Here is a 288,358-nt window from a genome sequence, read left to right as displayed (position 1 = left end):
TGGCCTTAATTGTTCTCTGTTCTCCGAAAGAGTGGCTCCTCTTTGTGGACATTTTTATTTAAATAAATAAATATGCACCCTGAAGGTGTGATCAAGGGATGAATAAAAAGCATTGGCTTCCCATGGGAAATCTGAGAGGTGACATGACAGCCATCTTCAAATATTTGAAGGGCCGTCACATGGATGATAGAGCAAGCTTGCTTTCTGCTGCTCCAGAGAGTAGGACCCAAACTGGTGGATTCAAACGACATGGAAGGAGATTCCGACTTACCCTTAGGAAGAACTTTCTGACTGTAAGATCTGTTCGACAGTGGAATGTACTCCCTTGAAAGGTGGTTGGAGTCTCCTTCATTGGAGGCATTTAAGCAGCGGTTGGATGGTCATCTGTCAGGGATTCTTTGACTGTGATTCCTGCATTGCAGGGGGTTGGACTAGTTGTCTCTTACAGTGTCCCTTACAACTCTACAATTCAATGATCTTATATCAAATGCCACATTTCCCCCATGGCTCTCTAGCTTCATTGCACAGGCCTGCCCCACACATTTATAGCTGGAGGTTACAGAGACCATGGCTGATCTTGTCCAGATTTCTGAATATTTTTTGTCGGTTGAATTTTCAGTCCTGGTGTTTGTCCTCTCTCTCTCTCTCTCTCTCTCTCTCTCTCTCTCTCTCTCTCTCTCTCTCGGTTGGGAAATATCTTGGCTCTCATCTTTCCTGTTATGATACATAACTGATCTGTGGTCAGAGCCCTCAAGTTCACAACCTGTTCTGTAAAAAAAGGAAAGAAAAAGAGCAAAAAGAGCAAACTTTTCCCTTGCAACTTCTGCTGCAACATTATGTAAAAATCGCAAACCTCTTTTCCTGGGGAGGGGTTCTGGTTTGCGACGATTTCTGAAAAGAGGAAGCCATCGCTGTTTATCCTGGTTGACCCAAATGTGCAACGCTTCCTGTGGAGAGACCCACAGCAAAATCAAAGGAGGGCAGCTCTTTTCTGCGGTCGATTGCTTCCTAACACACATTCTATGGAGAAAGGAAGACAATGACCATTTATTATAAACCCAGCACCTTCTGAGGCTGCTTATCTGATGCATCAATTAAAACAAAGAAGCCCGGGTAGTAAGACCACCCCCGCCAGGGGTTATCTACCCTCCACATCTGCAAAGTTCCATAGCCGAAAGTGATGGCAGAAACAGTTTTAACATAATTAGCAAGACAAAAACGAATGAGAGAGGAGGCTGTGTAAGGAAGGGGCAGACAGCAATCTTAACTGTGCACAGCAGGAGGTCAAATCGAGCAAACCTATAAGTCTCAACTTTGAGACAAACAGCTTGATCAGGGCTGGGCAATCTAAAATTAGACCCCAGCCAGCAACAGCATTCAGGGGAACAGGAATATCATGGGCTGTTACATAAACAAGCCACAAAATAGGTGCAGTCCCACATCTGACAGTGCCCGTTCAGTGACCACATGGAGTGTGTGTGTTTTGTGTGTGTGTGTGTATGACAATGTGGCAATGATCACTGAAAGCCTGAAAATTTGAAAATCAAAACAAAACTCCCAATTACCCTTGAGACAAAGTATAGATAAAGGTATCATAGAACATTCATGACGGTCAACTTTTAATACAACTGGAGTAGAGTATATTACTTAATACGTTATATCAGCACTACATTGTAAATACATGAATACAGGACATAAGCAAAAAAGAAACAAGCTGTTATCTTCATATGTGATGCACTTATGTGAATAGAAATAGCCCCAAACAATAAAATATATTCTAAAAATAAAATAAAAGAAATAGCCAAAACAAGCAAACCCTAAAAAGCACACTGTAGAATATCATGGTAGGAGGGATATATGTTGGACTGATGATAGTCAGTTCACTGATAAATAATGGTACAGTTATCAATCATTTACGAGTCAATTCTCTTGTGCCCTATTTAAAGCAATCAACTTTTTTGAGCCTTTTTGGACACAAAGTTCTCAATCAAATCACTGTAATCCAAACCTCTCCCAATTTTATGTTCAGCTGAAATCATGTCTAATCCTACTACAGGCCCTTGCAACATAGAAGAGCACAGATAATGCTTTATGAATTTCAGCTTTGAAAATGACCTCTCACCAGTTGCAACTATTACATGTACAGTGAGAACAATGTGAAGTACTACACATAAATTGGGGCAAATGCCTTAAATATTATACTCAAAAATAAATTGAAGGACTGTCAAAGCTGTGCATTTTTCTTGAGCTTCATTCTTTAACTTGATGCCATCTTTATTTGCTCAAAATGAGAAGGCTGTTAATTGCATGCAACCTCTACTTTTGGTACTGTGTTTGCAACAATAAATATCAAACGCACAACAGAAATGCAGAAATCCAGTGCTGCACATCCTAATCAGAAGAAAATGGCACAATTATATGCATTACTCAGAAGCAAGTCCTACTATATTCAGTAGGATTCACTCTCAAATGTGTCTAGGATCACTGTTTTCTTTGGGCAGGGACATTTGCATTGTTATGTGGCGTTAAAAGCTCAACAACTTTTGCATCCAGATTTTCACTTTGGCAACCCTATAGGCTTGAGATCCAGTCTTCCCCCAGCCTTATTCTGTCCAACAACTGAATTGTCTTCCAGTGCCATCTGCACCCACTTCTTCTTCAGCTTCTAGTCAGAGCCAGTGGGAAATGCTCCACACTGCTGAGATTTCATTGTGAAACAAGAGCTTCTTTTCAGTTTTCCCCTCTTGCTAGAACGAAATGGTGGCCTCCTCCTTCTCCTCTTGATGCCCTGAATGAACAGGGCAGTTGGCCTTGTGCAGGAAAAGGGCATAAAGAAATGCCAAGGAACTGGCATACTAGCAATGTGCATGGCTTAAGGCGGAGGGGCAGGAAACATTCTGCTTGTGTTTCTGTAGGGAAGGTTTGCTTGCCTGTTATGCTGCTGGGTTTAAAGGCAAGGCAGACTGAGACTGACTGATGATAAAGGAGGCAGGCAGGATTTTTGTACCAGACTTTGGAGCACCCTAAGTGTGGGAACCTGTGTGGTGGCTCAGTTTGCCCACCCGAAAAGCCACCCCTGCCTCTTGTGGAAGCGAATTCTATAGTTTAGCTATATGCACAGAGTCCCTCAAAATTTATTCTCTCCTATGTGTGACGCTCCTATGGGACGTGGGTGGCACTGTGGGTTAAACCACAGAGCCTAGGGCTTGCTGATCAGAAGGTCGGCAGTTCGAATCCCCGCGACGGGGTGAGCTCCTGTTGCTCGGTCCCACCTAGCAGTTCGAAAGCACATCAAAGTGCAAGTAGATAAATAGGTACCGCTCCAGCGGGAAGGTAAAAGGCATTTCCGTGCGCTGCTCTGGTTCGCCAGAAGTGGCTTTGTCATGCTGGCCACGTGACCCGGAAGCTGTATGCCGGCTCCCTCGGCCAGTAACGCGAGATGAGCACCGCAACCCCAGAGTCGGACACGACTGGACCTAACAGTCAGGGGTCCCTTTACCTTTACCTATGTGTGTTTAGGATTGTGGCCTGTGTATATTATAGCACTGAAAATTATATTTACCAAATGGATGCCCTCCAACTATTTTGAAATAAAATCATAGAATCGTAGAGTTGGAAAAGACCCAAGGGAATCTCAGCTGAAGCATCCATGACAGATGGCCATCCAACCTCTACTTTAAAAACTCCACTGTCGAACAGGCCCCATCAGTACAACCACCATCAGTTCCAGTCCACACAGCTATGCTGACTAGGGCAGAGGGAAGTTGTAGTGCAGAGCATCTGGAGGCCACAGGTTGGTGAAGAGTGCTGTAGAGTTGGGGGAGGCACCAGACAGTATTCCCCACCTTGCCTGCTTCCTCTTCAATTATTCCTTATGTTCTTCCATGGAAACGCTTTTTTTGCTGCTGCTGCTTCTTTGCCTTGCTGATCTAAGACCAGTTAATATATCAGTTGGAAATCCATCACGGTCATGCTGGCATTTATCTGTCTCAGAAGGAAATGGAGTGGTGTGCCATTGGGGGTGAGGACAAGCTGTTGTAAGGTTGCAGCGTCTGCTGTGGCTGTAAATAACATAAGAACATAAGAGGAGCCCTGCTGGGTCAGGCCAGTGGCCCATCTAGTCCAACATCCTCCCCTCTTCCTCCTTCTCCATGAATTTGTGTAATCCTCTCTTAAAGCCATCCAAGTTGGTAACCATCATTGCCACCTGCAGGAGGTAGTTCCACAGTTTAACTTTGTGCTGCATGCAGAAGTCTTTCTTTTATCTGTCCTGAATCTTCCAACATTCAGCTTCATGGGATGCCCACAAGTTCTGGTGTTATGAGAGAGGGAGGAAAACTTTCCCCTAGCAACTTTCTGCATGCCATGCACCATTTTATAAACTAAAATGTGAGGTGTAGGTGACCTGATTGTAACCATTGCCTTCCTTGGTGGAGAGAGGAAGAAGCCCTGTTGCAATACCGAGTTATGTTTTAGAATAATCATTATTGGGAGGAAACCAGCCCCTGCCGATCACTTTTCGATTAACAAAGGGTGCACAACAGGACAGGAAAAATCTAACACCAAAGGAGTGCTCTGCATGTGTTCATCCTTGTACATGGGAACCATCAAGCTCAGCAAGTGCAGTCCAGCAATTCAAAGCTCCGCAGAGAAGGATAAGACTGAGTTTATGGTATCCTGGAGATGCCGGCACCTGGGCCTTGCATCACCCGTGGTCCGGCTCAGGCAGCTGCTTTTGCTCAGCAGTCAATTAAGCAAAATTGTCAGGAGCAAACGAAGGATCTGCATCCTGGCAGCAGCGGCATCCAAGTGCTTGTGGTGAAGAGCTGGCAGAGCAGGGGTGCAGGATGCTGTGGAAGGTACAATTATCCTTTCAGCCGGTGTCAATTAAAACCTGCACCTTCTCCACACATCTGTTTATGTTTCTAAGCCCCTGTCATCACTCTCTCGGCATAATAAGAATTTGGACACTGATCAAATCCCTCTTTCTCTGGAAGAATAAACACTGCTGCTCTTCTTGCTACCTACTCCCTAAGTAGAACTGTTTGCGATAAAGTGGAGCAGGGGGAGAGATTATTCCTTCTAAATAAAAATTGGATTATTTTTTTTAAAGCAGACAAAACTGCAGGGTTTATGTGTGGTTTTTTAGATGTTTTGTGTGTTTTATATTTTGATTTTGTGTATGATTTTTGGATGGTTCTTACCTCCTTTACATAATGTTCATTGTTTAGATGTAGTTACATTACTTAATATTGGTATTGTTATTGGCCTTTATGGGCATAGGTTCAAACAATAAAATCATGAAATTATACAAAGTCACCCAAATGCATTGATAATCCAAACACATACAATATATAAAAGACCAGATAGCCACCATTGAATAAATCAGGCAACTTTAGATTTAGCTTTAAAGATCTCGGCTAAATACCCTGAAACAATCTTGGTAGTTTCAGGCGTATCATCCCTCAACAAATATTGGATTGATAGACTCATATTATGATTCTACTTAATAGAATAATAGAACTGTAGAATTGGAACATTCCCCAATGGTCATTTAGTCCACCCCCCCCCCAATGATGAGGATTATTACGATTAGGAACATATTGGTGGTAATAGGTAGTAGTACTGTTTGGTTTGAATGTAGAGTTGTAGGTATTGTATTTTTTTATATGATTCCATTTTGCTGGAATTTGTAAACTGCTTAGATATTTTTGTTGAAATGTGAAGTGGTATATAAATTAATGAAACAAATAAATTATAAATTAACTTACATATTTTAGAGGTTACCTATCTGTTTTCTATCCATTTGGACACCTCTTAAAATATATCACAACTAACGTGATGATTTCTGAGACCAAGGAGCAGATTTTCAACTATGTTTGGCTACATGCAAACACCATTTTAAATGAAGATGGAGGACTAGACATTTCAAAATGGCACTCAGTATGAGGCTGCTAATAAATTACATTTAACACCTGCTTTTTGATATAACCTCATTTAAAATGAAATCAGAATCTAATAGAAACAAAGTCTAAACATAGCAATAGCAAAACTGAGCCGCTATCCAAACACACTGAGTTCAAGACTAATTTTTATATATAAAAAACAACCACAGGTTATTTGAACCATTTCAAACATGTCACAAGAAGTCATGGTAAATTACAAATATTAGTGACTGTCAAACTGATAGTTTGGTTTGCTTTCCCTTCAGGGCTGGCTCAAGACATTTTGCTTGCTGGGGCAAGATGGCGTCCCTCCTGTTTCACGTTCAGGAGCTGACCAGGCTAAAGCTAGTGTGGTTGGAGTGATACATTAGGATGTGGGAGACCAGAAAGCCCTACTCAGCCATGAAGCTCACTGGGTGACTGCGTTCCAGTCACCATTATTTGCCTAACCTACCTCACAGGGTTATTATGAGAATAACATGGGGAAGGGGGAGCTGTGTATGCCATCCTGAGCTCCTTGGAAAGGTGGGGCATCATCATCATCAAGAACAACAACAACATAATTTCAGCACTGGGGATGGGACAGCATTTTCCACAGCCACTGAGGATGGCCGGCTGGCTTACAAGATACAATGCAGGCTGCGTGGCACACACAGAGCTGTCCTCCATCACCTTTCTGCCACACCCTACCCTTCAGTATCAGTTGCCTGAGGAGGTGGCTGCACCCTGCCTAATGGTATGTCTTGGTCTGTTTCCATTGTAGAGAAATTCTGCTCCACTGAGGGCTTGGGTTACAGGGGTTCCTGCCCTCTCAGCCTAGTTGGGCCTGCTGGATGCAGAAGTAAATGCCTGGAGGCTCAGGGTGGAGCCTGATGGATGGAGTGGAGCAGAACAGATAGCAAATGCTCTCAAGCCAATGAGCAAATAGCCCACCCCTTTGATTTTGCCATCTCCCATAATTGGAGCTGGCAGGCAGTCCTGAACTCTGTAGCCATTTCAGAGCCTCAGTACATGTCAGTTAAAGAGCACCAGACCACCTTCTCTCCCAAAATGGGCCTATATCTGTGTCACCTTTCAGCCAGAAGGAGTCTATAGCATCCAAGCTCTGCTGCTGTTGACACTTTGATGATTGTTATTTTGGCAACTAGCACCATGCCTTTGCTTTGCTAAAACTTGTTGCTGATACTAGTGTAAAATTCATTGGACTGGTGCTATCCAATGGTCTTTGTTGCTGGATTCTAACCAGCCATCTCTGTTTTTGTTGGAAGCTGCAGCAGTCTGCTTCCCAGAGGGGGGAAAACACACACACACACACACACACACAGTATCCTAAGCCTGACATCTAAATTCTATCAGAACAGAACAGCCCCAACAATTGTAAAATTATCAGCACAAAGAATACATTCAACTTCCTTGGTGAAGTCTGGCTGTTCAGAGACACGTAAATTGGTCCAAAAACAATTATAGATTGAGACACTCTGCCAATTGTTATAAAATCCCCCAAAACTTGGAAGACATATTTTGCCATTAGCAATATTTTTGTGGAACAATGAGGATCTGAAAATTACAGAACATATTCTTGGAAGAAGAATAAGAGAGAGAGAGAGAGAGAGAGAGAGAGAGAGAGAGAGAGAGAGAGTCCTTTATTTTCAAGGGTAAGTTTAACTTCGTAAAAATTCTCACATAGACACCATTAAAAAAGAAAAAGAAAATGGCTGCAGGGAGAAAGGCAGGACGTAACAGGAAGCATAATTCCAACTGTTCTACCTACTGTCTTCTCAAAATAAGGAAGCGTCATTTGTGCCTGGTTCAAAAGAAATAAATTCATGGGTTAATTAAAGAAATAAAGGCATATTATAAGCAGTCAGGGGTGCAAGCTTGGCCCTGTGGCTGTGGGCGCCATGCAGTGTGCATGGTCCTGGCACCAAAATTTGTGGGTGCCTGGTCCCTTCATGGGGAATTTTTGCACCCAGCGCCCCAGGGAGTTGGCACCTATGTAACTAAACAGGTTTGAAATTGCTAACTATATATTAAATTAAAATGTATTATATTGCCAGTGTTGAAAAGTCACTAAAAACTTGCTTCAGAATCATGCAGCGAAGCTAATCCCGGCTTCAGTTGTAACTCTTGTTGCAGAGTTTTGACAGTATGCTAAGGATTGGCATCTAGCAGCAGCCACCAGTTGAGGAGAGACTCCGGGTTCTTTCAAGGTTTGGCTCTCACTGTTTCCCATACAGTGAGCCTAGTGTTGCTTTGTTTGAGCAGCTTTTGCCAAATATTTTCAGGCATGATGGCAAGCTAAGACAGAGTCTGCTACCCAATGATGCACATTTTCCTGAATTTGAGAAATGGGATCTCTTGGCAGAATACATGGAATTCAGCTTCCCCCTTTGCAGAGATTAATGGGGTGTGAAACTCAATTAATGCTTTGTTTTGTTTCTCATTCAAATTCGTTTTTGAAACCTTCATTCATTAGAAGGGCATTCATTTTTGGCATGAAATTTTGTCCTTCTCGGTCATTCCAATTCATTTTCATCTCCATTGATTTTAATAGGAGAGCCAGCTCCATTTCTGCTGCCCATAACTTCAACATTTTCAGTCCAATTGGTATGACATTTTATCACCATCATCTCAGGGGCCACACCTGCAAAATTTCAGACAGGCAAGGAAAAGGGCACCTAAATTATAAGCAGGTGTCTTTTTGACACACAAGTCGCTTAATCTAAACTATTAGGCAAGGCAGGGAAGTATCGTGTGAGCAGGTCTGGATAATGCACCAAGGCAGCAGAGGTTTCTAGTGGCACAGGAGCTGGCAGGCAGGCAGTCCTGGGTGAGCTTTCAGCAGAAGACTTTGGCAAAGTAGAAGAGCAACCAGATGGATAGAAGTTGAACTGGAACAGAGGCTCACACATATGTATGTGTTTGGGAGGGGACAAAGAGGCAGAGACAGAGAGCTGGCCTACTTACTGCAAAAGTATTAAGATTTAGTGTCAGGAAATAACGTAGTCCTGGATACAGCAGAGTGAACGCAGGTTTTCTGGAAGCTTCTGGCTGTAGAGCATTGACTGGACAGCACAACGCAGGAACTCAGCAACTCACTTGGATAACTATATACAGTATTTATTGAAGCAACTAGTATCCATAAGTTACTATGTACTGACTTTGGAAATAAAAGAAACAAAAGTAAAACCTCTCCTCTCTGTCTCTCTCTCAACCTTCATTAACCAAACTACAAACACCACACACCAGCTCTCACACAGAGCTCATTCTTTAGGAACTTCTGAACCAATGATAGGTTGTTGCTAAGGGATCCCTCAGGTTCAGCATCCTCAGGTTCAGCATTCAGGGTCTGGCGAGAGAGCAGATCTTGGCTTTCAGCCAACAGTTAATTGACATAGGTAGATAGCTGACTTTCTGCACGCAGGCACTTTGAAATCTCTAACAAAAAGGACCTGCAAGAAAGGACCCACAAATCATACTGAGAACTTGGAGAACGTGGATATAGGAAAACTCCTCTCCCTCTCTCGTGACACTAGAGACATCTAGTGAAGCTGAATGTTGGAAGATGCGGACAAAAGACAGTAATGCTTCATGCAGCACATAGCTAAACTATGGAACTTGCTCCCTCAGGAGGCCACCAACTTGGATGGCTTTAAAGGTGGATTGGACAGATTCATGGAGGATGTGGCTATCAACGGCTACTAGCCACAGTGGCTATGCTCTGCCTCCACTGTCAAGTGCTCTTGTGCTCTGCTCAGGTTCTGCTCGCACAAGCAACTGGCTGGCCACTGTGAGAACAGGATGCCATTGGCCTAATCCAACAGGCTCTTCTTATGTTCTCATGGGTTTCAGCCCCAAAGGTTCAGCCCTGGCTGCACCCTATTTCCTTCACACCAAACTTTGGACCCACCATTACCAGAGCAGAGTGCATCCTGGCGTCTGGAAGAAGAGAGGAGGAAGTGGTTACTCGATTCCCTTGCAGAGCCAGGAGGCAGAGCAAACAGTTAAAATGCAAGCACCTCCTCTGGGGTTTCAATAACCCAAGTTGTTGTCTGTTGATTCTGTGCTCAAATAATGCAAACTATTCTGAATGGCATGTAAGCTATGAAAACAGCGGTTTAAATAACTTGGCAGGATGTTTGTGTGTGTGCGGCTTTCAGGGGTTGGAGTAAAGTTTCACAACTGGTCAGGCCAGAATCATGTCCAATAGATACAGGCTGCTGGGCTGTTTGTTTATTTATTTTGGTAAAATGAAACAGGGCAGGAGGTCGGTGAAAATTCCGTGGTTCAGCCATAGAGCCTAATCCACTCAAGTGAAGATGGAGTATTGCCAGCCACTAAGGCTCTCTTCCTCAGCCTGGTGCCCTTCAAATGTTTTGGACTACAACTCCCATCAGCCCCAGCTAGTGCATGCTGGCTGGGGCTGATGGGAGTTGTAGTCCAAAACATCTGGAGGACAGCAGGTTAGGGAAGACTGATGTGAAGTCTGAACGAGGAAACTGTAGCACAGCCATTTGGCATAAGTAGCTTTTTGTGGAATTCCACAGTGGAGAAGGAAAAGCCACCGCAGGATCAACTCCATCCTTTTTCTCTATGCTCAGTGGTTTCTGTGGGTATAGCTTTCTCTGCTGGTGGCCCTGGCTGGATTTGCTCCCCTCTCCTTCCTAGGCAGCTACTCCTGCCCACTCCCGGAAATGTCTTACACGGTTTCCCAGTTTTCAAGTAACTCAGATTGTACAGATCAGGAACAGAGCTTCAGTCTTCCTTCTGATACCTGAAATCCAAACTTTCTAGGTGTTAGCAGGTGCTTGCAAGGAAGTCCATGGCAGTTACATTTCTGTAGTCATCTTGATAATACAAAGTTAATTATGTTTTATATCAGAGGCCCAAAATAAATAAAGAAGAATTTTCCCTACTGCAGTTTTGCAAATTGGGATCCCTAAAATATGCACCTTTATACACATACTGATTCACTTCTTTTGATTTGAGCACTGCTCCACAAAATTTGAAGATGTGTGAATTTTGAAGAATATCTGTGCATCATTTCATGCATCGTTTTGGTAAGTACAAATTTGGCTCGCATTTTAATGCATACCAAACTGAATTTCTACCCCATCTCTACTCCTGAACCGGAGTTTACCTAATTGAGGAATGGGTGAAGCTGTTAATTTCACATTTGCGTGTGTTCATCCATATGTCTGTTGCATCCCATTTCTTCATAAATCTGTGTCTTTAAAAAAAAATGCCTGCATGAACGTTTAGATTTAAGTACCTATTTAAATACATGTTTAGGAACATAAGAAGTTGCTTTATTCCAAGAACTGTGCAAAAGGAAGCATGGAAGCTGGTGCATAATTAAATTCTGATGTACACATTAATCTAGCAAGTGCAGATCAGGTCAAGTTTGTACTGAAACTGCCAAAGATCAAATTCCTCAAACATCTGTAGTCTAACCAAGCTCTGAGAGCTTCTTAACCCAGCCTAAAATACAAATGCTTACAGATCTTGCCAGCTAAGCTCTCCTTTTTATTCTTGCTCCCTCAGGATTATAGTGAGATTTTTTTGGTCAGCACCCCCCCCCTGCCCAATAACTTGGGTATTCAATGCAAAAACTTGTAACTGAGTTGTTTGCTTTGCTGTTTGTAAGTTCGTTTCCAGGAGTTTAAACATCAGCTAAGATGTGTGTGTTTCTCTTCTTTAAAAAAATGCCTGTAAAGAGTATACTCCTTTCCCTGAAATTTGGCAAAGTTGTGATCTCTTGTAGTATCGTTTGGATGGAAAACATCAAAATTACAAGCAGAAGGAGGGTGTCAGGGATTCCAGTAAATTAATCAGAAATGAAAACAATTGGAAATGATGTCAACATGTTAAATTTGCCACAAATGTGATTCTAATGAAAAAATGGCATTAGTCAATGACAGGGACGCTGATGAGTGTGCTCTGGGGGAAGGGTAGCTGGGAGAGAGGGATGGTGGTCTGTGGGAATCTGTATCAGCGAGGAGGCAAGAATCAGCCAGGGGAGCTTCAGAGCTGGGGGAAGAGGAGGAGGAGGCAGGCCAGGGAAGTGAAGGGCTAGGTGTTTCCCCACCCTCCCCTGCATCACTGTCTCCCAGAACCAAGAGGGGATTGATGCGGGAAGAGAATAAGCTTCTGTGCAGGCGTAGCCTCTAGTTACATGTGTGCAGCCCATCGTGGGGAGGTACATAAATGGGTGGAGGGGGATGTGGTCCCCAGTTGCTGCAATTGCTCCATAGAGCACAGCTCTGGGAATAGCTGCCTAGACACTAGATTGGTGTACATAGGTATCCAGAGCTGTAGAAACGACTGCAAGTGTTATCTCTGACTTAACTGTTGGCCAGTAAGTGCCCTTGACAACTAAGGGCTCATCCACACTTCTTTGCTCCACATTTCTAAGTTCAGGTCCATGATTTCCAGGTCCAGGTCTGACAGCAGGATACATGCCTAACCCTCTTTGCAAAGGTTTTACTTTCTGCATTTGCCATTGAGCAGGGCAGGGAGAGAGTGGGGGTTATGGAAGTGGAAGGAGAACATGAGAGAGAGAGAGAGAGAGAGAGATGCAATTAATGATGATGATGACCCACAATCTCTATTCAAGTCACAGAGGAAAGAACTGAATTTCCTGACAAACTGATCACATTGGAGTTTCTCTTTGAAATCCCTTTGTTTCAAAATGGCTACTTGAAGGACACAGTGTCCTATGGGGTTGAAATATTCACTCCTAGTTTCTAAATTATTGCCCTTTCTGATGTCTGATTTGTGTCTGTTTAATCTTTTGTTTAGAGACTGGTTTTTTTGTTCTACCTGGAATGTGAAAGGGAGTGTGCTCCCCCCCCCCCGATAATTAACCAATGCTGCATATGGCCTATGGGCCCAAAACAGTAGGCCACCCTTGCTGTAAAGCACTGTATGCATACTGATATGATGGTGCTGATGATGATTTGCCGTTTCTGTCCTGTGGGGTAAGAAACTCACAGCAAAACCACTCTGAAGGAAAACACAACTGCGCTTGGATTTCTGAACTGAGGGTGGGAGGGAACAGCCCGGGCGAGGTCGTGGTGGGGATGGTTCGGTCGGCAATTTGATCAGAAAGGGCAAGGAAGGTTTACCTGTTGATGACTTGCCAGACCTGAAAGGCATTACCGAGGAACCCGAAAGAAGCCACAATCTTCTGAAAAGTCTGCCACCTGGTGTCAGTTTGAGAGATACTGGAATTTAACAATGCCCATCTCAAGTGGGGACGGTGGGTTTTTGGTGCCATTGGCAGGCTCTGTGCAAGCAAAGAGGCAAACCTGGCAACTACCCAGGGTGCTACCATCCTCCAGAACACAACCGCAGAGCCACTGTGCAAAAAGCACCCCCACTTGCCAGGCAGTGACTCATGCTTCCTGCTCTTGGTAGTAATGCTACACTAAAGTTACTCTCTTTCTGCTCCGGCACATTTCCTTCAACTCCTGGCCTTGCCTGTGCTCAGACTCTGACATATACTCACCATCCCTGCTCAGGGGACAAAATAAAGAGCTAGCCATTATACAAAGCACAGCAGAAGCTTAATGACAGGTGGGTTTTCAAAAACCCCAACAAGTGTCAGAATGACTGGCAAGCCCCAGGAAGAGTGCTACCTGTATTTGGCTGAAGTGAAGCTGCCCTCCCCTTTGCCTATGCTTTCAAGTGGAAGATGCCCTGTCCTGTTGGCAGTGAGAAGGGAGTGCATCACTGTGTTACCTGGGCCACATTAGGGTATTTGCATCTCCTCCCATGGAGTTCTGCCTGCATTTTATAGCATGGCATGGCCAGCCCTCACCAGTCTGGTGCCCTCACAGAACTATAGGAAGACGGAGATGTAGAAAACTGTATTATACCAAATCAGACCATTGGCCCATCGAGCTCACTATTTCTGACACTGACTGGCAGTATTTCACATAGGAACCTTCTACATCAGGGGTTGGCAAACTTACCAAGCCTTGGGCCGGTGCTTCCAGCGCCGATCGCGTGGCGGGCCGGAGGGCGGGGGAGCGTGCGCCCATACCGCTATTTCCAGAGCACTTCCGGGTTGGAGGAACACCGGAAATAGCTTGTGTGCATGTGCATGGGCCTCCTCAGACCCAGATGTGCACCGAAAATGATGCTTGCGCATGTGCACAAACTATTTCCGGTGCTCCTCCGACCCGGAAGTGGGCAGCTGCGCTGCGCTAGTAGGAGCGGGCGGCAGCAGTGGGTGTCGCCACAGGCTAGATAATTGAGTCCCTTGGGCCATAGTTTGGAGACCTCTGTTCTACATGCAAAGCAAGGGCTATGCCACTAAATTACAAGGACCCTTCCCTACCAGCTGTCTGGGATTGGTGAGAGTTGAAGTCTAGGACATCTGGAGGACACCAGGTTAGTGAAGGATGCCCTAGATAGCCCAGTGACTTAGGGTGCATTCAGACATGGGAATTATTGTGTTAGTTTTCCTGATGATAATGTGAATGTCTTGTTTTCTAATGTTCCTTTCACACTGCTGCACCAGTTGCATTGTGGAGCTGTGGCTTTCTGATAAACATACTGGCATGTTGCACCGAATTCTGTTCACACCAGTGGGGGTGTGAACGTCACTGGACAACATTGTGACTTCCTCACCTTTTCTGTACATGCCTGCCTCTGTTCCCCCATGATTCCCCCATGAAAATGGCAGAAAAGAACTGGATGCCATTCTACCGCCCCAAATTTCATCATTTCACTCCCACAATTTTCTGGGTTAAGGGGGCTGCCGGTGGATTTTCTCCTGCAGTCAAATAACATGGAAATTAAGGCTAAAATTGCCCTATATTCCATTAATTTTCTAAAAGGGGGTTTTACAACACACAAAAGCTCAAATATAATGCAGACATTTAGAGTTAGGGAAATGTTGGGAAAATGGAACAAACTGCTGTGTGAACACAGCCTTTGCCTCTTCCAGTGTTGTGCTGCAACCTGGTACTTATGCAGCAAGAGAAGTGATTTAAAGGGATTAACATTGTGTTGAGGGGAGGAGATTTCACACCTCTGCCCCAGCTTTATGATGTTTCACATCAACACTGAAGATATAATCCTCCCCCTCTTTTTACTTTGCACCCATGCAAACCGTGTCAGGATCTGCTCCTTCCCTCTGCCCAAGTTCAAGTATACTGTTCGTTTATTAGCTCCATTACTCTGATTACAAATTTCTTCTTCTGCTCCCTGGGCTGATAAAACAGGGCACCTGAAGGAAATCTGTTCCTCTTTGCTCAAAATGGGTAAGATCTTTATTAGGGATGCCAGTGGTTTTGTTTCTAAACACATCAAGGCTGCTGGATAACCTTAATTAAATACTACAGAAAATTGGGGGTGGCTTCTTGCATGTGGGGCTGACGGCATAATTACAAGGACAAAACTAAGCTCCTCTTAGGAGCGATTCCACTTTGTATGCAAATTCTCTGCTGCCGAACCTCATCAGAAATGTTACCACCCAAAACAGTCTAAAGCACAGCAGTGGAAAGTCACTACGTCTCCAACTGCACTAAGAAGGTGAAGACAGACGGGCTGGAGACTGACAACATAAACACAATTTTGATTTTAAGAGGAAGTCTGTTGCCTGCCTCACACCTGGATGACGGCTGCTTCAGACAGATCTATACCAACTTAGAGAAACGAGCCATTCTCACAGTTATACTACACTCACTGGTGACAAAGTCATGGCACCATGAACCACGTCCATGTAGCCCCAGCTCCAACTTTCCCTTTGTCAGGAACTCTCCAGGATCAGCCTTTGCCAACTTGCTTTCTTTCTTTGTTTGAAGTTCTATGGTTCTCTCCGGGCATTTTGGACTATAAGTCCCATCAGCCTCAGCCAACACGACCTTGAGAAACTTGCAGCAGAATCACAGCTGCATAAAGGCAGGCTCCATCTAGGCCTTTGAGTTCTTATGTGGAGGTTGTGGAGCATGGGCAGTGCTCCACATCACATAAGGCCCAAGGAAGCCCGAGCTGCAAGTGCCATCAACTGCATCTTTGATGTTATGGGGACAGGAGCAGGATTTTCTCCCAACACGAATGGCAGCTTTGGGACAACAACTGGGGAGGAAAGGGTTAACACACACCCCAGCTGCAGTCACAGTAAGTATCAAGCTCTGCCTCAGTGGCTTCTATTTGCATTCTTTCTTTCTTTTTTTAAAAAGCACATGTTAAATACAAAGATGTATGCAATGGCTTTTGGATAGTGGATGAGATTGTTTTAAGATGCAAAACTTGATCTGGATGCTTGAGATCCTCCTGCTCCTTTTGTTGAACTCCTGCAGCCGCTCAATGTACTTCCCAAACTGAGGTTGCAAATCTTCTATGAAGAAAAGGTGTTGACCATGAAAACTCTGACATTGACAGCCGCTGGATTACATGGGGAGAGGAGCTAGATAAACATGTATTGTTAAATTATGGAATTTTTGCGCCCAAGAGGCAATTATGGCCAACTTAAATGGCCTTAAAAGGGGATCGGGCAAATTGTTGGAGGATAAAGCTACCCATGGTTACTAGCCGCTGTCAGAGGCAGTAATGTTTCTGAACACCAGTTTCTGGAAACCACAGGAGGGAGAGTGCCCTTGTGCTTGGATCCAGCTTGTGGACTTCCTAGAAGAGGCATCTGGTTGGCCACTGTGAGAACAGGATCCTGGATTAGATGAGCCACTGGTCTGATCCAGCGGTCTCTTCTTATGTTCTTATGCCCTTATGTTATGTGCTTATGTACATGCTCCCTTGCGATGGAGAGTTTTACTCAGTGCTATTAAGCTAATAAGGAGAGGCAGACTGCTGGAGTTAAGCCCCCCACTCCCTGCAAGCCAGCTTCCACATTCTGACCAAAGAGCAAGATTTTAGCTTTTAAAGACTGGGTTCTCCAAGAGCAGATCCTTTGGTTCTTAGCCCATGGCTTCCAGTGCGGCTGGCAGAAGAACCCTTTGGAGGAGAACACAGTGTCCTCCTGCACCAACGCCTGGCACCTGTCTTGCAGAGAGTGCCCAAATCGGTCCTCGCAAGGGCTTTAAAGTCCAGCCAATTGCTTCATAAAAATTTAATTGATGGGGTTAACGTAACATTTTTTTGACCCACTTCTGAAAAGTGCCAAGGCAGCGTGAGAAACCCAGGGGTTGGTTTGCGTTGCTCATGCACCTGGGCTCAGTCCTGGAACGTGGCTGGAACCATGACATCACTGTGTACAGCAGCGCCAGCTCCGCTGGTGAGTGCCAATGAGAATGCAGCTGAGACAGGGCAGGGTGTGGCAAGGGAGATATTGCCATGTTTGAGGGAATGCCAAGGTTTGCAGCAAAGCAAACAAATCTTTATGACCCCCTCACCCCTGAGAACCAGTCTGAGAAGGTCCAAGGATACACAGAGCCCACCTGGGATGGCTAAGAAAGTCAGTTCAGTATGCATTTCAAATGAATCTATTCCATTCAGACTTTCTGAAACAATATGAGAACCAAAGTCCAGAATTTTTCAGAATTTGCACTTATCTGAAATTTGCAATGCGCTTCACCAACCAAGCAGTGTTTACAAAAATGTATATAATAGGGAGATGTGTGCACTGTGCATAAAAAGGAAGCTAATGATAAAAATTGAATACAAAAATGCATTATATTGCTTGCAGAAATATGTGTTTTAGTCAAAACTGAATATACAAATGTGTTTGTTAGGAGAAATTTGTGCTAAAATGCTAATTTTCATGAGTATTTTTTATAATTGCAAATTTCTGCAAAATGTGGGGAACTGAATTTAATATAGGGCAAATGAGAAACTGAAGGAGGAGTGAAACTGACAGATCCCATCCCCAGGGACCACAGAATTCTGAGTTTGGGTGGATGGGGAATGGGAGGGTGGGGGAAAAGAGTTTCTTGAAATAATGCTTCATTGATTGGCTGGCTGGAACATTGACCCTTTGTACTCTTTACTGCAATATTTTGTTGCAGACTAGTTGCTTTCTAGACCAATAGCGAACTCGGATTGTTAAGTTGTGGGTGAACACAGCAGACGACACAGTGATTTCCAAACAGCTCTTGTTTATTCTCAGGCTGGAACAGAACTGAGTTGAAGGGCTCAGCAACCTGCTTATATAGAACTCAGCTACAAAGCAACAGTAACAACTTTCTGCAGTTACCCAATCCCTGAACGTCAGTTTACAATCCTTCATTTGCATATGCGGACCTGAGTGAAAACTGCAGCAGAATGAACTATATACACACACCCCTAGTGGCCTAGGGTGAGAACTTCAATACATAACACGGATCATGGTACCATCCATGCAGAAAGAGGAGGTATCACCAGGCTTGGGGGAGCCTTGTAGATCTTGACCTGTTTTCACACACTAACAACACATCCTGTGGAGTTCTATCCATTATATTTTATCTGCACAATCTGAATGAATTTCAGCAACCAAGAAAATTGTTTTGAAAAATACGACTTTCGAGCTGCCTAGCCCCCAAATGGAAACTAAACATTCCATTTTCAGGAGCCATTTGGCACCTAGTTTATATAATTTGAGTTTCTAACACTAGCTGCACTGCTCTGGCTGGAGATCATGTGAACTGCTTGCTGGGCAAAACATATGGCGGCTGCCAGCAGGTTGCAAAAGCAGTTCTAGTCCCTCTTGTTTTTAGAAATCAAGTAGAGAAATCTTTATATGGATTTGCAAACCCAAAGGGGTTTTTCCTCTTCCTTTACAACACAACCTAAAGTGGTATTTCAGTTATTCCCATCATGGGGATCATGGAATTTGTAACTCTGGGCACAACCAAAAGATCTCAGCAGCCTCACCAAACTGCAGTTCGCAGCAGCTGTGCCAGAGAAGCTGCAAGTATAGGTCTTTGCAGAGGAGTTGGTTTCCTCCTTGCCCTCTCTTCCCACCTCCTTAGCTGGGTTTCTTTTACAGGCGAAGAATGTTTTAGCTAATGTGATCAGTTTGTTTGCAAGGCAGGCCTTCCTCAGTGCCTCGTAATTAAGGGATTATCATCATTACAGCACTGGTGGAGATGTTGAGCCTTAGGATTTAAGCAGACCAAACCCACTGATTTCTTTTCAGCTGTGCTCTCAATTAGTGCAATTCCACTCATGCTCTCTCTGTCACAAAGGAGGCTTTTGTCTCCCTGAAGCTTCTCGATACCTTAATCCTACTGCTTCCAGTAATGCAGGTTGTACTCCCCAGGTAATGCTACTACTGAGTGGGGAAGAGTGCAAACATAAATATTGGCTTTTTGAGAAACCCATGTGGGGCAGTCACTCGGCAAAGAACAAATCAAGCAACAACCAGGTTAAAGCACACTGCTGCTGCATATATGTTTCAATAATAAAAAGAACAGCCCTGCTGGATTATAGCAAAGTCTCCCCTAGCCCAAGTCCCTCTTCCCAGGGGCAGAGGAAGGGGGGGTGCAGTGGGTGTGGTTTGCCCTGGGTGTCACCACTGAGGGGGTGACAAAATGCCGGGCAGCACTCACTGCGGGGCCTGCAGCGTGCCCGGGCCATGTGTCTCTCCTGGGAGATGCAGTGGCTTGGGTGTGCGCAGGCTCCGCGCTGCCCAAACGGTCCACCCACTGCCTCCCCCCCCAGCTGTAGGGCAGCTTAGTGGGAGGAGGCAGGCAGACTTTGGAGGCCCTGTGGTGCGCCCCACCCATATGGGTGGCTCACCCCACCACTGGGCACACCGTCACAGATGCCCGAGCGGCTTCCTCTGCTGCTGCCTCTTCCCAACCCTCGTGAGCCAAATGCAAGAAAGGAATTCTCTTCCCTGATTTTTATTCCCTAGCAGCAGGCATTCAGTGGTAGACTGCCTGGAGTGCCTTGGAGAAAATAGTGGGATATAAATGCAATAAATCAATAATACAACTAAAAGCCCCAGTTAAAACCATCAGGACAAACTACTAAAATAGCTGTAAAAGTAAAAGAATGAAATGAAACAATTTGTAATATTCCAGAAGACAAGGAGGGTCCACCTTAGTGAGCAGGGAAAGCAAGGTGTGTGTGGAGGTGTGCCTTCAAAAGGTAATTGATAGTGCTTCCCATATGGCAGGGCAAGGGTGGAAACCAGTTAATGGAAATTGCAAGAGTAGAGAATGCTCTTGTGCTCAGGTCCTGCTTGTGGGCTTCCCATCAGGGCATCTGGTTGGCCACTGTGAGAACAGGAAGCTGGACTAGGTGGGCCATTTCTTATGTTCTTATGGCACCAAAACCACCACAGGCCAGTTTAACAAGTCGGAATGTAAACAGAGTCACACCTCTGACTCTGGAACTTGCTGTGATGTTTTGCTGCTTCTTTGACAGCACCCTTCAAGCATCATAAAATATGTAACGTTCGCTTATTCTCTGCAGCAACACAGGCAGATGTTTTGAGTCAATGTGGCTTGTTCATCCACTTTTTTTACACTCCACAGGGTTGCCATCTTTCAGGCAGTGCTCTGCTACCACTGGCCATTCTGCATGATAAAGATAAATTCCAAAGGTCCAGCACTTTACCCTAACCCCATTGCCTATGTTAGGGATCTTAGCATCCACTGAATTTTGGCCTGTTGTTTGCTGTTTTTAAAGGCACATGAGCCCTGCTGGGGGAAAAGAGGCGCCAGCCCTCTGCAAGTATCTATTTTGTAAACCTCTTGTTTTAGGCTGTGGGGCTATGGCTGGCTCATTCGTTTTGCACTCATTTCCTGTTTCAAAGCCATCTGTGACTTTGAGATAAGATCTCTCAAGCTGGTGGACTTCCTCTTTAGGGCTCCAACATCTGGTTTCAAAATGGCCACCCAAGATCATAGCAGTAGCTGGCTTTGGGCGTGACCAGCGTAAGGACACAAGCCACAAAACACCCACTCAGAGATAGTAGCCACAATTTTCTTTTTTCTTTTAATGTCACAGTTGCAATGTGGCTGAAAAGCAAGGGGGCGGGAATGTGGGGGCAAAGGTCCACAGCAAGGAGCAAGACATTTGGGTTCAGTTCTGGTTCAGGTTCATCAGTATTTCTGACTCTGGTTCAGAAACTTGATTGGTTTAAATGGGCCCACTCTGAGCCTGTCTTGGTTTTATACAGCTGACTAGTTTTGACAAATGACTCAGTAACTGGTTCAGGCACTGACCTGTTTCATAGAATCATAGAACTATAGAGTTGGAAGAAAACTCAAGAGTCGTCTAGTTCAACACTTTGCTATGCAGGATTTGTGGCTAAAGAATCCCTGACAGATGGTTTAAAAACCTCCAATGAAAGAAAATCCACCACCTTCTCAGAGTGACCATTCCACTGTCCAACAGCTCTGTCAGAAACTTATTCCTAATGGTCAGTTGTAATCTCCTTCCTTGTAATTTGAATCCATTGGTTCAGATCCTACCCCTTGGATCAGGAAAAGGCAAGCTTGTTCCATTTGGCATGGACTGATGCACTCTGAACAACTTCCAAGTTTTGTCCCACCAAAAGACCCTGCACCCCACAGTGTATTTCATTTTTGCAATCCCAGGAAGGTAGCAAAAGTATATTTCCTGCATGGCTGGTGGTCTTCCTTTGCTGCCACTGTTCTGATGCAAACGTGGCAGCTTTTACAGGCACCTGGATGCTTCTTGCTTCCTGACCTGCATCTCTGATGTCACATCAAGTATGGCCCTTATATATGTCAAGTTCAGTTCAAATTCATAGGGGTGGGGAAAACAATATAATCTATAAACAGGTTTTTATTTTTAGTTTTGATTCAAGTTCTGTTAGCCCTTTTCTTCACCTTTGCAGGGCAGGCAGACCTGAATCTTCTGGGCCTTTTCCTGGCACTGAGATGGGGAAGCCTTCACCTATCAAACAACCATCTGCCATGCAGGTGTTCAGGTCACGAGGGCCTTGTCAGAAGAAAAGCCCAGCTGAGCCAGGTTCCCACTCTCCAGATTCTAATCTGTTTTAGTGATTGGAAAGTATGGGATGAAGGGTGACATCTTCAGAATTCAATTATCTGGAGTAAAATGTTTTTTTGTGTGTGCATTATGCCTTAAAGTACAATCCTATTGGGATGGCATTCTATAGAGATAACAGATGAAAAGAAAAGAACAGTTCTGCTGTTTGTATTTGTTTGTTTTTGGCCTTGGGGGAAGTTGCTAGAAAGGATATACATGGAGTTTCCTGCTATGTCACGAGTCAATGGCAGTTGTTCTTTGCAGCCCTCCATGAGTTGCAAGGAAGTTCAGGCAAGGGGAAAGGAGGATTTCTGAGGCATAATTCCTTGTGATGCTCCTCTGTGGGAGCTGGGGTGTTCACTGCATCCTGCAGTGCCGTGCAATCTTGTGTCTGCCAAACTGAAAGGCAGAGTGGGAGCGACTTGGGAGTGTGTCCCTGCCATGGATGAGCCTCCGTTACCGACATGATTTTTGGATGGTTCCTCCTTAATTTGGACAATTGGCTTTAATCAAGAGGCTCTCCTGGACCGACATATGCTAATGGGCTGCAATTAATCAGCTGCTGAAAGGAGTGGGCTTGGCTCTCTGAAGGTATTTGAATGTTTTTCTGAAGCATGAGAATCCTTACAACAGTCAGGAAAGGAAGGGGGAGGTAAAGGTGCTTTGTGCTTTCTTATGGTTTCCAAATGGTCTTTCCTTTTCTTACCCTTCCCTGCACAAGTAAAGAGACATATGCAGCTGTTGCATTGTTGCTCTGCCTGACACTTTGAAAAAGAGGGGAGAGGCTATTGATTTATGATCAAGAAGGAATTTAATAAGGTATTGCTATGCCCCCCCCCCCGATCGAGGCTGAATGCATTTTATCAACAATCATTTCTAGACAGGCGTGTTATTACAGGAATACCGGGGGGGGGCGCAGCGGGAGAGAATGATCTGCAGCCAAACAGATGTGGAAAAGAGGCTGAATTTGAGAAAAGATCTTGCTCTTAACTGTGTGCTGAGAAAGAACTCCAGAGAGGAATTTAATGGCGGAAGCTTGGAAGTGCGCCCTGTGAGTTATTTAAGGCTGCAGCTCTTTGCTAATCTGTAAACAGCGAAACGAATGGAATGTGGCCTTGTACCATCCAGATAAACACTGCAAAGAACTGAACAGTGGAAGAGAGTAATGAACTCTCAGCACACCAGGTATGGAACAATATGTATATGAAGCACTACACACGTGAACTGGATTTTATATTTATAAGACATAACAGAGGTGCTGTTTGTAAGGAGGAAAAGTGGTCAGCTGGAAGAATGGTTTAATGGCAAGTGATGGATGACAACTGGAGGCTAAATAAGAAATGATGTGGCTGTGGGGCGAAATTATGGACATATGTTTGCAACAGGAAGGGGAAACTTGATTTTAAGAAATTGTATTAAATTAAAGTAATTCTGTATAATTTTTTTAAAAAAGAAAGAAAGAAATTACATGGAAAATGAAGAGCCCCCCAAATACAAAAGCATCTCAATCATACTAATGCAAAAAACAAAAACAAAAAACAACATGAAAATTTAATCAGCACATACAATATCACAAAATAAGAACAAAATGTTACGAATTTGCAAGGTCAGTCTGGATGATGTCTTCATTCTTGGGATCCTGTATCTGTGGCGATAGAATGTATGGTAGCAAGCTTGCCAGACCAGTTCCTTGTCTACGTAATGACTTCGACTGACTAGCTAAGCACCACAATTAGCATAACCAAAGAAGTTGCTCTACACCCTAGAACAAATGGGTGGTCCTTCCCACGCCCTCACATTGCTGTTAGTTAAGAGAGCAAAAGCCAGAGAGTTATGTGTAAGCAGGGTGAGAAATAGGCTGGAAGCTGGAGACACAGAGACATGCTTGCTCTGTGAAGGATCCAAATATGTTACTAATGGAGAAGCAAATATGTTACTAATGGGGGCGTGGATGTTGTGAGCCCCTCCATCCTATGCTCAGGTTGTGTATATGTGTAAATAAAACCATATATCCTCCACTAATCACAGACTCCACTAACCTTCATTCCAAGGAAACTAAACCTGAGCCTGGAACTGAACCTGAGCCTGGGACCCCTGGAGTCTCTCACCACTTGGAGATGTTGGTTGTGCATAACACAAATAAACCAGGAATATGTGAAATATTCAAATGAATCCTGGATTAAGTGTTTCTTGCCCAAGCCAAAGCAGAATCTCCCTAAGGCATCCTCGTCCCAAACAGAAGTGCTTCAGGGCACTTAAGAAATACAGACATTGGGAAAATGCTATAGACAATTCATCTGCAAAACTTGGAAACAAACAAACCTCCCAGGCTTGGAAAATGTCAGAGTGGGGAGAGAGGCGGGGAGCTTTTATGTGGTTGACAGGTCTAGCATCTGAGCAAAGGGATTGGCTTTAGCAGGACTCCCCAGTTGCAATGCCTTGGAGAAGGGATGTTGAAGCAATGATGTTGCCTTGTTCTTATCTGTCTTGTGCCCTTTGCTTGATCTTCTCAGGGTGCTCTTGCTTGGGAAATGCTGGACATTCAAGGCCTTTTGCCTCTGGGCCACCTGTTCACACATCCACTCCCATCAAATCAACTATGCACTTGGTTTCTCTGACATTTTGTGTCAATTGAGCAGAGCTCAAGCCTGAGGCAGCTTTTAAAAATCATAACTCCCTTGTCTCTGCCCCCATCCTTCTGAAATGTTGCAGATTACTTTCCTGGGGGCACCTCTATGATGTATGACTCTTGTTTTAAAATTAAAGCACTGGGTGCCTAGCTACAGATAAGGAGTGTGTGTATGTGTGTGTGTGTGTGACAGAGAGAGAGAGAGTTTTGGGTATGGTGGTTCTGTGGAAGTACCAAGAATGATTGTAGGTTTCAACCACACTGTATTGTTTACAGAGCATTTAAGTATTCCAAAAGGCAATGTTTAGAGCTTAATTTATGACCCAAGTTCTTATTCTGCTTGCCAGATAATTTAAGGTTTAGGCAAAATTCCCCTCACTTTCCTGAAAATATCCCTCCCCTGATGTAATCTCAGAGTTGTCTATAATCTTTGAGAATTCTCAGAGAACAGGTGAGGTCCCTGCAGACTGGAGGTGGGCAAATGTTGTCCCCATCTTCAAAAGGGGGGCGGGGGAAAAGACCCAGGTAACTACTAACTGGTGAGCTTGATGTCAGTAACAGGAAAGGTCCTAGTACGCATAACTAAATAGTCATTCTGAGAGTACTTAGAAAAGGATGCTGTGATTACCAGCATGGGTTTCTCAAAAACAAGTCACGCCAGAAGAATCTCATTTTTCAAATATAGTTACAAGCTTGGTGGATCAGGGGAATGTTGTGGACATAGTGTATCTTGATTTCAGTAAAGATTTTGACTAAGTCCCCTGTTATATTATTGTGGAGAAGCTGGTAAAATGTGGGCTGGACAAGGTAACTATTAGGTGGATTGTAGCTGGTTTACTGACCAAACCCAAAGAATGATAACTAATGGTTCCTCCTCGTTCTGGAACAAAGTGGTAAGTGGGGTGCCCCCTGGTTCTGTCCTTGGCCAGTGATTGTTCAACATCTTTATAAATGTTTTAGATGAAGGAATTGAAGGGCTGCTCATCCAATCTGCAGTTGACACCAAACTGGGAGGGGTAGCTAATGCTGCTGAAGACAGAATTGGAATTCAATAAGACTTTAACAGATTGGCGAATGGACCAAAATCAACAAAATGGATTTCTCTAGGGGCAAATGTAAGGTTCTACAGTTAGGCAGGAAGAGCCAGCTGTGCAAATATAAGATAAGGGACTTAATATTTTTTTATTAAGTTTCCATTTTATAACAATTATGACACATCCTTATTATCCACTTTATACTTTTGCTCTTAAGAGCTTGTTGACTTCCCTCCCTCCCGCCTCTTGGTTTTCAAGATTGATATTATATAACATAGCATTTGTATATTTTCAAATTTACGTTTCACAAAATAAAAAATCCCAATTTATAAATAAGTATAAAAAGGTAATAACAGTTGTCATTACAAGTATTCTTACAACCCTGCTAAGTGTTGTTAGTTGTTTACAATGATCCTTCAAATATTGTATAAATTTACTCCAGTCTTTTTGGAACGCTTGATCATGTTGGTTTCGGATTTTCCTAGTCAGCTTCGCCAGTTCCGCAAAGTCTATCATCTTCATCTGCCACTCTTCTTTTGTTGGTATTTCTTGTTGCTTCCATTTTGGGGCTAAAAGAATTCTTGCTGCAGTTGTTGCATACATAAACAGTTTTTGGTCGCCTTTTAGTATTTCTTCTCCTACTATACCTAATAAAAATTCTTATACATTTTCTTTAACTCATTATATATCATTTCCCAACTAGCTTTTACCTTATCACAAGTCCACCACATATGATAGAAACTCCCTTCCTTTTCTTTACATTTCCAACATTCCTTATTTCTTGTCCTATACATTTTTGCAAGTTTAGTTGGTGTTAAATACCATCTATACATCATTTTCACAACATTTTCTTTTAATGCACTGCATGTGGTGAATTTTATTCCTTCATTCCATAATCTTTCCCACGATTCTAACTGGATATAATATCCAAAGTCTTTAGCCCATTGTATCATTACCACTTTAACCTCTTCATCTTTAGTATGCCATTCCGACAATATATACATTTCCGATAAAATTTCCCTCTCTGCCTCTATCAATAACTTTCTATATGTGGCCCACTTTCCTTTCACATTTATTCTTTTTACTGCTACTGCTTCTATTGGAGAGAGCCACCATGGGGTTTTCCATTCAAATAGGCTTTTGTATCTGTTCCATGCCTCATAAATTGATTTTCTTATTGTGTGGTTCAGGAACCCTTTATGAACTTTAACTTTATCATACCATAAATATGCGTGCCAACCAAATCTCTTATCATATCCTTCTAGATCTAATAAGTCTGTATTCTCCAACAACATCTAATCCCTCAACCAGCAAAAGACAGGACGCCTCGTAGTATAATTTGAAGTCTGGCAACAAGAATCCACCTTTTCCTTTTTGATCTGTAAGAAGTTTATGTTTAATTCTTGGTTTTCCCCCTTGCAAGATAAACTTCGACAATGTTTTCTGTCAATCTTTGAAGTGTCTCAACCCTCTGATCACAGGGATTGTTTGAAATAAGAACAACATTTTTATTTTGTTATCTGTGTCCAGTTCTTGGCACCACAATCTAAGAAGGAAATTGAGAATGTGGAACATGTGCAGAGGAGAGTGACCAAGAGGCTCAAGGGTCTGGAAACCAAGCCTTATGAGGAACAGTTGAAGAAGTTGGGTATGCTTAGCCTGGAAAAGAAGAAACTGAGAGGAGATATGATAACAATCTTCAGATATCTAAAGGGCTGTTACATAGAAGATGGAGCAAGATCGTTTTTTCCCTGCTCTGGAGGGCAGGACCCAAACCACTGGATTCAAGTTACAATAAGGTTACCAGATTTTTTTTCAGTGAATCCAGGGACACTTTTCAACTTCAATGGATTTTGTATGGGGACTGATTTGTAAATCTGAGGACTGTCCCCAGGAAACGGGGACGTCTGGTAACCTTAAGTTACAAGAAAAAGAGTTCTGACTAAACATCAGGAAGAACTTTCTGGTGGCAAGAGCTGTTCAACAGTGGAATGGACTCCCGCAGAAGGTGTTGGACTCTGTTTAAATATACCTTCCCAAAAAAGCCAGAAGCCTTTTTGTTGGGGTTGATGGGAGAAGAAATAGCTAAGAAGGACAAAAGATTGTTCATGTATGCGACAACGGCTGCAAGAACATTGCTGGCCCAAAATTGGAAATTACAGGAATTACCAACGATTGATGAGTGGCAGACGAAAATGGTAGAATATGCAGAACTTGCGAAACTGACCGGTAGGGTCAGAAAGCAGGACAACTCGAGGTTTCGGAGAGATTGGAGTAAATTTGTGGAATACTTAAGATTGAATCGTGGAAGTTTAAAAACACTAGTAGGACTGGAATAAACCTTCGACATAGTTTAATAAGAAGCAATAATAACTGCGTGTTGAGAATGGACTAGAAAACCTGCTGACGTGATGGAGGGGAGTCGTAGCTCGGCAGAGCAATAGTTAATGTATTTTATATTAGATGTTAAATTGGCTGTAATTTGTTGTATTTTGGAAAATAATAAAAAATTTATTCCTAAAAAAAGAAGAAGGTGTTGGACTCTCCTTCATTTGAAGTTTTTAAGCAGAAGTTGGATGGGCATCTGCCATGGATGCTTTAGTTGAAATTACTGCATTGCAGGGAGTTAGACTAGATGGCCCTTGGGGTCCTTTCTAGCTCTGCAGTTCTGTGATTCTATTATTGAATGTATGTGAATATCATGTGCTACTAATGTTACTGCATTTGAACTTCCATTTGGATTTTGTTTTTTTTTTCATTTAAAATTATTTTGTTTTTGTCACCACATGTTCATATTATTACTGTGGATCTGGCATTCAGAAATAACGACAACAGCTAAACACTGTTGCACAGGTCACATCTATGTGCCCAAAGGGGTTCTGACTGCAAACAGAGTATCCACTCAGACATTAACTGGGGCTGAAACTTTTAAGTGGCTGGTAGGCAAAAGGTGAAATTATTGGGTGTTTTCAGAAAGGTTTTCCCCAAAGGTTAAGAGAAAACAGAGTCGGCTTGACATGGTAGGTCAGAATGTCAGCGTCTGGGCTAGGACATTCTTCCATTGTTTGGAGACACTGGTTTTGTGCAGCTGGAACATATCCCCAGAGGCTGTGGTCCAATGTCGTGGCTCGTGGTGAAGGCTGAGCTGTAGGAACAATGGGACTTCTATGAGAAAGTTTGAGCACACTCAGCTAATGTGGGTCTCAAGGGATTATGGGAAGCGTAGTTCCTGAGTTCGAAAAGTCTGGGACATTTTGCACACTCCTCCCTCTCAGGATTTGGGGGCATTCTAGAGTATGCTTGGTATGCGAGTTGCTCAACATGTTTGAAGTGGGGCTTTGTAATTGAGTCTCTGCTGGGTGAACATTTGTTTGCCAAGGTAGCTGATAGTGTGTGGGGGGCAGAAGGGGAATGGGTCACGGTCACAGGAATGACAAGAAGAGTTTAGAAACAACAACAACATTTTATTAGTTTTATAATGACAGTAACATTAACAAAAACAAATAGGGCAGTTATGTTACAATGCAATTTAGACATCCCAGTAGGTTTCACTGTGATATATGTAACTTATGTCAGTTGTGGATGTCCAGTGTATCCTACCAAAGCTAGCTGTGCAATGGTGGGGGCTTCCAGCCTTGTTCCTTTTGTGAAACAGAGGCAAGTAAAGAATCCTTCTGTTCCTGAAAAGTGTCTTTTGTGCTTTAATTTGGTTTGTTAGTTTCTCCATCAGGAACACTGTTCATATTTGTCTGCACCAATCCTCTGCTACGGTGTAATCCACTATAGTGATGCTTACTCTAGCCACCACAAAGAAGATCTTTGTGTAAGATAAGATTTAAGGAGGAAAATGATGGTGGTGTTTGGAGAGCTCATGTGCATTGAAATCCCAAATCCCTAAAGACATACGGTACATTTGAGTTGTTTCTGTTTACCAAGGCGGACACACTTTACATAACATAAGATCTGCTACATCAGATCAACAACCCACTTAGTCCAGCATCCTCTTCTCACAGCGGCCAACCAAATGCCTATGGGAGACCTGCAAGCAGGACACAGACACAAAAGCATGCTCTCCTGCTGTGGTTTCTAGAAAGTGGTATTCAGAAGCATTGCTGCCTCCAACTGTGGCAGCACAGCACAGCTATCATGGCAACTAACCATTGATAGTCCTCTCCTCCATGAATTTGTCTAATCATCTTTTAAAGCCATCTGGGCGCGTGGCCATCCCTGCCTCCTGTGGGAGTGAGTTCCATAGTTTAACTATGTGCTGCATGAGGAAATCATTTCTTTTCTCTGTTCTGAATCTTCCATCCTTCAGCTTCTTTCAGATAGTGGTGATAGTGTGGGTGACTTCAGAAATGCTGTTCCTGAGAACCTTTTTATTTGCCATCCTGGGTCGCTTTCTGACAATCAGTTTATTCAACATGCATTCTGATTTGTTTGCACCAAGTCTGAGGGGAGGTTTAGGCCAGGCCCAGGGGCCCCTAACCCACTCCTCCCCTGCCCCTGAAATGCCTCATAGAATAGCTCATTAACAAGCCAAGGGAATCAAACCCCAAAGTGACCCAATCCTTAAAAAAAAAAAAAGGTACCAAGGGTATTTCTTGTGGCATTCTGGCTTCCCTCTGCCTGAGGGTCCTTCTTTCATTTACTATCCTTCATTGACTGAGCACTTGCACCAGGTTTGGGGAAATGAACAATGCTCCTTGAATGCAAAGTTTCTCTCTGAGAAGCAGACATGACCCCTTAACAACAGCAAAGTAAACAGAACCCAGTCCAAGGCAAAGATCTCTGATATACCTGGAGGCTGTTACCACAACAATTGTATTTACTCACTTCACTAATAAATCCTTAACACAGGAGCAAGTACAAGCTTGACTAGCTAAACAAACCTTAAGATTATTTGCAGACCTACATGTGGAGAATACACATAAAGGGGCCCAAACATCTTCCCAACAGTTGGGTATTGAGCACAGCAGTCTTGACCTCCTGTGTATCCTGAACTTGCTATGTCATTGTCATTGGTTGCAAAGCATGTGCCTGCTAAGTGAGTTGTCTGGGTGTTGGAGAAGATTAAGAGCAGGACAACTGTGGCTGGGCCAGCAAACATCAGTGACCACATTGGGTCAGCTAAAAATCCCAGTTGGTGACACATACTCACAAGACTGCTGCCTTCAGATGACAGGGCCTATCATGTATCAAATGAAGTTAAACTGCTTTTCGTGTTGCATTTTAATGCTGTAATCCTCCCTGGGGTGAAGGGTGGGTTATAGATAGATACAGGCAGTGACTGATTTATGCACATCCGATTGACATACAACTGCATATGCGCATATCACAGCAACCTGGAAGTGGCTGGAAAGGGGAGCAGAAAGCAAGTGCTCTGCATCTTCCTTTAAAATATGTGCTATGACCCTTCTTTTTTTAAAGGATGTAGCCTTGGGCCTTCAAATGCATTATATGGTCCTCTTGTTAACCAGCTGAATTATTTTTTTCTTTATTTTATGTTGTGTCAAGATGCAGATCAGTGACTAGTGAAATGTTACTACTACTACTACTAGCTTTTTTGGCATACAGTAAGTTAAAACAGTCATAAAATCATACAAAGTCATCCAAATACACTGATAATCCAAACACCTTCAATATATAAAAGACTAGATAGCCACCACTGAATAAATCAGGCAACTTTAGATTTAGCTTTTTTATTTTGACAACGTAATAATCATAAATAAATAATAATTAAAATGTGCATTCCGCCATCAAGACCATTCCATTGTAACTATCCAGCCTCCCAAAATTTCAACACCTCTTGCGATGGTTTGACCCCAGTCCATTTAAAATAGCTACATTATGGGCAATACAAAATTCCATAAGTTTTAGCCCCACTCTGTTAGTTAATCTATCCTTAGAGAAGTGGGGAACAGACAGTGGGGTAGGTATTATATCTATTCCTTCAAAGCCCAATTGGGATACAATATTTTGGTTGTTGGCCCCAATTCACGCATTTAAATTGCCTGTTAAATTGGGTAGATGGAAGTGTTTTGGATAGAGAGAACATAACATCTGACAACTTGTCCCAATTAGCTGTTAGAATGGAATATTGTAAATGACCATCTATTATTGTTTCCATTGAGGTTTTGTTGATTTTACTGCAATTTTGTGTGAAAAGTAGGTCGTCAAATACCACCAGTTATTCCATATAGCAAAGACTGCACTTGTACAAGAGGCAGCCTTTGCAAACTGGATCGTGGGGTCACGTGGCTAGTAGCCATTGATAGCCTTGTCCTCCATGAATCTGTATAATCCTCTTTTAAAGCCATCCAAGTTGGTGGCCATCACTGCCTCCTGTGGGAGTGAGTTCCACAGCTTAACTATGTGCTTTTTTGCCAACTTGGGCCTTTATTTTTTAAAACAACCTGGGGGGGGATCCTGTTTTGTAGGCGCTCCAATTAACTCTCCCAGAAATTGCATGGTTTATCAAAACTGGATATCTTAAAGAGCCACTTTCAGCAATATAACAAGGAGTGCCTTATGAAGGGAAAGAGGACTGTGAAAAATCCCAACAAAGCTTTCCTTCTCCACAAAGACTGACTCTTTGTTTATTTCTTTAGTGCAGGTGGCAGCTTGCCCAAGTAAACACAATACTACATAAACACAAGAGATTGGTATTTATGATATTACATCAACATCCTCCAAATGGGGATTAATTGTTGTGGCTAATAATACCCAGAGGCAAGAGAGAGGGAGCCATGTTGTGTTACCCAGAGTGAAAAAATGAAACATTTCAATAAAGTTCAGAGTTGAGGTGTGGCCTAAAACAGTGAGACCACCATTTCTCACTGCAAATGCCACCAAAGTGCCTTGGGGATGACATGAACTCCCAAGTCATCTGGCCCAAATCGCTAGGTAGACCTCCTTGGAGGGAAGGGCTTTGGTCCCTGAAGAGAAGTCCAGTACAGGGGGACTTACAGGAGGCCAAAGGCAGCTTGAGCCCACTTGGGGGGATTCTTTGCCTGGTCCCCACAAGAACCTCTTTGACTCCATCTTGATCCCTGCCTTGATCCCTTAGTCTTCCCCATTGTCCATGTAAGTCTCAAGAGTGGCAGCAGCAATGGATCTGGCAGGAAACCTGGAGCACCCATGTGGCTGCCAAGTGACTCTCTCCAGGATGGAGAAGACCAAGCTGCACGTAGTTACACAGCAGAGAGACGGCACGGCAAGAACTGGCTGTTGTTGCCTAAGACTCCCAGTCACCTCTGGACCTTTCCTAAGTTAAGAGTTCCCTTTGGAGCTCAGTAACCAGCAGTTCTTTTGCTCCATTTCTTCCTGGCTCAGCTCCTACTCTATGTATAGCTCTGGCAAGGGCCATGAACACCAGAATTCTTCCTGCGCAGCCTTCATTCATAAAACCCCATTTAAACAGCTCTGCCCCCAAATGGATTTAGGACCAGATGTGAGACAGGTGGCCCCTGGGTGGCCCCAGTTCAGGGGGACTGCACACAGCCCTACTTTGAAGGGCTGTTGGGTCCAAGTCCAGTTTAAAGATAAAAGCGAAGAAGAAGAAGAAGAAGAAGAAGAAGAAGAAGAAGAAGAAGAAGAAGAAGAAGAAGAGCAGGTGGGGTGCAGGGGCTTGAAGTTGCCCAAGAGCAGCACCTGAACAGTGGACCAAGCAGGCAGACAGGTCACTGAGTTAGTATTGTGTTTTTATTCAAACCGTAGTACTTATTTCTAAATTTGCATCTCTATGTATGCCTGAGCATATGCTAATGTCATGCAGATCTGCACCCTTTTTCTGCCCTCTCTCTTGCTCCTATATTTCCTCCGCCTCCTTTTTTTGGCAAATGCAATGTGGGAGATACCAGGGGGGTTCTTCAAGGTGAGACTGCATGTGTATAGAGGGGGTGCTATTTTGAATCCTCCCCACCAGAAAAATCTTGCAAGCAGAAAGCTAGTTGGAAAACTAACTATCATGGAGCAAGGAGGTTCCGGACCAGACCTCTTCCCAGAAGGTTGATTTTTCACTTAGAGGTTCTTTTTTGTTTGTGTTTTGTTTTTGCACTAAAATGTAAGATTCTTCTCAACTGCAGTCTGAAGCTGCACAATCTATTTTACCACCAAAGAACTCTTCCACTTCGTTCTACTGCATCAGGAGACTAGGGCTTAGTTTTAGCTCCAGTGCAGTGCTCTGGAACTCAGGGGAAAAGTTACAAGTTATGCCAGAGTTTGGAAAGCTACGTAAGACACAATTTATTCAACTCATACAGACTGTTGGTTATATTTCATGCAGTAGTAATGTACGGAATTGAGAGCTGGACCATCAAGAAGGCTGATCGCCGAAGAATTGATGCTTTTGAATTATGGTGCTGGAGGAGACTCTTGAGAGTCCCATGGACTGCAAGAAGATCAAACCTATCCATTCTCAAGGAAATTGGCCCTGAGTGCTCACTAGAAGGACAGATCCTGAAGTTGAGGCTCCAGTACTTTGGCCACCTCATGAGAAGAGAAGACTCCCTAGAAAAGACCCTGATGTTGGGAAAGATGGAGGGCACAAGGAGAAGGGGATGACAGAGGATGAGATGGTTGGACAGTGTTCTTGAAGCTACTAACATGAGTTTGGCCAAACTGCGGGAGGCAGTGAAGGATAGGTGTGCCTGGCGTGCTCTGGTCCATGGGGTCATGAAGAGTTGGACAGGACTGAACGACTGAACAACAAGGGAGGTGCAGGGGCTATTGGTGATGTCTGTGCTGGATGGATTACATTTTTAATTTGTGGGAGGTGACTCTGGAACAGGCGTCGCTGGAATCAGATTAAAAGTGCTAACAATCCATGTCGAGGAGTGATGTGTAGCCAAGGAAACTTGTCTTTCTTCTTACACACAGAGACAATAATCTTGTAGTATCTTAAAGATATCCACTTTGTCTTCATTGGCCAGAGAGCCACTTGAGATATGACTCAGAACTGTAGTTGCAAAGGAGGCCTACATACCGTAGTTCTCTTCCCCATTTTATCCTCACAACAGTCCTGCGACTGTTAGGCTGAGAGTAAGTGACTGTCCTAGGGTCACCTAGTGAGTTTCATGGCTGAGTGAAGATTTGGTCTCTCCCAGGTCTTAATCCAGCACTCTGACCACTGCACCACACTAGCTCCCCACCCATATTCCTTCATTACAAAACAGAGGGTTAATCCTTTGGAATATTCCATAAAGTTGACAGAAAGGAGAGTCAATCTGATCTAGCTTTAATTCTTCAAAGCCATTCAATATTGATCTTTGTCAGATCAGAGTCTGGTGAGGAACTCATCATCATCCGATGACACACAAAGGCAGATATATTTTTAATTAATGCTTATGTAAGCAAGCTAGCTTCAGATTATGACTAAACAAGGAGCCCTTTCTAATCAACGGGATTTGACTCCAAACAGTCTCACTGAAGTATTCTTACAAAGTTCATATTAATAAAGCCCAACAGTTGGGAGGCCTAGATATTGCATTGCAACATGCCTTGCCTCTTTCCTCCCTTGAAAAATAATGAGCACAGAGGTCAAGTTGGTGTTTGAATTTCAGATTATGAACTATATCACAAAACTGAGACAATTTGGCAAAGCACAATTCCTCCTGCAAACCTGCATGTTGTTATACTTTCACCTAATACCTTGTTTGTTTCTCTTCAACCAAGTGCTCTAAAATATATTCCAAAGATACATATGTTGAATACAACAGATACTTCTTTTCCATTCTAACTGCCCCCTGGATAGTTGCATGGTAGCTGTGCTCTGCCTCCATGGCACATCAAACAGCTCTCTCAATTCAGATGGAACAGGGAAACAGAGCTGGGTGCCATCGGCATATTGGTGACGCTTCACTCCATATCTCCCAATTGCAGCTCACAGTGGCTTCACATGGGGAGGCAAGATGGAACCCTGCAGGACAATTTCCATGGCACGGGAGAATACCCCTGCCATAACTACCTTCTAGAAATGGCTCTGGAGCAGAACCACCGAAGGACACACAGTGCATAGTTAAACTATGGAATTATCTCCCACAGGAGGCAACTTGAAGGCTTTAAAAGAGGATTAGACCAATTTATGAAGGATAAGGCTATCAGCGGCTACTAGCCATGATGGCTATCCTCTGGTTAGAGGAAGCAATGCTTCTGAAACCCAGTTTCTGGAAACTGCAGGTGAGTAGAGTGCTCTTTTGCTCGGGACCTGATTGTAGGTTTCGCACAACCATCTGGTTGGCAACTGTGAGAACGGGATGCTGGACTAGATGGGCCACTGGCCTGAGCCCCACTCAGCCAACTAAACAGCCTGTGATGGCAACTCTGCATTGAGGCCAAATGTTGCCAGTCAGCAAAATGTGACAGAGCTGTGGAGTGCATTAGCCGTTCATCCACAACCACAGGCATCTAATGAGTATTGTTTATGTGCCATCAGCAATGGGGCATGCTCAGGCTTGAAAGACAAGTACACTGACCTTCCCTTCATAATCGTTTACACTCCTTGTTTCAAGGACTCCACCTCAATTATTCTTATGAGTCACTTTATCTTGAAGGAGGGAGAGAATATTTAAAAAACAAAAAAACAAAAACCTGAGGAACTTCTCAGGTTCCCAAACATAGGACAGAGTCCTTGAGATGAAAGGAGTCTGTGCCATGGTGAAAGGAATGATAAGCATCACATCACAATGTGAAAGCATGGAAACAGTGAGAGTGGCAAAAGTCGGATAATGATCAGCATTTGTACCGTGCTTTTGCATGTCCAAAGCACTTCTGCGACATTTTATCTTGATGACAACAACCTTGAAAGGTGGTCTATCATTTTTATATGACATGTTGCAGATAAGGGTGGGGGTCTCAAGGCTGATAAATTGTAATCTTCCTATGTCACAGGTCAGATCTGAGTCAGGGGCTTCGTGGTTCATAGCTAAGGTGCTTTTGGCTCTGAGGCAGTGGCTCCCAAACAATTTTGCCCATGGAAATTGCTGGGGGGTCTAAGACTCCAAGCGGACCACTTGATTTTTCTGCCTGTAATAGCATATAATTCATTTTGTAATTCAATGAAATACAATGTAAGAAATAAAAGAAGCAATAAAAGTATACTGCATAATCAATATCAGTATTCAGTTTGATGGATGTGCCGTCTTCCATTGTTAACAACAAATCCGCGGACATGCCACAGACTATCTGAATGAAGTTCACAGACCACAGTCTGGAAACCTCTGCTCTGAAATATTTCAATTTCAGTCCAGTTCTTCACGCCTCTTGTATTCAATGAGCTGAACTCCAAGCTATGTATGATTCAATGCTAGAATTATTATTTGTGGGGAGTGGAGTAAAAAGGTAAAGGGACCCCTGACCATTAGGCCCAGTCATGGCCGACTCTGGGGTTGCGGCGCTCATCTCGTGTTACTGGCCGAGGGAGCCGGCGTACAGCTTCCGGGTCATGTGGCCAGCATGACAAAGCCGCTTCTGGTGAACCAGAGCAGCGCACGGAAACGCCGTTTACCTTCCCGTCAGAGCGGTACCTATTTATCTACTTCACTTTGACATGCTTTTGAACTGCTAGGTGGGCAGGAGCTGGGACCGAGCAACAGGAGCTCACCCTGTTGCGGGGATTTGAACCGCCGACCTTCTGATCAGCAAGCCCTAGGCTCTGTGGTTTAACCCACAGCGCCACCCGCGTATGTATGATTCAGTGCTAGAATTATTATTTGTGGGGAGTGGAGTAGAGGAGCCTAATTCTCCTACCCCCCCTTTTTACATCCTCTTTCAGAAGGTTGTAGGTGGAGAGTCAGGGATGGGGATAGTGGCTTTCATTAGGGCCCAACTGCAGATGGTGACAGCAGTCACGAAATTAGAAGACGCCTGCTTCTTGGGAGAAAAGCAATGACAAACCTAGACAGCATCTTAAAAAGCAAAGACATCACCCTGCCGACAAAGGTCTGTATAGTTAAAGCTATGGTTTTCCCAGTAGTAATGTACGGAAGTGAGAGCTGGACCATAAAGAAGGCTGATCGCCGAAGAATTGATGCTTTTGAATTATGGTGCTGGAGGAGACTCTTGAGAGTCCCATGGACTGCAAGAAGATCAAACTTATCCATCCTTAACGAAATCAGCCCTGAGTGCTCACTAGAAGGACAGATCCTGAAGTTGAGGCTCCAGTACTTTGGCCACCTCATGAGAAGAGAAGACTCCCTGGAAAAGACCCTGATGTTGGGAAAGATGGAGGGCACAAGGAGAAGGGGACAACAGAGGATGAGATGGTTGGACAGTGTTCTCGAAGCTACTAACATGAGTTTGGCCAAACTGCGAGAGGCAGTGAAGGATAGGCGTGCCTGGCGTGCTCTGGTCCATGGGGTCACGAAGAGTCGGACACGACTGAATGACTCAACAACAACAACAACAACTCTTCACACCCACACCGAACAACTAGTTTTGAATATTAAATTATAACAAAATAAATGAGACAAAGATGTGGCAACTTTATTATAAATCAGAATGCTTTTCTTGAAAACTGTGAAAAACAATTTGAAGCAGGCTTCCAGTTCCTGTCCCGTGCCATGGGGATAGCTCTCACAACACTGGAGGCTGAAAAAGGGGGAGGAAGGGGTTAAACCATCCCTTATAAACCTCTCCTGGCACGGGAGGTACTGGTGGTCGCCTAAATGGCTCGCCCCTCATGGATCAGCACTGGGATACGCGGAGGCACTGGGTGCTACGCAGTTCACCTGATGCGAACCCCCCCCCCCCCCGAAAAAAATTGCCATTGGATGCAGAGGTTCTCCTTATAGTTGGGTTTTAATTGGCATTAAGAATAGGTGCGCACCGGAGGAGATGGACATTGTAACTGCAATCAATCAGCTGCATGGAACTGAGATTTGAAATTGGGAGAAGATTTTTATCTGTACTGGAGGTGGATGGAGGAGGGGGGCCCTCTCTGCTATATTTTATGGAAGTTTTTACATTTATGATTCAGCCACCCTCTCCTAATATTGAATTATAAGATATACAAGTGAGGATGGTTTGATGTACAATGTAACATTGAGAGTTAAAAGAAGATGTAAAGCTGTGTGTGGCTTGAAAGGAGTAAAGGGGGCGAACCTGGTGGTTTTGTTTGGAAGGTTGTTGCGGGGAGTTAGAGTCTACTCCCCCCCCCCCCGTCCCCTGAAAAAAGACTGAAAGAGATCATGGAGGTGTTGAGATATAACCTGAGTTGTTGCTGCTTTTAAAGCAAAATGCTATGGTAGCAGTGAAAGTAAAGTGGTGTGAGGGCTTTTTGGATGTTGGATCTTTCCCCTCCCCTCTGAGCCAGAGGCGGAAATGGCGAATCTCTGGAACTTGTTGATTCTCAGTATCAGTAGAAGGGAGGGATCTGCTGTTGTCAATTTGGAACTGCTTGAGTATTATGGGAAGGAGCTGAGCTGGAGAAATAAGAGGGTTTAACCTTGAAGTTGCAGCTCTGCCCCAACCAGGCTGGAATACAACAGTGTGAGTAAGGAGATACAGTGGTGCCTCGCAAGACAAAATTAATTCGTTCTGCGAGTGCTGTCATCTAGCGAAAATTTCGTCTTGCGAAGCACCAACGGGGGAAGAGCGGTTTGGAAAAAAAAAAATCGCAAAAAAATTTCGTCTTGCAAGGCAAGCCCATAGGAAAATTCGTCTTGCGAGTCAGCCTTCCGCTAGCGAATGCCTTTCGTCTAGCTAGTTTTTCATCTAGCGAGGCATTCGTCTAGCGAGGTACCACTGTAGCCCCAAAGGCCGCAGGAAAAAGGAAAACATCAGAGAGACATGTAAGGCCAAAAGACTAAGAATTGACTTTTGGATGTAGCGCACGCAGGATGAAATGGAAAGAGCTATGGTTCCTCACTTGAAGCCTTTTTTTGGAAGTTAAATAATATAATAACATGAATAGACATCATTAAGAGTGCAGCTGTTAATTATGTGATAATTTTTGAAAAATTGAATGTAATAGAAATAAATAAGAATATGAGACACAGTAATCTTAGATCTTAAAGATCCATCAAGAATGGTACGTGGGAAGTCTCTTAACAAAATTGTATTAATTTGGAACTAATCTGTGTAATTGGGTTTATATTGGAACATCAATAAAAATAATTGACACTGAAGCAGGAGACTGATGTGCCTACTGAGAAGTAGGTTCCACTGAGTTCAATGGGGCTTGCTCCCGAGTAAATGTGTACAGTATTGCAGTTTTAGATGATGGTGATGATGCTGAGGCTGATATTTGTTAGCCACTTTACTCACAGAGGGACCCAAAGCAACATACATTATAACCAATTAAGAACATCCAATTCTTTTACACTTGGTCCAGAAACAGCAGTTAATACAGAATGCTGCTGCACACTTGCTTGCAGGAGTGAGTGTCTCTCAGCATATTAAACTTGTGCTCAAAAATCTGCTCTGGCTGCCAGTTTGCCACCAGGTTGAATTCAAGGTGTTACTTGATAAAGCCTTTTCAAGGTGATAAAGCCTTTAATTGCTTGTGGCTTGTTTACTTAAGGGATCGCCTTGCCCCATATGTACGGATTCGATCTGCAGAACTTTCATGCCTACAAGTGTTATGTAATGTTTGCCACAAGTCATGCCTTTAGTGTGGCAGCACCTGTACTTTGGAACTCCCTGACTCTTGACATTAGGCAGGAATCATTATTGCATTCTTTCAGATACCTGCTGAAAGTGGTCCTGTTTTGGTGGGCCTATTCAGGTACATAATTGGTTACATGTTTTGTTGTGTTTCATTGTTTTAGATGTTTTTAACCAGTTTTTAAATGTGTTTTTATTTTATATTTAGTTGTGTGTTTTTTATTACAGATTTGTTTGCCACCCAGAGTTCCTTTGGGAGGAGGAGCAGGATGGAAATTTGATAAGAAATGTTACATAAAATAAATGCATTGGCCTTTAAGGTGCCACAAGGTTTGGTGCAAATGGTGTCTTGTGCTGCTGGTGGGCAGGAGTGTGCCAGAGGAACAAGTAGCCTGCATTGTTGCAGTTTGGGGCAAGCATTAAACTGTAGGTATGAAATGTTGCATGTGTGAAAGAGAGTGGTATGTGAATGGCCTCTGTGGGTACTTTGTGAGAGCAGCAGGAACAAGGGGATGTGTGGCAGAGCAGCCGAAGATTGACACAGAAATAAATCTCACACCCATTAATTTATATGGGGGTCCTTTTTTGTCCGTTCCTCTGCAAAGTTCCTCCTCACTCTCTGGGCTTGAATTGGAGCTGGATTTCTGCCTGACATGCCCTACTTTCAAACAGATTATTTAAAATGTCACAACAACTGGGATTTTAAATGTTCTCATGAAATGGGTCGATGTTTTAGCCCCAGAAAGCGCCACAACAGTGGCAGAGGTGGCTTTGGACCTCTGGCCCTATGTGGTGGCTCCTCATTCTTACTGGATGACCTCCAAACTATTTGTGCTCACCTTTTGAACTCAGCCCTGGCAAATGTCAGAGATGGAATGTGAGGACAAACCAACTGGGGCAGGGAGGCAACGACTTGGAATTCTATGTGGTCAACTAAATTTTGCATTCCCCTGTCTCTTGACACTGACACAGCACTAGACAAATATTATTTTCACGGAAAAGATGCCCATTTGTTACACAGAGAGATGCATTGCACAGCTGAAGGCAGCGCCCAGCCCATGAAGGGGAGAGCTAGGCAGGATGCCAGTGCTTTGCAAACAGACAAATTTACGAGCTTTCAGGTACAAACAAGAGTGAATTGTTTTAAAGGTCTGGACTTTTAATATAGCTCTGGAGATACCATCAACCCACACATGCCAAAAGAACACCCTTTTCTACCTTGGAGCAAAATGCAAAGCAGAACAGGGACAGCCCAACCTGATAGCCTCCAGTCTTCTGGTGCCCTCCAGATGTTTGGGGCAACAACATTGGCTAGGACTGATGGGGTGGGGGGAGGAGGAGTTGTACTGCACAGCTCCCATCAACACCAGCCAGCACACCCATGTTCCCTCCTTCTTCAGTCATAAGAACATAAGATATCCTGCTGAATCAGGTCAATGGCTCACCTAGCCCAGCACCCTGTTTCCACAGTGGACAACCACATGCCTGTGGGAAACCAGAACCTGAGCATAAGATCACTTTCCCCTCCTGTGGCACCCAGCTACTGATATTCAGTAACATTACTACCTCTGTCAGTGGAGGCAAAGCATAGTCATTGTGGATAGTGACCAGTGATAGCCTTACCCTCCTCCATAAATTTGTCCAATCCTCTGTTAAATCAATTGAAGCTGGTGGCCATCATTGCCTCCTGTGGGAGTGAGTGCCATAGTTTAACTCTGCACAGCCCGAATAAGTCATTTGTTTTATCAGCCTTGAATCTTCCAACTTTCTGTTTCGTTGAATGTCCATGAATTCTGGGGAGTAAGAAAAAAAATCCCAGTATCATGCAGCTGTTCTCTTCAAGGGCTGGTGGGGGCTGTAATCCAAAACATATAGAGGGCACAGATCAGCACAGGCTGAGGGAACAGAATATGTGTTTACAGATATCTTGAAATGCTCCTCTCTCTTTTTGAAACTTCTCAGAGTTTGCTTCATTGGGGTCTTCTTGGAATCTAATTATATGTGAAGCATCCCCCCCAACCGCAGTTATGTACCCTCTGATCCATCAGTTTCTTTTCCGTTGGCTAACCCTTGCTTTTTGATATGGTCCGTATAGCTAAAGCTATGGTTTTCCCAGTAGTAATGTATGGAAGTGAGAGTTGGACCATAAAGAAGACTGATCGCCGAAGAATTGATGCTTTTGAATTATGGTGCTGGAGGAGACTCTTGAGAGTCCCATGGACTGCAAGAAGATCAAACCTATCCATCCTTAAAGAAATCAGCCCTGAGTGCTCACTGGAAGGACAGATCCTGAAGTTGAGGCTCCAGTACTTTGGCCACCTCATGAGAAGAGAAGACTCCCTAGAAAAGACCCTGATGTTGGGAAAGAGGGAGGGCACAAGGAGAAGGGGACGACAGAGGATGAGATGGTTGGACAGTGTTCTCGAAGCAACTAGCATGAGTTTGGCCAAACTGTGGGAGGCAGTGAAAGATAGGCGTGCTCTGGTCCATGGGGTCACGAAGAGTCGGACACGACTGAACAACTGAACAACAACAAATTTAAAGGCTGCCAGAGTAGATTAAAAAGCGTTTATAAAAACATCAGCATAGTAATAAAACAAAACAGCAGAACAGTTAAAAAGTGTCAGCATTGAAGGTACATAAAGGATTTTACAATCATATAATTAGGAGATCATTAATGAGAGTGTGGGAAAGATACAGAGACTTAATAGAACAAAAAACACCTTGGTGGTTATCACCAATTGAGGCTTCGTTGCTCAAACTGCTTGGCAAAAAGGAAAAGTGGCCTACATATAGAGATTTATTGAGAGATCAAGAAGGCAAATGGAAACTAAAAGATTATGAGGAAATAAAAGAGTATGTTCAGAGTTGGTTACATTACAGACAATTAAATGAGATGTATAAGAGAGACAACAAGAAAGGGTTTAGCTATACAATTTCCAGATTTCAAGAAGAGGTTGTAGAAGATGTAAAGTTATTGAAGAAAGCTTAAAGTATTCTGTTATTCTTAAATGCTGTAACCAGATAATATGACCTTGGAGAGTTGTGATGGGTGTGTATGTATGTGCATGTGTGGCTGAAAATGTGTTTTTTGTCTTGTTTTTATGGGATGGCATTCAATTCCGTTGCACTTGTACAATGTTGTACTTGTACTTGTACAATGTCAATAAAGAAATCTTATCTTAGAATGGGAAACGAAAGATGAAGAGGCTAAATCGGCAATGATTAAATGGGCTCAAGATATAGGACATAATATACAGTTTGAAGATTGGGGAAAGCTTTGGAAAGTAAATTTGAAATTTACAGATTGTTATGAAAATGTTGTATAGATGGTACATTACACCAGAAATCTGGGTCAAATATATGTTGCAAATATAAAGAAAAAGAAGGGACTTTTTATCATATGTGGTGGGAATGCAAAGAAGTTAAAAAATATTGGGAAATGATATAAAATGAATTGAAAAAAATGTTTAAAATGACATTTGCTAAAAAGCCGGAAGCGCTTTTACTAGGGATTCTAGGTCAAGATTTCCCAAAGAAAATAAAGAATCTATTTATGTATGCCAGAACTGCGGCAAGAGTTTTGCTAGCACAAGGCTGGAAGATGGAGGAAATCCCAACGAAGGAACAATAGCAAGAAAAGCTGATGGATTATGCTGAACTGGCAAAACTGACATACAAACTACATGAGAAGGACAACCGGAACTTTAAGGAAGAATGGGAATGTTTTACAAGCTATTTAAAAAGACAACAAAGAGACTTGGATTCATTGGCAGGCTTTGAATAAAGATACACAATTTTTATTATTAGAATATGAATGGACATGGAAATGATATGTACAATTTTATAAAATGCAGAAACAAGATGAATAAATAAATCAGAAAAGGGAGCTGAGGGAAGTCTGAGGAGGGTGCGAGAGGGTGGGGAGTGGGGAAGGGGGTAAAATGTAATTGGTTGTAATATTGATAAAGTGTAATGATTTAAATTTTTCTGAATAAAAATATTGGGGGGGGGGGGAGTAACAGTATTAATAGGGTGAGATCTGACAGGCTCTGTGTTGTTGTTTTTGTATTTTGAAATTTTTAGGATGCCTGGGCAATAAAGTATTTTGCCATCAAACAAGCATCAGTCTTGGCGCCATGTGGATCTGCTTGGGGCGAATTGTCCCTATCAATATAGGCGAGAGGGTCACAGCTGAAAATACCCTATATACCATGTCTCTATGTGCCTGACTTTTGGAGGCAGCGAATGCACAGAAGAGCCTCTGGGGATGAGTTGGTCAGAATCAAGGAGTAGGGGGTATTTTGTTTGGTCTCTGGGATTTGCTAGGTTGACCACTTATGTATTGATACAACAGGAGGCAGATTTGCATAAGATTTGTCTGTGCTAAGAACCAGGCTGACCCAAGGAACATTTGGCTCAACTCAGAACCAGCCCCAAATCCATTTGTGTGGTGAGGCTAATGTTTAGAGGTTTTTTTAAAGGGTTCAGATGGTAAGCAGAGGGGTTCATCTTGCTCTGTTTAGCTGCACCTGTGTGTTCTCCTGCTGGGAGTAGACAGGTACAATCAAAGCTCATATGATGCCAGGCCCTCTGACTGCCCAGATCATTCCAGGAGGCCTGACCTGAGTAAGATCTGTCTAGGGGTGTCCTCATCTGACCTGGCATAGACCCACCTATTGGCCTACTCCAACCACTACACTTCATCCTGACTCTATTAACAAGAAAAAGACAGGCAGTTAGGCTCCAGCTACTTATTGCTGCCCCAGCCAATCCAGAGGCTTCATACAACTGCTGGCCCACTGCATTGGCTGTTGTGACACCTGTCTAGCCCCTCCTGTGCAGCTGCACCATTGCCAGGTTGCTCACCTGGCCACTGGCTGGAAAGGCCCCAGGATACAAACCCTGAAGTCCTGTTAATGTGCTGCTGTCAGCCCTGCAGGAAGCACAGCTTAACCTTGCAGTTGAAATCCAAGCATTCAAGCCAAGTCTCTAAAACTCATTGTTTGTTTTGGGCTGCGGTTTACAATCCCCGACAAGCAATAACCTATGGCAAGCTCTGAATGCCATCCCTGTTGATGGATGTTGGAGGGTGAAAAACACACAGCAATTTCTTGCAATTATCTTCAATTTTAGGATTACAGACATTTGTGACTCATAGGAAGGGTAGACTATAGTATCTTTGTTTTACTATGTGGCTCATACCTGAAGATCCAGGAATGCAAGATAGTGCACAGGTTGGCTGTGAAGTTTGGCTGCAGAGAAGTGTCAGAATGTGAGATGACTGAGTTTGATAGCAAATTCCTGTTGCACTTACTTATCTTCGTTTTCATCCCAATCTCCTTCCAAAGACATCAGGCATGGGTACATGGGTCCCCATCCCCATTATAGAGGCAGTGAATGGGTCACTGAGTGAGTTTCATGACAAAACATCCATTTGAACCCAAGTTTTCCCAGTCCTGTTCCAGCAAGCCTTCACCAGCTTGGCACTCTCCAGATGTTTTAAATTAAGTCTCTCATCAGCCCCAGCCAGCATGGCTGAGTTGTACTCCAAAACATCTGGAGGATGCCAGGTTGGCAAAGGCTGCTCAATGGACCAGACTTATTGTGCAGTGGTGAAAGAGTTACAGCCCACAGGCCAAACTCCACAGCAAGCTGATGGCAGCCTGCAGGCCAAGTATGGGGTCTGCAAGGTACTTAAAAGGAGCCTTGCAAGATCATGTCAATGGCCCACTAGTCCAGCATCCTGTTCTCACAGGGGCCAACCAAATGCCTGTGGTTTATAGGTACTTTACAGTCTTTCCTAATTTTGCAGGTCCACAGAGCTAGCAGAAAACAAGAGAATGGTTACTGAGCCCTTCCTGGGCCACCATGCACCTGCTGGTGGGCTGCTTGTGATTTATGGAGACCTGCTGTGCAATGATGGTCCCTGGGCAGTGTTGGAAGTCATCGTGGGAAGCAACCCCTCTGCCATTGCTAGGCAAGGGCAAATGGGGCCTTCACCGAGAAGACTTTGAAGTTCCTCAACACCTTCTAACAGTATATAGAAGCAGCTTCTGGTTATGTGACAGCACCGGGGGGGGGGAGAAGCGGGAGCAATTTGGGCATCTTCTTTGGGGCATTTCTTGCCAAGGTGGCCATGTGCCCTGCTGGACAAAGCCCTTAGTGAAGTGCAGAAGCTCCTGAGACAGACAAGAAGGAGCTGGAGAAGAGCAAATAACAGCAGGGACACAGTGAGGGATAATTGGAGTGAGTGGTACAGGGGAAGCAGGACAAATTCGAATTCGAAGAAGTCTTTGCACAATTGTGGGTTTCTCAGGTTTGTTTCACTTTGAGGGGCCAGGCACTGGTGACTAGGGTTGGTTTATTTCACAGGTGGGGAACCTTTTCAATGCTCTCTCTCCCACCCTGATGACTGTTGACAAAGGTGACTGTTGTTAGTCAGGTGACATCAAGATATACTTTATTTCAAAGCCCTAATTCTTGAGAGCAAGCCAACCATCTTGCTTACTGGGCTTTGGGAAGGAGGTGTGAGGTATCCTGTGACCTTCCCAGAGCCCAGTAAGTAGCCCTCCACCTCACAGGAGTTCTGGGGGGGTTTCTTGACTTTTAGTGATTTTGCATGTGGATCCCTGGATAGAACCCTCACATAAGCAGCAGGCCCATTGTACAGAATGTTGCCTCCCTGCTTAATAGTAAGCAAAATAGTAAGCAAAATGGGGGCAAAGGGGGCCTGTGGCCACCAATACCCAGCTGCTCAGACCCAGGAGTTTTGATTGTGGGTCAGAGTGGAAGCATCACCTGGTCTATTGGTGGAAGGAAGGCACCACAGCTGGTGTGGCGGCTCTCTCCTTTAGCCATTGTAGGACTGTGGTAGGCCATTGCCTAGTAAGCTTCAGGTCCCCAGTTTTTGACACCCACGGCATGCTTGAGCTGTGATAGCGGGAGAGGCCACTGATCCCTTGATATGTGTCTCCTTGAAGTTCTCTTCTTATTCGTCCTCATTTTCTGCTCCTGTCCTTCCCAGGATCCTGCCTCCCTCCCTGGCTGCCTATGCTCTTAACACTGTTATGAACAGACTCCCATTCTTGGCAGTGAAGTTGTCCTTTTTGCTTCCTGGCTGGCAAACAGCAGCATCATTGCACTCAAGGAGTTTGAGCCATGAGTCAAACATCATTGCTCCTCTCTAGAGGATGCAAATCCATGCGTGTGTTTGTGTATCTGAGAGGGGGGGGGAGCGTCAGAGAAGGAGCAGCAAGTTTCACTGAGCTACTACTGGTGGGAAATTGGAAGCCAAGTGAATTAGATTCAAAGTAGGTAATTATGTATGATTAATTTACTGAGTAATGATTGCACCTGGTACAGAGGCTTTATGAACTTTCATGCCGCAGCATGTGATTAGCAACAAATCGGGTCAGTGTTTCTTCACAGGCTGTTGTTTACTTTGGAGTCCCAGTCACAAAGTGAGGCATGTGCTCCCCTATAAGTTGATCACCATGACTTTCTAGCTTTCTACCCACCATTTATTGAACTCTTGATGGTGGGGAATGCAGGGACAGAGTCAGGGTTGTGTACATACAGCATTTCTGCAAGAATGACTGACATACATTGGTGTTGCAAAGTGCAGCTTCAGATGAATCCCAGTTTCTTTCTGGCCTCCACTCGCCACAACAGCGAAGGTGCTTTTGAGAATCGGTGGGCAATGCCTGCCAACACCTTGCACATCAGAGAGTGGAGCAAATCAGTTTCCAACAGTGCTCCGAAAAACTCCTTGCTACACACCACAAATAGCAAAACCAGAATAAACTATGTAAAATCAGAGAAATTAAAGACATTCACACCATATGTACAGGCTACAGAATTCACTCTTCTTGGCACATAATTTGGATTTCCTGGACATAGCATTTACATTTTTGTAATGCATGACTCTGCTATAGCAAAGCACATTTAACTTTTCTATTGAAATAAAGTGATTATCTTTGGCTGGATTGTGTGTCCTTAATTTTTTTTAAATCCCTATGGGACTTTGGTTTTGTTTTTTGCTGACTGCTAGGAATGATGTGGAAAAAATTGCATTGTTCTGCAAAAATCATGTCTGTCTGAATAGTGCTCTGCTGTCCATTGAATATCTCCAAAAAACTTAGTTACAATGCACACAATTCTGAACCCTTGGTTATAGGTTAAACTAGTCTACTGCCCGCTTGAAAGAGTCCCTCTCCTTTTTATCCACACTAATTAGCCCTGCTATCAGTCCAGAGTGGCCACATGCCCTCCTTTACAGAGGACAGCCGTGTATTTAAAGAAATGTTTGGTCCAAGTCCAGTTTAAAGGTAAAAAGAACTCTAAGTAGGGAGAGCAGAAGAGGCCTTGAAGCTGCCCATCAGCCGGGACAGCAGATGGAGCAGACAGGTAGGTCACTGGCTCACCATCTGCTCCATGCCTTACTCTCACTGAAATGGTGAGAAGGAGGGATGGGGAAGGAATTTAATGAGAACCTACCTAATTCTCATTAGGTGGACATCATTGTCACATATAGGTAAAACTACAACCGACCTACATACACGTTTTTAGAAACCACAAATGGGTGATTTTGACAAAAGAAAGTGGAGCAACCTGTTAATAAACACTTCTGAGAACCACAGCCTGTTGGACCTACCAATAATTGCTGTTGAGATGCCAAATGATCCAACAATGCTACCAAAAAGGATGAACTTCAGGGTGTGCACACTGAGCACATTAGTGTCATGTGGCCTCAACTGGAAGGATAGTTTCTCAGTTCCAGTGAATGAAGCTCTTCTTTGAGCTTCATCCTCAAAGTTCTATAACTGCCACCTTGGAAACAGCATCACCTTTTTTCTGCTGAAGGCAGAAGCTGAAATGTTTTGCTTTAAGAATCTAAAATTTCTGATTTGTTAGTCATTTTCACTTTTGTGAAAATCATATTATAAGCATATTATGTGGTGCTAAATAATACTAAATCAATCTTGGTTGATTTGCATTTGAAAAATTGTGACAGATGCTGAATGTATCAAGCTGCCTTCCAGGCATGCCGATGTGGTTATGTGAATTGGTCATGAATGCTCACCAGGTACCTTCTAATATGACACAGAATCTCTTTGAGTAAGTCATTTTTTGACATGGTATAGATTTCTAATTGATGATAATCTTTTTAGTTCTGATGACATCCTAGTCCCTTTGTGCCAGGGTACCTCCCTGTGCATCACCCAAAAAGAGGACAAAGATTTGCATACGCTAATTTATATGTATGCTAATTTAGAAATAATTGCTATAATTTAAATAGAAATGCAATACTTCTCAAGGGATTGAAGGATTTGCCAATTTTAGTTCTCTAAGTTTCTCATTTCTCCAATCTTAAGTTCAGTCCTTCACATTTCACAGCAAAATAGAGTGTGAAAGGATATTGTTAGGATAATCATCTTACTCAAACTGTATTAAGAATATGTCAATAATGTTTGTCTAGGAAAAAAATTAGCCTTGAGGTAGCCTGATATTATTATTATTATTAGTATTAGTATTAGTATTATTAAACTTGTACACTGCCCTTCATCCTTAGATCTCAGGGTGGTTCACAACATAAAATTACAAGATAACAAACACAAAATACATAATAAAAGCAAGAAATAGAGAGTAGGCATCACAGTCTTCTCACTAAATCAAGCATCCAGCTCTAATAATCCAGGCATACATTTCCCCTGAAAATGTGACTTAATTTCTATGCATGCATAAAGCTAAGGTGATGGAATGATTCTGTATAAGCCTGTGTAATTTATAGACCTGTGGAGTCCTCTTCTGTGGGTTCTCCAGCAGCTGCTGCATTTGCCAAAATAAAGCTGACTGAAACATCACAATCATGTGGTTTTTAAAGAAATCCAAAATAGCAGAGCATGGAGTACAATGGCCAAGTCATCTCTGTCCAAAAGGGGTCATAGCTGGTGAACTTCCCAGAGCTGGGAAAAGGCATTCCAAGCCACTCATGCCACCTGAGCCTCCAGTGAAAGTGCTGAACCTGGGAGCACCCCCCAAACTGCAAACCTGCTCCTTCCAGGGGAGTGCAATCCTGTCCAGGGCAGGCTACTTCCCTACCTCCTGGACAAGAGAACCTGGAACACATCACACCTCTGTCTTTTCAGAATTCAAATTCAGTTTACTAAGCCACCAAGCGCTAATCTAATGCCTCAACTGCCTCTTCCCATATAGATGACACTTCCCCCCCCCCACATGTCTTGATGACAACTCTCAGAGGCATCATACATGTTAAGTAGCATGGGGGACAAAATGGAACCCTGTGGGACACCACAGGACAACTCATGGTGCTGAAGAATAGCCTTCTATGACTACATTCTGGAAATGGCCCTGGAGATAGGAAGTACAGCGCCTCCAACCCCCACCTCCCTGAGATGCCCTGGAAGGATACTGTGGTAAAAAGTATCAAAAGCCACCAAGAGATCAAGGAGCATGAGCAGGGTCACACTCCATCTCTCCTGAGAAACATCATAAACAAAGAGGACCAAGGCAGTTTCAGTGCCATGACCAGGCCTGAAGCCAGACTGAATGGATCCATGTAATCAACCAAAAATTGCTTCACTTTTTATTTATTTGTTTCATTTATTAAATTTTTAAGCCACCTTCCTTTTTTGCCATGGCAACTCAAAGCGATCCAAGTAATCCAAGCATGTCTCAAGCTGCACTGCTGCCACCTTCTTAAGCACCTTGCCCAGAAAGGAGATATTTGCCACTGGACAACAGTTGTTTAACACTTCTGGGTGTGCAGGGAAGTATTCTTAAGGAGGGGGTGCACCACCACCTCCCTCAAAGCAGAAGGTAACTTCCTGCCATCCAATTAAGCATTAATCACTTCTGGGAACTAACTAGTCAATGTACTTTGTAGTCAGAAGGTGCTACATTCAGGAAATACTTTTCTCTGCCTGAAATCCTGCTGCCAGTCAAAGTGGGCAGCACTGGACTCAGAGGTGGCATCAAGGCTTGGCATCTGCCCAGGGCCCACAGGGGGCTCACTGACAAGAGACCCCTGGACTGGCTGCAGCAAGTAGGTAGACACACTGAGAGAAGGAGAGAGCACCATGGTTGGTGTCTTGTCCAAGGGCTCTGCAGTGACCTTATTAGCACCTTTGAATAGATGGACAAATAAGATAGGTGCTATGTAAGTTTCCATGTTGTCATTACATAAAGGCATATACACAATTCTCTATAGCTAAGCACCCATGTAGAAGTCATATTGCTGCATGCTTTATCGCTGATTTTCAGCAGTATCTCTTTCATCTTTATTACTCTATTGTGAAAGAAGGGTTGCCCTCATATCGCTTGGTGGTATTGCAACAGCAGGTGCTTTGCCTGAACAATTCCTGCATAATAATTGCAACCCTGGATGCATATACTCAACCTCTTTCACCTCATAGGTGTGTGTGTGTGTGACAGGTGGGCAGTGCAAAACAGCTGTATCCTTTCTTAGGAGCAGGAGAGACCCCAAAGACCATCCTACCAGAAAATTGTGATTTAAGATTTCTGGTATGTAAAATCAATTTCAAGCTTGCAATTTTGCAACACACCAAACCTGTGGTAGATATTTGATCGATAAATGGAGCATTTTCAGCGCACTTGTGTCTCTGGTCTCAGAAAACCCTGCTGGAATTAACAGCAGCCCACTTCTGTCACTTGGAAAAAGAGGCAATGAATGGAAAGGGCTCCCCTGTTCATATTGCCTTACTATTGTTTCATCCACAGGGGCTCAAATAAACAATGAGGCAATTGCTGCCATACCATGGACCATGTTTTCTAAAGATCTGGGGTGTAAAATTGGGCTGGGATTTCCCGGTTAGACCAGAGCACCCTCATCCTTCGCCGTTCTAGGCAAATGGGTGATTTTTTTAATTGGGCGCAGATCAACTGGGAATTGGGTTGGCAAATTTTGAGCATAATTGAAGGATGTTAAAAAAACACCAAAAACGTAGCTTGTGGTTCCCCTACCCCCTGAAGTTCTAAAATGGCTCATAATACACAACATTGTGATTCATGGGAAGCTGTCCTATTCCAAGACAGACTATCTGTCAACCTAGCACAGTAGTGTTTACACCAGCTGGCAACAACTCTCTAGGGTTTTAGACAAAGAACCCTTCCCAGTCCTACTTGGAGATGCTGGGGTTTGAACCTGGGACGTTTCGCATGCACTGAGCTACAACCCTTTCAAAGTGCTGGCTGGGAATTGCCATCTAAGATAGAGGCAACCTTTATTCCAAGCACAAGACACAGCAGAACACTGCTTGCAAATTCAAGCACCATCTTCTACAAAAACACCAGAGGACAAATAAGGGCTTTTGATCTGAATGCAGGGGGGGGGGGGAACCACATAAACTATTCACAAGAAACAAGAGCAAACAAATCAAAAGTCTGCTTAGGTGTGTGGTCTTCTGGTCACATCTCTCAGTAGTCTAGGAACATTTCAGTGAGAGTAAGGCATGGAATGGCTTTTGGGCATGTGCTTACAAGACAGGTGGTTTGGAGTGCCTGATCTGCTGCACAATGGCAATGCATGTGCAGAATATTAATCTCTGTTTACATTCCAAGCCACAGGGCAATATCTCGGAATACCCTAGAGTCCAGAAGTGACCAGGACACTGAGTCAGAGGCTGCATTGTCACAAAGGAGCCACTCTGAGCCTCATGATGGCAGTCAGGGGACCATTGACCAGGGTATTGGCAGGCAGGAGCCCATTGAACCTGATGCCATAGCACAAGGGCCTATGAAACTGGAGCCAGGGTGCCTTCTCCTGAGCTTGGGGAATCAAGTACCTTCCAGGCAGGTGTGTCTGTCTTCAGGCCAGAGCATTGGCTCTTTAAAAGACTCTAATTCTCCAAGAGGGGCAGAGCCTAGGAGATATGGACTGGAGGCAGAGACTCAGTTCCCCTCCAAACTTTGCTCAAGCAAGTTGCTCATCTGGAGCTCTCCATGGTGTTGCCTTATCCCATGGACATCTCCATGAATCCAGAACAGAACAATAATACAGCAGAGCATAACAAGCTGTATACATGCACAATGTGAGCCAAGTAATTATGAACTTATGAACTTCAGCAACACTGTTGTTGAGCTGGGCTGGCCCTGCCTGGTGGGTCACATGACTTGCAGCCCTGCCCTTAGCCCTGCTGCAGCTCTAGCCCTGATCCAGCCTGGGAGCACATGCAAGGGAGCATGGGGAGACAGAGCATGGGCAGACACCACTGTTGCCAGGGGCACTTCTTTGGCTAGCATGTCCTTTACTGCACTACAAATGAAGTTAAGAAAAAGCATCCTAGCCAAGACGTGCCAACAACTCCTTTATGTGGCTATTGTAACAGTTCTGATTGTCCTGCTAAGAGCTAAGTTTGGCTTTACACAGGTGCAGGTAAAAAGGGCTAAAGAAACATGTAAAACCAGGCTTTGATGGAATAAAAATAAAGCATGAATAAACCCCACTGAAATTAATGTTTATCCATCATATTCCAAATGTGTGGATATATTCATTTAACACAAATGCTGAAAACTCAACAACCCTGATTCCTGGGATTTTGCAAGAATTAGACCTTGCACAAATTTTTGTTTGTTTGTTTAAAATTATTAGTTATCTGGGGTTTTGTTTTTTTTTTGCTAAGGCAACTCACAACAACTTACAAAAACACATACCTACATTAAAACCGATGTGTGTGTGTGTGTGTGTGTGTGTGTGTGTGTGTGTGTGTTACATGAAAGCATCCCACCCAGTCTGAAAGGCCATAGATAGTTAAAAGCCAAAGGCCTGGTTAAAAAAGATGATTTCGCCTGGCACCTGAAGATATGTAACAATGGTGCCAGTTGAACCTCCCCAGGGAGAGCATTCCGCAAACAGGGAGCCACCACTGAAAAGGCCCGTTCTCATGTTGCCACCGTCCAGACCTCCCATGGAGAGGGCACAAAAAGCAGGGCCTCAGATGATGATTGCAGGGTCCAGGCTGGGGCCCCCTGTTTCATATCCTGAGAAAGGACTAAGTGGACTTTCCAGGGAACAATCCACCTCAATGTCACCAGACACCCCAAGCGCCATGTCACAACAGACTGGTATCACCCCAGCACTGCCTCCTGGCAGCAAAGTCTTCCCTCTCTGAGGAGGGACCTGGGACTCGATCAGACAGTGAGCTGGCCAGTTGGCTCTGCTTTCAACACCAAGGATGCAGAGATGACTACAGTGATGTGAAGAGACCCAGCAAACCCAACCAAGGAGTGCTTGTCCACACCAACCCTATGAATGAATGTGCCCGCCCTGCTTTTCCAAATCAGAGCTTTGCAGACCTGTCAAGTGCTGGGACAACATAGCTTATGCCTAGCCATGCACTTAAACCACTACTACTTCTGCGACGTGAATGTCTTGAAGCCTGACTTATGCATTGTACTGGCCTATGCATTAAAGCCTTTGGCAAAAACAGAGTCGAGAGTCCACATACTACACCTTCCAGTGAAAACCAGGACAGAGCGTAGGATGCAAACCCCATTTGCACAATGTTTGTTGTTATGCCAGAGGTTACTTTCCAGCCTGCAGCCATGAAAGTTGTAAATAAATATATTACAGTTGAGAGTTCGAAGTGGGTAGGATCAAGGCAGTCAAAGCAATCGAGGTTGAAAGCTTAATTGCCACAAAAAGAATCAACACTTTAAACCTGCAAAGGGGCAGAGTAAACACCAACACAATGAGCTTGAGCCAGGAAGATCCTGAGAAAATGATTCATTTACCCTGCCATTAATCACTGCAACGATTCATTCCAGGCCAGCCTCCATCATGGGAATCCGCAGCCCATAATAACCACTCGGTTGCCTGCAGCAGTGTGTGAGTCAGATGCTTTTTGAGCAAAAGAGACTAAAAAGAGACCTTTTCAGCACCCACTGGAGGGATGAGTGTTTTAATTTCCTGGTGGATTCCGGAGGGGCTGCCACGCCTAGTGATTGCATCTGCATTATTGTGAGAAAAAGATACATCATAATGCCACCAAGCCAAGGGAGCACTGAACAAACACGCCATATTGCTGTGGAACATCTGTGTGGAGCACTGTGCACACTGAAACATTTCTATTAAAACAAATAGCCACACAAAACCATTTGCAAAACCCCAAAGTGGCAATGGTGGTGGTGAGGGTCCCCCAGAGGTGCCCAGGGGACAGGCGGTGGCGGTAAATGTGCCAGGTTCAGCCATTCACACTTCCAGTACCTCCTTGCTGTTTCAAAACAAGTTTAACAAGGATCTACAGTAAGTCAGCACCTGCTTATCTCTAAACCAGACCATAAAAAGCAATGGTTAAAACAATACATGCAATTAACTAATTCCAAAGTGTATGTGCAGGGTAACCAGGTGATCACATCTCACAGAGAGCTGGAAAGGAACCAAGAGCAGTCAAATTCAACCCTTTACAACAAGAGGATGCCCAGCAGCGGTGCAGTTAGGGCTGGACCTCAGGACTGAATTTTGAAGCCCCTTCCAGCCCAGAGAGCCCCAAAATAACTATCTGGAGTGCAGCAGTTGATGGGGGAAGAGACAGATAGGCCCAGTATCAGCACCTGGGCTAACATGGAATCATAGAATTGTAGAGCTGGAAGGAACCACCAAGGGTCATCTAGTCCAACCCCCTGCAATGCAGGATTCACAGCTAAAGAATCCCTGACAGGTGGCCATCCAACCTCCATTTAAAAATAAAATAAAATAAAATGATGAGGTCCACCGAGGCTGATGCTGGTTGCCACAGAATACTTTATTCTTATTTTAAAATATTTTATAGTTGGGGGCAGCCAGTCAAGCATATGCATGGTTACCTCTCCCCCTCCCCCAAACATATATGATCATTCTCCAAGACAAACTGGTGCTTGTTCCAAAACATATGTGTTTTGCTGCAGAACAACAGAAGCAAATTCCATTTTACACCTATACTCATGGTGGTGATATGATTTTAAAATGCAAAATGGCACATTCTCAGAGGGTGCCTTTAAAAAAAAAAAGGTGGCTGGGCAGACTGTTCTTATTTGACTGTCATTCTAACATAGCCTATAAACGCAGCTGTAAAGAAGAGTTTGGATTTGATATCCCGCTTTATCACTACCTAAAGGAGTCTCAAAGCGGCTAACATTCTCCTTTCCCTTCCTCCCCCACAACAAACACTCTGTGAGGTGAGTGGGGCTGAGAGACTTCAGAGAAGTGTGACTAGCCCAAGGTCACCCAGCAGCTGCATGTGGAGGAGCGGAGACGCGAACCCGGTTCCCCAGATTACGAGTCTACCGCTCTTAACCACTACACCACACTGGCACACACCACACTGGCATGCAGTGGTGCTGGGGGAGGACAGAAATGTTAAATATCTAAAAGCAAAGTCTGGCTCTGCAGCTTTCTGGGGCTGGGAGTTGTAGTCCAAAGCATCTGGAGGGCACCAGGCTGGGAAAGCCAGCTGTAGAGTCAAGTCAGAAAGGAGTTGCTATGAAAGGTGATGAAGAAACTGACTCTCTCTCTCTCTCTCTCTCTCTCTCTCTCTCTCTCTCTCTCTCTCTCTCTCTCTCTCTCTCTCTCTCTCCCCTCTCTTAGCAGTTTTGCCAAAGTCTGTTTGAGTGTCCAGATGCATAGTTAACTTGGTCGGTGCAAGCATCCTGACTTCCCCCGCTTCCTCAAACATCATTACAAGCTTCAGCTGGAGTTATAGGGGATGTGCCTTTCTGCCAAGCTATGTCCCTGCTTAGAAAGCCCCTGCAAATCCCATAAACTTATTCCGTGGGGTTTACACATCTTTGAGTGCCGTGTTCAGGAGTTCTGGCTTCCTTACAATGCACCCCCCCCCCAAGAATAATAGTCCCCTGTTCTTTCAGTCCCACTTTAAAAACTGTAATTATGTGGATTGAGTTTTTCTGTATGATCAATCAGAGCACAGCACTACCACATTTTGTCCATGATAAAATAGTACAGCTAAGTGAACACAATAGCCAGTGCTTTTTTTCTGGGGGTACTTAAGGGTACGCAATACAGGCATCTTTTTTTGCCCAAATGTTAAAAGTGTGGCACTTACTGTAACAACTTCAGGGTGAGTACCTGCACTTTTTTTCTTTTTTAGAGCACTGACAATAGCCGTTCAGTATTTAATGGTTACAAGCATAAATACCAGGTTGTGTAACATGGGGATGAGTGGGTGTTGGTTTACATGCCGTTCACATTCTTAAAAAATAGTGATGGTAGCCACTCCCTGCAGATCAGTTCAGAGCGATTGGATCAATACTGATGAGCTTTCTTGATATGCATTGAGAACAGGCATGGGGAACCAAGTTGAGCCTGAAGACCATAATCCTCTGTTGGCAATCTTCTAGGGACCATGTGACAGTGATGGGCAGAGCCAGAGGCAAAAGTGGATGTAGACAGAAGAAGAAAAGGCAGAGGAGGTGTGGCCTGGGCCAAGGGGTGTGGCCATGGGTGAGTCTTAGGAGTTGGACAGGGAGACCTCTGTTGCCCTTGTAGAATTCAGCAGGGGGAAAGGATGATACGGAAAAAATCAGAACAAGGAGACAGGAGGAGGACGTAGACAGTCAGGACCACCCCCTGGACTGGTTCTAAGTAAGAAAGCAGGCAGGTGGGGGCTGACTGAGCTTGGATAAGTGCCCTATTTGCCCTAATGGACCAGCATCCAGTAGAGAGACGTTTCTATCCCACTCTTCAGGGGCGTCGCTAGGGGGGTGCGGTGGGGGCGGTACGCCCCTAGTGGCAGGCGCGACAAGCAGCGGGTTTTGGTGACAGGCGCCGGCCCCTCCCGCCACTCCCCACGCAACGCCGGTCACCCTGGGAGCAGCAGCGCTGCACGGACTGGGTGCTCCCTCGGCTGTGCGCTGTTGCTCCCGGGGCGACGGAGCAAGCGGCAGCGCATGGGGTTGACAAGCGGCAGCCCCTCCCGCCATTCCCAAGCGCTGCCGCTCCCTCCGTCACCCCAGGAGCAACAGCGCACGGCCGAGGGAGCACCCGGTCCGTGCAGCGCTGCTGCTCCCGGGGTGACCGGCAGCGTGGGGAGTGGCAGGAGGGGCCGGCGTTTGTCACCCCCACGTGCTGCCGCTGGCTCAGTCGCCCCGGGAGCAGCAGCGTCGGACCGCCACTTCCACAGCCTCCTTTTGAGCCGCAGAGCTTAAAAGCGGGCTCTTCGGCTTAAAAGGGGGCTGCAGAAGCGGCGGCGGCACTCCAGGAACGCCCCCGGGGTGTTTCCTTTGCCGCCCCGGGTGCCGCGGAGCCTAGCTCCGCCACTGCCACTCTTATAATGCAGAACCTAGGATCATTCAATGAGGCTGAATGACAGGGATGTTAAAAGATTCCGGACATAAACAACTATGTATTAACACAATGCATAGTTAAAACTATGGCACTCACTGTCACAAGACATGGTAACGATCACCAGCTTTAGGTGACTATAAAAGAGGATTAGAGGAGTCGGTGGAGGGTAAGAGGTTACTGGATATTATGACAATAGGACCTCCAGGATCCAAGGCAGCTTACCTCTGAATACCAGTTGTTCACCAGTGGAAGAGAGATGTTGCCCTCCAAGTGTAGAGACAGAGCATTGCCACCATGGCTAGAAGCTATTGATAGTCTTCTCCTCTATGAATTTGTCTAATCCTCTTTTGAAGCTATCCAGCTTAGTGGTCATCACTGCCACCTGTGGGAGCAACCTCCATAGTTTATTTCTGCACTGCAGGAAGAAGTAGTTTCTTTTTTTCTGTCCTTTCTTTTTATCTGCTGCTGCTGCACCTTCTTTCAAGGATGTGGTCAATAGTACCAATACTACCACAGTGAGCAGATGTCTCACAAGCTACACAACCTTCATTCTTTTGGGTGTCAAATGCAGACTAGGATTCTATATCTTAAAAGGCTTTTGGAGAAGATGAATTCCTTGCTGTTTTATGTGATGATTGTACATTTACTGTGATTGCTTCCATAACTGTGGTTTTTTAAATTTAGAAATGTTAGTTGCTGGTTGTTTACTGCACTGCTCATCTTGGTTTGCTACCATTGTTGTTCTGATGCCGTAAGTTACTCTGGGTGCATTCTGGAACTATTACCCATACATTTGCTATATAAAAAAGATAAACACAACCCTTCCTAGCTCCAGCTGCTCATCCGACTATGAAGGAAATGCTAACGGAGCACTGCAGGAGGTCAAAAAGAGGTGAGATATTGTTGTAGCATCCAGAACTGAACACAGTACTCCAGGTGGGGTCTGAGCAGGGCAGAAGAGAGCAGTACTATGGCTTTCTTTGATCTGGACACTATACTTCTGTTGATGTAGCCTAGAATTGCATTAGCTTTCTTTATTGCTGCATCACACTGTTGACTCATGTTAAGCTTGTGGCCTGCTGAGACCCCGGATCCTTTGTACATGTATGGCTGCCAAGCCAGGAGTCCCCCATCCTATATTTGTCATCTGATTATTCCTGCCTAAGTGTAGAAACTCACTGAAATCCATTTTGTTCCTTTGGGCCCATTTCACCAACCTGTTAAGGTAATCTTGAATCGTGATTCTATCTTCTGCAGTACGAACCACGCCTCCCAGTTTGGAGTCATCTGTCAATTTGGTGAGCATCCCCTCAATTCCTTCATCCAAGTCATTTATAAAGAGTTGAAAAACACTGGGCTCAAGACAGACCCCCTGTGGCACTGCACAAGTGTTTTCTTGAGGGTAGGGCAGATCTCTGCTCTATGTTCACTGCAAGAAGTGTGCAGCAATTATCATTTCCATAACTATTATTATTAAACTGGTCACCCAAAAAGCCTCTGGACTTGCAGTTCTCAAACTTTCTGCAACTGGAGGATTCTTCAAACATTATGAAATCCAGGGGTTCCAGCAACTTCTCAGAGTTTGGTTTCCTTGGAATGAAGGACTATGTTTTTAGGATGCATGGTTTTATTTACACATATATACAACTTGAGCATAGGGTGGAGAGGCTTGCAGCAATAACTCCCCAAAAGTTCTTGCTTCTCCATTAGTCACAGCTTTGGATCCAGCACAGAGCAAGCATGTCGCTGTGTCTCTAGCTTCCAGTCTGCTCTTGGCTTCCTCAAACACTACTCTGGCTATTGTTCTTCTACCCATTTGCCCTATGGCACAGAGCAACTTCTTGGGTTATGCAAATCATGGTGCTTAAATAGTCAGCCGAAACCATTAGGGACTGCTTTGGCAAGCTTCCATTTATACATTCTACCCCCAGAAGTACAGGATTCCAAGAGCTCAAAGGGACTCAGGGCATCATCCAGACTGACCCCACTCAAATTTGTAACAATATTTCTAATCCACACTTTCCCATAAAACTATATCAAGGGGGCATGCAATGTAAAAGAATAAACTCAGCAAACTCTACTGACGCAGAAGTGTAGCATGAGGCAGGGGGAAGGTTGAACATCCCAGGAATAGGTGGTACTGTCAGGTCCAGGCAAAGCAACGCCCTGGTTTGAAGCAGGACACATCTCATAGGGAAAACAAACTATGGAAAAGCTGGCAAGGAAAGAGGTTAGGTGAGGTAGCGGAGATTGCCAGAGGCACTTTGGAAAAGCAGGTTGCTCTTGATTCTGCTGCTGCCACAGTTGGCAGGGAGTCAGGCTGAGCCGTCCTTCGCACAACAGTCCAGCACATCAACACGACACAACAGATTAGCACAAAGACAGGATAATCCTCAGCAATTGAGTTGAGCAGGCATGGCGGTCTGTTGCTTGCACAGTTCTTAAAACGATCTTGCAAATGAATTTTGCTGAACTTAAAACGTCACCTTCTCTTGTAGGTCTCAGGAACAAACAGGATGTGACATGGGATCTCCTGACTCCTTTCCCTTTCCCCTTTCTTTCTTTCTAATTAAAAGAACCTTATTAAGTGGAAGACCCTTTCCCTCATAACCCTTTCCTTGCCTGCTATTTGTCCACAAAAGTCAAGCCCCCCGTCCCACTGCAAATGTATGCATCTCTGAACCCCTTGAAGTAAGGAAGAGTCTGAACTGTGGCCATTAAGTCTTTTTAAACTTGATTAATCACCCCCCCCGGCCCTGCAGATAATAAAATAAAATACAGAATAGCAGAATAAGCTCACAAGAGATTTTTTTTCACAGTTAAGGACCATAATTACAGCAGTAGACAATGCTATTGACAAAGTGGAGTTGTTTTAGTAAGCACACACAATACAGCAACCTGCTGTTCCATATATTGAATATCAAGTGGTACAAAGGTGTAGCTTTGAATATTAGTTGTGACTGCTTAACCTTTTAAAAAATACAATAATGTTGTTATAACATGGATCAGAAAGTCACCCATCTTTCTTAAAAAAGGGATTTGCATCCTTTGATTTCAGTGGATTGTGCCCATTGTTGGCCATGCTCAAGAAGAGGAGACCCACTGAAAGTAATGGGCAAGACTCACTCAGGTTCACACATTTTAGTGGGTCCACTTTGAGTAAAAGTGAATTGGATAAAACCCAATAACAATACTCAAAGTGCAGATCCAGTAAGTTGTCTAGTGATATAGGAGATTCCCTGAGGAGCAATCAACATGGGGTCTGAAATATGGTGAGTGTGGCAGTGTGGCTCCTTCGCTTGTTCTCCATAAATGGTGCCTTTGAAGCAGCCTCACAGGTGAGACTCCCAATTCTATCATCATGCCAAGTAGGTGCCATTTTGTGCAAGCAGATACATATTGTGGCATGATACATGTGCAATTCACAAAACAATAAAGGTTGGAGGTGGAACACTTTGGTGCGAGACAAAGGTTTGGTTGTGACGAATGCAGAAGAATAGAAGCATAACCCAGGTAATACATGTTGGTTTTTTGGTTTGGTTAAAATAATAAATACTAAATATGGTAAAATAAAAGGAGAAGTCATTGGAAGCCTAGATCCAGGTTTCAGGCAAGTACTTTTTGGTAAGACAGCCCCCACAGAAATTTAAAATCACAAAACAAAGCAAAGCATGGAAATAACGGCTGTTAGACCTTTAAAATATCCTCTTCTAAATTGCTTCCAGACTACCCCACTTCCCTTAGCACACGTTTGTTAAGTTTAAAATGATTTACTTACAAACTCTTCAAAGGTCAGATTCATGTGCTTTTACATATGGCAGCAAGAAAACAGATAGTATAACTTAGGTTCCAAAATGTTAAAAGTTTGTAAATTTGTATAGAAACACAAAGATGGCTTGCTTAAGGCCCACAGTCTAAGTTTGGAGCTTCCAGATTATATCACCTTACTTGGTGGAAATGGGAAGAACAGAGGCTTGATAACCTTTCCTCCCAATGTGAGAGGGATTGACCTAACCAAGTCGGAAAGAACAGATTACTCTGTGGTCTCAACCCCTTCATGTACTACTTTGAGTTAAGGATGTTGGGCATTTGAGACTATCCCACAAGACAAGCTACTGTTAGTCAGTGGGCAATTTGATCTGGGAGCAGCTGTACAATTTTTAAAAAATCAGGTTAGCAGATGGGAGGGCTACATTTAAATGATGAGGACTAGTGACCCCTCTCATAAGATTCAGCTAGTCTGCCGCTTGTGCTCTTTCCTAGAAAAGTCATGATCATTTGACTACTATATTGCTGCCCTCTGGACCTCTTGCAGAGGAGACACACAAAGAGGCTCCCCAGATGATGATGGCAGGGTCCAGGTTGGTTCATATGGGGAGAACCAGTCCTTGAGGTATTGCAGTCCTGAGCCATTTAAGGCTTAATAGGTCAAAACCAGCACTTTGAATTGGGCCCTGAAACTGATTGTCAGCCAGGGTATTCAAGCCAGGATTGGCATTTTATGCCCAAACCATCTTGCCCCAATGAGTGACCTTCCGTCTGAATTCTGCACCAGCATTTGGCTTATACTCATTATTTGGCTGGAGAGCTGCTTTGCAAAATTCGGAGAAGTGTGAATTTTGAAGGATGTTCTTTTTCAGGAAGTGTGCACAGGGCTGTCTTAAGGACACCCAGCGCCGTGGCGCAACAATCCTTCCGGCGCCCCCTGTGCCCTGGGTGGTGGTGTGGCGGCAGGCACCGGAGGCGCAGAGGAGGCCCCTTGGGAGCCGCTCTCGCCACCGCTGCTCCTGCCGCTTCCTCACACAACAGCGGCTCAGCAGGCAGCGGCTGAGGGGAATTCCCGAGGCAGAGGCAGAGGAGGTGGTGGCGGCGGCCCGTCTTCATCCTCGGCTGCTGCATGGGCCTCCGCTTCAGAGTTGAGGAGTGCTCCTCATCTGATGCAGCCTGCACCGCCGCCACTGCAGTTGCTGACGTGGGTGTTGGAGAGAGACGACCGAGGGCTGGGAACACAAAGGGGCAACACAGTGAGCGCGGCAGGGGCCAGCCGCGCACGCTGCTCTGCGCCTGACAACGCCGTGGACGCCTCCCCCTCCCCTCCTCTGCCGCCTCACCTTGCCAGCCCCAGCTGTGCACCTGCTGGGTGCCCGGCTGCCCCCCGCTTCTCCAGTGGGCGCAAGCGCGCTCCAGTCAAGCTCCAGTCAAGCAAGCCTCTCAAAGCCCAAACGAGCCACGCGAAATGGGCACTTACTGGAAAGCGGCCAGCTCGCGGCCCGCCCAGAAGGAGGAGCAGCAGCAGCGCCGCCGACACGCGAGGGAGAGGAGGTGGCACGGCGGAGCTATAGGGCTTAGTGATTGGCAGGACACCCCTGAGAGGCCCGTGGTGCAACACGCCACTAAGCCCTATGGGAAGGACGCCTCTGAGTGTGCATTGGGTAAAGTCATGTTACAATGAACCAATCTGGATTTCTCCTCCATCTCTACAAGTACATATAAAAAGAGAGGGAGAAGCAGTTTAAACTTTAATTACAAGAAGAGGTGGGGTCAGATACACAGGCGCCTGGGTCAACTGTTGGCCACGACGTCAGTGAACTTGGCTGCCAGTCAGTCCAGCTCAGGGTCAAAGCAGCTGTGACGGTGGTGGGCATGTTTGTTTAATTGCCTCTCTTCATAGTTAAAACCTCTCCCTCTCCCTCTCCAATCATAAGTTTTACAACAGAAGGGGAGTGTGATTGAGAGGAATCCAGCCTTTCCCTGTATGAACTCCCCATGCCCCATTATCTCAAATACTTTTATCCTAGCCTGATTCATTTCCAATGGGATCCCAGTGGGATAAAGTTGTGAAATGGGGAGGTGGTGAAGGCAGGAGAGCAGGCCCAGTCCTACTGTTAGGCAGAATGAGGCAGGTTCTGGTGGGCTGGGCAGCATTCTCCATCTCTGTCCCTGAGTCTCCTAAAACAGCGGTTCTCTAACTCCCCCTTTGACCAGATTGCTGAAGGTCTTGTCTGACCACTTGACTATTTTTCTGCTGTAATTGTATTGCTCCGTGCTGTTTTTAAAATGGTATTTTTGTTGCTTCTTCCATTCCTTTTACATTGTATTTTATTGTATTACAATTTGCATTCCACATAATTCAAATTGCAATGCAATAAAATGCATCATAAGAAACACAAGAAGTACCATATTTTCCCGTGTATACAACTAGGTTTCGCCCCCTAAAAATAATGTCCAAAATTTGGAGGCATCTTATACAAGGATAGATCTCCCCCCCCCCCATTTTCTTAAATTGGAGTCCCCCAAAGTAGGGGGCGTTTTATACATGGGGGTGTCTTATAGACGGAAAAATACGGTAATCCAACTACAATTAAAAATCAACATGAATATTTGATCGGCCATCTCCTGTCTTCAACCACAAATCCACAGACACACTGTGGACCACCCGAATGAAGCTCACGGGCCACTGGTGACCTGCAGATCACACTTTGGGAACCCCTGTCCTAAGATAGCCTGATGCTCCCAGGGGTGGTGGAGGACGCTATCCCATCACCAGCATTGAAATCACAATGCCAGTCCAGTTGGATCCTATGTTAGGAATGGGAGGGCCACCATCTTGTCCTTTGCCTCAGGCACCAACATGTCTTGGGCTGGCCCTGCAGGGAAGAGTTCAGTTCCCCACACCCCAGCACCCATTTCAGTGTTAAAATCAAACCGACCCCCATTTTACATGTGAACAGGGCAGACACACAAGAACATTGGGACCTATCTAATTCTAGGGCTGCATGCACTTGGCATATTATTCACTTTTCAGGGTTTTCCCCTAACTGTTAATTTCCACATTATATGTGAGCTTCCACACAATGTATAGTGGAATATCATGAAAGTTTAGTTATTTGTTTCCTATGTTATTTGCCTTTGGGAAAAAATCCACCTGCAAATAACACAGAAATGAGCACTATACTTACACTACTGTAGATTCTGCAACATTCCAGGAAATGGCTTTTACGTTGAGTGAAAGCTCAAATATAATGCAGAAATTAACAGTTAGGGAAACGACATGTAACTAGAATAGACTTACATGTGAATGCAGCCTTAGAGACTATCACAGCATTTAGCTCAGAACTGCCTATAGCAGCCTACCCCAAGATGGTACCCTCCCAGAAGCCTCATCCAGCGTAGCCATAATGGCTGGTGATGGTTAGAGTTGTAATTCAAAACATCTGGAAAGCACTAAGCTGGTGAAGTCTGGCCAATAGTAACTAGCTACGGCTCTCCAGGGATTCAGAGAGATTCCTCTCCCCCGAGCTTGGAGATGCTGGGAATATCTGGGTGCAAACGGTGCTCTGCTACTGAGCTACAGTTATATGACTAAACTATCATGGCTAAGTCCATCACATCCTGTTTGGCCTTCCCCCTATGAGGAAAGGTTGCAGCATTCGGGAGATTTTAGTTTAGAGAAAAGGTGAGTAAGAGGTGACATGACAGAAATTTACAAAATTATGTATGGCTTGAAGAAAGTAGCTAGAGAAAAGTTTTTGTCCCTCTCTCTTAACACTAGAACTCATGGGCATCCAATGAAGCTGAATGTTGGAAGAATTGGGACAGATTTTTAAAAAAGGACTTCTTCACACAGCACAGAGATAAGATATAGAACTCAGGAAGCAGTGTTAGTTTGGATTTGGATGGCTTTAGAAGAGGATTAGACAAATTTGTGGAGGAGGAGGAGGCTACTAACCAGGACAGCTATGCTCTGCCTCCATGGCTGGAGGCAGCAATGCCTCTGAATACCAGTTGCTGGGAAGCACAGGAGGCGAGAGGGGGCTCTTATGCCTGAGTTCTACTTGCTGGTTTCCCACAGGCATCTGGTTGACCACTGAGAGAACAGGATGCTGGGCTACATGGGCCATTGGCCTGATCCAGCAGGCTCTTCTTATGTTCTTATGTTCAGTAGGCACCTGGTTTTGACAGTCCTAACCACACTTACCTGCGAGTAATCACCATTGAATTCAGTAGAACTTACTTCTGAGCAGGCATGGCTAAAGATCACACTGTCTAATCCACTGTGTATCTGAAGAATTGTGCATGCACACGAAAGCTCATGCCAAGAACAAACTTAGTTGGTCTCTAAGGTGCTACTGGAAGGAATTTTTTAATTTTTAATTTTGTTTTGACTATGGCAGACCAACGTGGCTACCTACCTGTAACTGTCTAATCCAAATACTTTTGATGAGAAGAGACCGTGAGAAAGAGAGAACTATTCATGAGCCAAGGATGGTAAAACTGACAACAGTTTCCTGCAAAACAAACATTTTAGAGAGGAGACCACCAATGTCTTGGTCTGTACATTTTTGCTGCAGTACTACCTGCTGGGTTCACAAATAAACCTGTCAGCATATCTCTGTCCTCAGTTTTTCAGTTTGCTCTCCCTCTGAGCATTTCAGTTGCATCATCCACTGAGGGGAGATGAGCCAGGCACTTTCATCTAGGGATGATGGTAATGGGCAGTACAGAGCCTGTAAAGAAGCACTAGAGTGAAGTTCCAGTTACTGATTAACAAAGAGCAACTGGGCTTCTACCTTGACCTTTATTTTCATTTGAGCAAACAAGACTTTTCCTGACATTTGTAAACTGCCCAAGTTACATACTCTTTGCACTGCAGACAAGACTAGATTTAGGTTTGATGAGGCCCTAAGCTACTAAAGGTAATGGGGCCCTTTATATGTCCAACTGTCCTTTGTCAACAACAAATTGTCGCTGTTTTTTGTGTTGAATATTTTAGGGAGCAGGCCCATTACTTACAACATAGAACAAAACACTGTTGCTGTACGTAGGTTTTATTTTGTTTTTTTATCTTATATTTTAGAAATGTACACCCAGTTTTTTTCTTTAAATTTTTTGGGGTCCCCAAGAGAGTGGAGACCTAAGCTGTAGCTTGTTTAGCTTGTACGTAAATCCGGCACTGACTGCAGAGGTGAAGCTCTTTCCCTCTCGCTCTGGTCAAAGATATTTGGAACGTATTTTAAACGTTCGTTAGAAGCAAGGATCCAGCCCACGCCTCCCAGTTCCTCTTCACTCACTATAGATCATTCTCCCTCCGGACATTCTCTTGCACAAACCCCATTCATAATTCATACTTCAGATGTAAATAATGCCACATTGCAAAAGCAAAACAAAACAGTGCAACTTCTCTGGAACGTCTAGGAATGCAGGGAATTGGTCATCTGAAGGGAGAGTCCAAAATGCTCGTGATGCACAGATGTGAGAGCATGTGAAGAAGTGAGCGCTTTGTGGGGGGAATTTGAAATGTAGAGATCAGGAGGCTGACTGCTTTTAGCAGACACTGGGAATCTGATGAGAAGTTCTACACTACATACACACACACACACACACACACACACACAACTCTATCCTCCATCCAGGCAACTGAAAGGCATGATCAAAGTTCAAGGACACATTCCAGGCAGGCAAAAACATTTGTGGTGGGTGCAACACCAGGAGAGGGGGATTGGCCCGGGGGGACGACTCCTACAGGCAGAAAGGCTTACCCCCCCCCCAGGACCTCTTGTTTCATGTCTGCCCCAGCAGTACCTTCTTTAAAATTTATATGTTATTTTACTGTGACTGTAAACTGTGCTTTGAGGCAAGTCTTTTGTACTTAAAAAAACCCACCATATACTAGAGGCTGCTATCCCTGCTCACTCTGCTCGCTGAGCACACCTAACCTGTTGCCAACAGCCCTCTCCCCACATACCTAAACAAATCCCATTTCACCAGTCACACCTCACCTATTCCCACCTGCTCACCCCAAGCCTCTCCCCTCACAGCTCACCACCCTCCCACCATTTTAAAGGAGGGCGGTGTTGCTTCACACAGCAGTACTCAGAAGTAAACACTATCGAGTTCAGTGGGATTTGTCTCTGGGTAGGTGTGTCTATAGATGCACCTTAAGTGAAATGCGCCATTCTTTTACAGGTGTAGATCCCAGGGAAAGAAATCTTTAAAACTTTTCAACCTGGCGGGCAGGGCACTATTGGTGTCAATGGGGTTATACTGCTAATCTGGGCTAAAGGTTTATTCTTTTCTTGCAGATGAACTATCAGCTGAATCCAGTTATCACTCTGAATCATGAAAATGTCAGGTGCTGCGTAAACAAGGTGAAAATATTAGCTAGTGCCTTTGCCAGTCAATGCTGTGATCCTTTATTGTGAGTGGTAATTATTTGGATTAATTACAGACTCCTTTAGGGTGCATTATGTCTCTGCATACATGGAAGCATTTGGAATGCAGAGGAAGGGGGGGGGAGACTCTGGCTTTTCTTGTTTCCTGGCTTGTTAAAAAAGTCTTAGCATTTGCCAACACAAACTGAACCTAACCAAACCTGCATCTCATTTAGCCAGCAATCCTTCCACACAATTCTCTTGAATACACTGAACTTGAATATAGTGCTTTGCATCTAATTTACTGTGAAGATTTGCTTACTTTTTGCTCCAGTGAAAATCTGCTGAAATTGACAGGTTAGAATCTGAATGACTTCATTGCTCCCTCCAGTCCAACTCAGATCTTGTTTATTTTCAGGGTCCCGTAGGCACATTTATATGCACATGGGGCTACATTAAGACATACAGTTGTCCCATTGGAAATATGGCCTAGTTGGAGATCCTTTTAAAAGTCACGTTTGAACTTCTCCACTTATCTTGAAGTTTTGAATCAGCTGGTCTTTTCCGAAGTATGTAGGATTGGTTACCCCTGCTTTGACAACAAGACATGTGAAAAGGATCTATAGTTTAGTAGATCACAAACCACATTAGGACAATGCCCTGTGAATCAAGCAAAAGGTTAATCCAGCCCACCACCCCAGGATTCAGCCAGAGTGGGCCCCTGGATTGCCGCAGGTCAGATCAGATCCACCAGAGCTGTCAGAAGGGAGGTGGTCTATGGGGGGGGGATAGAAGACACACAGGTAGCCTCTCTTGGTGCCCCACCACATCTATAATTAGGGTTTAAAGCCCTGAATCAATCTGGGACCTGTTTCCATGTCAGCCCTTCATCATCAGGGGTTGGATTAGGGACACACAGCCTGCTGTTCACTCACTCCTGGTCTTTTCAGCAGCTGGAGAAAATATATTTCAAATGGACCCAGGTCACCCAAATGAAGATGGACAGCTGCTATTCCACCCAGTGTCTTTGTGTTTATGGGTCAGCAGCTGATGTTCGTTTATGTGGATAGTTCCCTTACTGACTAAGCATGGACTGAATGCTTACATATCAGAGATTTTGTAGATAGATTTCCTGCATCAATAACACAAGCGTTGCCCTTGATGACCTCTGAGTTGCCAACTAACTCAGTGATCCTAAGAGGAAGTGATGCATTGTTCCTTTTTTATTTCTAGGTGTTGTTCTGTCTGCACAATTTGTTGTTGCTTTCATTTTCTTCAGCCAATGTGTGTGTTTTTCCATTACCCATGATGCAGGTGTGCATCATTTAAACAATGCAAAAAGAAGAAGCAGAAATGGTGTGATCATACATATGATTTTATATATATATACACACACACACACACACACACACACACACATACATACATACACATACATACATACACACACATACATACATACACACAGAGAGAGTTCTGCTAATGCCTATGTGTGCTTGTGTGCATTGATAGGACAGAAAGAAAAAAAACAAATGTTGTTATTGTATATAAGGATATCTTTTTGCAGGGTGTTGCAATGATGGGAATCAGTGAACCATGACATACACAAAGGTATTGATTTGTTGGCACATCAAGATGGAAAGAGCCTCTGAAGAGGGGATGTAACTCAATGGCAGAGCATATTCTTTGCATCCCAGCCTCAACAGTAAAAAGGTAAAGGTAAAGGAACCCCTGACAGTTAAGTCCAGTCGCAGACAACTCTGGGGTTGCAACGCTCATCTCGCTTTAGAGGCCAAGGGAGCCAGCATTTGTCCGCTCCGCAGTTTTTCTGGGTCATGTGTCCAGCATGACTAAGCCGCTTCTGGCGCAATGGAACACCGAAACCAGAGCAGCGCATGGAAACACGGTTTACCTTCCTGCCGGAATGGTACCTATTTATCTACTTGTGCTTTTTGGCATGCTTTCAAACTGCTAGGTTGGCAGGAGCTGGGACCGAGCAACGGCAGCTCACCCCATTGCGGGGATTCGAACCGCCGACCTTATGATCGGCAAGCCCAAGAGGCTCAGTGGTTTAGACCACAGCGCCATCCACGTCCCAAGGCTCAACAGTAGTGTAGTATTAAATTCAGAAATACAAGCTCCACAGCCACACCCCTTCTATGATTAGATGCAATGCATTGTTTGTGGGATGTTCTCCCAAGGGAAGCTCAACTGGTGTCTTCATTAATCTCTTTAGGCACTAGGGGAAAACATTTATCTTCTCCCAGGACTTTGGCTTTGGCTAATTAAAGCATCTATGGCCTTTTAAATTGGGATGTGAGGAATTGCTTTGTTTGTTATCATGTTATGTATTTTTGTGTTTTTATACTGTAAACTGCCATTTGATCCTCAGATGAAGGGCAATATATAAATTTATTAATTTTTTAAAAAAATCATTGTAGCTCTCCATGTGTTGCCTTTCAACTAGATCTACTATTTTCTGTGGATGAAGATGGGCAAGTGATTTGGATTGCTCCAATATCTTCTTTTAGAGTGACTTAAGTTGTGTTTCCCTGAAGTTCCATTGCACGTAACAGACTTGGCACACCATTCTCTTGAAACTGACGCCCCTTGCATCTTCAGTGTTACCTATATGCTTTGCTTTCGAGCGTACAGTGGCTAAAAAGCTCGTTTCATGCTGATTGGGAGAGTGTAGGACACTGGGGACAGGTACAGGGACCCTGCTGCAGAAACAGTAATAAGCCTTTGACTCCCCATGACCCTGGACTACTGAACCACCAAGTTTCTTTCTTTTTAAAAAAATCATTTTTATTAGGTTTTCCAATTACAAAAAATCACATCATATAATTATAAATATCAATTAATCCAAAAATCCAAATAAATCCAAATATATTGCCAAATTATTAATTTTTATATGTGACTTCCCTTGCTTCAGACAATTAGGATTTTGATCAGCTTCATGATTCCTGAACCACCGAGTTTCAATTCCCTAGTATCTCTAGGTAGGGCTGGGAGAGATCCCTGCCTGAAATCCTGCCTAAGAGCCCCTGCTGGTCAGTCAGTATATGCCCGCTTTTGCCAAGCTGGCGCCCTATATAATCTCAGCAGAATCCTGAGACTGCCAGCAGCCATCTGGAAGAGCCAATGGCAAGTTCGTAGTGCAGGTCAGACTGATGTCAGGGCCCAAAGCAGCGAACAAAGATGAAAGGGGTCAGAGAGCTGTACACTGTTGTGTCAGGCAGATGCCTAGATCCCCAAAGAGGTGAAGTGTAGGACTCTTTGACAAGTTGCACAAAATTGCACAAACAACCTCGAAGCAGCAGTTTTATAAAGGGCTGCCCAACCCCCTATTGGCTCTCCAGATCACCTGGCACTGCTGGGTAGATGAGCCACAATACCCTCCTTGGCCATTATTTGAGCAGCAACATTCAAGCTAGGAGCTTTTCTGCTGAAGTCTAGTTGCCAGTAGCAGCAGTGCTAATGATAATTAATAATATCATGCCCTCCAACATTCTTCATGAAAACAGGGGCATTCTATTCATGCAGAATGTGGGAGGGTATGTCATATTGATTAAACTAGCTGATATGATTGAAGAAGAGATGTGTTTGAGGTGTCCTGTCTTTACGTGCCTGATTTGCCTCTTTTGGACCTGTACATGGTGTGTTTCAATTAGAAACATAAACACAAAAGTTCTGCAAAAGTCTTCCTGCATTTATGAAAATCTTGGGGCTTAGCCTGGTACACCTATAATCATTTACGATCACTGATATTAACAAAGCCAAACCTGCCGAGCCCAAAGTCAGCAAAGCTAGCAAGACAAGTGACACAACACTTGCCTCTGGAGAGTCCATGAACCTCAGGCTGACCCTATTGTAGGCACCCTGGAGGGCCACAGTCACCCCAGGATGTCACAACTGAACTAACCAGTCCCACCCACAGGGCCATTAAACAGGGCAGACAGTGCTCTGGGCGCTATTGAGACACAGACAGAGTGAGCCATAAATGCGAGTGATAAAAGAGGTACCATGAGGACACGAGAAGATGCGTTTGCAGTGGCTTCTCGACAACCATGAATGGTCCTCCCCTTGGAGACTATGTGTCCAAAGGCAGATTCACATGTTACATTATGCTTGGGCCAAATTGTCTCATGAGAATGATTTTCTGGTGATTTTTCTAAGATATGCCCCTTCCTCTGTCCTCAGAACTGCTGGGGAACATCAGCTTCCTCCCGGAGAATATTTGGTGAAATACCCCTCACCAACTTGAATGGCTTAAAAAAATAGGACTAGGCAAATTCATGGAGGACAAGGCTATTAATGACTACTAAACTATTTAATAGCTACTAAACCATCTAAATAAAGATTCCAGCCCTGGTTAGAAAAAAATTCATTAAAAATAATACCTAAATGGTTTTTAACCCCAGTAAATCTAAACCACATGCTTTATGCATGCTTCTTTTGTTGGCCAGGTTTGCAATATGAAAGGTTCTTACTTCCATATGTGGTGGGATTGTGTGCATGTAAGCAAATTTTGGGATTCAGTGGATTTCAAACTCAGAATCATCACCAGACAAAATATCTATAGAGATCCCAGGTTGTGTTTGCTTATATTCTGCTTTTCATTTAAAAAAAAATCAAAGCAGATTACAACAATTATACCTAAAACTGTACAATTAAAACCATATGAAATCAGAGATCAACTAATTTTTACGGCAGACATTTCCACTGGTGTGTCAGCCAAGGCTAGGCTATAGAAGTTGCCTTCTCGTTTGCAGGGTTCCTTTGTCATCAAGCAAGAGGGGAAAGTGCAGAGTGTTTCTGAAACTCCTCCACCCACAGACCACCTGAAAATTGCTGAGGGCCTTGGCGGACCATTTAATGGTTTCTGTGCCTGTTGTAGCAATCGTAATGCACTGTGCTAGATGCTGTATGATTTTAAATTATATTTTTATTCCTTCTTTTATGTTTCATTTCATTTTATTGTATTGCAGTTTAAATGCCATAGAATTCAAGATGTAATGCAACAAGTTCTATCTCCTATACATTTTGGAAAGCGGTTTGTCTGTCCCCTTTTCTCTATAGGTTTGGCTGCCTCTTGCAATATCATCACCAAAGCTGGCACAAGGGTTCCTGAGGTGAGGGAGGTGAGCTGTGTCAACATCAAGATGCCAGATGACATTTTTATTCAAGATGATGGTGGACCAAAGCATCACTTTGGCACAAATTTTTGACATAAGCTTGGCTTCCTCTCAAGATTTTATCACCAAGCTTTGCATGAGAGTTCCTGAGGTGTATGTGTGGTGGTGATTTCATCACTATTTGGATGCTGGGCACCATTTTGAACCAAGACAGTGGACCAAAACATCACTTTGGTGTGATGTCACATGTTGGTGTTTGGTTGTTTTTTTTTACATAGGTTCAGCATATCCTCCAACATGTTGAGGATGTGTGTCTTCCCAGCTGGACTCCTGTGCGTCACATTACCAGCATGAGAACAAGGAGCCCAATATTGTGTGTTTTTGGGCTCCATGCTCTCTCGTGAGGTCACAATCTTGCATATTTTTGGGAGCTGTACTGACAGCATGGCACCCCAAAATAGGATGTCCCGATACAATCAGGGCAGTTTGAGGGGTATGGATTCAGCCACCTTTCCAGATATCTTAACCAAACTCAAAATGAGGGCTCCTGGGGTAGGGATGGGGGTCTTTGTCAATGTTTTGGTACCACGCCCCATTCTGAATCGAGATGGCAGACTGATACATGACTTTCGCACAACTTCACCTGATAATTTGGCATGGTCGGTCCAAAACTCACAAATTACACTATTTGAGATATCTATACAGTGGTACCTTGGTTTACAAACTTAATCCATTCTGGAAGTCCGGTCTTAAACCAAAGTGGTCTTAAACCAAGGTGTCCTTTCCCATAGAAAGTAATGGAAAATGGAAAATGGATTAATCCAGGGGTAGGCAACCTAAGGCCCATGGGCCACAAGCAGCCCATGGGGGTTGTTTAACTGGCCCACAAGCTGCCTGTTCGGCAAGTCCCTGCGCACTACGCTAAACTGCAGCGGGTACTCACTTCCATGGCATTGGAAATCGCGTCTGCACCGATGCAGACGTCGGAAATCATGGGCGTGCGCGCTCATGTGCACTCACAATCCGGCCCACGGAAGGATCTCCACTGCAGTGAACTGGCCCAGGCGAGGTAAACCTTGCTGACCCCTGGATCCATTCTAGACAATGAAAAGCAACCCCTAAAACAGCAATTTCACATGAATTTTACTATCTAACATGACCATTTCTGGGTTAGGGTTAGGGTTAGGGTTAATTTTAGGACTGGGTTAGGGTTAGGGTAAGGATTAGAATTAGAATTAGAGTCAAGGTCAGGATCAGTGTTTTATGTTTTCTAGTTACAGGTGGGTAGCCGTGTTGGTCTGCCATAGTCGAAACAAAATAGGAAATTCTTTCCAGTAGCACCTTAGAGACCAACTGAGTTTGTTCTTGGTATGAGCTTTCGTGTGCATGCACACTGATGGTATCTGAAGAAGTGTGCATGCACACGAAAGCTCATACCAAGAACAAACTCAGTTGGTCTCTAAGGTGCTACTGGAAAGAATTTCCTATTTTGTTTCGATTATGTTTTCTAGTGATTTTGATTCATTTCCAGTTGATTTGCTGGGGAGTGCCTAGCTGACCTCAGGTGGTGCAGGGGCTCTAAGATGCAGCTTCCGGGCTGCCTCCACGTTCCCTGGCTGAGTGCAGGAGCGGGGCGGGATCACTCAGCTGTGAAGGGAGGCTTCATGCTGCCTATCAGAGCAGCCCTGAACCCAACTCCTACTTGCACGCAAGCAGGAGGGGGCGGGGATCCCTTCTTCTCCGCCTTCCATGCTCAACCCACTGTGCACCGCTTTCCACCTCCACCACTGCCGCCGAAGAACCAGCAACTCACAGTGCTGCCCAGGATCATGGAGAAAGGAGAGAGAAGCCTCGGAGGACGGGGAAATGTGGCAGTACCCCAGAACATTCGTCCGTATACAAAAAAAACAAAAACAAAAAAAGCAACCTGGAACACTCAATTCCAGGTTTGAAGTGGTTGTCATCCAAAATGTTCATTAACTAGGCTGTTCATAACCCGCGGTACCACTGTATACGATTTCTGCATTGCAGGGAGTTGGACTAGATGATGCTTGAGGTCCCTCCTAATTCTACATTTCTATGATTTCAATAATATAGCAATATAATTACAATTGCAAATCTATTTTATGTAATTGATGCACCTGTGGTGTCCATCCTGCTCACCTTCTGCTGGGTTCTAAAGAATGACAGAGCAGCCACTCTACATGCCCTTCTTCAAAGACACACTATGGACCACTTGAATGGAGTGGCCACAAACCACTGGTGGTCCACAGACCACAGTTTGGGAAACTCTGCATCAGGGGACACCTCTTATCGGCCTCATCCTCGTGCATGTTTGTATCTCATCTGTCAGTGCTTGGAAGGGTGAATGCGTGAACTGGCCCTCCATTGGAAAGTATTGGTGGAACTGAGTAATCTGGCCTTTTCTGTGCATTTGGATGGGTGTATCATCAACTGAATTTGCAGCCATCATTCACTGTTTATTACAGATGATGTGTGAACCAGTTGTAGATCAGTGAGGGTGGAGGTGGTCAGCTCTCTACTCTCATGACACCAAGGCTTGATTTACACATCACGGCAAAGCCTCTTAACCAGCTTAATCTCTTTTTAGAGATTAGTGATCATACTTCAGAGGTACTGAGCTTCTTCAATTGCCACTGATGATCCAGGGACCATTGCCTTGGCACCTTCTGATATCAAGCCCGATGCTGCCACAGGCATAATGAGAATGTTTTGCAATCACTTTCAATCACTTTGCACTAATTAATAGGAAAAGGAGCCTGCCAGCTTTGATGACAGTTCTCATGGCAAAGGTGCTTTAGTGAAATTACTGTCTCCCCTCTCCATGATTCATTCATACTCCTGACTCCATAGAAGATATTCTGCTTGACTTCATTTCTCAATAGTTTCTGAGCATAACTCATGGGGCAGATTGCCAAATCTCACTCACTTTGCAGGCGGATCCCCCACTAGTCACTTGGGCATTGATCTGTCCTATAAGGAAGTAAATCCTGACATAGAACAAATGTACTGACTTAGCATGATCAGGTGGGTGGGCTGATATGAAAAACACAGCCCAGGTGGGTGGCAGGAACCCAACCCCTAGTAATACACCCAGTGGGAATGTCCCCTGCATGATTCCATTTCTTCTGAGTTATGGTTATTCTGTAAAAGTGCCCATGGGATTATGTCATAGAATCACAGAATTGCAGAGTTGGAAAGGACCCCAAAGGTCAACTAGTCTAACCCCCCTTGGCCATCAAACCTCTGTTTGGAAACCTCCAATGAAGGAGACTCCACCACCTTCTGAGGCAGTCCATTCCAGTGGCAAACTGCTCTTATCCTCAGAAAGTTCTTCCTAAGGTTCAGCCAAAATCTCCTTTCTTGTTATTTGATCTCCTTTCTTGAAATTTATCTGGACACACAAAATATCTGTACACACAAACTGCCCTTACATGGCACGGTCAAAGTTTTATACTATATCAGCACAAGAGGTAGTAACAGCAACCAATATGGATGGTTTTAAAAGAGGATTAGATAAATTCATGGAGGAGAAGGCTATTGATGGCTACTAGCCATGATGGCTATGATCTGTCTCTAGCATCGGAGGCCATATATGCCTTTGAAAGCGATTTCCTGGGAATCACCTGCAAGAAGTCCCCCCAACACACACTTCTTGTTGTTATTCCTCTAACATTTGGCCCAGGCAAACATTGCTACATCTTTAAATACTTTACTGTCTTCATACCAAAATCTGTATGTTTTCATATATGGTATATTTGTATATAATGGTGTAATGTGGGATGACTATTTGTCAGAACCTTTTCTTACTTACTTACCTTTTCTTATTTGCCAGAACCTTTTCTTTACTTACTTACTTGTTTGTATTCTTTTTAAATACCAATAAATTCTTTAATATATATATATATATATATATATATATATATATATATATATATATATATATATATCTCAATTGCTGTTACAAAGCTGTAAAATACATTTAAGAGGAAAAAGGAAAACTCTTCCAGGTATTCCAAGAGGCACGGTTTGTTGGTACTGGCCTTGGATGATGGGTTGTGAGGCAAAACCACAGAAGGCATAAACAAATTCATTAATTTTAAATTTATTTTCTTTAACCAAGTTTATACACCACTTGATTGCAAAAAAAAGCTCAAAGGGGTTTACAAAAACATGAAATCAGACATTAAACTTATCAGTAAAGAAACATATTTTAAAATATTCAAAGATGGTTAAAATTAGCAATAACTAATAAGCCTGTAAACATGTAACTTCTACATGAGTTGGACAGGCTTGCCTAAGCAAAAATATTTTAAGTAGGTACCAAAAAGTGTACAGTGGTACCTCTGGTTATGAACTTAATTCATTCCAGAGGTCCGTTCTTAACCTGAAACCATTCTTAACCTGAGGTACCACTTTAGTTAATGGGGCCTCCCGCTGCCACCCCGCTGCTACCGCGCGATTTCTGTTTTGATCCTGAGGTAAAGTTCTTAACCCAAGGTACTACTTCCGGGTTAGTGGAGTCTGTAACCTGAAGCGTTTGTAACCTGAGGTACCACTGTACTGTAAAGGCTCCTGCCTGATGTCAATAGGCTGGGAGTTCCAAAGTTTTACACTATGTCTGTTGAGAGCAGCCTTCTCCAATCTATTGTTCACTAGTTCTGTTGCACTGTCCTTCACCTAGTTTCACTGAAATGTTTGAGTGACCACCCATAGGTTCAGGCTGCAGACATATTAATAGAAATGTGTGTGGATAGCGCTGGCTGAGAAAGATGGGAGTTGCAGTCCAAAGGGGTCCGTAGGGCACCAGTCTTGCAAAGACTGACTTGTGCTATTTGAGTTTCAAATCATCCTTGATTGCTACACAGTGAGCTTTGCACCCCCTCCTGGCCCTTCTTTGCCCTCATTGCATCCAGGTGAGTTTTTCTGCATCTGTGACACTGCTGACATCACATTGCACCCCTCCATTACCACAACAGCCTATTGATGTTACAAAACGATAATCAATTTACGCCATTTTTAGTGCCACGAATCTTGGCGTAGTAGTTGGGTGAAGATGTCCTGTTTGCCTTCCCTGTGAAGAAGGAATTACCGTTAAACCTGTTTTTTAGTCTGCAGTGGAGATATACCCTCTGACCCTTTCCTTCCCGTTTTTTTGTGTTTATCAACCAGCTAAGGTAGCTGACAACCTCAGGCTGGTCGATGAAGAAATGGAGGCAAGAAACGACTTTGCTGCCAACAGCAAAGTTTCTGTTTTCCCACTAGGGCCAAGTCTGGATTGCGCAGAAGAATTGTGGGTTTGTCAGGGTGGACACAAGTCAAGCAACAAGCCACAAAGAGGAAAGCAGGAGGACTGAGGCATGAAATCTTCCCCAAAATGAGACCTTTTACAATGCCAGAGTGGTGGCTTTCAAACTTTTAGGGACCCCATGCCCTCCATCACCTTGTCTGCTGAGCAGCCCCTCATGCAAGGGTTAAGGAACCTTTCTCAGCTAGAGGGCTGCATTCCTTTCTGGGCAATTTCTTAGGGGCCACATGGGAGTTGGGGCCAGAGGCAAGAACAAGCAAAACCTCCTTTGTGCAGGAGGCCACGTGAGTCCAGACAAGCAAAAGTCATATTTCGCAAACCAACACATCAATATCTCCATCCAGGGGAGCAAGAGGCATCATCACTGCCCAAATGGAAATGGCAAGTATAAGGAGGGCTCCTGGGCTGTTCTAGACCACCAGGGCCATCAGGCAGATTTGGTCCTTACTCCTGTGTGGTACCTTCCAGCACATTAGAGAATGGCTCCCTTTTTCATCTATGGGTGTTTGTGTGGAGTGCTACTCTTGGAAACAACAGTTCAGTGGGGCAAAACCTCAGCGATGAGCCTGTCTCAAATTCTGCGATGAACCTACTTCTGTGATGAATCTGCCGCGACCCCTTTTTTGCTCTTCTGGTGTTGGTTCCCTCCTCCTTCTATTTGATTTGGTTTTAATACCTGGGTTTTATTGCTTATATTGAAGGGTTGGGGTACCCTGGAACTACGTTGTTCAGGGCTTTGTAAATGAATACAAGGACCTTGATGAGGGCAGTTCAACTGATGTGTCTCCATGCTAGGTCTCCAACGATCTTCAGAAGCTCTTTGGTGGTGGGGCAGATTGAGATGGACCATAGTCATTGCCTGACAGCTGGCGCCAAGCAACCAAGTCCACCATCGGATTCGTTTATATATATCCCCTTGAGCCACTTCTGCTTGGGATAACAGCAAAAGACTGCTGTATTTCTTCTTCTTCTTCTTCTTCTTCTTCTTCTTCTTCTTCTTCTTCTTCTTCTTCTTCTTCTTCTTCTTCCTCTTCTTCTTCATCTCCTCCTCCTCTCCCCTCTCCCCTCTCCCTGCTCTCTTTGGCACCAGGATTGGAAACTGTTGCCCAACAAGGCCCAGCGATTTCTGTTGCTGAGGCAAAACTGAGGGAACCTGAACGCCTCACCAGGATGAAGGCAGGCGTCACTGGGAGGGTGGCTTAAGCATGAAATCTCTCTCTCCCTTGCCCTGGAGCAACCACAAGAAGTGTCTGCCGGCTGGGATGCCTGGCAGGGAATTGCGTACAAGTGAATCAGGAGGAGGGATATGGAAATACCCAGCAAACACTCAGACAGAGGAGGATCTTCTCCTTTCCTGGAGACGCACAGTCGTTTTGCTCTGACACTACCAGCTCCAGCTCAGAGGGGAATCATGTGAAACCTCCTACATGTTTTCCTTCCCTGAGTTTCACACCCATCTGAGTTTCACCTTGACTGCATCCCGAAGCTCTGACCTACATGCTGAGGTTTGCTACCCTGAGAGGGCAAGACAGGGACAGCCAGGCTGCATTGCAGAAGGTTGGCTAGATGACCATTTGACCCCTTCCCACTCTACAATTATGTTATTCTATAAGTAGATCAGGGACAAAACTTGGCTGTAAGGTTTGCCCAACAGGTACTGGTGCACTGGTGTCACACAAGCTCAAAGCTCTGATATCAAGCTGGACAGCAAAGAAACCCTGGTAAATTCGTGCCTCATTTTCAAAGACAGAAGATGAGCAGATATACCTGTGTCTAGAGTCCTGGAAGAGCAATGGGAGAGAAATTTGTTTCACAATTTATTTTATTAGCACTGTTATAGGTGTCACCTAATACCCTTTCCACATTTGTAAGAACTCAATCTCTTAGTGTGACAGTGCCTACACTTTGGAACTCCCTGCCTGTTGATATCAGGAAGGTGCCTTCACTGTACACTTTTCAGTGCCTGCCAAAAGCTTTTTTGTTTAGACAAGCCTACCCAGATGGCTACTAAGGATGGCTGCTTAGAAAGGTGCAATTTTGAGAGACTGGGCTTTAAATGCAGACCAAATCAAATTTATCCACCCTCCCTATTCTGGACTGGTACCTGGAGGGCGGGTTTGTAGGTGCTGGATTCTGCAACACAACATTGCTGCAATAATAGTACATTGTGGTAGATTTATACTAAACCACCCACACCTCTTGGGCTCCATTATCACTGCAGGGCTCTTGGGCTCCATTATCACTGCAGATGGTGACAGCAGTCACGAAATTAGAAGACGCCTGCTTCTTGGGAGAAAAGCAATGACAAACCTAGACAACATCTTAAAAAGCAAAGACATCACCTTGCCGACAAAGGTCCGTATAGTTAAAGCTATGGTTTTCCCAGTAGTAATGTATGGAAGTGAGAGCTGGACCATAAAGAAGGCTGATCGCCGAAGAATTGATGCTTTTGAATTATGGTGCTGGAGGAGACTCTTGAGAGTCCCATGGACTGCAAGAAGATCAAACCTATCCATTCTCAAAGAAATCAGCCCTGAGTGCTCACTAGAAGGACAGATCCTGAAGTTGAGGCTCCAGTACTTTGGCCACCTCATGAGAAGAGAACACTCCCTAGAAAAGACCCTGATGTTGGGAAAGATGGAGGGCACAAGGAGAAGGGGACGACAGAGGATGAGATGGTTGGACAGTGTTCTCGAAGCTACTAACATGAGTTTGGCCAAACTGCGGGAGGCAGTGAAGGATAGGCGTGCCTGGCGTACTCTGGTCCATGGGGTCACGAAGAGTCGGACACGACTGAACGACTGAACAACAACAACAACACCCACACCTCATTTCACTTTATTAGTTGTTCTGCAATGCTTCCCCCTTGTTGTCTCACTATTGCCATCTGTACAGGCACTCTTGCATTATAGCACAACTAAAGTGGGATAAAATAATAAAATAAATGAACCAGAAGATTTGTGCTATTAATAAGTTACAGGATTTCCACAGAGAGTTATGGAGTGTACACCAACTAGACATGAAGCAGTATGTCTGCCCTGAGACCTTTGCAAACACAAACTGTATTGAAACTGTGATTGTGTCTACCGGCCCCAATACCATCATGAGCTCCAGTCATCACAAATGCACATGGATGCCTGGAGATGCCCTGAATGATCAGTGAAATATACTCGGAGTCAAGTGTGAATTTCATGCTCTTTATTCAGCTCATAGTAGTGAGGAATGCAGTTTCCCCAAAACGTTTGCTTTATATACACTATTTACACAATAGGCCCCACGTGATTGGCTAATTCCGGGATACTCCTGTATGCCAATCGGAGTGCGGATTCACTTCCACCTGGAGCTGGATTGGGTGGCTCCTGCGGACCAATCCGACTGCTGCAATCTCAATCCTATTGTTCTGGGACCAATCAGACTGCTGCAATCTCAATCCTATTGTTCTGGGACCAGTCAGACTGCTGCATTTTGGATCCTATTCAACTCAGTACATAACAATCAGCAGTGCTGGTGGGGACTTATGGGAATTGTAGTCCAAAACATCTGAAAGGCAGCAGGTTGAAGAAGACTGGTCTGTGCTTTCCAGGCTATGAGGAAGTAGCATAAGGAGGAAGTGAGACTTAGACTGCACAGCCCAGCCACAGAAGAGCATTGGCTGCATTCTAGGGTTCACTGGCAGTTTACGCAGAGCAATGAAGAAGCCTAAAAGTGCTGGCTGTGCATAGCATCCTTTATGAACAGAGAGTATGCTAGAATATCAGTGGGCAGACACTGCTTATTGGAAGAATTTGCTTTTTGTACCAGAATTCTAAGCATAAGAGCCAACTCCAGGGGGCTGTGGGTGCTTGGGGGGCCTTGCACCCACAAAGTCAATGAGAAAAGCTGGCAGGCAGCAGTGGCACTCCCTCCAAGAGAAGAACAGTTCAGCTCCACCCTCTGCAGCCAGCTAGTGAGGCACCCTCCTCATGGAAAAGGGTGCCTTCTTGGCTGCGGAGAGGAGGCGGAAGAGGAGCCGTCATCACCGCAACACAGACGTGAGATGCCACACGCACATGCCTGCACGTCGTGCATGTGATGGGCACCCACAATTCATGAGGGATGGCACCCCTGATTCTAAGATCCACTAACCAGAGGCAGGGGCAAAAGACATATACTTAGATTTAAAGAGCAGAGCACCTCTGAGCCTATACTAAGCAGAGTAATTTCTTTTCCAGACTGGAACTGAATTCACACGGTCCTTTTGCACAAGAGGAGCCCACTCCTTCTGGATAGCTTTCTTCATTTCAGCCACCTCATTTAGGTGGAGATAGTCATTTTCTTGTGGCTGTTGTTAAACAGCAGCTGGGAGTCTAAAATCCTTGTCAGTCTTCTGCAAATCAGCCAGGGATCCACCAAGAGATATTAATCTACTTTTGCCCATCCCTGCACTAGAAAACCCACCTATCCTTTGCACTCATCCCTGGCAAATGAGTCCACTGTGGCCACATACATTCCATACATTTAAAGCACCATGAGAATTCTGGGAGATAAAATTTGTTAAAGGTGCTGGGAATAGTTAGGAGACCACTGTTCCCCTCCAAGCAGTTTAAGAATAAAACCCACTTCCCAGGAAAATCTGAAAATTGTTGCTCTGTGGGTTGAATGGGGTCTCTGAACAACTCTCAGCACACTTAACAAACTATCCAGTTAAAAGTGGTGAAATAGTGCTTTAAGCATAAGGCGTGAGTGTGATCCTTGAAAGGGTTCTCTGGAGGTAGGTATGCCTGTAAAATTTGGTCCTAGCAGAGAAAGGAGTGTTGCGTTTGTGTTTGTCTTTCATCTGAGCCATGAACTGGATGGCCTTAAGAGGATGTAGATAGACAGACGAAAAGATAGAAAGACAGATAGATTCAGATATCTCTCTCACACACTATTTCTCCTTGCCTCTGTTCCCTATTTGTGCACAATGACTCAGACCTCTTTACTGGTGACTCAGGAATGCACACAGACCGGCACTTCTCCATGTGACCAGCAACAGGAAGGCAGGCACAGAGCAGGTGGCCTTGTCCACACAGTGGCACTCTGTGACCCCACACTCTTTGGCACACTACTTCTGTGGGTGCAAATGCTGAGACCTGGGAGGATTGCACCTTGTTTCAGCCTCTTCCTCCACTCCAAGGGGAGAAGGGGAGAAGATTTCTGGTCTGGAGGCCCCCTAATTTGTAAAAGCAAGAGGTAACAAGGCTCCAATATATTTGGAAACATGGCCAAGGTGTGGCCTCAAGGCACAGTGGGCCCCCACTTTGTCAAAACTAAGCAGGTCCAGGTCTGATCGGTGGGTAAATGGGGGACTACCGGTAATAGGAAAGCACCTGTAGGTTGCCTTAATGGAAGAGAGGTGAGACATAAAACATAAGAAAAATCACATCAGATTCCTTTGTTTATTTATTGCTACACTTATATCCGGCCTTTCCTCCAACCAGCTTGAGGCAACATAGATGGTTTTCACACACACACCCCAAATTATCTTCACAACAACCCTTTCAGGTAGGTTAGGTTGAGAGATAGTGGTTGGTGCAAGGTTGAACTTCATGGCTAAGTGGGGGATTTGAAGCTAGGCCTCCACAGGTTAACACTCAGGAGCTGGAAGCTCCCACACCTTGTGGTGTGAGGCATGGTGAAGGAATGCACTTTGCACCTGCTTGGGGATGCATTAATCTTTTCTGACTTCATGGGTTCCACAAATTAAGCTCTGCACAACCCTCAGTTCTCATCCCAGTTGCACCTGACAGGGTGTCAGAAGTTTTCTACGAGAAAGTCTTGCATTTGTTAGGATCTGATCCAAACTAGCTGGACATTGCTGTTTGCCTCAGTGGTTGTCTGTTCCCTGGTTCCAGAATCAGCTGTAAGTTATTACTTTTATCTTATTCCTTCTCAAACCTGCATCCCGCCCTTCATCAACGTTCCCAGAGCAGCTGTGCTGATTTCTCCATGAGCACCACCTCCCTACTCTTGACTCTCTTGTGGACATGAGCTGACATACTGTACAACAAGTATAATAATGATCATGACATAGTGAGTGTTATCTAGGTAAATGATTTTAAAAAAACAACAGCAACCTACAGTTTTCAATAAATAAAATGAATGTTGAAACATTTCAGGGAACGTGCCTGCAGCACAGCTATATCTCCATGGCTGACATGTAGCCAAGATACGTTATGAACTAGGCTCTAGGGAAATTAAACAAGATGCAGTGGAAAGTGGAATAAATCTTCCCCTTTAAAACATCAGGGTGTTCCCACCTAGCCTACCAATCAGAGAATCCATTTTCCAGGGGCCCAAATACACCCCTTTGCGAGCAGCCCTTTTCTAAACCAAATTGCTCAAATTATCTCTTCGTGGCTTCTGGCCACATTTGCAACATGTGGGTGGGAAAGCTGTCACGTAAGGGGGGGGGAATATTCAACAGAAAAGAAAAAAAAACTTTGCAGAAACAGCTGAGTCATTCCTTAGCAGTTAAGATAGATTCAGCTTCATAATGGGTAAGAGGCCATTGGGTCATGTCTGGCTTCGGTCCCACTATTTCTGCTGCCACCAGGTCATATTAAAAATTGTGAGTAGGAATTAAGCTCACAATGCCATCTTTTTCTCTTGAGTGTTGACCTCGTTTTGCACATGTGTGACTTTCACATAAAGTGCCAGATTGAATATAATGAACTCCTTTTGCTATTATTACACAGTGTGGAAAATAGCAAGAGTAGCCTCCTCCTCCGCGGCCCATTCTACCAACTTACTCCTCTTTGTTCTGGACATTTCTTCTCACGCACCTTCCCCAGATGGGTTGTAGTTCCCGGAGTACCTGAATGCTAAAGTCTATCCCCTTCCCCAAGGCAAAGGTTAGCTGGCTGCAAGAGAACGAAAGCTCTTCAAGTCTGCTGGTGGCACAAACATGAAAGGAAGTGCAGCCTCTATACAGGATGAGATCATGGTTTCTACAAGTGCCTTGGTAGTGCGGAGTAACGGGTGCAAAGATTAAATGCAGCTTTCTTAGCTAACACTAGCAGGCCCATGGCTACCTCTTAAGAACATATGAAGAGCCTTCTGGATAAGGCCAATGGCCCATCTAGTCCAGCACCCTGTTCTCACAGTGGCCAACCAGATGCCTGTGGGAAACCAGAGCACCAGACCACACTCCTTTCCTGTGGTTCCCAGCAACTGGTATTCAGAAGCATTGCTGCCTCTGGCTGTGCAGGCAGAGCATAGCCATCATGGCTAGTAGCTGTTGATAGCCTTCTCCTCCATGAATTTGTCCAAACCTCTTTTAAAGCCATCCAGGTTGGTGGTGGCCATCATTGCCTCCTGTGGGAATGAGTTCCACTGTGTCAAAAAGGACTTTCTTTTGTCTGTCCCGAATGTCCCAACTTTCAGCTTTATTAAAGTCTGCAAGTTCTAGTGTTATAAAGGAAGGAGAAAAACCTTTCCCTGTCCACTTTCTCCATGCCATGTATCATTTACAAAGTTCGATTCTGTCACCGCTTACTTGCTTTTCTCTAAACTTTCCCCTTCTGCTGCCGCTGGGGAGATCTCCTGGTGGAAAAGGGGCCATACACCCGTGTGACCTTACTCTACCATGGTCTGGCGAGCAGAGAAAATGTAGCCAGTCGTTTCCCTTCTATTATTTTTAGGGTAGCCTAGTATTCTACGTTACATAGAATGATCCTCTCTTTATAGGTAGAGGACAGTTCTCTTTTTGAGGATAAAAAGGTAAAGGTAAAGGACCCCTGACAGTTAAGTCCAGTCGCGAACGACTCTGGGGTTGCGGCGCTCATCTTGCTTTACAGGCCGAGGGAGTCGGTGTTTGTCCGCAGACAGTTTTCCGGGTCATGTGGCCAGCATGACTAAGCCGCTTCTGGCGCAATGGAACACCGAAACCAGAGCAGCGCACGGAAACACAGTTTACCTTCCCGCCGGAGTTGTACCGGTACCTATTTATCTACTTGCACTTTTTGGCATGCTTTTGAACTGCTAGGTTGGCAGGAGCTGGGACCGAGCATGAAGCTCACTGGGTTACTGCCTCTAAGCTTAACCTACCTCACAGGGTTGTTGTGGGGATTAAGTGAGGAGAGGCAGAACTATGATTGCCACCTTGAACTCCTTGGAGAAAAGGTAGAATATTAATTAATTAATTAATTAATTAAGCTGGATAGCTCAGTTGGTTAGAGCATGGTGCTGATAATGCCAAGGTTTCAGGTTTGATCTCTGTAGGGGACAGGTGCATATTCCTGCATGGACCAGATGATCCTCGGGGTACCTTCCAAGTCTACAATTCTATGATTCTAACTGGGAGAGTAGGCGCAGCCTTGAAGCACTTTAGTTGTGATTCCTGCATTGCAGGGGGTTCCACCTCCTATGACTGGACAGCAGATGGAGCAGGTGTTTCTTCCCTGCTATAGTGAGATGTATTTCTATTGAGATCAAAGTCATTATTTCTAACATTGTAGTTATAAATGTAAATTAACATATGCTAATGTCATGCAAACCTGGGTCACCCTTTGCCCTCTTTTTTTTAGATGATGCATAAGTGGTTCCCTTAATAATTCTGCAAAGGGGCAGGGTGTCTCTTAGTAGAGAGAAGCCCTCTGCTCTTGAGCCCTCTCCTCTCCATATTGCCACCATCGAGGTTTGCCTGCAGACACCTCCAGTTTGCCTTATAAATCGGGTCCTACCTTAAAGAGGGCACGTATTGCAGTGAGACCTGGCAACCAAACCCTGTGTTGTGGGTGGGTAAGATTGGATAGCCACAACACCCAATTGGTAGGTCCCTTGATGCAGGGTTCAATCAGGCCAATGGGACGCAGATAAATGGATCAAGGGACCTATATATATCCATGCACGTGACCCAGAGTTTCCTCTTTCAGTGAATGCATCGGAACACCCGCCCACCTCTCCCTACTTTTAGGGATTGTGCGCTTGACCTTGCTATACCATCATGTGTCGTCTGTCGTTGGGACAGGGGCATGGCAGGAATTTTCCCTACTCGGCTGATTGGCTGTTGCCATTTGGGTTTCACCTGCCACGTAGCAAATCGTCACAACTTGTAAGGTTGCAGATAGGCTCTGGTTCAGGTGATAGGGATGGGAGAACGCTCTCGCCATCCCTATGTGAAGGGTATTCCGTTAAAGGAATCCAGGGACTCGATGGTTTGGTCAACCCCTGAGAGGGGGTTGTGCCTGTGCTGGAGCCTAGGGGGACATTTGGGTGGCGGAAATAGTCTGTTCTCGGCTTTCCGCTTATCCAGGTGTTCACCCTTGGCTGACCTGTGCTGGAAACCTGGGTCAGCACTACCTGCATGGCAGGGAGCTAGTTGAACCAGAACCTATGCAACCACTCACGTGCTGTAATCAATAAAGTTGTGGCCTAAATTCTGCCAAAAACCAAACAAAAATTGGTTAATTTATTTAGGGGGAGGTTAAAAGGTCTGAACACGCAAATAGATTCTTGTCAACATCCAGCTTTCACTCTACAAGCCAGCGATGCAGTTTCTGGGGAACTCTTTCTTGCAGACTGTCTGGGGCCATGGAAGCGCGCCTGCTAACCAGTTATGAAGATCAAGGCAAATTAAAGGAACTGGCTCAGATGTTAATCACAGGGAAACTGCACACACATAACCAAAGGGAAAGGAAACTCTCTCCAGTAACCCCAGAGCCTAGATCAAATCCTCCACTCCAGGGCTTGCTTTCACTCAGGATTCACTGGAGGCCAGGGATCCTGAAACAATGCACTAAACAAGACAGCAATACCTCTGACTATGTGCAGAGGGTCTTCTTCTCTCCACTGAAGGTCAAACTGGATGAGAGATCTGCAAATAGGGTGTCTCATTATATATATATATATATATATATATATATATATATATATATATATATATATATATATAAATGTGAGTAGCTAAAGCACCCACAGCAGCTGGAAGGTGTGTGTGTGTGGGATTTTGGTTCATGGCACCACCCTAAGGGACTTTAACCCTTTTCTCCCATCCTATTCTGCCACTTAAAGCTCACCCACACTTACCCTGGTTGAAATTCTGGAGAGCTAGTACCAGTCAGAACACAGGATGGATGTGCATGCACACGAAAGCTCATACCAAGAACAAACTTAGTTGGTCTCTAAGGTGCTACTGGAAGGATTTTTTTATTTTTTATTTTGCTTTGACTATGGCAGACATACACGGCTACCTACCTGTAGATTGAGGTTGAATCCTGACAAGCCAGAAGTACTGCTTTGGGGGACACACAGGGTGTGGGTGGGTGTGGGGGACTTCCTGGTCCTGAATGGGGTAACTGTGCCTCTGAAGGATCATGTCATGGTCCGGTCTACGGGTGAACGAAGTCCCAGTAGAGGACGTCAGGACCAGGGGCAAGATGGCGAGGTGGGAGCAGGAATGCAAGTCCAGAAACCAGGGGTCCGAGGGTCAGGAAGCAGAAAGTCACGAAGTCAAAGGTCCGGGGGTCGAGAAGCAAGGAGTCATGAAGGCGAGGATCAAGAAGCAAGGAGTCCAGAAGCCGAGGTCCGGGGATCAGAAAGCAGGAGGCAGGAATCAGGAGGCCAGATGCAGCAAGGCAGGGAGTGTGTTGCTGTGGCAAAGAGCCGAAGGGAAATGCTGACCTTATATCCCTTCCCGGCTCTTGCCACCAGGTGCAGTGAGTTACCAAGCAGCCTCACCTGTGCAGCCGCACCTTGCCTCTCCAGAACAAACTTAGGAAGGCCCCAGTTTTGCGAAGCCCTGCTGGTCATGGGCCCTGGCTCCTGCATGCACTCCTGACAGACCAGATGCGTAGCCTCGGAGTCATTTTGGATTCACAGCTGTCCATGAAGGCACAGATCAATTCTGTGGCCAGGGCAGCTGTCTACCAGCTCCATCTGGTATGCCAGCTGACACTCTACTTGCCCTCAGACTGTTTCACCAGAGTGGTACATGCTCTGGTTATCTCCCGCTTGGACTATTGCAATGCATTCTACATGGGGCTACCTTTGAAGGTGGCTCATAAACTACAACTAATCCAGAATGCGGTAGCTAGACTGGTGACTGGGAGTGACTGCCAGGACCATATAACACTGACCAGACTAAAGGATCTTCACTGGCTCCCAGTACATTTCTGAGCACAATTCAAAGTGTTGGTGCTGACATTTAAAGCCCTAAATGGCTTTGGCCTAGAATATCTGAAGAAGTGTCTCCACCCCTATCATTCAGCCTGGACACGGAGGTTCTCCTCCGAGGGTCTTCTGGCAGGTCCCTCACTGCAAGAAGTGATGTTACAGGAAACCAGGCAGAGGGCCTTCTTGGCAGTGGCACCCTCACTGTGGAACACCCTCCCATCAGATGTCAAGAAAATAAAGAACTCACAACAGCCCTTTATTGGGAAATTTTCAATGTTTGATGTTTTATTATGTTTTTATATGTGCTGGAACCCGCCCAGAATGGCTGGGGAAACCCAGCCAGATGTTTGTCACTTTCTTATAGAATCATAGAATTATCGGGTTGGAAGGGACCACAAGGATTACGGGTAGGGTATAAATAATAAAATAAATAAATAAATAAATAAATAGTCCATATAGGTCAGTCTGGATGATACCTGTGGGTCCCTTCCAAACCTGTGATCTTGTATCTGTGTGGTTAGAATCTTTAAGAGGAAACCTGATGAAAGTTAAGGTGATTTTAATCTGTTTTAGTATTTTAACTTATGTATGTCTTAAAGTATGGCTGTAGTTTTTTCTTGTTTTATATTTTTGTAAACCACTTTGAGAGTCCTTAAAAAAAATTTTTTACACTCAAGCAGTATAAATTTTATGAAATAAATAAATAAAACCAGCCAGACCAGTACCTTTGTTAAGACAGCAGCCTTAGCTGGCCAGTTAAGTATTGACATTTACATGTCCAAAGACGTTGCCCTGTTGCCATAGAGACAAACAGATGGGCCTTTTCTCACTTCACCTAGCTGGATGCCACAACATCCTAGGATAGAGAACAATAGGCTTGTGGGGGTGTATGATAGAGTTTCGGCTGCTGCTGGGAGCTGGAGGCACCGAGGCTTCTTTTGCTCTGTGCTGGACCCAAATCTGTGGCTTGGGGACTTCCCTGGAACCTAATGGGGAGGCAAGATCTGTGAAGTGTTAATGCTGTGAGCCCCTCCATCCTCTGCTCAGGCTGTGTGTGTGTGTGTGTGTGTGTGTGTGTGTGTGTGTGTAAATAAAACCATATATCCAAAAGACCCTACACTGATCTTCATCCCAAGGAAACAAAGCCCATGGTAAGTGCAGGAACCCCTGGAGACTGCTGCCATTTGGAGCCCGGAGGTTGCAACATGACTGTGCTCAATGAACTGGTGCTCTAAATCAGTATGAGTCCACTTCCTATGCTCCCAGTTCAGAGTGGTTGGCTGCAAAGGGCCTAAGAAACGCCTGCTGGATCAGGCCAATGGCCCATCTAGTCCACCATTCTGTTCCCACTGTGGTCAACCACATGCCTCAATGGAAGATCAGAAAGCAAGATTCGAGCAATACCAGCAACTAGTGATCATGGAACCCAAGAAAGTGAAATCTCTCACTGCCTCCATTTCTTCCCCTTCTATTTGCCAGGAGGTGATGGGACCAGTGGCCATGATCTTAGTTTTTTTGATGTTGAGCTTCAGACCATATTTTGCGCTCTCCTCTTTAACCCTCATTAAAAGGTTCTTTAATTCCTCCTCACTTTCTGCCATCAAGGTTGTGTCATCAGCATATCTGAGGTTGTTGATCTTTCTTCCGGCAATCTTAATTCCGGTTTGGGATTCATCCAGTCCAGCCTTTCACATGATGAATTCTGCATATAAGTTAAATAAGCAGGGAGACAATATACAGCCTTGCCGTACTCCTTTCCCAATTTTTAACCAAACAGTTGTTCCATATCCAGTTCTAACTGTAGCTTCTTGTCCCACATAGAGATTTCTCAAGAGACAAATGAGGTGATCTGGCACTCCCATTTCTTTAAGAACTTGCCATAGTTTGCTGTGGTCAACACAGTCAAATGCTTTTGTATAGTCAATGAAGCAGAAGTAGATGTTTTTCTGGAACTCTCTAGCTTTCTCCACAATCCAGCGCATGTTCGCAATTTGGTCTCTGGTTCCTCTGCCCCTTCGAAATCCAGCTTGCACTTCTGGGAGTTCTCAGTCCACATACTGCTTAAGCCTGCCTTGTAGAATTTTAAGCATAACCTTGCTAGCGTGTGAAATGAGTGCAATTGTGCGGTAGTTGGAGCATTCTTTGGCACTGCCCTTCTTTGGGATTGGGATGTAGACTGATCTTCTCCAGTCCTCTGGCCACTGCTGAGTTTTCCAAACTTGCTAGCATATTGAGTGTAGCACCGTAACAGCACCATCCTTTAAAAATTTAAATAATTCAGCTGGAATATCATCACTTCCACTGGCCTTGTTATTAGCAGTGCTTTCTAAGGCCCATTTGACTTCACTCTCCAGGATGTCTGGCTCAAGGTCTGCCTAGGGTGTACACTGCCTAGGGTGTACGAGACCTCCATATTTTTCTGGTATAATTCCTCTGTGTATTCTTGCCACCTCTTCTTGATGTCTTCTGCTTCTGCTTCCTTTCATATCTCCAATTTTCTTGAATAGATCTCTGGTTTTTCCCATTCTGTTGTTTTCCTCTATTTCTTTGCAATTTATAACCCACCAAATCACCCTAAGCACACATTCTCTTGGCAGCTAACAGTAAACAATATAGTATTACCATAAAACCTACTATAACAGCAATAAAACCCATAATGGCAATGCATATTAGGTATAAAGCATTAAAATTACACATGTAGAGCTGCAAAAGAGGTGCTTGCGGTTTGTGTATTTTGCTACTTTTTTTGTTCCATTCTATATGGCAGGGAAAGAGGATGAAATTGGTCTTCCTTTTGTCTTCCCTTCCCTTCCCTGTCCCTAATCCCTGCCTCTTGCCCAGAACCACTGAAGAAGAGGAAGGGACAGAGAAGCAGCCACCCCTTGCCAGGAATGGCATGTCTAAATCCAGTGCCTCCTCTGAGCAGAGTTGCTCTCTATTCCTCCCATCTGCAGTGACTTCTTCCAAGCCCACACCCCTTCCGCTGTTTGTTGCAACCAGGACATCTGCATGTTTAGCAACAATCTCCTGCTGCACTCTTGGACAGGAATCAGAAGTAAGCAGCGGGTCCCGTAGCTAAGACCAAGCTGTGGTGAGAGAGCCTGGTCTGGTTCGCAAAAGTTTTGTTTGTTTGTTTGCTTGCTTGCTTAGTTAGTTAGTGCATATATATACATTTTCTCCAAGGAGCTCAATATGGCATACCCCAGCAACAAACCAGTGCAGTAGGCTGAGAGGCAGAGACTGGCCTACTGCCACTTGTTCCTTTGGAGACAAGCAACATTCTCCACTTGTGAACGCTATTGTAGAGGGTGTTGGTACCCTCAATATTATGTAGAAAATAAACTTGGCAATATTATGTAGACAATAACTCCCTTGATCCGCTGCCAGCAATGGCTGTTGGCTGGAGCTGATAGTTATAGTGCAAAACAATGGGAGGAGGCTAAATGAGCATGAGTCCTGCTGGACCAGACCAGTGGCCCATCCAGTCCCCTATTCTAGTCTCACAAAGGTGCCTGAATGGGAATCCCAAAAGCAGGACCTAAGCGCAAGAGCCCTCTCTCCTCCTGAGCCTTCCAGCAACTGGTATTCAGAAGCATTGCTGCCTCTGACCATGGAGCCAGAGCATAGCTATCATAGCTTGTACCCATGGATAGCCTTTTCCTCCATGAATTTGTCCAGTCCTCTTTTAAAGTCACTCAAGTTGATAGCCATCACTGTCTCCTGTGGGAATAAGTTCCACATTTTAACTATATGTGGAGTGAAGGGCTTTTTAAAAATCTGTCCTGAATCATCCAACATTCAGCTTCATTGGATGTCTGTGAGTTCTAGTGTTAAGTGAAGAATGAAAACCTTTCTCTAATGCATTATTATTTTTTAATCAACTTCTGTTACGACACCTCTCACGTGTCTTTTCTCTAAACTAAGCTTGGCAAAGGCTGCATCCGTTGGCCTTGCTTTGTTCTCCCCCTCCCTCTTTGCTATGCACATGTGCATAAAACAGGAAAGGGCAGCAAGTGCAGCAGCTGCTGTTTGCATGGATGGTTTGCAAAATGCATGCAAACACAATTTTTGGGGGGGCCCAATGAGAAAGGAAGAAGTGAGGAGGAACTGGAGCACAGTGAAACCACTGGCTGCAGAACAAAGAGCAGCAGAGGAGAGTCACTCTGACTCTGTGGGTTGAACTTGTTGACACCAACCTTTTCCCACTCTTTGTCTGTAACCACCCCCTCCTCATAATATAGATTGGTAGGTGGAAAGATAGACACACATTTTATTTATGTCGTAAAAATTTATTACAGGTAGGTAGACATGTTGGTCTGCCGTAGTCAAAACAAAATAGAAAATAAAAAATTCCTTCCAGTAGCACCTTAGAGACCAACTAAGTTTGTTCTTGGTATGAGCTTTCGTGTGCATGCACACTTCTTCAGATACACTGAAACAGAAGTCACCAGACCCTGGTAAAAATTTATATACCGCTTGATTGTAGAAAACCTCAGAGCAGTTTACAAACAGAATAAAAGAGCAAGATTAACATTCAAAGATATTAAAAACCAGCAATAAACTAAAAACTCATCAGCATTCTACACATCTGGGGAGGCTTTTTTAAAAAAATGATTCTAGCAGGCTCCGAAAAGAGTACCGTGAAGACACCTGCCTGATGTCAATTGGCAGGGAGTTTCAGAGTGCAGGTGCTGCCACACTAACAGAATGATTTCTTACAAATGCAGTGTGGATATTATGTGCTACCTGCAACTGTGCCAATCCCACAGATTGAAGCAGTTGAGAGGGCATATATGGCATAAGGCAATCTCTCAGGTTTACCAGTCCCAAGTTTTGATGATGATAGATAGATAGATAGATAGATAGATAGATAGATAGATACGCATGCACACACACTAAGAGCAATAAGTCAACTTTCTCTTCCTTCAGTCATCTCTCCTCTGGAGCTAGAATAAATGGAGTTAATAATCCAAGCATGAGAGGAGAAAAACCAGGAGGTAGTCTGCTCTACTGTCAAACAGCTCTTACCCCAAATAAAAGTTCTTCCTAATGTTGAGTTTGAATCTCCTTTCTTGTTATTTGAATCTGTTGGTTTGGTCCTACCCTCCAGAGCAGCAGAAATCAGCAGAAAAAAGGAGGGTTCTGTTTATTTTCAAGCTTTCATTAATGAAATTCTGTCTGCTGTTACATCTGTCAAAGAGACAATTTCACGCTCTTATCAAACTCCAGGAGGTGAGGAAGGCAGATATATTCCCTCTCCTGGGGGTACAGAAGATATACATGGTATGTACTTGTGTGTTTATTTGCTAGGAAGGGCCAATGGGAGTAGCAGTCCAAAACTTCTGGAGAGCACCAGGTTGGTGAAGGCTGGCTACTAGCCATGAGGTAGCTCATTTGTCCATTTGATATCTGTTTTTGCCTCAAGTTTGAAATCAGCTCCTTCTTCCCCAGACCTGGCAAAAGCTCTCTGGCTTCATCTTCTGACCCACCCTGCTCAGATATTTACAAAGCTACAAGCTGGCAATGTGGGGGGCACCCACCAGAACTTTTTCCTCAAAAGACAGCAAGGTTAGCAAAAATGCACAGAATAAACATACCAGTAAACATTCTGATGGCAAGAACTATTTGACAGTGGAATGGACAACCTCAGAAGGTGGTGGAGTCTCCTTCATTGAAGGCTTTTTAAGCAGAGTATCCTTCACTGAAGGCTTTTAATGTCAGGGATTCTTGAGCTGTGATTCCTGCACTGTGGGGGGTTGGATTAGATGGCCCCTGGGTCCCTTCCAGCTCTAAAATTCTATGATTCTGTGGTTCTATATACAGTGGTACCTCGGGTTAAGAACTTAATTCGTTCTGCAGGTCCGTTCTTAACCTGAAACTGTTCTTAACCTGAGGTACCACTTTAGCTAATGGGGCCTCCTGCTGCCGCTGTGCCGCCACAGCGTGATTTCTGTTCTCATCCTGAAGCAAAATTCTTAACCCGAGGTACTATTTCTGGGTTAGCGGAGTCTGTAACCTGAAGCATCTGTAACCCGAGGTACCACTGTATAACTGAGGGTGCTTCCAGACAGCAGACTTGACACAGCTCAGGCTGGCAATTTTTGTGCAGCTCCCATAGGATGCCATCCCTTTTGATTTCCCTGTTTAATCCTGATTTACCATTTCTGCAGAAAATCCAGCAAATTAAAAAAATGTGTGGAAACATTAGATCCTGATTAAATGTGGTGGTGGTGTTGGGGGGAACACTCTAGCTCCCATCATCCCTAATTGGCTGGAGGGCCACAAGTTAAAAATATAACATCTGGAGGGCCACAGGTTAAATACTACCCTGGCTCTCACTTCTCTGAGGACACCCTCCTCCTCCAACAATGATTGTTGGCTGGCATTAAAAGGTCATATGTTCGGGGGTTAGTCTAAACAAGTAATGTTTTAGAGCTGGGGTGGGGCAGTGGCATTCACATAATGCTTAGCCCTGCTTGTTCAGTCCCCAACCTTCCCATATTGATAAAACAGGGTCTCAAGTAGGGGTTTCTACTCATGTTCAAAAGCATGTGCGTAAAAAAAAACCAAACCTCTGTAGGTCTTCCTACTCAGCAAAGGACAGTCGGTCTGATACACAGAAAGATGGGTGTGTAGGGGAATGTTGGATATGGGGGGCTGCCCCTATTTTTTATTTTTTTGTTAATGATGTGCTCAGATAAATGCCTGAAATGGCCCAGGGTGAGAAACAAAAGAATCCTTGACAGATGGCCCTCTAACCTCTGCTTAAATACCTCCAACAAAGAAGAGTCCCAAGGTAGTCTGTTCCACTGCTGAACAGCTCTTACTGTCAGAAAGTCCTTCCTGAGGTTTTATCAGAATCTCCTTTCTGGTTTGGGTCCTCCACTCTGGAGCAGCAGAAAACAAGCTTGCTCCATCTTCCATGGGGCAGCCCTTCAGATATTCACTGGTTTAGACACCTCCACCCTCCACCCTCATCCCCATCCTAAATTGGCCTCCTCCACTTGAACGAGTCAAGCTGGCAAAGGGGTGACTCTCTGGTGACCTCTTGTCTTGTTTTATTGGCAAGACTTTTACTCTGGGCCAAAGAGTGCAGGGGGAGTGTCAAGGTTAATGGGGAGGAGCCTAAACCAGCCAGTCTCCCTCCAATCCTCTTGCCTTGGGTTTTTTTTTTTTTTAAGTTGGCAGCCTGGATCCTCGGGGAGACCAGCTGGCTGCCATGCAAGCCAAATAAGATAGGGATGACGCTGGCTGAAAACACAAAGCGGGCACTAGCTACTCCCCCAGCATCCACCCCTTGTGAGGCAAAGGGCTTGTTTTGGGGTGGTTGGTTTTTTGGCTGCAAACAGGAGACATCTATGCTTGGACTCCCCCCTCTCCCCCCCCAATCACTCTGGCTTTTCCAGCTCTGTGCTAATCACTGGGCTCAGCCTTGCACGTGGGCATAGGCCCTGTCTGGGAAGGTGGCATCACCCAGCTACTGAGGGAAGCCGAGAAAGACCAGTATCTTTAGTCATAAATATGAAAAACGGGAAAAACTGGAATCCAGGCTGCACAGTGGAGGTGGGGGTGCGAGTAGGAAGAGGCAGGCAAGCCGTGGCAAGCAGTGAGCATCACCCAAAAGAGAGAGAGGGCTGGGAGGGAGGACCCAGGTCAGATCAGGAAGCAGGAGCCCTGGGTGCTTCGGAAAGGGGGTATGCAAGCAGCAGCCCTGGGTGGCTTTCCCCTCCCTTTCCTGATAATTCCAGATCTGGGGGGAGGGGCAACCAGACTTCTCCTACTTCCTGGGAGAGGGCAAGTTGACTCTCCAAGGCTGTTCTCAGCCAGGCTCCTGGTTTAGCAACGAACGACAGCCTAGCAATGAATAATTAGTTGTGATTCCTGCATTGTAGGGGGTTGGACTAGATGACCCTTGGGGTCCCTTCCAACTCTATCGTTCTATGTTTCTATAAGCCTCAGGAGCCTACGACCTGGCTTCATTTTCCCACTAACTCTGACAGGTAACCAGAGATGAGCAAACCTGTCAGTTTCTTATTTTTCAGTTCACCACATTTCCACAATTTGCCATGAAAAAAGGTCCTCACCACGATTTGCCAGCATGTTAGTGCACATTTCTCTTAACATTGATGATTGATTGATGATTGATTGATTGATTGATTGATTGATTTAAACAGGGTGAAACCTGACAGGAGTAAACATGGAGCAGTGGTATCAAATTGTTTGGGAAACAGCCTTACTGGAAAAGCTAACCAATAGACTGAAACTGACACAGGGACAACTTCGCTCTAGTATGGCTCCCCTTTATCACATCCACAGCCCAAGAATCCACCGACAGCATAAGAATCAATATGGCTAACTTGACCCGCCCCCCACCACACACAACATGAGCTAATCTCACTGCAGCCAACCAAAGACAACCAACAACGTCCTAGGCCACTCTAACCTCTCTTACTACCAAGGAAACATAACAAGTGAATAGTAAGAGAACCTACCCAAGTGACACTGACACTAAACCCCAACCATACACTAACTAAAAGAATATAAGCTTTACCACACCGCCCCTCCCCCCTCTTTTTCTTCCCAACCTTATATGTATATAACACTAATGTCTCACAACAAATGTAAAAGATCTGTAGAAAACACAACCTGAAAAAGAAACAATGCACATACTTTTGTAAACTAAGAAAATCTTTAAATAAAAATTATTTTTTAAAAAAACAACAACAGGGTGTGTGCACCACCAAATTGCAACTAAAACTTCTAAGTGGTTTACAAAAATATATAAAATATCCAAGGATAGATTGTTTTCAATATCAAAGGATAGCTGCCAATATACACATTTTGTACAGTATGTTGTTTTGTCTAATATACACATTTTTGCAAGCAACTTCCCCTGCTTTAATGCACCCTAATGTATGCCCTTATTTTTTTTAGTGGTAGTACTGCATCACAAGAGAAGGACAGACTTACAAGGATAGCTGGGTTTCAGTTCATGTGTTGTTTTGGGAAATGCTAATTATGTAGGTTTGCATCAAAATGAATTTCTCCTTCATCCCTGGTCCCTACAGCTCTCTCTCTTTTATATTTGCACTGGACTTAGACCATTCAGCCCTTCAGAAAGAGGAGTATAAATCAGGGCAAATGGCCACCCTAGCCATGCCTTTTACCAAGAGGGTCTTGCTTTGGTTTTCCTCCTCCCTTAAGAATGGGTTGTCCTTGCCCACTTTCTCTGCCATGAGCAGAATGCTGAGGACCACTGAGAAAGCATGTGATGGTTCATGAAATGCTGCTTTCTGCTCATACTGAATAAAGTGAGTTGTTCCCACCCCCAGTGGAAAAAAAACCCCACAGCGGAAGATGCAAGTGATGCAACAGCACTTTCTGGCTGTGACTGTGTATCAGGGCCTTTACACCCACTTCATCAGCCCACAAGGATCCTCACTTGCCTGTGGGAGTCATTCAGGGGCCAAAGAAGGAAAGCGAACAGCAACCCTGCAGGATTGGCTCCAGCAACCGGGCAAGTGAATGTTTACAGGCCTGTTGTAAATCCAAAAGCCATGGGCTGCTGATTTAGGAGACACGTTCTCATTCAACTCCCCCAAGATGTTCTGAAATCAGAAAGGATATCCTTGCAGGAGCTTTGAAGTCTCCCTGCTCAGATACATCTACACTGTGATTCCAACAGGCTTCCAAAGTGGTTGAAAAGTGCTAGGCCACCTAAGGAGGAGCCAATCATTCAGTTCTGGTTTCTCTCACGTTCTTGTTTTTCCTCGTGTTAAGTTCAGTCACCCACATATCCACACCAGTTTAAAATTTAGGGTTGTGTGGGGTTTTTTTTTTAAGTCATAATGAAAATTCACCAGCATTTTAGTGTAAATCTCTCTTAATGCACACATTTTTGTATGCAGCTTTTCCCCTAGCATACACATTTTTGCACAGCACATTTCTCCTAAATATTGATATTTCCCCATCAATATAATGGGCATTGGTCTTTTATTTTTACTAATATATGCATTCTTGTGTATGCATTTTTTTCACACATTCCTTGGCTGGAGAACTGCATTGCAAAATTCAGAGAAGTGCAAATTTCAAAGGATGGCTATGTTTCAGCATGCATAGTGTTTCAGAAAGTGTGGATTAGGTCAGTTGACCTTTAAATGCCAATGCGATTTCTTTCTCATCCCTAGTGAGGACCTTAAAGTTGCCCATACACCTGGACAGCAGACTGAGCAGGTCACCTGAGAACAATCTTCCCCACCAGGGTGAGATGAGCTATGTTTCTGAGGAACTTACACTAGTTCTTTCCAAATTTGCATCTATGCATGTAAATTAGCACGTGCAGCATTTATGTGCCTCTTGTGGTCACTCTGGCAGTCATGTGCATGGACCTGCCAATAACCCTCCAAGGGAAAGAAGACCAAAAACTGCCACCAAGGCAGCTGGCAACTCAGGAACTCTTCATTTAAAAAGAAAGAAAGAATTGAATTGAAGGCCCTGCAACACTATTGGCCAGATTAAAACAGCCTAGGCCTTAGGCCACAGAGTACTGCTGTGTAAATGGGGCAGCAGGGGTAGCAGCTGGAGTTGCCCTTATTTGGGGCAGGCTGGAACTTCTGCTGGAGCTGTTTGAGGGTTTATTTTGTTTTTTGCAGAACTTCCTGGGCAGTTTTGTTCCTTGGCAACTCCACACAGGGCTCCAGGAACTGGGTTTTTGTCTGGGCAGCTTCCTTCTCTCTCTCTCTCTCTCTCCCCACACTCTTGGCTGTTTGATGCAATGGCGGAAGTTGTGTTGCACACCCCCTAGAAAAAGCAGTGAGCAAAGATCACCAGGCAACTGTCGTCTGCCACCAGAGCCTGCCTTGGCCGTAGCCTTCAGCGTGCCCCGACCAACTCCCTGAAACTCCCTCCACAGACGCTTTGACATCACTTGCTACTCCTTCTGCAAAACCCACTTCTCCTAGGAAGCCCTTGGCATCTGCATCTTTGTGAGATTTTCCTTGCCACCCCGCCTCACCAGATAGCTGGCCCTAGTGGTTGAAGCTACTGGAATTGTGTGTGGGGGGTTTCCTCCCCTTTAAGTGACTCTTAGTGCAGGCCTCCCCAACCTGATGCCCTCTGGATGGTAGCTGGCCCTGGTGGTAAGGACTATAGGAAGCTGCCTTCTACTGATTCAGACAATTGAGTCCATCTACCTCAGTCTGGTCTACACTGGCTGGCAGCAGCTTTCCAGGGTTACAGGCAGAGAGTCTCTCCCAGCCCTACCTGAAGTTGTCAATGGTGACTGAACCTAGGACCTTCACTATGCTAGGCAGATGTTCTACCACTAAGAGGGGAAGCTACAGGTGAGGGTCTCTCCCTTTTAAGCAGCTCTTAATGCCACCTTCCCTAACCTGATGCCCTCCAGACCCTTTGGACTAACAATGCCATCAGGGGGCACAGGTTAGCAAAGGCAGAGGACTCCACTCCCAACAACAGGTGGGGATTTGGCTTGGGGAGCTCTGTCCTTCCTTAGTCCTCCGCACCCAACATCAGGAGAAGGACATTCCTGGTTCATTCCCTGCTGGAGAAGTGACTGCTGCCCGCCCCAAGAACCAAATTCAGAAATTAAGCTATTACTTTAGTGCAGCTGTGCTTGTTTAGGGCTGTTTCTCACCATAAAGCAAAATGTAGCAACAAAGGTAGGATTTCAACAAATTTTGTAACAAAAAACACATCTGATTTGCAAGCATCAACTCATATAGAAATCAAACCACTATCTTCCCTCTGTTTCATATAGCATTTTTGAAAACAGTCACACAGAGAAATCCTATCCCTAGACAAGCAGCAGCAGGGTCTGACTGCTGTGCCAGCCTGGGGTTGGCACAGATTGTGCCCAATGCCATCAAGCAATGGCAGTGAAGCCAAGGTTGGATCCAGTGGATTCCAGGTTGGCACAAGCCCCTCTGTGCTCCCTGGATGCTTTCTGATGTTCAGCAGGTCAAATGGAGAATTATGCACCAGAAGAGTGATGCCAGCATTCTTAAATTTAATTTACAATGTTACATAACAGCAAAAAATACATTGTGCATGTTTTACTATAAATAGAGAGAGAACAAAAATAAACTAGTGCAAATGTATCCAACTGTATACTTAAGACAAAATTGTACAGTGGTACCTCTGGTTACGTACTTAATTCGTTCCAGAGGTCCATTCTTAACCTGAAACTGTTCTTAACCTGAAGCACCACTTTAGCCAATGGGACCTCCCACTGCTGCTGCGCTGCCAGAGCACGATTTCTGTTCTTATCCTGAAGCAAAGTTCTTAACCTGAAGTGTTATTTCTGGGTTAGTGGAGTCTGTAACCTGAAGTGTATGTAACCCAAGGTACCACTGTATATGGATGTAAGTCATGGTTTTTCCAACTTGGGTCATATTTCATGCAAGAACAACAAAAACAGCCCCCTGTCCGAGTTTGAAAACTTATTTTTATCCTACCAATTCCAGTGCAGATAAAGTCCACCACAATTCATACTCCATACCGCAGGAGGTGAGATTGTGGCTGAGAAAGCCTGCATTACACCAGCCCTGCAAAGCACCCTGGTGTTACTGATTTTGCTAGGAGAGGGACTTAGAGTAGTGTACAACAACGCTGAAGTGTAGTTCAGAGTGCCATTCAGTCTCCCAATGTGTGCTTTTAAAAGAGAAACTGGGGGCTAGGGGCTCACTTTGAACTTGATTGTGGCAGCAGTATCATGAATTAATGGAGGGGTGAAGGGAGCAAGAGTAATAGAGCATTTTAGTTGCAGGTGAAAGATACCAGCAGGCACCAGATCTATAGGTTTCGTTATTTAGCTAGAGCTGGGAAAGGCCCCAGTTCTGTTATCTTGGTGAACCACTGTCACTCAGTGTAAGCAGTACTGAGCTGGATGGATGAGTTATATGGCCTGATCCTGCAAGGTGCTTTCTATGGCCAGTTCACTGCAAATGGGAGTTGGAAAGGGAGCCTGCCCTTGCAGCCTGCTCTCGGTTTTCTGGAAATGTGAAATAATGGAACTTCTGCCTGGAAGTCATGCAGTGGGGCCCTCTGATCCCTTTGCACTAGTCCCGGATGTCCCCGTGGGTTGTATGTGGTCACTTAGCATCACAGGCAAATACTTCTCTGTGTGAGATGAGGCACGTTCCCCTCTATTTCACATGTTGCAGAAAAGGAACATTTACATCCAAAACATATTCTAAACTCCTGGCTCAGATAAACCCACTTGTATTTAACAAACTGAATGCTGATGAGGAAAAAATGAAGATAATTTTGTGTGTATGTGTACAGAAATCAACTAGAAAATCCAGCACATAATCTAGCTTCTGCCTATAAGCGTAGACTAGCTTTCCTTAATCTGGTGTCTTTTAAGATTTCTGCACTAAAATGTAGCCCCAAATATCTGGAAAGAACATGGTTGGGAAGACTGATATAGACAATATTGAGGCACGTGAAGTAATTGGTCTAAGGTTTTTACCTGTGTCCTTGTCTTTATTAGAACCAAAATGTAGGAATACTAGAGGAAACTACAGACTACACAATCCCACTCAATACAAAATATTTTGAGAAAGATTTTTTGACTACTGCATGTGATGATCCATGGGTGGTTAGATTTATGAGCTACAAAATAATGAATTGCTTTGTACTGGGAAACTCCATTAACTCTGCCAGTAGATGATTGTATGAAAGTATTTAGAAAGTGGCCTTGTGAACCAAAGTGGCATATTCATAAGGCATCAAGGAGAGACAACTCATACGCAAAACAGATTAACTGAAATATGTGTTTCATTTATAGTGCTTTAAAATACTAGACTGCCAGAACAGTGTTCTGCATTATACATTATTCCCTCTTATGTAAAGATCATGTACACTTGTACTACTTGAGTTCATGTTCTTTTATTATAGACATAGTTTAAAAATGTATATTTTTAAAGTGTTAAGCTCAAATTCAGTCTTGTTCAGTCTGATGCCTCCAGGTGTTATGGACTACAACTCCCATCAGCCCTGGCCAAAGCCAGGGATAAAGTTCTTTGTTCTCCGAATGCTGCTCTGCACACACAAAACCCAAGGGTCAGCTAGCAAAGCTGCCCTTTCTGATTTCTGCTCTTCCTCATTAAAGGGCATTTTCAGGTTGCCGAGATGAGGATGGCGGGGGTGGGGTGGGGAGCACACTTGTTCTTCCCTTCAAGGTAGATAGCAAGATTCTTCACATGATTCCTTTCACTCTTTCCTCTCTGCCCTTTCCAAAGCAGCCAATGAAGTCAAACCATTACAGCAGCCACAAACAACTCAAGGAATGTTTCCCAAACTTTTGATTGCCCAGGAGCAACCCTTGTTCCTAAATTAAACCTCAAGGTACATTGCACTCTGTACTCAATGAGATGTGTACAGATGGGACCCACAACAATACGCTTGCAGGGTGGAGTGCTCATGTGCAGGTTGCTTACCAGCTAGCCACCAGGCCCTTCCTGAGAGGACTCCATTCCATCCCCTCTACCACCCACTCGGTTTTTGCTCCCAATAGACACTGAGCATTTTGTGGCTGTAGTGCACACCCAATCCTATTTTGGAGAGTCTCAGCCCCCTTAGTTTTTTTCTCCTCCATTTTTTTGGTACTTTTTCAAACCTTGGGAACCTACTGAGACCTCCACTTTAGTGCCTAGATGGTGCCATTCCAGCTTCATAAGGACTAGCACCCAGAGATTGGATTTGCAATTAGTTTATACCAGATATTCTCAAGCAGCTTCCAGGACACTGAGCCATCACCCAACCCACCCCCCATCCGTTATAGGATAGCCAAGTCGATCAGGGATGGGGCTATATCATGTACAGTATGAGCGAGTTCCAGTGCCATTTGCTATCCCTTCCCTTGTAGCTGCTCCCCTCTATACTGGTAAAGAGGGAGGGGTCTATGCAACATGATGACCTTCTCAATATGATGGTGGTGATGGTGCCTTTGACCCCCCCCCCCCCCCCCCCAAAACACACTGCTTGGGAACTGCACAACTAAGCAAACCCTCCCTTGTCCTCTGGCAATCTGGAAGTGCCACAGAGCTTCACAAATGAATTTATTTGAGCTCGTTTGAATGCCCAGCTCTCTCTTTGCAGTGGGCAGGTGAAGCACAGAGATCTGAGCCACCAAAAGGCAGTGAAATGGGATCAGCTTCATAGTACTGCCTTATGCTGGGGAGAACGGCAGAGAGATTCAGCAATATAAGGAGAAAAACAGGTTAGGAACAGAGGCTGATCTCTCATCTCTCTCTCTCTCTCTCCTCTCTCTCTCTCTCTCTCTCTCTCTCTCTGCTAGTGGCATTTTTGCTCTCTCTTTTTGCTGAGGAGCCAGTGGTTAGGAGAATGCAGCCTAATGATGCAGGAAATGGACAGAGTTGCTCAAATAAGCCACTAAACCAGGAAGGAACAGTGACGGGTGATCTGAGAGTTTTTGGGTGCTGATCCCAGTAAAGGTAGCTAAACACACTTCCCTGCATTTAACTCCAACTTTGCAAAAGAGAATAGAAAAAGAGATACTGTGTATTCAGGTCTCATGACATTTTTTTCATTTTTACCTAAAAGCTGCAGTGGGCTCAGAGCACAATTGGATAAGCGGCACTGAGAAAGAGCTTGTAGCACTCACCAAACACACCCTGCCCCAAAGGCCCAAGTAAGCTTTCGTTGCGGTGTTAATAGCAGCTTTAGGTGTCAGGGAGGGGTGATTTAGAGCAGGGAAATGACTGCCACTGTTCTGTTCAAAGCTTTGGGCACCAGGGAGGGGGCATCAGAACAGGGAAAGGACACATGGCAAAAGGACTCTCCCTCCCCTCCACCAGGATGGACTTTGGCAATATGGCGCCCTGAGCAAGGTCAGAAATTGGCACACACGCACACCCCCTAAATATTTCTTATTTTCACAATAATTCCTTTTGGTACAAGTTGCTTTTTAAATTTTGCACCCCCTCAGCTCTGCGCCCTGTGCGAGGGAACCGCCCGCACCACCCTAAATCCAGCACTGCCTCCCCAGTGCCACTCCTCCAAGCAAACTCAAAGCCTCCCACATACTAACCTGGCCACAGATCTTGGCTGCTGTGGCCCCATTCTCTATCATAGAAAGTTATGAGTGCACAAATTATTTTTGCTGAGGGAGCCCTGCCCACACAACTCTGCGTAGTCTTGGAGAAATGACTCTTGCTGGGGATCCTTTCTTGGTCTCCTGGAGGGAATGCCCACCACAGCCAAGTGGCTGTTTGCAAGTCTGCTCTGATTCCCAACACCATCATGATGATGATGATGATGATGATGATAAAATAATGTACCTGTGCAGTCTCTCCCTACCCCTTTTGATAAAAAACATTTTGACAAACACCAACAGCCCAGGTTAAAGTTGCAATACTAGCATGCTTACTCAGAAGAAATGGGTGTCATGCTAAACAACTGAGCAAAAGAAATCTGGTTCTAACTATCCTCCCCCCCCCCTCAAAATATTATTTTTAAAATAAATAGGCTGACCTTATCATACTGTCAGATGCAGTAAGAAGGGGGGGGGGGAGCACCCACCCTCAACTTCATTTACACGACTAAAGTAAAATTTCCCATAAGGGTCACAGCCAAAACAGAGGTGGTGTTGGGGAGAAATAATTCTGTAAAATATAATTTAATATTTTACATTTAAAGTGTGTTCAAAATGTATGGTGAATTGTTAAAGAGAAAGTTTACCATGTCGGTGTTACCTTCTACAAAGCATTATCACTGGATTACCTGCATCCCTGCCTCTGCGGCCTGAAACACTGATTATTTGGCTCAATTCATTAGATGCAAGTTAAAATCTCATTTAAAAAGGCACCTTCTAATCAAAGCTGGATCCTGTTGAACAGGTGCAAGCCTCTTCTACCAGCACATCTGCAGCCCAAAACCAAAGCGCATTCAGCAAGTCCAACTATGTCCAGTAAAGCTTACTCCCATGCAAGCATGCAGGGGCATGGATCTTTAACAGTACAACCCTAGGCATGCCTACTTAGGAGTAAGCTACACTGAGTGCCATGGGATTTATTCTGAAGAATACACAAGATTTTGTCCAAGAGCATTTTTCTGTCCAATCCCATCCCCTACCCACTATAGCATACAGATAAAATAATCTGGTATTACATGCTTTTGACAGTCAGTGAAGAAACAGTCATGTGAAAGCCCTTTGCTCACACGCAGTCCCAAAATAATAGAAGCCACACAGACAAAAAGGGTTATGGCAGAATATTTTACATTTTATTTATGACTTTTAAAACCAGGATATTTAAAGTCCCGGATCTTTGTTTAGCTCCAAAAAGACACCATATATAAAAACACATTGATTTCCAGGTATTCACACTTAAAAGAAGACAAACTCTTAAACATTTTTACTACCTGGTACTAAGAGGATTCAGAATTGGCACTTAGGTAAAAATTCAGTGCTGTTTCTTTGGAGGAGAAGCACCAGCTGGCTAAAAGTGCTTACTGGGACTTGGGGTCCTAGGTGGGGTGGGGGGGGGCACAGACAAAACAGAACCGCCTCCCCTTCACTCTCCAAAGAATGGAAACTCGGCACACACAGAACTCTTTGCAGCTGGGACCCCAGAGCCCCACCTCTGCACCTCCAAGTCTACAACAAGCATTCGAGACTCTCTCTCTACCTGCCTTCAGGTGGGAATCCCAGGCAGGTCACACTTGCTGGAATTACAGAAGCAACTCCAAAGTTGGCTTTCACTGTCAAGGAAGCCAGCAGGATTATTAGTTTTTCTTTTCAAAGAGAAGGACACCACTAGTTCCAGCTGGTGAGATGGCAAGGATCAAAGCAATAAAATACAAAATATTAATAATAATAACATTAATAAAAAGAAGGGTCAGCAGACACCAAGGGGACCCCTTCTTTGCTTTCACAGTACAGAAGGCACAGGTGGGATGAAGGAAAGGAGGGGGAGAACTTGGGAGGGTTAGATCAGTCAATACCCGCATCCAGAGGTCCTTCAGTTTGGGGGGTTTGCCACCATTAGCATACAGTGCAGAACAAAAATGCTGCTCTTCGCTTGGGTAGGAAAGACCCCTCCCACCCCAAAGCTGCCTTCTGGGGTGACCGTTTCCCTTTGAGTCCTGAATTTCAGTCCAGGGTGGGGTTGAACAACTGGTAATGGAGAGAAATCATGCCCCCCTCTGCCTCTCAGCCTTGTTAAGGTGGAGGGGGAGGGGGAATTCTTTTTTAAAAGTAGCAGCAGCAGAATCCCCCATTGCACACTGCTTTCCTCCTCACCCCTAGAGACTCCCCAACCCCCCAAAGCATCAACAGGCGCATCAGTAAAAACGTCCCTGCTCCTTCCATTCCGCCACAAACTCGCTCCAGTCCGATTTCTGGAAGCTTGAGAGATCGCCGAGTTTGAAGCAAACAGCCCAGGATCTGCCAGGCACTGACATTCCGGGGGGGGGGGGCGCACCCGATTTCAAAATACCACCTGGCAAGTCCTGGGAAGAGTTCAGATTTCAGGAGAAAGACCCTACCAGGCTGTTGTTGGGGGCCGCCTCCGCCTCCCCATCTAAGGCACGAAAGTCCCTGCGCGTTTGGCTCTGCACCCTGCAAATGGGGCCAGACTGAGGCATTTTTTATTTTATTTTAGTCCCAACGTAGGTAAGGGGTTGGTTTTCTCACGCCCCCCCCCCCGATGTGCGCCCCGGCACCTACTTGCGGGCAAGAAGGGCTCCCACCATAGTCTGCGCGCCGCAGCTTCCCCTGGTGAGCGCTTCAGAGCCCTCGCTGCTGGCAAGAAACAGAGAGAGGGAAGAGTGGAGGGAGCACTAGCGAGCAGCCCTTCTCGGCGGCGGCGCGGGTCGGAGTCCGGCTCTGTTGGGGCGCGCGCTCAGGCGCAGCTGCCCATGGCCTTGACGAGCGAGCTCTCGGGTAGCTGTCGGAAAATGCCGCGCAGGGTCTCCAGCTCTCGGCTGAGCTGCTCGACGCGCTTGCGGAGCCGCTCGTTGTCGTTGCTCAGCTCCAGCACCTTCTGCTGCGTCTCGGCGTTGCGCTGCTTGGCTTTGTCGCGACTCTTGCGCACGGCTATGTTGTTGCGCTCGCGGCGCACGCGGTATTCGCTACTGCTCTTGTCCAGCAGCTTCTTGGACTTGCCCGACGACGCGGCCCCGCCGCCGCCCGCCGCGTGGAGCCGGTGCGCGTGGTGCGGGTGCTGCGCTGGTGAGGGTGGTGGGCTCCGCCGTGTGGACTGGGCGCCGGCGTGGGGGGCGGTGTGGGCTGCCCGCCGGGCTGCAGATGCACCGTCGTCTGGGCGCAATGAGCCACCTGGTACTGGAGGTGGCTGCAGTTGGGCCCGGCCGGCGGCGGGTAGAGGGCGGCCAGGGCCGCCGCCTCGTCGTCCTCGTGGGGTTCCTGCTTGATGAGCAGCGGGCGCAGGCCGGGCAGCGGCGGTCCACCGGCCAGGCGCTCGTAGGCCGTGCCGGCCTCCAGCTTGTCCGCGTAGCCGTAGAGCGGGCCGCCTTGCGGGAAGCCGACGCCCGGCATCCCGGCTCCGACGCCGTACTCCAGGCCGGCCTTAGCGGCGCGTTCCTGCTTGTTGTGCTGGAAGAGGTCGGCCAGGAACTCGTCGTTGAAGGCGCTCGGGTCGATGTAGGCACTCAGGTCGATGGAGTTCTCGTGCTCGCAGATGTCAGGCAGCTCCGAGGCCAGGTAGCCGTAGGCGCCGGCGGAGGGCAGGTGCGGGTGCGAGTGCGCCCCGGCGGGAGAAGCGGGCTGGTGGCGCTGCTGCTGCTGCGCTGGCTGCAGGGCGTGCGGCTGGAGGGCGCTGCTCTGGGGGGGCCGCGAATCCGCCTCGTAGAAGTTGCCCGACTCCATGGAGTAGCTAAAGCGGGCCGCCGCGGCGCATGGTGGGGGACCCGCTCGCTCCAGGCTGAGGCTGCACCCGGCTCTGCCGCTTGCACTGATGAGTCTTTCCTACTCCCTTCGGCTCTCGACTTGCTCCCGGGCTGCCTCCTCCAGCCCTCGGCCTCCTATTTATACCCCCTGCTTCGCAGGCAGAGCTGGGCATCGCCCTCTAGTGTCCAACCTCCTGGGAACTTTGACCGGCCTCGCCTCCTTTCGGCGGAGCTCGGAGCCCCGACGGGGCCTCCCCGGCTGCCCTGCCTGCCTGCCTGCTTGCCCGCCCACCGCCTCCTCCTCCGGGCTGCTTGCCTGGACGGGCCGAACGCCAGCGCCCTGCAGAGGGACGCGCACCTGCCTGCCTGCCTCTGAGGACCCAGGAGCGGCTTCATAATGCATATCGGAGCCGGATCGTTTGCTTCCTCCCACCCCGCTTAACACACACACACACGTTAATCGCAACACGGTTCCTGTCCCTTTCGTGTCAGTTGTACGCTGCAGCACTCTCACTGCGGGAAATGGATTTTTGGAGTCTACACTAAACGCGTGTTAACTAAGCGCCGCCCCCAGCACGTTCTTTGTATATCAGTTCATTCTGAGAAGCACCTTTGAGGAGAAGGAATTTAAATAAGAGAAGCAGTGTGCGTGTGTTGGGAGACCGCGGGCGCGATGAACTCTCTCCTGGCTCCAACTGCCCCGCCCCCGTTTCCAAAAAAAAAGTGCTCCTGTTGTCACGATTCTTAGGGCATCACTGAGATCTCCCCACCCTACCTTGCCCCACTTTATGCAGACACGCATTTGCTTCTGTTCTGATTTGAAAAGCGAGGAAAAGGCAACCCAGGCACCGAATCCATTCCACAGTGCAAGTATAACCATGGAGCTTGGATCTCGGCCAAAATGCCTTTTTATTTTCTAAATTGCTAGGCAGATTAATACTGTCCAAAGGCTTTAACAACCTGGAAACTCAGATAAGGAGCTCTCTGAAGTGCCCAGAGAAGTCCAAGGTACTTTCAGTGTGCATTCCAAGAGAGGTGTGTGTATGTGTGTGTGCCTGTGCACACCTGCCTGGAGAGAGAGGGGGGGGGAGAGAGAAATACCTTCTGCCCTTTCCAGAAATGCTTTCCTTGTAGTTACAGCCTTTGCAGTTGTAAACATCACCATCAACAACAAATAATAACTGAGGTGTAGTAGAGGAACACCCCAACCTGGTGCTGTCCAAGGGCTTTGGATTTGGATTAGGTTAGGGAAAACTCAAGACAAGGATTGAAGAGATGGGGCTTCAATTCCCCCTCATGCACTTAGGGATGAAGCTTGCCTAGCCTACCTTATAGGGTCGTTGGAAGTACAGGAGGAAGGACCATATTCATTTCATGAGCTCCTAGGAGGAAAAACAAGTAGAAATGTGATAGATATAAAATAAAATGATTTATCACTTTGGACCACCCTTTCTACCTTTGAATCAGTTGCAGCCTGAAACTAAATGAATTACGGTATTGAGACTGCAGCCTTAACCCCCCCACACCCGGGATAAGCCCAAAGGAATTCAGTAGGCCTTACTTCTGAGTAGGCATGGCTAGGGTTGCACTGTTACTCCCAAAGAAATGCTTAGAATTGCAGTCATTTTGCAACTAAATTTTGCTTGTTTACTTGAAATAAATCCCATGGAGTTTATTATTTGTTAGTTTGTTGCATTTATGTTTACATCCAGACAGCTCAAGGTGGCATATGTAGATCTTCCTCATTTTATCCTCACAACAACCCTGTGAGTAGCTTAGGCTGAGAGACAGCGATGGTCCAGGGTCACCCAGGGAGCTTCATGGCCGAGTGGGGACATAAATCCTGGTCTCCCAGGTACTAGTCCAACATGCTAACAAACTGCACCACATTTTGAGTTTTTGCAGCAGCACAATGAGAGCTTTTGGACTATCCAGAGCAGGGGGGACCAGCATGGTGCCCTCCAGGTTTGTTGGATTCCAACCCACAGCCAATGATTAGGGCTAATGGAAATGGGGAGAGGGACACCATGTTGGCTACCTCTAATCACGAAAACCAAAACATTCTGTAACTCATGCCTAGTCCAGCAGTCTATTTGTGAGATGTAGTTCCTAAACAGAATGCCTCCCTTTTGGAATTGCAAATTAGCAACTGGGATAGACAGACCCCTCACCGCAAAGCCTTTCCTCCCTCAGATTGTACTTCCAGACAACTTCAAGACTTCCCTCTATTCTTTTCTTCATGCTGATGTCAGGGCTGAGCTGCAGAAGGAAGCCTGAAACAGGTCCAGATCAAAGAGCAACAAGGAACTCAGTCCCACAGGAGGCAGTGATGGGCCCCAACTTTAAAAGATTAAAGTCATGGAGGTGAGGTCCATCAACCAGCAATGGTGGATATGCTCTACCTCCATGGTTGCAGGTGATAATGCTTCTGAATACCAGTTGCTGGAAACCACAGGAGGGGGAGGGCTCTTGTGCTCATTTCCTGCTTGTGCGCTTCTCACAGGCACCTTGCAGGCCACTGTGAGTAAAGGATGCGGAACTAGATGGGCCACTGACCAGATACAGAAGCTTGTCTTACATTCTCATGAGGATCAGAAGAGAGGAATAGCACAGGTAGACCTTGTGGCTCAAGCATAATTTGGCTAGAAACCTCTTCATGATCATTCATATGCCAAAGGAGGAGGGGAGAGTTGGATGGATTCAGTTCTGAAGGTTCTTAGCTGATGAGTTGCAGTGACTTGGCTCACCACCTGGGGCAGCAGTCAGCAGTTCCTGAGAAAGTGCACTTGTCAGATTTTGGTACCCAATGTAATACTTTCTGGACACGTACAGGTGTCTGATGCTCAGTCCAGCAACAACAAAAAGGGTAACAGAAGACATGCTTTCACCAGACATAGTCTTGGTTTCAATCTCCTAAAATAACCAGGTAGCAGGCAATGTGTAAAAGACCTCTACCCAAGATCCTGGAGGGTTGCTGCTATCAGAGCAGATGATTCTGGGGTTGCCTACCCTGCCAAAATGGAATGGGTATATGTTTTACCTGCTGCACCTATCTAAAAGGCTCCAAACATGATCAGACTCATCTGTCTGTGATGAGGGCCCGCCTCATCCACACTGGAGTTTGATGTGAATTTGCAGCTGTTTGTGTCCCTGTGCTGCTGCCCCCCCCCCGGTGTCTGTTAATTTTTATTCATTTATATCCCACCTTTTCTTCAAGGAGCTCAAGGTGGCATATATGGTTCTCTTCCTCTTCATTTATCCTCACAACAACCCTTTGAGGTAGGTTAGGCTCAGAGACTGATTGGCCCAGTGAGCTTCATGGCCAAGTGGGGATTTGAACTCTGGTCTCCCAGGTCACGGTCTCATCTCAGACCCTGAATCAGAAGCAATATTTGTAAAACTGAAGTTTAAGTCCTCCCACTGACCTAAGCTTGGGAAAGTAAAATAGCAACACCTTTTTTTTTCTTCCCCACACAGGTGCATGAAATCAAGTGATCATAGCCAGCCAAGAGGGGATTAACCCTACCAAATTTAAGAAAGGTAGATCCATGGGTTTCTGTGCTCGTCCCTTAAAATTTTGCTTCTTTCATTGTGTACACTGACTTTGCACATTGTGCTAGACAGTGAGTACAATGTACATCTCACAAGACTTTACACACACATGCACAAGACAAAATAATACATAATCAACACAAATACAGCTGTCAATAGATAAAATACAAAACCTACTAAGACCCTATGGCCAAAATTTGGGGCGGTGGGAGAGGGACCAACCTTCTGGAATGGAAAGCATTAATACAGAGCATTGTGTGTCTATTCCACAAGAATGCTTGCACCAGCAATAACAGATGACAGGTAAAAGGTTATGTGCCTATTTAAAAGTTTTTTTCAACTTAACTTTAATTGTACATCACTTAGAAAATCTATATTATGAGGTGTATAATAAATATGAATATTATTACTTATTAGGCTAGGAGAGGATCAAATGAATAATGATTTAACAGGCTTTATTTGGAAGTGTGTTAACTAAATGCTCCATCTATTTAAACTTGGCAGTTTAAAAAAATTGGCAAACAACAGATTTGTGGCTGACACCATTGAGTAAGTTATGCCTCTTTCTCAGAGTCAAGCCCTGAGTCTGGGTTTGTTACTCCATTTGCTCCAAAGTCCATCTGAAGAGCTGTGTGCATGTATTTTCTCTGTGGCTTATTTCCACCCAAGGCAAGAAGATGAACACTATCTGCCATGATGTTGTCAGATTTCCATCCCATACAACTAGTGTGCATGAGAAAACTCTATGGCCATGGTCTTAAATGGACATCCTTAATTTCTAAGGAGAACACATGACACCCCAATTTGCTTTGCTGTCACCACAATTATCTTTACAACCATTTGCTACATGTGTGTCTAAGAACCCATGTCTGCATGCATTTAAACACAGCACCATGCATATCAAGGACAACCCGTTCAGGGTGCTGGGTTCAGCAGACAGTTTTAAACCTCTCAATCCACCCCTGCACAGTTTTTGCTTTAACACGGTTTTCTTTTTGTAGCCACCACCACTGCTGGTCCAGGAAAATGTGCTGGTGCCCTGGATCAGGCCCAGACCCCAAGTGAGCCATCCTAGTCTAGTCTAGAAAGGAGTCGTGGAATGCATTAATAAAGTGGCTGCCTCTTAAGAAGGTTTTGTGGGCATTATAGGTGCCCCTGAACTTAATTCTTCACCCAGGTGCTTGGGAGACCACCCTTTGCTTGTATTTCAGCTCTTCTGCCTCCAATATATTATTTAATATACCTGTATTTATATCTCACCTTTCCTTCAAGGAGCTCAAGGTGGCATACATAGTTCTCCTCCATTTAATCCTCACAACAATCCTGTGAGGTAGGTTAGGCTGAGAGACTGAGACTGGCTCAAGATCATCCAATGAGCTTCATGGTTGAGTGGGTATTTGAACCCTGATCTCCCAGGTGTAGTCCCACACTATGCAGCCACAGAAGTTGCTAGTGTAACCATGGCTTGGAAAAAGTGGATAGAGAAAACCTCTCTTTCCCTCTCTCATTACACTAGGGACAACCAGTGAAGCTGAATGGAAGATGTAGACAAAAGACAGTAATGCTTCATGCAGCACATGGTTAAATTATGGAACTTGCTCCTTCAGCAGGGATGGCCACCAACTTGGATGGCTTTAAAGGCGGATTGGACAAATTCATGGAGGACAAGGCTATCAATGGCTACTAGCCACAGTGGCTATGCTCTGCCTCCACTGTCAGAAGAAGTAATGCTTCTGAATACCAGTTGCTGGAAACTGCAGGAGGGGAAGAGTGCACTTGGATTTCCACGGGCATCTGGTGGCCACCGCAAGAACAGGATGCTCAACTAGATGAGCTATTGGCTGATCCAGCAGACTCTTCTTATGTTATTTCTTATGTTATTATGTACTGTTCTCCAAGTGGGCCACAGCAAGTAAGCTTAAGTGCACTTCTGAGGGTTGCAAAGTCTTCTCACCAGGCAGATATTTCACAGGTCGGCTCCCTCATCACTCAGCCATAGGAGCCTGGTGGCAAAAAGAGGGACTTGCTGGAAGTGCCATGATGGTGATCCCTCCTCACTACCCTCCTGATGTTTCATCTGCTAATGCTGGTGTTACTGCCATTGTGATTCATAAATACCAAAGAGATTTCATAGAGGACCACCAAAGAGACCCCATGAGATGCAGCTCAAGATGATGAGCAAAGTGACAGCATCCAGTAAACCAAACAGAAGAGCCAGAACAGCAGGCTCCCTGCAGCTATCAGGTGTCTGTTTCGTGAACGGTTCTGTAACTTGATCAAATAACCTGAAGGAGTCCCAGACCAAGGTGGAGAACCTCAGGTCCAGGTTCCAAATGTGGCCCTCCAGTCCTCTGTATCTGGTCCTTGAAACTCCCTTAAGCTATGCTCCACCCTTCTTTGCACCCTGGCGGACTGTGCCCTTGAGCTCTGCTGTTGCTTCTTGCTTTCTCTGGATGGAGAATAGAGGCAGATGATGCATAGAAACTAGCCCCACTGTACAAAGGTAAATTTAAATTTGTTGCTCCACCCACCTTTGCCTCTGAACCCACCCACTACAGCCATGTGGACCTTGGAAGGTTGCCTAGTAGGGGATGTGTCCCCTAGGCTAAAAAACGTGTCCTCCATTTAGACCAATGAAGGGGCATCTCTGTGGCACAATTTAACTCATTTCTTGAGATCTTTCTGGGTGGGATTTTTTTTCCCAGAAAAAAAAAGTTTGGAGGACTGGAATTTGGGGATACTGTTTATCAGTGAAAGGCTGGTCTATTGGGGCAAATGGGGCACTGCCCAGTAACTGCCTCACCTCATCCAGCCTCCACCTGCCTGTCTTCTTACTTACAAACTAATCCATGGGATGGCACTACCTATCAGCCTCCTCCTCTGTAGTCTTGAGGTTGCCCTTGTGGTACTCAGCAATGAGGAGGAGGATGGGACAAAACTAGAATTAGTTGCACTGCCTGTCAATGGCTCTGGCTCCCCCTACTGTTGAACTCCCCGCCTTCTGCCCCTACTAGCTCCAGTGGGCATCAGTCACCAAAGTGGCCTTTGCTATAGTGCAGGTGACAAGTCCTACGAGGCCAACATTTATCAAATGCATGAAGTGTAATCCAAAACTTGCAGGGTATATATGGTCACATGTTTCACCCCATTCTGACTGCAAAATTGAACTTGCAAAAAACAATATGCTCTCTATTATTCCATGTGCTTGGCTTGGTTTCCTTGTTGGCAAGTTCTGATCTATCAAGCAGCTTCTGGAAACAGTTGAAGCTTTCTCTCCCCCAACCCCTCCAGCCCTGCCTCAGTCTAAGAATCTTGCTTAATAGCTAGATTTGTTTACTATGAATCACAGGGTACCTTTCCTTACTATTATGTGTATTATGGAGAATGTTTTATAAATTATGGGTGTGGGTTTTGTCCTGCGGTTAATGAACTCCATGGAAATGTGCTCCAGCCTCCACCAAGCTGTCAAAAAACCCTCACAGCTTTTGGAGTAAAGAACAGGCGTGGCACTCAGTAAAGCCCAGGCATGAAAAAAGCATCACTCATTTCCAAATGGATGCTACTTTTTCTAATCAGGACTTGCTTGGAGGCTTTGAAAATCCTGTAGCAATCTTAAGGACAGCTATCATCATTCCTTCCTAGAATGAACTCAGATGGTTGAGTGCCAATTAGTTTGGAAGTGCAACAGTCTTCCTCCTCTCTCCCCAAAAAGGGTGTGGGTCTTACATGCTTGGGAAATCTCCTAGGTATGCAGAAGAATAGCAGATTTTAAATCAAAAGAAATATCAGGAGCCCATGAGCTTCCAGGGTTGAGGGACCTGCTGCCCTCCAGATGTTCTTGGCTTTCAATATCATGTAAAATCAAAATATAAAACAAAACAATACCTACAACATTAAAACCTATATATAATAATGCAATTTTAAAATTGTAATAATGAAGACACTTAATGAGAACCATTTAACTCTGTAACTACAAAGAGCTCCCCCTCCCTAAAAATGTCTGCAAGCTGAGTGCCATCAGAGAAAGCATTCCAAAACTTTGTGTCTAGTAGGAGACAATTGATTCAATATCATTTCAATTTAGCTAGCACCCAAATAATACTTTACTCTCTGGAAAAATCTAAACTCATACGGTCTGTTCACCTTGAACTAACTTGTAACACGTGAAAATCATTTATGTATCTGGTGATTCCAGAAAAAAGACTGTTCCATCCTGTGCTTTTTTCCTTTTTCCTTTCATTCTTGCCCCGTTTCCCAGTCCAGACAAATAGAAGAACCATATGTATTTTACCACTTTTATTGTAATTGATATTAATAGTGATTTTTGGCAGTAAGACAAAAATATTTTAAGGGCACGCCTCAGTCCAACATTAGTTACTGACAGACAGTAGTACTGTGTTGTCTCAATAAATAAGAATTACCACTACTATCTTAACACCTGCCAATATAGGTGGATGCAGTTCATAAATTATGCAACAGGGGCTAAATTATTTAAATACAGTACAATTAATCACAATAGAAAATATGGCAAACTATGGCAAGTTCTTAAAGAAATGGGAGTGCCTGATCACTCAACAGTCTCCTGAGAAATCTCTATGTGGGACAAGATGCTACAGTTAGAATTGGATATGGAATAACTGTTGGTTCAAAATGGGAAAGGAGTACGACAAGGCTGTATATTGTCTCCCCTGCTTATTTAACTTAGATGCAGAATTCTCATGCGAAAGGCTGGACTGGATGCATCCCAAGCCGGAATTAAAGATTGCTAGAAGAAATATCAACAACCTCAGATATGCTGATGACACAACCTTGATGGCAGAAAGTGGGGAGGATTTAAAGAACCTTTTAATGAGGGTGAAAGAGGAGAGTAGCAAAATATGGTCTGAAGCTCAACATAAAAAAAACTAAGATCATCGCCCCTGGTCCCTATCACCTCCTGGCAAATAGAAGGGAAGAAATGGAGGCAGTGAGAGATTTTACTTTCTTGGGCTCCATGATCACTGCAGATGGTGACAGCAGTCACGAAATTAGAAAACGCTGCTTCTTGGGAGAAACGCAATGACAAACCTAGACAGCATCTTAAAAGCAGAGGACATCACCTTGCCAACAAAGGTCCATATAGTTAAAGCTAGGTTTTCCCAGTAGTAATGTATGGAAGTGAGAGTTGGACCATAAAGAAGGCTGATCGCTGAAGATTGATGCTTTTGAATTATGGTGCTGAGGAGGACTCTTGAGAGCCCCATGGACTGCAAGAAGATCAAAACCCTATCCTTCTTAAGGACATCAGGCCTAAGTGCTCACTGGAAGGACTGATCCTGAAGCTGAGGCTCCAATACTTTGGCCACCTCATGAGAAGAGAGACTCCCTGGAAAAGACCCTGATGTTGGGAACAGATGGAGGATACAAGGAGAAGGGATGACAGAGGATGAGATGGTTGGACAGTGTTCTTCTGAAGATACCAACATGAGTCTGACCAAACTGCGGGAGGCAGTAGAAGACAGGAGTGCCTGGCGTGCTCTGGTCCATGGGGCCACGAAAAGTCGGACACGACTAAACAACAACAAGAATCACAAATACACCCTTTCTGAACCCCTTCAGTGATTGATACAGGATTAGGTGACATGCCCTGAGCCATAGTATATTCAAGGTGTAATTTTTGAAGCACACTGATAAGAAATGAGACACTTTATGCCAAAGTCTTCTGCCAAGGTCAAATGCAGATTTAAGATATATTAAAGCTGTAAAATGTCTTCCTCTGGTGGTCTGGAAAATTTCTCCACTTTGTGTGCTAAACTGCCATTGATAGCCCTTTCCTTCATGATAGCCTTTTTGTCATGAATTTGTCTAATCCTCTTTTAAAGCCATCCAAACCTCATTTGGGAGAGAGTTCCATAGCTTAACTACGTGCTGCATTAAAAAGTCACTTCTTTTATGTGTCTAGAATCCTCCACAGTCCAGCTCATAGGAGCCAACTCCTAAGGGCCGAGATCCCTTCTGCCCCCTAAAATATTTGAAGGGCTTCCCCTCCCCCAAGTTGATGGGCATTTCCATTCAAATGGAGTGTGTGTGCTGTGTCTTGTGATTATTTTATTTAAGTTGGCACCCCTGGTCCAGCTTCATGAAAGGTAGGGTACCCCTGACCATTAGGTCCAGTCACAGATGACTCTGGGGTTGCGGTGCTCATCTCACTCTATAGGCTGCGGGAGCCGGCGTTTGTCTGCAGACAGCTTCCAAAGTCTTATTTATGAAAAAGGGAGGAAAAAAATGTTCACTACCCATTTTTTCCACACCCTGCATAATTTTATAAACTTTTGTCATTCTGCCTCTTACTGGCCTTTTGTCCCCAAGAGAAAAAGTCCCAAACGCTGCAACCTTTCCTCATAAGGCAGGCATGTCGAAAGTCCGTTTCGGGGGCCTAAACCAGCCCGCCAGTCAGGTTTAATCTGGGCCCTCTTTGAAAAAAGTTTGGACACCACTGTCATAAGGGAATTGCCTTCATCCCCATGATCATTCTGGTTGCCCTCATCTGAACCTTTCACAACTCTGCAATGTGCTTTTTTGAAGTGAGGGCGACCAGAACGGTACAATGCATTCCAAATGTAGTTGCACCATAGATTTGTATAGCAGCATTATATCAGTAGTTCATGCCCTCCCCCCAATTCCTTTCTTATGTTCCCTAGCAAAGAACTTGCCTATTTTATTTAATGGATTTATTGCATTTACATGCAGATCTCACCTCCCCCCCCCCAAGGAGTTCAAGAAGTGACGTACATGGTTCTCTCCCTCATTTACTCTCCATAGCATCCTATTGTGATACATTAGGTTGAGAGGCAGTAACTGGCCGAAGGACATCCTCTGAGCTTCATGTCTGAGTGGGAATTTGAACCCTGGTTTCCCAGGTCTTAGTCAAGTACATAGTCCAGTACTAAGGCAGTGCTGCCACATGCTGGATCAGCATCTTAATAAATGTATCCATTACAACCCCAAGGTATCATTCCTGGTCAGGCCCATGAGCGAACAGTTATGTGAAATTGAGATTATTATGATCCCCCCCCCAAATGTGCATCGGTTTACACAATTTATTTATTTTTTACACTGAATTGCATTTGCTATTTTTTCTGTCCATTCAGCCAGCTTGGAGAGGTGCTTGGTGAGGTGCTTTCGCAACCCCTTTTTGTCTTAACCACCATCAGCAAACTTGGCCATCTCCTCGGTCCACTGCGAACTCTAGATTGTTCTTACCTGAATCTAGACCTCCTAACGCCAATAGTTAGGGCCCCATTAGGAAGTACGACGGGAGGCTTATAAGAGACATCCAGGAACACTTTTATACTGAAAGTTACTTTTATAATGAAAGTTACGCAAAAGTTACTTCTTTTATACTGAAAGTTACGCAAAAGCATTTGATTGTGTCGACCACAGCAAAATATGGCAAGTTCTTAAAAAAATGGGAGCGCCTGATCACCTCATCCGTCTCCTGAGAAATATCTATGTGGGACAAGAGCTACAATTAGACTGGATATGGAATAACTGATTGGTTCAAAATCGGGGAAAGGCGTACGACAAGGCTGTATATTGTCTCCCTGCTTATTTAACTTATATGCAGAATTCATCATGCGAAAGGCTGGGCTGGATGAATCCCAAACCGGAATTAAGATTTCCGGAAAAAAGATCAACAACCTCAGATATGCTGATGATACTACCTTGATGGCAGAAAGTGAGGACGAATTAAAGAACCTTTTAATGAGGGTGAAAGAGGAGAGCGCAAAATATGGTCTGAAGCTCAACATAAAAAAAAAACTAAGATCATGGCCACTGGTCCCATCACCTCCTGGCAAATAGAAGGGGAAGAAATGGAGGCAGTGAGAGATTTCACTTTCTTGGGCTCCATGATCACTGCAGATGGTGACAACAGTCACGAAATTAGAAGACACCTGCTTCTTGGGAGAAAAGCAATGACAAACCTAGACAGCAGGGCCGTCTCGTCATAGGGCCTGGGTGGCGCCGGGCCCCCCAGGGGCGCCCCCCGCGAGCCCGCCGGCATACCGGGCGCCCCCTCCCCAACCCACCCCCGCCTCCACAGGGCGCCCCCTGGAGTGCTGGGAAAGGCGCGCAAAGCCCCGCGCTGCTCCAGCGCCACGCCCCTCATCCCCCGTTCGCCCACCCCCCCTCCCGAGGGGTGGCCAGCGCGGGAGGGAGGCAGGCGGAGAGGCGGCACGCGGGGGGCGCCGAGGGATCGTTGCGCCACGCCGGCCAATCCCTTTAAGACGGCCCTGCTAGACAGCATCTTAAAAAGCAAATACATCACCTTGCCGATAAAGGTCCATATAGTTAAAGCTATGGTTTTCCCAGTAGTAATGAGAGCTGGACCATAAAGAAGGCTGATCACCAAAGAATTGATGCTTTTGAATTATGGTGCTGGAGGAGACTCTTCGAGAGTCCCATGGACTGCAAGAAGATCAAACTTATCCATCCTTAAAGAAATCAGCCCTGAGTGCTCACTGGAAGGGCAGATCCTGAAGTTGAGGCTCCAGTATTTTGGCCACCTCATGAGAAGAGAAGACTCCCTGGAAAAGACCCTGATGCTGGGAAAGATGGAGGGCAAAAGGAGAAGGGGACGACAGAGGATGAGATGGTTGTACAGTGTTCTCGAAGCGACTGGCATGAGTTTGGCCAAACTGCGGCAGGCAGTGGAGGATAGGGGTGCCTGGCGTGCTCTGGTCCATGGGGTCACGAAGAGTCGGACACGACTGAACGACTGAACAACAACAACAACAACTTCAAAACTTGCCTTTGAAGGGGTTGTGGGGTACAGGCAAGGATAAAAAAAAAATGTAAAAGAATCCCGAACACCTTCAACCATCCCGCCTACTTACACAAGAAAAAAAATGCGAGGCAATGTATATGATTGGCTTCAGAACCTGCCACTCTAAGCACCTAGGTCAGAGATTGACGCCTGAGGATGGCAGTCCCTGGGAATACGATCTCCTATTGGTTCTGGTAGCTGCCAATCCGATTAAAGGGGCCTCTTCAACTCTGAGGTAGCCCGAAGCCTGATTGGTTGGGTCCGGTTTCGCAATCGCCTCTCTCCCTCTCTTGCCCCCCCCTCCCCGCGTTTGGAAAGAATCAGAGAGAAAGAGAAAAAGCGAGTCGGGCCTGGCCGGGCTCGCGCCTCCCCCCTTCCCCGCGCAGCCCCCCGGATCGATACCTGGGCCAGGTACGGCACGAGACTGGGCGGGGCCGGGGAGAACGTCTTCCTTCCCTATGGGGCAGGAGGAAAAGAGGGCATGGGGGGCAGGCATGGCGGGGAGAAGCAGACGCGAGAGGCCCCCCCCCTCCCCTGAGAAAGGCTTCTATCACCCTCCCCCCCACTTGTTGTGGGGATTTACAAACGGGGCGGAAAAGGGGTTGGGGAGGCGCCTGTGGGGCAGATCGGGGGCGGTGCCAAACGCGGAGAGAGGGGTGAGAGCTCCCCCTCCCAAGGAATGTGTTTGTTTGTTTATATGTGTATATTTACTTCACCGATATAGGGACGACCGCAGAGCAGGGAGTTCTCACGGCGGCCCGCGCAGGCCCAGAAATGTGTGGTGGTGGTGGTGGTGGTGGTAGTAGTAGTGATGTGGGGTAAAGAGGAGGGGGGGTTCCTTGTGTGGAGGGGGTAGAGTTTCGCATGTTTTTTCTGTATGGGGCAGGAAGGAGTGGGGAGCAGGGGCTGGAGGGTTAGGGGGGGGACTCTAAAGTAGGAGGAGCATCTGTGCCCCATAGCCGGGGCGAGAGGCGCGTGGCTTCCCCACGGAGGGGGACCCGTGCCGAGGAGCGCGTGTCTGGAGCGTCTCTCTCTCTCTCTGAAGTATGATGCAACCTTCGAGCAACTCTGCCTTCGTCCCTGCTGAGATGAGGTCATGTCTTGGCACATGGGAAATCCCCCAGGGGAGGGAGGGAGCGGGAGAGAGAGCGAGAGAGCGCCTGAGTCCACCCTTCTTAGCCTGCCTGAAGGGTCTTTCTTAGGCTGCACCTTCTTTCCAGGCTCTGAGTTGCAAGGCTGCAGGCTTCCCTTAATAACCTGTTTTATATTTTTTTTAAGAAGCTGCCAGGTCATTTGATTCTGAATGCAGCTGGTTTTGGGCCGCTCGTTCCTTGCCCCTACTTGTGTTGAGGCGAGCCTTCTCCTTTTTTCAAAACCCACAAGAAACAAATCCAGCTCAGGGCGAACTTAACAGAAGAGCGATCACAGGCGTTTCCCACAATTCTCTCTTCTCCACGTTTCAGTTTCCGTACACATCGGCACAAGTCTGAGTTTTGCTGTTCGGAGGTCAGCCTGTGCACCTCCTCTGTGCTCTCAGAACTTTCAGGAAATGGTAATTGTCATGTTGATAGAGCGTTGTTCAACATGTAAGGACACTCAGCATTGAGACTAGGGCTCCTATCTGTGGTTAGATGAAGGCAAAAGTGAAAACTATTGCCCAAGTTAGGGGAAACGTAAAAAAAAATTAATTAAATTTGACATGTATTCTAGGATTATTAGAACGTTTTTGGTTTCAAACGTAGCTGCTTTTTCTGCCAGGGAGCCTGCAGCCAGTGATCTTTGAAATAACTCGCATTGCTAAAATCCTATGCCCAACCTAATGCATTGCTAGAATACTGCCCCCAACCTGATATCCTCCAGACATTTTGGATTACGATTTCATTAGCTGCAGCCAGCATGGCAGTGCTAGCTGTGGATGATGGGAGTTGTAATCCAGGACATCTGGAGAGCACCAGGCTGGGGAAGTCTGCTCTGTAAAATAAAAATCATGTTGTGTATAAAAGTCTTAGAGATTCTGAGGGAAGTTGTGACTTTTCCCTGTATATGTCTCAGGTCTTACACTTTCGGAAACCTCTGTGAAATCCTGCCTGCAATGTACTTTAAAATGTATTAAGATCTGCCACTCAGGATACAACATTACTTTGCCTAAGATACTACTTTTAAAATGGGGACAATTAGAAGGTAGGGTGAACACATTAAAGGACACACTGTTTTTAAGAGGGATTGCCACTTTTCCTATTCTCACTACCAACCACACTCTCATGATAGAAAAGTTGCTGCTGTGTACAAGTATGTACGGATTTGTAAGTATGGAGCATCTGTGCTTTGGCATAGTTTACATGTAAATAAAGTGCACCCATATGGGTCCATCTCCTTTGGAATCTCAGTGTCACATTTCAGTGCTTTTTTGTAACTTGAAACTGTAGCCAAATATTTTACCACCCCTTGACTCAAATTTGTTAGAGCTACCAAGGTACTGGGGGGGGGGGGACGCTAGTTTGTGGGCTGCCATTCAGTTTTTTCTGGGCTCACTCAAGTGGTCACCACTGAAGTTTTCTTTGCTACATTTATATCCTGCCTTTACTCCAAGATGCTCAGTGCAGTGTTCATAGTTCATGGATTGTGTGTAACTAAGTCTTAGGAGTAAATCCACTGAAATATTTAGGCGCCAGGTGAAAATGTTTCTCTTCAACTACCGGTAGTTGTTTGGCTGATTAACATTCTGTGACCTTTTAAATTTGTCGGGGGGGGGGGGGGGGGCGTGTTACCGGTACTGTAGAGACCAAGAAACTTGATATTTGACTTTCTAGACTTTGTTGAGCATTGAATGATATGGCTTCCCTCTTTCGTTAGTATTGGTGTTGTTTAAGGGCTTAGAGAGCAATATTCATTTCTCACAAAAAACTTAAGAGCCCTGTTCCAGTGAGGCAGCCATGGTATTAGCCAGCTAGGGTTGGTGGGACAGAGCTTTTAGCAACAGGTATAGATGCTAAAGGAGCAAGAGAGGTACCTTTACCTGACTCCCATATCTTTTCTGCCATGTATCCTAATCAATATTATTATTTCTCAATATTCTCCTGCTAACTAGAGTGAAGTAGCTGAGTATTACAGGGTGTGATACCCCGGGGAAACAGGTCTGGCTGGCCCCATTATATATGTCTTATATCTTGGGGAAAACATGTTTTTTGTGGGGAGGCTGACGAGATCATCTGCTGCTGTGGAGATTTCTCTTGCTTGCATTTTATTATGTTTTGATTGTTTTAAAAAAATGTATACCCCTCTTTTCTATTGTACTAGACTTCAGTAAGAGTAAAACAAAAGGTGGCAGTAGGCATGGGATGCTCTGTGGCAAACCTGAGGCTCAGGACTTCTACTGCACTTGTGTCATTTGCTGGAAATTAGCTCACTTCCTATCTTCAGCATGCACAGTTTATCTCAAGTGCCATATGCTGTTCTTCATCACCCTCACAACATCATCACTGTAGATAACTGCTGCAACCATAGCTATTGAGAGATAGGGTGGATGGTTGGAGAGATATTGAGAGATAGGGTGAGAGGTGTTGAGTGGAGAGATGTGTAAGAAGGAAAAAGGAATGGCTTTCTGTATATATTTATTTGTATTGATGGTTTTATTGTGTATTTTTTGTAACATTTGTTGTGTTATTGGTAGACTTCTTGGGCCACAACTAGTATCCAGAGCATATTTCCTTCCGTGAAAACTACCTTGATCACTTGCAAACCTTATATCCAGTGCATAGCCTACACTCTACAAACTTGGTAAAAGAAATAGATGCATCTGCATTATCTGATGCTGCAGTACACTATTAAGACTACCATGCTGAGTGGCAAAAGCAGGCTTACTATAACTGCTTGCATACCTTTTCTTTTAAATTGGTGTAAATGTTTATCTTAAATCTGTTCCTATGATATTGATGTAGGACCAGTTATGCTAGTATGTTTTTCTTGCAGACAATATCAGAAAATTGCTTTATCCTCTTGTGTGGCCATCCCAGGGGGTTTTCTCATTAGAATATTGTTTAAGACACTCAGCATTTCTCCTTTATTCAGTTTTTCTGATTCTGTCTCTCCCTGCCTCCCTTCTCCCCATCTTTAGCTTCAGTATTTTCTTCTTTAATTTTTCAAACAAAAAAACTGTAGCAGCTTGGTCAGAAAATTATGCTAAAATAAACTGTAAACAACACACCATTGAAGCATAAGTTGGATTTTTAAAAATAATGTTGCTGTAATGAGGAACTGAACTTGAAATCTGCTTTGGCTACTTCCTTGTAACAAATGCTTGTGCCTGTTTATACCTTTCTAAGAGGCTAACTTGAGCAAGAGGAAGCAAGTGTTGCAATTGTGAGTTAACAAGGTAGCTGGAAATCTGCCTCTGTGCATTTGGATCATGGTTTTGAAGAGCTTTTTCCAGAGTATAAGGTCCAGAACTCCTCACAGCAGCATTCATTTTACAAGAAAGAAATGGCATCTCTTTTTATGTGTCTTCCTCATTACTCTGCTCAGCCTTCAGTTTCCATGGGGACAGGCTGTGGGGAAAACTTCCAGCATAATATGACCACACCTTTTGGGTGCATCCTATTCTTTTCTTTACAATTGCAGCAAGGCTAACAAGGCTCAGTGTTCTATTCTGAAAATACCTTATCTGGCTTTGGGTATCAGGTGATGGCAGTATTGTCTCTTGCTGATGTACTTAAACATCTTGGCTGTGTCATTAAACTTTATACCCAAGAGGTTTCTTCACTTAAGCTGAAGGAAAGAGGCTCTTCTGTTTGTCCACCCTGACAAATTATTTTGGGAATTGGTCACTCCTTGGTTGTGTTTTTTAAGTTGTTGCTTTACAGTGCAGTTCTATGCATTTCTACTCAACAGTAGAGCCTCTGAACTCGTAGGTAGGTTTGTGTAGGATTTCAGCCTCGGTGTTGGTCTGTTAAGCCTTCAAAGGGGTCCATATGCTGTTGCCATTGACCTTCCTATGTTTAAACTGCTTTGGCTAGATTCCTCTGTAGCCAAATTTATCTAGGTTTCCAATATTTTATCCCTATATTACAGATTAATTATAGCATCCCTGTGTACTGAATAAAAATATCAAATGTATAACAGAATAATGGGAAAATGTTTGCATGCCAGTTGAAAACTTAAAATTTCCAGCATCCCTTTTGAGATTTAATTACCTGGACAAGTTTTGGATATTTGTGCTGTAGCTGACTGGCTGTTTTTATCTCTTTTGACTTGTTGTAGTTTTTACTTTTACATTTTATGATTACTGTATATCCTGCTCTGGCATCACATGGGTGGTGTGTGTGTGTGTAGTAGGTTAGTTTTATTTCCCAAGGTCTAGGGCCCCTGCTCAAAGCAGTGTATCTGAAAAGAGGAAAACAATTTCCAGGCTTCTGGAAGGGCCATGATTGAAGGGCTGGGCATGTGCTGCACTGAGAGATTCTAGACTGGAGCCAGTGGAAGTTGTGGGCCTTTTGCAATGACAACCTCTCTGTGTGACACCTTCCCAAAAAAGACTTGGCCAGCTACCTCCTTCATTGCATTTAGAAAGCTGGTAAGGTCCTTCCTTTTTATTTCCTTTTTTAAGGACAGCTTTTATGAATTAAGTGTGTTATTGAAGCTGATTGTTGTATTTACTATGTGTTTTATAGAGCCATATTTGGCTAAGAAGCAAAGAGTGAATGTAAGAAGGCTGTTTGGCAGCCCAGGATGCAAATCATTCATTCTATGTATTAGAGAGGAATAATTAGGAAAAGCAGTATTTGGATGAGATACTGAATTTCCGTCTAAACATTAGGAAGGACTTTCTGACAGTAAGAGCTGCTTGACAGTGGAAAAGATTCCCTTGGACGGTAGTGGACTCTCCTTCCTTGGAGGTTTTAAAGCACTGGTTGGATGGCCATATGTCATGCTAAGTTGTGATTCTTGCATTACAGTGGGTTGGACTTCCTGTTATGAAAGTGCACATTTCAGTAGGGTAGTTCATAATAATTAAAGGTTCAAGCATTAAACATATGTAAAATCCAAACATTAGGCAGAATTTTGAAAATAAAAAGTTCATTGTTGGCTTATCTGCACTTGTGAAGGTTAATTATATATGCAGCTGCCCCTACATTGCTTGGAATATAAATTTGTGTACTTTAAGCTTGCATGATGCACAGGCTTCCCGACTTTCACTTGCCACTGAGGGCATGCTGTTGCCCTCTGGTGAGTGTCATGAGCCCTGGACTTCTGCCCAAACCTGGACTAGCAGAATGGTGGTGAGAATCCACACATTAGTGTGGGAATAGTCCATGGTTGGGAGGAGGATGGGGGCCTACTTGGCTATTACATTGCCAAAGCATTATGAATCCCTTAGCAGCATAGCGCTGAACAGACATTCCCCTGCTATCCTTTTCATAATAGCCCCTGGGAAGTGGTGGTCCAGGAGCTGCAGTAGGTATATATGGAGACATTAGGGAGATAGAAAAGAAAAGCCTATAGTCTGTACTCACTTACAAGTGAGTAAATATACTTGTTTGCATGACTCCTGTATTCATTTCAACCTGGAAAGATTTGAGCAAAGTGTGTCTAAAAGTACAGCAAATGTAGAGCAAATGTTAGACAGTAAGACCAGTTGCCAAGATAGGGTTGTGAAATTGGAAGCATTTAAGACCTGGCTAGACATTTGTCCACTAGGGATGTCTTTATGATAGCTCAATACATCCAGGCATGTTGCCGGGAGGTTGCCTAAGGGTGAGGCAATAAGGCAAGTCAAATAGCTGTAAAGGCCCTTAGCAAAAGGCATAGAAATAAAAACTGCATTTATTCCAGAGTCCAGACATGTTTTGACAACTGTAATTCTGAAACTACCAGTCCATAGGAACACCATATTCTTCATTGGGTGCATATACATACATCTGCATGCCTGTCAAGAACACCAACCTATGCCCTTAAAGCAGAATAATTCAAATGCAAATTTGCTAATATCCAAAGACTTCAAGACTGTCTTGCAACATAATTTCTGCATATATATTCAGAAGTAAGGTCCATTGAGTAAAATAGTACTCTCATCCAAGTGTTTGATGGATTGCACAGCATTTTTTGCTTTTTCTGCTAAATAGTTACTTGATGGACATCTAATTTTCTGTGTACGTGTGCCGACACATACATATTTAGTGTACAGTGATCTGTTAAATTAAGAATTCTAAAGTATTGGAAAAGGAGAGAGAAGATGTCCAATAGGGCTGTGCAAAACAATATTTGTTGCAATATCTGAGAAGTGAGTACAGAACCCTAGTTTTGAAATACATTGGGAGTAAAGAATATGGTATCCCTGTACTGCTGTGATCTTTTGTAGGCTGTAGTATCGGACACTCCTTCCCTCAGTAGTGCAACTTTTGCTGCTGAGTACACAGCACACCAAGTACACGCAGATCTGGCTTACCGAACACAATGCATTCCCTGGAATTAGGCAAGTGTTTGCATTAAGAAGTCCACAATTTCCATTACAGTGGTACCTCGGGTTGCAGACGCTTCAGGTTACAGACTCTGCTAACCCAGAAATAGTACCTCGGGTTAAGAACTTTGCTTCAGGATGAGAACAGAAATCGCATGGTGGTGGTGGGAGGCTCCATTAGCTAACGTGGTACCTTGGGTTAAGAACAGTTTCAGGTTAAGAACGGACCTCCAGAACAAATTAAGTTCTTAACCCGAGGTACCACTTTATTTCTTATGGAAATATTTCTAATGTGGGATTGGTCCGGTATCTTTTCCCATGGTTTCTTCCTGAAATGGCTACAGCCAACCAGCAAAGAAAGACAAAGGGGGGGGGACCTGATCTGTCCTATTTCTCCTGCTCTATGATTTGTCCAGTCTTGCTCCCCCTCCCTCTCTCATGGTTTTTGCCTGAAATGACTGCTGCTGACCAGCAAAGCACAAATAAACAAGAAAGTTGGCTGTTTGGATATGTGAATCTGCAAAATGCATAGCAAAGTTTGGGTGTAATTCTTTATGTGTGGATAAGTGAATTTTCAGATAGCGAGCATGCCGATAGTGGGACCTGCATGTACAATATTCCTGTACAAGGTACAGATGATGGGGACTTTTTTACTATTTGATTCTCTGTTGTTGTTTTAAATAAATCAGGGAGACTTAAGTTTTCAAATAATTTTAAAAACCTAAAATAGTAGAACACTTGCTATGCTGGAAGGTTGTTATCATCCTGGACTGTGTTCTGTTTTTAAAAGGCTGCCTGACTATTTGACACCTTTGTGTGGCATAGTGCAGGAGTGCTCAGACTGAAGAAATTTAAAAATACAACACATTGCCTGTCACACTTGCACAACCACATTCCCTAGAAGAGTTGTCTGGCTGGATCAGGCTGCAAGTCCATCTAGTTCAGCATCTTGATTCTGGGAAGCAGGACAGTAGCCCTTCTGCATTCTTACCCCCTAGCAATTAGTATTCAAAAACACAGTGCCTTTGAAGCAGCTGGTCTAGTAGCCATTGATAGGCTAGGCCTCTGTTTCATTTGTCAGTTCTCCTTTTAAAGCCATCTAAGCTAGTCGCCAAAGTAGCGTGGCTGGCAGTTTTGCGTGTAATGCCAGAATTTTTTATAACACTGGTCTACAGGATGTGCATTGGAATTCACAACTGGGTTACAGTTCGAACAGTGGCATGTATTTGATGAACATCAAAGTGCTTGAGCTACTGCATGTTGAACTTGGGTCACAAGTATAACAAAGTTGAAGATTTTTGGTAGAGGGTGTAGCCTGTGCAACTTTCCTTCACAAGAAACAGGGCTGTTCAGGACCCACTTCAGAAAACTCATTCTTTATTCATTTTTTATCAGAACTTTTTTGGTTTCCATTTGAATTGCTGTTTGTTTGTTTTTTTAAATGAGGAATAACCCCCCAATTTGCTTCATTTAAGGTGATATTTGATGATAACTTAGGGAAATGGGACACCACCCTGGAACCCTGTGTTGTTGGTTTTTTTTTGGGGGGGGGGGCAAGTTCAAGGCATTGAGGTTCGCCCATAGTTGGTGATTGGCATACTAGAGTTGGGAAAGGATGCAACTTATTTGCACGAAGAATCCCCTATGTGGTTTGTTTTTTTTCTATGCAGACTTCTGATGCAGATGACAAACACAATTCTATGAGTGCCATTGGAAAGTTACCAACACTTTCTTTTTCATTTTAGGTTTAACTTGTGATTGACCCACGTGAAGATTTAAGAAACATCCTGGCAATCTAGAACACCGTACTTTCTCTAATAAATCATACTGTGGGTTTAAAGAAGAGCCTGTCCAAATGAGCAAGACATCACAGCAGAACACAACTGCAGAAACCAACGGAGTAAGTGTCATCTACACCCAAGCACAAGCGAGTGGGTTGCAACAGGTTCCTCAGTTGGTGCCTATTAGTCCTGGAGGTGGAGGCAAAGCTACGCCTCCTAGTAAGCAGGGCAAGAAGAATTCCACAATTGATAGAAACAGTGATGAGTACCGCCAGCGCAGGGAGCGCAACAACATGGCGGTGAAAAAGAGTCGTTTGAAAAGCAAGCAGAAGGCCCAGGATACTCTGCAGAGGGTCAACCAGCTCAAAGAGGAGAATGAACGCTTGGAGGCTAAAATCAAGCTCCTGACAAAGGAACTGAGTGTACTCAAAGACTTGTTTCTTGAACACGCTCACAACTTCACAGACAGTGTGCAACCTCTTGGCACAGAAAGCACTGCCACAAATTCAGATGGCTCTGGACAATAAGTGCCTTTCTCAGCTCATGGGCAGAACAGTATGGACACAGCCCTCCCTACACAAGTCAGGTGCAGCAGCAGAGAAACTTCTCTAAACTTTGTAACATCTGTCATTTTGTGGCTTGTTCTGTTTTTCTAAATAGTAGGCTTAACACTGAAAGGTTGCTTCAAGTAAACTGCAAACTGTTTATTACTAAGTATTTGTTTTTCATTAAGTGTTAATGTATTTTCTTCTCTGGCATTTTTGACTAATTGAAATGATAAAAATGAACAAACACCCCAAAAATTTACATCAGTAAAAATAGGGCTGCAGTACTCGGGCAACTATAATTAAATGATTAGTTGTTTAATGTATTCTGAGTGGTTTAAATTGTGCTGATTAACTGGGCTGCAGTTCTTAAATGTTTTTAGTATAAAAACTTTCAGAAATCTTGTTTGAAATGGCAGGTGACACCTAAGAGTCATCCCTTCTCCTGCACCCCACTTTTGCAGGAAGGAAGCCTCTTTCTGAGGTGGTGCCTGCTATGACCCTTAACAGCCATAATCTGAAGTATGGACAATCTAAAGAGTGTTGATATGCAGAATCAGAGATTTACAACTGTTATTAAGTTGTGATTTGTGATTAAATCAACACAGGGTTTTTTCAGCAGGGTCACTGAAACAATCAAATACCCGGTGTAGAGATTGACTATTTTAAAATGATTGGTGCAAAAGCTGGTTTAAAGCATATTTATTTCTTCATTGCTTATTTTTTGTAGTGTGAGGTTCACTGAAGCAACCTGTTTTTGATTGTCAGGGTGGGATGTTCCAAACAAGTAGCATAAATCCTTGCTGGATACAGCTCCCATAGTCTTATGGGTTATGTTCAGTAACAGTGCCTCAGAAACAGTAAGGCTTGCTAAGGCTCGGATGATGACCACATTTTGTAGGCTTGTCAGGCATTATTAGTCGGTGGTCTGAATGCAGGTCCAAGCCTCTCCCTAATATTGCCATCAACAGTGGGAGTGAAGTAGCATTGCCTAGCTGCAAGCTGATCACCATTTTAATTGCCTACAATGCCCTGACAGTGTCAGCCTTTCTGGCATTGTGAGAAATCTTGTCCCTCCATGTAAGTCTTTGGTTGAGAGGACCAGAGCAGCTGTCAGCATTGATGAGGCCAAGGTAGCTGGCAGTGCCAGTGGGATTGAAGAGTTCTGTCAGCCCTAAGAGTGGGTTTCAAGATCACTCTCTTCAGTTCCCATCACTGTGTGTAGAAGGGAATGACTTCACAGGGAAATGGTGTATATTTAAATATGGATTGCCCTGTCTGAGGTTAGCATCTGATGACAATGTAGGAGCTTGGGGCCTGACAAGTATTGTTGTTGCTCGCAGCCTCTTTTGTGACAAATGGCAATGAATGGTAAGTGCAGAAGACTGGTTTGTGATAAAGGGTTGTGTAGAAGGAGGGCCATTCAAAAACTAAAGGAGATGGACATTTCAAACCCCCGACCTGCTTTATCCAGGGACTTCTACATCCAAATACTAGAACTGCACTGCTGTCAAGATGCAAGGGAGCTTCATACTAATTAACTGGGGCGGAAAGAAACATGAAGCACTGGCCTTTGATACAAGGTTAGTTGACCTGGCTGTTCACTGCCCTGTGACCCAAATTAGTTGGTTATTCTGCAGCCAGGACTTAAAAAAAAAAAACAAGCCTTGTAACAGGGTCCACAAAATTAATTCCTTGCTTATTGGCATTCCTTTGAGGGTGGGTGGAGAACCTTAGTTTTTTATATATACTTTTCCAGTGCTGGTGATAAGCCCCCTTATTTTATCTTTGTGGTGTATAGGAAACTTAACACATTAAAAAGAGCAGGGAAGTTGATATAACCTTTAATTTATTTTCCTTCAACTATTTTCATTCATAGTATATTTGCATATTGGATTAGCAAAAAATACTTTTATACCTCCCCTTCCTTTGCAGTCATTGTGTTGTACATGTATTTAGAAAGACTGAGTTAAGAACTCGGTGATGATAGACAAGGACAATTAAAAAAAAAAAACTTGACAAAATCATACTTGTGTGTACTTGTGGAAATTTCTCTTGAAAGGGCTAGTCACAGAAGGCAAAGTAAAGTAGCTGGTGGGGAATATTCAGCGCTTGATGGAGCAAGGAAGGGGAGTGGGTTAGCAGATTACAGTACTACTTACAACATCAAAAGCTAGGAGAACACAGTATCTATCTAGAAGCAAACAGAGCCGGTCCATGCCTCATCTTTTTCTTCACATACACGTGACATAGAAAGGAGCTCTCACTTTGGAAGCCAGTATAGTGCAAATGGACAGAATGCTGCATGTGTACATGGGTTGGATTCCTGTTTGGCTAGGAAGCTGATTGGGTGGCTGCGAGCAAGTTGTTGCTTCAGCTTATTACTAAGGGTCGTGCCACACTCCACTCACCATCCCTCCTCACACTAACCCCACCCTAGAGCTTCCCCTTCCCGGCCCATACAACTACTAAACATGCTGTTCACCTTGCACCAAATTTTCTGATGCCCCTTGTCTTCTGTAGCCTGCTTTGTACCGTTTTCACCTTGACTCCAAGTTTCCTTCCTCTCCTTTTGTCAGCTCCCCCACATACAGAAGCTAACACCAAAAAGCCTTTCCTAACACCCCTCTAGCTGTACTCTAACCTTGCTTTAGTCTGCCACACCCCCTACCCACTTCTCTGCCATTAAAAAAAAAATCACCACTTTCCCCCTCTGTTTTTACTCCATCCCTGCTTTATTCAAATTTCTGCCTAAAAATTGTAGTTTAAAACTTACAATTTTCCTTTGCTGTCCTGCAACTTGCCTTCTCTTTCCCCTCCTCCCTCCATGCAAATCCAAGGTTGTAATGGCGCACTACATATCCTCCAATAGGGGATGCCTATTGACGGCTTTACATTTTTATGTATATGGGAAGATAAATTATCTTAAGCATTATGTTTCAGGAGACATATACATACAACCATATTCTGAATCAAATACATGTTTATGAAACAAAATGCTGCAATAAAAAGGACATCTGTGTGATTAAAGAACATTACAAGTGAGTGAAGAAGTAATTCCTATAAACCAAAGTGTTGATAGGGTGCTAAATTCTCCCTCTCGGATGCTTGAGCTGATGGAACAGAATGACGTTAAGTTCATGTTGAACTGTGAAATCAGGCTAGCTAGAGGCTGCACTCATGTACCTGGGACTTCATGTACCTGGGAGTAAGCCTCATTAAATTCAGCAGGACCTCTGAGTACAGTACACATGGTGAGACTTGCTGCCATGGGTGGCTTGCAAAGGGTTAGCAGCCACTTCATTAACTTTATCTTTAAGCTGTGACATGACTCTGTTTTTGCTACTAAAGTCCAGCAGGGCTACCCCTCTGGGAATTAATTTAACTTTGAAAGGGAACACACTGGGAAGGTAATGGATGTGTAAACATCTGTTGATGGCTGAGGTATGTCTGTTGTGCACCATGAAATACTGTATATTTCTGCACCAATGGAGGAAAAGCTGAAGAAACTTGTGCAAAATGAACCAACTGCAGCAGAACCTAAAATGAGGCATGTTTTTACATCCCTAACTGATGTCCTGCTCTTTTTCTCTTGTAGGATGAGGGGTGGGAGAGCAATTTGGCAGATAAAGTGGGTTTTCTACTTGCAATTCCCTGTTGCAGTAATAAGTGCAGGGCTACACACTTCCTTGGCTAAGGAGAAGAAAAGATGTGCTTTTTGGAGGTGGATATTGGTGCCAATAACTTGGAGATGACCTCTGCTTAAGTCTTGCTTCCTGCTAACCATGAAGGGCTAGCCTTTTTGGGGGGTGGGGGTGAGAGGATGTCCTTTCCCCATTGGCATAATTTCCTGAGTTACCAGAGGAAGTGTTCCCCAAAATTTATAAAGACTGCCCCACCTTGGAACCTCCAAAGAAGACGCCTACAGAGGTTGCTGTTGACAGGTCTATATTAGCTCCGGTGTGTTCAGTGTTAGGAGACCACAAATGGTGTAATTAACTTGCCTCAGAACAGTAAATATTGATCTTAAGAGGAATAACTTAAAAAAAAAAAGTTGGCAGCCCAACCTTCTACAATCATGTAAAGAGAATTCCAGAGAAAGAAATGGAAGTAGTGGTTTTAAGGCAAAGTTTTTATTTCTGCATTTATTAGACCAATAGTACATTATATTAGTCCAATATAATGATCTGCCTTAAATCAGAAGAGAAATTTGTCATCTGTTTAAAAATTAGCTTTGAGATTACAAAGTCTCCCAAACGGGCGATGTCCATCATTCAAAAAGATCCTTTGAATCAGTAGGGTTGGACTGCTTGCAGAGAAGCAAGAAACAGTTATGCTAAGGCTATGATCAGCTTAAGGCATTGTCGCTTACAATATTTTTTCATCTGGCACGTGATGAAGGGCTTTTCCCTTTGCCATAAAGTGGCTGCTTTACCCCACTGGAGCACCTGCAAAACTGGACACATTTCCTTAGATGCTGCAGTGCTAGCAAGAGGGGAACCAATATCCTAGCGGTTACACAGAGGCGGAAGCAAACGATTTGGTGACCCCTTGAGCTTCAGCCATAAATGATTCAATCTCCTCCACAGTCCGGGGGACGCAGGTCAGCAGCTCCATCCCATTAGCTGTCACGGCAATGTCGTCCTCAATTCGTACCTGGGGAAAACAAGCATCTGGTTGAGCACTCAGGAAGAAGTGAGCAATGGCCTGGCTTGCATGAACCCCACCCAGTTGGAGAGGATGACTTTGGCAGCTCAAAACAACCACAGAGCTATACATTCCCCTTCCCCTTCCCTCTCTAAGCCACCATAAAACGCACGTAACAATCTGGATATGCTTTTCTTTCCAGGGTAAGAGCCCACATTGAGGAACTGGAACCTATGCCCCCTACTCAGGTAGTTCAGTACTGTTGATCATCTGGGGAGGGAGAGCTGTATTCAGTCCCCCCAGCTGCCACAATGAAATCAACTGGATATGTGAGCTCACAGTCCTTTGCTCCCTCTCACTTGTGCACCCGTTTCTTCCAAATGGGTCCATGGCACAAGCATGGCACAAGCCTCTCACCTACATCAGCCAGGAAGGAAAGGGGTGTGTGGCAGCATGGCTTATCTAATGTGCTGGCATGGAGGTGCAACGCTGAACAAAACCCCTGAGAACCGAACGAGGGAAGACTTGCTGCGGCACTGGCAAAACCTATGCAGGATAGAGAACCCCTCCCACCTTGCCTCCATAAACTGCTCAACATGGGCACATCCTCCTCGCACCATCTCCCACCCCTCAGCCAGATCCAGCACACTCCCTCTTTGCAGACCATTACTCAAGAATCCAGATCTTCATCTTGCTCTGCTTCACAGCAGATTTGTGAAGCTCTGTTCACCAATTTAATGCTCCCTCTCTTTAAAAAAATGAACCATGACAGCGGATGCCTTACAGCTGATAGTGTTACCAAGAACTTTGAAACCTTTCCCATTTTCACTGGGTGCGCATGAAAAGGCCGGACCATTTTCTGTTCTGTTCTAATCTTCTCTGCCAGTTAAATATGCAGACTCAAGTCATTATCCCTTATCTTATCAGAAAGAAAGGTAAGTCTCCAAGCTGCAATAAAAGCAATTTTAGCAAGGTGTCAAATCCAAAGGAACACAAACCCCAGTGACTCCCACCATACAAGCGCTTTAATTGTTTCTGACCTCTGGGCATTTTAATCTAAAAATAATGCTAGTTTAACATTTGTCCTCCTGCTTGCAAAATAATCCATTTGTTCAAACAGAGCGAGTCATCGAGCCCTATTAAAGCATTCAAAGAGGTATTTGCCAGATTATCTTCTTTATTTGACATTAATTTAAGTGTATTACAGAACAGAATTAAATAAACTTTCCAGAATTCACACCCAGGAGGGTGACAGCTGTCTGGTTCCACCAGCAAACCCTCTACGCTTCCTGCTCAAAACCTTTCTGAAAGAGAGATATTCATCGCCCCAAAGAGAAAGCAATTTCTCAAAGCTTGCTTCTTCTGAAATCACAATGGCAACAGCCAAGCCACAAAAGTAGCCATGTTCGGCTGATGTAAACTGCTAGGTCCCGTGGAAGAAATCACGGCCAGCAGACACAAAACTTGGGGTTGACTGCCATCCTCTTAGACAACACGCACTGTGGACAGATTTGCACCTGTGAAAAAAGTCTTACACCTGCAAAATCGCACAAATGCAGTTTCAAAATGGTAGAAATTTACGTAGAAGCAAGAGTTGGTGGGGCTGACTTTTTTTTAATTACCGGTAAACTCTTTAAACTGCAATTTATTGCAAGCATTTTAACACAAATGAATCCCCAAGAAAACTATTAAGGCACAGGTCACAGGCCCTGTCATGGGTTATATAGTTCTGTTAGGTATCTTGCCTCTTATTTTTAAGGCACATCCCTCAAACAACTCCTGGCTGCCTCTGCTCACGAGCCCAATGACCTAAGCAGCCTCAGGGAGAAGCCAGAGATTACAGTACAATCACATCTTACACAGGCCTTCAGTTCCAAGGGTTATGCATACTCACAAAAATGTGCATGCTCAAACCATCGGAACTGTCCCTGTGTGAGCATCCTTACCCTTCCAGAGCTAGTGTGCCAAGAGGACCTTGCCTGGTAAGCAAGTAAGAGAGGTTTCGTGCTGGGGAAACCTTGCGTGCAATTTCAACCAGCCGGCCTTCAGCTGCTCAAGTTAAAGCTGTGGAAGATGCAATCAAGCCACACTCGCACCTATCAACCGCAGTGATGCAGCTATGCGCAGCCCAAGAGGTGCACCTCAGGTGTTCCAGCCACAGCCTGCTGGGGGCGCCCTGACCTCTCCCGCTGCAACACGGCTTCTTGGAGCACCAATATCCTTGGGCCAGCCAGCCTCCCATGCCCCACAGCAAGCCCCCCCCCTTCCTCCATGCCTTCACACCAGGTCTCTCACCCTTCAGGCTGACGCTGCAGAATTAGCTGGTACATCAAAAGTTGCATTTAAAAAAAAAGAGGAGGGTGTCAGGCCCTCGGATCCTGGCTGGCCTGCATGCGCTGATAAAGAAAGAACAGTGCAAAGCAAAGATGACCTCTCCAACCCAGCGGGGGGAGAGAATCCAGCAGCAGAAGGTAAAGTCCCACACAGCTTGATAAGATTGTATGCTCTGCACACAGGGCTTACAAAGCGCTGAGGCCAAAGCCAGGACCGAGTGACTCAGAGAGCTGGCTGTTAAGGGAACAGGGGAGCTTCCATGTATAAAGGTAGCGAGAGGAACTCGGCTTCAGCAAAGGGGCCTGAATCCCCCATTCCCTTTGACGTGGTGAAATCACTGGGGGGGGGGGGATTTCCTTCTATGTGGGCTCATTTCTTCCAGGTCCACCGCATCCCCGCAACACTACATTCTGCTCCCAGAAAGTACCAAGGCTGCACAAAATGAGGAAAGGGCTCTTCCATTCTGAATATAATTGAGTTACCAACTCTTGGATGTTTCCCAGAGTTTGGCACAAATTGCTGAATTCCTTAAGAAAATGGGTCCAATTCAAAGTACCAGTCACAGTACCTTTAAAGTCCTTCATTGCTTAGGATCATGGGCAACTTGAAGGTTCATCCATCTCCACATGGGCCTCCCTGTACGTATATTAGGTTTTTCACAATGGAGGGTCCCCTTTGGCTGACCCTGTAACCTAAGGTGAAGGAAGGGGTGGCTAACTGGTTTGTGGGGGAGGCTCCCACATTCCCCCCCACCACCAGGATTGCCACCGAGGGGGGATGGGTTGTGGTCTGGATGACTCCCCCCTCATCCTGACATGTTTTCTTTTTTCACTCCCCTTCTATGGTTGCTAACCACGCAATTAAAGTAAAATTTACTTTGAACCTTAATTGCAGAAGAAACTCTGCTATTTGGGACACAATGGGCCAAAGGCACTTCGTCCATGAAACTGGTGCCCGTGATGTTGAAAATCTCTTGCTATGGGAGGTCTAGGAATGAGAGATTCTGCTACAACAGTTGCTTGCGTCGGGAGGAAAACATACTGAGTAACTGATCCATTCAGATGCCCAGCAAAGCCCAGCGGCTAAGAAGCTGAGCTATGAATCCAGACACCCCTGGTTCAAATCGCACCTCGGACATACATTTTTGAAAACCCACTTTCTATCTCGGGTTCCCTGTCTGTGATGTGGGCACAATGGCAGCCTAAGGATTAGCTTGAAGGACTGCTGTAAGCTTTGCACTGTACCTAAGGCTGCAAGTTCCCTCTCCACGCGAGGCAAGACACCCAACGGCAGAGGTCTCTGCCCTAAGAGGCACTAAAAGCAAGTGACTCACCCCGCCAAAACCCCGAAAGCGTGACAGAACTTCGTTATTGAAGAAGCAAGCCTGGGCAGGGTCAGCCAGGGCCTGGTCCAAGAGGTGGTCGATGAAGTAGATGCCAGGCTCCACCGTCAGCACCATGCCTTGGACAAGGAGGCGGGCAGTGCGCAGGCTCCGCAGCCCCGGAAGGTCAATGCGTTCCACACCCTAGAAAAGTGCAGCATAATGGTTAGAGTGTTTGACCAGAACCTGGGAGAGCAGGGTTCAAAACTCAGCCATGAAGCTCATTGGGTGACCTTGGGCCAGTTGCTGTCTCTTTGCCTAACCTCCCTCGCAGGGTTGTTGTGAGGATGAAACGGGGAACGGAGAACTATTTACTCCACCCTGAGCAACTTGGAGGGAAAGGTGGGATACAAATGAAATAAATACACATTCACGCTGATATGGTTAAATTGGACCACTGTGTTCAGACACAGTCTGCCGTGCTTCTTTACCGGGCAGAATAGCATTTCTTTTCCCACTTAAAACGTTCCAAAAAAATTAACAAAGAAAAACTAGCTGCGACTGTTTGACACACACACATCCAAGGCCTGAACTGCTTGGATCAGGCATCCCCAAACTGCAGCCCTCCAGATGTTTTGGCCTACAACTCCCATGATCCCTAGCTAACAGGACCAGTGGTCAGGGATGATGGGAATTGTAGTCCAAAACATCTGGAGGGCCGAAGTTTGGTGATGCCTGGTTTGGATGAACAGAGGTGGTGGGAAATGCCCAGTGAGAATGAGAAGGAGCATGTCTAATTTCCTCACTGCCCTTTGGGCTCCCAGCACCATCCCACCCAGGAATACATTGAAGAGTTTAAAGTGCCTAATGTAATCTTGTGGATTAATGAAGTCCATGACCCGGAAAGAATTAAATTAGCGGCTGCACCCCTGGGCCACCAGCCTTTTTTAATCTGAAAAATAAACCCGAAGATGCTTGGGACACAAAACCAAAAACATCCAGGTTCTCTTGGGTCCATCGCTCGTAAGTGTCCCCCAGTGATGAACGATCAATTTCTACTAACTGGATATGATGGCCGGGCTGGGCCAATGCACAGGCAGGATCCCCAGAAGGGTCCAGAAGGAGGGAATGCAATTACTGCTCCCCCTGCCCCAGAATCAGTTGGCTTGTCTTCCGCTGACTTCATTCTCTTAAGAAAGCAGGGCAGAATGTGTGTGTGTGTGTGTGTGTGTGTGTAACGAAGGGAGGCAACTGGCAAAGCCCTTGAAGAGGACCTAGGAGGGGGCCCAGGTGCATGGAAAAGGCCACTTCTTCAGGTCTAATGTCTGCAATCTCACATATGCCTTGGTACGTGGAAGCAGGTAGTTACGTCTTTGGGAATTCCTCCTCTGGGAAGCCCATCTGGCTGACTCTCTTCCTTCAAAACACTTGCGAGAATATGACCCTTCCTAGCAAGGCTTCAGAACAGAGATTGTAAAAACCATAGGCCCTTGACAGGTAAGTGTGGCCCTCCAGGCCTCTCCGCCTGACCTTTGGCGCATCTCCTGCACCCATTTGCACCCTCCCTATGTGCTTTTTTGCCTGGTGGTGTCCTTGAACCCTTGCTTTTGCTTGCCTGGGTGGAGGACAGAGCTGGGTACACATTGTGCAGAAACTAGCTTGATCTACAAAGGCAGAATTGACATTTGTTCCTCTGTCCACTTTTGCCTCTGGCTCTGAGGAGGCTGCCCAGAAGGTGGCGCTTGGCTCTTGAGCTGAAAGACTATTCTCCATCCCTGGAGAAATAGTGATCTGACTTTCCTGCCTTGCTTGGGTTGCCATTTCGGCAAGTTCTGCAATTAATTTGTTGTTGTTGCTCATGCTTTAGTTTGCGGCTTCTACAATAGGATTTGAAAGCCCGAAAACAGGCTGGCAAAGCACTATGGATGTTTGCATAAACAAGTAAACACACACAGCTGTTTGGAGGTGGCGGGACACGTGGAAGAAGGGGGGCAGAGGCATGCCGACTTGATCGTTTCCAGATCTTTTGATTCCCCTTTTGCAATCCTGGTGACTTAACTGGCACCCTTGGAGACGCTCTGATACTGACCTCTGGGTAGCCTCCCACATCATGCACGTCGATCCCAAGGAGGTGTCCAAGCCCGTGGGGCATAAATAACGCACCCAGATGAACCTTCACCATGTCATCAACGTTGCCTCGGAGGATGCCAATTTTTGTGAGCTCTTCCAGATGGATTCGGTCTGCCAGACGGTGCATATCAGGCCAGGAGACTCCTTGAGGGGAGCAGAGAAAAATGGCTGCCATTAACTATTATTAAATGCTTCTCCCCCTCTTTTAAATAGAAAATCGGGGGGGGGGGGGAGAGAGACACAGCAGCAGAAGTGCACCCACCCAAGGGCAGAGTTTCCATTTTAATACAAATGATGCTTTAAAGAATAAAGAAATGTTAGTCAGCAAACAAACAAACAAACAAACAAACAAGAAAAATGGGAAATAAAGACATTTAACATTTTCCCCTTTAAAGTAAAAGAGATACCAGATGCCTTTGCTTTTAGAGCAAAGGTGGGGAATTTTTGGCCCTCCAGATGTTGCTGAACTACAACTCCTATCATCCCTGCTGGCCGGAGCTGATGGGAGTTGGGGTCCCAAGAGGGCCAAAGAGTTCCTCACTAATGCTTTAAGACGTCCCACACGAACAGCTAATTAATGCAACAGCACCTTCACAGTCTTTGTGGTGCTTTGTAATGCGTTAAAATAAAATGTCTTGAAGATGATGTATAGGTGGTACATTACACTGGTTAAATTAGCGAAACTTTATAAGGTTGAGAATAAATGTTGGAAATGTAAGGAAAAAGAAGGTACCTTTTATCATACGTGGTGGGAATGTAAGAAGGTGAAAGGATTTGGGGATATGATATATAATGAAATTAAGAAAATGTTGAAATATACATTTGCTAAAAAACCAGAATCTTTTCTATTGGAAATTATAGGTACAGACATTAAAAAGCAAGATGTTAAACTTTTCCAATATGCTGTAACTGCAGTGAGAATTTTAATCACACAAAAATGGAAACAAGAAGAAATACCGACAAAGGAAGAGTGGACACTGAAACTAATGGAGTATGCAGAACTGGACAAAATGACAGGAAGAATATGAGAACAGTGGGACCAGAAGTTCATCAAAGATTGGACTACGTCTGCAGATTATTTGAAGGACAATTGCACTGAACTGAATTGAATACGTTGGTAGGACTGCGAGCTTTGTAGATTAAAGAAGGAATGTCATTGTAATATGAAATTTTAGTGACAAATTTAAGTGTGATCATTTTAAGCAGTGATTGATTTGTGAAGTATAGATATTAGTAATGAATGTTAGAATATCATAAGGAGGGTTTGTTGAAAGTCATGGCCTTAAAAAGCCAAAATGCTAAGAGTTGAAAAGATAATGTGATGGATTTTATTATTGTATTGTTATAAAACCAATAAAAATGATATGGCAAATGTTTTGGATTGCAACTCCCATCAGCCCCAGCCAGCAGAGCTCTATGTATGATGTTGGGGCTAATGGGAGCACAGCAATGCCAGGTGAGGCTGATGGGAGCTATAGTCCAAAATATCTGGAGTCTACCAGGTTGGCAAAGGCTATCAACACTAATGGGTCCACCTTCCATTCCTCCCTATTCGCTCTCCATCTCCCTGAGGCCATTCAGATTCCCCCAAATGTCCCTGGGTTGAGGTCCTTCACCCCAGAACATCATCCTGCCAAGTGGCAGGAAGACTTTTGACTGGCATGCAGTGCAGATGTGTAACAAAATATCCATACCTGCAAGCTTCCTTTCTCTGCAGTCAGCAGCTTGGATTACCTGCAGTTTTGGCTGCCTGCCCATCTCTTTCCCTCTTGACTAAAGCCCCTCCAGCAGCCGACACCCTTCCCCCTTCCCCAGCAAACTTCATTTGGCTGACTGACCATTTCACCAAAACCTCAAGAACTGTGATATTTATCCCACAAAGGCACTCCGAAATCTGCTGGTGGACTACTTTTAAATAAGCTGTGGTGACACAGAGCACATTGTTCCCTTGGTGGCGGGCAATGCACAGCCTTGCGCACACAGAGGCATATTTCGCACTGGCTGCCGTCACGCTGCTCCCTTTTTTTCCACTGCGGGGGGTTGAGTCACTCCCAACAGGACCGTTTGCCAAACTAAGGTAACTGGGGTGAAGGTTTAGCAGCTAACGCTTTCCTTGTTTGGATTTGGCACACTCGTGTACAAGTCAGCAGTTTTTGCATCCAAGAGGCCCTCCCAGTTTACATTTGCTTTACCCCGCTCAGTGGGGGAGACAGCTTTGGGGGGTGGGGGCATATCTTGTCTGAATTATATTAACTTTTTTAAAAAAGAAACACACACACTATGTGCTGAAAATGATCAGAAGGGAGGAACACTCCCCTAGCTCAGCACCAATAAAAAAATTACCCTTTTCCTACCTCTCTGGAATAAAGGCCAGTAACAGATTATCCTTTTTTCGGCACATGGTGTGGGCAACATAGCTATTCAACAGTCACAGAATCACAGAGCTGAAATGTCCACAAGGGTCATCTAGTCCAACCCTCTGCAATGCAGGAATCGCAGCTAAAGAATCCTTGACAGATGGCCATCCAACCTCTGTTTAAAAACCTCAAAGGAAGGAGAGTTCCCCGTATTCCAAGTTAGTCCTTTAAACTGTTTAAAGTTAGTTGATTTCTGATTTTCACATTTGTTTTGTTGTGTAGTTTATCGTACAGCTGTTGTAAACTGCTCTGACTTTTTTTTATTTAAGAATAGCAATATATGAATGGTTTTATCAAATAAAGGGAGCACCTGAGAATGAAGACTGCAGGGCAATGACTTCATCTGAGATGGGAGGCTCTGTCTACTCCTATTATGCAGAGAGGCAGAGGCGCCCCCCAAAGCCACATACCTTTGGGAATCGCAGAATCATAGACTTGTAGAGTTGGGATGCACCCAAGGGTCATCTAGTCCAACCCCCTGCCAATGCAGGAATCACAGCTAAATAATATTTGACAGCCCAACCTCTGTTTAAAAAACTCCAGTCTCCTCTTTACCAGGCTAAACATACCCAAATTCCCTCGGCTGTTCCTCATAAGGCTTGGTTTCCAGGCCCTTTATCATCTTGGTCACCCTCCTGTGTACATGTACCAGCTTGCCAATATCCATCTTAAACTGTGGTGCCCAGAAATGGACACAGGACTCCAGGTCTGGTCTGACCAAGGCAGAATAGAGTGGCGCTATTACTTCCCTAGAACTGGACACTAGAAATCCATTGATGCAGCCTAGAACTGCAATAATGTTTTTATGCTGCTGCATCACACTGTTGACTCATGCTAAGCTTGTGGTCTACTAAGACCCCTAGATCCTTTTCACATGTACTAGTAATTTGGCTAAAAGGAAAGGGTTTTTTTAAAAAAAAATCTATCTCATTAAGCTCCCATCTATCACACAATGCTAAGAAATGAGGAAGCTGGCCCAACTCTGGCTCAGTTTGCTTTGATCTTGACAAAATGAAGTTGCACTTTGATCATACTATCAATTTCAGCACCAAAGAATCCCAGTGTCTGGAGCTGGCATCACCCTGGAAAAGCAGAGTTCCTTGAGAGTCCGCCCCCCCCCAAAAAAAACTTTGCAAAGCAGAACTTGAGAAGAATTCAGAAGAGGGTCTAATTAACACCAGCTTTTTACATGAGAGGCTCTGACGTCACATTAAAAGTTAAGCTGAGGCCAAAAAGACTTTGCAAAAGTTGCACATCTCCTTTCCTTTTACTGGCTACCCATTTTCATTAAGGAGGTGCTCAGAGACGCATTAATATATTATGCTCTGAGAGATGTAAGATTTTTCATCCTTCCCACCAAACCCACCCACCCCTCTAAATTAAAAGGTTCAGGGTCCTAAAGTCAGAGAAAACTCTTCATTATTTTTGCATGCAGCTCAGGAATATTCAGCTTTAATTAGAGAAGCAATTTTAGACCCCTTATAAGACTAATCCCCTTCTCCCAAGGCACAGGATACTCTCACAAGGAAAAATCTTCTTAACTGCCTGCATTCCCGATGACTAAAGGAATCATCTGCAGATACTCCTTTGAAACAGGACAGGCTCCAGAGGGTGGTGTGGTCAGGCGTTTGCTCCCCCCCCCATTCCCCACTTTGCATAGGGCACCTGAGATGGTCAGAGGCAGCAGAGGCAAATCCTTAGTCCGGTTGGAAAAGGCTGCTCTAACCACTACACCACACTGTCTCACATTGGTGAAACACTCCTCAGGTTTTGGTGAATTGCTCTACACTGGGCTGCATATAGATCCATCCCCCGACCCACCTGGAACCTTGGAAAATGCAACCTGCTCCCCAATACTGGGAAGTTCATCAGCCAGCCAGCTGTCAGCCACTGGAGGGCCAGGTTTACATAGCCTGATTGGAGAACCCTTGGACTTTGGACCGCTGTCGCATGAGACGTCTATCCTAAGGGGAAATCTGCTGATGAGGCGTCTGCTTCATTCTTAATTCACTGCCAAATGAGATACTGTGCGATGTAGGTCAGTGAACCAATGGATGACCTTCTCACCCAATGAGCATGGCTCACTATGGTTCCACTGCTTCTTCCTGGGCATCTGTGGAAGCACGATGAACCTGGACATGACACACCTTCTACCATCTCCCCACCCAGCTCTCTCTCTCTCTCTCTCTCTTTGCGGCTGTAACAAGGGCTGCTTGACTGCCACAACACTGACCGTAGCCTTGGGCAAACAAGGTAACTGTATTTGACACAGGAATATGGATTAGTTAGCAAAGAGATTACAGCATCAGAAGCCATTTAGCATTACAGAGGGCTAGCACAGTGAAGGCAGATTTCGATCATGACTTTCAGGCTGCAGGAGAAGGAGAAAGGTGGTACTGCAGGGGCCCTGCCACTGACTCTGCTAAAATACCAACTCCAGAAGGCTCCTCCCTCAACTGTCATCCTTTCTGTCAGAGTACAGGAAGAGAGAGAAAGGACTGCAGAGCCTCTCCATCAACTCTGCAACGTCTGACTCCTCGTCTCCTTGGAATCTTTCCAATCCAGCTGGCCAGCAACAATGTGCTACGAAATAGTGCAGAGTTTACTTGCTTTCCTCCTCCCTCCTAAACCTCCCCCCCCTTTTGTGCTGCGCCTTTCCTATTGTAAGCCCAAGAGCAGGGACTGCCTTCTCACAAACAATTTGCAAACTTGGATGCCTCAGTGGGAAACTAGCAAGCAGTAACCGAGCACAAAAGCATTCAGAAGCACTGCTGCCTCTGAATAATAGCCACTGATTGTCTTCCCTCCTCCATGAACTTGTCCAGTCCTATTATCAGCACATGGAAGGAGGAATCGCAATTCTAATTGGAACTGGAGCTGGAGAGGTAAAGGTGGGGATTCCCTACCAACCCCCACCCACCCACTGTGGCCTTATGAAACCCCACCACTCTCCCATGCCAGTGTACTGCTTCCAGGCGATGCACTGAGCACCATGCGCAAACCTGGCCATGAAACTCTTTTTGACAATCTGTTTCTCTAGATGCGCAGCTGCCAGTAACACAATTTAAAAATATATATAATAAAATTGCTGGCTGGGTGGAAAAAACCAGCAACGACATCTGAGCATATTTGGAAGCCCTTCTACATTTTTTCATACTTTGTGGAAGCAAACAGCATCCATCAGCGCAACAGCCGCCTTTTGCCCAGCGAGCGTCCAAGTGCCATGTCAGTTCAGCTGGGACTTTGGGGCACACGAGGCTATAAATAAATGGAGGAGAGATAGGGAGAGGCAACCTGTTGCCAAGTTGGCTCCGATCGCTCCTTTCCTCAGGAGGCGTTTGTGAGACAAAATAGCTTTTAATTGGAACGTGGGCGGTGTTTGGGGGGGGGAGGAGGGAGGTGTCAATGCTCTCTTACTGGGAGATCTGGTTTGATACAATAGGAAACCGCAAAGCAAGAAGAATGGGATTATAATGTGCATTAAAAAATGGTACATATGGGTGGGGAAGGGCGAGGATGAGATGCAAACCCACCTTCCGCCAAGTACTTCATTCCTAATTTATTTGACACGTTTTTATCCTGCTCGTCAGATTAAAAAAAAATTAATTAAACAAAGGCTAGCAGAGTAACTGAAAGATCACTACAACTCCCATGTGGCTGGCCTGGCTGGTGGCAGTTGTAGTCCAAAACATGTGGAGGGAGCCAGGTGGGGGAAAGGCTGTTTGTTGAAGAGCCACAAGGAGGCCTTGCCTGTAACCTGGTATAAGATCACAGAGAACTGCCTTGGTGGATCAGGCCAATGGCCCATCTAGTCCAGCATCCTGTTGTGATAGCAGCAGGCCAGATACCCCCTATAGGAAGCCTGCAAGCTGGATCTGACTGCAAGGACCCCCTCCCAACTTGCCATTCCCGCCAACTGGAATTAAGAGGCATACTGCCTCCAATAGCAGAGGTAAAAATGTGTCTCAGAATCCTTTACCACAGGCCAGGGTTCCTCAGTCTGACACTGACAGGCTGACCTCTAGGTGGAATGTCTAAAAGGCACTCTAATTTTTTAAAAATAATAATAATAACAGTAGTTATTGGTCAAAACAAAACAAAATAAAAAATTCCTTCCAGTAGCACCTTAGAGACCAACTAAGTTTATTCTTGGTCTCTAAGGTGCTACTGGAAGGAATTTTTTATTTTATTTTGTTTTGACTATGGCAGACCAACACGGCTACCTACCTGTAGTCGTTATTGGTGGCATTCCATGCCACATCCACACCAGACATTTAAAGTGCTTCGACAACACTTTAAACACTCAGGGCGTCCCCCAAAGAATCCTGGGAGCTGTAGTTTGTAAAAGGTGCTGAGAGTTGTTAGGAGTTGTTACTCCACTCCCCAGAGCTACTATTCCCCAGAGTTCCCTAGGAAGAACAATTGATGCTAGGGAGGGGAAAGAGTCTGAAAAAGAGGAGACTGAAAGGAGACATGAGAGCCATCTGCAAATATCCAAAGGGCTCTCACCTGGAAGGTGGAGCAAGCTTGTTCTCTGCTGCTCCAGAGGGCAGGATCCAAATCGATGGATTCAAGTTAAAGGAAAGGAGTTTCACACTAGACATCAGGAAGAACTTTCTGGCAGCAAGAGCTGTTTGACAGTGGAACCGACTGCCTTGGAAGGCGGTGGACCAGGCTTCCTCAACCTCGGCCCTCCAGATGTTTTGAGACTACAATTCCCGTCATCCCTGACCACTGGTCCTGCTAGCTAGGGATCATGGGAGTTGTAGGCCAAAAACATCTGGAGGGCCAAGTTTGAGGAAGCCTGCGGTGGACTCTAGGGCCCCTTCCAATTCTCCAATTCTATTACTGTTAAACCATTCTGGGAATGTAGATCTGGGGAGGGGAATAAAGGTCTCCTAACAATTCTCAGCACCCTCAACAAACTACAGCTCCCAGAATTATTTGGGGGAAGGTGTGACTGTTTAAAGCAGCATCACTCAATCGCAGCAGAGCTAAGCAAATCTGCCGCAGATTTTAAGCAGTGGGGGGAAGAAGTGAAAAGATTCCTGATTAATGGAAGGCAGGGGATATGCAGAGGGGATTGTCTGTCTGCTAGCAGTGGCACAAAGCGGGCAGCCCATTTCCTCAATCTGGGGCCACAGTGTGAAGCATGGCCAGCCCATACCAAACCACAAGGGCTAAGCATCACACAGAAGCCTCTGGCAGGGCGACCTCCACGGAGGCTCCTTCTGTCCTGTTGATGTATTTCCCCCCCCCCCCTTCTTCTTACCTGGCTTGACGGCGCTTAGCACAGCCCGGTTTGACTTCAGCACAGCTTCGTAGATCGCCCGCTGGTCAGGGGTGAACTTCCCATTTGCTGGAAATGTGCAGGTGATGTCTGAGCCATAGCAATAGTACTCTCCTCCCATATCAAAGAGGCTGTAGGGAAGAGAGAAGTTTAGCACCTGGGAGAAAAGGGCATTAAGGACAGGAAGTCTCCCTCCCCCACCCCCTAAGCTCAACTTGGACCTGGATTCAAGGTTCAGCAGCACCTGAAAGTTCATCTCCAGGTACTAGGCGATCTGCCCCATCATCAAAATTATTTATTTTTTAAATAAGATTTCTACATTGCTTGATTGATAAAAAAAAACTTCTCAAAGTACTTTGCAAAAAAGATAACATTATCAATAAGAAAGGCTTGTCTACACAAGAATGTTTTGAGCAGGCGCCCAAACAGTTACATTGAAGGCACCTGCCTGATATCAATAGGCAGGGAGTTCCAAAGTGTAGGGGCTGCCACAATGAAAATCAAGTTCTTGCAAATGCAGAACGAGGGCTATGTGACACCTGTAATAGTGTCAGTTCTGCCAGTTTTACTCGTCCCTCAGCCTAACCGACTTCCCAGGAAGGTTGTAAGAATAAAATGGGAGCAGGAGCCTGGTCAGTCACCCTGAACTCCTTGGAGGAACCTGCTGCAGAAATTGAAGGAAGAAAGACAAGCTGATTCCTAACAAAGGCCTGGGCCGATGACACGAAAGGTCCAATTGCAGCTCAATGGCAGAGAATCTGCTTTACATGCAGAAGGTCACAGGTTTAATTCCCAGCACCTTCAGAACAGATGGGAATGACCCCCCATTTGAAATCCCAGAAAGTTGCTGCCAGTCAGTGTAGACAATACTGAGCTACGTGGACCAACCGTTGGATTCAGCATAAGACAGTTTCCCATATTCCCAGTAGCAGACCCTGCAAAGCACTCGGATGCCAGCTCTGTCCCCATATCCACTATTACAGGCCCCCAACAACACCAGAGGCTCATTTGTCTGCTCATCCCCCAAGGTGAGATCTGCCACCACTGGCTGCCTGCCTGCAAGCAACAGACCAGTCTGAATGCATACAAATCTGGCATCTTCTGCCAATCTGCAGAAGATGCCAGATTTGTATGCATTGTATGCATTCAGACTGGTCAAAATGGTAGAATGGTAACGGCTCAAATAATTGGGATAAAGGAAAATGATAGATACAAGGACATGCAGATGGAATAAGGATAGATATAAATGCTGTAATGGGAAGGTTGAGAAGCAATAGTGGGGGGGGAGGGGAACTAGTGAGGGTGGGGGGAAAGGTAGTGAAGGTAAATGTGGGGTATGATGTGTGTTTTGTTTATGTAATCTTTTATGTAATCTTTTGAAAATGTAAAGCTTGAATTTAAATAAAGTTTTTTCTTTTAAAAAAAATCTGGCATCTTAAAGTCATTGTGTGCTGGCCTTCAGGAGGATGGCTCAAGTGGACTCTGTTGACAGCTTAGAGCAGACATAGACAAACTCCGGCCATCCAGATGTTTGGGACTACAATTCCCATCATCCCTAGCTAATAAGACAAGTGATCAGGGATGATGGGAATTGTAGACCCAAACATTTGGACGGCCGGAGTTTGCCTATGCCTGGCTTAGAGTCTCTTAAATCCAGACTGAAATGGATTTCCCTCCCTATTATACTTCAGGAGCTAAATTTGTTTGAACAACAGTAGGGCTACCAGTGACTTCTGACGAGAACAGTGGCTTATTCTCTTCTCCTCTCATACGAGGAGAGCTGTTCCAACAGTGGAATGGACTCCCTGAGAAGGTGGTGAACTACCTTCATCCAAGCAGAGGCTGGATGGCCACCTGCCAGGGATCCTTGAGCTGTGATTCCTGCATTGCAGGGGGTTGGGCTAGATGACCCTTGGGGATCCCATCCATCTCTACGGTTCTATGATTCTATAAGGCCAGCTGGTGATCTTGTATCAAACAGATTTCTTAAGACTCCCAGTACTGGCCAGGCCCATCCTCCTTCCTCCCTGGGTCTCTCGTGCCCAACTCCCTGCACCAGGTGGGGACACGTCGTTCCCAGTGTGCTGATCAAACAAGCGGCGATTAAAAGAAGTAGGGCAAAAGTCAGCCTTTGGAGTATGTATGGACTTTTACTGTAAATAGCGCCACGCCCACCGCATGTACAGGCAAGGTCAGTGTGCCTCCCGTTTTGTCTCAGTGAGTAAGGCAGCCGGCATCGGACAGCACATGGAGCAGCTGATTGCATTTTCTTAAAACAGTGCATAAGCTCTCTTTGCCCGCAGAGGACGACTTCAATGCCGTTGCTTAACTTTGCCAGCTAAGGAAGGATCCACATGGCCCAGGCCCTTGGGAAGCAATGTCAAGACTGGACTCACAATGGTCCAGCTTTCCCACAGATGGTCCAAAGTGCGACCCAGATGCCGGGGGATGCAGCCCTCACAAGCCAAGGACACCTCCAGCCAGTTGGGGAAGTTGTACTGGCTTTTTTCACACAAGCACCTTAGTATGAGCCAGCTTTCCAACAGCTTGAAGTCAATCCCGAGAGGCCTGGCTGATGTGCAGCGGCAGCTGTGATTTCCTGCATTGGAGGGGGCTGGACTAGATGTCCCTTTGAGTCCCTTCCAACTACAATTCAGTGCTACTATGGTTCTAGCTCCTTGGGTGCTGACCAAGTCAGCCCCCCCCCCCCCAGGCTCAGTCACTCGCGAACTGGGAAGTAATTACAAGTGCCTACAAAGCCAAAGGACGCGCGATGGGAGGAGTCTGACTGCTGCATCTCTGCACGAGACAGTTCTGAACCCGCTTCAGTTCAGTCAGACTCCGCTGGGGGTAGATCACTCTGGGCACGGCCTCTGCATTTGCTCCCAGTGCAGAGGCACAGAGAGGTTTCCTGCTCTCAGAGGAGGTTGTCTTGGTGCCTGCTCCTTCCAGCGAGAAGGCACACCCACGTCACCAAACTCTGGCAGAGACACAGCTGGCGATGCCAAGTCTCTGCTGCAGGAGCCCTGATCGGAGGAGGATCTGGATCTCCCTCAAGGGAACTATGTGGGGTCAGGCAAGGCCGAGCCAGGATTGTCAGGCCCTACAGCATTCCAGCTGCCACCATCTCTGACAGAGAGCCCAGGCTCAGAGACTTGGAAGCCTGAGAGAGTGCCAGAACACGAAGGAACATAAGAAGAACCTGCTGGATCAGGCCAGTGGCCCATCTGGTCCAGCATCCTGTTCTTATAGTGGCCAACCAGATCCCTCTGGGAAACTGGCAAGCAGGAACCGAGCACAAGGGCACTCTCCCTGCCTGTGGTTTGCAGCAACTGGCACTCCGAAGCATTGCTGCCTCCCACTCTGGAGGCAGAGCTTAGCCACCATGGCTTGTAGCCACTGAAAGCCTCCTCCTCTATGAATCTGTGCAATCCTCTTTAACAGCCATCTAAGCTGGTGGCCATCACTGCCTCCTGTGGGAGGGAGTTCCACAGTTTAACTATGTGCTGCATGAAGAAGGGCTTTCCTTTATTTGTCCTGAATCTTCTAGCATTCAGCTTTAATGTTCCCTGAGTTCCCATAATAGAAAATTCTTTCCAGTAGCACCTTAGAGACCAACTGAGTTTGTTCTTGGTATGAGCTTTCGTGTGCATGCACACTTCTTCAGAGCTTTCGTGTGCATGCACAGAAGTGTGCATGCACACGAAAGCTCATACCAAGAACAAACTCAGTTGGTCTCTAAGGTGCTACTGGAAAGAATTTTCTATTTTGTTTCGACTATGGCAGACCAACACGGCTACCCACCTGTAACCTGAGTTCCCATGTTATGAAAGAGGGAGGCAAACATTTCCCCAACCACTTTGCAACCTTTCCTCATAGGGTGGTTGCTCCCATCCCTGATGGAACAAATTTGTTATCTGCTTCTCCAAGGTTTTGTAGGGCCAGAACCAGTATTTTTAAACCACAAGAAATGAAATTAGGAAGGACTTCCAAGAGCTGTTCTCACTTGGAAACTGATAGACTCTCCTTGGTTTTTGAACAGTGGGTGGATGATCGCCTATCGGCGATGCAGTAACAGTGGGTTGTGAGTGGGTTGAATTAGACGACCCTCCAGTTCTTATGACTCCAACAACTAGATCCAGGGGAAAGGTGAGACAATATCACATTTCTGTCTGGATTTCATACATTCAAGTGACCATTGTCAAGCAACTAACTGCACTGACTCATGCAACTGCAGTATTCTTTCACCCCACTAATCAGCAGAAATGCTTCTCAGAGGGGAAAAGTCACAGCACTAAAGGAAAAATAGATGGGAAGGGAGAAGAAAATAAGGCAACTCTAGCACCGGTTCCTAAAGTTAAGCAGTAGTTCTTACAATGACCACTGGAATGGAAATAGCACAGACTCTGGGTGTGTGTGAGAGAGGGGGGCTGGGGCTGGGGGCTCTTTGACTGTCTTCTGGTCAGTTTGCAGAATCAGGCCCTGCAGGCACAGTCAAAATTCTGTTCCCTGTCTGCATTCTTTTGCTGCTCCAAGGCCACTGGTAGTTAATTTTTAATACCAGGGAAGTAGGCAAAGCTCTGGGAAGCCGTTTTACTGGCCCAGGGAGAAATGCAATGCTGAAGTCTGAGTCAGGCCATCAGAGCACCCTGTGCTGTACGGCTGCCTCTGACTCACAGCCCCTCTCCAAGGTCTCGGGAGACAGTCGTGATCTTTGCCTCGCAACCCACCTCTTCCCTTTCATCCACATGAGAGCCATCCCAGGAACTGTGTCAGAAGTTTATAAAATTATGCCTGGCACGGACAAAGTGAGCAGAGAACATTTTAGTAGTAAGGCCAGTAAGAGGCAACAGGACAGAGGTATATATATTTTCTCCCTCTCTCATAATACTAGAACTGGCGGGCATCCAACAAAGCTGAGATATGGGGAAATTCGGGGCAGATAAAAGAAAGTACTTCCTTCCTGCAGTGCATTGTTAAACCATGGAACTCACTTCCACAGGAGGCCGTGAGGATGGCATTATAAGAGGATTGGAGAAATTCCTGGAGGAAAGGGCTACTAGATAGCTAATAGCCATGACAGCTGTGCTCTGCCTCCACAGTTGGAGGTAGCAATGCTTCCGAAGGAGGGGAGAGCGCTTTCTGATCAGGTCTTGTTTGCAGGTCTCCCATGGAGGCATCTGGTTGGCCACTGTGAGAATAGATGAGCCATGGGCCTGATCCTGCAGGCTCTTCTTCTGTTCTGAATGAAGCCCTCTTCTGGTTGCAGGGCATGTGCAGAACTACTTAAAACTTTCCTGGCAACCCACACATTAGCCAGGAGCACCCTCTCTCTGCAACCCAGGGGCATGTCTAGGGTTTTTCTTCCAGCTGGCAGCTGCACAACAGACAGTATCCCACTGCTATCTATAATAGCTCAAGCGACCTAAGTCAATGGCTGCTTTGATTTAATTGCCTTTAGATCAGCCCTTTGCCAGGCTGGGGCCCTCCAGATATTTTGGACTACATCTGCCTGCAGAGGGTTATTGGGAGGTGTCACACAAAACATCTGGAGGGCACCAGCTTGGCAAAGGGTGCTTTAAATAATATCTTATGAGTATGAAATAATTAGCTTTTTTCCAATTCAGGGAACAGACAAATATAATTCTACAAGGGTTTTCTTTTTAATGACCCTCTAATTAACAGATAACAGAAGAGAGGAATTTGCCAAAGCATTTGCTATTTTAAACAGATGGAAATTCAAAAGGTGGAGGAAAAGGAGATAAGGTGATTTGATTTGATTTTTGCTAGAAAAGAAACAGTGACAGAAATTCACTTTAGAAACAAATTGTATGTTTTTAATGGAAGGTGTGTCTGCATCTTTCATCACAAGATGGCACTATTAACTAGAAAGACTTGGCAAGGACTGAATTTTCATATATGGATACAGAGAACCCAGAAGCCCTTTTCTCTTTGCAGATCAAGACACGCCAGTGATAGCAAAGACCGCAATTTTTATAAGCAGCTGCCATTAAAATAAGGACCGCAGTGATGCTCTGGATGTCAAATTGTAATAAATTTTAATTGAGTGTGGCAATTTTATCTGCAGAGCGCACAAATTACAATAGTAGGTGTTTTAATGTAGTTTGGCAGTTTCCTCTTGCTTTGTTGTGTTTACACATATTTATAGTTACAGGTGGGTAGCCGTGTTGGTCTGCCATAGTCGAAACAAAATAGGAAATTCTTTCCAGTAGCACCTTAGAGACCAACTGAGTTTGTTCTTGGTATGAGCTTTCATGTGCATGCACATGAAAGCTCATACCAAGAACAAACTCAGTTGGTCTCTAAGGTGCTACTGGAAAGAATTTCCTATTTTGTTACACATATTTGTAGTTTGTGCTGAAATTGAAATTGCAATGGCAAGTGGCCAATGCAAATAAGTGTCTGTCTACACCTCTTCAGGCATTTGAGTGAACATGGGGGGGGGGGCTTAAATTCTATCTCATTCTCTACAGCGTGCCAGTTCATGTATTCTGTGCACCTGAAAGGAACTATCCCAGCCCTTTTCCAAGAGAGCCACCAGCATGGTGTAGTAATTAGAGTACCGGACTAGGACCTGGGAGAGACTAGGATTCAAATCCCCCACTCAGCCATGAAATTCACTGGGTGGCCTTGGGCAAGTGACTGCCTAAACAACCTCACAGGGTTGTTAGGGGGGAGGAGTTAAATAAGGAGTGGAGGAACGAGGTACACCCCCTTGAGCTCCTTGGAGAAAAAGGTAGGATGTCTGTGTAACAGCACACTACCATTTGTAACAAAAGGAAGACAACCAAAGGCTCACAGGAGGAACATTCTTTTGTACTGTCGCAAATGTGGTACCCTTCAGATCTTGTTGGGCTACAGCTCCCATCATTCCTGACCATGGACCGTGCTGGCTGGGACAGATGAGTTGTCCAACACCTGCAACTGCAGAAGGCTTATCTAGCTTTCGTCTTTGCAAACCAACCAACCCAAGAATTTAAAACAGGGGTCAGCAAACAGGGGTCCCTCAGACCTTGTGGGGGGCCGGACTATATTTTTTGGGGGGGAAATATGAACGAATTCCTATGCCCCACAAATAACCCAGAGATGCAATTTAAATAAAAGCACACATCCCACTCATGTAAAAATACCAGGCAGGCCCCACAAATAACCCAGAGATGCATTTTAAATAAAAGGGCACATTCTACCCATGTAAAAACACGGTTATTCCTGGACCACCCGCAGGCCGGATTTAGAAGGCGATTGGGCCAGATCTGGCCCCCCGAGCCTTAGTTTGCCTACTCATGATTTAAAAGTTTCCTCTCTTTTTGGCAACAATCTAACAGACTGCATGCACTCTGGGTTTTACTCAGGGCTCCCCCCCCCCCCCCCCCCCGGGCTGGAACTCACTGAGTTTTGCCACCTCTTTGGTGAGTTCTGGCACCCCATAGTCATGGCACGGTGGCACGTCGCCCGAGGGTGTGCTCCAGAGGCGATTGGTGCAGCTGGGTGGCAGCGGAGGGTGAGCAGGTGAAGAGAAGGCCCCCCCCCCCCTTTAAAAAGCCCTGAATATACATATAATTCTTCAGTTTTAGCAAACCATTTTATGAACCATTTTACGAATTTTAAAGTGTTCTGCACAATCAGTTTGCAAGATCCTCTGAGCCTTGTAACAAAAACGGCTTGAGAGAAACAGGAAAATAAAGACTGAAAGGATATTTTAGAAATGGGAGTACGAGATATTAAAAATGGAAACCTTTGCACTTTAAATGTGTAACCTTTGCTTGAGGTAAGAAGAGCTTAAATTCCTAATGGAATGCGGCTAATCTGGTACAAGCAGAAAATCAGATTTTTTATCCAGTTTATTGAGCACATTTTTAAATGTTTTTCCTTATCAATTTGAAATTTCGCAGGCGTGAAAAATCCACAGGCAGAGAAATTTTAATCAATACGACCATGAATCTGCAGGTATCTTTTTATGTAATTGAAAGCTAACTGCTTTGTATCACAACTACGGTTACTGTTAGCTGCCTCTGATGTCTTTTGCAACAAGAAAGGTGGAAGTAAAAAAATATGTAGGTATGTTTTATTTTATTTTATTTATTATGTTTATATCCTGCAAAAGAGGATATAAGAGCTCAGGGTGGCAAACAGGAAGTGATAAAACAATAAAAATGTATGCAAATCTCAACTTAAAAGGATTGTTGAAAGAGGAAGCTGGAAAGGCAACAGAGAGGGTGCCAGTCTACTATTCATGGGGAAGGAATTGAAGGGAGCTGGGCCACTACAGCAAAGGCTTGATTCCTACATTGTGCAGAATGGACCCCCCAATAAGATGGTGCCTGCAGAGAGTGCTGTGATCAACTGGGTATAAAAGGGTTGAGGTGATCTTTCTAGTATTATTATTATTATTATTATTATTATTATTATTATTATTATCATCATCATCATCATTATTTTGCAAGGCTGCTTGGAAGTAAGCAAGAAGAACCTCCAACATCTCCCAGGAAAATGCAAAACCAAGCAATGAGTACAATGATATAAACCAGAACGACGCCTTTTTAAAAAGGCTTTTAACATGAGCAAATATACCTAACTGATACTTCGTATACAATGTCTGAATATCGTCTGAGGCAGTTTTGCAGAAGGTGGGAGAGAACGCCTAAGATCCTATTAAATGACGAAATCGAAATTCTCACTTTTTAATGCAACGTCGCCACCATCTGGACAAACAAATCCTAGCACCGAATATTTTCAAACCCTGAACGTATGCGAGCGTGTCTCAAGATCTGCCAGTGATACGTCTCTTTTCCAGGCGCTTTTCTGCTCCTCAGTGTGCTTAGGCACCATGTGTGACCATGCCCGAAACACTGGACCAAAAGGACATTTCCTTGGCAACAGAAGCAACCACTTTTGAAAAGGGAAAGGTTCTACAGTTATTAAAAAAACATTCTGGAGTTTAGCAAGCGGCAAATGAATTTGACTGCAGAGGGATCCTATTCACAAGTGACACCCACTGGCTAGGATATGATCACCTTTGAATCATCAGCATACACGTGACCACTGATGATCTATGCTGGAGTAACTGTGCCTGGCGAAACATTCATGTCCGTTATTGAGTGTATTGCTCTTTATGAGGATCTGAATGCAGCTGCAGGCAGCCCAGCCATTTCCAGGGAAAGGAAGCCCCCTGCCACCACTCACCCGCCCCCTTTCTGACCACAGGAGTGGAGCTGGCATGGGCTGGAGCTGGGATTTCCCCCTCCTGCCCCTGTATAGTGTAGACCTAGCTTTTATACATACTAGGGAAGCAAAATAAAATAAAACGTGCAACTCGCTTTATTGGTATATTAGCTTTCTCGCAGTGGTCTGGAACCGAACCCGTTATATCTCTAAGGTATGCCTGTATATACAGTTATTATTATTTCAAGATTATCTGCTTGGGGCTAGAAAACCTGCCAAGTTTAGCTAACACAATGTTGGATTTTATCTACAAGGTATTTATCAAAAGAATGAACAACATCTGATAAAAAAGGCAAAGAAGCAACGTCTAAAAAATAAATAAAAATAGAGCTGCTCTCCTTCCCTTTGGGCAATCCATCTTTTCATCTCACTCTGGATTTTGCACTGTGCAAAAAAAAAAAAAAGAGGGGGAGAGAAAGAAGCCCTTATTTCATCTGCGGTTAGTGAAATCGTTTACTCCCTCTCTCTCCTCCCTCTAGTGCTTCCTAGGACTCAGTGAAACTGGCTGGTCCCTTGAATTACCTGACCTACACGGCATCCCCACCTTCCCTGGCCATTGGATTGCTTTGGTGGAATCAGGCAGAGAGAGCTGCCACACCCTCTTCTCTCAGTGTTGTGGAGAGTTCCTTTTGGAGGAATATATGGTGCTGGGGAGCCTTCTAAAGCAGAGCAGGCGGGTGGCATTTGTGCTGGTGGAAAGAGATCTATCTTGTGACTCTGTTCAGAAATACAGCCTGCACACTGGTGAGAGGAAACAGAAGGATCAAACGCAACCTTACAGATTCCTCTGGCATACTATATCTGGGCAGTCTCTTTTGGAAAGGAAGACAGACAAAAAAAAAAACAAACCCCACTCAAACCAGGAGCTCTGCAACTCATATTTCAAAAAGTAACAAGATTTTGCTTAGGGGGTTCTTACAACGGCGCCAGGTACATCTATGTAGCATGCCTGAGGAACGCGATGTGCAAAGAGGATCAGAAAGAGTACAAGGAAAACGGCTCCTACGTGACTCCTTTTGTATTGCAGTAGTTCTCCCGCCCATTGCCTTTTTTTTCTGCTACGCTCTTAGAAGATCTGTGCATGGAAACTGAAAAACCACAGGAACATTTTTTATTTTATTTTTTTGCAACGGGCACAGCATGTCCCACTTATGACAGTGCAAAAGAGAGAAATGATTTCTGGGGCGGGCAGAAGGGCAGAGACCCAAGTAATACGTCACGGAAATATGCAGTGGGTGATCTCGATGACAACCGGGGAACGTTCATTTGGGCAGCCAGCACACACTTCTTTCCCCTTGGGAAGCGTGGCTTTACATTACGCCGAGATTGTGTGGGAAGCCAGCACTTCTCAGGGTTTTCCGACAGAGGGCTCTCCTGAGCTATACAACAAAAAGGCTGAGCAAAATTCCAAAGGAGATATATTCAGCAGACACTAACTTTGTTACAGCTTTACGGGTGCAGATGTGCAAATGACATGATTACTGCTGGGAGATACAGCTATCTGGACTAACCAACTAGCCTTACAAGCAAAGCAACTATTAAATGACAGTCTTAACATACAAACATGGAAGTTAGTATTCTGAGAGGCAACTTGGAAATGTAAAGAGAACTGGAAATCTTTTGCATGTGGCTGAGTTGGTCTTCGAAGCTGCACCTGCAGCCAGGTGAAAACATCTGGCTGGCAGGTGGGGGGGAGGAAGGATAGATGAAACCAGCAACTAGTGTCTGAATGGTGCAGTTAGGTTTTTTTTTTTAAAAGTGTTGGCCCGTGTGTGTGCATGTGCGAGGGCATTTGATGCTCTGCTTCAGTCAGCAAATAGTCTTGAGCCAACAGTGATGGAAGTCAACATGCAATTCAACCCCGAACAGACAGACTAGAGATCAGAAACCAAACCTGGACTCATGCTCATTTGATTTAAGAAAATGTGGCAGGAACATCCTCCAATCACTATTGAGATCTGGACCAAAAATCAATCAATCCTCTAGCTAGAAATTTCCAAGCATCCACTGCAAATCCCATCCACATATGAACAAAATCCATCTTCTGCTCAGCCCTTCTGTCCAAAGAAAATGGTCCAATAACTAACAATTATGCTGCTACTTTATTTTAAATTATTGGCTTTGGGTTTAAACACTAAACAGTTCCAAAACTGGGGGTTTATTGTGTTGTTGTTGTGTAAGCCATCTTGGCTATGAGTCCTGGAAGACCTGCTCCCTGCCTTGCAGGCTTTTACCCACCTGGCCTGGGAAGACAGAGCCCCGACTGACTCCAGCTACAAAAACTGAGGCTGCAGAAGAAGCCAGAGACTGTCTTGGCTGTCTCTTATCGTAGACCCGGGTCATCAAGCCTGAGCTTCCACAGCCACCGCCCGCCATGAACCACCAGATATGTTCTATTATTAGGATAATATCTTATTCTCTTCTTAATTATGCTGTGTTCAATGTGCATTTTGTATTTGTCTTCCTTTAGTAATGTCTTCTTTCGAAATGTTTAATGTATTATTTTTTGTTAAGTTTGCTGCATAAAATGTGCACTCTGTAGTTGACATCTCTTGTAAAGTTATTATTTTGAAACCTTTTAAGATAATATTTTAGTCTCCTGTTAATTATGTTGCTTTGAATGTATACTTTATACCTGACTTTCTTCATAATTAAGATGACTTCACCACCCCAATTTCTTTCTTTGTTCTTGTATGTTATTTAAGTGTATGTCCTTTATTAAATAAATAAAAAATAAAAAAGAAGGAAAAAAAATAGGTGCCTGGACTCTTTGGTGCCAGGACAGGCATCATCATCATCATCATTATTAAGCATGGTAAACATAGTTCTATCATAGAGGAATCTTTTACTCACCACAAGTCTCCATCTTCAACGGTTTTCTCATTTGGAGCGCCAGCATGTCCGTAGTGCAGAACTGAGCTATTATCCCCACTGAAACAGCAAAAATAATGATATATATATGAATCAATGGTCTTTCTTAAACACAGAGAAAGGAAACATAATCCAGTGTATGGGGGAGAAAATCTGCACATGTTAACAAGCAAGCAAGCAAGCAAGCATTTCTGCACATAGAGTAGCTCAGTCTTCCCCATCCTGTTCTGGCTGGGGCAGAAGGGAGATGATTGCTTTGATGCTGGCTCAACTTACACTGCCATGCCTTCAGGGCCGGATTTAGGTTTGAGGAGGCCCTAAGCTACTGAAGGTAATGGGGCCCTTTATATGTCCAGCTGTCCTTTGTCAACAACAAATTGTTGCTGTTTTTTGTTTTGAATACATGCTATATGGCAGGGGTCAGCAAACTTTTTCACCGTCCCTCAGACCTTGTGGGGGGCCGGACTATATTTTGAAGAAGAAAAAATATGAACGAGTTCCTATGCCCCAGAAATAACCCAGAGATGCATTTTAAATAAAAGCACACATTCTACTCATGTAAAAACACGCTGATTCCTAGACCATCCGTGGGTCGGATTGAGAAGGCGATTGGGCCAGATCTGGCCCCCGGGCCTTAGTTTGCCTATCCATGCTATATGGTAATTTATGGACCTAATAGTTATCTAAAGCCATTTTATTGTGATGGCCTGGGACTCGGGCTCGGACTCGGAGCCAGAGGAGTCGCAGCCTGCACCGGACCCTCTGCCTGGGACATCGGCTGAACCAAGTCTGGGGCCCAGTCCTGAGAAGACTCAGTCTGCTCAGCCTCCCCTGCAACAAGACTCAGCTGAGCCGAGTCTAGGGCCTGAGTCTGCCTTAGTTCCAGATGCAAGGGATACCTCGTCGTCACTAGCAGCTGACCCACTGCCGGCTGGGGCTGAGGCGGCTCCTGGGTCCTGTAACCCACAGGCGCCTCCCAAGCTGCAGATACTCAGGGCTGATAGAAGGAGAGACCTGAGTACTCGCAGGAGGAGCGCTCTCCTCCAGGCGAGGCGAGGGAATGAGTCGCCTGGGGATCGGGGCCGTCCGTTACCCCATTCTAGATGAAAGGCAGCCAGACCCTGCCCCGGGTTGCGGGAGCAACAAATTTTGGTTGCTAGTTCCTGCTTGAGACCTGTCTTGCTTTCCTGCCTGAGCTGGTTCCCGCCCTGGTTCCCTGCCTGCATACCTTTTCCTGACTTCACCTGACTCCCTGCCCTGCACCCAGCTTCAGCTACTATGGACTGTCTCTATGCTGAACCTTTGACCATGGACCGGACTTTGACCTCGCCTCTTGGGTGGGTAACCCACGGGACCAGCACATTTATTGTTTTTTTTATCTTATATTTTGGAAATGTACATCCAGTTGTTTTTCCTCTTTAATTTTTTTTTGGGGGCCCCAAGAGAGTGGGACCCTAAACTATAGCTTGTTTAGCTTATATGTAAATCCGGCACTGCATGCCTTACACCAGTTTCTTGTGTCTAGGCCTGCTCCCTGGGTGTTCTTTTCTTCCTTTGAAAATGGGAGTTAAATTTGATGCGAAGGGGGAAGGGAAATGAAAAACAGAACTGCCTATGAATTGGACTCTCTAGCACCTCCTCCTCTGCCTGGAAAACATTCCAACCAACATTGCAAGGAACTTGGCTACTACCTGTGGAGCATCTGCCAGAAAAGAGAGAGAGAGAGAGAGAATGTGTGTTTCCTGCTGTGTTGGGAATTCTCTTTGCAGCACAAAGTGTCACCAGCAGTAGTACAAGTCAAATACATTGTCATATTTGGTCTCTCTCTCTCCTTTTACCTTTTTTGTGGAGCATACAAAAAGGCTAGCTTTGACGAGTCAGAAAAGTACTTTTGTTCTTACAGCCCATGCAAAAGTGCTGAATCAGACGGAAGGCAGGAAGAGGGACATGGGTGTTTGCCCCTCACTTCTGAAGGTTCCTGTGATCCACTCAGTGACCTAGTTTTGGGTCTCCATCTATTGATATTCCTTGAGGTCCAAATGTTAAGTTAAAAGGAAGGAACAAAATTCACTCGGCTCTGCAGATTTCCTTGTTGCTATTCTCAGCTATAAGCTCTCTGTCCTTGTAAAGGAATGCTCAAATGATGTAAAAAGGCTCATTCAAAGTCCCAAACTGCACACCTCAAGATTTCTCACGGTGCCCATCTGGCCTCTCAACCTCAGCCGTCAGGTCACACCCAACCTTTTGAACCTAGAATCCAATTTGCTACTCGGTTCAAGGAGAAAACTTCAGCAATTTGGACAAAACCCAGAGGGGTGGTTCTATTCCGGCAGAATGGAGGACCCTCTGGCACTTCAGAAGAATCGCATGCAAACCGTGCAGCGTGAACGTTTTGTGGACCAGATTCAACTTCACCAGCTGATTTGAAGGAGTGGGTGCTGGCTCTTGAAACCTCACGACAAAGTGCGCCTGCTACTTCAAAGTGATTAGATTGTGTGCAAAATGAGAGAATGAGCCACGAAAGATGTGGGATTGAGAAAACATTGCATCACCCCCCCTTCCAACTTTCAGGCATAGATTTATATGAACATGTTAGCTCTGGGTACTTATCACAGAATAAAACAGCCAGAAACAATACTTAGTTTGCATATGCTGAAAAAAAAGAGACGTTGCAATCTGGGAGGTTAGGAGATGAGCCCTCTTCAGTCATTCAAAAGAATTTGTGGGCTCAAACTGTGCAGAGATGTGAGGGTGCCAGCCCCTCCCCCCCCCAATACCCCCATGAATGGGCTTTTAACTGCAAGCTTTGTTGTACAGGCTGCTGGAGTTTTAAAAAAGTATTTTTAAAATTGCTGTTTGCTTAATTTAAATGTTTCACACACACACTTGCCCTTTTAAGGAATGGCAGCCTGGTTGTAAACATTCTCCCTTACTCAGATCTGGCTGGAGTCTACTTTGTCTTTTCCTCTTCCACCAAGCCATTGGAATCAATTGTCCCCTGTGCCTACTCTCTCTGCTTCCATTTGGGGAAGAACCAGAGAAAGTAGGATTCTTTCCAACGGCCTTAATATTCGGATTGGTGTGATATGTATGCAAATAGCTGGCCCGAAGAACAGCAGGCAATGCACACAATTAATCCAAGGATACACAGAGGCAGGTGATCCTATTACTCAGACCTTGGACAACTGACCCAACACTGAGACACCCCTTGCAATCCTACCGTGTTTCTCCTAAAATAAGACACCGTCTTATATTTTTTTTCGCCCAACAAAACACAGTATGGCTTATTTTCAGGGGATGTCTTATTTTAACCGCGTCGCATCGGTATGCTGCATAGCCACGCCTCTCCAGGCTTTTTTAATGGGAGGTACCACATCACTATGGCTTATTTTCAGGGTATGGCTTGTTTTTGGGGAACGGCTTATATTTCGCAAATGCATAGAAATCCTGCTATGGCTTATTTTATGGCTATGTCTTATTTTAGGAGAAACAGGGTATATAAATGAATTGGGTGGGCTCAGCTTTGTGAATCTAGCATTTGTGACCTGCCTTGAGACCACTGGTGAGGAGGGGTAGGATATAAATCCTAGAAAGAAAATACAGTGGTACCTCAGGTTAAGTAGGCTTCAGGTTAAGTAGGCTTCAGGTTAAGAACTCCGCTTAAGAACCGAAATCGTGCTCTGGTGGCGCAGCGGCAGCAGGAAGTCCCATTAGCTAAAGTGGTGCTTCAGGTTAAGTACGCTTCAGGTTAAGAACGGACCTCCAGAACAAATTAAGTACTTAACCCGAGGTACCACTGTAAATGAAATGGCATTCAGTTCAATGTGCTGTTTTATGCTCATACACGTACGTTGTGTGTCACCTTTTTGATGGAGGGAGGTAGAAACGTATTTTAAATAAAGCATGCTAACAAATATACACTAGTAAGGCAGTACAGAAACAACTGTCTGAACTAGAGGCATAGACTGAATTATTTTCTTTTTGTGTGTGTGAGAGAGTCCTGCTTATCTCGTTTAGAGCTCATTTAAAGTACAGTCATACCTTGGGTTACGGCCACTTCAGGTTGTGTAATTTTAGGTTGCGCACCGCGCCAAACCTGGAAGTAACGGAACGGGTTACTTCCGGATTTCGGTGTTTGCGCAAGCGCAGAAGCGCCAAATTGCGTCACACACGTGCGCAGATGCAGCAGCGCGGGTTGTGAACGTGCTTCCCACACACATTGCATTTGCAACCCGAGTGTCCACTGTACTGCAGTTGATCTTTAGCATCTACTTATTTAGTTTTAAAATGCATCTTATTTATTACAAAGGATAGTAATTACTTCTTACTGAATACGATACTAGGCATCTTATCTTGATTAGGACTTTCCCAGGGCTTAGGATAGTGTAACGATATGGCAGATTTACAAATAAATGAATAATTTAGAAAGTACACAAAACAAAGCTTGAGTCACAGGAAACTGCCTTATATTGAGTCAGCATCAAGCTCAGTACTGTCTACCCTGATCAGAAGGAATTTCCCACAGTTTAAGGCCAGGGGTCTTTCCTGAAGAAGCAGAGGACTGGACCTTTTGCATGCAAAGCAGGTGAGTGATACAGGACTTGGATGCAGCAGAACCAGGGACCTCGTTTGGAGATCCTAGATGTATCACTCTCTCCTGGGGAGTTTTTGCAATCAACACAGTGAATGCAATTCTCTCGCTAATATGCCTGATTTGATCTTTTGAATAATTTTGTTGCGGTGGGTCTAATGCAAAAAACAAAAAACCACAAATAATTAATGCAAATCACATCTCTACCTATCTGGATTTATAATTTGAAATGAGCCGACACACTCTCACGTTCCTGAGCTAGTATGAGTTATTACTTAGTATGAAAGTTCAGGGCTCTCCTCTTGCCAGAGAGACCTCTCACAAATTAAAGTGAGATGGGAGGGGGGATGAGGAGAGTGAAAAATATTCTTTGGTGGAAGATCACAAAGTGGGTGTCAGCGATGTTACCTTGGAGATGCATGGAATTCAAAAAGAAAGCCTTGCTCGTGAAAGCAAACTCAGTTTCGCTTGGCTCATAAGGTAGAAGCAAGACTAAGGTAAGAAACAATTGTAACCCACCCTGTGTTCTTGTTACAGGGAGGGAGAAACATCTAAGTAGCAAAATAAATTAAGTATGTTTGCAATTAAATCATGAGCAAGACTAAACCTTAAGGACATAATAACTGCATTGCTGGTTAAGACCCTAATGCTTGGCCAGGTCATCTCTCTGAATCCAACCGTGGCACACTGGTTTGGTTCAAACATAACACACGCCAAGCCATGGTTTCTTTAGTGAAAGTGTGGTTTGTTTGACTGTCCGAAGTCAATCCAGCAGACTAACCAGTGTTTCTTTTCTGGAAACAAAAACTGGTGTGAAGTTCTTTGCCAGGCATAGGCAAATTCGGGCCTCCAGGTGTTTTGGGACTACAACTCCCATCATCCCTGACCACTGGTCCTGTTAGCTAGGGGTGATGGGAGTTGTAGTCCCAAAACATCTGGAGGCCCGAGTTTGCCTATGCCTGTTCTTGACTCACAAACTATGGATTGCTTTGATGATGCTTTGGTGCTATTGCTTGCTTAACCACAGTCTGTGCATCCCCAGACACTTATCAGGCTACAGGGACAACACAAGAACAGCTGGGAAACAAACGAAGCTCAGGAGGAACAAGCACCATGGTTTGTTTTGTTTGTATATGAGACGATGTGCAGCTTGTTTAACAAACACCAGCTGTGTAGTGCTTTATTGTGTTTTTATATATGTTGTAACCTGCCAAGAGTGGCTGGAGCAACCCAGTTAGATGAGCGGGGTACAAATAATAAAATAATTATTATTATTCAAACAAAATGCTGATCTTCAACTTGTGTGGAGATCAATCTTTCTTTCATATACATCTATATCTATATATATCTATCTACAGTGCTTTTTTCTAAAAATATGTTTGGGGGTACTCTCATTTTGACTCCAGAAAATCACCATTTTATAGTTCAAATCGGGAAAAATAAATACAGTAAATGGACCAAAGTACAAAGATTCACAAAATGTTTAGGGGTATGCATCCCCCTGCATCCCCCCAGAAAAAGGCACTGTCTCTCTTTCTGTCTCTTTCTTGATTTCAGGAGTCAGCAATCGATCAGCCTCACCCTGGCCAAAAAAACCCCCTTCATGATCATGGTATATAGGAGCAAATTAATTTCACTGCCCCATGCGAGGATCAAATTAATTTTATTTATTATTGCATTTACATCCTACCTTTTCTCCAAGAAACTCACGGTGCTGGACATGATTGTCTCCCTCTCTATTTTTATCCTCACCATCACCCTTTGAGGGATCTTAGGTTAAGAAGGAGTGACTGGCTGAAGGTGAGATTCATGGCTGTGAATTTGGATTTGAACCCTGGTCTCCCAAGTCATAGTCCAACACTCTAACCACTACGCCACACCAGTTTTCTACTGACCTCTGGGTTATAATACTGATGTGCTGCTTGCTGTACTAATGCTCATGCTTTTTGCCCTGGTGTGAACATCACTTAGACAATTACTAATCAAGGATTAGGAAATGAAGAGAAAATTAAAAATGTCAGCCTGCATTACAAGCAGATTTCCAGGGGGAGAGTGGTGTAAATGGAATGGACGGCTGGCGATCCTGCCCGGCTGCATACAAAGCAGGGCTGTAATGCAGTTCAGCTAGAATTTTAATTGCACAATTATCACAATATCAAATATTTTCGAACTGATTACATCAACGCAAAAGAAAAATAAATTATCTTTGTTTTTACTCAACTGTCCTTTGGGCACTCTGCGCTCTCTCTCCCCCTATGCACTGATTTTCTTGATAGTTAAAAAGGTATGGCAACTGCAAAAGCCTCAGGTGCAAAACGGCAATTTTGTAGACAGAGATGCACAGTTTCGCAAACAGAAAGTCTGAGGATAAGACCTGCACTCCAAAGGTGGACAGCCAGGCGGTGGTGGTGTTACCTGTGGTCCTCCACGTGAATGTTAAACTACAATTGTTGCACTAAAGACCTAAAGAACTCTGGACCAATGACATGAAAGCCTGACTTTCCCTCCAATGCCTGGGATTAAGACCAACAAATGGAACCCAGATACTATTACTACAAAGTGATGATTATTGGCTTGTGGTCTATAGAAATGCTCTCTCTATCAGCTCTCTGTCCATTTGGTAGTGGGGAGATCTAGGGTGTGTGTTTCTGGCACTGGGCAAACAGGACAGATTAGGGATTCTGCTGGTTTACTGCTTGCCTCCCAGTCTCCCTGCCTGAGCTGACAGAGCTGGTCTCACGAGGTGGTGCTGAGGACTCCCAGGCTGCTGGTTATGGGGAATTCAACATCCTTGCCTAGGTGACTTGCTCTGGGTTGGCTCAGGACTTCGTGGCTGCCATGACAACCATGGGGCTGTCCCAATATGTCATCACTGGACCTTGTTTTCTCAACTGGGCAGGAAGAGGGTGCTTTGAACGAGGGGGATATCAGCCCCTTGTCGTGGTCAGATTGCATCCTGTTGAGATTTAGGCTTTCAGCACTTTTCCTCTTCTGCAGAGGTGGAGGACCTATTAGCATAGTCTCCCCTGAGAGGCTGATGGCTTCAATGGGTTTCCAGGCAGCTCTGGGGGATTCTATGACTGATATGACCAGTGCTCCTGTCAAAGCCTTGGCTGACCTCTGGAACATTTGAATGACTCGGGTCATTGATACGATTGCTCTAGAGTGCCCACTCCCACTTTGTGGAGCCCACTTGACTTCCTGATCTAACCCTCAAATGTAATAACTTGGCTTATTTTAGCACCAGCAAATCCAATGTAAGCTGGGTGGAGTGGGGAGAACCTGCCCGTCACTTATCTGCACTAAGAGGATGCATATATATATATATATATATATATATATATATATATATATATATATATATATAATCAATTAATCACAGATTAAATATGTATGAAGGAACTTAAGTGCTGATGGCTCCATTCAACCATCCATGCATGTCTCTTTATTCTGTTGGGCTGTTAGAGTCTCTTCTGAAAATCATATTGAACTTCCATTTCCTTCTTTCCAGAAGTATTGATCAGCAAGACGTTATTTTTATTGAACCAAGTTGCCGGTTTAATGATGACACTGCGGAGTTCCGCTGAGCTTTTTGCCAGGAAGTTGGAAAACTATGAAAAAGGTGGCCTGTCAAGAGCCAAGATGCACAGTCAGCCAACTCCAACCTAGTCCCTCCAATTGTTTTGGCCTTCCACATCCACCAAGTCTAGCCAGTTAGCAATGTGGAAGTGACCCCCACCCCTGATATCCTCACAATTTGAAAGGCCACAGATTGTTTAATAAGCCTGGGAGAAGAGGAATTTGTTTGCCTGGCGCCTAAAGATATTAACGAAGGCGCCAGATGAACTTCCCTGGGGAGAGCGTTCCACAAGCAGAAAATAACAACAACATGGGAACACAGCCAGAGGTTTTAGAGTAAAAGGGCGAAAGTCATGCAGAGCAAATTTCACTTATCTAGAGGCATCTCTTATCTGGACATGGCTTCTAACCTGAGGTGTTCTGTTCCTCCTCCCCCCCCCCTTCGCCACCCCACAGTCTCTTTTTCAAAAGGTCAGGTTCATGCTTCTGATTAAATATTAGCAAGGAAGAAGCGACATCAGCAGAGCTGTGAACTCTGAGAGAAAGAGTGAAAAACGCTACATTAGTGGGCAAGATGAAGCTGTAACAAATAGGCTTACTGCAGGAGGAAAATCCTACAGTGAACACTAAGGCACCATGAAGCAGAACAAACCACTTCAAGTGTGACTCGGAGAGAGAATAGGCTTTGTCCAAAGGGGGCCTCTCCCACACCTTTGCATGCAGTCAAAGTGAGGAGAAAGTGGTTGTGGGGAAGTATCATTTTGTGTGCCCTGTTAGCACCTGACCCCTTTCTGTGAAGTGAACTTTATTAAATTAGAGTAAGGATGGTCTGCAGCCCAAGGGCAACCAAAATGGCCAAGGGAATGAATCACCTCCCCTATGAGAAAAGATTGCAGCATTTGGGGCGTTTTAGTTTAGAGAAAAGGTGAATAAGAGGCGACATGATAGAAGTTTATAAAATTATACGTGAATAGAGAAATGTTTTTCTCCCTGTCTCATAACGCTGTAACTTGGGGACATGCAGTGAAGATAAACACTGGAAGATTCAAGACCGATAAAAGAAAGTTCTCTGTGCAGTATACATGGCTAAACTATGGAACTCTCCTCCACAGGAGGCAGCAATGGCCACCAACCTAGATGGCTTTAAAGGAGGATTAGGCAAATTCATAGCCACGATGGCTATGCTGACTCCAATGTCAAGAGGCATTATGCCTCTGAGTAACAGCTGCTGGAAACCATAGGCAAAAATAAAAATAAAAAGCCATGGCTTGTTTGCTTGCCTGTGAGATGACGCGTTGCTTGTTGAACTAAACCATGGTTAAGGTTATGTGTGTGCACAGTCAAAGCCAAGTCAAATGCATCCACCAAGAGGACCCACATTCGATGCTATGGGCCTTACTTCACCCTCAAGATGGACGCCAGCTTAGCCATGGGGCTTTCTTCCTAAAATATCTGTGGTTAAATAAAGCAGAGTTTATTGAATGCTTCTAAATGTCTTTCATGAAGTGACTAGAGCTTGAGAGTGATACTGATACAACTCAGTGGGAAATGGACAATGAAGACTGGGGCGCCTTACCTGCCGCAGATGCAGGTGTAAGAAGTGTGTCGCATGCCGCCGCGTTTGTAGCAGTAGTGCTGAAACAGGCTGCAAAATGAAGGAGACAGAAGTTAGTCAATTGTTGAGGACCAAGCAAGAAAAAGCAACGAACAATGCAACACTGAAAGAACCAGGACTTATTTGTTCTCTGCTGCCCGGCTCAGACATCAACCCATCATCCAATCTCCATTTTGAGCTCGCTATGTGCCTACAGAAAATGGTACAGAAACAACTAGATAGAAGAGGAATTGCAAAGAAAGTCTATTTAAGCTCCAGCGGGAGAAAATGCACCCCCTCACCTTCAAAGTTTACCTGTCGCTGAAGCTAAACAATTAACAATTCAAGAGATGACCAAAAGCCGACCGTCCCACCCCCCCACCCCAAAGTTGTTGCTTTGCTTTGGAATGTAAGAAGCTCCCTCCTCTTCCCTCTTTTTGTTCCCAAACCCTGGAAGTTTCTTTGAACACACGGTGGGAGTGGGAGGAAAGGGGAAGTTGCAGGAGTCCATTGCAGGAAGCAATCTCTCTCTCAAAAGACTTCCTGAAGCAAAGGACTGCCCGCCTCTCCACCACAGTTGCTCTTCACGTGGCGATAAAGGAATCCTGCAGGAGGAGCTCTTCCGCCTTCCCAAGAGCTCCAGCATCCCCTACGAAGTGATGGATGCTCTGCCATCAGGCAAGGACAGATGCACCCAAAGTACAATTAATATAGGATTAACTGCTTTAAGAGTCAAGCACATATTAGAGCCCCTTTCAGTCTTGGTGAAATATACTCTAATTACAATCCAATTCCCTTTTAATACTGAAAGGATTGGGGGAGGAGGGGGGAAGACCTCATTTGTTGTAATATTAAAATCATTTCATTAACAAGGAGTGATAATGGAACCCATTCAGATTTCAGAGACGTTCGCAAGCCTTTTGGCAGCTGCTGAGACAAATGCAAGCTATTAGACGGACATTTAAGATATTGCTTCAGCTACACACCCGGTTAGATATATCTATCCGCTTAATGAGACATTAGGATGGACAGTCCCAACACTATTATGCACATATCAAGGCGATGGATGTGCCACATTTCACAGGTTACTGAACCTCACAAACGTTTTCGGGGGAAACCTGACAGGCACCCGCCCAGGATGTTATAGGCAAAGCATGCTGTGCTTCTAGATGAACTTTCTGTTACGGGATCATAGCCATGAACAGCCGGGTCCAAAAGGAGCACTGCTAAGATATCATTAATCAACAAAACTCTGCAATAGGAATGAAAAGAAAATGGAAACGCCACCAGCATGAAAGCAGGAACCGGAAGCTACTAGGTACCTTATTAATATTAATAACATCCATAATTAAAAAGTAGTAGTGCTTCCGACATGTCTCCTTAGCAACACAATGGAAGAAAAGTTCACCCTGGTTATATCAGATCAATAGCCAATGTGTGCTGAGGGTGACACCCCTTAGTACTTGAAGGTTATACTGATTAACTTAAAAGGAGGGTCAGATTTTTATACAGGCTCTGCCTACGATTCCTAATCATTTCCTGGGAAGAGGCAGGAGTTAGGAAAGTGAAAGCATTTCATAAGTCTACCGGAGATATGAATTCCAAAAATAAAGGTAATAATAATAATAATAAATCAAAGCAAGATATCACGGTGAGTAGCCTGGCTCGGATAATGTGCTACAAATGGAAACAGCTAGCTAAATTTAGAGCCCGGATCTTAAGAAAACTCTAGAGATCAATTTGGAGCAAGCGTGTCAACAAGTTAAGCTCTTAACAAGCATTTGGGTTGACAGTGCAATGCTTCAAAAGTGCGAGGCGCCACAAAGCTTTGGTACATCATCCACAATGTTCTGAGGGACTAGGATGTTCTGAAGTATTTTAGAAGCATGTTAAAATTAAGGGCATCTTACAGCACAAGGAACATTTGGCAACCTTGAACTTAAAAATATTAAAATCCGAATGATTTTTCCTGGTATTCTCATGGTGAACTAGCTCTGAAGACACGAGCTATGACAGCCATTGTATGATGAGACGACTTAATGTATTTGCTTCTGAACAGCACCCTTACAAGCACCCTCCTTTGTGGCCCGGTGGAAATCTAACGTCCTTGGATGGTGAGAATATTTGCTTGATGGTCATTCTCCCACCTCATGTGAAAATCCTGTCCCTCTTACACCCCCGGAGCTCACTGTGGCCTTTATTCAGGTGTTATAGAAGCGTAAGAGTTCCAGTTGTGAGGAGTGGGGCGTGCTGGCTGTTCATCTCCATCACCATCACCCTCCGGGAGTTGAAATGCAACTGCCTGGAGCAGGGAAATCTCTTGTACTTCTGTGGTGTCAAACCATGCAAAACTGGGGAGCAGCGAGGGAGCTCGCAAGAGCAGAGGTTGGCTCCTCATGTCACACAGTTACTCTCCAACTTGCGGAGCATGAAGCCAGCACACTCTTCTCAGTAAGCACCCCTCAGACATGCAATTTCCACATTCCAGTAGGGCTCACATTACAGGATTTGGTCCTGCACTGATGTTAACAGCAGCCACTGGTCTGATATATCTGGGGCTTAAATGACAGTGCCCAACCTCAACTACAAGCTTGAGCATGAATCCAACAATGGCTAGAATAAGCTGGATGCAAATTTAAGGCAGCTCTAAAAGAGGAAGAGAGGGGGATTTACACATAAGACAGAAAAATATGAGGGGGTGAAATGCAGGACTCAGCCACATGTTCCACATGGCCCAGTTCATGTGTAACACTAAGCCATGGTTTGTTTTGCCTAAGTGTGGCTTTTCTTACATTTGGACCCAGCCAAGCAGTCTAACCATGGTTTCTTGTTAGCTTGTAAACCATGGCTTGCTTTAACTATGGTTTGGCATTATGTCCAAACCGAACAGCCTTGCTTAACCATGGTCTGTTTGACCAGTCCAAGCACTCCAAGGAGGCCTGAGTGGCTGGGAGACAAACAACAAACTACAAACCACGGTTTAGCCAATGTCCCATCCACAATTTTATGTCTGTACTGGCCTACATGAAAGATGGTCAGCAATTATAGGGAAACTGTAGTTAAAGCAGGGATGGTACATAAACTTTCAAACCAAAGCAGTAGAAACCAATGCAATTTCCCCTTCTTTTCTACAAAAACACACAGAAACTGGAGAGAGATTCTCTGAGAGACAAAGCTTAATTGGAAAATGGACAGGTGCCACAGGGGGGTGGGGGAGGAACGGCAGCTCAGAGTTAATAAATTAAAAGGAAAACAAAACACATCCCAGGGACATCTATCAAGGGTGATTTACGGACAACAAAACCAACTGATCGTTTAAGCTTAAGAGAGGGGAGAGGTGGGTGAGGCATAATTGGCATTTTAATTGTATAACAGAGGAGTGTAAATCATCTTCCCTAGTCGAACAGCAAGATCCCCCAATACCACAGATAGCATCACTTGATAGATCCGTCCATCAGATCAACCTTTGCCAATTTGGTTCCCTCCGTATGTTTTGGCTGATGGGGGCTGTACAGTCATACCTCAGGTTATGGCTGCTGTGGGTTACATCTTTTTGGGTTGCGCTCCGTGCCGAATCCGGAAGTACCAGAACGGGTTATTTCTGGGTTTCGGCGCCAAATTGTGTCATGTGCGTGTGCAGACGCGGCGCTGTGGGATACGAATGCTGCAGGTTGCGGACGTGCCTTCGTCACGGATTACATCCATAACCCGAGCATCCACTGTAGTCCAAAACAGCTGGAGGTCACTTAGGTTGCCAAAGGCTGCAGTGACATTTTCTCTCGTCCATCCAGGTGGGTATATTCCAAACTAGAGTGTTTAGTAAAGTGGGTGCACTGTCTGCCAATGTGTGGGGTGCTAAAATGAGCCACAACAGGAGTGTGTCTCCAAATATAATGGTCACCTTGTTGGCCTGCATGAAAAACTGGGTTTAGGGGGCATCCATTCCCCCCCCCAAATCCCAGATGGGTGGGTAAACAAGTGCATTCCCCACATACTGGCACAGAACATGGGCAGAGGACAGTAGAAAACAGGTTGGCATTTAAGCAGAAGGGAAGCTGGCATCCTTGCTACTTGATGTCATTTATCCGGGTACCAAAGGGAAACTGCGTGGAAATTAGTCTTGGACGTATCCTCCAAATGCACAGCCAATAATTATTTAAGCTGCAAGGAAGAATGTCCTGTCTTGGTTTAAGCGGGGGCACTGGCGGAGGAACGGGGCAGCGGCGGGGGGAGCGCACCGCCCCCAGCACCATTGGGGAGGGGGGTACCATTGCGGCCGCGCCCCCAGAACACACACCACGCCCCCGCAGGTGGCATGCCACACCCCCGTGGGAAACATATCACGCCCTTGGGACGCACGTCAGCCACGCCCCCACCTGCTCTCCGCCCCCGGTGCTGGAGCCTGCAGCTTCGCCACTGAGCAGGGGTAGCCTACGGGTTTCATAATGGTGAGTGTGTCAGACTAAGACCTGAGAAACCAGTGTTTGAATCTCTACTTAGCCATGAAGCTGCTCTCTGGGTTACTTTGGGCCAATCACTGTCTCTCAGCTTAACCTATCTCACAGGGTTGTTGTGAGGATTAAATGAGGAGGAGAACAATGTTGGCTAACTGTGGCTTAAACGATCACTGGGAGAGTCAGAAATCTACTTCTGAGGAGGAAGACCTATGATCCCTTAAGTTGCGAGGGAGAATCGGCTCTCTGAGGACCTAGTTCATCTGAGTCTCTTCCCCCATTCCAGAAAGACATTTTTTTCCATAGGTTTCTGCTTGTTATATAGCAATGACACAGAACCACAAGTACTAGCACAACGCCACAATTTCACACTCAATTTAATATGAAATAAGAGTGATACCACACCTAAAGGTCTTAAGACCTATAGCTCTGCTTCATTATTAGTTTTTAAATACTGTAATTTTTGATCTCAATTGGCATATTTTATACAGATTTTTTTGTTTATTCATAACTATTTATTAACATGTAATTAATGAGGTCTAAATCCTTTGATGACAGAATGATTAAATTGTATGTTAACTAATCCCTCTTTTAATTATGATGCTGCCAGGAACCCATTCGTGGATATATATAAAAAGGAGACATTTATAGGCACCCATTCTTTAAATAAGCAGTATGTTAAGCCAATAATTAGAAGAACTAGTGATTTCAATTATATTTTAATTACTGTTACACATAAAACATGCTTTAATAGATGTAGCATAATACATACTCTCCCTTTATGAATCACTAGTAATTCCTTTTGGGGTGTGATCCAAATAAAGGCATTTTAATATACATATGCACTGATACAGACGAATGAAGTGAATCTTGTCAGCTTCGCCTGCTGCAATGGATAAAAGATACTTAATTCTCAAACCAAGCTGCTTCTCAAAGCAAGCCATTCTCTTACAACACTAGAACTCAGAGCCATTCATTGGAGCTGAATGTTGGAAAATGCAGGAAAGACAAAATAAAGCACTTTTCTTCATGCGATTCTTCATGAGATTCACTCCCAAGTGGAGGAACAGTTTGCAAACCTGCTTGAAATCCTGATTTTAAGCCCTGGTTTAAAATTAACCATGGCTAGGTTCAGTGTAGATAGGAAGCTGCCTTGTCCCAAGTCAGACATTTATGTATTTATTTCATAAAGATTCATATGCAACTTGATAGTAGAAAAAAACCCTGAAAGATGCCTGGCCTATCTAGCTCAGTACTATCTATTCCATAGGTAGCCACTGTTGGACTACAATTCCCATCATATCTGACCATTGGCCATGCTGGCTGGGGCTGATGGGAGTTGTAGTCCAACAGCATCTGTATGCTGTCCGGCAGCAGCTCTCCATGGTTTCAGACAGTGTTCCTTCCCAGCCCTACATGGAGATGCTGGGGACTGAAGCTGGGACTTTTTGTATGCAAAGCAGGTGCCTCTAACTACAGTCCATCTCTAAAGCAACACTCTAAAACCATAGTGAATGCTGAAAAAGGAGCAGATTTGGGAGTGTGTGCATGCACAGGAGACAGGGGAGCATGAAAGAGCATGTAGCCTTGCATGAGCCATGCGGTATGCCCACTTTCTAAGGAGACTGGGAAATCTTGTTGTCTGCATTTGGCTAGGGGGAAAGGGTTGAAAGTGGAAACCTTTTTTGCAAGGTGTAGCCACAGTTCAAAACAGCACTTGGAGGCGGAGGGGGCAGTTTAGTTTGCCAAACAGAATCCCCCAGACTTAAATCTCTCTCTCTCTCTTTTGACCTCCTGCACATAATATGATGCGTATTTATGCCATGTGACAGTCCATGCTGAGGTGAACACTGTGTGGAAGTGCCACATCACCACTGTCCTTACAGTTAGGGCAATCCCAAAATCAGGGGACCCCCAGAAGTCTGCTGCTTAAGGACTGAGCCTGTCTGGGCACCTGAGACCAACTGCCTTGAGTGAAATGCCAAACAGGTATGGGTACAACCTTTTCCTACCCACCAACATTGCACTGTGGTGCAGGGAAATATGCCAGATCAGACCAGGGCTTCATCTAGACCAGCATCCAGTTTCTAACAACACCTAGGAAATGGGCACCCCCAGAACATTTCGAGATTGCATGTGTATGTACCAACTTCTGCATTTGTTAAGGTCAATGGGATGTCCCACCCAGGGTGGAGACACGACCCACAGTGACAGAGTGGCATATCCAGTTATGTTGGAGGACATCCATTGAAATGAAGAGGCCTAAGTTAGCCATGCCAATTTCAATAGGCCTGTTCTTAGTACTGACTTCAAAAAGGTAAAGGTACCCCCTGACCATTAGGTCCAATCGCAGACGACTCTGTGGTTGCGGCACCCATCTCGCTCTATAGGCCGAGGGAGCTGGTGTTTGTCCGCAGACAGCTTGCGGGTCATGTGGCCAGCATGACTAAGCCGCTTCTGGCGAACTAGAGCAGCGCACAGAAACGCCGTTTACCTTCCCGCCAGAGTGGTACCTATTTATCTACTTGCACTTTGACGTGCTTTTGAACTGCTAGGTGGGCAGGAGCTGGGACTGAGCAACGGGAGCTCACCCCATCACAGGGATTCGAAGCACCGACCTTCTGATCGGGAAGCCCTAGGCTCTGTGGTTTAGACCACAGCACCACCCTTGTCTCACTAGTACTGACTTAGTTGGACAGTATTCAAGGTTTCTTTCACTGGCTGCCCCAACAAGGTCATGTACCCTATGAAGTCAGGTTTAACTCCCTCCCTCCTTCCTCTGGCTATCTTTCGCTGACTAGTGAAGACATTTTTATTCTGGCACAGGGCGGGGGGAGAGCTAAAACTTCTGGATGCACATATTAAAATGCATAGCAAACTGACAGCGTAAGATTTATACTGTATATATTTCACAACAGTCTGTGTCAATGGCAAGTTATCTGATGCATGCATGTTACTCTGGTTAACTCTATAGACTTTGGGTAATTGGCCTGTAGGCAGCGTACACACAATAAAACTGAATTATTCTTGCAGGCTTTTGCCCTTGTTTCCTTAAAGGCTGTGTATGATTTGTGGCTTCTGGCTGTACTGTATTTTCACAAAATGTATTAAGAACATTAAGAACACAGGAACCAACTTCCCACCACCACTCACATAAATCCTTACCACCACCACCACCACAAAGAATATTTCAAGGATTGCCAACTTGGAGCCCAGCAGTACCTCCTATGGTGCCTGCAAAAAGGTCTCAGTAAATATCCCGTCAAAAATAAACAAGACTGGAGGAAGCAGGCTCACCCATTCGGGGCTCCTGCCACCTTTTTTTGCTTTTTCAAACGTGTGATATATCCACCCCACAGCAGGCATTTATGTCACACACCCCAGAGCTGACATTTAGTGACTGATGGTGCTCACAGGACTTTCTCAAAACTCCAAATGTACCCGCTAGTCCTCAAAACGTCGGTGATCCCTGGACTCCTTCAACAATGGGAAAGAGATAGAAATGGAAAGCGGAAGAAGACAGAGTGCAAGAGAAAGAAAAGGTAAGCAGGGCAGGTCCATTGACTGCCTTTGCACATCCCTCACCTGTCACCTGGAGGCAGCTGTTGCACCAGGCTACCTGGGCTGCCTCCATCCCAGATGGCCATTATCAAACGTCCCCCCCCCCAAACCAACCCACCCTCAACTTTGCTTTCCCCTCTAACTCCTCTTTTACTTTTGTGTTGTGTCTTTTAGACTGCAAGCCTGCGGGCGGGGACTGACTTACAGCTGCTCTGGGAATCTTTTCGGCTAAAAAGCGGGGTGAAAATGCTCTAAATAAAACAAGATGAACGAAGGAGCTATGAGAGGCATCAATGAGATGGCAATACAATGTGGAGAAACAAAAGAATAATCTGGCGCTGCACCATCTGTCCGATGGAACAAAACACTTCTCTGCTTCTCCCCCCATTCTGTCATCTCTGCCGCTATCAGAATTATTGATGGAATATTTAACTTATCCATTCCGTTTCCAAAACAGAACTCTTTCCCAATAAAAGTAATGCCCAGAATGGAAGCCTCTGAGACTTCTTTTCTCCTTCTTCCCAGAGTAATAATGTTCATTTTAACCTTGATGGGGGACTTAACTAATTTATGAGGTAATTTCAGTAATAACCATACATTAATTTTACATCTCCTTTTCTCCTGTTTGGATAGGTTTGGGCCACTAGGAATTATGTAAAGACAGACAATAGGCTGCTAGGGATTTCAAGTGAGTAATGCGCTGTGTTTAAAACCTTTCAATCAAATTAATAATGCGCAGAGCTATCCACTGTGTAATTGCTTCTAATATATTCAGATTCAGAAGTCAGCATTAATAGACTATATAGATGGTATTTTTCCTGCAGGAAATTATACTGGTTTAATTTCACATTCTCACTATAAATCCCAGGCCAACATGGTCCCTCTGCAACCTCTGGGTCACAATCAAAAATCAGCATTTCGTTGAGCACAGTCCTAATAATAATTTTATAATGTCATTCTCGACAAGAGTGGAGATATGGGATTCTGAGATTATGAGGGCAGAAAAAGTTGCATAGTGAAGTGGGGACAGAAATGGGCCTTCTGAGGTGAGAGGAACAGTTAAGAAGCAAGTGCTACAGAGCTTAAGAGATACAGTGTGGAAGAGAGGGAAAGCGTTTGCATATCTCTGTTCAGGAATGGAGTTCATTGAATGACCTACTTCGTAGGTTTGTTGTGCATGGAGGAAAAGAGAAAATTATCCCCCACATAGTGCCTTGAAAGAAGGGTGGGATGCAATCAAGGAATTTTGAGGAGACAGGCGAGGTCTGCCTTCAGCCATCAGTTCAAAACACCGAACTGTAGTTAGGATTTTTATATACATATTTGCAGTTACAGGTAGGTAGCCGTGTTGGTCCGCCATAGTCAAAACAATACTTCAGATACAAGGCACTTCTTTGAAAGAAGGGTGTTTCTTAAGAAGTGTGCATGCACACGAATGCTCATACCAAGAACATACTTAGTTGGTCTCTAAGGTTCTACTGGAAGGGATTTTTTATTTTATTTTATATACATATTTGGTTAAGTGTAATAAAATGTTGGTATGTTGGAGTGAAAATTTCAAATATGAAACTACTCTAATTTCCAATAATCAATTTGCACACAGGTTTTGCAAATGACACCCTAAGCAATCATCTAAGCCTATATCAAGGTTGATGCTGAATTTGCAAGTAAAGCATACAATTTAAGCAAGTCAAATTGTTTATTTTCTTCCCAGTTCGAACCTGTGGCTCAACCTCAATTGTTTATTAAAACATTCATAGACCACCATTCATTAAAATAGCACAGATAAAATCAATACAACAAAACAGTTGAATACTAAAAAAACACAAATACCAGAGATAGCCAGAATTTCCAAGAGAGCTGGTACTAAACATCAGGGATCTGTATTTTTTTAAAAAAAGAATCTGGACAAAAGTCCCTCTTTAAAGACTCACTTTTTGTTTTTGTTTTATTTTCTCACAACAATACACATTTCCAAATGCATGAACACAACGCCGCCGCCCCTCCCCCCAGTTCTGCTCATGTATAATCCATCCTTTAAATATTATACATTACTACTATGGGTGTATTTTTGGTTTCCTGGGCTAGCCCAACACACTTGATAAATTATAGTTATTAAATGTATTTCCAAATGCTGCCAGCACCAGCATGGTTACTTATATTGCACTGCAGTTCCAGTGTCAAGATTTTACTGCATTCAGTGATTTGAGACTTGACAAGATGAAACTGGAACTTGTATGCCTATAGCATAAAATTGTACGAGTCATCCCTTGCACTGTACTTGATAAAGTGTCAGAAGAGATTTTCATAGGTTGCCTTACTATCCTTCAGTTGTTTCAATGCATTTGAGGGGAAAAGAAAGAAGAAAGCTTCCATCACCAGTACAGGAGGGTTGGCCAACTACAGCTGTTTAAACCATTCTGAACTCTTCCAGTTGATGTTGCACCTCCAAACCCAAGAAGTCTCTATATTAAGGTATCTACCACATATCCTAATCAGGCCTTCATCCCCAACCAGACCATAGGAGATGTTCCGGAAACAGTGGGGGCTCCTTTCTACTGACATGTATTTTAAACAAATACCTAAAAATAGACACATACAGAGTTCAAACGAGACCTATTTTGTACTTCGTTCTCAAGTACCGAAAAGCATCCATTGAGCAGGTCCAACAAGTATGTTTTCAGGACAGCGTCTTCATGTTCAACCTGAAAAGGGGGTCCCCTTATCAGCAGTTTGATTATTTGGGTGTCAACGTTTCCAAAAAAGAAAGCAGCAAATTCTAATGGAGAGATGTTTCCATCATTTTAAAAGGAGACAATCATCCACATCCTGTCAAGGTTTTGTATATCATGGGAGAAGAGGACCAACCTAGAAAGGACCTAACACCAACAAGACTATTGCAGGGTCCAGCTAGCTCTGATGTCACTAAGAATGTCACCTCCCAGTTCTCTCTGGTCATGAAGAAAAGCAGATATCCTTCAACTCACTTAAGGATATACTTCAACTACGGTGTTTAGCAGTGGGAAACCTTTTCCCCATTGAGGGATGGATTCCCTTGGAGGGCTGCGAGTAAAGGTGGATGAGGCTAGGAATGGAAGAGGATGGAGCCAAACTACCCTGTTTCCATCTTACACAAACACATATCCATCCATCCATCCATCCACACACATCTCATCTCCCTTTTCTCCCTCACTCTGCTTTTGTCTCTCCCAGTAAGAACTTGCCACCTTGTCCTTAAGAACATTAAGAACAGTCTGTTGAATCAGGCTAGGGGCCCATCTGGTCCAGCATCCTGTTCTCACCGTGGCCAACCAGATGCCTGTGGGAAACCCGCAAGCAGGACCCAAGCAAAAGACCAGTCTCCACTCCCATGGCCTCCAGCAGCAGATACTCAGAAGCATCGCTGCCACCAACTGTGGTGGCAGAACACAGCCATCATAGCTGGTGGCTGCCTCCTGTGGGAGCATGTTCAACCATGGACTGCATGAAGAAGTACTTTCTTTTATCTGTCCTCCTCCCGGAGGCCCAACCTTCAAATGCAGCAGCTGTAATATATATTTTATGTCAACATCTTAGATGTTTTTTACGATTAAGAAGTATACAATTTTTGTTAAATGGATAAAACTGAAAAAGGGGCTCCCTTGTGCCAATGCATGGGGAGTTTGGGAAGGCAGAGCACTGTGGCCAATGGGCATTGGGTGTTGTGAGTTTCATTGCTGCCTTTAAGTAAGAGAAAGGAACTGTGCACTTCTGGGAAAATAATAAATTACTGTTCCAGGAGTGGGAGAAAAGAAAGCATCTCAAGAACACAACTGGCCTGCGAGGTCCTCCAATCTCTCTCTGCCTACATCTTAGGAGCCCTGAACATACAGAATGAGTGAAAGGCTGCCCAGAGGATTACACCATTTGCCACAAATTACCTCTTTATGGAAGAATCAATTTTATAGTCTTCTGAATCTCAAACACTTGGTGCTTCAATACAATGGAATTACTCTTTGGAAAGCCAGACCCAAGACGGATAACTCTGGAGAGCTCACAGACAGGCCGAGGGAGCTGTCAGCCATTAAGACCATCACCTATGGAGAGCTCATGCATCATAGGGAAAAAGTTTGGCGATGGAAAAGATGCAATCAGTCATTAACACCAGGCAGCTCAGAATGACATCTGGACGGCCTGAATACGCAATTCATCTTTGAACACTTAGCCCAAACTCAAAGCCAATGAATGTACAACAGAAGCAAACAAGTACATCATTATGGGAGTTAGAGCTATTGACTTTCTGATTTTAGCACTTTCTTCTTTAGCAGTTTTGACTGGAACCCACATGGATACCTAGCTAACGACTCAGATCATTCGGGGGGGGGGAGACATATGAGTGATGATTTCCAACATATTTTTCAAGTACACCTATGAACCTTACAATGCAACAGGTCCAAATGAAAAATGCAATCTCTCAATTTTCTGTTTGTATGACTATCTCAACAGAATTCTCCATGAAATCTTATGCAAGTTGCCTATTCAGAAGTAAGCCTCACTGCTAGTGTCTAAACATGCTACAAACTTGGGTGTTGCTGTTGGGATTCTTAGATTTCTAATAAATTTCTTAGTTGCTGGGATAATATATTCAGTCAACAAGAGCTAACTGGATCTAGGTATGCACAGAGCCATCTCAGACTTGCAAATTTAGAAGGCATGACTTTCAAGCTACTTAAAGGTTATTTGTTGTAGTTCCTAATACTTAAAATAAATTTCAAAAGTTTTACTTGCTGATATGGAAAGTAAAATAGTACTATAGGCCTGAATTCTAAGTAATAATAATATTTTCTTTCCGAATGCCAAGAGAATTTAGCCAGGAACAGAAAGCAGAAAAGACAGTTGAAAGACAGTCAGTAGGATTTTTGTTCAGGGCCCTATATATTCTTCTCAGAGACTGTCCCACAAAGTTTCCAACAGTTGAGGGTGGGGGGTGGGTGGGTTTGCACATAACTTCTCTACTTCCCCACTCAACCCAATGGATGTAGTTTTAAGCATTCTTCACATGCATTAAGTTTGTTTGGATTCTGAATAATTAAAAATAAATATGTTCTTTCATCAAGCCAAAGAGTTACACAAAGACTGCCAGGAGATGTGAATATACATATTTATAAATGCCTGTCACACCAGCTAGGAAAATCCACTTACCCTCACTAGATCTTATGATCTGATCAGAATTGCATATCTTCGTGTTCAGAGAAAAATATTATAATTAATATTTTAAAATGAGCTTAACATCACACTGTCTATTTTAAGTAAACAGTAATTATAATGTTTGCTAATCGAGTTTCCTGTGCAATAGCTCAAGTGGCAATTTGTCCCTGAGATGTTATGGGAACAAAATTAGGAAAACAGAATTTCGGGGTGGGGGAAAAAGCAACAATGATTAGTTTGCACATTCTGCTAACCCAGCCAGCCTTCCTCCAAATGTTGATGGGCTCATTCCATCAATTGAAGCCAACACAGCCAACACTCAGGGGAATGATGGGAGTCAGAGCCCCAATCATCTGGAGGGCACCACCTGTGGGGAAGGCTGACCTATAGCTTCCCAGGGAAGGGAGAGAAGGGGGAAACTATAGCCCAGACCAGATTATGCACACACCACCATTTACTTTGGCCCCAGTGTGCTCCCACTGCTGGTGTCTAAAACAGAGGACAACGAAGCCATTAGCCACATTCCATCTTTATCCTGCAGCTTCTGTTTGATGCATTTTCCCTCAAACCAGCTTCCATCCAATTTGACAACCGAAGCCGCGGTCAACTACACGGAAGTACACAGTGTGTACAGTTTGGACAGCCGTAACGCAATGCGTAGGTGACACGTTTTGGCGAACTGTCGTTCAGCCAGGGTTGGGACAATGTGACTTTAAGAGGCTTTGGGGATTGTGAAGTAAAAAAAGGCAAAGAACTGAAATTACTGGCTAGAGAAGAGCAACTATGGTGAAAAGAAGAACTCCCAGGAGACAGCCTTGGTGGGACCTTGCAAGCCAAAACTCAGTGGGGAGTTCCCGAGGGAGCGATGGAACTACTGGACCAGAGAGAGAACTTTGGCAAGGGTCCTGAATAGAAGCCTGAGTGTCTCTAATGGCAAGCAGACAGCTCAAAGATTTCATGTAGAGTCATCAGCTCTTGGATTGGCGGAATGGCTTAGGAACCTGGGCAATAGGCTTTGAATATATAGTTTTAGTGTATTCCTGAAGCAGCTGTGAAATGCTGGACCAGAGGGAGAGCTTCAGCAGGGGTCCTGAATAGAAGCCCAAGAGCCTCCAGAGGCAAGTGGAGAACTGGATGACTTCATGTATAGGACTCCTTGTTTGGCCTTGGTGAGATTTAACCAGGATGGAGGGTCACAGAGTAATCAGCAATTGGTTTTGGATAGAGGGAGGAACTGATCCTCCCAAAACTGCCCTTTTGAAAGCCAGCCACCTGGTGTAGTAAACATCCTGATTTAAATCGATAACAGCCTAATCTAAAGTATCCTTTAAAGCTAGCACAACTACTTGTTTTATTAAATTGGTATTTCAAAATAACATACCTTTTGCTTTGCTTTGTTCACTCTGAAAAGCATTTTTTGCATGCTGAAATTAGAGACTCCTGGTGGGGGGACTGAGCTTTATGACTGACTGGTAATATAAATAGATGGTGGAAAAGGTTGGGCAACAAATAAGTAAATAACAGTAGAGGGTTTTTTTTAAACAAAGCAAAACAACTGCACAATTGGTGGTGATGTTGGTAGGATAGCAATAGACTGGAATCCTCCATGCTGGGATAATACAGAGGAAAAAATCCTCCCCAATGGGTTTTTGAAATGTTTTCCTTAATGTGGCATGCAACAGTTTTGGTGGTGGACAGGGGCGTCGTTGGGGAGGGGCGGTATGGGCGGTACGCCCCCAGTGACAGGGTGATAAGCGGCGGGTGGGGGTGAGAAGCGGCGGCCCCTCCCACGCGCCGCCGCTCCCTCTGTCACCCCGGGAGCAGCAGCGCTGCACGGACGGGGTGCTCGCTCAGCCGAGCACCCCGTCTGTGCAGCGCTGCTGCTCCCGGGGTGACCGGTGGTGCGTGGGGAGTGGCAGGAGGGGCCGCCGCTTGTCACCCCCACGCACCGCCGCTCGCTCCGTCGCCGTGGGAGAAGCAGCGCACAGTGTGTGCGGTGCTGCTGCTCCCGGGGCGACAGAACGAACGGCGGCCGAAAGAGAAAGCGGGCAGGGAAGCAAAGCCGGCGCTTAAACGCGCCGCTTTGCTTCCTTTTTTCCTTCTTTCGGCTTCTTTCAGCGCCGTTTAAGCGCCGGCTTTGCTTCCTTTTTTCCTCCCCTTTCGGCGCTGAAAGAAGCCGAAAGGGAAGTGGGGGAGCAAAGCGGGCGCTTTCAAGCGCCTGCTATGTTCCTTTCCCCCCCCCGGGGGGCGTGGCGTCGCGCTGTGAACGTGCGTCATGACGCACGCACGCGTCACGATGCCCCGCCCCCAGGGGTGCCTCTTGGCTTCCCGCCCCGGGTGGCCAAGGGGCTAGGAACGCCCCTGGTGGTGGATGGGAAGGAGGGAGTGTGATTGTGTTCCTTCTGCTGATGCCCACTTTCCTTTTCCTACTTGGGATGCTCACCCTTTCTATGCCAATTCCAGACATTCCAGGATTATGCGCCTTAACCAGGGACAACACAATATGCCAATGCCACTAAAGAAAGCCAGTGCAGAGTGAAGACAATGCTTCCTGGACTGGTTATGTGGGATGATCCTAGCCAGACTGATCCACTGCTGCCCTCACTCTGAATTGGCAGACACCATCTTTCAATGCAATTCTCAAAAGAGGCAAAAGGTATTGTTGCTACTGCCACAAATGCATTCATAAAAAATCTCCTCCTACCCTCTGGCTCTTTGGCTCAGCCCTAGCGTTGATCTCCCTGATTAGATGCAAAGAGTGCAAATGGATTTTCAGTCAGCAGCTGTATAGAATGGCTATTATTAATAGCTGCTACAGTACCACGGCAGCAACCGGGGTGGGGGGTGGGGGGGGGTCGTCGTCCTTGATTTAGACTAGATTATGTGAAAACTAGCAGAGAGACCTTCCAATAACTTTTAAAAATTCAATTCTGAAGGTGAGCTTCTTTTGCTGTCACAACTGCTTAGGAACAATCACAAGACTGTTCCCTGCAAAATGACATATTTTGCTAAATGCATATGTAACACAGACATATAGCTTTGCGCAGGGAGAAATAGGTCAATTTTGCTATTTGCAATATAATCACTAGCAAGACACTCTGAAAAGGAGTGATTAGAGATTGCAACAGATTAAAAAAACAACAACCATAAGAGGTCACAAACAAACAAAATGCTAAAATCCACAACGTATATTAATGTGCAACATCCTGTAGTCTCTTTCTCCCTAACCAACTTTCTCACTTTGCTATAACTGACTACGAAATAGCATTTTTACTAGGAACAAGCTTTGAGAAATTTAATACCTGCCATATCAATGCACATTATAGCAGGAGTGGGGAATCTTTTTCAACCTGCGGGACACATTCCCTTCTGGCCAACCTGGCAAGGGGCACATGCCAGTGATGGGTGAAGCCAGAGGGTTTGGGTGTTGTTGTTTTTTACCTTTGTACCACCCATCCAGGCAAGCAAGCAAGCAAGAGGCATTATCAGGGTTGAAGGACACATCCCAGCCAGTCAAAAACACTCAAGGCAGGTGCAAAGCAGGGCTATTGGTTGGCCCCCTAGGCCTGAGGTATCCCCTCTCACATTAGAGAACCCAAAGAACAGATAAAGCCTGCTAGAGGGAGAGTAGTAAATAGCAAGTAATGATGTATAGCATGAAAGTAGAGCAGGATTGGAGAGAGGAAATGGCATGGATGATTACAAGCAAGATTGCCCACAGAAGCTTAGCGTCGCTTGGGATGAGGGCTCCAAGGGGCTAAGTCAGAATTTTCACAGAAGAGGTTGGTTTTGAGTTGAAGATGTACCAATCAAGCAAATTTCTGCAAAATCCACATACTTTCAGTTGAATATGGCAGCTGAATTCCCTTCATGAAGGATTCAGATCTCCCCACAAAAGGGGTAACTATCCTTTCTATTCAAACAGCTGAAAGCTGCTAACGCCCACGTGGCATCATCGGAGCAGGACACTGGGGCAGAAATCTAGAGCCTCACTGAAACAGATGAGCAGGAGGTGCCCAAAATGTGCAACAGGACTGGCTTGCTGCGTTTCGAAACAACACACATTACTATCTAAAGAGCCCCCCACCCCAGCTAGAACTTTGGATAAACTGTATTGAGTCTCTTGTTTGGACTGACTGGCAGGATATAAAGTTTAATAAAAGGTAATAAAGCGATGACTGCCCTTTTTATTATGTGAAGTTGCAAGATATTGCCTGACCTCCGTAGGACTCACAGCTAATCTTTAAATGCTTCCTTGATTAAAAAAGAAGCGGGAAGCGAATCCCACATCATCTGGGTTAAGACTGCAACCTTAATTTTACAAATCCAAGATCCAAGCTCACCTGCATTGCGAACTCCCCGGCTTAGTGTTCATTCTGTCTCTGCACTTATTTGACATTCAGAGACTCCAAGATGAGAAGATCATCTCAGCCCTAGTCACTTGGTGGCATTTGCTTGGGCAAATTGGAGGAATATCCAAAGGCAATAGGTGTTATGAAAAAGGGGTCCGTCCCCCAAGGCACCCATGGCAAGCTGCCCTCTCCCCCCTTGGCATATACCACTTGCCACACACCCTGATGTCATTACACATGTTTCTTGGATCTTCCAAGGAGCCTCTTCCAAATGCATGCAGAAAATTTATTGGCCTTTTTCTAGTCGGATGGTCCTTATTACATTAGCCATTCCAAGCTTGAAAGGAAAAGAGGTAGCTTTCTTTAAAACACAGGCAAGGGTGGGGCAGGAAAGTTTAGTAAAAAGAGTCTGCAAACATTGCGGACTTATTTGCAAAGCTGTTCCCCTGAACACATAGGTTTATATATTACCCCTGCCAAAGTTTGTGCCTTGCCACCATCTAACTATTTCTAAATCATCTAACATTCCCCCCTCTCTCTATATAAAGGCACTATTGCCCAGGGAGGGGAAAAGAAATAAGTTGATTCTTGTGTGCATTTTTCCTGGTAACAAAGATGTTCCATCATTGCTTTCTCCACGTAAACACTCTAACATTCTGAACATTATTTTCACTTTAGGGATCTGAATTGGCTATTAACAGAGTAAACATCAGAACACCCAGCCTTTCAAGGCTTTATAGCCCATGAATGAAATATTCCAAATTGCAAAATAATGACGGGGATCCTGGAAACTAACGAAACCCCAGCATTTTCCTTGGACAGAAAATCAGAGAGGGAAGGACAGAAGAAGCCACAGAAACACAGTCAAAGGCTCTCTCACAAAAGTCTGTTTGCGAGAATAAAGATGCATTATGCTAATGCCACCTCTTCAGCATTCATGATATTCACACAAATTCACTCAGTACATACAGAACCCCTTTGTTGCCCACAACAAAATCAGTTCTACCTCAAGCATAATTAATTACTGCAGCACATGAATGCAAAAATAAAAATAAATGCAAGGAAAAATAATGTTTGAGGCATTGCGAAGTATTTGAGAGGGCCAATGACTCACATGAAAAGCAAGGACAGGCTAGATAGAGTGAGTGCATGTTTGTGTGTGTGAGTCTGTTAAACACCTCTTCAGTTATTTACTGAAAAACCTATTTCTTTGGACTGGAAAACTGAAGATATCATGCACACGTTACTGAAAAACCAATCGCTTAAGAACAATGCTTGACAAAAATGGCCCACTTACTCTGTGCATGCTTACTCCTGAACAAGTGCTCTTTAGACAAAAACTGCCAATCATTTCCCATGGACGACGATGACTAAAGGTACAGATTGCACCATCCAGCCCTCTTATATGGAACATGAAGTAGCTTTCAGCTATAGAACAGCTCTATACACCACAAAGTGAGACGGTTGCCTATTCCTCTAACCCGCTGTATTGTGATTTGGGGTCATCTTTTACGGATGCTGACCGGAGCGCCAGTGTTGTGCAGCAGATAGTGAGACCAGGGTTCAAACCCCCACTCAGTCGTGAAGCTCACTGAGCAGCTGAGGCAAGACAGGGCAAGCTCGTTTACACGACACACGAAATCAGCAGTGGAAGACCGCCCATCTGCTCATCGCCTGATACCCTATGACAGGCATAGGCAGACTCGGCCCTCAAGGTGTTTTGGGACTACAATTCCCATCATCCCTGACCACTGGTCCTGTTAGCTAGGGATGATGGGAGTTGTAGTCCCAAAACATCTGGAGGACCGAGTTTGCCTATGCCTGCCCTATGAAGTAAGGTGTGGGACAGGGAAAGCAGCAGCTACAAATAGCATCCAGGACCATGCTTTCTGGCTAATCGTGATGCTTTAGGGCAGGGTTTCCCTTGGGTCTCTAGCTAGGGATGATAGGAGTTGTAGTCCAAAAACAGATGGAGACCCAAGCTTGGGAAACCCTGCTTTAGGTATTTCCCATAGAACCATATTGACAAGATGCTGGGCAAAAAGAGAGGGGGGGCAGATCACTGCTGCGGCTCTCAGCTCCACAGGGGCATGGTGGTGGCTTCATCTGACACGTTGGTATAATGTCTCAAGGTAGCTTCAGCCCATCCCATGGTTCATTCATTGGCCACCCAGCATGTTGCTGGGCAATCACTAATATAAATTGATAATCAGGGCTTATATTATATCCAGAGAGAGGCAACGACTGTCAGGAGGGAGGCTTGGAGATCAAGCTCTTCCTACCAGCAGGACTTTCAACTAGGGGGTGTTGTAGCATCCTCCTCTGTTCTAAGAAGAAAGGGGTCCAAACTAGAATACGAACGCCTTGAGATAAGCAGGTGACAATTCAAAAGCAGCCTGGGCAAAGAAGTAGGGCTGGGCATGCTCTGTGCTGAAAACATTCTGCATGTAGAAGTGCTGAGTTCTGTAACCTCTGGAATTCTGCAACCACATTAAAGCACATTTACAAAATGCAATCGTTTCGCACATTTAGTTTGCTTCTTCTGCCAATCATCTTTTGGGCCAAAGTGCTACAACACAGAGCTGAAGCTCTAGAAATCTTGCTTGTTTGCTATCTGGCTTTGGAAATTTCACCATCCACACACTTTCAGACTATAAGAGCGAGAAAGATGTTCTTCAATAATTATACAATAGCAAATGTTCTCAAGTCACTGAAAGAACACTGAACGCCTGTCCTTCTGCAACTGTGAGATTATTGTGATAAATTCTTGAATGCACAGAGCTCTGTGAGCATTGGGCTTAATCTGCATTGAATGGGAAAAGCAGATAACTATGGGAGCGTCTCCACCCCTATCGTTCTGCTCGGACACTGAGGTCCAGCACTGAGGGCCTTCTGGCGGTTCCCTCACTGCGAGAAGCAAAGCTACAGGGAGCCAGGCAGAGGCCCTTCTTGGTAGTGGCGCCCGCCCTGTGGAATGCCCTCCCATTAGATGTCAAAGAGATAAACAACTACCTGACATTTAGAAAACATCTGAAGGCAGCCCTGTTTAGGGAAGTTTTTAACCTGTGACATTTTAATGTATTTTAATCTTTGTTGGAAGCTGGCCAGAGTGGCTGGAGAAACCCTGCTGGATGGGTGGGGTACAAATAAATTATTATTATTATTATTATTATTATTATTATTATTATTATTATTATTACTACTACTACTACTAATACTACTACTCAGCCACAGGGCCCCACACCAGAAGCCCAAAGCATGTGTGGATGGATTGCACCATGACCAGATAATCATGTTGGATTGTCTGGCCAATACAAATAATATGCCAGGCAACTTGGGAGGATATGCTCAGTGTCCAGTTGGAGACTCCGTATTCTGACTGAGCAAAAGGCAAAATCCCGTTTCCTCTATTTGCTTGCGTGCTCTCTCCCCACCATGTGGAGCAAATATGCAGTCTTTATGAATGCCCTCCATCCAGCAAACACTAACATGTATGATACAAGCATTTCAATCGTCTCCAGCTGAACTTGCACCAAGGCTCTCCAGCTCTAAATCAGCAGGACCTATCACTCGCTTTCAAAAGCCAGTCCTTAAATCCAAAACGCCACCCCAGCAGAGCGCAACAGCTAATTGGGGAGCCATCCCAGTTCCCCTGGGAGGAATCCGTTCTCTTCAAAAGCAGACAGACAGATTGTAAAGCCAGCGCTGAAAATCAAAAGGAAGTCACTCCTCATTATCGGCTTAAGAATTTCTCCGGTTCTCAGCAGAGAAGCTATTTCACTGCCGCTTGATCTCAAAAGCCACCAGCAATGTCTTCAGGCACACGCGACGTAGCACAACAGCTAAGGCTCATTTTCTTTCTAGCTCCTAAAGCCAGATGAATTTACATCTTCAGCCCATTTGAAATAGTAATAATAACTGGGGTGGGGGTGGGGGGTGGGGGTGGGCACTGCCAAAAAAGACAGTTAATCAACTCGGGAACTGTCCCGGGCACAAATGAGAGAGAAAATATGTAAAACCAGCTTGACATAGCCCCAGTTAACAACAAACAAAAACAACAACAACAGGGTGGGGGAAGCTGCTACCTGATCCCAGAATGAAATGCAGGGTAATATATCTGAAGAAGTGTGCATGCGCACATGAAAGCTCATACCAAGAACAAACTTAGTTGGTCTCTAAGGTGCTACTGGAAGGAATTTTTTATTTTATTTTGTTTTGACTATGGCAGACCAACACGGCTACCTACCTGTAACTGGAACCCTGTGTTTGTGTTTGTGATTTTTGGAGAGCAATAGGTAGCTATTGTGATGCATCAGCCTGGATTTATCAATGGAAGGAAATCAGAACCAGCAGCACAATACGGTTCTTTTAAGAAAGAAAAATACAAATGAGATGCCTGTATGAAGAGAAATGGCCCTGCTCCTACACTGACTCTTACCCCCCAATACATAGAGGGCACTAGGATGGCAAATCAGATGTACCCTTATTTTAGGGAGTCATCAGTGTCTTTAATTACCAGTAATTAAAGTTTTTAACGGCATGATTCCCAGTGCCATTCACAATAAGCAGAGAATTATAACGAGAAAAATACGAATAAGACTCCAATAAAATCCAAAACAGCACAACCTCCCTCCGTCCAATGCAAAAACAAACAAACCCACAAGCAACTTCACAGTGTCACATTTTGAGCTCAAATCATCTCATAAAAGTTAAAAATCATAGGGAGAAAACAGGGACAACGCAGCACCATTAGTCTTTCATACTGCTAATTAAGAAAGCAGAGAGCTGAAGAATGATGCAGGTAGTGTTTTTCAAGTATCCACCGCAGAACACACAAAGGTGCCCATAGAAATCAGGCCAATGACCCACCTAGTCCAGCATCTTGTTCTCACAGTGGCCAACCAGATGCCCCTGTGGGAAACCTGCAAGCAGGACCTGAGCACAAGTACACTCTCCCCCCCCCCCTTCCTGCCATGCGCAGTTTCCAGTAGCTGGTGTTCAGAAGCATTGCTGTCTGGCTAACTCCCCCTGCCCACCTGGTTGTGCAGTGAAAACTCCTGAGCCAATGCCCAACTGGCAGAACCTGAAGGCGGCCACTTCACTGTAGAAAGGGATGGGAACCATCACCAGTCAGGGTCTCCATCCCTGGGCTGGAGCGTTTCACACAATGAACCCGCCCCCCTTCAGACTCTGCTATAATCACAAATCTGGGATGGCACTGTCGGTACATGTCATTCAGGGAGCAGAGCCAGCCCCACAAGCTCCCTACAGGAGCTTCTGTCACACCAGCCCCCATTAAACCAATTCTTCACACAAAAGCATGTATACATCCAACATTTCAACAAGATGCTCAAAAGCCAATCAATCAGTTTCTGTTCCATGTCAGTTTTGCATGTGTTTGCCAATATGTCTGCATGAGATTTGCATTTAAATAAGTTCTGAGAGAAAGGGTGTTTACAGCACCTATTTAAATACTTCCTCCCTGCCCTGCCTCACACACCAACACATGTAGACAGAGGCTCTTACGGGTTCGTAGGAAAGGGAGGATCCCAATTCAGACAAGTTACGGTGCAGGTTTGGCAAAGGACATGGAATTCAGGAGTTATGATTCGGAAGTTCTGGAATCGGGAAAGCTGTTTGGGACTGGGTGGAAGCAACTAAGATGTCCCAACAGCTTCCACACCCCGCCCACCAAGCTTTAAAAAAGGCGAGGCATGGTGCACATGTTGGGATTGCAAACATGCATTCCTCTGGGGCAGGTGGCTCTGCTCCCATCTGTGAGGTGGCGGCTAGTTCTGCACCCTTCCGTTCAGCCTCCTCCTCCTAAGTCAGGCATAGGCAACCTTCGGCTCTCCAGATGTTTTGGACTACAATTCCCATCATCCCTGACCACTGGTCCTGTTAGCTAGGGATCATGGGAGTTGTAGGCCAAAACATCTGGAGAGCCGAAGGTTGCCTATGCCTGTCCTAAGTTATCTTCCCGCCTGCCCTCAGCCTCCTCAGCATCTACTGAGACTCTCTGCTCTGCTGGGAGGTAGAGAGGAAGAGCTGGTATCCCTGCTCCCAAAGTTGCTGAAGTTGAGGCACATGAGGGAAAGTCCCAGCCCCACAAAAAACCCTATTTCCCACTATTTTGCCCCTCACCCCATTTCTCCCTCCTCCTCCTGTGTTGGGGCCTGCCCAACTGATCCTGACTCCAACAGAGCTGCAGGGCTCATTACATTCTCTTTGAAAAAGCACAAGCTATAAAGGTATTCTGATACAGTTTTTGTTTAACTGCTATGTAAAATTCAAGAAGTATGAAATCCGATAGATTACTAGGTTAGGATCTAGAGATCGGGTCAATTTGTATGGCACTTTGCAATCACTAAGATCCTCAAGCAACCTCTAATTGCAATAGGGTAATGAAAGGAGCCTAACAATGTCAGGAGGCAAAAGGTTTTGATATTTTGGAGAAGGGAGGGTGAGGGATAGAATCACTGAACTGTAGAGCTGGAACGGACCCCGAGGATCATCTAGTCCAACCCCCTGCAATGCAGGAATATGCAACTGTTCCATATGGGGATCAAACCTGCAACCTTGGTGTCATCAGCACCACGCTCTAACCAACTGAGCTATCAATGAATGGCACAATTTGGGAATGGAGAATGTGATGTAGTAACAGTGCAGCCTCTTTTGCAAAATGAGATTTAAAATGCCAATTGAAAACATAAAAAGAACGCTGCAGATAGATCAGACCTCTGGCTCACAGAGTCCAGCATCCTGCCTCACAGTGGCCAACTAGATGCCAGGAAAAGAAGCCCGCAAGCAGGACCGGAGCATGATAGCATCTCCCTCTGTTTCCCAGCAACTGGTATTCAGAAATATACTTCCACTGACAGTGGCGGTAGTACATAGTCATCACTGGCAAATTGTTATAATGGTGACTGAGAAAGCTGGGTGATCCCCCTCTCCCCCCCTCCCCGGTTCCATTTCCAAAGCCATACGAAAGAAACTTGGTTTGACAATAAAATAATACAAAATAGTAATAAATGCTGAAGATAGCACCGACCTCCAAATTCAGGGAAGGCTTTCAAGGTTGCCCTGGAGAGTGAATACTCCATGACTTGCCCTAAGTGTTTTACTCCACCTATCTCTTGTAGAAGACAAAGTGCTTTGTCTGCTGCTACTGAGAATGAAAGCAAAGAGTAGCCCTCCCCCCCTTTAATCTTCCACACATTTTATTAAAAAAAATTTTTTTGCAAGGCCAACAGGCTCAGTTCCATCTGAAACAGCTTATCTTTTGTTTGAGAAAAGCTGTAAGATGAAGCGTGCGAGAGAGAAAATTAAGACGTTGATCGTGAACCAAGCAAGGAAGTTCACTCGGCAGCACAACTGAATTGGATCAAACCCAACCTCTACAAAAGGAGCTTTTCTCTCAAGAACCTGTCAGATTCAGAAGAGATTTCTTTACTACCACAGCCAGCATTGTCATCGGCCAGCTAATGCAAACAGGTGGCTTTCTATTCCCTGCTACAAGCCAAGAGGACAGAGAGATGTAGGTCAACGTGCGACAACAAAGAGAAACAGAGGGAGAGTTATTTGAAGCTCTGCCACAACAGCTTCACATACACACCTCACACACCCAGAGACCCCTCAAGGGATCGTAATGACCTTTATTGAGTTTGGTTAAAATGTAGGAAATGTACGATCATCTCAAGGAACAACACGAAGACACACACAAATGGAAGAGAAATCCACTAGGAATTTCTCAAGCTGCACTGGGAGAGAAAAGGAAGGTAACAGTCGACATAGAGTCACCTGAGTTGGAGGTCACTGGTCTGTGCATGCTGGCAAGTCCCATGAAGGTCTAATACTGCATGTAAAAGTGGGGCTGGAGAGTGGAAAAGAATGGCAATATATCTGACATTTGGCAACCAACACGCCCCTTTGGTTTCAGATAGTACATGGGTAAAAGGTAAAGGGACCCCTGACCGTTAGGTCCAGTCGCGGACGACTCTGGGGTTGCACGCTCATCTCGCGTTACTGGTCGAGGGAGCCGGCGTACAACCTCCGGGTCATGTGGCCAGCATGACTAAGCCGCTTCTGGCAAACCAGAGCAGCACACGGAAACACCATTTACCTTCCCGCTGGAGCGGTACCTATTTATCTACTTGCACTTTGACGTGCTTTTGAACTGCTAGGTTGGTAGGAGCAGCGACCGAACAACAGGAGCTCACCCCGTCACAGGGATTCGAACTGCTGACCTTCTGATCGGCAAGCCCTAGGCCCAGTGGTTTAACCCACAGTGCCACCAGCGCCCCATAGTACATGGGTAGAAGAGTCTAAAAAGCCCGAGATACAAATTTTCACAGCCCTCTAGTGGCTATGGTGACTAATTTACTAGAAGTAATGTAAAGTGCCACATATGGAGTACAGAGTACAATTCTGGCCGCCTCCCCTCCAAAAGAATATGGTAGAGTTGGAAAAGGGTCAGAAAAGGGCAACCGAAGCAATCAGGGGGATGGAGCAACTGCCCTATGAGGAAATGTTGCAGAGCTTGGGACTTTATAGTTTTAAAGAGGCGAGCAAGAGATGACATGATAGAAGTTTATAAAATTATGCATGGCATGGAGAAAGTGGACTAAGAAGTGTTTTAATCCCTCAATCATAAACACTACAACTCACTAATGAAGCTGAATATTGGAAGATTCAGGACAGATAAATGAAAGGACTTCACACAGCACATAGTCAAACTGCAGATCTCTCTCCACCAGGAGGCAGGGATGGCCACCAACTTGGACAGCCTTAAAAGACGATTTAGACAAATTCATGGAGTAGGGGAGCTACTGATGACTACTAGCCATTATGGCTATGCTCTACCTCCACAGTTGGAGCCAGCAATGCTTCTGAACAGCAGTGGCTGGAAACCACGAGAGGGGAGAGGGCTGTTGTGCTTGGGTCCTGCTGGAGGGCTTCCCACAGGCATCTGGTTGGCCACTGTGAGAAGATGATGCTGGACCAGATGGGCTATTTCCCTGATCCAGCAGGCTATTCTTATGTTCTTAAATTGTTTTCCTGGCACTGTGGCTAGGATATCGGCCTACATTGCTACTCCGACCTCCCTGCCCACATGTCATGCGTGCAAAGCTCTGCCCTACGCAGCAGAGAGCACAACTATGCTTGTTCAGGGGCGGCCCAGAGGCTGCAGAACCCCACTGGCATGCGTTAAAAGACCAGTTTATTTACAAGCATTTTTATACTGCCCTTCAAATATATTCCCAGAGTGCTTTATAAAGCCAATAAATCAACCAATTAAAATGCACATACAGAAAATATTAAATAAGATAAAAGCCACAAAAAGATATAAAAGCAACATAAAACAGTCAGCAGGATTAGAAATATATCTAAGAAGCTTGGGGAAAATAAAATGGTATCCAGCTGAGACAAAAGCAGTAGCCAGGCCCTGCCTCACTGTTCCGGGAAGAGCTTTCCAGAGCTGGGGCATCCCAATGCGAAGGCCCTATCCCTTGCCTCATCACACAAAGAAAGGCCTCCAATGAAGATTTCAGGATACATGTAGGGGTGTATGAAGACAAGAAGGCCTTCAACTATTCTGGTCCTAAGGTGCGAAGGGCTTTATATGTCAACACCAGCTTGGACTGGGAATCTCTTAGCAAAGACATAACACAATCATAATGCCCATTTGGGTATCCACATTCTGCATGAACTGCAGTTTCTGAACAGTCTACAAGGTCAGCCCCATATAGTGTGAATTACAGTAGCCTACCCTAGATAACCAAGACCAGGATGCCTCTGTCCAGGTAGGGTTGCACCTGGCATATCTGCCCAAGCTGGTAAAAGGCATTCACAATACCAAGATAAATCAAGGAGCACCACCAAACCTGTTCCTTTAGTAGGAGAGCAGCCCTGTCTAGCACAGGATGAATAGTGCTTCCTCAGGCAGATGAACCACCGAATCTTCTCTGGTTTCAACTTTAGCTGTTGTCCCTCATCTGGTCACCAATTTAGCACTTCCACCATTTCAACTTCAGTTTAATGAAAAGGAGGAAGAACTGGGCCTCCTCTGCATATTGATGGCACCTTGCCCCAAATTTCCAAATGAACTTACTTAGTGGTTTCAAACAGATGTTAACTACAGGTGTTAAAAAGCACAGGGGGTGAAATATGCAACGCCAAAGCATTAATGCCAAGGAGTTTACCCTCTTTGGTGTTTCCTCCTTTCAAGTCAACTCATTGCTGGTGACCCAATCAACCTTTAAATGCCTTCTAGGACCAGGTGTTCCAGATGTCCCCGAGGGACAGCAAAGCTCTTCAAACCAAGACTGTCTAAGTGGATGAGGCAGAACCCTTTGGCTGCTCACATGTTCTTCAGCAGAGAATGGGACAAGGCTGTGTGTGTGTGTGTGTGTGTGTGCATCATATTTTTTTGGGGGGGGGGAGGAATTCCATTTGTTTGTTTGTGCATTTAGATGCCTCTTGAGATATCACTGCCAAAAATTGGCACAAGGATTCCTGAGGTGAGGTGGCAGTCTTCATTGACATTTATATGCCAAGAAGAAGAAGAAGAAGAAGAAGAAGAATTTATTATTTGCACCCCACCCATCTGGCTGGGTTTCCCCAGACACCATTTTGAATCAAGAGGGCAGTACAGAATGTGACTTCATTTGTTTTTTTGACATAGGGTCATCTTTCTCTTGAGGTATTTTTGCTGAACTTGGCATGAGGGATCCCAATGTGGGGTGGCAGACTGTGCTTCTGTTTGCATGCTGGGTGCCATTTTTATTCAAATTGGCATACTGAAATGTGATTTTGGCATGACTTTGAACATTTCCCAGCATAGATTCAGTCACTTCTTGAGATCTCACTAGGGTGAGAATCTCACAAGGGTTCCCGAGATGGAGGCAGCGGTCTTCATTGACGTTTGGATGCCGGGCGCCATCTTGAATCAAGATGGCAGAACAAAATGTGACTTTGGAATGACTTCCCCTGATTTTTGCTGTGATGGGTCTAGACACAAATATTACACTATCCATTTAAAAATCATGACATCTTTTTGGTTTCTATAAATTGCTGGATAGTGCTGGGCTCTCCCCCACTAGTGTAGATAGACAGATAGAGATATGGAAATATAGATAGATATAAGGTATAAAAATGAAAAACAGAACCAGCTTTATCACAAAGCACTTGTACATGCAAGGATTAAAATTGGTATTCGTGCCAGCAGGTATGGAAACAGACTGTTAGAGATACTGGGTTAAAATTTGTTCCTGACATTTATAATATTCAGTGTTTTAAAAAAAGGGAAGAAAGAATGAAGGAAAAAATAAGAACCTCACCGAAAAGAATAATTGCTCCCACAGGGACCAATCCACAGGTCAAAGGGGGGCTTTTTTGCACTTGACTGCAACAGAGTCTTGACGGAGATTTTCAGTAAAACCTGAACTTCAGCTTGCAGCATAATTAAGGTTTGCCCTCGTGTGCACAGCTGAAGGAAAAAGTGCTACTCCAGTAGCTTGGAACAGCTGTCCCCACAAGCAAGAGGGAAGTCTGTCGATTCCAGGGAAGCGGGGCGGGAGAACAGAATGAAAATAAATGGATTTTTAATTCAACTATTTTTAAAAAAGAATAAAGGGGAACTAATTTTCATTCTTGTCATGCAGAGCTTGGAGGCACAAAGGGGGAGGGCTTTGCCCCGAGAAATAATTAATTACCTGAAATTTCATTAGTTACGCTTATTAGTAAACTCAGAAGTTTAACACAGAGACTTATGCTACACAGAAGACAAAGACGACGAAACTGCAGTCGCCAGGCGCAGGCCTCCAAGCTCGGCTCTGCCGACTGCCATTCCCTCCACCCCACTGGAGCTCTTCCATAAGCCATATCCTACCAAAATTGGCAGTGGTTGAAGTGTCACATCCAAAGTCTCTACTCCAGTTGTTGTTGTTCAGTCGTTCAGTCGTGTCAGACTCTTCGTGACCCCATGGACCAGAGCACACCAGGCACGCCTATCCTTCACTGCCTCTCGCAGTTTGGCCAAACTCATGTTAGTAGCTTCGAGAACACTGTCCAACCATCTCATCCTCTGTCGTCCTCTTCTCCTTGTGCCCTCCATCTTTCCCAACATCAGGGTCTTTTCTAGGGATTCTTCTCTTCTCATGAGGTGGCCAAAGTACTGGAGCCTCAACTTCAGGATCTGTCCTTCTAGTGAGCACTCAGGGCTGATTTCCTTCAGAATGGATAGGTTTGATCTTCTTGCAGTCCATGGGACTCTCAAGAGTCTCCTCCAGCACCATAATATTCCAGACTTAATATTTAATCTTCTGCCCCCATTAACAGCTTTGGTGGAAGATTCAGGACACCTAAAAGAAAGCACTTCTTTACGCAGTGCAGAGTTGAACTATGGAACTCACTCCCACAGGAGACAGTCATGGCCAAAAGCCCGGATGGCTTTAAAAGAGGGTAAGACACATACAGGAAAGAGGCGGCTATCGATGGCTACTAGCCACAATGGCTGTGCTCTATCTCCACAGCCGGAGCCAGTAATGTTTCTGAAAACTGCAGGAGGGGAGAGGGCTCTTGTGTCTGGGTCCCACAGGCATCTGGTTGGCCACTGTGACAATGGGATGTTGGACTCAGGGCTGGATTTAGGTTTGAGGAGGCCCTAAGCTACTGAAAGTCCAGCTGTCCTGTGTCAGCAACAAATTGTCGCTGTTTTTTGTGTTGAATATATGCTATAAGGTAATTTATGGACCTAATAGGTCCATACACAACACAAAACACTGTTGCTGTATGTAGGTTTTATTTTGTTTTTCATCTTATATTTTGGAAATGCAAATCCATGTTTGTTTTTTCTTTGGTTTTTTTTGGGGGGGAGAGTGAGGCCCTAAGCTATAGCTTGTTTAGCTTATATGTAAATCCGGCACTGGTTGGACTGGATGGGTCACTGGCCTGATCCAACAGGGCTCTACTTATGTTCGAAAGTATTAATAAGGCGCTTATGTTCAATTGTGATAATTTCTTGCTTTCCAAAACAGGTGATAATTTCTGTTTTAAACTGGCATTTGAATTCCCCACAGTATGCCACACCCTACTCCCCTAAATACTGTAACTCCTTTTAGGCAACTGTCATATAGATGGACCAGTTTGCACAGCATGGTAAGCCGTACTAGAGCTGTTAACTCATGGTTAGTGAGGAGGTAACTTAGCATGTTCCCTAGACAAAAAATGACCATGGAGAAGCAAAGCAGCTGAAAGCTCCTCCTCTCTGGGAGCCAGCAGGTTCTTGTCATCACAGTATGGAGAATTTTGGAGGTGGTATTTTCTGCCTGGCTGGTGCCCTGAAGGAGGACATTCCAGATTGCAATATTTTGCTGTGGTATCCACTTGTGGCTTATGAAGCCAACGCCTTGCCATGGAACAAATGTGTTCACATCGCTATACTTGGTGAAAGGCAAGACTAGAATGACATATTTGGATAATTTAAAGCTACAGTTAAAAGAGTCAAAAGTGTGGTAGGAAAATGTTGATGGGGTTACCAGATAAACCGTACAGACCACAAGTTTTTCAGCAAGAAGGGAAAGTGTCAGTGAGTGAGAAAAGGAACCTTGCTTCAGTTTCTTTTATCACTTTCCAGGAAAGATTTGAAGTTAAGGTTGCAACATCTGACAGCTTGTTATTAATGGACAAAATTAATATTCTAGACATCCCACTCGGGAGCTGTCGACATTCGTGCCCACAGAGCTCAATTATGCAGCATCTGTGGTCGCGGGAAGAAGAAGGTCGACGTGTGGAAACTGTTGAATTCCCCAGCTGCTGTGCAGGTAGAGCACAATGTCAACGAAGGCTCATCCGGGGCACATCTTGGCTTTCACTTCTCTGAAGGGACAGGAGGTGGAAAAGAAGACACCGCCAGCGAGAAGGCTACACAGCTGGTTGTCTTTCCCAAGAAAGAGAAGAGCCACTCAGCTGCAAAATTCATTTTTGTTAGTAAAACAAATTCAGGCCTATAAATATAGAACTGTGGAGTTGGAAGGGACCCCAAGGGTCATCTAGTCCAAGTCCATACAATGCAGGAACTCCAACTAAAGACTCACCAGCAGATGGCCATCCAACCGCTGTCTAAAACAGGGGTCAGCAACCTTTTTCAGCTGTGGGCCAGTCCACCATCCCTCAGACCATGTGGTGGGCCGGACTATATTTTGGGGGTGGAAATGAACAAATTCCTATGCCCCACAAATAACCCAGAGATGCATTTTAAATAAAAGGACACATTCTACTCATGTAAAAACACGCCAATTCCTGCACCGTCTGCGGGCCAGATTGAGAAGGCGATTGGACCGCATCTGGCCCCTAGGCCTTAGGTTGCCTACCCCTGGTCTAAAACCTTCCAAGGAAGGAGAGTCCACCACCTTCCGAGGTAGGTTATCCCAACTGTCTAACAGTTCTTACTGTCAGAAGGTTCATCCTAATGTTTACTGTATGTTGCAATTTCATGTATTGCCCAAGGAAAAGTGGAGGAAAAAAGTGAATGGGAAAACCTGGACTAGTTGCAGCTAAATGCCTGGGGGGCAGGACACAAATACAGCCCCAATGGCTACTAGAGGGCTTTGATGCAGATTCTGTGGGCTGCGCAGAGTTGGTGGGGCATGCATTAGAAAATTATTATTATATCATTAGTATTGTAATGCACTCAAAGTTAAAGTTTACCATTTCCAATTAATGCATTAGCTGAGCCCGATTTCCCCGAGGTGAAGAAAAGGCAATATTGGAGGATACAAAAAGGCAGAGGTAATTCCTTTAGGTTCTGGTGGCTGCACTTGTTTATTTTCAAGATTGGCTTTAACCAGTTGGGCATGGTGTTTTATCTGTTCGTTGTGTCTCTAAGCCACCATGACACCCCCCAGGTGGGCTAAGAGGCAAGGCAGCCATTTCAAACTTAAAATCAATATGTTCTCGGCTGAAGTTCAGAGAGCCTTCTGCTGCTGGCAACCTCTGGAACATCCTAAGCAAGCACAGAGAGAATAGTTCCAGCATGGAATATCAAAGATGCTTCCCTCTTTGAAAACTTTGTACGCAAACACAGACACAAAACAGGGCAATGTGGCAGTGAGGTCCATTGTAAGATCCCAGCACCTTATAAGTAACCTGGGAACATGGAGCAACCCAGTCAGATGGGCGGGGTATACCATATTTACTCAACTGTAATGCACACCTTTTTTGGCCAAATTATGTCACAAAAGTTAGGGTGTGCATTAGATTTGATGGTGCATTAGATTCACATAAATACGGTGAGTTGTTGTTACAACCCAAAAATGGGGGGAGGTGCAAAGTAATTGCAAGATTACAAAGATAAGCCCACCCACTTCTAGCATTCCTGGGACAATGATACTCAAAATGCCTATGAAAACAGCCACAAAGCTCATTGGGTGACCTAACCAAACTTACAGGGTTGTTTGCATGGATAAAATTGGGAGATTTGGGGGGGGGGGAGCAGAAACCACTTACACTGCCTTGCGCTCCATGGAGGAAATATGTAAATAAATAAAACGTTTTCTTCTTCATTTCCTCCATTGTTGTTGTTGTTTTTTAAAAGGATTTTATTTTCCCAATAAGCAGTAACATAGAATATTCACACTCTGTATAAAGGCCTCTTCTTCAACCCAGTTTATATGGAAGGCTTGGCTCTCTCTTTCTTGGATTGTCAGAGTTCAGGTGGAGGAATGGGAAGCTAGACGCTTGTTGTCTATATCCTGCTTCTGCCCCCCACCAGTTTTGTGAAGTTCGCTTTCTTGCACAAATGGCAGGGGACACAAAGTCAACTTGCACCTTTCCTGAAATCTATGAGGCAAAGGGGGATATGAGAAGGCTCCCACCAGTGACGCCCTTGAAAATAAATTTTCACTTCTCTGCCTCAGAGGAGAATGCCGAGAACTGGAGCCCCAGAAGAAGGGGACAGGCACTTAGAAAGTGGAGGGGTTGTGAAAAGTGCATCTTAAACTTTCTGCCATCAACAGATTAAGGGCACTGAGTAGCAGGAAATAAGCATCTCCTCCTTGAGCCTAAAGAAAAAAAATCTACTGTTTAGTAGCATGGATTCCTAGAGTCATCGATCAGCTAAGCTACATGTTATCAAAACTCAAACTCGCGGCAATCAGGAAATATTCAAGCTGGCATTGTCAGCATCAATAAACACAGAAGGCAAAAAAGGAGGAAGATAAAGGACTAGATTTTCGGAAGACTGGACCTCCCACCACATCAGTTCTTACATTGTTTCGATGGAGTGTTGATCATTTTTGCCAATCGTTACTGTCAGCCACTTTGAACTTATCTACAAGCCACTTTCAGTCTCTTAAACGGAAATCATGCATGGAACCCATTTTGAAATGGAAGTGGGGAAAATAGAAGGACTGGCCACTTAAGACCACAGCCATATTTAAATCTCTAATTTTCCCCAGGATGTTGATTACAAATTAAATCCCAACTCAACACACATCGTCCCTGGAACATCTTTGGCCACATCAGGAACTATTATAAAAAGAATGTCACTTGCTGCTCAGAATAGCAAAAAACAAAGAGTCTATTTCTGCCCCCTCCCATTCACTTCCGGACATGAAAAGGTTATTTCTGATTTTGACTGGGATTCATAGCATTTGAAAATCAGAAGACTATCCCGAAGATGGATTTTTTTGCCCTCTAGCTTAAAACATGGAAATAAATATTTGAATAACTTAAATAGCAATATCTGCTATGAGATAGGAAGTCATAAATCCAGAACATAATCAGGAAGGTGGGGGGAAAGAGATTGGCTTCAGCTATTCACTCTTGGATGTGCACAATCTTCATTTTATTTTTGTGCCCTTGAAAAAAGGGATAAATGAAAAGGTGTGAGCCGTAATCCGTGAGAGCTCCACAGATACGGAAATTTAACACTGACAGATATGACAGAGACTCATCTGATAGCCTAAGCCCTGCTTCAGAAATCAGGGAGAGGACAATGAACTGAATACTGAACTGAATACCGAATAAAGAGCCAAATCTGACCTCTCCAGCGGTGAAGATGCAGCCAGTAGGGCGGGGGACTGAGCCATGCAACAAATATCAAAAACTAAAGAAGGGTGGCAGTGTTAGTGGGGCTCTGCATTAACATCACTGCCACTCTAAGTAAGTCACAGCTAAGTCCTTCTGGCTTCGGAATTCTTTTATCCCACTTACACTATTGATTTTCAAAAGGCTGGGATAGATGGCTGCCCTGGAATCAGATTAAGGCGAGAAAAGGGGGGACGGATGGACCCAAAGGAATTAAATTCTGGGAAGGGAGGGTAGAGAGGGGAAACTGCTGGAAGATTAAAAGAGAAAGAGAGGGGGGTGGACTTTCCAGACACAGATTGGGATATGAATAATACACTCAGGAACGAAGGGACTTTTCCCACCTGCCTTTCCGAGGAGCTGGTCCTTTTTTCCATGACCCTGGAGCATTAGAGGAAGTCAGACCAGGTAAATGAAACAGCAACAAAGAAGGATAAACACTGGATACTTTGGGAAGGCCACTGGTACAATGGACAGAGTTGTGTTTTATGAATCAGAGAGGAGATTCCCCAAGGCATCTCCAAAGGGGCTAGCATCTGTTGGGGGCTACTGAACTTCACTCTCATTCCTCAGTGAAGGAGGGCCTTGATCCAAAACAAGATGCAAAAGGAGAAAGGAGCTTACTTCGTGCATTGGGCCCCAGAGAACATAATCTCTAGCACTTCTGCCCAGATCCATGGGAAATCTACTCCAATACAGCAGAGTAAAGGGAGCAGGGGAACTCTAACACCCCAATACTCTGCCTTAACGAGCGGACTCTGCTGGCTCTGTGCTGGCTTCCATCAAGAAGGAATTGATGCAGTCTTCGTCACTGATCTCACAGGTTCATCAAAAGGCTTCAAGGGCACTTGGTGGTCAAAGAAAATCCTCCAGCTCCACACACAAGGCTCCTCCAGCCAGCCTGTCCCTCCCAGGCACCAGCTCTCTTGGATTACCATCATGAAGTTTCAGCTGCCTGGCTAGTGTGAAAGTACCCCAATTTGTAGCCAAGCATCGCTGGGTGGGAGCCACAGCCTTGCGCAGCATCCGCTTTTCCACAAAAACAATTTGCCGCCCCTTAAGAGTCAAACAAACCTTTTATTAAAGGGGGATAATAGTAGTAATAAAAAGCTGTAAAAGGCACAAAGGCTGGGTGCACGCACAGTTAAGCCTTATGATATTCCTCCACTCTATTGATCTGACATTATTTATGGCAACCTCACTGGGCAGAATATCGTCAGCCTCTTCCCAAATTGAGTTTTCAGAGACTGCAATAAGGAGGATGAGGCTCTTCCTGGTTTCAGCTGTGTCACAGGCAGAGATGGCTGGATTCTCCCGGGGTCTTCTTAGAACACCCCGGAAATGAACTAATTTGTTTCCCCAAAATAACTGGAGATAAATTTGATTTCCTGAGCTAATCTGAAGCACATAACCTGAACTCGTGAACCAGTGTTGAGAGCACCCTTCCTTTATTAGTTATTATTTCTTATATTTATATCCCTCCCCTCCTCTCAAAGGAGCAGACTGGGAAAGGTCTCTACTGAAAAGGCTCGTTGAAAGAGGGAAGTCTTCAGTAAGCACCAAAAAGAAAACAGAGATGAGGACTGCCTAATTTTCAAGCGGAGGGAATTCCAAAGGGTTGAGGCCACAACACCAAAGGCCTGATAGCTACTCGTTAATTGGATGTTTTTCAACAGAGGTTGGATAGCCGCCTGTCAGGGATTCTTTAGCAGCGATTCCTGCATTACAGTGGGTTGGACATCCAGGACCATGCAGGTTTTCTGTCCCATAATTATCTCCAATGGATTTCCCAAGCTATTCCATGTTCCCACAAGCAAAGAAGGAAATGTCACAAGCAACTTACAAGGAAGTCACATTCCCAGCTTCTGCTGATGCTGCTTTAAAATTTTCAGTACTAATCTTTACAAGGTTGGCAAGAACCATTTGGGGCTTTAAAAGAATGCAACAATAGCTTCCAAGAGGCTTTGCAATGCTAATCCACCTCCTCTAAGTATCGCATTTCTCTTTCTACTTAAAGAAAAAGTGACTGAGGCCCATTAACCAAATGCTGGTTCTGTACCATCCTCCCCATCTTTCTTCTCCACCACCCCGAAAGCAAATATGTCATGGGATGCGCATCAAACTGACCCATTTTGCCTTGCACAGCCAAACACATGTCAAGTACACTTGGTGATACTAAAAAATGCCCCAATGGGACCTTTTAATTCATTTTAATGGGACACCGACTCCTATGCCAATGCCACTTGATTGAAATTATGAATCAAGTGTTAATTACCTCATTAAAAAGGCAACATATTTTATGGCATGATGGGGAAAGTGAGAGCCTAATGACAAATGTGAATGCCAGGCAAATTTAATCTCCCTTCAAAACAAGGAGGCTATGTTTAGCTGCAAGGGATCATACCGATACCTAAATAACATTGATGCAGCTTCTAAATGCGAACTCAGGTGGTGACAGTCAATGGCTTTGTATCCAAATCAGGGGCCACAGAGAAACACAAGGGAGGTAGGTATCAGTCAGCATCCTTGGCAGAACCCCAAGGTTCACAGATGTACAAGAAGGGAGGATGGAGGTAAAATCCAACCCACAGCCACATGTGTACTGAGCATGCTCAGTAGACACAGAATGCTGAATGTCATTTGGAAAAGAAAAATCCTGGAGCACGAGACACCTGGCTGGCTGGCACCCTGAAGATCTGCACACCTGCAACATCTTGTGGAGATCCCACATCAACACAGACCACTTTAAGCAAAGCCCCAGTGTGAGAATATATTGTTACAAAAGCCCAGCGCCAGTCCCTCTCTCTGCCAAGCCGTGGCAAGAGTGCATGGGATCTCAGGTACCCACATAGGGTCTGTGTCCCTTTGGAGAACAGAAGACATGGTGGAGGCTGTTGTGCTTTAAGAAATAGGGTCTATTTACACCCTCAGTCTGCATGGAGGGGGTCCAGACCTTAAGATAATGGCCCAAAGCATTGCAGACAGTCCTTCCTTCTCCCTCACCAAGATGGATCCAGCAGCAGAGCATATGCCCACGCTGCCCAGGGGGGGCAATCTCCCAAGGGGGGGGGGCATGGAGGGCGCCCTCCCAGGTGTGGGATAGCCACTCAGGTGCATGGAGCAGTGCACGCGCCTCACAGCTGGGGGCGGAGCAAGCTGCCCACAGGGGCAGAGCGAGCCGCCGATGGCAGACATTCAGCACGCCGCCCAGCCGCGACTGCCAAATGTCATCCACCCTCAGTGAAGACACCCGGGGCGGTCCACTCCCACCGCACCCCCTTCCTCCGCCCCGGATGGATCTCCCCTCTTCTTCCCAGAAGCCCCTTGTCCTCCCCCAGAGCAGTTACCCTGGTAAACCTCCAAATTTCCAGTCTCTGGTCGCACCTGGAGCAAGGAGTTGACGACCCTCAATGGCTCTCTATTGTAATGCTAACAGCTCTGCTCATCCCTCAGCCAGCCAGGCTGGTTTGCATAAGGCAGTCCCAGAATTCCTTATATTCTCTCTTCATATCACAAATAACACCAAATCCTAGCGTTTATCTTTTTTTGTGTTTAGGGGGACACACACGCCCCCCGGCAGTTCTGTAACACCATTCATACAAGGACATCCTCTTGCAGAAGTAAATAAAAAGCAAAATAAAAGGAGATGCCTTAGTTTGCTTAATAAGAAAACATGGAATTTTAAGGAAAGACACTACATGCATATGAAACCCTATTAACACCAGCATGCAAAAAGAGGCTTACCAGTAATTTGGTAGCATTTATTCCGTAATTATGAAATTGAAAAATAAAGTTGGAACATTTATGAGGAAATGGGCCAGAGATCTATAAGGGGAGTGGACTACGGAAGATCAGAAATGGATTTGGGTTAAATTACTACCACCGAATATATAAAAGGAGCTTTAAAGTAAGATTCAGTATCAACAGTATTTGACCCCAGGTAGACTTAATAGGATACATTCAACAACACAGGATAAATGTGATCTGCAGCTGCTTGGCAATGCAAATATATTGGACTACTACTTGAAATCTTATTTCAGAAACGACTGGACATCTATTACAAAATGACCCTAAAATACTAGTACTGAATTCAGTATCTGGAAGGTACAATGTTAGACCCAAGCGGCTGGCGCCAATCCCACAGAGAGCAGCAGAGGTGGGCAAACTTCATGCTAATCAGATCCACTTTGCTTTATAGTAGAGCCCCAAGATCTACCAACTGGAGCCACGTGTAAATGGCAGAGCATTAGGAGTAAATAGTCTACGATTCTATGATCAGCATATAGCAAAGAGGAAGTTCAAACACCAGTCACCGTGAAGCCTGGCTGGACATTCACGGCTGCACACATGCTTCTCTCAGGATGCAAAGCCATATGGGCAAAGGAAGGGATGGAGGGATCTAAAGACTCATTAGGGAAAGCAACACAAACAAACGGAAATCGAAATGCATAAACAAAACACCAATATTTGCTCCAGCTGTAGCAGAGACATTTCACCAAACACTCCAGGACATTTTATGGCCCCCATAAACACTCATGTACGTAGGAGGCATAGCAGTGATATTCACACACATAAAAGCTGCTTTATTGGATGCTATCAAGCAATAATAATGGCTATTAGGTATAGTTTCTGTAAATTACATAAAAGTCTGCAAAGAGAATTATACTGCTTTAAAACCATACCTAAAAGCAATTGCCATCTAATAGCACGGAGGAAATGTGGGAAATGCCTTCTATATAATAAAATATGTCTAGCCCCAGCCTCGAAATGAGCACATGCAATTGCCATTAAATCAGTGTCGTTCAGAGTTATCTGGGGGCATTTCCTGCTAACGGAGATGCTTTTCCATAGTTTTGTCACGTCGAAAAGGTACTCACCTCTCCAGCTCATATTCCTTCATGCCTATTTTGACGGCCTTCATTACCTGTTGTCACAAACATAGGACACACCCTAAGAAATTTGGATCAGAAGAACCTTAAACACTTGACAATTTCGTGTTTATCTTGGGAGCTACCATGATTTGATGTATAATGCACTTAAATAGCACCCCCTGGACATAACAAAGAACATGAATGTACTAGAAGTGTGTGATGATCACACCCTGGACCCAATTTTTTTTGTCTCCAGGGTGGAGCTGAATGCACATCCCCGCAGCACTTCCCTACCCATGTTCCCCACCCCTTAGGGCAATAAATGTCTGATAGAATCATAGAATCATAGAGTTGGAAGAGACCACAAGGGCCATCCAGTCCAACCCCCTGCTAAGCAGGAAACACCATCAAAGCATTCCTGACAGATGGCTGTCGAGCCTCCGCTTAAAGACCTCCAAAGAAGGAGACTCCACCACACTCCTTGGCAGCAAATTCCACTGTCAAACAGCTCTTACTGATGAGGGTTCAGGTGATGATCTGAATATGTGAACCTACCTCTCCATGTGAGAAGGCCACCCAGATGCCTTAGGAAATGTGCTGAAGGCTACTGCGGAACACAGGAGCACATTTACAGCATGCTGAGTTAGCCTGAGCCTACAAGGAGGTCTTCTCTTGAGAAAAAAGGAACGTAATGATCAAGGGGAAGCAGCAAATCTCCTTTGAGGAAAGGCTGCAGAGTTTTGGACTTTTACTTGCCTTTTCTCTAAACTAAAGAGGTATCATGGCTTATAAAATTATGAATCACATGGAGAAAGTGGCTATATATATATATGCAGTGGTACCTTGGCTCCCGAACAAATTGGCTCCCGAACACCGCCAACTTGGAAGAAAGTGTTTACGAACCTTTTTTGGGAGCCAAATGTCCGTTTCGGCTGTTGGCATTGTTTCTGGGGCCAATCAGAAGCCGCGTATTGGTTTGCAAACGTTTTGTAAGTCGGAAAGACTTCCAGAACGGATAGAGTTCGAGAACCAAGATACCACTGTATATATATTTATCCCTCTCTCATAACACTAGAACTAATAGGCACCCCATGAAGCTGAATATTGGAAGATTCAGGACAGATAAAAGGAAGGACTTCTTCATGCAGCGCAGTTAACCTATGGAACTCACTCCCACAGGAGGCTTTAAAATAGTGTTGGACAAATTTATGGAGGGTAAGGCTACCAATGGCCACTAACCATAATGGCTATGTTCTCCCTCCACTGTCAGAGGCAATACACCTCTGAATACCAGTTGCTGGGAATTGCAGGTGGGCAGATTGCTGCTGTGCTCATGTCTTGCTTGCAGGTTACCTACAGGCATCTGACTGCACACTGTAAGAACAGGCTGCTGGAGAAGAGGGGCTACTGGCTTGATCCAGCACGGCCCTTATGTTCCTATGTGTTCCAGCATGATAAGTGAAGACATTTTGTTCCCTGGGCATCAACAGCAAGTTCAAGGGCAAAGCAATGTGTATTATTAGGATTCTATTAGAAGGAACATTATCCTCCTAATTCTGTCCCAGCTCTTCCATTAGTTTATTACTAAGCAATTCAAGTAGCTGGGAACATTTTCTGAAAAGCCACCGTTACACAAAGAGCAGAAAAAATTATTATCTGTAAGAGATCCATTACCTCTTTATGAGCTTCACTGGAAATTTTATTGGTATAGCGCAGGACTTCCAACTCCATGTCCGTCTTAATCACACGGCTTCAAAAGGAAAGGAGAAGAGGAGAATCAGGTTAGTAATTCCCCCTACAGCTCAGCAGTGATTAAGTTGAGAGCACAAAGAATAACTAGGTAACCTAATTGGCAAACCTACCGCCAACCAGATGTGTTTCAAAAGCAAGAGGCTATTACAAGATTGCGGCAAATAAAGGACATCAGGAAATAAAAGGTATGTGTGGCATTCAATTTACTCAAAGTAGGATGAGCTGAAAAAGCACCTGCAAGGCTGGTATAACATATAGAGTTTGATCACCCTAACTGCAGCCCCTAGACCGTAAGTGGGGTGCAAGCAGCTAGAGTCTGTGGACAGGAAGAAGATCTAGGGCAGCCTTCCCCAACCTGATGCCTTCCAGATGTTTTGGACTACAACTCCCATCAGCCAGCAAGCAGGACAGCAAAGCCCAGCTGGCTTAAACTGATGGAAGATGCAGGCCAAAACACCTGGAAAGCACTAGGCTTGGCCATGGCTGAAGGCAGGAGACCAGTCAGGCTAGTGCCTGCCATTGTTAAAATTATTTCAGAGTAATCTAAAACTCTTTCTCAGGAAAATTTAACAGAATCATTGGGCTCTGAGTGTGAATAAATCCTGAGTTTATATTCTTGATTTGTAAATTTATCACATCAGTACACTGTGGGAATTCTACTTCAGTTTGGTTTTTAAAACAGGCCATGCAAGACAGGGTCAGACACAAGTTAGAAAAGGGTGCTGTTCACTGTTTCCAGAAACTCTCTTCTCATTGTGAGACTTTTGTGGGTGAGCTGAGAGTTTGTTGGACCTTGGGGCTGAGAGGGAGGGAGGAAAGAAAATGAATCAACATTGATCTATATATATTAGTAATTTTGTATTAATGTGACATTTTTATATGTAACTGTGCATTTTTGTAATATTTTGTTTAAGTTGTCTGTTGTCGCTTCAGTTTTCTGTACACCACTTAGAGATATTTTAAATATATCAAGAGGTTAGAAATCAAATAACCAAATCAAAAATGACCATGGATCTCCCACGCTCTGTCTAGTTCAGCTTACAGTGTCAGTATAAGTTAAGGACGAAGGAGCCGGATAATGAACTAACGGAATTGTATTGAAGAGCTCAAACACATTTCAAGCTTGAAAAACCTTAGTCCTGGGAAGCAAAAAACCTTTCACAAGATGCTATCTATTTATTTGCTAATAACACTTCTATACTGTCTGCCGTGTCAAGTCAGAGACAGCTGGCTGCTTTCAGGGCATACTTGACGGTGCACAGAATTCCCTCACTCTGTAAAGTGCAAAGCAGGTTGGTTTATTCTAGACCTTCCTGTTCACATCTACCAGGCCCACCCCCCACCCTGAGAAGGTGGACAGAAAAAAGCTCCCCTCCCCACTCTCATAACACTAGAACTCATGAGCATCCAATGAAGCTGCAAGTTGGACATTCAGGAGAGATAAGCAGCAGACATGCTTTATTGACCTTGCTTTGCCTCAACCTGCCATGAATAGGCAAACCCTCTGCCTGCATTTACTGCACAGGGTACGCAATTGTGGGGTCAGACAGTCCTATGAAGATATGCAGGTTTTATTTAGCCAACCCTGCACTCTTTACCAAGCACAAGTCATAGGCTCACAACATGGCAGCTTCCTGCCATTTCTCAAGTTATAGAAATGGGAGTCCGAGGCACAGTAGCAGAATATGAATGAATCCTTGCCTAAAGCTATCAAGTCCTTTGGGTTGCTGAAGCTTGTTTCGCAAAGGTAGCAGACGGAGAAGGCGGGCGGGGGGGGGGGGAGAAAATATCCCTGCACGCTGTTTTGGCTCAGAGCTGTATTAAATTTATGAACCCCTGGATGAAGAGTTTAGCAAAAATCGAAAGCTTGCACGTCTTCAGGCAGGAGCTGGGGTGCAGCATAAAAGCCAAGGAAATGGTGCTCGGGATCAAGGAGGCCTAGCGCAGATCGCACCTCTGCCATGAACTCACCTGGTGGCCACCCAAAATGCTATTTAGTGGCGGCCTCTAGAATGCTTGGCTAGGTCAGACTTTATGAACTGGAAGCCCTCCAGTTGTTCTGAACAGTCAATGCTGAGTGGGGCTGATGGGGGTTGCAGTCCAAAGCATCTGGAGGGTGCCAGGATGGGGGAAGGCTGCTCAAGATCCAGGTTTGCAAACCTGTTTGATCACAAAACTATGGTTTGTATAAATTGACATGCACAGTGAAACCATGGCTGGCAGAGGACTTCCCAGCTTTTCAGAGTCTTTCCCAGTTCTTATTGGAGATGAACCTGGGAATGAACATGGGACATTCTGCATGCAGGACAAGTGTTGTGCTCACCAAAACTTGCCCTTCCTTTTTTAAGGAACAGGCAAGCAGAGCCTTAATCTGATCACCTCCCATAACGGGACTTGAAATTGCAACTCCCATATTCAGTAACCAGGACACTAGAAGTTGCTTCCAAGAGACTTGCTTCCTGTGCTGACATATGGGTCACTGTTTGGAGCATGTCTCTTGACCAGAGGGAGACAAGTTCAAAGCCATAAATCCTGCAGACACACAAAGACCGTCTCCACACTAGAGAGGTGCTTTGGGGCAAACAAGAACATTTCATTCGTCCCCTAGAAGGCACGAGCAGTTCTTTCACCAAAGTTTGGAGCAGCTACTTTTGAAGTCACCTTGCCTTAAACAGCATCCAAGGCAAGGTGGCCCATCTAGTTCAGCATCCTGTTCTCACAGTGGCCAAGCAGAGACCCTGTGGGAAACTTGCAAAGCAGGACCTGAGCACAACAGCAATTCTCCCTTCCTGTGTTTTCCTGCAACTGGAATTCAGAAGCATTTCTGCCTCCAACTGTGGAGGTAGAAAAAAGCCGTATCCCCCAGGAATTTGCCCAATGCTCTATTAAAGCCATCCAAGTTGGTGGCCATCACTGCCTGCTGTGGAAGCAAGTTCCACAGTTTTAAATGCATATATTAGTCAAAATAGAATGCAGAAATTCTTTAAGGAAAACTTCTGTATATTAAGAGAAATATATTAAGAGTTCTAGCATCATGAAAAAGACGGGAAGTCTTTTCTCTATCCACTTCCTCCGTGCCATGTATAATTTTATAAAGTCCCCAAATGCTGCAACCCTTTCCTCATATGGAAATGGATTCTGCCATTTTGAACATGCCAGCGTTCTTATGGTACCCTAATTTGAGTTGAATGTTTTAACAGAGTCTGAATTGTAGCCTTCCAAAATGTTGTGCCCTCCACATGCTGTTGGGACTCCCATCACCACAGACGATTGGCCATGTTGGCTGGGAGGTGGAGCCCAACAACATCTGGAGAGTCTTCTACAGGGTGGCCAATGTGGGCACCACCTATCATTACAGTACTGTGTCAAACCTTCCAGCACTGTCTGTCCCCCGTCCCCCCAGTCCACCCTCTCTCTCTCACACACACACGCATTTCAAAAGTGTGACCACGGTGCTATCAGAGCATTCATGCATCCAAAAATGTCCATGACATCCCAGCTTGGCTCCGATTGCTTCAGTTTACTAGACCATTTTGAAACAGGTTATCCACTAACAATGCAAAAGAACTAGCATAAGAACTCCCTGATTTAGACAATACAAGAACTACAAACCAAGCCCCAACCATGTTGAAATCAGCAGGAGAGTGCCACAAGAAAATCAGAACCAAACAGTTCCATAAGTACATTCTGTGAGAGGAAAAGATCAGCCCAAACTTGACTTAGCAGACAGCTGATCTGGTCTAAATAAAGCAACACGCAAAAGGCCAGGGTAACTGTAGAGTCTCAACCCCACCTGAGCCAGGGTAGCTGTCCTGCAAAATCAAGAAGTAACTCTATCCTTGGTACCTGCACTATGAATACATGGCGGAGAGCTGGCCAAAAAACCAAGAACTCATAACATCCTCCCTCTTCTCCTCTAAAATGTGCAAAAATGGAAACACTCGATGCAACGTTAAAAGGTTTCCAACAAGCCTTTTAAGTAAATATCTTTCCCAGCCTCCATCTGTATTGGAACAGCTTTTAGATGCTTTATCTTTTATGTGTTTGCTGCCCTGGGCTCCTGTGGGAGGAAGGGCAAGATATAAATCTAACACATACATATATACATACATATATAAATAACACTGCACATTTCTCCATCCCTCTTTCTTATCAATCCCTGCTTTGGGGGGTGGGGAATGGAAGGATGCAAAAATGTCCACAACAACTGCATTTCTAGTGAAACAGGGAATGCAGAGATGCAGACTTGCAGAACTTACATGATCTACAGTAGTTTCTGGGCTATGTGCCCTGTAGTCTCCCTGGCTGCCAGGTTTCCCATGTCCCAACCTTAATGAGGGGATGCCTTATTTGGAACTGGCTGTCTCTTTCTAAAAGCTTTCTCCTTGGCACACCTTATTCTCAGATCTTTTAGGGGGCAGATATAAGATGTCCCTGCAAATAACAGATGCTAGCTTTACATGCTCTTTTTAAGTGCGGTTTCTACCAGGGAAGCTAAAGAAACTCTCTCTGTGTCTCACTGTACATTATTTGGCTGGCTACTCTTCAAAATCTCCACTGGTCATTTTAACGGAGGGCTCCAATTTTTCAAATTGCAAAGCTCACAACAAAATTCCTAAATATAGCAATCCCACTTAAGAAATCTGATTGCTTCTTTTATTCTTTTCCTATTACGATCTTACACATTTTATATCCTGTAACATTTTTTATTTGATTTGTGCCTGGTGGGCCATAATAAATCACGTTTGCCACTGAATATCCCTTGGTCACAGGTTCTGGCTTGGCCTACCTTTAATAATCTCATGCCTCACTTAAATATTTTATAAAAACCTAAATACAGAAGAGAGATTTTATTGGCACATTTTAACTACAAAGCTTTCAGTGGCAGATTCGCTACAGTTTCCTTTGCAGGCAGATGTTGCCCCTGCAATCATATATATTGAGGTGGAAGCGTTCATCAATGTAGCTATTACCAGGGGGTTAGAGGAAGTATAGTCAATCCTGTCATGAGACCGTTTCCAGGCCAACAGTCATAATCAGTTTTACCAAGGCTGTTATTTTCTCCTCTGTGTTACTGGTCAGTTGACTCAAAACAAATCATTTTGAAGGGTTACAAATAACAGCAAGGCATACTGGACACCTGAATTTCCTTTGTCGCTGGCGCTTTGACTTGTAACTGAATGCTGCATTTCGCTTTATGCTGTTTCAATATGATTGTTTAATTCTTGGTTTGGAATGTGCATGGTTTCACCCAGGAACCTTCGACGGAATTATAAACACTTTTAATGAAATAAATGCTACTACTCCTGTTTCAGAGGGAACAGCTGGTTCTGTGATGCTTTTATTGTTATAGTCTGTGTTTTAATGGATCTTCTTAGATTATGTTAATTATATTAGTGCTTTAGCATATTTTAATGGTTGTCTTTTCTATGTTTTTAGCTTGTTGTGTTTTATCTGTGCAAGCCGCCTTGAGTCCTGGACAGCGGAAAAGGCAAGATATAAAAAGTATAATAATACCATACAGATGGGTTGAAATGAATGTGTAAGGGCATACCTGGGGAGGAGGCATGTGCAAGACCCCCTCCCACCATCCCCTGCACCTGCCAGAAGCGGCTTGCTCCATTCCCAACCATCCCATTTTGAGCAGGAAGGCCTGAAGGGGGCTCGTAAGCATGTTCAGCTGAATGTGGTTTCAAGTCTCCTCATCACTGGGAACCTTGGGCTAGTAGCAAACTGACAGGCGGTGCAAATCCCACAAGCAAGATTTTATATGCTGGGGGTTGTCCCCCCCCCCCACAAGAAACTTAGCTGCCAGATTCTCCACCAGCTGCAGCCTCTGGACCAAACGCAAGGGGAGCCCCACACAGAGAGCACTGCAGTAATTCAAACACCCTTCAGACCTGCCAGGGCAATATGAGATGGCTGAGGGGTGGAATAGACATACACACTCCCCGCCTTCAGTCTAAGCCCTCACAGATTCTTTTAAACTTATGGACATATATGTTACACCTGAGAAAGGGGGGGGGGTCCTGGCTGGAGATGATGGGAGCTGCTTTCAAACACACCTGGAGGATCCCAGGTTGACAAAGACCAATCTCATTCCTCCTCTGGGCCTCACTAAATTGGCGCGCGGCACGTCCATTTCCAACAAGAGGGCTTTAACAACCCCCCACAGCGGAGAAGAGTCGTAACATCCACCTTATTGAAAATGAGTTTTAAAATTAAGAAACATTGCTGTGGCGCAACACACTTTAGGACTTGGGTTCTTCTCGGTTTCGCTCCTGCTAATGTCAGGCACCATTGACATTCAAGTGTAATTAAAGAGAACATCCATAAATTTGCCAACGGAATGCATTAGAATTAATGCTTTTAAAATGAATCCCAAAAGGAGGCAATAATCGCCTGACATTTATATAACATTACCCATTCTGCCAGACATTCAATTAATTCTTCTTTGGGTAGTCTCTGCAATAGTATCATAATTAATGTATTTGTATTTGAACCTACACAACCGCTAACACTAAAGAGTTCTGCAAGAATTATTTCAGTGGCATTTAGATCCTTTTCTTCCTTGTGGTATTACATCACGGCTGCAGTCCAGTTGGGGGCTGTAGAAGGGCCTTCACCATAGGCTGTGCCTTGACAGTGGCACACGCACCAGAAATTTGGCATGCAGCAACCCAGGAAGAGGGTGTTCTCAGTATCATCTGAACCCAGGCTTGTGGTTTGTCTTAATACAGACAAACCCCAAGATGTAAATTTAAGGACAAACCTTGGTTGCAGCTCACAGCTTCTCTGGAGCGAGGCAAACCCCAAGCCCAGATTTGGACAACACGCTAAGCCAAATCCCAGACATTGGATTTACTGTGTTGGTTTTCCTGGTTATCATGCTAGTGCTTCGGCCCCTTTTTCTAGCACTCCTTTCACACAACAGCCCTTGTCGTGTTATGGAACTGTGGCTTTTTCACTGATATGCTGACACGAGACACTAAATTTCATTCACACCAGTGGGTGTGGTGTGGCATGACAACGACCAACATAAGACAACATCGCCCCTTCACCCCAACCTTTCTACAAATGCGTCCTTCTGTTCCCCAATTAAAACAGAAGGGAAGAAGTGTGTGCTAGTATAACTGCCCCAATTTTTGTAACTTTACTCCCATGATTTTCTGGGCTGATATGGTTGCAAACTGTTTTTTTTTTATGAAATCAAATAACTTGGAAACGAGTGCAGAACTTCTACTCCATTCCACCAGATGTGACTTTTACGTCATGTGGAAGCTCAAATGTAACGCAAAAATTAACAGTTAGGGAAATGTCAGGGGAATGGGATAAAATGCTCTGTGACTGCAGCCATGGTCTCACACAGAATGTTGGGGCAAGCTTTGGAAACGAGGGTGAAAAGACAACATACCATTCGGCAATTTCCGGATGAAGAACTGTGTTGTTAACCACAAATCTAAAAATGAGAGAGAGAGAGAGAGATAACAAAAATTAGCTAGAAACTCTAGACACTGGGTGGTTGTCCAACTCTGGCATCCAATGAAATGTGAGCATGCTTAAAGGGGGCTGTTAAATGAAGGAGAACCCAAGTCAGTGCAAACAGGAACAGAGCAGAAGGAGCAAACAGTCTTTAGTGCATTGTGGATTTCTGAGGTAATATTTATTGAGACTTTTCATGGGCCCCATAGGCGCTACTGGAGGGCATATTGGTGCCCAAGGCATCACATTGGTGGCCTCTGAGATAAAGGGGGAAAGGAGCGAAAGCAGGCAGCCGTGATTTCAGCTGAAATGAAGATGTATTCATATATTTTCATACAGCAAAGCAAGAGGGAGAGAGAAAGACAAATAAAGGTGATGAATAAGCACCCACAAGAGAGATAGTGGCCACTTTGCCAGGAGATGCAGCAACCCAGGACTTTCTGTGGTGGCATTCAAAATCCAAGGCTCTCCTCCACCAACATGGACTGGAGAAACGCATTACATTTTCTAAGATACCATTGCAAGCTTGAATTCCAGCCCTGCAAAGTTCTGAAGAGATATTTCACATTCTTAGGAGCCAGCATCCAATTTCTGGATGCAAGTGGGATTTTTCCAGCCTCGCTGCTCAACACCTCTGCTGCAAGGTGTTCCGTTTTAGCCTGTGTTCCATCTCAACACTTCACCGCATGAGAAAATGAAGCCAGCAAGCTACACAATTCAGGCCCTCTACAGAACTCAGTCAGGCACCAGGAGGAAAAAAGCAGCTCAGCTAATGAGATTTGCCTGCTTTGAACACGAATGAAACACTTTCCTTTCCAGTCGGTAGGTTTAGGGACTATTATTCCTGCTATGGTTCAGCACAAAAGAAAAAAAGGGGGGGAGAGGATGCAAAAGCTAGTTAAGCATAAAGGCAACCTAGTACAAAACCCATTGATGAACAAAATGGTACATTTAGTCTATGAAGTTCAGTGAACAAAAGCCTGGATTCCATTTTGAGTTGGAGCGTCCCACCATGCCCTTAATGAGATGAAGGAAACCAGGAGATACAGGCAAGTGAGCTGCACACAGAATAGCAGGGTATAATTCTGGCATCAAGATCAATACCAGAGAATTGAACATTTAAGAGATCAATGAGAGAGCATCCCAACTGGAAGCTGGGAAACGGGAAAACAGTGGTGACCTCACAGCTACCTGGCTCTCCTGTTCAAGGGAACAGCTTGGCATTGTTCAGGTGACAGTGCAGGTTGGAGAAAAATCCTCACAGTACACCAAGGGGGAAAGACCTACTATCTCTGGCTCCTCTCCTGTGACCAGGGATCACTGTACTGAATTTACAAAACCCACAAGACAGAAGAAACCTCCTTACTTATGACACACTAGCCAGATTCAGATAACCACCTTCTCCCCCATAAGAACATATGAAGAACCCGCTGGATCAGGTCAGTGGGCCCTCTAGTCCAGAATCCTGTTCTCAAAGCGGCCAACAAGAAAACTGTGGGAAATCTGCAAGCAGGGTTCAAGCACAAGAGCACTCTCTCCTCCAGCCATTTCCAGGAACTGGCATTCAGAAGTGTTGTGTGCGAGAGAGGAAGCATGCGTGGATGTGAGGGAAAGAGAGAGAGAATGTGCATGCATGCAGGTGCCTGTGTCTCTCTTCCTTCCCTCTGCCTGTGTGTGCCTGGCCTGAGCCTCGCTGTGTCCGTGCACACACTGCAACTTACCCTCCCGTGGAAAACAATGAAAGGTCAAAGACCACCAGCAATCCAGAAGCTGTTCAACCAGAGGCTGAAAAGGGGAACCGCAGGATAGCAAGCAGCACAAGAAGAGACAGATTTCGATAGAAGACAGAGAGCGAGAGCCTGAAAAGCAGAGAATAAAGTTCAGCTCTTGAGAGAAGTTCTGAGACATGGCAAGGATAGAAGAAGGCAAGGCTTCGCAGGGCAGGATAAAAAATAAAATGGGGACGGCCATGTCAGTTGTAGTCAAAAGGGTCTACTGAGACCAATGTTGAAATAAAGCTTTTGCAAAAGCCAAATAGGTCTTTTGCAGCGCTATGAAAGGGCACTGTCTACTGCTTCCCTCAATCCCCTTAAGAAGGAATAAGGAATAACACATCCTGTTCTTTTTCGTGGGACTGGCCACTGCAGCCACAAGAACCAGATTGCCCAAAGCCTCAGCTCCTTGCAAAAAGTCAAATAAATAATCCGAGACAAATCCCTCACCTGAGAGGGAGCCCAAGAAGGAAAACCACAAAAGCTGCCTTTGCTAACTTAGTGCCCTCCAGATGCTTTGGACTACAACTCCCATCAGCCCCAGCTTCACTTGGCTGTGTTGTCTTGGGCTGATGGGAGTTGCAGTACACAATTTCCACAGGTTGCAGAAGGTTGAGTTGAAGCCCGCCGAACAAAACGCTGAATAGGAATTTTAACAAGAGGATGAATTTGGGAGTAGAATAGTGGAAAGTGGTGTTATTCAACCTAACACCACATGAGAATAGTTACACCGATTTGTATTTTTGGCTGCCTTCAGCAAACAAGGATGGCATCCTTATCTGTGATTCCTGCATTGCAGGGGGTCAGACTAGATGCCCCCTTGGGAGCCTTCTGACTCTACAATTCTACGATTCTATTATTCATTGCCCTTCCCATTTCACAAAAAGCCTTGGGAAGTGCTTTAAATAAAAGAGGAATAAGGGGGAAAGAAAAAACTCTTGCTTCTTTTTTAAAAAATGCAGATCAGTACATCTATTTCCTTTTCTTTCTTTCTTTCTTTTTAACAGAAAAAAAAATGACAGTTCAGGAGCACAGTGCTTTTGCACAGCGGACAAAGCAACAAGTTTTCTTTCCGCAGCAAAAGTTGAGAGCAGATTCTAAGCTTCCTCCCTTGTAGCTTCATTAGTTGCAAAGTACTCAGTGTCAACTCTCTCCAAGGCAGTCAAAGGAATTATACGCCTTAAATGACAAGGCTGACAGTCTGTTGAGAAGCCAATGCCAAGACTGGGAGAGATAAAGTGGGGCGGCGAGAGGAGAGGAGAGAAGCACTCTAACAAGCGATTAAGGGCATCAATTCTGTCATGCAAAAAGCAGTAGGGCGCTCAGTACTATACCAATGGGTATCCCGCTCCTGACACAAGTGATCTACAGCTGTCAAACAGCAGTGAGAAGATCAGCTTTTTCTGCCCTGCAAACCCATGGAGAGGAAGGCAGCAGACGGCTGGAAGTCTCTTTCCAATAAGCTAAAGATCAAAGGGCAAAGTCACACTCTTCCAAGAGCCGCTTGGGATGGAGGGAAGAACGGCAGGCAGCACATGGAAATGGACGCTGCCACCATCATCTCTAGAATGACCCACAGAATATGGAATTCTGGGTGTGTCAAAATACGGTAGTGCATCAAAGCTGCCGAAACTCCAAGAAGTTCCTCCCATAGGCACACTTCATGCCCAGAATTGCGAAAGTTACACACTTGTAAGTTACACACTTTTGAAAAATTCAGGTGTTTGTCCCAGCTTTAGTTTTGTATGCGCTGCCTCCACAGTCTGAGGCCGTAAATGCTTCTGAATACCAGTTGCTGGGAACCACAGGAGGGGAGAGCAATCTCATGCTCAGGCCTTGTTTGGGGGTTTCCCCAGAGGCATCTGGTTGGCCACTATAAGAACAGGATGCTGGACTAGATAAGCTATTGGCTTATCTAATGTTCTTATGTGTGATGTGAGCATAATACTTGATAATGTTGCCGTGCAGGGGGGCCTAAACTTGTTGAGGCCAAAGTCCACATTACTGCCTGGGAGGAGCCTGGGTGGGGGTCATAAAAAACCAGGAGTGGGGGAGCGGATTCAGCCATATGCCGAAGCCTAATTAGTCTACTGCACTGTTTCACATAACTGGCTAACTACTATCCTGGGACATACATGTATTTCTTGTGATCAGGTGCCTATGCAACAACCTAAAAGATATACAACAAATCACTTTTCACATGCAAATACAATGTATATAAAACACAAATAAAAAAAATTATGTATATAAAACACAATATTAAACTACTTTTACACGGAAGACTCTTTAGACATGTTCATTTCAGTGAGCTACTCTACCCTGAGTAAATGTTAGCTGAATACCACCCACAGTATATAAAGCCAGAATAAAACACATCATTGTTCATATAATCAAGCTGCCATGACAGGCTTACAGTCTATACACCAGGCCATCTTCTAATGGACACCAGATCATTTTCCTGACTGGTCATACGATGTTCAAATCATTAGCTGGTTAACTATTTGTTTGACACACAAACCCACAAGGTAACTTACTGGCTGATTCCTTCAAACGAAGCTTCCCTGGTGACACTTCCACTGTCGGTGTTAACTCCTCGCTGGAGAAGAAAGGCAAAAGTATTTGAACTATGGCTATCAACAAAAGAACAGCTGCTTCAGTCTTAAAATTACAAAAGAGGCATACCACTCTGCAAGGCAGCCTTCCCAAACAAGAGACCCTTCAGATGTTCTGACTACAACTCCCATCCCCCCGGCCCATCCCCTTTTGGTGCTGAAAATGGCATGCATGTCAGAGTGAGTGCATGTGCTGATCACACGCAAGTGGGAAGTTACCTGTAGTTCAAACCACCTGAATGACATCAGGTTGTAGGTAGGCTATTGTAAGCTATTCTGGTCACATAGGGCATATCCTGAAGGGTACCTAAGCCTAAGTCTTGATCAGTGACTAGGAACCAAGTCCAGGCCATATTGATTTCCCAGATGTAAGAATGGTTGGAAACCAAAAATGTGGGAATAGGCCATGTAAATTAAGCAACCTTGTATCTTGGTCACTCTTCCAGAACACCCAGGAGACAGTGGTTTTCATATGTTCAAAAAGCACAGTGCACAGAGGGCTTTCCATTCCTGGATTGCATACAATTCTCAGCCACCATCACCACCCTTTGAAGGTTGTGAGACTGCCCTCATGAAGCTCCATGGAATGTGAACCTGGCTCCCAGTCAAACTAGGTTAACTTGGGAAACTCCCCTTCCTCCAGTCTTACTCAACAGCCTGAGCTCCTCCTAAAATCAAGCCTGACAGTGAGGAATAACTACCACTGAATAATGTTCCCAAACCGGTTAACACACAGGCCAGAAATGGCTATTAGGAGCCATTTCCACCTGGCTACAGGTGAGGTTGGTTGGTACCCAACCTTGGTTGTTGTCCTCCTCCCTTCCCCAAAACCATTTTCTTTATGGATTGGGTCTCTTAAGATTGCTTCAATAATAATAAAATCAACACACTTTTATTTGAAAACAGTTTTATTTGAAAACTCCTATTACAGAAGACTAGATTATCGCAATTAGTAACACCCCCAGATGTTAGTGGACAACAATTCTTGCTGAGTCTGATGGGACTTTGGGAGTCCAACAGTAGGAGCGGACCCCAAGCTGAGAAAGGTGCTCTAGTCTGCAAGTAAGTTTCTCCAAAGTCAATATTTTCTTAATAACACAAGATGTCACTTACCAGAGTAAGAAGAACTGAAGGGTTCTTTGAAGCCAGAACACTGGAAATCTGCAAAATAAGAAGAATCATCATGGTCAGTTGATCGCCCACCAGGATTGGTCACTATGGAAGCTTCACAATAGTGCCAACTCACAAGAGCTCTACTGCCCATGCCCAACCAGCTCTCACCTACTGTGCCCTATTCACACTCACACTACTTCTGCAGACCATTCCTACATTCCATCCAGTTACCTGCTGTCATGATTATACTCTTTCAGCAACCGATCCCGTCAAATCCCTGGGACGACCATTTTCTGTTTTCCTTTTAACCACTTTCTAAGGAGATGGGATGTTCATAAACATTTCTTAGCATCTCAACAGATAGGTCAATGGATAGGAAGGCACTACATATTTATTTTGTGGTTTATATCCTGCCCTTTTTTATATTACAGGCATACGCATGGTGGCATAGGCATAAAAAGAAAAAAAAACACTTGTATACATTTCTAAAAACAAACAGTCAGCAAAAGAAACAGAACAGCAGATACATAGACATACGCATGTCCAACCAACGGCTGCAGTTAAGAAAAGGCCCAATGAAATTATTTGTGTGCTACTTTTCCAACAAAGCTGAGCTCAAAGCCACTCACAGCAAAGTTGTTATTAAAAAAGACAAATGACATTTCCCTCCACATAATTATACGTACACAAGACGCAGCAACATCTCAGCAAAGCAAACACAAACTATTCAATATTCACTAACCATTAAACGCAGTGTAACACTAACTCCTAATTCAACAAAAAAGGGGGGGCTGGGGAATCCATTATGCACATTAAACATCAAAAGCCTTTCAAACTAGACTCGCAGGTCTTCAGAGCCCATTTTTAAAAGACAGTAAATCTGGAGGATCTCAGCAAGCCAAGCCTGAATACAAGAGGCAGGGCCATAGCTCTGTAGAAGAGTGTCTGCCTTGCTAGCAGAAGGCCCCAGGTTCAAATCCCGGCAGCATCTCCAGGTAGTGTTGGGACAGACTCCCTCCCTGGAATCTTGGGAGAGCAGCTGCCAGTCAGTGTATACAATACTGAGCTAGATCAACCAATGATCAGACTCACTATAAAACAGCTTCCTATATTCCTATGTAGAGGCTGTATCAGAGATGGAAAGCTATTCCAGTATCTGTGGAATGGAAACATGTTTAAAGGACTTCACGGCAGCAGATCACCCAGCATTTCTGCAGCTCTGGCAACAGCCACTAGATTTCCAAAGCATAAAGGAAAGCCGCATCTCTTTAATTCCACCCACCCCCAGCCTGGTCCCACACAACAGTTTAAGCACGGAATCAGGGTAAGCACAGCGTTTGCTGATGACACTCTGACAAATTGTCAATATAGCTGATACTAAGCAACAACGCACAAATTTCTGGCCGGGAATCACTTGTCATCCACTCTTGCAGATAAGAAGCCCTTAACTAGCACTTCTGTATTCGACACATGAAGCCTGATAACAAGAAACCACGATTCCAATACAGATATGTCAAGCAGCAAACCTCCTCGGTAGCTGCATCAGAGGGAATGAACAGATTAGTGCAATGCTATTTCAGAGGGATACTCATCTCAAGAGCTGCGTTTTCAAATGTCAGCCCCCAAAATATGATTTTTTTTTAATAGAATGGGACACACAAGGGTTAGGGCCCTGAAGAGCGAAAGAAATTGTTTGTTTTGAAATCTCATTCTGTGCCCCACAAAGATCACAGACAAAACGTAGGTAGGAAGAACCCAGAACACATGAAGGGGGCATAAGCAGAACACAGCAATTGCCTGGCTAGATAGGAAAGGGCAGATATATAATATTAATAAGCATCTTTATAGGGCTTTAGGAAAGTGCTCAAAGCATGTCACATGCATGCAGGGGTTTTTTTTTTTTTTACAATATTCCATTTTCAGGCCAAAGAGGTTGCCCAAGGCAAGTTCACAACAAGACGCAACACTTGAACTGAGGCTTACTGGTTCACAGACTCTCTGCCACAACAAGCTTGCACTATTGCCATCAAAAGCAGCTTCATAGAACACATAGGAAGCTGCCTAATACTGACCACTTATCCATCTAGCTCAGTATTGTCTACACTGACCGGCAGCAGCTCTCCAGGGTTTCAGGCAGCAGTCTCTCTCAACCCTACCTGGAGATGCCAGGGTTTGAACATCTTGCAAGACAGATGTTCTACCACTGAGCTATGGCTCTGCCCCATGTGATCGCTTAGGGCCATAGCTCAGAACAGAGCTCAGTGCTTTGCATCCTGAAGGTTACAGGTTCAAGCCTTGGCATATCCACGTAGGGCTGGGAAAAAGACCCCTGCCAGAAACCCTGGAGAGCCAACTGCCAGTATGACAGCTTTTGTTGTGAACCGCTCCAAGATCTAAAGATGAAGGGCGGTACACCAAATTAACAAATAACAGACTCTGTCAGCCTTGCTCCAGATATTTTGGGCTGGCGTTAAGAGCAAATGGGAGTTGTAGCCCAATATGTTTGGAGGTTGGCAAAGGTTGGTGCAGACAGCAGTGAGCTCAGACGCTCCAAGAGGTTTGGCTCTTGTTTAAGGCAGCTTCAGGGGGGGAAACTGCATGAAAAGTATCAATAAAACACTGGTGTCAAGACATGTTTGTTGAGCCCATGTGAACACCACATCCAATGGGTACTAGTGCTAACCCCAAAAAAGTAGTTGGTGGTGATGATAAGGGTGTCCAGGAGGAGACACAGACTCTCAGAAACCAGAGCCCCATGGAATAGAGGAAGCTGCCTTTACACCGAGTCAGGTCATTGGTCCACCCAACCCAGTATTATCTACACCAGGGTTTCCCAAACTTGGGTCCCCAAGTTTGCTTTTGGACTACAACTCCTATCATCCCTAGCTAGCAGGACCACTGGTCAGAGATGATGGGAATTGTAGCTCAAAAACAGCTAGAGACCCAAGTTTGAGAAACCCTGGTCTATACTGATAGGGAGCAGCTCTCCAGGGTTTCAGGCAGAGTCTCTTCCAGCCCTACCTGGAGATGCCATTTAGGACTGAACTTGGGGACACTCTGTATATAAAAAACAGATGCTCTGCTACAGAGGTACACTGGCCCTTTCCCACTAGTCCTGTGCACCAAGAGAGTTTGGGGTATTCCTTTGCACAAACTGCAAACCTCTCACGCAGCAAAGCAAACCATTTCCATAAAAGAGAAATATTTCAAAAGCAAGTAGAGAAATAGCAAGGCGGGTTTGTGGGTCAAAGGGGGAGAGATAAATAAAAAAAATTCTAACACACTTGCCTCAAGTAGTTTGTGGGATCCCAAACAGTGACTGCAACAAAGACCACTTTCCAACTGCTTCTCTTCAAACTGGAAAGGCTAATACTTATCTACCCAATATTTTTGCCCCCCAAAAAAGCTTCACAAGATCTTGGCAAAGGCAAAACACTCACCTCATCTGTATACCGAACTTCATTGACAGCATACTTCTGCCTGAAGAATTCAGGAGGCTGGATCCTTCAGAATGCAAAGAGACAACTGGTTATTTTGCAAGTAAGAGAACAGCTTGATGTATTATTATCAGCTTTATGTTACTATACCTCCTTTTCAGATTCAGTGCACAAAGGAAGAAAATGAAGGACAATGAATGCTACAGATATGAAACCCAAAGTGCAATCACACAACACCACCAGTTTTGGGTTACAATATATACCATTTTTTTGCCCAGTCAACAACAGCAGTTTGGTATATGGTACAGTGCTCACTGGAAGGACAGATCCTGAAGTTTAAGCTCCAGTACTTTGGCCAACTCATGAGAAGAGAAGACTCCCTGGAAAAGACCCTGATGTTGGGAAAGATGAAGGGCACAAGGAGAAGGGGACGACAGAGGATGAGATGGTTGGACAGTGTTCTCGAAGCGACTGACATGAGTTTGGCCAAACTGCGGGAGGCAGTGGAGGATAGGGGTGCCTGGCGTGCTCTGGTCCATGGGGTCATGAAGAGTCAGACACGACTGAATGACTGAACAATAACAGGCGTTCCTAGGACCCTAAACCCCATTTTTAAGAAACAGTATCTAAATAGGGGTAAGACGCACAGAACATTTTTAAAGGGATCATTAACACTTTTGTTCAGTCGTGTCCGACACTTCGTGACCCCATGGACCAGAGCACGCCAGGCACCCCTATCCTCCACTGCCTCCCGCAGTTTGGCCAAACTCATGCCCGTCGCTTCAAGAACACTGTCCAACCATCTCATCCTCTGTCGTCCCCTTCTCCTTGTGCCCTCCATCTTTCTCAACATCAGGGTCTTTTCTAGGGAGGTCTTCTCTTCTCATGTGGTGGCCAAAGTACTGGAACCTCAACTTCAGGATCTGTCCTTCAACTTCATTAACACTAGGCATCCACATTTGAGTGAAGTCTTAAGTTACCATATTTTTCTAAATTCCATGGTTAGGCATGGTATTTATTAGGGCCAACAAAAATGTCCCAAAATGCAGAGCAAACTTTTTTTAAAGTGTGTATTGAGTTTTCAGAAATAAACAAAATAAACAGTAAGGAAACAAAGAACAACTCTGTGCAGTGCATTATTACAGCTGGCATAAAATGAACAGAAAGTTTAGTAGACTTTTGCAGACATATAATAAGATTCTGCAAAACAAAGTTTTGGAAGCAGGAGTTACAATTTGGAAGAAAGGCAGCCTTAGCACATAGAGGTATGTGTCATTGGGGGTTGATGCAGAATTCTATTGTCCTTGATCAAGCATATTAACAGAAGCCATACAACATCAAAATGCTCTCATTTTGAAACCCCTCTTAGAACTACCCTGTGGTGGGTTAGATGCTCAGGCAAGGCAATACCCCTCCCATTCACCCCTAGAGAGACCCCATGCAGACTTCCAATGTTTGACAGTTTCGAGTCTGTCTTCAACCAGCAGTAGAGCAAGCAACTTTTGTGAACAAGGGTGGGATTTAAGGGATGTCAGTCGCTTACAGTGGCCAGGAAAGCTAATACTGTACTGGGTCCAAGATCAGCGACTGGTTGGCTATTGGAGACAGGTCCATGAATATAAACTGCCAACAAAGTGCAAGTTTTTTCGCATCTTCAACACATATGAAGAAAGGTGCCCTTGCCACCACAGGGTGTCCAGCATAGTGGCGAGGCATGTTTCAGAATATGTGACAACATAGCAAGGGTCGAACGCCAACGTAGTAAAAGCTTGTTCTGAGCAAACTTTTTAGTTTCAAAAGGCCAGTGAAGGAAGAGGAAAAAGTCTGGCTTGGTACTGAAGCCACAAAGTCTCGTTTTAGTCACAAGATGGAGTTGTTGTAGTTCAGTGGTAGAGCACACGGTACGCAGACAGTAAGAAAGGTGGGAGAGACTCAGGGAGAGCTACTGCCAGTCAGTGTTGACAGTAATGCGGTAGATGGGCCAAAGGTCTGACATATTCCTGAATTTCAAACATACACAAATGTCTTTGCCAAAGCCCTCCAGATCAGCTTGTGCCTCGTGCATTGCAGACTGGAAAGACATCTGAAGAGGAATAGCTACCCAAAGCTGAGGAACTGTGTAGTGAGAAAAATCGCATCCAGGTGTCTTCATTCTGGCACACACAATCTAATTGTAATAATACGCACAATGCTCCACCCCGACATTATTAGCTGTGTTGTTTTCTTTTTAAAAAGGGGGGAAGTGTAAAAAGGTGAAGAGCGAATGGGTTCTTTTAAATGCCAATTATTATTTTTTAAAAGTCATTTAAATGTCATCTTGTCAACCAAATATGATAGGGGAGCAACCTGTTTTTAAAAGGCAGCTATAAAAGCTGCTTAACGCAAGCACCATTACAAGAAACATTAAAAGAGAAAGCAGGTCATTATCCACACTTGTTTCCTTTATGGCACCAATAGCCTTTAATCAAATCCACCCTTCAGCACTGCACAGACACTTTTTCTATGGGATGCACAGAGCAGATTAGCTAGGAGATTAGACACTTCACTTGGGGGACAGGGAATCACTGAGAAAGCCAGCTGGTTAAATTCATGGGAGAAATGACCGCAGTCTCCAAATACGCCAGAGGTCCCCTGTTACTCCATATGGGAGGCTGAGAAGATCCAACAGGCTGCCCATTTCCATACAGACCCTCTCGTGTGCTAAAATGGGCAGAGGGGGCGCTGTTGGTTTCTCCACTGTCCCCAGGGGATTCTCTGTGGCAGCCCCTGAGTTGTGGAGCTCCCCACAGCAGTGTGTTTTGCACCTTCACTGTACAGCGCCAAGTGCTGGAGACACATCTCTTTACTCTCGCCTCGGACCCGCGAGTTGTGTTTTCTTCAGGACCCACCTTCTTCCAGCGACTGTAATTTGTTTTAACTGTTTTTAATTCTGAATTTTAAATTGTTGTCACCAGCCCTGGAGCCTGCTGGGTGGCGGCAGTCATTATGATGATGCAAGAACTAATGGGTGGAAATTGCAGGGTAGCAGTGTAAACAGCAGTAGAACCTCCTAAAGATAACAGCAGTTTTGACAGTGGAGCAGGTAGACTACACTGGGAGGTGGTGGGCTCTCCTTTACTGGTGGCATTTAAGCAGAGGTGGGATGGTGATCTCCATCAGGGATGCTACAGTGACATCCTGCATTGCAGAGTCTGCACAGGGCACAGGGGGTTGGCATAGATGACCTCCATAGTCCCTTCCAGCTCCATGATTCTAAAAGGAAAGGAGAACAGGCAGCAGAACAATCGAGGGGGACTAAGCACATCTCTGTGTTTAAGGCCCAGCATCCAGGAAATCCATATCCTGCAACAAGCGAAGTTGGAGTCTGCACAGACACATTACGCAAACAGGACAGTTTGCACACATGCTATTTTTGTACAATTTATCCTGCAAGTTTTTGGGGGGTTTTACATAATTTATTCTAGTTTTGCTAGCCTTGCAGCTGGGCAAGAAGCCACGAAGGGCAGAGCATTCTTGCTGCAGATCACCTCTCTGGCTCCTAAAATTCCAGCATGCATTTGCATGTATATTTTTCAAGTGCATCTCCAGAGGCACAGGGCCAGAAACTTGCTTTAAAAAAGGGGGGTCAAGTTCTCAAGGAAACTGATTTTAACCCACTTTCACAATCTGCAATCCTGTGCAGTTGCAGCATATTTATATCTAGTTGCTGACTACTGCTAAAAAAAAAATCAATAAGTAAATTTAAATGCAACAAGTGTTGTACAGCAGCACAGGAAAAAGGAGGGTTGCCGCCATTTTGCTTAGAACACTGAACATTTTAGAGAAGCCCTGTTTTGCAAGAGTGACCAACAGCCCAATGAAGGCCCTGCATGTAAAAACTGAACTGAATATAGGAGTGTAGCAAGAGAGGTGCAGAGATAAGATTTTCATTACAGCAAACCAAAGAGTCCACTAATGCACTGCTCAGAAAAGAGAGAGACGAAATTAAGGCCCCGTCACGCAGGCTGAAAACAGAAGCCTTTCAAGCAGTCCTGACCACCTGCGTGTTTTTAATGAATATGTAATAAGGCCAAATTACAGCCGTCACTTATAATCTTGAATCCCTTTGGCTGGGGGAAAATATATGTTGCCATACACCTAGCACATCTTTAAATGCAATGAGCAGAGATAGCTTTTGAAGTCAGCAACCATCCTAAAGGTAGCATTAAAATGTCATAGAGTGGGACTAAAGACATTCAGCGGCTACAGACAATTAAAACTGGTGATGCATCCTTTGTCCCATTTACTTACTATGCGAAAGCCCTGTAATACAAGTGTTTCAAGAACAGGCGGGCGGGGTGGCGGGGGTGGCAGGGCAACCAGAGCATCTGTTAAAACACAAATTAATGCTGCTGGAAAAGAACTGGTGGGATGTGCAAGAGAAAGTTTTTGCAATATCTCTCCCCTCCCCCCCCCAAGTATAAAGATTCCTGTTCAGTATTGTTGATGCTGAACAGATACTTTAAGTTCTGCGAAAGTTGTCAGCTTTTAATAAAAAGGGAAAGTTTATGTTGTTTAGGGGTGCACACTGGAGCAGCAGTGAGGAACTTTTCTGGTCTGGAAGCCCAGATCATTATGTCCCACCTCACCCCGTGAGCCAACTGCTACAGGTGATCATGGGAAAACCACCTGCCAATCATTTGGCATCAAGTGATTGATAAGCTGTCAAAGCTGACCCCACAGGGGTGTGGGGAGCAGCCTGCTTCTCCAGCACATTCCCCACAGGAAATGTGCTGGCAAACCAGGACCCAGGAGGACTGAACTCTTGAGACTTCAGGGATGTGAGCAGGATTTAACCCCTACTCATCAGCTGATGAATGAGGGTTAAATCGTGCCACTCTGGCTGTGTGTCGGTGGAATGCTGTGGAATGTGGCCAAAGCAAAATGGATCGCTCATCAGCTGACCACCCAGCGGCAGCGGCTGATTGACAAGGCGGGTGATGTTTTGGGGAAACGGCCTTGCAGGCAAAAATGGATCCCTTGGCAGTTATCCACTCCTGCACTAGCGTCTAATTCTAGGCATTTGGCCAATGGTACAACAACCTCTTTATTATGGCCAATGACCAATATTCAAAAAGAAACTTTGTACAATATAACTATATAAAACATTGAACAAAACAAAATAGAGAACCATAACAACATTATACTAATAACTACATCTTACTATAGAACAACATGCACAGAAAACAAAACTCCAGTTTGCTAAAATTAGTCCCTGGAGAGTTTTACAGGCGGCGACACAATGTTTTGTGTGTTCTGATCCGAAAAGAGTAGGAAAGCATAAAATCCATCTGATCGTCCTGGGGGTTTCTGTAGAACTGGTTCAATAAAAATCTTAGGTATAATACAATAAAAAAGAACAATACATAGGGAGGAGAGTTATTGATTCTACTTCTCCAGATTCACAGGGATATTTAAGTTGACCATAGGGGATCTTTTGGAAAGCCCACCCCTCCAGAACATTTGAGCACCCCAAAGTAAATAGCTTGCTAGTTTATAGGGTTGAGGCGCTCTGTCGATTAGCATGTTATTCGAGGCGAAACCTAGATCATATCAGTGTTTAACATCCACCTTACAGTATTGCTCCGGCCAATTCCTACCCAATAGGAATAAGGTAACCCATGGAACAAACCATATACCAACAGCGGTTCCCCAGTCCGCCCCCCCCCCAATTCAGGCCAAAACATGCCCACCCAAACATCATCTATGAAACGGGCTGCAGGAAGTTTTACTGTTATCACTGACCAGCTGATCAGTGGTACTTGCAATAGTGCTTTGCAAGCACAGATTAGCTGATCGCTGCAACTTGCAAAGCTCTGGATGTGAGGCCAGCTGATGGTCAGAGCTTGGAAACAGCAGCACTTTTGCCCACATGGATGGATTTCAAACTATACAAGCATTATGATGTCAGGTGATGGACAGGGCTTGATCCTGGAGCTGTGATCTGTGCCATCTAAACATTCTGCCTTCCCCCCCCCCCCCCGCTATAGAACTACTTTTCTCATATGCAAATTTTATCCATTTTGGCTTGTGAATGAACTTATTATCAAACTTGGCCCATGGGGTCTGGAGAGAGAGGAGGAGCTGGCTTGCCCGCCCGCCCACCCAAGTTCCCCACTCCTACTGTAAGTCTGCTGCTGCAAATGTGTTGTGGCACCACATGAGCACAGCTCCGGCACCACTGCTCCCTTCCATACATCTAACTGGTGTGAACATGCACACACTGCACCTTCCAGAAACAACATTTATGCAGCACTAGGAAGTCATTTGTTTGCGCCAAAGGAAACTGGCAGAAGCATCTGACAAGTGTTGGTTCCTTGGACACGAATTATTAAGCATGGGTACATATGGGAGGTGGGTGTATAATTTTGCAGGTTCGTTTGGAAAATGCTACACGACAGAGCAAGTCTAGCCTGCTGCTCCCCCCCCCCCAACAGAGACTGGTTTGGAAGCTTTGTAAATGCAGGGCATTGGAAACCCAGATGTCCATCTATGTCCGGAAAGAGCTATGGATCTCAATTACGGTTACATTGTATTCTGGGCTACAAGGTGCATGTTTTGGAACAGGGGTGGGTCACCGGTGGCCCTCCAGATGTTGCCCTAAGCCCATCACTGTTAAAAGTAATAACTAGCACGATGATCTCATTTTTAAAATCTCAAGGCAAAATGGGTTAGATCTGTGTATGAGAAAAATAGTTCCTTATAGGAAAAAAGGCAAACTGTTTAAGCCACAGGAGGGATCATCTGAGTGGCATCTTGTTGTATTTTGTTGCTTCCTGCCTGCATGGAGTGGTGGCTCAAGTTTTGGAGGATGTCCTGGGAGATCAGAGTGCAATCCCCCTTGACCACCAGAGTCCCTAGTCACTGTGTCTCAGGCTACTGGAACTGACAGGCCTTTTGGGAGGAGAAGGTGGAGGAGAAGGTGAAGTACTCCCTTGAACTTCTTAGAGGAATGGTGGAATACTAATGCGGTGAATTACCAAAGTAGCCTCTTTTTTTAAAAAAAAATGTATTCAGCGTATTAAAAATAATTTTTAAAACATGGAAAAAATCTGCTACCCCATTAAAAATTTGGGGGCCTCTTTCCAGTCAACATTTTTAAATTGATTGATGTGAGTGAACAACTATGCACCACAGCCTCAAAGCTCTCGTCTCATTTTCTTTAGATATATTTTCTCACACAGCAAGCATCTTTCGCACACACAACACACACACACACGGGGTGGGGAGTAATCCACAGACACTAGGAAAAGCTCATCAACATCTTAATTTTTCATGAGTGAACATGTACAAGGAAGAAGCTTCATCGCAAAGGTAAGGGAAGGTTATGGTAATTCGCCGCGCCAAGCTGGAAGCCATCAACGAGGCATGAAAAATTGGAGCAAGACGAAAGGGACGTTTAAAAGCTGTCAAGATGCTCGCCAACACACTCGCTCCTCGTTACACTAACATCAGATGCACAGATGGCAAAGTGTTAACTAAACAAGAGGGTGTCAAACCCATCCAGCACGCGCAACGCGGGAGACTTTAGGAGGCACTAACAGATGTTTCTGACAGTGCCAAATATTTAAAAACAACCTCTGTCATGTAGAGCAAGGCAACTTTTTTAAAAATTTCCCAGATTGGGGGTGGGGGGGAGAGAAAAGATCTGCAGAAGAATGACGCCCCCACTACATTGTGTTGTTCCACGAGTCAGTTCTCACGTTGAAGATGCACCTCCATTTGCAGAAAAAGGCAGCCAACAGCTCTTCAGCGAAAAGCTCTATATCGGTGGCCGTTGGCTGCAACAGCCCAATAAAAAGCTTATTTGGGTCGCCCCATCTAGTCACGGTCAAAAACGGATAGCTTAGGCTGTTGCACAAAAATGGGAGGCTGCAGGGTTCCACCAGAATGAATTGTGTTGCTTCAGAGAGTGAGAGAGAGAGAGGGGGAGGGAGAGAGAGAGAGAGAGAGAGAGAGAGAGGGAGGGAGAGAGAGAGAGTGACAGAGAGAGCTTAGTGCCTTTATATGTGAGTGCAGATGGCACACCTGTGCCTCACACAGCTCCCCAAAAAAAGGAATGCAAGGCTTAGTGGCACAGCCGAAACCTGATTACGAGTATAATGTGCCGCATCGCAGAATGTCACGAAAGCATGAGCCAAGAACAGCGAAAGGAGGGAGTCTTGGCAGCCGACTCTTCTCCCCTGCCATCCCAACCAAATATCCTTCAGCCAGCATGTCTCTCCTCTCCAACGGCAGCGCTTAAAACAACTGAACATATTTAAATGTCATTGTGGGAAAGAGGGCGGGGGCGGAGAGAGCGAGAGAGAGCATGGTTCCTCATTCTGCCATTCTTACCAAGGCACCTTCATTTTTCTTGTTTCCTCGCTGTTCTCAGTATCTTTTCCACAGAATCATAGTACTGGAAGGAACCCCCCCCCCCAAGGGCCAACTAGTATGACCCCCTGGACGCTTAAGGAGCAAGAACGGATATGCTTTGGTAAAAGAGAGAATCAATCTCTTGGGCAATCCAAACTCAATACTGAGTTCCAACATCCAGAATGAGAGTTTGCTCTAGATCTGGGACCCTCTAAGGTGACTGATGAGAAAGAAGTATCACATAGTTCAGGGTGGGGGGTGTGAACTCATCAGTGCTACAAATATTAGGAGAGCATCTGACATGGGTATGCTTGGTATTGGCCCTTGGTATGTGAGTTGTAACAGCGTGAATGCTTTAAGTTATGAGTGGTTGACAGTAATGTCTGTGGTACACTGAATGGTTGTAGCTGGTTGCGTGAAAGGAGTGGTGTGTGAGATTGAGAGAGTGATAACATGCATGTGTGTTGATTGGAATTTTATATTATACAGTGGAACTTTGGTTCTCGTACGTAATCTGTTCCGGAAGTCCATTCGACTCCCAATACGTTTGAAAACCAAGGCGTGGCTTCCAATTGTTGCAACTGCATTGGACGTTCAGCTTCCGAAAAACATTCTAAAACCGGAACACACACTTCCAGGTTTTCTGCATTTGGGAGCCGATTCATTTGTCAACTAAGCCGTTCGAGAACCAAAGTTCCATGGAACTGCCTTGCAGGGCTCTCCAATTTTATTTACAGTCGTACCTCGTGTTGCGTTTGCTACGGGTTGCGAACGGCATGGGTTATGAACACAGCAAACCCAGAAGTGTTTACTTTCAGGTTTCGCTGCGCGATCTGTGCATGCGCAGAAGCTCGGTATCACGCTTCCACACATGTGCGATGTTGCTGCTCGGGTTGTGGCCTTTTTGGGGTGCGAACGGAACCCCGGAACAGATCGTGTCCGCAACCCGAGGTACCACTGTATTTTGATATTATGTTTTACGGACATGGGTACTGCCTATGTATTTTGCCATTTGACTCGTTTGACATCGTCTCATAGCATTTATTGTACAGTGGTACCTCAGGTTACATACACTTCAGGTTACATACGCTTCAGGTTACATACGCTTCAGGTTACATACTCCGCTAACCCAGAAATAATGCTTCAGGTTAAGAACTTTGCTTCAGGATAAGAACAGAAATCATGCTCTGGCGGGGCAGCAGCAGCGGGAGGCCCCATTAGCTAAAGTGGTGCTTCAGGTTAAGAACCGTTTCAGGTTAAGAACGGACCTCCGGAACGAATTAAGTACGTAACCAGAGGTACCACTGTATTGCAAACTGCTTCAAGGCCTTTCAGATATTAAGTGGGCTACAAATGGACGTAACAACATCATCATCAAGAGTGAGATTGGTGCTGAGCTGTTGCCACATCTCCTGTTCACTCGTTCAATGCTTGACCCAAGAGTAAATGTGAGCCAAAAATTTACAGTATTTCAGAAGCACATTTTTGGCGGGGGAGGGGGGAGGACTGCTGAGAGCTGGCCTGGAAGGCCCCCCTCTCTATTCTCTTTTCCTTCCCTTTCATGGCAGGTGTAAGGTTGGATGCCAATATTCATTCACACCAGGACATTCCAGGCCAATGATATCCCCCTGTAAAGCAATTACATTGTCCTGCCATATGTGGCACACAGACCAGCTGCTGTACAGTACGTTTTGCTTCAGAAAATAGCTTTAATCAATACACCAACTCATTCTGTCAGTTATAATTAAGGCAAGGTAAATGGCAGGTGCAACATTAATCAACAAAACGGAAGCCTACAAGCACCAGATGTAGGGATCTGGCTTAAACCTTAACATCAGGGATTCCCATTTATAATCCACCTAATTTCCAAGAGATTGGTGTTAGTGACAGCAAACTCAAGTAATACAAGACAAGTGCTCCAATCCAGCAACCCATTCCGGCTGCCTTATTCATTTCCACTAGTGACACACTATTGTCCAGAAGCAACAGTAAACTATGGTTTACCATTATGTCAACAGGCCTGAACTCATGCTTCCTCCCTCCAACACAGCTGCAAAAGGAGCTTGGAAGTTTTTCTTCCTATATTTCAGGCATGTCCAACTTCCAAGAGACTGATCTACTCCCACTATAAAAAAAAAATCAGGCAGTGATCTACCCATTGTATTGACCAAAGTTGTTGAGCTTTCCTTGTAGCTGAATCAAAGGAGAAGAGGGAGGTGGAGCACCCAAGTTTTAAACTCATGCACAAAACACTGGTGTCCTGGGCACCACAGCTTAAGGCTAGTGATAAACTGGAAGGTGTGCAGAGGGCCACCAAGATGATCAAAGGTCTAGAAACCAAAGGAGTTGAGTATGTTCATCCTGGAGAACAGAAGACTGAAATATATGAATACATCTTCAAATATATGATGGGCTATCAAATGCAAGACGGAGCAAACTTGTTTCCAGCTGCTCCAGAGGGGAGGACCCAAATCAGTGGATTCAAAAGTCAAGAAAGGTGATTCGAAGGACTTTCTGACAGTAAGAGCCATTTGACAGTGGAACAGGGTCCCTCGGGAGGTTGTGGACTCTCCTTCCTGGGAGGCTTTTAAACAGAGGCTGGGTGGCCATCTGTCAAGAGATGCTTTAGCTGTGATTCCTGCATTGCAGGAGGTAGGTCTAGATGACCCATGAGGTCCCTTCCAACTCTACAATTCTATCATTCTATCATTCTGATGTTAAGTCCCCAAAGAAATCACTGTGTGGAGGAGGTACCCATTTGCGTACATAGGCCAGGTCACCCCACAGAATTTACTGGGAAAGCTTGCTGTATATTTCAGTATCAGCACCAATTTCTGAATCAAGGTGGCAGGATGCATTGACTGAAATACACACACCTTTACAAGGTGAGGTTTGTTTCACTTCGATTTCTACATTGCACTTTCCTCTCTCAGCACAACTCACAATATATGCCCCTTTCCCAGATATCATTATTTCAATAATTATTTTATATTGCATTAGCCTCCCAGAAGCCCACTGGCACAGAGACAAAATTATCTTCGTGGGGGAAATGTAATGCAGCTGGCGAGGAGAAGATAATTACAATATCCATAATCAAATTTGTAATCTAACACTGTGTCCATCTGTAAGCAAGTTCTATTTTAATACAGATCACTGCTTTTTGAGAGCAACTGAGTGCAGCAACAGAAAGTGAAGATTAACACCCCTGCTGTCCATGAAGCAACATTTGAACAGCCAGACCTATCTGCATAAAAGTCTACAGCAAGATGGGAGTTTTTATGGAATCTGATTTGTTAAGGAATTGAACATAAAGGCATCCGTTAAGTGGGTGTTAAAACAACTTGAAGGAAGGCTTTAAAATCTTAAAAACACACTGTATCAAAATAAACAAGGAGTCAAAATTCATGAGGAAATTCTTGTTATGGAGCTCTTTCACTGAGGCAAGACTTCTTGAGGCACTGTCATGATGCTTCCTGTGGCAGGGTATAGTGGCCATGGCTCAACTCAGGTATTAGGTCGCAAACCATGGCTTGTGCTAGCCACAGGCCTGGTTCGTACTACACAGTAAGCCAAACCATGATTTACCTGAACTGCACAGACATCCTGACTCCCGGAAAGAAACTGACAGCCACCTTGCTCCGCCACAAACCTCTTTCCTCCTGTGCCACGATAGCTAAACCAAGGCTAGTCTTAGCATATCGTCCAAATGTAGGCATGTTTGAAGAGCGAGTTTAATCGCAAGCCCAGGCTGGGACAGAACACTAAGCCAAATCTTAGCTTGGCACTGTGTGAGAGCAAAAAGGACCAAGGAGGATCAATGAAGCCTTGAGCTCCTATCTGGGAGCCCACATGTTCATGTCAACAAGAAGAGCCAGCTGGATCATGCCAAAGGGAGCCCACTTAATCCAGCATTGTGTTCTTATAGAGACCAATCAGATGCCTGTGGGAAATCTGCAAGCGGGACCCGAGCACAAGAGCACAATCCCCTCCTGTTGTTTCCAGCAAGCAGTATTCTAAAGTATTGAGGCCTCCATTGGTGGGGCACAGCATAGCCATCAATAACCCCCTCTTCCATGAATTTGTCCAATCCTCTCTTAAAGCCATCTAAGTTGGTGTCCATCAATGCTTCCTGTCCTTTATTTTATCTGCCCTGAATCTTCCAACAATCAGCTTCACTGGATGTCCATGAGTTCTAAAGGTGGTCTTGCTAAGTCCTAGTTGGGCTTGCCATGCTGTGCGAACCAGGCTGCAGTTTAGAACCCAAAGCCTGGTTTGAACTTCCCAGAGTACAACAGGCAAACCCTGTTTGGGTTGGGGGCTGCTTGACTGCTTTTCATTTTTCATCCTCTTCGCTTTCACCAATTCCTTCACATGCTCCCACCTCCACAGCGTAGCAGACTCTGGAGGTGGAGTGAGAGCCATAACTTTGGCCTGCCAGTTCAGCAGTGTTTCTAAACTTGGTTTCAGTGGCCAGATGCAAACCATGATTTGTTGATGCAGACATTACTTGGGGGGGGGGGGTCACATCACTGTCAGTGTGAAAGGGCTTTACATGTAGACAAATGTACACACTCAGGGGTCTTCCATACAAGGGGCGAGCCTGGGTGAAACAAGGAACCAGTGATGTGACACCCATGTAGACACCTACAGTCTGATACAGATTTGTTCAGAGAATGTCCATTTCAGTTTCTAATTTATTCCATCTCAAGTTCACCCCAGTTTGGATTTTTTTACAGCCCCCACAAAAATGTGCACACATTTTTATTTTTGTATACATTTCCCCCCCTAATACTCATATTTTTTGGTTGAAGAATAGCACTGCAAAAATTGAAGCACAAATTTCTAAGGTTTCATTGCAATGAAGACCAGAGAAATGTTGCTGTGATCCCTAGACACAGGGCGCCAAGTGCACAGCCAAGAGGAGGTGTCCACTTCCTGAGTCAACCCCTCTCTATTGCTGTCTCTTCAATACAAGGTGGGAATAAATACATTTTAAGGTGTTGCTGTGAAGATTTCTAAGTGTTATAGCATCATTATTACGCCATATGTTTTATTTAACCAACAGAAAGCCATCATGTTTATGAAGGCATCTGCAAGGTTGATGTTTTCTTTCTATTGCAGATTTTTAACTGTAGGCTATCATTTCGGTCTTGCATAAAGTTCTATTATGGCTTTCTTCAAATATTATGCCTATTTTTGGCTTTTACTGTTGTGTTGCTTCTCCAGAGCAGAGTGTGTGTGTGTGTGTGTGTGTGTGTGTGTGTGTGTAAGAGAGAGAGAGGGAGAGAAGGGAGGGGGGAAAGAAATATTTAAAGTGTGGGTGGAAGATTAATGAGATCCAGTGCTCTGGAATGCATCCACTACATCAGTGGTTTTTTCACACTGTGCCCTGGAGGGTTCCACAGACGTTTGTCACCATCAGCCATTCAATGATATGGTCAATTATGGCAAAAAAAAGCTTCCCCAAGAGGGACCTTCCCTTTCCCACCACTATTCATTAAAATCACTTGTTAGCTGGCCTTTTCACATGGTGGCATTAGAAAATATGTATTTATTTTTCATCCTCTCCAAGAAGGACAATAGGGGAGGAGAGTTACCAACCAAACCTAGCCATGATGGCTATATATTACCTCCGGGATCAGGGGCACAATGCCTCTAAACATCAGCTGCTGGGAAACAGGAGTAGGAGACTTGACTGCTATTGCAATGAGGTCTTGCTTGTGGTTTTCCTATAGGATCTACACAGCCAGTGAGAGAACAGGATGCTGGACTAGTTGGGCCTTCGACCTGATCCAGCCACAGTGCTCTCCCAACCTTCATGATCTCAAGGGGAACTTCATTCAACAACCAAGGCAATCAATGTAAAGATTCAGGAGTATTAGGGCATCTAATGTGGAGATCTCCAAGTCACGGGTTGCAATGTGTCACCCTCTGCCTGGAGGGGTAATGGTTCCAGGGGTTCATCTTGTAGCTTTGCATCTGGGACTGGTCCTAGGGGCAAGGCCTCCAATTTCTAAGCATAAATTGAGCCCAGAAGCTTCTTGACAGTGAATGTAATTGGACCAAGTCCAGCTGGATGGGTTCTCCACGTGCCATATCCTTGAAGTGGCACACAACTGAATTTTGTGAATTTTTGTGTGTTCTTTTGGACTGGATGGAAGAGACCTCTCTTTTTGGCATCAGGTTAAAACCATCCTGTTATCTCGGGCAGTTGATGAGATACAATGAGCTGGGTGCTACTGTCTACATGTTGGGGATCTCTCTTTCCCCCCAAGGTGCTGCTAATATAAATATTATTTCCCTGTGGCGACTAGTGCCCATTGAAACTGGTAGGGTAGAAGTCAGGGGGACCAACAGCAGGTGGCACCAGAGCCATCTCATTCTAGTTTAGTGCTCATCCTCTTCCCTGCTAAGCTCTACAAGAGCAACATTGAGACTAAGGAGGAGGCAGACAGGCAGGATCAGTCCCTGAACTGGTTGTAAGTAAGAAGGGGGACAGACTGAGGGTGGCGGGGCAGTGCCCCATTTGCCCCAAGAGGCTAGCCACTAAATTTGCCCAATTTGTAGATGGTGCCAATTTTTGTTCTATTGCAATTGTTAATCTTTTCTGCCTGCAGTTTTAAGGTTTTGCTTTCAAATTTGTTGTAAGGCACCTAGAGACGGGCTGGTATTCCACATCAAATCAATTAAATAAGTAGCAAAACAAAACGCTACGATTGAGTGCCAGTCCAAAACAGACCGAGGCCAGTCAATCCGCCCCTAGCATGAAGCACCATCTGGAGAAGTACGGCTCAGATTCCTATTAGAAATCTTTCATGCCAGAGATTTCTCCAACACTCCAGCTTGGAGAAGACAAAAGGCAGAAGTGGGAGTCAGAGGAAAGGTAGGTTCTCTGCTGACATAGGCGGGCCTTCTTACAACAAAAGCAACCACAAAGCAGTCTTGGAGCCAAGATAGTGCCAAGACAATCATGCTCCCCATGCAGAGACAGAAACCCTCCCTGGCCATATGGTCGCTTCAACACACTTTGCCATGCAGGAATGGCTGCAGACGTATCCTTGGTCTGGAATTAGTGTTTAAAGAAGAGTAATTGCTCCAATTAGAAGCTATCCAAGCCAAGAGAAAGTATTAAATTAGAAACAATCCCAGATTCCAAAAACAGCACAGAGGCTAAAAAAATTGTGACTTGTTAGGCACAGTGTACATATAATTATGATGCAGAGAGAATGCATTACTATTGATGTGAGTCCAAGCTCCCAAAGAGTTATTGATAGTTTCACTAAGGAAGCAAAGAGAAAGGCAAGAATTTGGGAGTGGACATGAACAAGGAGGCTGACAAGCGTAGGTGAGGGAGAGGAGAAATAGAGGCCAGCTAGCAGTGATTTAGGACAACAGTTTGCCCTACGCTCTCATGCCTTAGAAGGGCAGCCGAAGCTGGCAGTAGAGGAAGGGAAATGTCAACCACCCTGTGATCATTGGATGAAGGTCGGAATACAAATTTAATAAATATAAATGAAATGAAACTCCCAAGTTGACACTAACAGATACGTAATGGAAAAATCCTGGTGTGTTTTTGAAAATAAAAAAGTGAGTATACCTTTCAAACTGGCAGACTAATGATTGACGATGATGTTGATGGAAAGTAATTTTACTGCTGATTTTAATGCTGCTCCACCACAATTATATATTTTTTTCATGTTGGCGGTGTAGACATTTTTGCAAAATAAAACTACTGGTAATAAATACAGTTAATAAAAACCACTAGTGTTCATCTCACAGTTTAATGTTTCATAAAAAAAAACCTTATTCTACCCATTGCTGCCCGCGCAGAAATAATAATGCAGCAAGCAACCACAGACCCTTCAAGAAAAGGTTGCTTCTGTCACTCATTTCTAAAGAAGCTTTATGCACTTTTTAAAATTTGGAATAAAGTCACTAGGCAAGCAAGTTCTGCCCCTGCACGGAGGCCTTGCCCACTGGCCTTGGTGGGATCCACCGGACAACAACTTGATCTGACATACGTGCAGTAGACAATGGCTTTTATTGCCAGACGGAAATGAATATGATGTTCAAATCTCCCTTTGGTCTTTTCAAATGAAGGAAGGGAGGAAGAAGGAAGAGATCTTACTTTCCCATCCAAACTGCATAGCTTTCGGGGAGTCTTGGGATGAAGACAATGGCATTTCCACTGTCAACCTCAACTGCTCCGTAGCAGTCTGCCTCGGTCACTCCAAAGGTCCAGTGGAAGTAGGACTCCTAGAACCAAAGAATTTAAAAGCATTCCATTATGCCAGTTCTCCGCTCTTGCCTATTTTTTTTAAGGGGTATTTGGAAAGATGTCAAGGTCAATGCAGATTGCCTGTGGCAAAGGGACCCACCAGGTTGAAAGGTTTCGAACATAACACAAAACACCTTCCAAATCACCTCTATCATCACTTTTTAAAAGCCAATCTGGTTACATAGATATACTTGCCAAAAAAAGTGGGGGGAGCTAACAAAAATCAAAATGCTGAGCACCCTGAACTTCAAGACATTTATTCAGAAGTGTAGTGTTTCAATGGAACTCTGATCCCATTGGAGAGGACAGAAGTAACAAGAGCAAGGTTTCACTAATGTGACGCTCCCAGGAATGAGTGCCCGTGACTTCGTCCTTCGATGTCCACAGAAGGTCTCAGTAAAGACCCGTCCCAAAATCAACATGGCTATGATTATTTATATAGTGCCCTTTGCCAGAAAACCACAGGGAGGTTTACAACATCACACGCAAATGCCAGCACGTAATAGAATACCTAGACAATATAAAGATCAAAACAGTTGCATAAATACAATCATAACAAGAAATACGTAACAAAATACAGGTGTTCATTAATACACAGATTTTCTTAGCAGCAAAATAAGGGAGAAACCACTGTGATCCTGCCTGTCTGCACTAGCTTGGCCTCTCCAAAATGGAGCAACCCCACTTAAACATGCCCACACATTTAATTGCACATCATGATGGATGCCCTCCAGATGTCCTGCAACTCCTATCAGCCCCAGCGATTGATTGGCTGTGCTAGCTGGGTATGATGGGAGGTGGAGCCCAAGCCGCCTGGAGGGTCCCACATTGGGGGAAGGCTGCCCTGCTCATTTGTCTTTCCATGATAGGAACCCTTCGGCTGTACACTGACAGTCTGAGGATTCTACATCTTCCTTCCTTCTAACTGTGAGAGCTACACTCCACCAGCACCAACAACACTAACAGAATTGCTTTTGGAGGATCAAACTGCAACTACCTATTTCTATGGGCAGGGCAAACTCTCCATTCTCTTTCTTGCCCTACCATAAGACTCCCATCAACTAAAGAGGATATTCAGGAATACATAAAGCAGGAGTCGCCTTTCTACTGATCGTAGTGGGATCTGACCGGCAGCTTAAGGGGCAAGTTAAAAATTGTGGATCTTTAAGAGTATTGCTGCTAAATCCTAAATCCTGACTCATCAGGCAACACCTGTTGACAGTGGCTGATGATTGGATAAGAGGATTACAGTCTCATACTGAATCAAGCCCCAAGACCAATGAGAAGTTGCAACAGGGGCATCCTGCCTGACCAAATGCCCACACTAAGCCTCTGAGCAAGTTGATAATATCTGGCTTTCCGTCAGGTATCTTGAATACGTGCCTGACTGCACCCCACTGAGAAGGAAACATGAACTGCACAAATTACTTAAGTTTAATAACAGTCCATGAGGAACAACCTTTGCCCATTTTGTGCCTCAATCAACCCTGCCTACATGACTGTAAAACAGATAACCATCCCTGAACACATCAGCAGAGATTAAACTAAGAGCAAAACTGAACTACAACCTTATCTCTAAGAGGCTGAGAAATCTCATCTGCACCGTGTTAGAAGAGACAAGAGGAAATATGTTAACAAGAACAAGCATGCTGGGGCACTGGGGCAAGCTTTCTGGTCTTTTATTGTGGGGTAGGACAAAAACAGGAAGCAGCTATAGAGCAAGTCCCTAGGGGGAGGGTGGTGATATCTCAAGGACTCCCAGAGACATGGATATACCCAAGCTGGGTGGCAACAGCTCCTGGAAAGGGAATAGGTGGAGACAGAAGGGAAAGAGCCCACCATGAGCCAGCCCACACAGGACAGTGTTTCTGCAGCACTGAATTGTGCATTGAATTAACTGATGCAGGACAGCAAGAGCCATGTGAAATAATTCTTGGTAAACACTGCAGAAGGAGGCCTGGACTGATCAAGCATTTGCTGTATTAACCAATGCACAGTTCAAAAGGGTGGAGGGAGAAGGGAAATCAGAAGCCAACCAGCTGACTCCAAGCACACCAGTGTTTCAGGAAAAATAACTATCAAGAACATAAGAACGTAAGAAGAGCCTGCTGGATCAGGCCAATGGCTCATATAGTTCAGCATCCTGTTCTCACTTACAGTGGCCAATCAGATGCCCCTATGGGAAACCCATAAGCAGGACCTGCGTCAGGGCCTTTGGGAACTGACTGTTTTTGAAGAAAGGGATGGTGCTATGATGTTTTTATTATTGTTGTCTGTGTTTTTACTTGATATTTTAAATTTTATTTTAATTCTATTGAAATCTAATTACATTTTCATGATTGCCCTTCCTAGGTTTTTAGCTTTTTCTATTTAATTTGGGTAAGCCAGATTGAGTCTCAGATTGGAGAAAAGGCGAGATAGATAGATATACATACATACATACATACATACATACATACATACAACAGCCTGTTATAGGTATGCAATGTGTTTGTTTTTTTCCCACTGGTGGAAAGTAGCCAGCAACTAATAAAAGGGGCTGAGATCTGAACTAAAAAAGATAAGTCTGTTGTTTGTTCATGCTAAACCTTACCTGGCGAAACAGAATGCCTGTGTCGGTGCAGTATCTGTTGGTCTGCTCCCCGCCTTGCAGGAGGACCACAGATTTCTTTGGCACATCCTTCTTTGATCTCAGGCGCTCGCACAAGCGAGTCCTGTTCAGGGCAAAAAGTGCTGCTGGAACCTTCAAGGTGTCATTCCCCAGCCAAAAAGACGGCCTGGAAAGAGGAAGGAAACATTAGCTTCTGCAACAAGAGCAGCCCTCCCCTAACCTGGGGCCTTCCAGATGTTTTGGACTACAATTCCAATTGGGAGTAATCAGCACTCTGATGCCACCCAATCCCAAAACTCTTGATGACCTCCCCCAGCAGATGCTAAGCAGCACAGCGATTGAGATGAAACCTTAACAGGACCCAGTAGGCTCTCCACCCATCTTGCACCACCTTCAGAGATTGTCCAACCAGATAGAACAGTCCATGGCAAAACAGGGTGTCCAAGCCCCACACTGGCCAGTCACTCCAGAAAGATACGATGTCACTGGAAGCCACCAAGAAAGTCAATAGGAATGCATGTGCCCTGCCCAGTTCCCACCACAGTCATTTCAATTCCCAAGTTGGCCTTTTACCCAGATGGCAAAATCTCATCCTGGGCTTCAATTGCCACCAGTGGCTCTACTTAAAACAATACGTTAGTTTAATTAAGTGGCCTGTAATCATCTCAAAGGGACTCACATCAGAAGGTGACACACACATTCCTGCATGGCAGGGGGCTGCACTAGAGGACTCCTTGGGTCTCTTCCAACTCTACAACTCTATGATTCTATGTACTACCTCTGACTTGAGCTACACTTCCAGTTCCATTCCATCTCATCGCCTCTTCACTAATTGACGGGCGGATTGTGCTACACAGATGCTGCCCTCGACATCTGGAACCTTATTTCTGTGCTTTTGTTCCATTGTCTTCCCAGAGGCAAAAATCAAGTTTGCACATTTGTTTCTGCATAATGTATTCTTCTTTTGCTAGCTGTTGGCTGTGTGCACGCCTAGAGCAGGACTCTGGAGAATAAGCATTACGCCCACTTGGTGGAGTAAAGGATGGATCCATGAAAGCAAAATCCCAATTGCCCACATGGTCCTGCTCCCACTGATGGATCAGTAATGATCAACTTTAGCACCAGCCAACAAACACCCCCACATTCTCAGGTTCAACTTATTTTAGCTGAGCTACATGGAATGGGCCCCTCCAGCAACTCAAGAGCAAAAAAAAAGGAACAAACATAGTGGTTATGCCTTCAGCCACAAACTGTTACTATGCTCAGCTGTTGCTAAGATGTAGATATATATTTTCTATCAACCTGCATTAACCTGAGCGTGCTCAGTGAAATGTTCCCTCATGTATTAATTATTATATGGCTTTCTCAGAAAACGGAAAACGTGCAAAAGAAGGTAACCTTTGCTTCGGAGCCAGCAAAGAGCAAACTTCAGTGCGGTTTCAGCATCAAAAGTCCAAAATGCACAATTCCTGCAGCCAGCGCAGCAGAAAGGAACTTTTAATCTGTAACACCTGGAGACAACTCGGGAAAGCCAAAGGTCAAACTTCTTCAATGCGCAAAAATGGTTTGCGCTTGAGGGAGAGCTCTGTGTGAAACTGTGTTTGTGTGAGTGAGACACACACAGAAAGAGCGCTGCGTGTCTGCATGTGTGTTGAACGACTGTGGTGAATGTAAACACCTGTATACACACATGCACATACGTGTGTTCACCACACCAACTGTTAGTGTGTGGCCCTCGGAAGGGTGGCTGACTCATAATTTGGCCCTCAGACTGTAAGAAGGTTAGCCCCTGCCCTGTTCTAAAGCCCTGGTTGGCAGATCCGCTCCACCTCCTTGTGGGGAGGAGTTGCGGTGGACCGCAGAGCCGCTCTCCCCACTTCCTGTGGGCGGGGGACTTTGTCCCTCGCTGCTCGGAGGAGTCCCCGGCCGCGTCAGCAGGCAACCGGCCAATCAGCCGGCTGGGGGCGTGGCCGGGGGCTCCCTTTCAAAAGGAGAGGCGCGAGCCGAGAGGTTTACCCTTACTGGACTTCCTGCTCTGCGGGCAGGAGTCAGATATAGTCAGGTCCACTCAATGCCTAAGCCAATACCGCTCACATGCTGTAACCAATAAAGTTGTGGCCAAATTTTTACCCAATCACATTAACCTTATATTCTGTGTCCTGGTGTTTTTATTTCATCCCTGGGAGGGCGGCTTTGGGGTCTCGACACGCAACTTATTTTTGCTAAAAGGCCAACAATGTTGGTTCTTACTTGTCCCGAGATTCAAGCCAAAAGGACTCTGTGGCATCTCTTTCCTCCCTGGTGTGGATAGCAACAAAAGCCTATACTCCAAGCAAGCAAGTTCCACACATTGCCACCTTCCTACCCTGCCTCAGCTTCTGCAGAGTGAATGGCTGCATTACATAACCAGGGAAGTGCACTGCCAACACCTCTCGCCATCCACACTGGGAAGGGTTTTTGCTCAAGTGAACGTAGAAGCGACTGTGGTGCTTAAGGTTGCAGAGGAGGTTCTCAAGATCAGGGGGCCGTGGAGGGAGAGGAGGGGTAGACAGATTCCACTCCAGCTGCCCATCCCAAACCTAAGGCAAATTCTCAAGAATTAAACTAAGAAAGCAAAGATCCCGTTCTATCACCTTCCTGCCCTTCCCATGATTAGGTAGCAACCACATCTATTTATGACTTGTTAAGGCAAGCATGGTTGAGCATTGAAATGTCATCTGGCTGTAATAAAAAAATTAAGGTGTGTGTATATATATATATATATATATATATATAATAAATGTACATAAATGTGCCAAGCAAATATGTACATAAGTATATAAACCACGTGTCTGAAATAGTACAGGAGAACAATCCTGAAGCCATTTTGACTCTTCCAAATTGACCTCAAATATTTCTCTGCAAGAAGGAAGGAAATGGGAAAAGCTTTCCCATTGTCTTTGGACTGTAGGGGCTTACCTCCCTGTAAATACAGTCTGGCAAGTATCTGGCAAGCTGAGCACACTATCAATATGCCTAAGAGATTCGGGAACTATTTACCATCTCAAAGGAATGGCCAGGCAACCCAGAAAAGGCAATCAGATAAGGCATCATCAGATGACCTGGCAGACAGGAGATAAACTATGCACTCAGATTTCTCTTGGGCTAAACCCCTTCTGTGATGTATGTATGATGTTTCTGGGTGTGGTCTTGGGCTCCAGGACAGGCAAATTAAATGTCTATATAAGGGCAGGCACACCTGAATTCTGGGTCCTTCCTCCAATTTCCTGTGTGTGAAGGAAGCACCCTGTTGCAACAGCTTTAATAAAGATCAGGCTTACTAGCTGCTTTGCTTCTCAATATTCTCTGGTTGTCCTCTGTTATTTTCTCCTACCGATGGAGAACCTACAAAGGGCTCTTGTGTACCCATAAGGGAATAAGGGCAGATTTCTGTTTACAACAGGCAAGAGTCGCCCCTGTAGAATCCCTGGGAGAGCCAGACAGTGACCGCCTTGCCAGGACTGGTTGCATATAAACCACTAAGTAGCAGGGTAGACAAACTCTACTATTTATATATAGTACATCTGTAGAGTTGGGAGGGGCACAGAGGATCATCTAGTCCAACCCCTATAATGCAGGAGTAGCAGCTTAAGAATCTGTTGGGAATTCTTTAGCTGTGATTCCTGCATTGCAGAGGGGTTGGACTAATGACCCTTGAGGGATTCCATAACAACTCTACAATTCTATCATTTCTCTTTCTAATAAAAATCAACCTAGTCAGAGTTCAAGCATGTTGGGGGGAGGGGAACCACTTGTGTCTTACAGAATTTTTAAGAAGTTACAAGGCCATTAGACACACATTTGACCCAATTCAGACATAACACTGCTGCTGCTCCTTCAGAGGAAAGGCAAGATAAAAAATGAAATCCTTTGAAGAGGATTTCAACAGACCCTCCTTGGGAACAAACAGCAGCGGAAAGATACAGCAACTGCCTGAAGCAAATAAGCAACTTCACACACACAAAAACCCTAGCCCCGACCTTTCGCCTTTAAGACTAGCATGATCTTAAGTTTTGTGTAGGTTAAGTCTCACTCTCCTTGACCTTTTTTCCACCCACATCCTCAACAGGAAGATTCTGACCTCTCTTATGGGTTAAGATCATTATGTGCAGTACTTTGATCAATTCAGGAGGAGCTGTATTGATGCCAAGAGGAATGCTTAAACTTACAAAGTCCTGATCACACCAAAGCAAGTCCCTCTTTTCATGCCACTGCAATTGCAATGGAGAAAAGGAAATATTTAATACAGTCATTCATACTACAGAATGAATGGATGAGCATATTAAACACAGTTACAGTTTCCTCCAAGCTTCACATCCCAAGATCTGTGGGGCACAGTAGGAGGCAGCAAGCTCTTCTGCAAGAGATCTATTCAGCTCTCTCAAGTCTCTTTGCAAAACACTTTGCAAACCCCACAATGAACTTAATGCGCTCCTCTAGTGACATGCTTTGCAAACCTACTGAAAAATAACAAGGTCAGGACTTTGATAGTCTTCATCAAGAATCCAAGTTTTGTATGGACAAAACTCAGATTCCCTTAATCAAAAGCCTTAAGACTGACGAGGTCATCTTTTACAGTATGAGGTTTAACATTCCAGCAGGAATGAATAGACACGCGATGAAGCACAAAGAAAGCACGACTGGTTTTTAATAGGATTTTGAGTGTCCAACTGTTGCTTTGAAAACATGTTTGGGGTAGGAAAGCAACCAATTATTTTATTAAATGGGGGAAATTAAATGGAAGCAGAAGGCAATTGTTTACACAGAAACACCCTGTTGCTGCAATTCAAAAATCACTCACAGCCCAAGAGATATGCCAGAGTATACCTTACTCTCCCTCAGCCTTCCCCAACCTGATGCCCTCCAGATATTTTGGACTATAATTCCTATCAGGCCCAACTAGCACAGACATAATGGCTGGGGCTGATGGGAGTTGCAATCTGAAACATGGAGGGCACCACATTGGGGAAAGCTGTTCTACCTGAGCCTAGGAGGACATTATTAGTTGTGCCGATACACTGGGGTGTGTGTGCATCAAGCAAACACAAGAGCCAATTCTAGAATCAAGAGGTGCTGCATTGGGTCACCAATATCTTCCTTCAAGGCAGGGATGGATAACCTGTGGCCCTACAAATGTTCTTGGACTCTGGGGCTGACTGGAGTTTTGAGAGTCCACCCCTGCTCTAGTCGATGGGTCAGGAGGAATCTTGCAGATGTGTGCCAGGTCAGCAGGATTCAAGGAAAGTACAGCAGAAAGGGCAATGGGTGTGCCAAACTTGGCCAAAGACAAGCGTGGCAAAAACCATGGACAGGCAGATCCCTTAATTTTAAAATGCATCCCTATTCCACAGCTATATAGAACACACTGCACCTCACATGTGGAGACCAGTTCTCATCCCATAGATCACTAGGAGTTTCTCTTCGTTACAATCTTCTCGCCCTACTGTACATTGGACTTGCTTAATCACCGGGCCAACTCCGGCCAACAGTCCCTTAAAAAAAACTGCCCCCAAACAAGAGCATAGGAAGATCCTTTATTCAGAGTCAGACCATTAGTCCAGTGTTTTTCAACCTTTTTTGGGCAAAGGCACACTTGTTTCATGAAAAAAATCACGAGGCACACCACCATTAGAAAATGTTTAAAAAAAATTAACTCTGTGCCTATATTGACTATATATAAAATAATTCTCTTGAATTTTTCAATTTTTCCCACGGCACACCAGGCAACATCTCGCGGCACACTAGTGTGCCACGGAACAGTGGTTGAAAAACACTGCATTAGTCCATTTAGCTCAGTACTCTCTACACTGGCCAGCTATGGAGCTCCAGGATTTCAGACAAAGTTTCTCAGCCCTACCTGGAGATGTTAGGGATTGAACATGGTATTTTCTGCATGCTAATTTCTACCACTGAATTGAACCCAAATATCTTGTTGCTGTTACAGAATAGCTGGAACTCAAACATATTTAGCAACATTTACCGTTTGGGACTGCCAGGTCACACATCATATTTTTAGGCCTGGGAGTGGTGGTTAAAAAAAAAAAAAAAAACTCTCTCACACAAACACAAATACTTGGAAAAGCCACACCCAACGTCTCCCCAAGAAATAAAGACAATTGCAGGTTATGCCCCTTGATACAAGGATTGAATCTGAAAGGAAGTACTAAAGTCCAGTTCAAACTGTTAACATCAAAATAAGGACACCCACATATCCTCATAAGGAACAAGCACCTCTCCAAGACATCGGGCAAGGGTCTTTCCCAACCATACCTGGGAATGCAGGGCATTGAGCCTGGGACCTTTTGCACACAAAGCAGCACTGACCTTTGGGGGCCCCCTCCACCACTTTTGACATTCCTGTGCATTATCTATACTAACTTCTGAAGTGAAAGAATGAATGGTCAGTACAAAGCTGCCCATAGGAAGGTTAAAAACGGAGATGAAAAAGGGAACAGAACAAGAGCATTGCATATAATACTGTAAACTTCACAATGGCTTTGTCCATGCTCATCATGGAAGAGCCTACAGCTGCAAGCACACATTTAAAGCACATTCACCCACAACCCAGGAGTCCCGGGAACTGTAGTTAAGGGTGGCATAAACTGCAACTCTCCAAGGGATAAACAACATTTCCCAAGGTTCGGGGGGTGTGCTTTAAACGTATGGCATATACGCAGCCTAAAACTCACTCAGCCACGCTTGCTACCTATATGGATAGAAAGATGGGGCGGGGAGCTCAGAGAAAACCAGGGGAGCCGTGGTACTGGGTGCCCGTGCACCCGCAGCCACGGGCGACGTGCACGTCAGGAGGCACACCATTCCCACTAACAAGTAGGAGAGGTCGCAGAGGGGGCGTAAACCGGAGGGAATCTGGGACACGTGTGCACGCTCCGCAGCATCATTTCAAAGAGGGAATCTCCCGCAAGCGGCAAAGAGAGTGCTGCTTATTCCTCCCTCCAGCTCCTGCAAGGAATCTTGCAAGCCAGCCACCCTCTGCCTCCAGCCAGCCGTCCGTGCTGCCTGCCAAGCAACAGCAGCAGAAGCAGCGCCTCTTTCTTACCCCTCGGCCGCAGCCATGTTGTTTCGTCGGACTCGGTCTGTCATGTGACCGCAGCTGCCCTTGTCAGCCACTAAAAAAAGGGAGACCAGGAAGGGGCGGGGCAAAGGGTGGGGTTTGGTTGCTCCCGGCGACGGGGAACTCTTTGGCCAGCGGGGAGGGGGCGCTGCGTCCTCTTTATGTTTCTAGCCCCTCTAGAGGAGCAAGTTGACTGGCTCTTTCCCTGGGGAGGAGAGAAACGGCCCAGGTGCCACTGCTTGCCAGGGCTTTTAGCCTGCCCACAACCTGTTCTCAGTACCTAATACGATGGTGGGTGGGGTCTTTCTAGGTCATAGAACTGTAGAGCTGGAAGGGACCACGAGGGTTATCTAGTCCAACCCCCTGCAATACAGGAATCTTTTGCCCAACGTGGGGCTCAAACCCACGAACCTGAGATTAAGAGTCTCCTACTCAACCAAGGGGGAACTGTCATGCTTCGTTGTCATTTTGGCTATGGCCAAGAGGTGTGATGTTATATTTACAGTGAAATTTTGTGGTTTTTATATGTTGCATTTGCTATATGTTGCTGTTTTGTTATGTTATTAAAAATTGTTCTTGTGATGTTTGATTTTGAGATGCATCCCTGCTTTCTGTGTTGTCAGCAGCTTTGAGAATGAGTGAGTAAACACCGCAGCAGAATATGTTTCCAAGCAGACATGCAGAGGATTGCCCTGCACAAGAATTGTTTTTTTTAATGGCTTTTGATCTGATTTCTTTCTGATATAAATTGTCACCTGCCATTGCACCATAATTATTTCTTAATATTGAAGATGAAGATAATGTAAACGTCTGTACTTCACTCAGTCACAGTCATGGTTACAGTTTTCTCAGTTTGTTTTTGTTTGTTTGTTTGTTTATCTGTACATCCTGTTGACTTTTTACAGCTGTATTCTAAAAAAATAAAATAAACATATGTTATTGTTGTTGTTTTTTTAAAAAAATAACACCAAAAAAGGTTTGCTGGGCTGGAGGTCACTTTGTCAAGATGTATATGCTCCATTCTCCTCAATCTGTAAATATATACAGTCGCACAACACAAACAAAATGCCACATTTGTTTTGCAGGGGGGGGGGAGCCCAGGTTCAATCCCCAGCATCTCCAGGTAAGGCTTGTGGGAAATGCTGCCTAAAATTTTAGAGGGCTATTGTCAGGCAGTGAGAGATTTTACATTCTTGGGTTCCATGATCACTGCAGATGGTGACAGCAGTCATGAAATTAAAAGACGCCTGCTTCTTGGGAGAAAAACAATGACAAACCTAGACAGCATCTTAAAAAGCAGATACATCACCTTGGCAAAAAAAGGTCCATATAGTCAAAGCTATGTGATGTATGGAAGTGAGAGCTGGACCATAAAGAAGGCTGATTGCCGAAGAATTGATGCTTTTGAATTATGGTGCTGGAGGAGACTATTGAGAGTCCCATGGACTGCAAGAAGATCAAATCTATCCACTCTTAAGGAAATCAGCCCTGAGTGCTCACTGGAAGGACTGATCCTGAAGCTGAGGCTCCAATACTTTGGCCACCTCATGAGAAGAGAAGACTCCCTAGAAAAGACCCTGATGTTGGGAAAGATTGAGAGCACAAGAAGAAGGGGACAACAGAGGATGAGATGGTTGGACAGTGTTCTCAAAGCTACCAACATGTGTTTGACCAAACTGCGAGAGGCAGTGGAAGACAGGAGTGCCTGGTGTGCTCTGTGTGATGGCCTGGGAGTCGGGCTCGGACTCAGAACCAGAGGAGTCTCAGTATGCACAGGATCCTCTGCCTCAGACATCATCTGAACCAAGTCTGGGGCCTGATCCTGAAGAGCCCCAGTCTACACAGATTCCCCTGCAACAAACACCAGCTGGGCTGAGTCAGGGGCCTGAGCCTCTCCTGGCTCCAGATGTGGAGATTACCTTGTTGCCTTCAGCTGGGCCATCACTTACACCTGTTCCACTATCGGTTTGGGCAGGGGAGGCTGAGGTGGCCCCTGGGTAACCCACCGGTGTCTCCCAAGCTGCAGACTTAGGTCTGAGAGAAATAGATACCTGAGTACTCGCAGGAGGAATGCTCGCCTTCAGGCGAAACAGGGTGGAGAGTTGCCAGAGGATCGGGACTGGCAGTTAAAGATAAAAGGCTGCTGGGCCCTGCCCCAGGTTGCGGGAGCAACATTGCTATTTGCCACATCCTGCCTGAGTTCGTGTACCTGTCTTTGCCTGCCTTGGCTCTGTAAGACTGACTCCTTGTTGAACCTTCAGATCCTGGACCGGACCAGGACCTCGTTTCTCAGGTTACCCCCAGCCCAGCACACTCTGTTCCATGGGGTCACGAAGAGTCGGACACGACTAAACTAAACAACAACAACAAATTGTCAGTCTGCATAGTATTTAGCTAAATGAACCAACAGCCTGGTGCACTGTAAAGGCAGTTCCTTAAACTCTTACTGAAGCAAATTATTCCTGCCCCTGTAAAACTTGCAAATGCTTGTTGTTCCCTGAACTAGAGTGAGTCTCATTTCAATAGTAATCAGGGGCGTAGCGAGCCGCTTTGCCGCCCGGGGTGACAAAGCGGGGCCCCCCTGGGGGCAGGGTGCCGCCCCCTAGCTCGCACGCGCCGTGATGTCACGGCGTGCGCATGCAGCATCCCAGGTGGACTGCGCATGTGCAGTCCACCCAAGATGGCGGTCACGAGCGGCCGGAACCCCTTCCGACCATGCGGCGGCGGCGCGGCAAGTTTTAAGGCTGCAGCGCGCGAACACACATGCTGCAGCCTTAAAAGTTGCTGTGTGCCAGCGCCGCCGATCGTGGGGGCGGGGCACTGCCCCGAGTGTCACCCCCAGGCGGTACCTGGGGCGGACCACCCCCTCCCCCTTACTCTGCCCTTGATAGGAATCACTACAGAATATTACAAGAGCAGCAGACATATTTCCATAGAAACAGGGTGCATCATCATTGGAAGTGTTAGCTGAGAGCTCTGCCACTCAGCACAGAGCAGGAGTGGTGAACTCTTTGGCCCAAGGGCCATATTCCCTTCTGGGTAACCTTCTGAAGGCCACATACCAGTGCTAAAAAGGGACAGAAACAAAATAGGATGGAACAACAAATGTAAATTCTACATGAGTACAGTAGGTTGCTGTCTACATTCACACACCCCTATTCTCTGCCAAGAAAAAAAATCAAGAGAGTGCAAAGTAGAGTTGGTGACCAGTGTGTCCTAGTGCTGAGGAGGATGTGTAGCCTAGTGAGAGCCCCATGGGCTGGAGAGAGAGAAATGGAAATCCACGTTTGACCCCTAGGCACATCTTGAGGCACAGGAGTTGGCCAGGTGCTTGTGTGGAGGAAATTATTTAAAAAGCATCTCCCTCCCCCACCCAACTTCTTCCCCGAAAATGCAACTGGGGGTGATTAAGGACAGTGTTTTGGTACTAGAGACGAGTATCAGAAAATGAGCACTGTCATAGTGAACAAGGGCAGTTTGAGCATGTGCTGGTATGAGGAGCAAATTGATCCAGCACAGTTCCTGCTTTTTAGATCAAAAGAGAAGTAAAAATAATTCAATGGAATGTTTACACCCTTGCAACATCTGGTTATTTGTCTAAGAATAACTGCAACTCAAACACACTCAGTAGCAGTTATTATCTGGAGAGACCTGCATGTTTTTCCAATTAGGACAAATTGCAGCTTGTGTAGGCGAGGGGAGTTCAGAGGAAAACAGCTTGTTGGTGGGGAGTATTACTACCTGCACGCACACTGTATCCCATTCCAGATCTGGACAGCTTCCAACATATATAAAAACATAATGAAACATTAAAACACCTTCCCTATACAGGGCTCCCTTCAGATGTCTTCTAAAGGTTGTATGGTGTTATAAGAATTTTAAGGGGAAATTACCCATTAAAGGGTCCGATTCCAGGTGGAATCCTAAACCCCAGCAGGACGTTGTTTAAGAACCCCTGCTGCCGTAGGAATAACAGAGACCAGACCAGAGTTCTAATGGAAAGCAAGGCGGCTGATTAAGCCTGACCAGTTTATTTTAAAGTATAGAACTGCTGGCAACAGGGTTCTTCTCACATGACAGATGATGGAGAAAGAACCCAGAACAAAAGAGCAGGCGAACCTTTTTTACAATTTTGACACAGTACAGAACAAAAAAGAAAATAGCATTACTGGGTGCGGTAAGGGATTTAACAAAGGGTGATTAGGTGTCGGAAGGGAGGGGGGGTCCTCTGGTGGAGGGTCACGTTTAGATACAAAAGGTGTTTTCTAAGTGGTTGCTGCCCTTGGGAGTTTCCATTAACGATGATGACTTTTCCCAACTTTTGGGAGTCACCTGACAAGATTTGCCCTACAGCTTTATTTGCTTAATAAAGATCCCATCTCCTGACTTGGGTGGGTTTGTGTGTTCTTATGTAAACACGTTGGGAAACACCCGGTGGGTAGAGATACAGTTACAAAGAAAATGCTAATGCATAGCTTGAGGTATAGAAGTTGGAACAGTGAAACACAACAATGAAACAAAGGTGTGATGAGGTGTGCAGGCGGCTCCATTTGGCTGAGGTGGCTCTGCAGCAAGGGGAGGGCTGTGGGGGTGCAGACACAGTGGTGTTTCTCAGGAACGAGTGATTTCTTCCATTAATACACCCCCCCCCCAGCATATCTGCTTGGCTCGGGGGTCACATAACTCCATATTCTCCAACAAGGTCTTAGTAGTTATAGCTCCTGCACCACCAAACAAACAAACAAACAAACAGTACTTCAAAAAATCTTGTGTCAGCAACATAAAGGGAGAGGTACCCATTTAAAAGTAGCCTTATAAAGAAAATGTGGGGTTTTTTTATTTAAAAGTCCATCTATTATCTGCCCAAGAGACAGCAACAACAGTAGCTGTGGTTTGCTGAGCTTGTACAAGGAAGTGGTTTAATCTCTGCCAAATTTACGGAACTGCTTTTCCCTTTTATGTCTTGCTGGTTAAGCAAAAGTTAATCTATTTTCCGATTCACCGACATCAGCCAGAAACAAAGCACTTGCTGTTCCCAACACACCCACTTTAAATCCAAATGTTGTGTTTGTTTGCTGCTTCTCTTCTTTCGGTGGCTTGTGGCACCAGGCCTGGGCATTTTCTCACATTGGCATAAGGCTTAAATTTTATTTTGCATAAATGAGTCTATAACAGCCTTTTGCTAACCTGGTGTCTTCCAGATGTTTTGGTGTGCAATTCACATCAGCCCCGGCCAGCGCAGTGTATATCACAGGCTGATCCTGTGGCTGATTGCTCATTATAGGTGCACATTTAATTGCTGTGGTCATATTTTAACAATCAGGTTGATTGCAGGATTCTTTTCATACCTTTCAACAATTCATATGTATGAGTGAAGAGTGGATTTAATTAAAAACGGTGCGGAGGGAGATAAGTGAATGAATGAATAAGTAAATATTTGTTGCTCATTAATTAATGCAGTTACAAGGGTCTGGTCTTGGGTACGTAATTCTCAACACTAGACTGTGGCAATGCACCGAGGGGGTGGCTGCTCCAGCTGGTGCAGAATACAGAAGCTAGACTGCTGATGGGGGCAAATGGGCAAAAGTATTTGATACCTCTGCTAAAACATCTGCACTTGCTGCCCATATGCTACTGGGCCAACTTCAAGGCTCTTGTGTTAATATACAAAGCCCCAAACAACCTGGATCCATGATACTTTACGGACCACCTGAGCCCTTATTTCCCAGCTCAGTCACTGAGATAATCCAGAGGAGTGCTGATAATTGTTACCGAGTCCCCACTGACTTCAACTAGAAGTTGGGCTTTGGGGGCTTATCTATACTGTTGCTTAATCATAGTGTTATAAAAATTAGGTTCAACCCCAGAAGGGAGTCCACGAACCCGGGGGAGAGCCTTAGTAGGGCTCCCCTCCTCTCAAGAGCACTTATGAATAAAATAGAGACAATACAGAATCTCCCAAGGCAAGGCGATAGCCCTTTATTTGTTACTGCTGCAGCAGGCGCGCAAGCTCCTATATAGACTTTTGAAATTGCCCCCCTCCAGCTCAAGACCACCCCTCCATACATTAGAATTACATCACAAATTGGGAGGGTCTGGTAGCAGTAATCTGAGCATCTTGGACCCTGCCCCCCATGTCTCCTCTTGCCCTCCACCAAAAACCCATCAAGTGAAACAAAAGATATTTACATTTCCCTATATCCCAGCCAAGTTAATCAAACCTTTTTGCGTGACACTCAGATATCAGGATGCCAGAGATTATCATTCAGGCAGAGGGCTGCTGAGTAGCTGGAGGGGCAACCCCCCCCCTTTGTTCCTGAGACAAAGAAATACTTGGTCAGTTGGGAGTCAAAATGGAGTGAGGCCTGTCTGTGCTGTTTTTCAGACATGTGGCCTTATTTGTTTTGGTACATTAATAACAATTATTGTATCTAAATAAAATACCTTAAAATTCTTACAACAATAGAATCATAGAATTGTAGAGTTGAAAGGGACCCTGAAGACCATCTAGTCCAACACCCTGCAAAGCAAGGAATATGCAGCCCTGCAACATTGGCATTATCAATATCACAGTCTAACTCACTGAGCTATCCAGGATGACAATGTGTACAGTGAGCTTCCTATCACTTGCGGAGGAAGGGGAGGAGGGTACCACTGCGGCCGCCCCCCAGACATGAGAAAATCCAGACTGAGGGAGGGAAAAGTGTGGGAAGGCAACAATTTAGAGAAGAACATCAAATGAGCAATGGAGAATTAATGGAGGTGCAGAAAGCTCCCTATCCACAGTAAAAGACAGTGTGTATGAGCACCATTTGTCTCCAATCAGGGGCGGAGGAAGAGTGGGGCAGTGGGAATGCACCACCCCCAGCAGCGCGATCCCAGTGGGGTTCCATCACTTCCCCCCCCCCCCGCCCGCCCTGGCTGCCCTGCCCTCGCCGGTGGCACACCACACCCCCAGGTCGCGCACCACGCCCCTGCAGGAGGCGTGCCCCGCCCCCGCCTGCTCTCTGCCCCCCCGGTGCCAGAGCATGAAGCTCCGCCACTGTCCCCGATCCCATGCTGTAGAATACTGCTCATCAGAGATTTGGAAGGCATTGCCGCTTGCTGGTTTTCCAACATCTCTCATAGACCTTTTTATGCCAACAAGCCTAGTCAGCCTTTCTAATAGGAGCCATTCAGTTTTATGATTATTCTGTGTTGTTTTTAGGATATTTTATGTTTCATTGCCCTTGTATATATTATTGTACTCTGTTGTGCTAATATGTGAGTTGGTGGCATATCAAAAATATTGGGGGGGGGATTAAAAATAAAATAAATAGCATGAGAAGCAACTCTCCAAATACCGCCATGAATTAATAGTCATGTAAGTGCCCAAAGTGTGGTTCTCCAAGTAAATGCCACCTCCAGTTATCAAAGGTGCAAAGTTAGCCGGAGATGCCCATCTGTTCAGAGAACACAAGCACAGGAGAAGAACCCTGCTGAATCAGGCCAGGGGCTCATCTAGTCTAGCATCCATCCATCCTGTTCTTTCAGAGGCCAACAACCAAATGCCCAATGGGAAACCCACAAGCAGGACCCGAGAACAAGATCACTCTTGTTATGCACATATAAAAGCCATTGATTTTGGTAGCAGTTAAGAATGAGATCCCTCATTTGCATGTTGAATGCTCCAGGTAAAGCCATTCTAGGCATGTGTGCATCATGCAAGGCTGGATCCAGTAAGTATTTGCAATTGTTCATCTCAAGGCTCAGAAATCATTTGGCAGGAATCTCTCCTTGGCAAGAGTCCCCCAGTAATTGACAACAAAGTTTTTAGATCAAGGCAGATGCTTCCTTTGAATAGGCCGCAGGTGATGAGAAACAGCATCTGTACAATTAAGGAGCAAAGAGGTCCAGAGAATGTCATACAAAGATTAAACTGTTATTCATGTCCTGTCAGCTCTGAGGCTGCTTGGCAATCAAGAGGGGGAAATTAATTTTTATAAGTCCTAGAAGGACTGTATAAATCAGAGCAACTAGAAAATATAAGGGATGAGAAAGCGACTTAATATATTTATATACCACTTTTTCTAAGTCGGTGAAACCCTTCTTCACCTGTCATCCTTTTAACTGTAGTTCTCAAGCTTGTGCAAGAGAACAAAGGTTTGCTGCAAGGGGATGGATAGTGTGCTCCTGTAGGCCCAATTTATTGTCTACCCTCAGAAGAGGAGGAGGCTGCCTACAGCCTCTCTGCATGAGTCACTGGTTTGACCTTGCCTGCTTCCAGCCAGCTTCTTCTGGGAGCAGAGAATCCTGCATTTCCTCTGTATCAGATAAGGTTAGATTCAGATCAAAGGCAAAGGCACAAAGTGGTGCATGTGTCTCTGCATAGATCACTGCTTTGTTCCATCTCTAGTTCAAAGTTGTAATTATGGGACATGAAAGACTGGAAACTAGCCACCTATGATTAGCAAGCACAAGCTGGCCTGTTGTGGACCTGGAAGAGCACACTTGGATTTTCAATCGCTCCTCAATCTTCAACTTGACCCACGTTTAGCAAAGTCGTACATTCCAATCTTGGGCACTTTTGCAAAGGCACACATATTAATATGCTATCAAAAAAAGAAATAAACGATTGCTGAAGGACCGAGACATGTCCTACATCTAGCTGGTCAAGTGGCCACAAGTCAAGCCTTTTAATTTAAAATGGGGGAGGAAAAAGCTTTTTCATCCAAACTGATTGAACAAAAGCGGTTGCCTTTGGCCTCTTAATCATGAAGCAATTTTACACTAAATGTATTCTGCTGCATTGATTGTTGGGATTGTGAAATATGACCACGCTTTCTCCAAAGTCTAAATTATTATAAACGACAAGGGATATAAAGCAGTGTTACTATTGTCTTATTACTCACCCGGATGAGTTTGGTTTCAGTTTCAAAAATCGAAATGCCCACTCCATCCAAGATTTGAGCACCCGAGACAGCTCCTCACCGCATTGATTGTTTATTATGAATGCTTATTTTTCTTCTTATTGAAACTCTTTCTCTTTATATTTTACTGCACAGGAGGAGGGATCCTCTCAAGAGGAGAGTGCTTCGTAAATTATTTCCCAAAGTTGCTTGGAATTTTTGTACACAGAGTATTATCTATTTTGGAGACTATACTGATGTTTCCCTGGCACCACTGGGTAGCTTTAGGAAATCAATCGTATATAAATTATAATACACTATATCCTTGAAGTAGAAAGGGACCCTTCAATGATTTCCCATAATTTCTTCAGAAGCTGAACTGGCTTTTTCTATGGGTGAGAGTTCAAAGCTTCAAAAGTCTGCTGCCTCTACATAAGCTGGCTCTACTGAGCCAGCTTGATTTTGAGGGTCAGTTGCCACCAGTGATCTCCAAAGCTTTGTATATAGTATTCTGGGCAACCTTCCAGGGGTCACAGGCCAGAGATCAGCAGGGCCAGAGAGAAAAGTAGGGAGAGCAACAAATACAGGTCTTACCTACTTTCTACATGCATTAAGACACAACCCTTTCTGTCCTATGTCCAGGCAAGTGAGAGCTCTGGCTTGGAGCTTCCCTAGAACCCAAATGGGGAAGCAAGATCTATGGGGTGTTAATGCTCATCCTGTGCTCAGGTTGTATATATGTGTAAAGAATACCATATATCCTGAAGACAGCACAGTCTCTGTTGACCTTGAATTCTGGGAAAGGGTAGGCACCCCTCATGTCTCTTGCCGCTGAGAGATTGGGGTGCCTGCAACATGCCAGCAGGGCATGTGGGGAATGTCTACCCATTGCCCTTGTCATATTTGTCTTGGCCCTCAGCGCAGAGACAGGTGAGGAGGAAGACCTCTGGTGCTTCCAAAATCTTCAGGAAGAGAAGGTCAATGTTGCCAGCCAACCAGGCAGGAGGGATTTTTAACAGAGTTCTAGGCCACCATTTCAAAACCAAGCTGGTCCTCATGGCAGCCTGCCAAATGAAGACAGTATAATTATGGGACCAAGTACAAACAGCAGCTCGGTGACTGAAGCAAGCCTTCTGCTCTCCTTATCTCCCATTGTTCCTCCCCTCCCCACCCCAGTGTACGACAATGAAGTGAGAGCCTGGTTGCCATGGATCCTTGATTGCTACAATATGTGAGCCCCTCTAATGCATCTGAGCCTCGCCATAAGCCATGGATGCTCCTGGCCCTTGATGAATATGAGGGGCACATTTCTCAGCTCCTGACTGCCACATATTAGAACACAACTTCTCATTAATGTAACTTGAGCACCTAATCCCCTTTTCATCTGATGGAAAAAATTTTAACCCAGCTGCCTCCCGACTTCAATTTAGAAACAAAGTGGCAAGCAACTGCCCATAAGACGGTCTAATCATATTTTATATTTTCCTGACCGGAGCAGCCATTCCACCTTGGTCCAAAGCAATTATGCCTCCCTGTATCTCTCTGCAATTGTCCCTTGAGACAAACGGTAATGTGAGGAGGCAGCCTGCAAGGCTTCGGAGAGGATGGTGCACAACATCTGGTACGAGGTGCTGTGACTAACGAAAATCCTTCTGGATCGGAGAATTCAATCCCCCCCCCCCTTTAGCAAATTTGCTTAGAAAACTTACCAATTCCTCAAGCTAAACCATGGAAATTGCACTGTGGGGAAGGGCAGATGGAGGGGAAGCTGAGTGGGTCTCTGTTGCAAAGTGGGGAATGAAAAGGTCCTAGGATTGGGTTTGTACAATGGCCACATGTTGCTTCTGATCAAGTCAATCATTTCTTTTTATTTATTTATTGTATATTTTCTCCCCCCCCCCCTTTTTACTGCTTTTCCTCTTTAAAATAATTCAAGCAACAGAAAAGCAATGTGTGACACATTCAGAACCACAGGAACAACACCACAAAGCTATAAACTTAAATGCTGAAACAGCAGAGTGTGGAAACTCAACAAAATGTAATAAAATATACGTCATTAAACATACCTAAAAACACTTGAGAATTGTTTTTAGAAGTGTTTTTCTATTACCTGAACAACAGCAAAGTAGATGCGCTCTCTTGGGGCAGGAGTTTGCTTTATTTTATTACATTCACACACCATATTTCTTCCATCATAGAACCCAGGGTGGAATCCCAGAGGGTAACCCATTGAGGCCCAGGCATCCAGCCCTGGCTCTGTCCCTTGGATGCACTACCTGGACTCTCGACTCAAGGAAACCTGAAAGCCTTATCTAAGAAATCAGCACATGGTCTCAGCATCCACTCAAGATACATGATACAAGACATGTTCAGAAGTCTACAAGCTGAGTCCTAGGATGTATGGCTAGGCATTGGCAAAGACACTGTCCCAATGTTTGAACGCCCTTCCTGCTCTACTTTTAAAGGGTGGGGCAGGACCAGTCACTTGCACAGTTCTCCTCCCAAGTGAGAAGACTGCTGACAAGCAAGTGCTCTTACGGGGGGACCTGATCTGTTTGTGGCACTGCACATGGTGGCACGTCGTTGGTGAAGAGACCTGAATGCAGGTCTCTGACTTCCCTTCCACCTCTTCTTCAGTTTTCCAGCTACCTCCTTGACTACTGCTGGAGCTTCTCTCACTGGAGACAGGTTGGGAGCCTGGAGGCTCCCTCTCCCTTACTGTGACACCCTTTAGCACCCTCTTCCCTGCTTGAGATGTCCCCACTCCACCCTTGAGATCCTCCTCCTCTGGCAGGTCCTGCCATCCCCAGTCTGCCCCAATCGGTGCCAAAGGACTCAAGACACCTGTTGAGTCCAGGTGGTGGCTTTGTGTGCCTTCAAACCACACCCTGGGATTAAGTGTCATAAATGCCCTTGCTCTGGTTGCCAGCCTTCTCACCCATGCTGGTGGATATACCAGAAGGAGACCTTCACCATATTGGGATAGGTGTTCCTTTAGGTACCTGGAGCCCCAAGATTCATAGGGCTTCATAGGTAAGCACCAGATTCATTTTCAGGCCATCTTCAATGTCTGAATCAGAGGTTCCCAAACTTATTACACCCAGGGCCCACTTGGGACAGTTGTAAATTGCTGTGACCACTGATCACAAAATGGTGATGGACCACTCTCAGAACTGTGGAAGGCGGAGCCACTTCCCCCGCCAGCTGGCTTCCTGATGGAAAGGGCCACTCCCTAACTATTTCATGCCTACGATGGAAAACATATGAAGACCTAATCTATTTTTCTCTGCAATTGGAAAAGCCTCTGGAGGGACCAATTTTGACTGAGAAATCAGTCAGTGCAGAAAGGGTTAATCAACCCCCCTCTTGCTCTGATCAAATGTTCAACCCACCACAGGCAAACAACAACAACAACAACAACAACAACAACAACAACAACAACAACAACCCAGGTTGGAGAGGCTGAGAACACATTTCCTGCATCTCCTCTGAACTGCCCCTGAATTTCTTCAAAACACAGAAGTATGGGAACCCGATTGGTGACTGTGTTGTGCTGCTTGTTTGCTTGTTTGCTTGTTGTTAATTAACTGGCTAAATTTCCTTGTCTGTATCAACACTTTGTAAAATGTGGGAAGTCTCCACTTTGGAAAAGGCTTTCCCCACTGCTTCAAAATCCTTTTTAAAATCCTGGCATCCAAGTTGGGAGAGGCAGCTGATCCCAGCCTCACCATCTTCCTCCCCCCGCCATAATCTGCCATCAGTTCTGTGCCAGCTTCGGATGCTAGGAGAGCAGCACGGTGGAGGCCTATTGAGAGGATTAATTTGATTAGGGCGGGGAAAGACTTGGAAGGGAACCTGAGACAACATTTGCAATTTCAAATTTCACTTTTTCACTGCGTGTGCCATCCCAAAGCATCTTCCATTTCATGTGGCATCTGTCACGCACGTTGATTTAAAATAATTCAAAGAAGGTTGTCCATCTGTCCCCTACCCTTTCAAATATGGCAATGCCTGCCAGGGTGCCATTTCCCCCACTTTGAGCTTTGACAAGTGCAGTTTGTTTACTTTTGTGCAAGCAGGAGCATTCCTTGAACTGCTCTCTGGCACCTTTCCATGCCATTCCCCCCCTTGCCCAAAAGTGTGAATTTGTTTATTTGCAGAAGACATGCTTACTTCTGTGGCCTGGCTTTCCTTGATAAAAGCTGTCTCTTTGAAGTGGGTGCCAACTAACAACAAGGGACACAAAGGAGCTGGTGTCATCCAGCAGGCAATTAGAACAGGCTGGGGATTTGGAACATGCAAGTTCCATAAGGACTCAGCAGGCAGAGAAAGCCCACCAACACCACCAGCCCCTGACTATAAACACTGGCAGTGGCAAAACTGGCTGCCCTGAACCCTTGTCATCTTGCATGCTTGGCCCAGCAGAATCACCACGGATTTCACCCCCATGACCCCTTTTGTTGGGGTAATGGTGCACAGGCAATATTGCACCAGTAATTTCATGAACACAAGAAGAGTCTGCTGGATCAAACCAAAGGGGGACTCATCTAGTGCAGCACCCTGTTCTCACTATGGGCAACCAGATGCCTAATATGGGAAACCTACAAGCAGGACCCAAAACGCAAGAGCATTCTTCCCTCCTGTGGTTTCCAGCACCTGGTATTCAGAGGCGTAAGGTCTCTGTCAGTGGAGACACAGTATAGCCATCATGGCTAGAAGCCACTGATAGTCTTCTCCTCCACAAATTTGTCTAATCCTCTTTAAAGTCTTATAGGTTGATGGCCATCACTGCCATATATATATGCCTCCTTATATAGCCTAGGCAGAAGGTATCTGATAAGGGATGTCTGCTGTCACAGGGGTGGAACTCTTCTCAGCCAACTGGTTTAGTCCCTCCCCTGGATCCATCTCTCCACTCCCTAACCTATTGGCCTCCTTCCCAAGCTCAGACATGTATTGGGGTATCTAATTCACGCTGCCACCATCCTACGAGGACCCTCTCAAGGGATATCCAGCTGCAATTCTCCGAGCTCCTCTAATCTTCCAGCATTCAGCTTTATTGGATGCCCCTGAGTTCTAGTGATATTAGAGGGAGAAAAAAAGTTTTCATTGTCGATGTTTCCCACACCTTGTGTAATCTGGAATCCCCTACCCTTAATTGTCTGCCAGGCATGTCCCCTCCAATGTATTTAGATCAGTTGTATTCAACTGGTCCAGACCTGAGAGTCACCTCTTACTCCCAAGCTGAAACATGGGACTCACTATCATGTTTTCACTTTTGATTTATAATAGTGCTAACAGTGCACAGCCTTAATCCTAAAATGGCAATTCACTGAGCAATATGTACAGTGTTATCTCAGCATTGCTACTAAATGAAAACCAGTGCTGCAATATGGCAAGAGAAAAGCATGAGCATGTGTTTGGCCAGAAATATGTATCTTTTTTTTTAATTGTGCCTTTTTCCTGCCACATTGCACCACTTGTGCATCAACAGAAGTCTAGCGTCCAGATCAAGTAATAAAGGTAAAGGGACCCCTGACCATTAGGTCCAGTTGTGTCTGACTCTAGGGTTGCGGTGCTCATCTCGTGTTACTGGCCGAGGGAGCCGGCGTACAGCTTCCAGGTCATGTGGCCAGCATGACAATGCCGCTTCTGGTGAACCAGAGCAGTGCATGGGAATGCTGTTTACCTTCCCGCCGGAGCGGTACTTATTTATCTACTTGCACTTTGACGTGCTTTCGAACTGCTAGGTGGGCAGGAGCTGACACTGAGCAACAGGAGCTCACCCCGTCGCGGGGATTTGAACCACTGACCTGCTCTATTCTGCCTGGGTCAGACCCCACCTGAAGTCCTGTGTCCAGTTCTGGGCACCACAGTTGAAGAAGGATATTAACAAGCTGGAATGTGGGGAGGAGAGGGCAACCAAACCTTATGAGGAACAGTTGAGTGAGTAGGAGATATTTAGCCCGGAGAAGAGAAGACTAAGTGGTGATATTGTAGCCACCTTCATTGTCCATCACATGGAAGGTGGAGCAAGCTTCTTCTCTGCTGCTCCTGATGGTGAGACCTGAGACAAATGACAAGAAAAGAGTTTCCAACTAAACATTATGAAGAACTTTCTGATGGTAAGAGCTCTTCAACGGTGAAATCAACAACCTCGGAAGGTGGTGGACTCTCCTTCACTGGAAGTTTTAAAAAAGAGGTTGGCAGGGCATCTGTCAGGGATTTTTCAGCTGTGAGTATTGCATTGCCAGAGGACTGAACTAGGTCATCCTTGGGACCCTTCCAGCTTCACAATTCTCTGGATTTTATGGAAATTAATAAGGTGAATGTTTCATCAGAAGAATGTGTCTTAGTCCAGACATGCAAGCAGTGCTCTGTAGGTCTGGTTAGCCTAAGCTGGAATCCAATATGGTGGAAACAGCTTTACTGATACCCACCTGGTGTGGTCTTGTGACACACTTATCCTGATCTACTAGTTGAAGACCTATGATTAGGCAACAGATTTAATACACTTTTTAAAAAAGCTTATCAAGTTTTTTATAGTATTTCTCTTTATTGCTAGCTGTCGATTAAGTCTGTCTTAGCATATTAGCATTGGATTTGTTTTCATTAGCCAGCCAAATCATACTCATAGTAGACCTGCTGAAACGAATGGACTTAAGTTACTTAAGAAAACAAAGAACAACCAGCAAAGAATGGAATTTGGGGAAGATATTCAGCTGCCCTTGTAAGCCAATATTTAAGAGCAATATAGCAACAGCAATATAGCAATGATCCGCTGCCCCTGAACTAAAGCTTCCATATATTTTAAAACAAAGAGCAGAAAAGTAGGGCTTCTTTCAAGGGAAACGGCACAGGGGACCTGCCAGATGTTTATGGACAAGATGTGTGAACTTTTGAACTGCATTTATTGGTTGCCCCATGTATATATGAAACACATACAAATGATACCAGCTTTGAAAGCCACATTTCAAAATTTGCAGATGAGATCAAATTACAGCAAATCAACCCCCATCTCTTACAGTCTGGAGGTGTTAGATTGATTATTATGCTCTGGGACTAATAGTTGGCAATTGCAGATAAATGAAGACTTTAAAGTCTCAGAGCTGGGAAGCAACAGAAGGAATAGCTATTATATGAAAAGCTGTGGCAGCAATTCTTCCCGGGGAAGATGAATGAGAATCACAATGGGGATATCGTGCCGGTTCGCCAGCATGCATTCAGAAATGAAAAATTCAAACAAGATCAGATTGCTAAAGGGTATGGTAAATAAAGATAAACACACCGGCAATTTTGCTGAAGGCCGCTGGCTGGGTGTCATGGACACTCTGAAGAGTTGTGTGTGTTGCAGGAAAGTATTCCCAAGGTGAGTGTTAGTGGAAGAAGGCTGGAGTGAATTTGAGGGTGTGCATGTGTCTCCAGCATGTGCAGGGGGCATAATTTTCTCTAATGCTGGAGCAAGTCTGAGCAAGGCAGAAAGGTTTCATAAATAAATAAAAATCCCATCCCATTAAAGAAAATGGCAGAAAATCTGGTGGAAATCCACTTTTTAAAATCTCAATGAATTTAAGAAAGACAGTGTTGTGTAGTGGCTAGAGTGTCAGATTTGGGAAACCAGGCTTCAAATCTCAACTCTCCATGATGTTTATTAAGGGACCTGGGGCCAGTTACAGTCTCTCAGCCTAATCTACCTCACAGGATTATTGTGAGCATAATCTGGAGAGGGTAAGAAACATATACACCTCCTTGGACGACAGGTGGGATATAAACACAGTAAATATAGAAATAAAGAAGCCCCTTTGAGTTGAAAGACAAACAGGGTGAAAGTATTCTGCAATGCCCCCCTTCAGGCAAGTCTTGAAACGTTCAAAGGAGCCCCACCAGAGTGGATTGAACCTGTCAAATTTCAGGCAGATCCATGCAGGGAACCTTTAAACATTTATTTATTTTAATTTTAAAAAACACCCCACTCTGACTTTTATATTTACCGCCAGAACTGGTTGCAAATTGCAGGCACAATCTGCTTCATTATTTGGGGTACACACAAGGCCGACACACAACCTTAGTAGACATTGCCCTTTTCCTCCAGTAAATCGAAATGCATGCTGGAACGGCTATGTGACACTACAACCCAAATGACTTTTACAAAAAAAGGTTATTCTCATTAAACCATAAACTCTTCCACAAGTCATGGTTTCTCCAAGACTGTTCCTATCTTTAGCGTTGATTATGCTGTGCATGTTAGCTGAAAGCAGTAACACAGCAGCAATCAAAATATTTCCTCCTTAATTGAGACCTGTCTCTGCTCCCTCACAAAAGTGAAAATGCTTTTGCTGAAGAGTTGACCGAGCAAGAAATAACACACACAAATGGAATCTGAATTAGAGATTACCTGCATGAGGGGGGGGGGAGCAAAAGAGTTTCCAAGCAGGTACCAGGAACTGCATTTATGGGAGGCGGGGGGACACAACATGTTTTATTTATTTTTATTTTTTTAAATTTTATTAAACAGCAAAATCATACACATAACTCAACAGAATACATAACAATTTCAAAACACACACAGAAAAGAAACACACACACTTCTATATACAACCCGTACATAATTTAACAATACTAAAAGAATAATCCTAAAAAGAGGATCAAAAGACAAACGAAAAAAGTATAAAAGAGAGTGGGATTAGGAGGGGATGGGAAAAAGAAAGGGGGGGAGGAAGAAAAAAAAGGGGGAAGAAGCAAAGAGGAAAGGGAAAAAAGAAAAGAAAAGAAATAAGAAATCTACATTAAAATTACAACTTACAACACTAATACAATATACAATATACAAATACATAAGTTGGACTTCCGTTTGTACTCTTTGTTTCTTTATCTTAACCTTTTTTTCTCACAGGTCTTGTTACATCCAGTTTAGTCTTCTATTTCTTTCTAATGATATGTTGATATTCAGTACATACGCAGATTTCACCGACATGTTTTAAAGGTTGCAAGACACGACATGTTTTAAAGGTTGCATGACACGACATGTTTTAAAGGTTGCAAACCTTTGCAGTGATGGTCACCAGTTTGGAGGGTTTCAAAAGGTGATTAGACAAATTCATGGAGATTGAGGCCATTCAATGGCTATTAGTGTGGATGGCCATATGTCATCTCTGGTACCAAAGGTAGTATGCTTCTGCTGGGAATCATGAATGGGGAGAGCACTCTGGTGCATATGCGCTGCTTCTGGGCTTACACAGCAAACAAATGAACATTAAATATAAAATATAGTTGCATTGCTGTCAGCATTTTGTTTTCAAGTCCTCAACTGTTAAACAAGCTGCTGTTTGTTAACAACTAACAACAACAACAACAATCAATTTTACATATTTGTACCATGTTATGTTCCCATCTCTTTTCTTTTTCTCCTCTTCTGGAGGCGGCAGCCATTTTGTGTTAGGCCACACCCCTGGCAGTAGTTATCTTGTGACTGGTGCCCTCGGCGCTTTCTCAGAATTCTAAATGTTCCCCCAGACCCAAAAAGGTTTGCTACCATGGGCCCAAGGGATGGCAAGACAGCGTTTTGCAAAGGTCCTGTGGAGAGTGGAGGTGATGAGGATATAATTTGGGAACAGGTGGGTTCCTTTCGTAGGTGGAATGGTTGTGGAGATACGGCATGTGGGTGGTTGGCTGCCACATTTTTATTTGTGGGCAGGTATGTACTTCAGCATCTTATTGGTTTGTCTGTGTCATTTGTTCTGTTATATTTTCCTTGCCTCTGTTTTCTTATTTTCACATCAAAAGCTGGACAGCAGGAACGGCGGTAATCATGTTCTATGCACTTGTTCCCTAACGCTGCCACTTGCTTCCCTTTTCTATGAAAATATCAAGATTATTTGATATGGGCCAATGGCCGTAATAAATTTTACTTACTTACTTACTCAAGATTATTTCATTGCTTTAATAAGAACTTCAGAAATACCATTTGCACGACAGAATGCAACCTGGAATCTCGGAAGATTGACTCTTTTGCAAAAGAGCAGAAGGTAAGTAAGGCAGGCAATATGCACACTGAACGTAATTGACTCATACATTATCTTATCCAGACTAATGTAAATGGGAAAGCACCCTCTGCATCCTTGTTCTGTGCCTGGTCCAATTTGTATTGCCATCTCTGCAGTGTCTTTCAAAAGGTGCTGTGATGAGGTAATTACTAAGCCAATCAAATGGATGGGGAAGGCTTTCAATATCACCAGAAGAAACTGGCTGGCCTTGTTCATTGCTTGCATATATTGTCAACCAGCAGAATACCAGGCTCTGCACACACAGACTAAATTCTTTGTGAGATCCCAGCAAGACCAGCCCAATGCCTTTTGCTGCCAGAGGCAGAAAAGCAAATAACGCTACCCCTTTCCCCATTCTGCCTGCTTGCTATGTCAAGTCAAGGTTGAGTGTACCCAGAGCCATCCAAGCTACTTTTGCATCTGAAACAGGGGGAAAAAATCTGATTATTTATTTTAAAATATTTCTTGACCACTCTTCATGAATATCGAATGATAGGAGTGGAGGCAATGGGATGACTGGGTACATCAGATTTGTAGATCTTGTTTACAGAAGGCACTCCCTCAAGTAACCAGGTCCCAGGTTGTTTATTATAAATAAAGTTGTTTATTTACCGTTATATACACCGCCTTTAACTCCAAGGAGCTTAAAGTGGTGGGCATGGTTCTCCTCCTCCCCGTTTCATCCTCACAGCAATGCTGTGAGGTAGGTTAGGATGAGAGATGGTGACTGGCCCAAGGTCATCCAGTCAGCTTCATGGCCAAGTGGGGATTTGAATCCTGGTCTCTCAGGTCCTAGTCCAACGCTCTAACCATTGCATCACACTAAGAGCTTGTAAGTCAACATACATTCCTCCCTCCGTTAAATTTAAGCTTGGGGAAGAAGGAGAGCAGCAGGCTTGGTAACAGAGAAGACTGGGGATGGCTGGGGCCAACATGAGGCACTTAAAGATCATCTCATGATTGATCAACTTTTCTGAGAGCTTGTTTCCAGGTTCCAGAGTTTGGGAATTTGGCTTCATCCTGATCCTTAGATTGCTTTGCACTGCAAGCAGCATGGAATCCCTCTCCACACGCTGCAGGGACTGGTGACGTGACAGAAAATATTCCCCCAAATTGTTTTAGACGCAGGCAGTTTTGGTGCTCCTAATCTCCCTTTGGGTTCCTGCAAATGGGGAAGAGAACATATGCCCATATTAGCAGCATTTATTTAGCAAGAAAGTAAGTTCTGTCTTGATATGCATGTGTCCCCAGGTCTACATTGTCTGAGGCAATGTGAACATTCCTTTCCTGCACGTATAACACACCTTTCTCTAAACATAATCACTGTGGTGTGCACTCAATAAAACAACCGTAAAATCATAGCTAGTGACCTAAGGAAGCACTTCAGTGAAAGTTGTAAAAGCAGCAACAAACAATCCTTGTTGCAAGCAAAATCCATGGCATTGACTTTGTTATTTGCGGGGAAATGAGCGGCATGGGGCCTGGCCAAATCCCTAGGAGAGGTTGTGGGTGCCACAGCTATCAAGGCCCCGTTGCTAGTGCTCAGCTACCACACCTCTGACAGCAGGGCCTCTGAAATGGAGCAACATGCCCAAGTGGGTTCCTATAGGGGGAGGTGGTTACGGAGATAGTCAGGTCCTATAAAAATGTGAAGAAAAGTGCCTGTGCATTTTGCCTCATATCTCAAGTTCTGCAAATGCTAGAAACCTAGGACTTACCAGTGCTTCCTCTTGACCTGTTGCTTTCCCCCTGGGGAAACTGCTATTTTAGCACTCAATTGGAGCAAACGGCAACTGGGTTTTCCACAGGTTTCCATTTGTTTTGACTTAACGCTTGTGGGTTTTCCTGGGAAGGGAGAAGAGTGTTTGGACCTGTGCTTTCTGGGCACAGGACAAACGAAAGTGTGGATGAGCCCTTACTCCCTATTTTAAAAGGAAGTTAGGAATCTGTGGAACAGAGGGAAATGCCCCACGTGTCCCCCACATTCCCACCTTCATGTTAGCTTGGGGACCTTATGTTTGCCTCCTAATGTGTCACTCTGCCCTTATTTGAGCAGTAAACGGGGCTTTTATTCAGCTGGAACTTGCCAGAACTCAGTTCCTGCACCTCTCAGGTGGGCGCCATTGCCGTTATAAGAGAACAAGAGAGGCATTCATGGTGAGTTCCGTCACCTCTTTTTCTAGAAAAATAGCATTGCTTTTCATGCGGAAGGATGAAGATTCAGTCTCTGATCAAAGATCTCAGATACCAGAGTTGCAAGAGGTCCTAGGAAGCTGCTCTCAATCAAAGGAGACAAATTTGGTTCAGGTGATGGTAGAATAAGACAGTTTCTCATTCGTGCCACTATTGTGTTGTAGAACACAGCCCTTGAGTGGGCTTTGCCCATATGCATATCTCAGATTTTTAAGTGTTTGCTCCCCCATAATTGTGCTCTTGAATACGTTTAAGTGCCCATGACAACAAACTACACAGAGATTTGGATGGAGTTATTCTTTATATAAGCATGCATGGGGAGCGTAGCAGCATAGAATATCCACATAATGGAAAGATATTTCAAATGCTGGATGACAAAGCATCTGGGTCTCCAGCACAAAGGATAACCTTGCCATATCACTCTGCATAGTCAGTCCCATCTGCTAAAGTGACTTTCAATTTGTCCTATAAATAAATCATTGCAGCTCACAAGACTCATCCAATGAGACGAAGAAGGTGCCTGGTCCTCATAGCAAGGAAAGGGGGGAAAGTGTGAGTTGTTGTGGAAGCCCATAGAGCTACAGAACTAGCAATCCAATCCTACCTGTGCAATTGTTGTCTAGCAGCAGGAAGAGGGCGTGTGATGTGGCACAAGGCTTCCAGCACCCACACAGAGCAGAGTTGTGTCATACAACTCCAATGTTGTACCCCAACACTGGACCTGGGGGACACGGTGGTGCTTTGGGGGAATCATGAGGAGCTAAATTCACATGCTCTTCTCCCCCAGCTTCTCTGGATGCAGTTCTGAGACAGGGACAGACTGTCCTGGCTGCCATCCCAAAACACAACAGAGGTTCTTATGTGTAAGAAAAACAGCTTTATTTGAGGCTTACAATGATTCAGATCCATCTACAGTACACATTGCCAAAGGCATGACTAAGAGTTCAAGAGTGACACCAGGGATCCAAGCCAGGATAACAGCTGCAAAGATGCAAGGAGATTTGGGAAAGGCTTGGTTGTACCCATGTTAGCTTTTTGATGTTAGCTAACATGTTGTACGCTCACTGGAAGGACAGATCCTGAAGCTTAGGCTTCAATACTTTGGCCACCTCATGAGAAGAGAAGACTCTCTGGAAAAGAACCTGATGTTGAGAAAGATGGAGTGCACAAGGAAAAGGGGACGGCAGAGGATGAGAAGGTTGGACAGTGTTCTCGAAGCTACCAACATGAGTCTGACCAAACTGCGGGAGGCAGTGGAAGACAGGAGTGCCTGGTGTGCTGTGGTCCATGGGGTCATGGAGAGTCAGAAATGACTAAACAACAACAACAACAACAACAACATGTTGTACCATCTCTGCTTTTTCGCCTGGTTGAAACCGTAAAAAAAAACCTCAGCGTCTCCCCTTCCCAACCCACTCAAACACCTCCAATTGTTTTAAACCTGCCTTCTCTTTTGCTCCCCTAGTCTGCCCTGACTTCATGCAAATCCAAGATTGTGATGCAACACAACAAGCACTCCAGCGCAGACTGTGTGATGACAATTTAGTGTAAATACAGTCTACAGAAGAAGAAAAAAGTAGGGGTGGTGAAATTCCAGCTTGCAAGCATAACTGGGCTCCCCAAGCCTCCCAGTTTGGGATGTGTGAGGCCATTTTGTTCAAGCCACACGACCTGCCCTTCGCCTGGCACCATATGTGATGTGAGTCTGGTAAAGGTGGGGCTTTGGGGGGGGGGCGGAAGGGAGCTTTGCAGACATCACCAATCATCTAACTGGTAGTGCCTGCAAAGCCCCTTGAGTAGCCCTAGTTTAAAAGTTTGAGTGTCGGTGGCTGAGGGTTACAGTCTGGAGAAATAACTCTGTGCATACTGCCCAACATTTTCATACCCCAAACCAGGATGCACATATTCCGAGACATGCTCCTGGCCCCCAAAAACACTTATCCAGGGCAAGACTGCAGCACAAGAGAAAGCGAGATCATGGCAGCCAAAATGGTCTCCGTGATCTTGTGGAGAAAAATGGGATGTCTATTTTTCCGAGGCACTTGGCAGATATGTCTGTGGTGTGTCTTCTTTAACCAGTTGTTCAAACTGCCACAGATCAGAGGCTTTCCTCCATCTGTCCTTATGAATCTCAGCCAGCAGAAGGACCCTTCCCCCCTAGTTCACTCTTGATAGTCTAGATAGATCCCTTGTTTCCATGTGTGTATCACACAAAAAGATGGAGATTTACATGCCTCAGGCTTTGTAGCAAAACCAGAACCTTTGAAGGAAGTCAAATGTCTCTGCAAAATAGGCAGGAAATTAACTAGTGTTCCTGGGATGACTCAGCCATCTACTGCCCAGAATAACTTCAGTGTGTTATACTTTGCAGATGAAAAGTTAGTGGAGAAGAATGGTTTCTTCATCACTGCCACATCATTCCTCTCTCTATCCGCCTCTCTTTCTCTTCTAGATTCTGTGTAGCAACCAGAGCAAACTTGTTTGCATGATATTCAACTGCCCTGCTGGTTCACCAACCTTCTCCTCCATTAATTCCACTTGTGGAAGTCAGCACAATGACTCCCACTAGTGCAAAAGGGCTCCCTCCAGTCTTTCCTCTGACATATCCCCCTGCACCTCTCCCAAATCTGCTCTGGAGGACTGAGAGAATCCCCAGAAGATCAGGGGATGGGGAGGAGAGGGAAGATGGTTCTGTCAGGCCAGCAGAAATGAGCACCCTAAGAGACATATCTCCTTGGTGCTACATTGAATTCCACCCAGTGCATTTTTGCTTCCAGGAAGAGGCACTTGCCAAAATAATGGGTCCAGCTTTCGGATTCTGCAGCTTGGTGCATTGTACCAAAGGTGAACTGCTTCGGAAGTTGTACATATGTCACCTTGGCAGTCAAGATAACCCTATAATTAATTGCTATGGCTATGAGCTCATATATGTTTATATATGCCTACTTTGATACACTAATTGGCCAGTTTTGATGGCACTCTTATCTGTGGGTCTGAGATACTGGACTCTGAGCCCAGACAGGGGAAACATGGGGAATGTTTTGAGTTCTGGCCACCTGTGTTCCCATCTAGTTAGGCCATGATGTATACCGCTTCAAGGCACCCGGCAGATCTCAAACCCCTCTCCCCTAGCTCTGGATTCTGCGTTCAGTTCACAACACTTGGTGGAGTGGGGATTAGGCACCCTTTGCTCCTCTGCCTCAGGCTGTCTTGGGCCGGCCCTGACTGCAGCCTGTGGAGCTCTTGAGAGACTCGTGCCTTTTGCCTTGCTGAGTGAAAGAGAGCAAACGGGGGAGGTTTATCACACACCTTAGAGAGCCATCCCATCCTGGGCTGAATTTCACCTGAAAGCTCGCAAGTCAGACAGGCCTGAGGTAGGGCATAAGCAGGGGAGCCATCAAAGTTACAGAATCACTTTTCCTGAAGATTTGAAGAGGAGACTGGGTGATGGACTTGGGCATCTGATGGCGGTGAGGATAATTGAAGCCAAATATGTTCCCCTTGCAGCTGGATGGGTGTGAGGTCCCTTCCAGCTCATGACTTCCACATTCTGTATTTCACTCATATTTCACAAAAGAAACTCACAGCATGAGCACACACAGCAAACATTTATAATTAACACAGAGAAATACATTGTGAGCTGTTGGAGATTTCACAACAGCTATCCTTTATTCAAGCATTGGATCACAGGGTTGTTAGGGTAAGGATGTAGTTCTGAAACTACCGTATATATCATTTCAAGAATATTATTCACAGAGTGACTAAACAACGATGCAACAGTTTACATTCTATACCTCATGAAGCCCCTGATGACACAATAATGACTACAGTGGTGCCCCGCTAGACGAAAATAATTCGTTTTGCGAAAATTTTCGTCTAGCGGATTTTTCGTCTTGCGGAGCGGCAATGACAGCCGCGCTCTGCAAAACGAAAAAAAAAGATGAAAATTTTTCATGTTGCGAGGCAGCCCCATAGACTTTTTCGTCTAGCGGGGCAGCCTTCCGCTAGACGAATGCCTTCGTCTAGCGAGTTTTTCGTCTAGCGAGGCATTCGTGTAGCGGGGCACCACTGTATTAACACAACCATATGTGTATTTACTCTGCTTCTTTTTTTGCGGGGGGGGGGGCGACGACTATTATTTATTTAACCTGGAAAAGGAGCCCTTTGCCAACCTGGTGCCCTCCAGATATTTTGGACTACAATTCCCATCAGCCCCAGCACCAAGTTGATGGGAGTTGTAGTCCAAGGCATCTGGAGGGTGCTGGGTTGCTTAAGCTTGGCCCAAACCATCCTAGTCACTGGAATAAATATGAAAATGTGATGTTCATACATCTCATCTTCAAAATACAGGGTTAAAATTGGAGCTCTAAATGCTTAAGTTATTTCCTGGTAAACCCCTAAAACTGAAATTTAGCACACATATAGTTGAGGGCTCGTTGTTGATTACAGGGTGGGGAACCTGTGCCCCTCCAGGTGTTGTCGGATTACCATGCCCATCACCACCCCATTGCCCAATGCTGGCTGGGGTCAAGAGGGTTTGGAGTCAACAATATCCGGAGGGCTGCCGATTCCCCAGCCCTGATTTACAAAAGGAGTCTGAATGAGAAGTCCTTTCCATGAGTGTCCCTGCAGATGCTTGATGGACCCACAGAGAAGGGAATAGGGATGTATGTCAATATATTGTCTTAATCCACTTCCATCCTCTGCATGTTTGATGGAAGGAGTGAAGGGGGGAATTTGCATGTGGGGCATAGCTGTCAACTTTTCCCTTTTTAAAAGGGAAATTACCTTATTCCAAATAGGATTCCTCGCAAGAAAAGGGAAAAGTTGACAGCTATGATGTGGGGTTGTCATCACATGGTGGAGTCAATCTCTGTAGGGCTCTGCATGTGTTGATTTCGCCCTTGGAAGCCTTGTAAGAAGCTGCTGCAGGAGAGGGACTATGAGCAACATCATGGGACGGGTGTTTCTAGGACTAAGGTGAAGCTGTGACGCTCTCTGTTATATTTTGCTATTGGATGCTGCATGTTGCTTAAGTAATCTTGTTATATTTATAGTGCTGAAATTGTGGTTCCTTGTATCTTATTAAATTCTCCCTCTGCTATGTTATTGTGAAATTGCTTTTGTAGTGTTTGTTTGAAGTGTGTCCCTGTTTCTTTGCAGTAGCTGCTCAGGGCATTTGTGTGTGTGTGTGTGTGTGTGTGTGTGTGTGTGTGTGTGTAAAAGCAGCATACAAAATAAAACGAGTGACTAAGCTCACTGTTAAGACCTTATTTCAAATATGCAGAGGTCAAGGGGCTGAATGCATTGGTATTGGGCGATGGGGACCAGCAGGCACAGACCTCACCCCCATCTCTCACATAGCAAGTAAACATATGAGGAAAGGGCTGGAGATGTTTGCAAATCTCTCTCCAGAAACAGGTGGCTAGAAATACCCCTTCCAAATGGTTTTGGCACTTCCATAATGCTAAGATATTGGAATGAGCATAGCTCAGGATGCATTGATTAAAAGGAGAGTCTGAAAACCAGATATTTCGGGACATAACAGCAAAAACTGGAGGGGGTGAAGCCCAATCCAGCATTCCAGCAGAATGCAAGCCAAAGTTGCTCAAAGGATGGGAGGTCACTCTGTGGGAATTTTGTTGCCTCTTAGAAGAGGGACTCCTGTGAGTTTGCAGCTCGGTCATGATGCTGCTCACATCCATCAGTAATGTGAGGTAGGGAGGTTGCATGCAAAATTTGGCTGCCAGTGTATCATTGGAATCAACTTGGCATGGCCCACAGTGGCAAGGATCTTACAGGAGGATGGAAGATGTCTCCATGTGCTGTGGGGGGTCTGTTCAATATGCACCCCCCCCCAGATCTTCCCATTGTGATGATTGATCATATGTATTCAGCATGAATGTTGAAATGGAAGGGAAAGTGAAGAGAGGCTGTCAGTTGCCATTGCTGCATTCAGCCAGGACAAGTAAGAGTCGCAGCCTGGCTTCAAATTAGAGAGGAAGACAAGCATTCTCTAGAACTGCCTGAAATGCAGCAGCAAAACATACAAATGAATTCTGAAAAGCTATTTTCCTTAATAATGAGCCATCAGTTCATCAGGACAAGCTTTTACAGTTCTCCACTAAGAATTAAGCAAAAAACAAAAGAATGAGGAAAAAATAGGCACGGCTAGAAGAAGCCAGTTACAACAAATTGCAGTGCAGAGAAAGGTGTTCATTCGTGTTCTCTCTCTCTCTCTCTCTCTCTCTCTCTCTCTCTCTATATATATATATATATATATATATATATATATATATATATATTAGAATATGTGTATGTGTGTGAATGTGTGTGAGAGAGAATGTGCGTTTTATATATATATATTTTAAGCAAACTGTCTGCTTTTGAAAGATCTGCCAAGGGCATAAATTAAACCAGACACTTTTGGGAATAAAATGCAATACAAATGACATGTGTCTCGTTGAAGGCTGGCAAAACAGTAGATAAAATGGAGACATTTTAATGCAAACATATCTAAACAATTTATGGCATCCAGGCTGAAAATGTAAGTGATCAAAAAATTTATTTTTGCATGCTGCACATCAGAATGAGCCCAAGAGGGTTGGTAGAGGAAGTCAGAGGAGAAAACCATGGTCCGCATGTCTTTGTGAAATTATTCTGCACCCCCGCACCACTGTCAAACAGCAGGAGAAACACCTCTGCACACTTTGACAGTTTATTATACCATTTACTAAGTTTTCCTATGAAGCGTCCTATGAACCTTAATGAGACTCCACTGTTCTTGCTTGATTAGTGACTGTAGCCTTCTTCGGGTTCTATGCCCCTCACATGGTGTGTGTGTGTGTGTGTGTGTGTGTGAAAGAGTGCAATATCTGCACCTCCTCTGTTGCATCACTCTGCCCTACCCCATTGCCCTTCACACACTACAGGGCAGCATAGGAAGCTGCCTTATAGCAAAGTCAGACCACCGGTCCATCTCGCTCAGTATCATGAATGACAGCAGCTCCTTAGGTTTCAGGCAGGGGGCTCTCCCAGCCCTATCTGGAGATGTCGTTGGGGATTGAAACCAGGACCCTCTGCATGCTGTCAGGAATGAGCCAGCTCCTAGTGTAACTTCACAGCCTACTGCAGAACAGAGAGAATTACAGTAGATCTGACACAGGCTGAACAGCGCTCAGTGCACAGTGCAACCCCCCCACCCTTGGAATGCTGGTTGCAGAGGAAACAACTGAGAGCAGGCTGGAACCCAGCCAAAGCTTTCAGGAAGTTCAGACAGGCACAAATAGGAAAGGAGACAGTTTGTCAGAGCAAGAAGAGGCAGGAGCTAATCCAATCAGTCTGAGGAGGGTTGCTCGATACAAATGGGAGGGTTGCTCGATAGGAAGCAAAACAAGAAAGGGGTGAAAGTTCAATATCTTCTGTCAACATCGGAAGCAGTCTTCAGAAGGGTCATCATGAGTAATGATGCTGGAGGCTTTGTCAGAGCCATCCGGAGCTATCTGTTTGTTTTTGCAATAAAACCTCCTTTTTAATTACCTACGCTTACTGTGTAATCAAGCTGGGTACCTGGACTCCTGACACATTTACCTGTTGGAGTTTGGTATATATGTTGCATCTGTTGGGAATTGCAGATGAGATACCCACACAGTGGAAGTTGCTCCCAGTTCCACTCACCACACAGAAGCCGAGAAAGGTTCAGATCATTTACAGTGGTGGAAGATAACTCTCAGTAAAACAGTTCTAGATGTAGATATATACAGCTTGTAGGGTTTTGCAGATACAGGTGTATACAGATGCATACAAGTACACAGTATCTCTGTTGCTTTTTTTAAAAAAGTCCATCAATTCAAGATGTAACACTAAATAAATAACACTGACTGGCTAACTGACTAACCAACAGACAAACAGCAGACTCACAGACTGACACACAGAACTGACATGTATTAATCACAGATATAGTAGGGGCACTGGGTCATTACTATAGCAATTGGCTTGGTTGACTTTGTACGTGTGATTTATGCTCATGATCGTGTCCAGTTACTCTAACACAATGTGCAGAAAGGAAAGGAATGGAGGAAAAAAATATATAAGGAAAGGTTGCCGTATTTGGGACTTTAGAGAAAAGTCAAATAGTTCAAGACATGATAGAAGTGTAAATAATTATGCATGGCATGGCATGTAGAAAGCTGATAAATGTTTTTCTCCCTCATAACACTAGAACTTGTGGACGTTCAGTGAAGCTGAACCCTAAAAAATTCAAGGCAGATAAAAGAAAGGTAGTTAAACAACAGAAGTCATTCCCACAGGAGGCAGTGATGGCCATCCACTTGGATGGCTGTAAAAGAGGATCAGACCAATTCACGAAGGAGAAGGCCATCAATGGCTACTAGTCATATGACTTGGCTGGTGAAATAGATACAGTGACATGAACTGCTTTAAAACCAAGGTCAAGCCCTGGTTTCAACATGGCAGGACCCTACACAAAATGAAGAATCTCAACTACAGACTTACAAAATTATCTAAAATTTAGCATGTTGCAATCCTTACATTCCATGACATGCTGATTCCTCAGGAAAGACTTTGAAAGCCAGTGGCGTTTCCTCCTGTCAGCATTTGATAACTATAATTAGCGTTTGGTAGCTGACAGCTTATGGGGTCTTGTTTCAATTTTGGCAGGTGTCAGGGACGATCAAGGGATGCCAACGAGACTAAAGCATTCACACTTCACATTTTGAATTATTATTATTACCATTCATTATTTCTTTCCTGCCCTTCCTCCTGTAGGCTTTAATACAGCATCACAAATGCATTTCCTTACAATAGCATTTTCAGTTTGCATCTAAATGTCATCAGTGCAGGGAGTGAACTCACTTCCTTGGAGAGGGCATCCCGCAGTTGGAGCACTGTCACAACAAAGCCTAGCTTCAAGTCACTACCCTGTGAGCCATATCAATTGGGGGCATCCCCAGTGGAGTCTCAACACTGATCTTAACATGTAGGTCCAGCAGAAATGGCAGGAGATTTTCTTAAAATGTGTGGGCAGGCTGTTAGTGACTGTGCCGTATGCCAGCCCCTCCTTCTACCTAGTTGTTCTATCAGCCAACCCATGGGTCTCTGGCTGATGCTAGGTAAGACCTCCCTCAGCAATGATCTGCGTGTGGATGAGGAGGTCAATCTGGTCTGTATCACGGAGACCTGGGTGGGTGTGCCCTAGAACAACATTGCCCACTTTGCCAACACTTTGCAACCAGTTAAAAGTAGCATTTGACAGTCAATAGTGCAACTGCAATGAAGCAGAAATTGCATTGGGATGCTGCACGGAAGAATAATGTGTGTAGCTGTCTAGGTAGGCAGGTGTCAAGACACAATGGAAAGTGACACGGAGGGGGGAATTATTCCAACTATTACATGGATTAGCTACGGTAAATGGGAGTCGGGAAGATTGAGATAGGGGCTGCGAGTGTCTGACACATATTAGCAGCAAAGTGTAAATCTTTGAAAGATGTAGGAGATAATGTTGGTAGCTAACACTAAAGTGCCTATAGTGTGGGAATATGAAAACATTAAACACTAAAAGAGTAAGAACTCAGAGGGGACAGGTGTGAGTTAGTGGGTAGACTTGAAGCAGTAGACTCTTGAGTCCAGCTCTGCCTATAACATTTCTCCCCAGGCCATCAACCATCCAGTTACTGCGTTTTGCACCAGCTGCAGCTTCCAAACCAGACCGAAGGGCAGCCGCACACAGAGCGCATTTCAGTAATCGAGGTTAGCAATGCACGGACTACAGTGGTCAGCAGTGGCGTAGTGAGGGCGGGGCGCCCCAGGTTCCAGGGGAGGGGGGTGACTCTTGGGCCAGCCCCGCCCTGCCCTGCCCTGCCGAGCAAGCCGTGGAGCGAGGCAGCCTCACCCCACAGCCTGCTCGCAAACCTGCTTGGTGGCCTGTGAGCAAGCTGCAGAGTGAGGCCGCTCCGCCCCGTGGCCCATCCAGGGCCCGCCCACCAGCACCGCTGTGGGGCTGCCGCGATCGGCAGCTCGTGGGGCTGCCCCGCCCCTGCTGCTTTTCGCTCAGCGGCTCGCAAGGTCGCCGCGGAAGCAATGAAATCCAGCGCATGCTCACTCCATCGCCGGGCTGCCGCTGCTGCTCCCACAGCAACCTTGCAAGCCACTGAGCGATTGGCGGCTTGTGGGGCTGCTGAGCACGAGCAGCGGGCGTAAGGCCATGCTGCTTTTTGCGCACGGCGGCTCGCAAGGTTGCCAAGGAAGCAGCGGTGGCGGCCTGGCGGCGGAGCACACGTGCGATGGATTTCACGCATGCACACTCCGTCATGATGTTGCGTCGTGACATCACAAAGGCACTCCTAGCTGCAGATGACACTTTGACCTCTAGTGACAAATGCATGACATTATGAAAAGCATGATACTTTCCCACCCTATCCCAGCTGCAGCAATAAATGTAGGACAAGGAGGCACTCAGTGTGGCATGCTGCATATTTCAAGAAGTACCGGTAAGCCTTGCAAAGGCAGTGGTGCTAGGCATGAATTTGGAAATGTGAGTGCTCTTCAAGAGGACTCCCATAGCCACGCCCCTTCTAAGACTCTACAACAAAAATGAATTTTTGACCAGGAAATACATTATAGCTTCAATACCAAGCTAGAAACTTCTCAACATCATCAGTCTAGCTCTAGCCTGATTAAGGGTTCTAGTGCAGTGTTTTTCAACCTTTTTTGCGCAAAGGCACACTTGTTTCATGAAAAAAATCACGAGGCACACCACCATTAGAAAATGTTAAAAAATTTAACTCTGTGCCTATATTGACTATATATAAAGTAATTCTCTTGAATTTTTCAATTTTTCCCACGGCACACCAGGCAACACCTCGCGGCACACTAGTGTGCCGCGGAACAGTGGTTG

The 288,358-nt window shown here is 44.9% G+C and overlaps 3 protein-coding genes across 4 annotated transcripts; 1 reads left to right on the top strand and 2 right to left on the bottom strand.

The window, feature by feature from the left end:
- Positions 1–107,440: 107,440 nt before the first annotated feature.
- CEBPA (CCAAT enhancer binding protein alpha) lies at positions 107,441–110,359 on the bottom strand. The gene is given in 2 exon segments (XM_033157410.1): positions 107,441–109,419; positions 109,422–110,359. Coding segments are annotated over 2 exon segments (981 nt in total). The 5' UTR covers positions 110,065–110,359; the 3' UTR covers positions 107,441–109,081.
- A 12,367-nt stretch (positions 110,360–122,726) lies between these two features.
- On the top strand, positions 122,727–134,216 carry CEBPG (CCAAT enhancer binding protein gamma). Of its 2 annotated transcripts, none has more exons than XM_033157408.1 (2): positions 122,727–122,853; positions 131,641–134,216. In XM_033157408.1, the coding sequence occupies exon 2, from the start codon at positions 131,751–131,753 to the stop codon at positions 132,201–132,203; it is 453 nt and encodes a 150-aa protein (XP_033013299.1). In that variant the 5' UTR covers positions 122,727–122,853; positions 131,641–131,750; the 3' UTR covers positions 132,204–134,216. The 2 variants fall into 2 exon arrangements, with proteins under 2 accessions (XP_033013299.1, XP_033013300.1); XM_033157409.1 differs by lacking the exon at positions 122,727–122,853 and adding an exon at positions 123,781–123,994.
- A 2,116-nt stretch (positions 134,217–136,332) lies between these two features.
- Positions 136,333–287,773, bottom strand: PEPD (peptidase D). Its single transcript, XM_033158674.1, has 15 exons — positions 287,564–287,773; positions 249,188–249,379; positions 246,445–246,572; positions 229,923–229,986; positions 226,483–226,530; positions 225,292–225,353; positions 220,918–220,962; positions 213,426–213,501; positions 211,758–211,804; positions 172,221–172,289; positions 162,457–162,534; positions 150,343–150,491; positions 142,613–142,797; positions 140,536–140,727; positions 136,333–136,877 (listed from the first exon to the last, which is right to left on the bottom strand). The coding sequence occupies exons 1-15, from the start codon at positions 287,771–287,773 to the stop codon at positions 136,737–136,739; spliced, it is 1,686 nt and encodes a 561-aa protein (XP_033014565.1). The 3' UTR covers positions 136,333–136,736.
- Between the last annotated feature and the right edge of the window lie 585 nt (positions 287,774–288,358).

The sequence above is a fragment of the Lacerta agilis genome, chromosome 8, assembly GCF_009819535.1.
Source record: "Lacerta agilis isolate rLacAgi1 chromosome 8, rLacAgi1.pri, whole genome shotgun sequence".
Taxonomy (NCBI): Eukaryota; Metazoa; Chordata; class Lepidosauria; order Squamata; family Lacertidae; genus Lacerta; species Lacerta agilis.
This window is presented reverse-complemented; position numbering and strand designations above follow the sequence as displayed.

Bases quoted from the DNA above. Each gene is read 5' to 3' on its own strand.
- PEPD (XM_033158674.1), bottom strand. From the start codon at position 287,773: ATGACGGAGTGTGCATGCGTGAAATCCATCGCACGTGTGCTCCGCCGC. The intron at 213,502-220,917 runs GTATGTTGTCTT...TTCCTTTTGAAG, and splicing joins CATCCGGAAATTGCCGAATG to CCGTGTGATTAAGACGGACA. The intron at 150,492-162,456 runs GTGAGTAAAAGA...TCTTCCCTACAG, and splicing joins GTTGAAGATGGAGACTTGTG to CCTCTTTGATATGGGAGGAG.
- CEBPG (XM_033157408.1), top strand. From the start codon at position 131,751: ATGAGCAAGACATCACAGCAGAACACAACTGCAGAAACCAACGGAGTA.